The following is a 288,358-nucleotide window of genomic DNA, read 5'->3' as shown; positions in this document are numbered from 1 at the left end:
AAAACTTATGTCCACACAAAAACCTGTGTATGTATGTTTATCGTAGCTTTGCTCATAATTGCCAAAACTTGGAAGCAGCAAGATGTTCTTTGTAGATAAACAGATAAACAGTAGATGTATCCAGACAATGAAATATTACTCAGCACTAAAAAGGATGAAGGAACAGAGTTTTTCAGGAAGTCCTTGGCTGACATTGACACCTTCCTTCCGGACTATCTTAAAATTTTTCGTATTTTTATTTCTTTAGGTCTGTTTCATTTGAACTAAAAGTAAGTGGTACAGAAGACAATAGTATATATAAGAAATATTAAGAGCAGCAAAGCATCTTGTTTTAGGAGACATCCTGAATGTTTGTTTTTATACCACATATATCATTGTAATAAAGAATAATACTGTGATTAGAACGGTTATTTGTGTATAACTATCCATACGGAAGATATTTGAATAAATGGATAATTATTTCTTACACATTCCCAGAACAGTGATTACAACTCAATTTCCCTGGAGCTATTTTACCACAGAAGAGAATAGCAGGATTTCTGCTAGCTAAACTAAGCTAGTTTAGAGTTCTTCCAGCCCAGTACCCTCATGTTATCAATAACAGAACAGAGAAAAGGTGGTGGCAGGGCTGAAAGGAGAGTCTAGACTCCTTGGGCCATAGCCTTGCTATGCTGTGGAGATTATGGACTATCTTTTAGCCGGAAGCTGGCCTACCGATTACAAGGACTTGTTCTGTTAATTCTGTGTATCCCTTTACCAGGCTTAATGGCAGTCTGGGATATTATTACCACTTCCACGCTTCTGAAATCTTGCAGTTCTTACAAGCTGTGGCCTATTTCACAGCTGCTCTGAATAGGTAAGAGAAATAATATTCTGAGTTGCTTTGTATATTTTCTCTGACCCGATCATGTAGACATCCCCCTCGAGTGTCCCAGTCTGTGGAGTTTCAAACCTTCTTCTCTCTCAGTCCATCCGGTTCATTATGTCTTAGGTATTCTGAGGCTCAACTTCGTCTCAGTCCATCAAGAGTTTATGTTCTATGAGGGAATTTGAGATTGACTTCTTCCCTATTACACTTAATGTGAAAAAGTGCCAGTGGAAATAAAAGAGCTCATACATCTAAATGATTTAAATTAAGTAAAATAAAATTTTCCACTCTTTTGAATTAGGCCATTAAAACTATAGCTTAGTCTAAGTACAGTATTAATGAGCAATATCGCAAGGAGAGTATTAATTTTGCATTTCCTGACATGAAAATTTAAAACATGCAATTTCAGCTTTGCTTTAGGTAATATTTTGTATTTCCTTGACTTTTATTTGGGGACATCAGAAAATAGGGTAAAAAAATGGGATAAGTTCAAAACTGGGTGCACTGAGCCTTTATTTAGAGATGGGCTACCCTCTCATCTAGATGGTATCTCACAGGCTTAAACCAGATGTAGGATCATGTGGCATTTCTTACATCAAAGCGTTAGTGGTGAAAGTTTAAAGAAACAGAACTTTTAGACCTGTTGTTTAATATTCGACATTTTTAAGTCCAGTGAAGAATGGTTTAATAAAGATAGGCAGGAGTACAATGATGGTAGTGACATCCTCAAAGCAAATGGGACTCTTGGTGGTTGGGTGGATGGCTTATTCACATCCCATTTATTTTTTTAAAGATTTATTTATTTATTTTAGAGAGAGGTGGGGGGAGAGTTTAGAGAGGGAGAGAATCTCAAGCAGACTCCCCACTGAACACAGAGCCCAACGACTCTGAGATCATGACTTGAGCCAAAAATCAACAGTTGGACATTCAACTGACTGAGTCACTCAGGAGTCCCTCATATCCCATTGTTAATGGGGTCCAAATGTCGGTGCAGTCTAGCATCTCTGATCCTGTTAAGTCATTCGTAAGGTAAGACTCTGGATCTCGGCTATGCAGCTCTCTGGAGAATCCCTGAGACTGTGGGAAGACTGTCCTCACCAGTACAGGCATTTTGAGGGGTCTCATGGTTTTCCTTTGGCTTTAGACACCACTGATCCCATTAAATCAGAGGGGTAGGATTACATACCAGAGGTCTTTCCAGCCAGCAGAGGACCCTGGTCTGGCAGTTGCTATCTTGAAACAATGGCCATGTCCTTTAATCAGGCAATCCAATTAGCCACACACAAATTAGGAAGTCGGTGTACCTAAAGCAATTCATCTGCAAAAAATTTAAAGCCTCCCATATGAATTTGCAATCAAGGACAACCTTTCTCTTTCATTTTTTAAAAACGGAGAGCCAGACGCAAGACAGAACAAAGCAAACATTTTCAACTTTGAGTGTTGCCTAAGAGATTCTAAAGTATCCACCAGCATTTTGCTTGAATAAGTTGTGAATGAGCGAGGAACACAGAGGGTAAGATTGGTAGTTTAACTGCATGGTGTTTCCTATCAAGAGATGGAAAATATTATATTCAATAAAAAATAGAGGATGTCTTATTTCCTTTGTTAACTAGTCTTGCAATGAAAGATGGCTTGTCATAGCCTGTAGCACTGTCAGTCACAAAGGAGCAAATTTAACCCATGGTTTCCTGATTTTCCCAGCACCCAGCTTCTCAGAGAGAGCAGAAAAAAAACTAGGAGACTGAATGGCAGAGCACTGAGGCTTATTTTTCCATTTAGTCCATGCATTGTTCTTTACCATGCACAAATCACCTTGGATTTAAAGACATCTCAAAATTCTCCCATATTCCAACTCTGTCAGGGAGGAAATTCTACTGCCTCTCTCCCAGGGTTTCCTTACTTGTTTTATTTAATTTTAGAAAAGTTCTTAGAGTCAAATCCAAACTTCATTTTACAAATGAAGATTCAGTGGCCTATAAGGTAAAATGACGTGTTTAAGATTACACAACTAGTTATTAAAAGACTAGGGATTAAGTTTTAGAGTACCTGACTCCATGGCCTGTGCCATGGACCAAATTGGATAAGAAAATTGGTCAGGGATGAGGTCACAACTTTCAGGACCTATATTTATAGACAGCTCTATGAAATATAAGGAGATATTCTTCAAGGTCCCACACAAGATGGCATAATAGCCTCAGGGAGATCTTTGAATAGCAGGGAGAGAATTGATTTCTTCATTCATGAAATCCAGGTATAGCTTGAATTTGTGCTCCAAGACAGGGGGGCACATTCAAGAAGAAGTGTCTGGCATAGAAAAAGAGGGAAGGAGTGTGTATAGCCCTGGGAACTCTGCAAACCTATGTCAACCTTGGGCTAGAAGTGTGAGAATCTTGGAGTAACATCCATCTTCTCATAGGATTGAGCCAGAAATAGTGAGCAGGCACTGGCTAGCTCAGAAGCTGCTCTGGGGCAAGCTGTGATTTGTAGGAAATATCTACATACTGAACACTCCAAAATGAAAAGAAAAAATATACATACTGTAATTATGTTGTACTGGATTTTATCAGCTTGGCTAAGGCTCAGATTATGTTTCTCAAAATCCCCTTGCCTATATAGTTCCAAGTTAGAGTTGATCAAAAGAGGAACTTGTGTGTTATTTGGAAAGCAGAAATGAAGCAGAAGTCAACTCTCCTAGAAGGTCATCATGGTCAGACACTGTGACCATCAGATAGAGGTGTCCCTTGGGCCCCAGCTCCTCCTCCTCCCCTCTGTGACAAGTTTGTCATACGATTCCTGGCAATACTGACCAACAGTGGCCCCAGGTCTGCTACCAGGAGCCTGACTACAGACTCACTGAGGGGACAGGTACACTGAGGCAATAGCCTCTCAGAAGTGGTAAGGTCCCATTCTTGTGGATAGATCTGCTTCTCTCTCCTCCTCCATCTCTTCTCTGCTGCACACATGGATGGTGAGGGAGGCTGTCCGTATATGGGGGTAAGGAATATATGGAACTTTCTGTACTTTCCACTCAATTTTGCTGTGAGCCTAAAACTGCTCTAAAAATAAAGTGTGTGTAAAAATTCAAAAACAAATTCTTAGATTTGAAAGTTACAAAATATAGAAAAGAACAGAAGCCAGGCAAAGATAATCACTGAATATCTTGGGGTATTTCCATCCAGTCTTTTTTCCATGTGACATACACATAGAAAAATGGTTTTTGTTTGTTTGTTGGTGGCTTTTTGGTTTTTTTTTCTTTTTTTTTTTTTTTACTTTTTACAAATTGGGGTCACCTGCATATTCTTTTACATTCTTCCTTTTTCTTTAATGCTGTTACACTTTTATCATTAAGCATACTTAATAAAAAAAATAAGCATACTTTAAACCAGTGCTTGATCACATGACATATGATTCACTTAAATTCCCTGATGGACATTTAGGCTATTTTCTTTTATCCTTTTGCTATTATAGATAATGTTATGATAAACATCCGTTTCCATAAATATAGTGTGCCTTTTTGTCATATCCTTGGGATAAATCTTGGGAAATGGAATTTCTGAGAAATGATCTGACATTTTAAAAGCTCTTTATATGTTGCCTTCTACAAAGGTTGTGTCCAGCTATACTTTCATCAGCAGTGTATATAGAGCCTACTTTTCGCCAATTTTTCCCCCCAAGATCGTTAGAGTTGGCGAAACACATTTAATTTTCTCATGTTATTTTTCTTACTGGAAAAATAAAACAAAAATATTATTTCCCAAGCTCTAATCTATAAGAAACAAGAATTAGGCATAGAAGAATAGTAATGGCCACTATTGTTGTAACAGTACTTTGATAAGTGTTAAGTAAAGAATGGCATAGTAAGAAAATTACCCATAACTTTAGAGGGTGGAGTTGAGAAGGGTAAGAATAGGGACTTAGTGCAGAGTGGTCAAAAAAATCTGGAGTATCACTAGAGTTACTGAGTTCATGTTTCAGACAGCAGAGAGGTCATGCTAGGGAATCCCTGTGGCTGTTTAGCCTTGGAAGGAGATAATGGAATAAATACATAATACAATTCGTAGGCATCTAAGGGGCTTTCATGTGGTTGAAAGATTGGAAGTGACTCTGGCTAGATCTTGCACATCTAGGACCTGTAGAGAAAGCACATGGAGGTGGAGCCATTCAAATTCAGAGGAGCCCTTTCTAACAAGAAGGGAATGGACTTCCTTTGTGATTCAGAGGTCCTCATCAAGAGAGGCTTAAATATCGAGGACAGACAACTAATGGGGGCTCTGGCTGGCATGGAGATTGACTAGTTGGCTAACTGGGTCTATGGGTTGTCTTAGCTAAAGAGAACGGGAACATTAGGATGAAAACCACAGTGGGTTCTTTAGGAAAATGAACTTTGACTTAAAGCATGAGAAATCCTGAGACTGATAACATGAACTGCTAACAGACAGGATGACAATAGCTAGCATTTGTTTTATCCTTATTACTTTCAAAACGCTGTTCTAAATTTGCTCTGAGCATTGTCTCCTTTAATGCTCATAATACCACTTAGGGTAGTATGGTATGTAGTAGGAAGAAAAATGCCCTTCACTCCCAAAGATGTCCAGGTCCTAATCCCTGGAACCTGTGAATATGTTCACTTACATGACAAGAGGAACTTTACAGGTATGATTAAGTTAAGGATCTTAGATGGGGAGATTAACATGGGTTATTAATGTGGGCCCATGTAGCCATTAGTGTCCTATAAATGAAATACAGGGGCAGGTGGTCAGAGTGATGTGTTTGCCGGTTTTGGTGAAGATAGGAGGCCATGAGCCAAGGCATCAGGCAGCTTCTGAAAGTGGAAAAAGTGAGGAAATGGATTCTCCCCTCAAGCCTTCAGAAGAAATGCAGCCCTACAGACATTTAAAAAAAAAATTTTTTTTTAACAAAGATTTTATTTATTTAGAGTGCGAGTGAGGGAGGGGCAGGGTACAGGGAGAGAGAATCTCCAGCAGACTCCACCCTGAGCACAGAGCCTGATCCCATGACCCGAGCTGAAATCAAGAGTCGGACGCTCAACCAACTGAGCCACTTAGGCGCCCCAGCCCTACAGACATTTTGACTTTAATTCAGGCCTTTTTCAGACTTCTGCCCTTGAGAACTGTAGGATAATAAATCTGGGTTGTTTTAAGCCACTAAGTTTGTGGTAATTTGTTACAGCAGCAATGGGAATCTAATACAGGTGGTCACTATTCTCTTCCCCATTTTTCAGATGAAGCAACTGAGGCATAGGTAGATAAAGGAAATTTCCCAGGACTTTATAGCTAGTAAGTAATAAAAAATTGTCCAACTCAAAACCTGCTCAACAAGATAAAAACCATTTCTATTTATGTCTTTCTTATGTGAAGCATTCTCAGGACCTCAGCCACAAAGTCCTCATGAGAGCTCTTGAATTCATTTTATAGTCAGATAAAGAACATAAATACAAGATTTTGTATGGGTCAGACCCAGATTAATGAAGGCCAGCATTCTCTGTGGAATATACCACAGATCAACATAATTCCTCTTAATCCACTTATGGATCTCGGGTTTATGGATTAAAAAAACTTTATTCTTGCTATATAAAATAGAATTATTTTGCTATACCTAAATGTGCCCCCATTTTTTAAAAAAAAATTTTTCGAGAGAGAGTGTGCAGGAGCCGGGGAGAGGGGCAGAGGGAGAGAGAGAATCTCAAGCAGGCTCTGCACTCAGTGTAGAGTCCACTATGGGATTCAGTCTCACAACCCTGAGATCATGACCTGAGCAGAAATCCAGAGTTGTATGCTTCACCGACTGAGCCATCCAGGCACCCCTAAATGTGCCCCTTTTAAATTCAGTTTGTCTCTCGTCTACTAGTCCTCTAGTATTTAATGAACAAATCAAGGTTCAGCTTATCCACCATCATGTCTATAGACTGAAGGTCCTAATATCTAAGTTTTTCTTCATATAGTGTCTTCCCATTGCCAAATTGTTATGACTGTCCTACCCTGAGCTATTTCTAGGTCTGCTTTTCAAATACTTGGGGGAAAAGTAAAACCGAGTGAAATGATAACTTTCCTAAGTTATGTTGGAAGTCACTGGCAAAGCCAAGAACGAGGTCCAACGCTTCTGATTCTTGGTTAATTTCCCAGCTCCCAGTCACAAGCATTCTGTTATAAAAATGTTCTTTTGGTTTGTTTGGCAATATGCTACTAGAGGAATCCAAGTCAAAAATCCAAATGTCAATAACCTCGATATTCAATGGCAGAGCCACAGATTCTGAAATGAATGGAAATTCATATGGGGACATTGTAGTAGAATACCAAAGCATGAAGAGGAAGGGAATGTTTATGCTGATAGAGAAAGCCAGTGTAATCACTAGACTGGCCAGAAAAATTCAGAGGAAGAGGGAAGACATTAAATATTTTTCTATTGTTCAGGGCAGTATCTTAGGTATGCAGTAACTGAGAGCCCACAATCTTAAGTGAAAAAAATACATTTTTCACTTCCCTTCATGTTTTGGCACTGTTTTTTCTGCTGGATGAGGAAGTTGGATATGCTACAAATGAAGTGTTAAATGAAGATGAGAAATAACAGTGTTGTTACTGACAGGGACATTAAAAAACAAAAAGAATCAATACAGTTTCTAACTATTTATTGAGTGCCCACTGCATGCCAGTTACCAAGCTTGGCTCTGGGGAAAGAGTGAAGAAAACACAGATTTTGCCCATATTAGATAGGCTCTTTTGGTCACAAGTAATCAAAAACCCAACCCAAAGTGGCTTGAGCAAGTACTCAATTTAGTGGTTCATAGAACTTAACAGTTGAGGGCACTGGTTGACTAGTGTTCCAGTGATGTCACAAGGTCCCAGCTTCTTTCTTTCAACTCTTAGCTCTGCCTTTTAATATGTTAATTCTATTTTTAAGGAAGGATTTTGTGATTGCTAGATGGCAGCCTATCCAGCACATCCCATGGGGAATTTCATGTTATCTCATTTGCTATCTTTGGGCCATATATCCATTCCTGGGGAATGCAGTGCTTTGATTGATGTATTCCAGTTCCACCCAAACAACGTAGGATCTACAGGAGAAGTGGTTCTTTAGAAGGAAACTGGAATACTGTTACCGTAGGATAAATACTGAACAGATTTCCATTCCACTCTCCTTGATGAGCATCCATTCTAGTGGACACTTCCACTGCCCAACTAGGAAACTGTAAAGCACACAGGAGAGCAAGAGGAAAGAAGGATTATGGTGATTGACAGCCATAGGTTACTATGTGCTGATTGGAGACTTCCCCAAGTGGACACACAAAGATGATATTATAATTGTTTTAATCATCCCACCAAAACAGCACCATGTCCACCAAGTTATCATTTGTTCCTAATTTCTGGTCCCTATTTGTACCATTATCTCTTTCCCTGCGATTTTCTACCTCCCCAACTTCAAGTATTTAAACACATTCATATTTTGTACTTTCCCCCACACTTCTGCCTCCCCTTCCCCTCCAGTTTTTAGTCATACTGCATGCTTAAATTTTGCAGAGCAGAATTTAACAAATTAGAGTGCATTATTTGTTCTCCTGTTTTAATACTTGAGAACATTTTGGGAGACAGCCTGCACAAAAGATCTGATGTGCCTCAGGGCTGTAATATATTATCAAGTTTGAAATGCTAATAAGCGTCTATGGAAAGAATAGTTAAAAGAAATAGTGAGCTTAAGTGGAAAAAAAAAAAAGTAAATTTTGCAGATGTGAAAGGTGCTCCTAAAAAGTGTGGTTTAATACTAGGACAGCCCATTATAGAAAAGAAAGAAGCATTTAAGGTTTAACTGGGAGGCTAGAGTCAACATTACTTCCTATAATCAAAAACCCCATAGAGCTGTTAAACTAGCCTTGTAGAATAGTGTTGGTGGCCTGAACAATAGCAAGCACAAATGTGTGAAATGCATACATACACTGCTCACCTCGATGAGGTATTTACTTCAAAGTGGAGGAGGAGACTGGAAACATTATTAAACATGTCAGGGTGTAGATTGGAACTCATTTTAAGTTTAACATACTTTTTTTTGCTTGCCTTATTATTGTTGGGCGCTTTATAAGTCTTGGCAGCAAGTTTCAACGTGTGGCTCATAGAACGAATGGAACGTTGGGATTTACTGGATAAGACTTGAGAGAAATCTCTCCTGAGAAAATTTTGTGCTTTGCCCAGGAAGACAGTACTTTGGTAAGAAAAAAATATTAACTTGTTCCAGCACCTTCCTTTACAACAATAATATTACCTTGATTTAAGTTGTGCCTATTTCTTTCCAGGAGCTCAAACTGAGTTTTGTGGGGAACATTATTTCTGTTTATCATCACAAATTCCCTTTGAGAAAAGTAAGGGGTAGGTATTACTATTCCTATTTTAAAGTTGGGGAAACAGGAACTCAGAGAATGACTTAAATATCACTGCTTTCACATGCAGGTGATAGCTTAATGCAAATCCAAATAACCTCATTAATCTTAATGAAGCTAAACCAGCCTGGGTGGTAAGAAGCAAGGTGATCATTCTTAAGAGATTGCCCTTTAAGTTCAAAGAGCTCAGAACCATCTCCCGCATTAGAGGTCAGGAAGGAGAAATCTGTGCTCTTATCTTTCACAGCTGGATATGCTGAGTTAGTGTCCAGTTTCCTAACTGTCCATTTATGATTTTGGTCTGATTTGCAAGTTGGCTCTTACTTTTTGCTTCAGTGGGAGCATGTACCCTAGGTTTGAGCCCCCACATAGAACTCCAAACTCTTGGGGCGCCTGGGTGGCTCAGTTGGTTAAATGGTGACTCTTGATTTCGGCTCAGGTCATGATCTCAGGGTCTTGAGATTGAGCCCCACGTTGGGGCTCCGCGCTCAGCACGGAGTCTGTTTAAGGATTCTCTCTCTCCCTCTGCCCCTCCCCCTACTCACGCTCTCTCAAATAAATCTTAAAAAAAAAAAAAACAAAAAGCAAAAAACGAACAAACAAAAAAATCAACTCTGAACTCTTGTTTGTTTCCTAAAGAAACAGGGAACCCTGAGAATCCACTTAAGGAGTCAAGAGTTACCTATTTGCTACCACCTTTTTTCTCAACTTTCACAGAGCCTTATTGCCCTGCTCTGTGATGTTGCCATTGAAAATTTACCAGCCCGAAGTGAGAATCAAGTTGAAAACCACTGTCCCAGAACTCTGCCCACATCCTGTATAGCCTGACAGTCTTCGTATATTCCCCTGTGGGCCAACTCAATAGTTGGCAATCAGAGCAGCTGATTCTTGTTAGGTCTTAAGCCACAGCCAAAGGAGTGAGTAAATCAGTGGTTCTCAACCTTATCTGCTCTTAAGAATCACCTGTGGAGATTTAAAAACATTAAAAGGGCTTGGCTCTCCTCTCTATTATAATTTAATTGGTCTGGGGGATGGTCTATGCCTTACTAATTTTCCTATTTTTTATTTTTAATCATTTAAAAAGTTTTAGGTTCACAGCAAAATTGAGGGGAAGGCACGAAGATTTCCCATATACCCCTAGCCCCCACACATGCATAGCCTCCTCTTTTATCATATCCCCCATCAGAGTGGTACAATTTTTACAACTGATGAACCTACAATGACACATCATGATCCCCCAAATCCATAATTTGCATTATGTTTCATTCTTGGTGTTGCACATCGTATGGGTTGGGACAGATGTATAATGGCAAGAATCCACCATTATAATATCAGAGCAGTTTCACTGCCCTAAAAATCCTCTGGGCTCCACCTATTTATCCCTTCCTCAAACTCAGCTGCGCCCCCTCCCCACCCCCGCAACCACTGATCTTCATCATTTTTAGATGCTCTCTGGAATTGGGAGCAACGGATCTACATCCTGAATGTGAGAGTGTGCGTTGGTGCAGTCATTAACAGGCCCCTGTGCTCTCCAAGTGCCCAGGGCCAGAATAAAGATCTATAGCACCCTGGGCCTGCTTCTATGCTAAGCACTCTGCATGCATGCTCTTATAGAATTCTCCCAATAACCGCCTGGGAGAGTTACTATGATCCTCATTTTACAGATGAGAAGGCTGAAGCAGAGAGGTTGAGCAAGTTGCCTAAGGTCACACCTCTAGCAAGTCCCACTGGGACTCTTTGGCTCCCAAGCTGAGACACATCACCCCCTGCCCTACAAGATATTTGTAGTTCTGTGCCTCTAAATTAAAGGGTAGTAACTTCATCTCAGTGACTGTAGACTCTTCAAGTCCAGGCAGGAACATTAGGACATAAATCTGGTACCCTGGAAACTGGAAAAAAACTTAGGCCTGCTACCATAGAAACAAAGCTATAGGTGCTTCCAGCCTACTTCCAAAGAAAGACAGAAAACAAGACTCCTTTACATCCTAGGTCCCCTTCTCCAGGGCAGGACTTCACAGTCCACTTCCTGTATCAGGAGTCTCCCACCGTACGGTAAGGAGTGGAAACATCTATAAGAAGAAATTCGATTTCTAGGGCTTCATGTTCTCTTTCCTGAGTTTTAATGTTTCTGTGGCATGTAGCCCCCACCTAGGGCACTGAAAAGTTTCAGGATCGGCTGTGGCACCAAGGATCTCCTTGTTGTCCTATTTGGTAGCAAGGTGACAGTGGGCCCAATGCCGAATAACAAAGGGGAAGAAATCTTAACCCAAGAGCTTCCAGTCTATCTGCTTGCTAAACTGTTCCCTGGTCAATGTCAGGCGACAGTATGCTGGGAAGTTAATGTAGGGGAAAGCCCTGAGGTCACCTCTACAGGGTACAGATTAAATCACCTGGTATGGGTCTATTGAAATTTGTATAGGAAACTTAAATAGGCATTAAAACCAGGTTTACAGGGAAAAGGGTAGCCTGACACCAATAGATGAAAAAAAAAAAGGGTAAGGGAACCTTCTTTTCTCCTTGGGATAAAGGGATGGCTGGAGTACTGGGGCAGTTTATAAGCTCATTGCATTTAATAACTTTTTTTTTTTAACCTAACACTATTTCGTTCTGGAAATACCGACCAAGAATCTTTTTTCCCCCAGTAGCTTCTTTCTCTCCATTCCTAACCCCGATTCCAAAATTTGGGATCCTAGAATACTTTTTCTACATCAACTGACTTGCTTTGTGTCTACATAAACCTAAACTCAATGGGGCCCCAAACCCATGTAATAAAAAATAGTTCTTATCAAATGTAAGGTGATCAACCATCCTGTTTTGCTCAAAGCTGCTATGTTTAGCACTGAAAAATCCCACCTTCTGGGACACCCCTCAGGTCCAGGCAAACCGGGAGGGGTTGTTGGCACCCCATAATGTCAGTCTCCCTAATTTTATTATGTGGACTCCGTAGCAGCAGAGAATACTTGCTGCTATTTATTCACGAATATTTGCAGCTCCCTTTTCTAGCCATTATCCAAATGCTCATTGCAACTTCCTCTGGTCCTGGAGTGATTTCGAGGGTTATGCCCTCCTGGCACATCTATGAATTTAGGTGAGGAGAGAATGTTTCCTATAGCTAGTTTGCAGTCTGGGCTAATTTTCAGGATAACCCACTCTCCCGCCTCCTGAGACATTTATAGGACCGTGGGATTCTCACGAATGCATTTGTGTTACCCAAAGGTGTAAATATCTGTTAGTTCTTGGTGAATTTGAGGTCTCTCAGGCGGTTCTGAAAAACCTTGGCTGAACTGCTGTTAAGGACGACCGCACTGGTGTTTTATCTCTTCCTAATGTAATGCGGAAATTATTGTTGATATTTAATGACAAAGCCTTTCCTGAGGAAGAATGAAGAATGAGAAATTCCACTTTCCTCCCCAGCATCCTGTCTCCCTTTCCTCCCAAAATATGTAATTCCACAAAGGTAATTTTTTATCTCACTTCCGAGACAAAGAGCATGGTTATATTTAAGAGTCAAAATGTAACCAGTTGAAATCGGATATTTTCTACTCAGAAAAAAACTGGATGGGCCAAGAAATTAAAATCACATTTTAATAAAAGTTCTTGTTTAAAAAAATCAATACCATTAAAGGTAATTACCGAGCATATTTCATTTTAATGTAAATTCATTTTTTGGCTAATTTCCTGTGTCTTGTTTTTGTGCTAAGGTGCAGTTGGTACTTAATACTCAGTCTTTCTTCTTGTGAGACGAGACTAAGGCAACACTTTAAAGAAGGCCATTACAACCATCCAAAACGTGATCCTCACTGCTTGAGTTCCTTATGTGAAGTGTAGCTCAATGTTGAAAACAGATGTAAGAGTACTAAACGCAAAGTTAAGGGTAAGCCATGGAGAAGGGGGGTAAAGCTGAATCATTAAGTCACTGAGTACATACCAGGTACAGTGTTGCTGATCTCATGCTACGCAGTATTACGGAGCTGAATAAGACAAAAAACGAGTAAGACCTATCTTGGCTGCAAGAAGCCTAGATTAACATGAGCCCATGCATGTTTATCTGATACAGGAATGGAAATAATGCGCCACCTAGGCTTTAGAATCAGAGCCAACTTTTTGTTGTTAAGTGATTTATGTTTAGAATCTTATTTTACTGTTAGGCAAATTTAAAAATTAAGTCCCTGGAAAGGTTTCTTCATCATGAAAATGGGTTTGGATTGGGTGCTGGAGTGAAGGACCTGGCAGATTTGGAGCACAGGGACAATGTTGGAATGCCACCTGACTCTGGCTCACCTCAGATGAGGCAATTAGTACCACATTATTTGAGTGCCCAATTTACTTCTACATTTTAAAGTTGTAAAATGCAAAATGATTTTTTTCACTTCCTAATTACAAGTAATAAAAATTTAAGGGAATGTAAAGTTTAACTTGTCTGTTAATTGAGGGGAAAGAGCCATGCTAAATCAGTCAAGAACAGAATGGTCACCGAAGAAACACAGAAGAAACTGCCCATGAGGATCCCGTTTGCTATTTTAATTAGCATCTGTCAATTAGAAACGAATGACAGGGGGATGGAATCCTGATTAATGAAATCATCATCCCAAATTGAAGGAGAAGGTCAAAAAGAACATGATGTCTCATTCGACTTCGTCTTGAGGGTCTTATACACCTAAATTTCTGGAATCCTCTCTTAGACCTCATGAGACCGTTAATATGACCACTCAATTAACACTGGATATAATTAACTGCCTACATGGCCCTTCCTAGAAGCTCTCTGTCAGCAAGATTAGTGCAGCCAGCTCACGTGAGGTGGCTGACATGGTTTCCTCTCCTGTATCCTGACTGAGGGGGACGGGGGGAGGAGACATTACAAGTCCCTCCTCAACCCCGAGTCTGTAGGACATGGCGGTTCCTCTATGATTTGTCCAGAGCATGCAGGGGACCTGTAAGAATATTACCTGCTATTTGAACAAATTTCACAGTGCAATAAGGCCAATTTCAGCAGCTAGTTTGGCAGCTAAATTAGTATAAGTCATAAAAGACAGGCTTCTAAAGCGCATTCAGTCACTGAAAAACAGCCAACCCAGTTTCCAACCAATAACCCCTCCTGTGAAGTTAGTAAGCAGGACATCTGTCCTCCGCCTTAACAAACAAGGCACAGATGCTAATCAGTGCTCAGCCAAGGCTCCATCGAATGTGGCTGGCAAGCTACCACTTCCGAGGCCCTCCTTTCTCCAAGCTCAGCCCAAAGTAGAATCTTAAATTGCTGGCAAAATTTAAATTTTATCCATCAACACTTTTGCTTCATGCTCTGGTTGAAGGAGTCAAGGATCTCAATGACAAGTTATGACTAGCTTCACACCCAGTCTTATGCCCCCCATCACAAAACCTTTTTCTGAAAGGGTAACCTAGAAGGATGACAAGCACTAACCATAAATAACATTTGAATAGGAACTACTTGGAAATATCCAGATGAGTGGTGAACATTTTAAGGACAGAGGTGAAAAGGTTTGGAAAACATTAAGAGGACCATAAACATTTACACTTAGTGTTTTTTGTTTGGGTTACTGTCTTGGTCATTATAGATGCAGTCCAGGCCTTTTAGCCGACTCAGGAATCATTTAGGATAACTAAAAACATTCCAAAACAAAAATGGCTCAGCGGCCTTCTTAGTGCAAATTAGCAAGATACTAGGTATGAGGCCTATTTATTGATTGTTTTTAAATAAGAGAAAGAAGAGGGGAGAGAGAAAGGAGAATGAAATGAGCAATTAAACAGAAAAGTCTTTTTTTTTTTTAAGATTTTATTTATTTAATTGACAGAGAGAGAGGGAACACAAGCGGGGGGAGTGGGAGAGGGAGAACCAGGCTTCCTGCCGAGCAGGGAGCCCGATGCGGGGCTCGATCCCAGGATCCTGGGATCATGACCTGAGCCGAAGGCAGTCGCCCAACCAACTAAGCCACCCAGGAGCCCCCAGAAAAGTCTATTTTAAAATGTGAAGATCTATATTTTCTCAAGTAGTAGCTGATGGGAGAACTCTGCATCATTTGTCTACATACCATAACGCCACAGAAGGCAACTAAGAGGGGCTGGCGGGGTTATGGCTCGAAGGCAGGATATGAAAACCTAAGAAAGAAAACTTCTTTTCTAAAAGCTTCCTTACAGGCAGTCTATTCGACTAACTAAAAAAAGGGAAGTGGCAAAATTCAATTGACCTGAGACATGCAGAGTGGTGTTAAGGCGAAACTCAGAATCAAGACTTTCCAGCTACATGACTCCAGGCCAGTTATTTAACTTTGTGCTTTTTCTTTGCGCCTCTATTTTCTCCATGCGTAGAATGGAGGTGATAATCGTACCTACTGCACAGGTGATGATAGATACATTCCACAGGCTAATATGTGTAAAGCACTTAGCACACTGCCTAGCACACAGTAAGTACGCCCATAAATGTTAGCTTTCAGTATTTCCATCTGGGACTGATGAAACCTTGCAAGCCCTGATCTCCAAAAAACCAAAAAAAACAAAACAAAACAACAAAACCCAGTGCACGTGGTAAGGTTGTACAACTCTGTGAAGATACTAAAAACATTGATTGCAGGCCCTGAAATGTGAGAGTTAGATCTCAACAAGGATGTTAGAGAAAAAGGGTAGAAAAGAGCTTTTTCTTTTTCTAATGAGTTTTCTTCTTTAACGTGAACGTTGTGAAAAAGTGAAGTTCTATTTCGTTATGGAATATATACATGATTTTCCTAAATCTGAATTTCAATGCTCCTTTTAGCTATGAGGGATGCCTGGGATTGAAATATTTTGAACCACCAATACTCAAAATCGTGGACATCAAGAAAGAAAAGAGAGAAAACAAACAGAAGCTATGTAGTGAGAGCTTACTATGGAAAGGAAATCCGCGGGGAAATGGGAAAGCTTTATAGTGCTCATTGGAGGTCATTGGCCCTGGGGAAGCTGGAGGCGGGCTAACTAAGAGGAGGGCATCTCTCTGATTGGTTTGGGGGGCATATTTGGCTTTCTCTGGTTGGTCCTGAATTAGAAGGGGCAGGGTTAAAAAAAAATAAAGAAGCTGGCAGCCATTGGTGGTCGTGACTGTTCTGGGCCAATTGCTGCACAGAACACTTAGCTGCTTGGATCCAATGGCTGCAGAGTTTGTGGGTCAGAGTTCTATTGGCCTATATGGTCTGGCTACTGGCCGTTCGCCTGTTCAGTGTCTTAAAACAGATCACGTATTTGACCCAAGATTCCTTCTAAAAGGATGGAATGTCTTACCAGAATTCCTCAACACTCATAGCTTTCTGTAGCTCCAAAGAATGACAATAAGAGTTCCGAAAGGCATTGATAAAGGAGGGGAATCGGGGGAAAAAGAGAAAGATGGAAATCGCGAGTAAGTTGAAGGTTTTAAAAGTAAGGACAAGCACGTAATTGCTAAGCAAAAACTTCAGCTGCTCTGCGACCCAAGTGCCCAGACTTTTTCCATCTGACTTCAGATTGCCCCAGGTGTCCCCAGTTCCACCTTCCTTCCTCTTCCCTCTTGGTCTGTCTGGCTGATGCTCACAGAAACCTCCAGAAGCTTAACCAAGGAAATGGATTTAGTGGTCTTGGAGAACGTGGCTACGAAACTTACCCAGAGCGAGTAGGCTTTGCTGGCTCCAGCCCCTCTAAGAACCTTTCAGCTTTGCATGTGAATTTTGATAGGTAGCGTTTTGATTATGTTCGGGTTATGTCGACATTATATTTATTAGAAAGTCTTTTAGACCTATGAGTGATTTGAAGTATATATTTTTTCGTTATCTCATTTTTAATGTTTTAACTGCTTGTTATAAAGATGTCCATATTCATTATAGAGAATTTAAATTTTATATTGAAATATCAAGTAAAAGTCATTCATCATCCCACATTGTTTCTTTTCCGCCTTCTTTCTGTGCAGAAAGGTTTTAAACAGGGGTGGGGGGTGTGGGGGCAGTGAATACAGGGAGAGTTCATTGAAAGGGAGAGAAAGTCTTTTCTTTTATGAGTAAAATAAATTATCCCTTGTAAACGATGGTAGTAAATGGTAATAGAGGGCAGACACTGAATACGTACAATGAGACACACAGGCTACGTTTCTAGACTAATAACAAAAAAATCACTGGTTTTTAGTTCTGTAGGTCCTTCTGAAAGCAGTTTTGAATTTTTTACTTAGTTTAAGGACCAGGATGGAAATACATATCATTTTTCTTTTTCGGGTCATTGTGGTTTCTGCATCAGGATAAACAACTTACCTTTGCTAAGTTCTTCAGAAACCATATTTTGGTCCAGGAAGGTGACGTCCCAGTCCCGCTTGCGGCAATTGTCTGTTTTTCCTCCTGCTTAGCCAGTTCAGGGACCCATTTTAGATGCAAAGTCCTTTTCATGCTTTATAATTCAAAATAGATTATTTTCTTTTCCAATTATAATAATGACAGAAAAATGCTAGTCTGTTGGCAGTTACTATAGTAACCACGAACAACTTACTTCTTTTAAATGGGAAACGGACCCTTAACTCTTAAGTTTTTGCTTCATTTTCTGAAGCCAAAATGCAGCCAAACGCTTTGTAAAGACTACACTTTTGAATAGTGTATACCATAAATTGTGTGTATATTTGTGTATGTGTGATTTGCGTATGCATAAATGTGAATGCAAATTTATAAGAGACACCCATCAGCGCTTGTTTTTGAACTAAATGACTTTCTGACAGAGACGTGTGAAATTAATTGAAATGCAAACAATATCCACAAGACCGCTTTAACACATGGCTTCTCTTTATTATGATTTTGTTTTTAAACTTACAGGAAACTGCTTCTTCTCTTAAAGGACTAAAGGATGCTTGATAGCTTTGAGTCATGCAAATACATTTCTTTTAGAGAAAAAGAATGAACTGCCATTAGTGGATGACTGCCAATATTTACATCCTTCAGTGCAGACTGAATCGGAGCATGGAGGATGTAGGTGGGTGGGAAGAAGTCAGTAATTTTCATCAGGAACAAAATTAACGTCAGGAGAGACAACCTGAAATGTCAGATAAATCTGATACCCGAGTGTGTCCAAGCTGAACCCGTAGATGAACAGGTTGGGTTCAGTAAAGTAATTCGGTTCTTAGAAAATACACTTTGAAATAGATTTATAACATAGAATGATGGAAAGACTATGAAATTCCAGGCAAATTCATAAAAATATTCCTGCTCTAAAAAAAATACTCCTCAAATTTATCATGGCATTTTAAGGAGTGCTGACTCCATAAATTCTGACTTTTATCAACAGCACTTCAATAATGTTCAGAAAATAAACTTCACAGGAAAACCTCGGGTGTTCAATTAGTGTTAAACGTTTTAGGGCAGAAACAGATAATGAAATTATGAGGACAACGGCAGCTTAACGTTTTGTGGCTCACAAGAGATTTATGCATTCCAATATAACCTCAAGCTACGCATATGGCATAATAAAAAAGAATGGATTTCTGACAGGGGACACAGGGCAGGGAGTTTGACTGTACTTGTCTTAATACTAGTTCTTTGTCTTAATGGCAAGACTAAAAATGCTGCCCCTTACTCTCAGGACAAATCCAGGCTTTACTTCCCCTCAACTCCCCTCCCCCCTCCCATTATTAGTCAAATAACATTTGAATGGAATATAGCTTCTTTCACAAGAATCATTTCCTCTTTAGCACAAATTGCTTTAGGCTCACAGGGGGTCCTGTGGGAATTGCTGGTCTAAAAAAAGTCCCTCTGAGGAGAAAGGCCTGGCCTCTCCCCAACCTCTGTACTCAAGAAGAGCAAGCGGTCACTCTCACAAAGTTTTCCAGGATTTCAGCAGGAGGTGAAAGCGGAAATCATTCATGGTACCAGTCTCTATGACAGAGGCATCTGGCTATCCCCTCACCCTGCTTGCTGGCCTGGTGTGCACACACTTTTTTGGGGGGGAGTGTGGGGTAGGCTGGAGGGGGTTCTTCTTGGAGTGCTCCTGTGGATCTTTCAGGATTTCTTTCAAGGCTCATTAGCTTGGAGGACTGCTAGGAAAATTGGAAAGCCCTCTGAAACATTTCCATGTCTGACTATCAGGGTATCCTCCGGCCTGCAGAAATTAAAGGACTGAATACAAAGAGGTTGCCAGTAGGGCTCGTTCCTAGTGTACTTCTCAAGCAGTGTAACAGATTCCAAAGGGAGCATTTGGAAACACTCGGTAGCTTTTCTTTTGCCAGCTCAAGTTTACTCTTCCATGGTTAAGGGTTCTGAAGATAAAGTAGGGTGTCACTTCGGTTTTGAAGATCACCCTGGGGTAGAAGTTATCTCGTGGTTTCATGACCTTGTTGAGGCTGATGCTTCTCTTGTGAACAACGAGTATTTATACATTGACGTGTGTATAGCCCATCATCACAAGACCAGCTCTTTCAGAGGCAGAGGAATTCAAATTTACCAGAGACGTGGTCTCTGAAATTCTACATGAAATGAAGTATAAGGGGGTTTGAAGTCCTGGAGACAGGACTGGATCTGGCCGCACCACTTGATCTTGAGAATGTTATTTAACTTCTTTGAGCCTGTGTCCTGTCCCTTTCTATGAATGGGGCTAATGCCTACTTCCCAAGACTATTGAGAGAATTAAATCAGCATAAATAACACTTGGCACAGTGTTTTGCACATAGTAAAAGCTTAATAAATGGATCTTATTTTGTGAAACCCAGTTGAAAGGGCAACATTCTGTTTAATAGAACCAGTAGCTGGCAATTGCCTTTGGTGATGCACACGTCCGTACAATCCTTCATTCTCCCTGGGAACTGATGGTGGTGCATCCTTCACCAGCTCTCCTGCATTCTTTTTCTTCCCCATAGTGATGCACTTAGATCCCACTTTCAGTGTCAAGCTTTTGGGAAAGGTGGGAAGAGCTACATAATTATAGACCTGAAAAAAATTTCAAAGGGCTATTCTGCATCTAGAAATATAAAAATCGGTAATAATGGCTACCAATTGTGGATGCCTTGCTGTATACTAGGTAATCTAAATGCATTAAATCTCCCTTAAACTTCACAAGAAGATGAGATAGGTCTCATTTTATTCTCATTTCACAGATTAAGAAACTGCAGTATAGAGAGATTACCATGCAGCTCATGGAAAATTCAGGACTCACACCCAGGTCCATGTGAGAGCAAAACCCAGTCAGTATGGTATAATACTAATTTGTAATAATCTCAGCTGTCTATTCTCTTTTGAAATATCTTTGAAGGATAAGAGAGCCTCAGTGTTCAGTCACCTTTATAATCAAGAAGTCTTCTTTATATCAAGCTGAGATTTTCATTCCCATGTAGTTCATTTTTTAGTTTGTTTTTTATACATTATTTTTTTTTAAATCCAGTATAATTAACGTAGTGTCTTATCAGTTTCAGGTGTAGAACATAGTGTAATTCATTTGTTTTGATTGGTAGTCTATTGAGATTGGAATAGAGAAAACTAGGTGTTTCTTGCTATCATAGCAACTATTTTCAATTAGGTGAAGTTGAAGTCACCTGTTAGTCTTCTTTTCTACCAAAGTCTCCCTGGTACTTCAAATATACAGGAGTGCAGGGGAATCGGAAAGTGAAACATGGAAGGAAAGGGGGCTAAACCTGTACCCTGTCAATCCAAATCCTCTGGGGAATTTGGGCTTAATCCAGCCAGGGGGCTGGAGTCAGTGCAGATCACACTGAAGGTATGTCTTGATTAGGGACCAGCCCCCCAGGATTTATGCCCCCGCACGTGTCAATCATTGGTTAATGGCTGCCCCGCTGAGGACGTAAATGTCTAAGTACTTCATGCTTCCACATGAACAAAGCAGGCTTCTGCAGTTTGAGGGAAGTCCTCAGACAAAGAGGTGCAGGTGTTGGCAGCTAGGAGCTGCTCTGCTTAAATAGAGAAAGAGGCCTGAGGGGTTAACGGGCAGAGCCCGGCCGGCACAGCCTTGCTGATGAATGCTGGGAGGGAGAAAGGATCTCTCCCTGGTTCGGGCGTTTCATATTTTGTTCATACTTCCCGGCGCTTCATTTACTTTCTCTCCTCCCAAGCAAGGAGAGAGAATCTTTCCTCTCTTAGAGAAGCAGCAGAGTAGGATTGAAAGACAGATTTGTGGATTTGTGGCAGAATGGTTGGGTCACAATCTGGCACTCCCTGGCTGGGCGTCCTTGGACAAGTTGGTTAAAAATCTCCTTAAACTTCAGTCTCCTCTTCTGTTAGTGATCTAGCACTCACCTCACAGGTATGCTCTAAGGATTAGCTGAAGTAATGTATGTAAAGTACCTAGCCTTCTCCTTCCATACTACCACAAAGGAAAGCAGATAAAATACTTCCTTTAAATAATCGCCAACACTACAAAATTAGGAAACACTATTATTGAGTCAGCTGCCGAGTATACATGTCAGAAATACACTGTCCTACATAGAAACAAACTATTGGGCACATATGTTTAACTTTAAATGTATATATTTTAAAGATTTATTTATTTTTAAGAGAGAGAGCACACGCACACCAGAGCGGGGGCAGAGGGAGAAGCCGACTCCCCGCTGAGCAGGGAGCCAGCCCGAAGCGGACTCAATACCAGGACCCTGGGATCATGACCTGAGCCAAAGGCAGACGCTCAACCGACTGAGCCACCCAGGCGCCCAATTTATATATATATATATTCATTCTTAAATTGCATCAAGATTGATCACTGTGCTCAAGATCAAAAGCCTTTCCAAAAGGTCACCTATATTCCCCACTGCTACAGAATGCTTGTGTTTGTAGATGGGCGAAGTTTACAGCTAGAGGGGCTGCAGACTGGTAAATATTGCTGTCATCAGCCAAGTAGCTGCACGCTACCACATGCCAGGGCTTCCAGTAATGGAGGTCTGTACTCATCCTCCAACCAGGGCCTGATTTTTCTTCTCCTTGATAGAGTGTGGCTGTCAAAGCTGTTCACGAAGTGTTTTTCTAATTTGAAAATAACAGCATGACCCTATAATTGTTGGTAGCCTTATCAGTTAGCATCGCATAGCTAAAACACCAATAAAAATGTTATTTCGCAAGTGCTTGCCATGTTTAAATACAAGAAGGGAAGGGATCCCACAGGCTTTAGCCATTTTCAGGGGCTGTTACCCACTGGATCAAATCTTTACCAGATGATCTGTGGGCCTAGCTTTTTATCTTTTTTTAAGATTTTATTTATTTATTTGAAAGAGAGAGAACGAGGAGTGGGGAGGGGCAGAGAGAGAGAGGGAGAAGCAGACTCGCTACTGAGCAGGGAGCCCGATGTGGGGGGCTCCATCCCAGGACCTGGAGATCATGACCCAAGCCACAGAAGACGCTTCACCCACTGAGCCACCCAGGTGCCCCAAGTCTAGCTTTGATGGAATCTAAAGTGCATCCTGTCTCCCAACTTACTCCTTTTGGAATAGATAAGAGGGAATTGCAAGTAACACCTCTGCTTGGTCGAATCTAAGGTATTTGGGTTAGAACGTGTAAATTGCTCTTTGCTTTTTGTACATGTGATAAACTCATAGTTCTGCACTGCATTAAAGCATACACTATACAAACGAACACGCACGCACACACACCCTTTCCTTTCCTCTTGCACATTCGTTTTGCCCCTTGTATTTTACATGAGGGTCTTCCTGGATGTTTATCAGAGAAACATGTGCATGTGTATAAATGAGTCCTGCAAAGCACTCTTCGGTCTATTATATCCTCCAAGTATAGAATAATCAGAATAGCCCCATGCTCTCAAGTTGCCAAAATTATGTTCACTTACGGCTCACTGTGGGTTCTCAGAATCTTCCTCCCTGTGCACATGTCCCTCTTATCGATGCTAATGAAAGTTATGCATGTGTATTATGGGGAGAAAGAGCCCTGTGGATGCTCTCTCCCACATACGGATTGAAAGGCTGGGCTGAAAAACAAAATATCACTTTACTGTTTATTTTTATCACACCAGTTTTTATTAACCAGGTCTCATATGATGAGGTCCAGGCATCTCACCAACATGATTATGCTGATGGAGAACATGTGTAGCTGATCTCTACGCTCTGATCCATAGTATAGGCTTGGGAAAACTGGTGTGCGGGCAAGGCTTCAAGCCTTCCACACAACTACAGTGGATGTAGAATCATAAAAATCAGTTTTAGATTGTTAGACCCACACTGGAATTTGCTCTTTAACCAATGAGGATCGTAGGAAACATTTAGCTGGAGAACTGCAAAAGTCTCTGTATGCCCTCAAAAACACCCTTGTACTTCACATCCTGAGAACTGTTTCCAAAAGAAAATTATGAAATGATTTTTGCCTCTAATTGAATTTCTTTAAAAATTTCGTTTCACTCTTTTCCCTCCCCTCGCACTAGGCAAAAGCTGATTTTTTTTTTTTTTTTTTTTAAGTAGGCTCCATGCTGAGCATGGAGCCCAGCACAGGGCTCTGAACTCACGACCCTGAAATCAAGACCTGAGCTGAGATCAAGAGTCAGATGCTTAACTGAGCCACCTAGTTGCTCCAAAATGACTTTTAAACAAGCTACGTTTTGTGTAGTAGAAAATGTGATCCTCAATGTGGTCTCAAGGGTATAGATTATTAGATCACTCAACCAACTAAAGAAAATCAATAATTTCATGATCCACCTCTAAGGTCTCTAAACACATCTCTTCTAATTCTACTACTATTCAGGCTACTGGAGACACATTGTATATTGCTCTCCAAAGAAGACCCTTAAACAATTACACGTAATATGGAGAGATCCCTTTATCGTCAGATGGGAGTTATTTGTTTTTCCATCTCAATGTATGATTAAATATGATTAAAGATATTGTGTTGTAATAAGTAACCTTGGAAAGTTGCCCTGGGGCAAACCATAACTGATGGATTCATTAGTTTAGGGATGGGAAATGGATGCAGCTGCTAAGCTGAAGTCAATGAGCAGAAAAGGGGACGAGTGGGCAGGTGCAGGTCTTCACTGGCAAGCTCTGCATTTGTAGCTGAATAGAGAGCTATTGGTGTAGCAGCTTCTTAGGAAAACTAAGAAGATAAAGTCAAAGGCCTAGAGAAGGAACTAGGAAGGGATCGATGCAATCCACTGTTTAAGAATAAGCCCAAGAACCCATGCTCTCCAGGGCACCAAGAGGACAGAGGTTGTGCACAAGCCAGGTATAGACTGAGGGTAGGAAGCACTTACTGAGTGCTTACTCTGTGCAAGGGACCTTGCACAGGTGTTTACCTCAGCTTAATTCTTTACCTCAGTGTAACTCTTAAACTAGCTCTCAGAAATAGGTACAATTAGTTATCACCCCCTTGTTTTCCCAAGTGTGAAAACTAAGACTTGGAAAAAAAGGTGAAAAGAACTTGTCGAGGCCACATAGCTAGTAACCCACATTCAAGTGGGACTCAAATTTAGACAGGTTGATTTCAGGACCTTTTTGTTTCCCCTTCTTCTATAAGACTTCATTGATTCAAAGTGATAAAACAGCAGCATTGACCATTTTAGAAGCTCAAGAAATAAATCCTACAGAGGAGCTTACTTAGCATGACATCATCTTGTGCACCTTGGAATTATCCGTCCTGCATGCAGATGTGTTGAAAGAGAGGCAGCTGAGTTGTACAAATAGACGTGCAGGATGTGGGGAAGGTCGGGCACATTCACTCTTCAGTTTGCCCAGCGGAATGCCTGGCGTTAGAGGTTCTCATTTAGGCACTTCCTGTGTGACTTTGTGAAGCAGATGTGAGGGTCCCCATAGCTAGGATATGGTAGAGTTAGACACTAAGAGATCTCAAAAGTCTACCTGGAGGGCATTAGAACACAGACAGGGAGGGGATAGCTTGAGAACCAAAACCAACAATGAGAGTAAAGAAGAGGCAGCGCTGTGCCCACATGTGGGCCCCAGAGAGGAAGTCCTCCTTCTCCTTTGCAAGCAAGGGATGAAGGCAAAGTCAAGAAGGAAATCAGCAGAGTGAGATTACAGCTTGTTGTGTGTTCTAAATCCTTTTGAGTATTCTTTTCTCAAGCCACACCCACTCACTAGATGGCTTCATCTTGTCTCGTGGCTTTAATGCTTATTCTATACCAAATTCTACAAGTTCTATAAGATTTGTGTCTCTAGTCTTGATCTTTCCCTTGTCTGTGTAATGTCAACTTACATAAAACATTAATATACAATGCCTAACAGGCATCTCAAAAATTTCCAGATCCAAAGTTGGGCTCTCTTCCAACATCCCTATCCCAAACTTATTCCTCACGAGGCCATCTCAGTTTCAGTAAATAACACCAACACCCATCACTAATTCTTTCTTTCTGCATCTCCATCCCCGCCTCATTCTGTTCAGTCTCTCTGTAAGTCCTACCAGACCTGTCTCCAAAATACTGTACGCCAGTGGTTCCTAAACTTCTCTGTACATTGGAATCACCTGGAGAGCATCACAACCTGACACCTGTGTCCTACCCTCAGTGATTGTGATCTAATTGATCTGAGGTGTGGCCTGGGGTTTGGTGAGTCTAAACGCTTCTTGCCCAGGTGATTATAATCCGCAGACGAGTTCGGGAGCCATTGCCATATATCTCGAATAACCTATACCATATCTCTTCATCTCCACGGCTTGCATTGCAGGACCTCCAAACTACCCATTCCATCTTTTCACTCTTTTCCTCCATCAGCCCCTCCACACACAGTAGCTAGAGGGATCTTTTAAATGTAGCTCCTGCCAAGTCACCTCCCCGTTTAAAACACCCCAGTGGCTTTTCCTTGCAGTGAGGAGTAAAATGCAAATCCTTTACCGAGCCTTCAAGGTCCTATGGGCTCTAGTTCTTTTACTTCCCTCTGACCACCCCTCTCTCCACCCTCTTTCATTCATGCTGCGCTACAGCCACATCAGCCTTCTTTTGGGTTCTCTAACATGCCAAACTTATTCCCATAGCAGAGCTTTAACTTCTGTCATTCCTTTCACCTTTAGCCTCTTCTCCCAAATTTTTGCCTTGTTGGCATTCTTGTCATTCATGTCCCAGCCTGAATGTCATTTCCTCAGAGAAGACTTATATACAATAGTATTGTCCACTCCAACCATTCTCTCTCCTTCTGTAGTTTCTTTACAGAACCAAGTTAATATGTTTACTCCGTGTGCATATATATGTATATAGATGTGTGTGGGACCCTCTATGTGTTTCCCCCTCTGCTAGATCAGAAGCTTGATGAAGCATAACCCTTGTTTCTTTTGTTCACTATGTACTGTGGGTTTTTAGAACAGCTACTGGACCATAGTGGTTACTTATTAAATATATGTTGGCTGTCTGACTATGCAAATGACTGGGTATATTTTCCAGACTATAGGGTGATTAGCAAAAAATGGTTTTGCCTGGGAGCTTGTATCATTCCAGATCTGTGATTCAGACAATGGTGCTAGGACATGGTACTTATGTACACCAGTAAAATGGCAAGTTAAGACCTGGAACCCAAATCTGGTTTCTATATTCTCTTTCCATTGACTTATTTTAGGAAATAGCTTTAAGTCCTTTAGGTGCTTCATGTGTGGAACTGGGTAAGAGACACAGAGTGTCTAATTTATGGTCTAATTTATGCTGAGGTAACCATGAACCAACATTCTCAGTGACTTAACACAACAGAAAGGTTTATTTCTTACTCATGCAAAGTCTGCTGTGGGTCTGGGCAACTCTCCAGAAAGCTGTCTTCCTTCATGTGATGTCTCAGCATTCTAGTCTGCTTTGCTCTTGAGACAAGTCTGTATCAACATGGTCACAAAGGAGAAGATAGCCAATTATGTACCAGCTCCTTCGTTCTTTTGTTCACATTCGTTAGCTAAAACAAGTCACATCATGGTCCCAGAGGAGAGGAAAACTATAAATCTTGGTGAGTAGCTGGAACAGGTCAGGGTAGGGCAAAGAAAAGAAACAATTAGGAAGCATTTTTATTGCACAAGTGTGGTGAAGGGCTACATTCCCTACTTCTGGTCAATATTAGGAATAGAGTGGTGAAAACAGGTTTCTAAATCCAAATAAATGTAACAGAAACAGGAACCTCCAGCAGAAATAATTTGATTCCTCCACATTTCTCACACTCTTGCGGTAAGAAGTATTAAGACATTAAGATCTTAAATGCTGTGTCCTAAGGAGACCTAGTGAGTCAGCCTTTGTGAACAGAAGGTATTTTGCAGCCTTCTGGCTTAGAAATCCATTTTGTATCCACTGGGTTACTGCACCAAGCTTTCCCCATAGGGCATATTATGTATATCAGAAAAACAAACCAAATGGACTCTTGTCAGATTTCTCAAAAAAGTCCCAGAACTTTTGTGGCCTCAAAATTGAATTATCACAGTGTTTGCTATCAAGGTCTCCCTTGATCTGTTGGTTACTAATTCAGGGTAAGTCTCCTAGTTGGTGTGCCATATAGAGGTTGTTACATCTGCCTTTGAAGATTGCACTTACGGTCATCTTGCCCCAGGTGCAATTCGACTCAATGACTTTGATCTTTCAACTCATTCAAACAATTTTATAGGCTACTTTCTTCCTAGGGTTCTACTTAAATATTGAAATAAGCGAAGGACATTGGTAGCAAATGCTAACCTGGAATCCTTAGGATGTACTTTAATCCACATAGATGACTCTGGAGTCATGATTTTCAAAAGAAGTCTATTTTTCTGACCTTTCTCATGGCTAAGTGCAAATTTCTCTGCTCTCTTAGGCTCACATAATGACAATATGAAAAAATCTTCATTTGGCAGCTTACTTTAAAGCTGCTTTAAATGGGCACCTGGATGGCTCAGTTGATTAAGCGTCTGACTCCTGATTTTGGCTCAGGTCATGATCTCAGGATCATGAGATCCAGCCCTACATTGGACTCTGCACTGGGCCTGGAGCCTGCTTAAGATTCTCTCTCTCTCCTCCCTCCTCTCTCTAAAAGAAAAAAGAAAGATACTGTAAAGATCTAGACAAAAAGGGAAGAAAATAATGGCAGTGATGATTTCCACTCTGTGGTAGCATTAGCATCTGTGGTCACAGGACTGCCATGTAGTGAATTATTCAGCCATTCACGCAATGCTGTCATGAGAAGGAGCAGTTTCCAGTGCTCCCAGGAACACTTTGTCCCAAGAACATGTTCCTTATCCAGCAGGATGTGTTCTACTTAATCACTCAATATTTGCATTGTAACCATAAAAGGCTACATTGAGCTATGATGTTTACAATATTCTGTTATACTTCAATATCTACTGAAATGTTTCACAGACACATGCAACACTGCAGGATGCTTTTCTCTAGGCATATCCTAGAAATTTTCCTATTTCCTATTGCAGTGAACTGTGTCTCATTCATCCCAGTGTCCCTTGTACCTAACACATTGTTACACATGTTTATGGAATGAATACGTATTTCGAGGATATAAAAATTCCTTGATACGCATAAGTATTTACTCTGGGAATATGAAGAGTATTATACTGTCATGGGAGACTAGAGCAAGATGGTCTAAACTTACTTTCCTGGCTTTTTTTTCTCAGTAGCCTCCTAAGTGTTAAGTGTATTTTTACATGCAATTGTTTGAGTGGACCTATAAATGTATTATAAGCATTCATTCCTATATTTCATTTATAGCTTTCTTCCGAAGAGATGAACTGTGTTTTCTCTATGCAATAGAGAAAATTCTCATATTGGTGTTGTGTGGTGTCAAACATGCTAGGCATAGGCACTTAGTACATTTTTTTTCCTGCTAGATGGTGTATTTTGAAATGTCTTAAAAGAGTAGATAGATCTCTAAATGTATTTAGGAAGTTTACATTTATGCTTTATTTATAAAGTCTAGTTTTTATGCTTATATTTACATATGTATTTTTTACCTGACTTCAAAAAGATTTTAAGGCTACTGGACAAGATATATGTGTGTATTATAATGTTCAATTAAAAAAGAAGTAGTCGAGAAAATCAGAGCAATGGGAAAATAAGGGCAGTTAGAAAAAAAAAATAAATCAAAGAGGCCAGGGTACAAAATTATAAGTTACAAGGTCCTGCTTACCTGCTCCAAGCATTCTAATAGGCGATGTATAAACCAGAACTCAATGTACCTACTCTTTGTAAGGTAAAACTAGGTGCTGAGGCATGGCGCAACTCTTCCTGGTACTGAAGCCTAAAAAAACTTGTCATGTAGATCCTCACTGTGAAGACACTGTGTAATGTAGTTGATAATACTTTCAACAATGTCCTTATGGAAAATACAATGGGCTTCACAGGACTGCTTCTGGTAATGTCCCTTAGTATAGGGTGTGACATTGAAGTCAATATAAAAGCAATTCTACAGAGGACCAATTTGATGAGGTCCAGGGACATAGCTCTCTGCCATCTAACTTAATCTCAAGATAGATTTTTAGAGGGTCAGAGTCATGGGTGGACATCCATAAATTGTTTCTTTCAATTAAGCTTTGGGTATCTATTGGCTGACACTGAGTTCAGGATGATACTGTTATTGATAGGAGGAATGCCCTAGGAGCCATGGACTCCTGAGGTCTTAGAAAATGTCATAGAGACTAATCAGACTCAGAGATTCTAGGAAACTATAGCTGTTGGATGTCCTCCAGCATCAAGTAAAACCAATGTCTCAAATATAGCTCTAACTTGTTTAAATAAAAGAAAATTCAATATAGTTTCCACTGAAAAGCCTTTTAAACATTTTTATTGTTTAGGGTCATGCTTCAAGTCCTAAGTATATGCCCTGAAAATTAATGTGTATTAATAAAAAATAGAGATCTGGAAAACAAAAACTTTTAAATAAATGATAACTTCTTGTGAATTCTGCGATCAAAATGACCTAACTGAAAGATTAACTGAATTTAAAATCCGTAAACTCGTATAGAACCCCAAAGATTCATAAACAATTAAACAATGTCATCTATGAAGTGACGACCCAGAAGAAATAGAAAGTTGTATTCTATTTTCAGTAAATGTGTAGCCCTTAGAATATACTTCCGGGGGCGCCTGGGTGGCTCAGTCAGATAAGTGTCCAAATCTTGATTTTTGGCTCAGGTCATGATCTCAGGATCGTGAGATCGAGTCCCACATAGGGCTCTGTGCTGAGCGCAGGGTCTTTTGAGATTCTCTCTCCCTCTCCCTCTGTCCCTCCCCCATCCCCCCCTCAAACGAATAAATAAATAAAATCTTAAAAAAAGAATATACTTCCAGAGCAGTTTATGTGCATAAATAATAGAAGAATCCTGAGCATGTACCAGTGGTGTTTGGATGGCCACATAAAGAATTCAGCAACTATAGCCTATCTGGTTGTGTAAGTGGTTGACTAGGGAAGCACAAAGAGCAGACAGATAGGGCCCATGACAGTGGTGAGAGCGCCTTGCTGAATCTACACAAAGCTCTTCCTAAGTACTTAAGGTTTAAAAAAAATCTGTCAGATGGCACCACAGCAAGCTAATGTGGTGGCATGTTCTGGAGGCATTAATTTGTTTTTTTTTCCCCTGCTAAATAGTGGGAAAAAGTGAATTTTAGTAATTAATAGGCACTTACCCTTCTTTCGTCATATTGTCAGCTTCAGTTGGTTTCTGTCTTGCCATTAACATGTCTAATGCATATGTCAAGTGGAAGCCTGACATGCTAGTGGCAAACAGAATATTATGTGAAGGCGGCAATGTGTTAAAACAATTGAGTGAACAAGCACTAAAGTTTGCTGCTCGGGCCATATGTTGCAGTGTTTAATTTCCCATAGTGGAGAAACATGGTTGTCAGAGAAAAAGATGATGAATACATTTACTTTGGGCAACTTATTACAATGAAGAATGACTTTCCAGGGGAAGAGAACAGAAGAATTAGGCTTGTGTGGAGAGCATATGGGAGGCATGCAGACAGAGGCAAGGATAGCAGGACGGTGTGCTTTCAAATGAAAGACATTTAATCAATGCATGTGGCTGGTGTTGACATATGGAAGTGAGAAATGGATTTTGATTTGGAAGACAGGAAGAAGGTTAACGGTAGTACAAGTGGTTACAGGATGATTGATACTTTGAGTAACGGAGAGAGAATATGTAACTCTTTCAGTTGGGCAACAGACTCCAAAGAACAATGTAATTTAGAAAAATACAGAACATGAAATGATCCAGGGCAGGTCACCAGGCTCCAAGAAGAGATGACAGACAGAACAAGCTGATGATCAAATGGTAGTAAAAGGGATGCGCTGGGGAAGGAGCAGCCAGCGGAGACTAAGGGCTCTGATGGGGCAACTCAGAAATGGCTGAGGCTGAGGATGAACGTTGTCCACGCTGGGGGAAAATGGCACGATGGCTAACAATTTTTGCAGGCTTAAGCTGGTGCAACTTTGATTTTACTTCCCTGCAGCTGGCCTGGAGCATCAGAAATTCTACTTAAAGTTGGAAAAAAAATGTCATCTGCTCGTATTAAGGTCTTGCTGTGGGGGTGTAAAACACACACTAAATGTTGTTTGTATATTTTTTTTCTCCTGCAACAGGAATTTCTAGGTAGACCTGTGTATTTGCTTTCTTTTCCTGATTCCAAAAATCTGTAGGAGAGAGCTTTTAAATTACCTTTATCTGAGTGATATTTAATCTCATCCTTCTAGAGGTTAAAGTTTAGCTCATGAGCTTGGTGAGGCAATATATAATTTGGAATTTAAGTCCCACATACTCCACTCGTTTTTTTGTTACTTGGTTAGGGAGATGGCCTTGGAAAGATAATGTTTTGGGGGAAGTGGGATGTTAATCACTAATGATTATTAGAAAGAATATGTAATGACTAGATCCTACTCAAAATACCACAAATACCTACACTCTAGAAATACTGAGTTCGCAAAGACATTATATAAATCAGTACCTCATAATGGTTCATTTAAAATGTGATTAGAGTAATGGATTTAACAGTCAAAGGGAGCACCTTGTTCTTTTCTAAACTGAAAGCCCTTGCTAGACACTTGAAATGTGGATCTCGCTGACAAAGTCTTTCTTTTCTTAAAAACTTCCACTTCTTATGGGTCAAAAGAAATTCAAGAAATCTCCCTTCAGATGTTTCAAGAATTAAACATGAAAATAAAAGCTGGACATAAACACTGCTTTCATACTGGTCTCCAGGTAGTGTGGGGGAGGTGTGTGAGGTGGACAGGAAGGAAAATGGAAAGGAAGATGGAAGAGGGGGATTTTGAAACATTGGTATTTACCTGTAAGTCAGAGAGTGGCCCAGCTGATTTTACATTTTGCCTGTTTATGCTCTTTAGTCCTTACATTTCCCTGAAGATGAAGCTTTAGCCAAGGAGAGCCTACAAGTTGCAGATGGTATTGATTGAATTCTGAGAGTGAGTCTAAATTGATCTAACATAAATTATCCTTGAAACCAAAGAGTAAGAATGAGTGATTAGGGAAGAGGCCAGAAATGAAGATAATTAAATTTAACTACCTGTTCTCTTGCAGAGAAGTCCTTAGAGTGGTGAAAAAACTGCCTCCGTTTCCTCCCTCAGAAAATGAGGACAATGCTTCCCCTTCTCATCAAGTGCTGTGAGGTTCAATTACTGCCTGAAATCTACTTGGAAATCTTCACACAAAAGGTGCTATGGATGTGAAATGAAATGTTAGCATCCACTATCACGTAGGTCTCACTCTTCATTCCTTTTCGAGTGTCTACCACTTCTGCTTTCAACAAGTATGCCTTTTGCCCTGCCACCCTGAGTCTCTTGACTAATTCTCCAATGTCTAAAAATTGCACTTGCAGATAGGTGACACAGGACACGGAGTTGCCCTTACACCCCTTAAAAATGATTTCAATTATATTTTTATCTGAACATATGCTGCACTCTTGAGGGTTTGATGAGTGGGACAGAAGGTAGCAGGCCAAAAAAAATAACCATTAAAATCATCAGAACCTGCATGATTTAAAAACAGGCACTATGAGCTTCATAAATGGCATGTGTGGATCATTATCATTGTTAAGGGTGATGGACTCTATGCACATACCATGTGAAGAAAGAAGAAGCCTGTCAGTCCTTGTAGGATCTAAGATCAGTGGGCTAGCCTCAGACTATGATAAACTGGCAAATTGCCAGAGGGGAATGAATGACCAATATGGCAGATCTGATTTTTTTTTTCCCCAAGAAAAAATGGAGGCATGGACTTTTATGCAAACCCCCAAATTTTAAATGTTGTTGACAATTAAAAAAATAACACTGTATGTCAAACAAAGTATGTATACAGCACACATGTGACCTCTAGATTCCTAGTTTGCCACTCTTGATTTGAAAAATGTTTCATGCTACAATTGATGTACTTTTCAGAGAAATGCCCAGAACTGCATGGGCTCTCTTACCTCCTAAGGCAAAAGCTTTCTTTGTGATCGACTATCGCTGAAATTACTATGTGTGGAACTGTCCTAAATCTGGTTGAAAGACAATAATTCTTGGAGACCAACCACGTGTCAAGCACCATCAAACATACAGGATCTGCATGACCCAGCCCCCATCCTCTAGCTGCTCACAGAACAGGAGACAAGATCAGGCGAGTTCACTGATGCCCTCAATGTAAGGAGGACAGAAACAAGTGCCGAAACAGCAGCACAAACCAGGGGCCTCAAGGCTCCGTGAAGAGGGTGAGCACACACAGTGGTGGGGCCCAGGGAAGAGACTTACTTCAGGGAATGCCAGGCCTGATATGAGACACAAAGGTCGATGGGGTTTTGACAGATGAAGATGCAGGAGGAGAGCATTTCTGGCAATGGCTTAATTGAGGGCATGGATGTGGGAGTGGCCAGGCACGTTTAAGGAAGCATGCATAGCCGGGTTTGGCTAGAGTATAGGTGTGGGGATTGGTGGGGACAAAGACTAAGCAAAGCCCTGGGCTCCATACTATGGAGAGCTGTGAAGGCTCAGGCAGGGTGTATGAACCAATAGTGTCGTAATGAGGGACAAATGAAGGAGACTGAATTGGATAGACTAGTTTGTCAGTTTTTGCTCACCTGAGCCCATCTACCTATAGATACTGAAGACTTTCCATTCACTGGCATAACTGCAGTCCCGTCTTGAGCTACTATGTGCCAGTGGCCTGTGTGTTAGGAGTCTATTCCCTTCAGTGAATGAAGGTTTCCTTTTCTAAGTCTGCCCTCTGTCCCTTGGGTATCCATCTTCCTTCAAACATGGACAGGGTACTCAGGCCATGAGATGACATTTTCTCCCATGTTCCTGTTGTATATTCAAGGTCTGGAATTTAGCCTTAAACCCGGTTGGGCGTGCCTAGAGTTCTAACCAGAACTCCTTGAGGCTTGCTGACTTTCTTTTTATGACAGAGTATGAGAAGAATGCTTTGTGTTCTGTCTTATCTCAGCAACGACTTGGAAACCATCTCTAATCTGTGCAGACTACTCCTCGCAAAGCAAGAAGCTTCACCCTCTGATGGGAATGCCCAAGACTCAGAGATTCCCATCATTGTGACCTCTCCATTTTGGATGGCTGGTTATTCTCTTTGGGGCCATATACCTTGCATTCACGTCTTATTTCTCTTCTGTCAGCTTTTAAAATTTAAATTAATTTAAATAAAATCAAATTAAAAATACAATTTGTCAGTTGCTCTAGTCACTTCTGAAGTTCTCAATATCCACAAGTGGTTACCAACTACCATACTGGATAGCACAAACCAGAGAACTCTTCAATCATTTCAGAAAGTTCTATTAGCCCTGAAAGCACAACTTTGTTTCATGAGCCAATGGGCTCAGCCCTGACATATGCTGATGTGATTATTTAGGTACACACATTCATGCACAAACATGCACTGAGCTGAAAAAGCTCTCCATCAGCTCTCATCTGCCTGAAATGGGGTAGGAAGGCCAAGAAATGCCATTCAAGGCACTGGTATGAACACACCAGGAACAGATATCTGGCTTGAAAAATGAATAATGGAATGTAAGCTGATAAAACTAAGAAGAAAAACAGAAAGGAAAGAAGTGTGGTGATATACTGTATAATTCTAGAGCACTAATAAAAAGGCAACAATATAAATCACAGGAAATTATTACAACCCTGGATAAGCATAAACAGGGGCCATATCTGGGACAGAGTTTCAAATTATATTGTATTATACACAATAAAAAATACTGTGGAACTCTACAAAGAGGTGACATTGAGAGAAACCAAAAATGCCTCCAGCCTGTACATACCTTGTTTGCTCATAAAAATCAAGGATACTGAATTTTTGAATGCTGTACCAATGGAGATTTAGTGTGCTCACAGTTAACATGATATCATAATAAAATGAAACTTGTTGATATGGACCCTAGAGCACTTTCATGCTGATTGGAGATCCCCAGACTCCAAATGAAGGGGACCCTGGATTCGACTGTAGAGTCTGTGAAACCAAGATCTAGTGGTCCTATTTTCCATGCATCTTCAGGGTCTAGTAGAGTACTTATCACACAGCAGATTACAAATAAATATTTGTTAAGTGGCTAAAGGAAAGAAGGACAAATGAGTGGATAAAGACCCTGGGCACCCCATGTTAATCTGAAAGTCTCAACCCTCACGCTAAGACAGAGACTTGTTAGCATCCTCAGAGTCAAACAGGAGACTCACTCAATTATTTTTTCTTTGATTTAAAAATTTCTTTTCTTTTCTGTTTTGTTTGTTTGTTTGTTTGTTTGAGAGAGAGAGAGAGCATGCAAGCCAGGAGAGGGGAGGGGCAGAGGGAGAGGGAGAGAGAAAATCTTAAGCAGGCTCCACAGCCAGCACGAGCTGGACATGGGGCTTGATTTCAGGACCCTGAGATCATGACCTGAGCTGAAACCAAGAGTCAGATGCTCAACCGACTGAGTCACCCAGGTGCCCTGATTAAAAAATGTCTAGTTTTTGAAAAGGTCATATATTTGCATCGTTCTAAACATATGCTTAAAGATAAACAGTGAGAAATCTTTCTACTCTTGTGCCCCATTTCCCCAGTTCCTATACTCACCTCTTACCAGTAATCGCTATATTTAGTTTCTTGTAAATTTGTCTGGTTCTTCTATGTGTATAATAGCAAATGTAAATTCAGGTTCTTATTCCTCCTTTTTAAATTTCAAAGGCAGCTTATCTTACATATTTTTAAAAAAAGATTTTATTATTTTAGATAGAGAGTGTGAACAGGGAGAGGGGCAAAGAGGGAGGAAGAGAGACAAGAAGATTCCATGTTGAGCAGAGCCGATGTGGGGCTCGATCTCATAACCCTGAGATCATGACCTGAGCAGAAATCAAGAGTCCCATGCTCAACTGACTGAGCCACCCAGGTGCCCCATTACACTTTTTTGCATTTTGTTTTTTCATTCAATAAGGTCTCAAGAATCCACGTCGTTATGTAGTCAGATCACTCTTATTTTTTTTTGTTTCATTGTATTCTGTTGTATGAATGTGTTATGATTTATTTAATTGGCTTATGTAAACAGTTTACTGGATTTAACAATTTAGGTTATTCCAATTTTTTGCTCTTAACAATACTGTGATAAATATCTTAAACATATGTCCTTTCGTTCTTTTGCAAGCACATTTGTAACATAAATTTCCAGAAGTGAGAGTACTGGGGCAAAAGATATATGCATTTGTAATTTTGATGGATTTTGCTAAATTGCTTTCCATATGGGGTTATGCTAACATATACTCCCACAAGCAATGTATGAGAGGGCTTGTTTTCTACAGCTTCACCAATAGAGTGTGTTACCAAACTTTTGGATTTTTGTCAAGTGGATAAGAGAAAAATGGTATCTCAGTGTAGTTCTAATTTGCCTATCTTTTATTATGAGTGAAGTTCAACATATTTCCAATGTTTAAGAGCCATTCATATTTCACTTTCTGTGAAAGATGTTTATATCTTTTGCCCAGTTTCTCCTATCAGCTTGTTGGGCTTTTATTACTCTATTTTTAGGAACTTTTTATTTCTTGGGGAAATTAGTTCTTTGTTTATACATGAGTTGCAAATGTTTTTTTCCTAGTTTGTGGGGTTTTGAAGAATCTTTTGACTGCTTATGGGTGCGTGTGTGTGTGTGTGTGTGTGTGTGTGCACATGCGCACACGCGTGCATATGTTTGTCGTGTAAAAGTTTTTATTTTTATGTATTCAGATTTATCAGTATTTTCTTTTATGGCTCCTGGATTTTGAATCAGTTAAAAAAAATCTTTCCATTGCAAGGATTAAAATCTTTCTAGGTTCTTTCAGTAATTTTATGGTTTTATTTCTAACATGTAAGTCTCCAGTCCGTTGGAATTTATCATTGCATAGAATGGGAGGTAAAGATCTAACTATTTTTTCCAGATGCCTATCCTTTTGGTCCCAACATCATTTATTAAATAGCCAATCTTCTCCCCTGGTTTGAAGTGCCATTGTTAACACATACCAAATTCAGGAATGCTCATTGTTGAATTGAGTGGAGCTTAAAGAACGCCTTACTTGAACATCTTACTTGCCCATTGGTCAAATCTGTTGGGTTTGCCTTACTGAACAGGGAAGAACTTCTCCTGGGTCTCCTCATTGTGTCACAGATCCCCAGTAGACCCTCTTACGGCTCTAGGAACCCTGGGCAAGAAAGACAGAGTTTTGCTCTTTTGGTATATCAGTCCTTAAGGTTTAAGGTCTCTGTGGTCAATGCTTCTGGGCTCCAGGTTATGGCAGGAGGTTAGGCTACACCCTTGGAAAGAGATCACAGGGGCAGGCATTCCAGATGAGTAGAGAGAGGAAGTTCTCGTCAGTGTGTAAGCTTTAAAAAAAATCACTTCCCTTGAGTTTTCATCTTTAGCTGCTTAAGTAGCTGAAGTACATGCACTCCAAGGCCCCTTTAAGCACTGACATGCTGTGAATGGCAAGCGGGAGCAGTCTGATGAGAGCATCTCCGCTACATGACAAGAGGGCTGGACTGTATGTATTCCACACTGTCACTGGCTCCCCCACATAAATTGTGCCCTCCAATGAGGTCAGTTCCAGGGCTCTGGGTGTAAATCTGAGGCCACGACTGACCACTTGTGAAATGGCTAGAGAATGGGAGCATGGACGTAGAAAGATTTATGATGTAGCAAGAGATTTGCAAGACTATGAGGGAATGAGAGAAGGCATGTATGCTCTTTCTCCTTGTAATTTCTGAGCCTGTAATAATTCATCTACCTGCAAACTTTTGAACCTGTCCCATTGCCCTCCTAGGGCTTACATACTTTGACACTTTCAAATATAGGATGAACTCTTCTAATGTGAAAGTGAAGATTCTTGCTCATTGCAAGGGCAAATTTCAAGATGACATGATCAAAGATGGTAGAAGGACCAAATGTTGGGAGTAGTTATTTACACCATCCTGGATAAAGAGCCCCACGGGTACCATATCAAAAGCTCTGTTTGTGACATTCAAAAAGCCCCAGCCAACTAGCAGCAGGGGGTATTGGATGGGCTGGTGAACATTCTGTTTGTTTTTTTTTTTTAATGTAGATCCTAAAAGGATTACATATTTAAATCATAGATGCGAACGACATATCTAAAAATGACTGGAAGGCAAACATATTTGAGTTTAAACAACATGCATTAAAAATACGAATAAGCATCTTCCTGTATTAATCACATCAAAATGATTTTTTCTACAGTATGCAGATGTCTCTCACTAAGCAAAGTAACACATTTCTATTTCAAGGCTATTAACAGTGGAGCAGCTGTATACTACCAGAGACTTTTTAGAAATCATAATGAAATTAAACAGCAGCTAGAAAAGGAAATAAAGAAGATACCATCTTTAGAGCTATGCTTGGTTGATGGTATTATCATACTAAATATATATTTCAAGTACATGATACATTTCCACGGACTGATGCTAGATCAGTATATTATAACCAACTGGAACAGAGCCTTGAGGTTTAAAAAAATTCCCATGTTAGGAAAACAGAGTGTTTTTCTCTGAAGGATCAAGACAACCTTTTATTCGTGTATTTTGACTATCGAATGTGTAGAGTTGTTCTATAGGTAAAGCTGCAATTGATGCTTAAGGGTGCACCACAAAGGTCCTAATAGCAGCACTAGTCAACAGCATTCGCTGAATAATCATCATGTACCAAATAGTCAGCACTCAACTCTGCAAATAAAATATTTATTTTTTACCCATTACTTCCAATAAGGAGGCTGGAGTGTTCTTTGTTGTGAGAGAATCTTGATTGTAGATGTGTCCACTCCTCCTTCTTTCTAAAGTGATTCACTAAATACTGAGTTCTTAAACATTTACCCCATTTTTAGTTGTGCTTATTTTTCTTACCTCTAAATTAACTCTTGGAAGAGTAAAAAGTGCATCTATGCTGACAGATCATAACATGACTGGAGGAAACTATCTCAAAAGATAAGTTTTTATAGAAGGAAATTTCATGTTCTAAGTTTAAAACTGTATAATTATGATGAGGGTATATGCTAGAAAAAAATCAAAATCAAAACCCATCACCACATGGAACACCTTGGTGGCTCAGTCGGTTAAGCGTCTGCCTTTGGCTCAGGTCATGATCCCAGAGTCCTGGGATCAAGTCCCACATCGGGCTCCTTGCTCAGTGGGGTGCCTGCTTGTGACCTCTCTCTCTATCTCTCTCTGACAAATGAAATAGATCTTAAAAAAAAAACCAAAACCCATCACCACACACACACACACACACACACACGCGCGCACGCACATGCACACACACTATATATATGGCTGAAACTATGGAATTATGAAACTATGGATATGTAAATTACATAATTTTAATTTTTATTTCATTATATGTATACATATATCAGTTCCACAGTTTCAACAGTTTTTTAAAATTATTTTATTGTTTTGTTAATCACCATACATTACATCATTAGTTTTTGATGTAGTATTGCATGATTCATTGTTTGTGCATAACACCCAGTGCTCCATGCAGAACATGCCCTCTTTAATACCCATCACCAGGCTAACCCATCCCCCCACCCTCCTCCCCTCTAGAACCCTCAGTTTGTTTTTCAGAGTCCATCGTCTCTCATGGTATGTCTCCCCCTCCGACTTACTCCCCTTCATTCTTCCCCTCCTGCTATCTTCTTCTTTTTTCTTTCTTTTTTTTAACATATGTTGCATTATTTGTTTCAGAAGTACAGATCTGTGATTCAACAGTCTTGCACAATTCATAGCGCTCACCATAGCACATACCCTCCCCAATGTCTATCACACAGACACCCCATCCCTCCCACCCCCCCACCACTCCAGCAACCTTCAGTTTGTTTCCTGAGATTAAGAATTCCTCATATCAGTGAGGTCATATGATACATGTCTTTCTCTGATTGACTTATTTCACTCAGCATAACACCCTCCAGTTCCATCCACGTCGTTGCAAATGTCAAGATCTCATTCCTTTTGATGGCTGCATAATATTCCATTGTGTATATATACCACCTCTTCTTTATCCATTCATCTGTCAATGGACATCTTGGCTCTTTCCACAGTTTGACTATTGTGGATATTGCTGCTATAAACATCGGGGTGGACGTACCCCTTCGGATCCCTACATTTGCATCTTTGTGGTCACTACCCAGTAGTGCAATTGCTGGATTGTATGGTAGCTCTATTTTCAACTGTTTGAGGAACCTCCATACTGTTTTCCAGAGGGGTTGCACCAACTTGCATTCCCACCAACAGTGTAGGAGGGTTCCCCTTTCTCTGCATCCCTGCCAACTGTCATTTCCTGACTTGTTCACTTTAACCATTCTGACTGGTGTGAGGTAGTATCTCACTGAGGTTTTGATTTGGATTTCCCTGATGCCGAGCGATGTTGAGCACTTTTTCATGTGTCTATTCATGTCTTCTGCCCATTTCTTGATTGGATTATTTGTTCTTTGGGTGTTGAGTTTGATAAGTTCTTTATAGATTTTGGATACTAGCCCTTTATCTGATATGTCATTTGCAAATATTTTCTCCCATTCTGTCAGTTGTCTTTTGGTTTTGTGGACTGTTTCTTTTGCTGTGCAAAAGCTTTTTATCTTGATGAAATCCCAATAGTTCATTTTTGCCCTGGCTTCCCGTGCCTTTGGTGATGTTTCTAGGAAGAAGTTGCTGCGGCTGAGGTTGAAGAGGTTGCTGCTTGTGTTCTCCTTTAGGATTTTGATGGACTTCTGTCTCGTGTTTAGGTCTTTCAACCATTTGGAATCTATTTTTGTGTGTGGTGTAAGGAAATGGTCGTTTCATTCTTCTGCATGTGGCTGTCCAGTTTTCCCAACACCATTTGTTGAAGAGACTGTCTTTTTTCCATTGGACATTCTTTCCTGCTTTGTCGAAGATGAGCTGACCATAGAGTTGAGGGTCCATTTCTGGGCTCCCTATTCTGTTCCATTGATCTATGTGTCTGCTTTTGTGCCAGTACCATACTGTCTTGATGATGACAGCTTTGTAATAGAGCTTGAAGTCCGGAATTGGGATGCCGCCAGCTTTGCTTTTCTTTTTCAATATTCCTCTGGCTATTCGGGGGTCTCTTCTGGTTCCATACAAACTTTAGGAATATTTGTTCCATTTCTTTGAAAAAAGTGGATGGTATTTTGATGGGGATTGCATTGAATGTGTAGATTGCTCTAGGTAGCATTGACATCTTCACAATGTTTGTTCTTCTAATCCATGAGCATGGAACGTTTTTCCATTTCTTTGTGTCTTCTTCAATTTCTTTCCTGAGTATTTTATAGTTTTCTGAGTACAGATCCTTTGCCTCTTTGGTTAAATTTATTCCTAGGTATCTTACGGGTTTGGGTGCAATTGTAAATGGGATCGAGTCCTTGATTTGTCTCTCTTCTGTCTTGTTGTTGGTGTATAGGAATGCCATTGCTTTCTGTGCATTGATTTTATATCCTGCTACTTTACTGATTTCCTGTATGACTTCTAGCAGTTTTGGGGTGGAGTCTTTTGGGTTTTCCACATACAGTATCATATCATCTGCAAAGAGTGAGAGTTTGACTTCCTCTTTGCCAATTTGGATGCCTTTGATTTCTTTTTGTTGTCTGATTGCTGTGGCTAGGACTTCCAATACTATATTGAATAGCAGTGGTGAGAGTGGACATCCCTGCCGCGTTCCTGACCTTAGGGGAAAAGCTCTCAGCTGTTCCCCATTGAGAATGATATTCGCTGTAGGTTTTTCATAGATGGCTTTTATGATATTGAGGGATGTACCCTCTATCCCTATACTCTGAAGAGTTTTGATCAAGAAAGGATGCTGTACTTTGTCAAATGCTTTTTCTGCATCTATTGAGAGGGTCATATGATTCTTGTTCTTTCTTTTGTTAATGTATTGTATCATGTTGATTGATTTGCGGATGTTGAACCAACCTTGCAGCCGAGGGATAAATCCCACTTGGTCATTGTGAATAATCCTTTTAATGTACTGTTGGATCCTATTGGCTAGTATTTTGGTGAGAACTTTTGCATCCATGTTCATCAAGGATATTGGTCTGTAATTCTCCTTTTTGCTGGGGTCTTTGTCCGGTTTTGGGATCAAGGTAATGGAGGACTCATAAAATGAGTTTGCAAGTTTTCCTTCCATTTCTATTTTTTGGAACAGCTTCAGGAGAATAGGTATTAATTCTTCTTTAAATGTCTGATAGAATTCCCCTGGGAAGCCATCTGGCCCTGGGCTTTTGTTTGTTGGGAGGTTTTTGATGACTGCTTCAATTTCCTTAGCGGTTATAGGTCTGTTCAGGTTTTCTATTTCTTCCTGGTTCAATTTTGGTAGTTGATACATCTCTAGGAATGCACCCATTTCTTCTAGGTTATCTAATTTGCTGGCATAGAGTTGCTCATAATATGTTCTTATAATTGTTTGTATTTCTTTGGTGTTGGTTGTGATCTCTCCTTTTTCGTTCATGATTTTGTTGATTTGGGTCATTTCTCTTTTCTTTTTGATAAGTCTGGCCAGGGGTTTATCAATCTTGTTAATTCTTTCAAAGAACCAGCTCCTAGTTTTGTTGATCTGTTCTACTGTTCTTTTGGTTCCTAGTTCATTGATTTCTGCTCTGATCTTTATTATTTCTCTTCTCCTGCTGGGTTTAGGCTTTATTTGCTGTTCTTTCTCCAGCTCCTTTAGGTGTTGGGTTAGGTTGTGTATTTGAGACCTTGTTTCTTGAGAAAGGCTTGTATTGCTATATACTTTCCTCTCAGGACTGCCTTTGCTGCATCCCAAAGACTTTGAACAGTTGTGTTTTCATTTTCATTGGTTTCCATGAATTTTTTTAATTCTACTTTAATTTTCTGGTTGACCCATTCATTCTTTAGTAGGATGCTCTTTAGCCTCCATGTATTTGAGTTCTTTCCGACTTTCCTCTTGTGATTGAGTTCTAGTTCCAAAGCATTGTGGTCTGAAAATATGCAGGGAACAATCCCAATCTTTTGGTACCAGTTGAGACCTGATTTGTGACCTAGGATGTGATCTATTCTGGAGAATGTTCCATGGGCACTAGAGAAGAATGTGTGTTCCGTTGCTTTGGGATGGAATGTTCTGAATATGTCTGTGAAGTCCATTTGGTCCAGGGTGTCATTTAAAGTCTTTATTTCCTTGTTGATCTTTTGCTTAGATGATCTGTCCATTTCAGTCAGGGGGGTGTTAAAGTCCCCCACTATTATTGTATTGTTGTCAATGTGTTTCTTTGCTTTTGTTATTAATTGCCTTATATAGTTGGCTGCTCCCATGTTAGGGGCATAGATATTTACAATTGTTAGATCTTCTTGTTGGATAGACACTTTAAGTAGGATATAGTGTCCTTCTTCATCTCTTATTACAGTCTTTGGTTTAAAATCTAATTTGTCTGATATAAAGATTGCCACCCCAGCTTTCTTCTGGTGTCCATTAGCATGGGAAATGGTTTTCCACCCCCTCACTTTCAATCTGGGGGTGTCTTTGGGTCTAAAATGAGTCTCTTGCAGACAGCATATCCATGGGTCTTGTTTTTTAATCCAATCTGATAGCCCGTGTCTTTTGATTGGGGCATTTAGCCCATTTACATTCAGGGTAACTATTGAAAGGTATGAATTTAGTGCCATTGTATTGCCTGTAAGGTGACTGTTACTCTATATTGTCTGTGTTCCTTTCTGATCTATGCTGCTTTTAGGCTCTCTCTTTGCTTAAAGGACCCCTTTCAATATTTCTTGGAGGGCTGGTTTCATGTTTGCAAATTCCTTTAGTTTTTGTTTGTCCTGGAAGATTTTTATCTCTCCTTCTATTTTCAATGACAGCCTAGCTGGATATAGTATTCTTGGCTGCATATTTTTCTCGTTTAGTGCTCTGAAGGTATCATGCCAGTCCTTTCTGGCCTGCCAGGTCTCTGTGGATAGGTCTGTTGCCAATCTAATATTTCTACCATTGTAGGTTACATATCTCTTCTCCCGAGCTGCTTTCAGGATTTTCTCTTTGTCTCTGAGACTCGTAAGTTTTACTATTAGATGTTGGGGTGTTGACCTATTCTTATAGATTTTGAGAGGGGTTCTCTGTGCCTCCTAGATTTTGATGCCTGTTTCCTTCCTTACATTAGGGAAGTTCTCTGCTATTATTTGCTCCAATATACCTTCTGCCCGTCTCTCTCTTTCTTCTTCTTCTTGGATCCCAATTATTCTAATGTTGTTTCGTCTTATCGTTATCGCTTATCTCTCGAATTCTGCCCTCGTGATCCTGTAGTTGTTTCTCTCTCTTTTTCTCAGCCTCTTCATTTTCCATCATTTGGTCTTCTATATCGCTGATTCTCTCTTCTGCCTCATTTATCCTAGCAGTTAGTGCCCCCATTTTTGATTGCACCTCATTAATAGCCTTTTGATTTCGATTTGGTTAGATTTTAGTTCTTTTATTTCTCCAGAAAGGGTTTCTCTAATAACTTCCACGCTTTTGTCAAGCCCAGCTAGTATCTTTAAAGTCATGATTCTGAACTCTAGGTCCGACATCATACTAATGTCCATATTGAGTAGGTCCCTGGCAGACAGTACTACCTCTTGTTCTTTTTGCTGAGGTGACTTTTTTCATCTTGTCATTTTGTCCAGAGGAAAACAGATGAATGAGAGAATAAAATGCTAACAGGTTAACAACGTCCCCAGCAAATATACTGTATACAAATCAGAAAAGACCTGAAACCAAGGGAAAAGAAAGGGAAAGAAAGAAAAAAAAAGAGAAAAAACAAAAAACAAAAAGAAAAAGATAAAAACCAAAAGAGAACAATACAAAAAAAAAAAACAGAATATGATCAAATATGATCAGGCTAGTGCATAGATCAGTAACACACACTAGATTTTGGGTGTATTTTGGTCTGTTAGAAAAAAGTGCCTCCTAAAATTTTAAAGGAAGAAAGACTTACATATGTACAAAATAAGGGTTGATACAATGAAGGGATGGAAGATGACTGTAAAGATGAAAATTATAAAAGATTTTATAAAAGGAATTGATAAGATAACAAGTTGTTTGAAAAAAGAAAGAAGATTAAAAAAAAAAAAGGACAGAATGTGATCAGCCAGGAGACTAGAACAAAGCCATACAGTAGTGATGTAGGGTATATTTTGATCTGTTAGAAGAAACTGTATCTCAAAATTTTAAAGAGGGAACAACTTATATATATATACGCCAAAAATAAGGGTAACTACTATGAAGGGATAAAATATGACTCTAAAAATGAAAAATAAAAAATGTTTTTTTTAAAAAAGGGATTGATAAGATGTTGGTTGAAAAAGGGAAAAAGAAAAATTAAAAAAAAAGCAGTTAAAAAATTAACTTTGAAAAACTAATGAATCATGGTAAAAAAAAGCCATGAATTCTATGTGTAGTATTCCCCTAGCGCTGGAGTTCTCCCGTTCTCCTTGATCGGTAAACTGGGTCTTGGCTTGTTGGCTGTTTGTGCTGATCTTCTGGGGGAGGGGCCTTTTGCCGTGGTTCCCAAATGTCTTTGCCGGAGGCGGAATTGCCCCGCCCTTGTAGGTCTGGGCTAAGCAAGCTGCTTGGGTTTGCTCTCGGGAGCTTTTGTTCCCTGCAAGCTCTCGGTACAGCTTTGGAGGACCAGGGTGAAAATGGTGGCCTCCCAATCTCTACCCGGAGGAGCTGAGAACTCGGGGCCCCGCTCCTCAGTGCGCCCCAAGAGAAAAGCAGTCACTCCCTTCTCCCTGGTCTCCGGCCACACTACGTGCTCACCTGGCCTGTGACCGAACGTTTCTATCTCTGGCACTCAAGCCTGTGTGGAGTCTCCAAACCCAGCAGATCCCTGCAGTGCACTCCCATGCCGCTCCTCCCGGGGACAGAAGGGGAGTCTCCCCAGCTCTGCCACTTGTTGGGTCCCTGCTGGAGGAGCAGTGGCCTGACTGGGCCGCGGATCACAGTTTATGGCAACCCCAAACTGAGAGCCGGCCCCTTGGCTCCAATACCTGGGAGCTCTGCTGTACTCAGGCACCCCCAGTTTTTCTGTGACCCCGAGGGTCCTGAGACCACACTGTCCCGCGAGGGTTCCACCCCCCGCTTAGCCACTGGAGCGACGTCCCTCAGCAGAGCCGCCTTCTTAAAAGTTCTGATTTTGTGCTCCGTGGCTCTATCACTTGCCAGAAGCGGCCGACGGAGGCCCCCTCCCCCACCGTCTATCCTCCCGAATATCGCCTCGGATTCACTTCTCCGCACGTCCTACCTTCCAGTAAGTGGTCGCTTCTCTGTTCAGAGTTGTTGCTACTCTCTTCTTCAATCTCCTGTTGAGTTCGTAGGTGTTCAGAATGGTTTGATCCCTATTCAGCTGAATTCCTGAGACCAGAGGAAATCCAGGTCTCCTACTCCTCCGCCATCTTGAGACTAGGAAACTCAACTTTTTTTTAATTGGATTAACATCAGGCACATAAAATCCAAATGATATAATAACAAAGTGCTATTTTATGGGGAAAAAATTTCTTACTTATTATACACTAATACCAGTATCTGTAGCTCTGGAAAAGCAAGACAATAAGTTGAATATTCAGGTATTGTAGATGGAATAAGACAAAAGGCAAAAATAAATAAATAAAAAGGTAAATAAAAATAAAAACAATGAAGAACTAATGATGTAATGTATGGTGATTAACATAACAATAAAAAAATTTTTAAAAAAGAAAGAAAAATAAAAACAAATCAGTTTTTAATGGTGGTTATGAGGTTACATGTTGTTTTTGTTTGTATCTGAGAAATATTTTTAACTCTTATTCATACTATGTGTCACCATTTTTTTCTTACAAAGCATGACTCAAAACCTCTTTAAAGCCTTATAACATGTCATAAAATAATTGTTATTGTTGAGTTGCTTATGGAAGTTGAACTCTTATGGCAGGGGTTTTATTTTGGAAAAATACTAGTCTTCAGTTTCATGTACCTGAACCTCATCTTAAAAAGAACTACCCAACTTACCACTCTTTTAATTTTACAACATATTTTGAATACTCACCAAAAATAGCTCACTGGAGTTGTACACACTAATTTTATATAAAGCAAAAATAAGGTACATGTAATGGAATTGAGTGATAAAGCATACTGTTGGTGAGTTTCCTTGCTCTTGCACGATTTTGGGAAAGCCAACCCATATAGTAGACACCCACCAAAGAAGCCAGCCAACAGACTCTTCCTCTGTCAGGGGGTAGAAGAGAACACCTCTACATTTTCAATGTCACTCCTAGGTTATCCAAATTAAAAGCTGAATACATAACTAATACACTGGTAGACCACATCATTTCTTTATTTGGGAGGTATTGGTGTTGAGGCCGGGGCCAATAGGAAATAATGTGAAGCTGCTATTTCAAACTGTGTCCTTCCAGGAAATCAAAATAGGACAATCCATTTCAATGGATTCCAGACTTCCAAAAGTATTCTGATTCTCCCAGACATCTCTTTTTTTTATTCAAATAGAAAGCTCAGGTTCTTGTCTTCTTTTCCCGCCTGACTCCAGAAAAACTTCTAAGGGAGCAAAGCAAGAGAGGGCTCCAATTATCTCCAGCACTCTCAGGGAGCCTTTCTAAGGGCAAAATACAATTTGTTCTACAGCAAAGCACCTCCAGCACATGGTCTGTAAGAGAACTTTGATCATGTGCCTTGGATTCTTTTTGCCTATCAGAAATATTCTCTCTTCCTTTTTTCCTGCAGAGTCAACACACAATATTAAACAGCCTGTCTGCAGTATCTAATTAACAAACTGACTGCAGAAGATCACTTACAACATAAAATATTAAATCATCCTAAAAACTAATATTCTCTACACCTCATAAATTAAAATAAGCAAGAGACTGAAATGAAATAAAACCCTGATGCATATCATTCTGGGCCTTTGCCCCCCCAAAGTGTCTACTCCTTGAAGCATTTAACCATTTCAAAGAAAAAAAAATACACATCAGCACACACACACACATGCACATCAAGCAATTATAAAATGCTTTCTACCCCCAGTCTATACTTCATCATAGCAACTCTGACTTAGGACCTCAGTCTGTACTCCTCTTGATCTTATGCTTCACAAATCATTTAAGTTCAGATATGGTGCTCATCAGTTATGTGTCTTTTCATTTTAATTGCAACGCAGTCTTGGAGCTCAGTTCTGTTCCCATTGGCTCAATGGTCATCATTTATCTGCTTTGTATATTTAGGGCATTATTTAACAGAAGCAGCAATCTGTTTGAAGAATGCAAGAGCCGTTTGATATTAACACAGAGAATGATTAATCAAAGAGTTCTGGGTCCTAAAGCATCAAGAGAGAGCTGAGGTCATTAGCAGGGCAAAACCAGGAAGCAGGCTTTGACTAAGAAGATGAGATGGGCCAATACTTTGAGGATTTAAAAAAATAAATAAATAAATAAGAAGGTTACCGTCATTTATTTCCAGAGCTTTCACTTTAAAGGACCACTGCATTAGGAGATCTGAAGCAATATTACATTATTTCTAATGCTAGAAATCCTTTCCTTTACAGTAAAATATGAAACCATTTGCATCCAGGTAATAGTTGACCCCACCAGTGTCTCTAACAATAATTATTTCTTAATACTGGGATGTTTCGGTTACTTCATATTGTTAAATGAGAAATATCAACAGATGTACAACCAGGCGCTGGATATGAGATAGAGCTGGACTAATTAAAACTGTTACCCTAGTGAGACTTCTCGGGGGCTCCAAGGTAAGAGCTCCTCTGCCAAAGAGACAGAGGTTTAATGTAATTAGCCAGACATCATTCCAAATTAGTTCAATATTCTACATTGTTTTGGCAGTCATATCCACCAAGCATTTACCCCATGATATATCAGGGAAAGTGGAACTGAACACCCCAAGAACAATAAGAAAAGCAATTACCATATTAAGTTTGGGTTTTTCCCAAAGTGCCTCCCAAGACAAAGTGTTTTAGTTTTCGACTGCTTCTGTGACAAATCACCACAAACTTAGTGGTTTAAAACAACAGCAATTATTATCTTACAGTTCGATTGATCAGAAGGCGTACACAGATCCCCCCAGGCTAAAATCAAGATGTCGTCAGGGTACATCCCTTTATGGGGTCTTCAGGAAGAATCTAATGTCTTGCCTTTTCCAGCTTCTGGAGGCTGCCCTAATTTCTTGCCCTAATCCCCTTCTTCCATCTTCAAAGCCAGCAAGATCAGGCCAGCTCCTTCTCACTGTGCCATGTCTCTGGTTATCACTTCCGATTCCCTCTTAAACACCAGACACGTTACCACATGCTAGTGCTGGTGAGTCCCTGAAGGCAGAAAGCCAGGTGGTAGATTTCCTTGACCTGCTGATTTAAGCTTGGATCCTAGCAGCTTACAGAGAGAGGCTGCCCCGGGAGGTGGTAGCATACATAGAAGGGAAAGGCATGTGAGGGGGGCCAGAAGAAGAAAATGAGTCTTAGAGAAGGGAAAGGAGAAACAGAAGCAAGGAAAAGACACACGAGGAGATAGTGAAGCAAGGGAAATAGAAGAATAAGCAGTGGAAATTTAGGGTAGATTGGGGTAGGAGTAAATTTTAAAGAATGTAGGAGTAGGGCATGAAATTAGAAGGACAGGTGGGATGATTGCATTGTTGAGGGATAAGTGAGGGATTTTGATAAGTGGGCACTTATTGGCCAGACCGTGTGTCTATCTAATCGAATCCAGCATCTACTTAATCTGGACCTTGCAGGATCCGTGTTGGTCTCTGAATGGTAATGCATCTAAAAGAAATTGAAACCTGACTCTTCAGTGCTTTGAAAAATATCTTTCATTTTGAAAACCCTTTTTGAAAAAGTTATAAAGGGAGACTTTTAGGATCTAACACACTGAAAAGATGTCTAAAAATCTTTTTCTGTCTCTCTCCCCAAACTCCACTCTGCCTTAATCTCACTGTCTCTGTCTCCTCCTGCCCCTTGCCCCCCCACCAACTTCCAGCTCCTACTAGCCCACTGCCTCAGGCTTTCCCTTCTTCTCCCACTTTCCAGATTTTTTCTTTTCTTCCTCCTCAGTTGAGCCAGGAGCCGGGCAGTAACATAAAGCATCCTCTCAGAAAGGGAGAGAAGGGAGTCTCTGAAACTTGCACTTTCCTCTCCTTGGTTTTGCTTCTCCTGCATCATCTGTTGATCCCAACAACAGATTTAGGGGGTCAGTCAATAGATGGGACACCTGAGCTCTAAACCAAGATCTGATTCCAAAGTCGATGTTCTAAAATACTGCACTCTACTATATATCAATGATTCTCAGGTTTTGGTGTGAATTAAAAGTCGCCTGGAAATATTTGTTAAATAGGAGGATTCCAGGCCCTACCCCAGAGACTCTAATGTAACTTTTTTGTGGTGGAGTTCAGGAATCTGCGTGTTTAACAAGCATTCATGTGTCATTCTTTTTTTTTTTTTTAAGGTTTTATTTATTTATTTTAGAGCTAGAGCTGGCAGGGGCGGGGAGAGCAGAGGGAGAGGGAGAAGCAGACTCCGCGCTGGGCACAGAGCTGGATGCGGAGCTCCATCCCACCGCCCTGAAATCATCACCTGAGCCGAAATCAAGAGTCAGATACTTGACTGAGCCACCCACGTGCCCCTGCAAACACTCAGGTGTCATTCTAATGCAGATGAGACCCAGAACACACTTTGAGAGACCCTGCTAATAACTCCTTCATTGGGGAGGATCATTTGGAAGTGATGTCAGACTGAGCATATGCATACACATACATCCACAGGTTTATATTTTTAAGATACAGCATGTGCTACTTCCCACAGACCATGGATTTTATGTGTTTTTTACATTACCATTTGTAGTCTCTAAAGGCTCTGTGCACAGGGCACCGGTAAACATAATACTCTTGTTATTTAAAACCTTTCACAGTAAGAGAAGAATTTGATCTCTTTGCTATGATTCAGAAATAATACACAGACATACACCATGGTGTTTCAGGTTTAGAAACCATTATAAAAAGCCATTTCTGGTCTCTGACAATGGCTTTAATTAAGAAGAGTGACTCTTTAGTGGAAATTTTTGGATTAAAAAAAATGAAAGAAAGTTCAGCTAAATGACAACCTTTGGAGGTTAATAGCTTCAGAGAGTTTTGTTTTTAAGTTGATATTCATTTGTGGAAATTCTTCTTCCTTTCAAAGTAGTGTAGGGTCACCCTCCCTCAGAAGCATAAAGCAGTGATTCAGTGGGTTCTGAGAAGTGACCCTGAGTACCTGGGGGCAGGAAGACCCCCTGCAATGCCAGAGGTCCACAGTGCCTCAGTAATGAGGGTCCCTGAAGGAAACTCTCCTTACTTCATGTTTTTGTCTTCACTCAGCTTCTTCTGGGCTTTGGGTGGTGAAACCAGCAGGGCTGCTCCCGGGGCCAGCTTCCCTCATACCTATGAGCTGTCCTGGTTGGGGGCTCAGGGCCTCTGTGGTTGCTCTCCAACCTTCACTTTAATGACACCTCCCACCCTGCCCCAAAGGCGACAGTGGTGGAGTGTTATGTGTGGAGATTTTGGTGCCAGACGTATGGGGTTGGATCCTGGCCCTGTCACTTGCCAACTAGGGAAACTCAGGGAAACTTTAGTTGCTCTTCTGTAAAACAGAGATGGTCACTTAGGATTTCTGTGAAAACCTAAATATATGTAGAGTGTTTAGTGGGATGTCCAAAATATAGCAAAGGGCTCTTGGCTGACCTGGCCCAACAATGAGTTCATCAGACATGGCCCTGTCCTGGGGACCTCCTATTCTAAGGAGGAAAGTAGACATTGGTCAAATACTGAGCATATTTTGGTAAGATCATGGTCTTCCTAATTGATAAGCAAACAGAAGCTCAGGGAAATTAGAGAACATGGTGAAAATTTAAGGCCTGTATGCAGCACATCAGAAATTGGAACACAATTCTGCCTTATTCCAAAATCCACATTCCATCCACTATCATGTGGCCTCAGCAACAGAGAATTTATCTTCGGTGGATTTTTAACCACCTTCTCCACCACTACCAGAGGCCTGATTGCATTCTTCATACTATGTGAGTAAACAATTTCTAACTGACAGGAAGTTTGGATGATTATGGTTTATTTAATGTTTGGGAAATGTAGAGGTGAGGAAAAACATTTAATTCATGTGATTTGTTTCTTTGCTCAAATCTGAAATAAATGAACAAAAACCAGAAACCAGGGAAGACCAAAAGTCTTAAAACATGTATCAGGTAGTTTTAGTTACACCTCAGAAAGCAATAAATAAAAAGCTATAAATAAAAGTGCTCAATTCTGCAAAGCACTCATTTATTAGGAGGGCACCATGTCATGCAAACATACCCAAACGTCTTACAATAGCATAGATGGACACAAGCTTGGATACATATCCTGGCTCATGGCTAAGTTTGGTGGGGAGAAAACCCATAACATCGCCCAACGCAAGAAATAAAATTGTCTTCTTATTTGATTTTCTTAAGCTTTATAATTGTTCCTGTGAAGTGATAACTTTTGCATAGCTAAACAAAGTCAGAGGAGAAGCTGACTCAAATATCCACAACAAATGTGTATGTACAATGAAACACAAAAATAATTGAGAGACTTTTAACTATAACTCTTGGGCTCAACCTTCTCTAGCCTCCCATCTTTTCTAAGGAAGCTGTGGTTCTCTGTGGGCCTGATCACCCTCTAGTGATAACATAGGGACCAAAATTAAGGCATTAAAAAGGAAGTGAGAAAAAAAAAGTAGGAAGGAAGAGTAGAATCTAGAATCAACTAACTAGACCACAAAGATGGGGTTGAAAACATTTCCATTCACACAATCTTCTGAAGTCGTTTTGTTATATGTTTTTCTGCTTTCTTTTTTTTTTTAAGATTTTTTTTTTTAATTTATTTGACAGCGAGCACAAGCAGGTGGAGTAGCAGGTAGAGGGAGAGGGAGAAGCAGGCTCTCTGCTGAGCAAGGAGCCCAATGAGGGGGGCTCGATCCCAGGAACCTGGGATCTTGACCTGAGAGGAAGGCAGACACTTAACTGACTGAGCCACCCAGGCCCCTGTTTTTCTGCTTTCAACTACTGTCACTGCAACAAAAAATTTAGCAAAGAGGATTAGAATGTAAAAGCCAAATCTAAGATTGTTTAAAAATCTACTACTAATGAAAACAATAGCTCTTATTGGGACAGTTGGTAAAGGTCAGCTGGACCCATTGGGAGATGCATTGGTTCTTTCAAGGCACCAAACAGAGTTAATTAAATGTCCACCCAAAGGGTCCCGAGAGCTTTCCCAAGCTCCCACCCAACTCTCCCATCCCAGATGCATGACAAAACCCACCTGATTAGTTAAAATAAATCATTTTAATTTCATACAGAAGTTTCTAGGTTAGCAACCACTTGGCATCGCCATATGTGCTGCTGATTGTTTTCAGAGAGGGAGCCCCCAAATGTCATAAGTCTCCCCAGTGTCTATCAAGACTAAGTCACATTAAAAGGTCATACTTTAAAGAGGCGGTTTACTCTGCATGAATCTTACGTGGTTTTGACTTCAGCAGTTTTCTTTTCTGTAAAGGACTGTCATTTGACATCTAAATAGGCAATTGTACATTTTAAATTTTATCTGGATTTCTTCTCATGTGGGATCATGAGAGTCTTCATTGTGGATGGGCTGCAGTCTTTCTCTGCTTTCATTTCCTTAGAGAAACAGCTCTCAATCTGGGCTCTGGGGATTGGCCCAAGGGGTTCTGTGAGCATCCACCCTTATGTGTGCACCTTGGTATGTGTGTGTCTGTGTGTGTGTGTGTGTGTAGTAGAGGGTTTTTCTGAGTAGAGTGTCCACGAACTTCATCAGCTTCTTGAAGAGCTCTGGGAACAAAATAAGGTTCAGGAAGCTGGCTTCTCAGTTTCTAGTTCTCATCTGTTACTTAGAAGTCCACTTGCTGTCTTGATCCTTAACTGCTTGGCAGCATCTTTGGTTCTTACAGATTAGTACAGGTCTTTTCTGGATTCCTGATCACCTCCACTCAGAAATATATACATAAATTATATGCTGAAAGATCTGCAGAGTCTTGCAAGCTTTAGAAAGCTACAGCTTAAAATGCCCGAATCTTGGGTTTCCGCCCTCATTTCTGATTAGATACCTATGCCTACACTTAAAAATCAGGCTGAAAGCTGCAGGGTTGCACCTTCCTTGGTACAAACAAAACTCGTGTTGAAGTCAAATGCTTTCCGCGATGCACATTTTTTATTTACAGAGACTATGTAGGCAGTGAGGTCCTCCGGTTTTTCCATAAAGCTGTTAGGATCCTCACCATTGCCTATGATCACAGGGAAAAGCCCAAATCGCCTCTCCTTCCCAGGGCATGGAGGTGGGGCCAAGCCCCCCGAGAATTTCCCGGCTCTTCCTCCAGGTGTCAGTAGAGGCCCACACACCATCCATTCATAAAGTGGTGGGTGATTTGTGACGCCTCACTGTGATTGTAGAGGGAAACAGCCATCTTTGCTTGTCTCTATGCGAGATTTGTTTTTCTAATTTCTTTTTACGTGAAGGTTTACCAGCTGCTTTATTACCAGAGCGAGGCTTCCTTGCAGTCTCTTTTCTTTTTCCTCTCCCCCTCTGTTCCCCTCCTTTTTGTTCCTAGAGACAATCACTGTCTCTGGTCCCAGCTGCCACTGCTGATTTTTCATTACAGTTTAATTTAAAACTGGGATTGGAATGGAAATGTCTTTTTGCCATTTGGGGTTTGCGAGGCCTGTGGTTTTATTGCCAAAGGCACAAATGTTAGTTACTACTGTTTTTCTAGAGTTTGCTGGGGAGGGTGAGGAGGAGTTGGAGGGTGGGAGGGAAAGAAAGACAGACCGACCTAGCAGAAGTGGGAGGGAAATGAGAGGGAAAATCCCTTTCAGAGGCGACATTAGTCTGTGTATTGTTTTGTTTGATGTTTTGAAGAAGAGGCACTGGGTCAGGAGGAGGAAAAATAGTGTCACATTTCCCCAAATGAATGTTTAGGCAGGTCAAATATCTTGTCCTCCCTGGGAGAGGAGACCGAGGGAGAGATGTCTCTCTCTCTCCCTCTCACGCACACACGTCCATGTGCACACATGCACACCCACGCGCACGTGCACACACACAATTTGGGACTGGCATCTTTATAGGAAAGCTGGCTTTCTTTTTAAGTAATAGTAACTTCTCTAGCTGTTCACTTGACCACAGCTTTAAATGGGAACACCCAAGGAAGGACTAAAACTGTAAACGGCCTTGAGGGAACAAACTATTCATATACTTTTACCTCAAAGGAGACATCAGGCATCTTTCTCCACTGGCTTCTGTTTTCTCTCCCTTTCTATACTCTTCGGCTCAAGTCCTAGCTTTGACACAGTCTCCCCGCCATCATGAAGCCCCAGTCCAGCCACACAATTAATGTTTCCTATAGTCTCTTAGAAGACTTTCAGTGACTGTTTGGGTCAGATTAAAAAGCAAACCATCCTCTAAAACTGATGACCCATTGAACTACCTCTGTGTAAAACTAGGAGGAAGGACATTCTTACCTAAAAGTCTCTTGAAGGTGGAGGTGGAGAGAAGCTGAAGACTTTGCACGCCTTCATTTAAATATTAAGCACTGGGAAGGCGTTGTTTCCCAGGTGTGGGGAATCTGCAGAATGTCTTATCTGTCATGCTAAAAACAATTACTGTCTCCCCTCCCAGCAAGAATCCTGCTCTTCCTAGATACACCGGTTTCGGATGTCAGACTGAACACTCCATTATCTCTACAGATCATGCTGACTCCTCACCAGGTGAGCCTTTCAACTTCCCCTCCAACTGGCCTCGGGCGGCTCTGGAATTGTGAACCTGTCTGGGGTAGACACATGTCACACAGAGCAGCTCCAAGACCCGGCTGCCTTGTGGGGTGCTTCCGGCCTCTGCTGCCTGCGTGCTCTCGGGCTGTGTGCTCTTGAGTCACTGGTTAACGGGGCGTTTTACCCAAAAGCCTCTGTTTTCACGGCCAGACACGGCAGCCAGGTTCCCTCGCCTCTCCCACTTGTCTGGGGGATTCTGTTTCCATGTTAGAGGGAGTGGCTGGGGGGGGAGGAGGGCAGTGGCTGGGGGAGCCCGGCAACCACTCCGCAGACAAATGGCCAAGACTGTTGCGGTCGTCTTTGCAATTCTGGGGACGTTCTAGGGGTTGGAATTTCCTCCCAGAAGCCATTCCACTACCAAAAGTGGCGATTTCAGAGTTCAGGACACACAAGGGGGGAGAGAAAGCATCTCAACCCCAATGGCTGCCCTGCCCCCACTTCAACAACAACAACAACAACAACAACAACAACAACAACGAGCACAACAAGCGATCTCTTCCCCACCCCGTGCCTGGTGTGGTTGATGCTGAACGTCTCCCCAGCCCCCTGCCGGAAACCCCGTGTCGCTGAAGGGCCCGGTGCGATACTAAAATATGTGCAGAGGAAATGCCTTCCCCGACCGCCCGAACCAAATTTGAAACTTCAAGGAGCTGACTGACATTTGAGGAAAACAGTTATTTTTGCATACGTGCGATCTTCCTGGATGAAGAAAATTCCTCAGCTATCACCTTTGCTCGATCAGTCCTCCTCTCTACAAATTTAATACTAAGCAGTAGGCTCCAAGGGCCAGGCCACTTGTGTTGTGGGGAAGCAGGTTACATCTTTAAATGCTTTGCTCTCCTGCTCCGGGGATACCACATGTGGCAGTCAGCTCCTTGCAAAGCAGATATTGCGGCCAATTTTTCTTTCTGTGTTTACTGAGGTAAATGCGGGTGTGTGTGTGTGGGGGGGGGGCTATGGATTGATCATTCGCTGTCCTGGGTGACAGGAAAATGGGTGTTTGATCTTGTTGTGTGCTACAGGAATCTCTTCAGAAATCTCTTGGAAAAATCTCATAAACCCTAGGTTAGTGGCCACATATGGGATCCATTAGCTCCTTATTTCTGCTTGTTCTTAGCAAATTTTTGTCTGGTGACAACACATGAACTTTGGGGTGTTTTTGTTTTGCTTCACACCACAGAGAACTCTGTTGACTTGCTTTAGTTTTGAGAAAATATTTAGCACGAAGCAGGGCTGTGGTTGGGTGAAACAACTGATTGCAAGTAGGACTTGGAACGTTTGGTTTGTGAGGAAGCAGGGGGACATTTTCTTCAGATTTCAGGGGCATTCCAGAGTTGCCAATGTCCTGGGAAGAATTTTCCTTCCTTGATGAAACTGAGTCAGAAATCTGGGTTCTCTCCCAATCTCTATTCACGTCCCATGGTGTAACTTTGGGAGACTGGATGGGTCTCTCTTAGTTTCTAAATTGTTTTCTAAATCTAGAACAAAACAGCAATGTACTTTTTGCAAGACGTGCCCCTATCCCCAGATTAAAAGGCATTAAATAATTACATCACACCAATATTTGGAACCAAAGTTACTCATGTGACGGAAAACAGATCGGAGAATGTTAACTCAAAGAAGGAACACAGGATGAGAAATTTAGAAGGAAATTAGCTTTTATTTTTCTGTTTTAAGTAATTAATAAACCAAACACCAACAATCCGTGCTTTCACCCACAGCCAGCATCCAGGGGGCTTCAAACATTGCCTTTGAAGTGGGCCCCCAGTAGGGAGGACCCCACTGTTCAGGCTACTTTATAGTGGTAATATACTGTCTGGAAAAAAACAGATGCCAAGAAATTGTGAGATTGTATCTCCGAGCATCTGAAACCCTAAAACTTCAGGGGGCCAAAGAAGGTCCCAGGCTTTTGATTTTTTTTTCTTCAAAAAAAAAAAAAAAAAAGACCCAAAGTATTAAATTGAAACCAGGCACTTCATTTCTTTCCTTCATTTCTCCCTTCACCTCAGGAGACCTACATTAAATTCCTCTTAGATCACAGCTAGACATGGGTTTGATGGTCTCAAGCCACCTTTTCACTGTACATTCATCCCATAAATAGAAGATGAATAAAGACGTCAAACTTCATCCATATAATATTCCGACACACGTGGCTCTCTGTGAAAGAGGAGCCCTGATGAAGGTGGATACAGTGGATTCCACAGAGCAGAGAACTGCCACATACCACGGTGACCTTAAACGCACACACACAAGACCATGTGGACTACCAGCCAATAGCTAGTGTCAACCTTGTTCTGAATGGACATTTGTGGAAGGACAGTAATTGGGCTGGTATAGTAGGAGTTCAATGTGGGCCACTTTCCTAAAGCCATTGTCCTTAAACTTTGTGTTTAAATGGTGGTTTTCTAGGGCAAGCAAAGTCAGGCCCATACTTACAGCAAGGGGGTCCCAAGACCAGATTCAGGTCTTCATGTCTGAGTAAAAATACATGGATCCCAATTTGGGGATCATATTGCTAAGATTTATTCATCTATCTGTGTCCTAAGTAGGGAAAGAGCCAGATTAACAACCGGAAAGCAAGGAATACACTGCCAAATATTGATAATTCCTTCCCTGGAATACTCAGAGCTATTTTTAGTTTGTTAATGTAAAAAGCCAGTGAGATGAAAAGTGAAGTGATCCGTTTCCAGAAGAAAAACCAGTCGAATCTTCATTAATAATTCCTTGTAGAATGCTCCATGGGCCTTTATCTGACAGCCTGACAAGCTGAACCAAACAACAGAGACTGTAGGAATGTAAAAGACATAATCTTAACACCAAACCTTCTGAAGATTTGGCTGTCATTTTACATTAAAGGCAAGGAGTAAAAACTTCCATTGAAATAGAAGGAGCTTGCAGCCTGATTATAGTGCCAGAATTTAGTGGGGGAAGAAAAGGCCTCAGAGTTAGCAAATGGTGGTGTTGAAGAGTACTGAACAGCTAAGCTTTCTTTCCATGTCTGGCTTGGGATTTTTGAGAGCGAAAGATGTGATGCAGATATGATGAGATGCTTTTCCTAGGTCTAGTGACAAATCATTATTAATAAAATCTGTGTCACAAAGGTTGGAAATGGTATAACAACTAACTCAAAGATTTAGACTCTGTTTATGTTTCTGTAGCAATTTACTCTTTCCAGTGTTTTTTCACACTATAGGGCCTCATTGGATTTTCATGTTAATGCCATGGAGCAGTCAGGATAGACACTCTTGCCCTGTTCTATACATGAGTAAATCATCATTCATAAATACTAGGAACTTGTCCAAGGTTAGTTAGCTGGTAAGTATCTGGGTTGAGACCAGATCTGGGTTTCTTACATTTGTACCTGTGCTCCCAATATATTTTTAAAATAAAAACAAATGCAAACAGCAGAGTTTGGAGAGTCTAATGTCCACCAAAGGCCAAGATCTGCAGAAAAGATTTGGAGTCAGCAAGCACAGAACAAAGTCATAAACAAAGGATTATGGGAGCATATGTGTGTTACTCCTCCCCTGAGTTAGGGGTCTTCTTGCCCATAATGTGACTAAAATCAAGGTGGGAAATGGGCTGCTGTTGTGCATCGTTACTTTTCCCCAAATCACATGATATTTAGTAATAAAATACTAACAGTAATTCACTCTTTTAAAGCACTTATTTTATGTCAGGCTGTATTCCAAGCTCTTTACATTGATTGATTCATTTACTCTTTCTGAGATAGGTTTTAATATTATCCCCACTTCATAGCCACATACCTCAACCTATGAAAGAGAGAGAGAGAGAGAGAGGAGGTGTAGGCGGAGTGGGGGGGAGGGTGGTGGCGTGGGGAGGCATCTCTCTCTCTCTCCTCATTCTCTCTCTCACTTTATCACTATTTCCTGAGCACACCCTGTCATGTGTCCCCTTTGTTACTAACCCTCCAGTGCTCTCAGAGCAAAGGTTGGCTTGCAGCTTTCTCCCCTTCCTGCCGCCTGTCAGGAGAGGAAATCACAACTTTCAGAGGGACCTGACACAGGGGGAACTGGATAGCACCAAAGGGTCAAGGGTAAGAATGCAGGGAACAGTGAGAAATCCCAGATAGTGTCCAGCCGGCGCAAGGCAGGAAGGGCTCCTTCACATGGGCTTCTCTCGTTCGCTAGCTCTGGTTCCTGCAGGAAAGAAAACCACAGCAGATTTTGCTGGGACCATTAGAGAAATGCTGAGGGTTTCAGGGGAGGTGCAGTCCTAGACTATGGGGTTGCCAATCTCCTGTGTACAAATGAGCCAGGAAATTTAACTGAAATTACGTGGTATTGGTTAAATAACATCAATTTAATGTATAATTCATCAGCAGGTCCTCCTGATCTAATAACCTAAATGGCAAATCACACGGTGTGCATAGTAACAATGGTGTATGGTGAAAGGCTTCATGAAAACGGCACGAGAAGAAACCTCGCTATAAATTCTTCAAGAGGATTCTCTCCCATGCATCTCCTTCCAGACGAGGCTACTGACACTGTGAAGGATGGGGTGCGAGGTGTGCACCTCCCTTCCTTCTCTGTCTTGGCTTCTGTTGTGCCAGGAGGACTTGGCCTTTGTTGAGGCCAAGAGAATACACCTTCCCCATAAAGGTCAGAGTGTCCTGACATCCATCACCTCTCAGCCTGTTCCGCTCAGGGTTAAGGTCTCCCTAGTTAGGAGAGACGACCAGATCCAGGCAACAAAACGCCAGATCGGGAGGTCACGGGTTAAAGGTTTGGGCATCGATTGTTTTGCTAGTAATGTTTCTAATTCCCATTAACTTTCATTAAGAATTATGTGTGTGGAGCATGAGGCGAGAACACTTATTAACTGAGCCTTTCTCTCCTACAGGCAGTGAATCCTGCTATTTATTGATGAAGCCTCATGTTCCCAGAGAATGTAATGGTAAAAATCAGAATTTTAAACCTAGCATGGGCGTTAGAGATCGTTTCGCCTCTCTCTCATTTTAAAGAAGAGGAAACAGGTCCGGCGAGGCTAATCACTTACTTGAGGAAGGTCATTTAGTTAGTTAGTAGCCGAGTCAGGGCTACACCCATAGTCCTGTACTCCTACCCCACCCATGCCACGATGACAAATTAACAAGTATTAAATAGCTCCCAACACTTCCGGAGCCAGAGTGTGATGTTAAATCTGCATTGCTTCGAGTGTGCATGGAATTTGCGGCATATTTAGTAGCCAGAGGCTATGGGCAAGATATCTTTTAAAAATGCAAATCGTTATCTACTAAATAAAATGAGTCTAAGTTTGAGGAAGTTAGTTCAGCTGGAGCACACAGGCAATGGTGTTAATTAGTCTGAGGGCATGGGTCCAATTTCCATAAGGGCTAATTAGCTTCACACAATGGGAAAAAAAGACTGATTCCTAGACTTGGACCGTACCCCAAAACTCAGCCGGCCGGGTCCCTGGGAACACCAGGTGAGGGTGTGAGGGTGACACAGCACAAATCCCCCTTCCCTGTTGGGAAAACAACTCCGGGCATTTCTCAGTGGACTCCCCTTACTACATTCAGGGCAGATGTTTTATAAAATGTTTTATCAGGGTTGAAAGCTAGGGGTTCCTTGGAGCACATTTTCACATTCTTTTCACATCTTTGAATAAGGTTGGAAAAGGGATTTTTATTCTAGTTTTGCAGATTAGGACCTAAGACCCAGAGAGGGACAGTTACCTTTTTCTTTTTAAACCCAGTATCAGGCCATGAGAGAACATCTTTCCAGTAAACTAGACACCACAGCTTCTTACAAGCACGGAGCTACCACTTTGCTGACACAAAGAGAAAAATAGAGGCATTTTGAGTTGCATCCAGGTGCTAGGTCATCACTCAGTTGGAAAGCCAGCTTCTTTCCATGATTGGGCCAAGGATAAAAAAGAAACATGTGGTCATGATTCAGCTGCAGTTTTCTCTGGCAAAACATAAACAGACTTAAATGAGAGGTCTTCTGTAGTCCTTCGTTGGCCTCAGCTGCAAGGCCAACAGCTCCGTTTCACAAGTCCAGACCCAAGACATGTTGAGGAGGACAAAGGCCAGGGAGGAGGGGCCACAGTTGGGACAAGAAACGTGAAAACAAACAGGTGGAGACATATCATGTGCACATGTCTGCAGGGTCTTTTGGTTTCTTATCGTCTCATTTCAGGTCATGCTAGCTTGTGCAATGGTGACACAGTTATCCAAACAGACTTTGTCCTTTTCAGGAATAACTCATAAGTTGTTAATATCAAACATAGGCCGTCAGAAAGAGGCACTGAGGGGCTACAGATGTGACGCAAAGCCAAGCAACTAAATGGTAACCTTAGATATCCAATAGCAATGCAGCCAAGACACTTCACACCATTCCCCCAAATAAAGTAGATTTTAAGCATAACAGAAAAGGCACCTCGTTTTAACTACATTGTCTTTTGACAACTCAAACCAATCAGTAATGTTCAAAAGATGTTTTACATCTAACTACACAATTCAGCCAGCACACAGATTCAATTCTAGCTCATCCAAGAAGTGCTAACCATGATGCAGAGAGCTTGGGCAGTGTCTTTCTTACTCCTACCTAAGGTATTTTATTAAGTGGTTATGGTTTCCTTGAGACATCTCTTCATAACAGCCAAGACAAGCAGTAACAGCTGCTCAAAGGACAGGGCAAGGCCACCTCTCCTGTGCTTTTTCCTGGTGTCTCACATCCGTTTGGGTGGGAGTTCTTCTCAGATAGGCTCTCGCAGTTCTGATCTCATCTGATTGCTCGGTGCTAGGATGGCAAGGCTGGAAATTACAACTAAGACCCTCCTGACAATCAGGTTTTTGCCTGAGGTCAGCATAAGAGAAAGGTAAAAATTATTGGGAGAATTTTGGGGGTCATCTCATCTAGTTCTCAATCCTAGCCTGCCATTCTGATCCCCATCTCTAGTCATGGGAAATTCAGTCCCTCCCAGGGACGCCCATTCCATTTGGGGCCAGTTCTAGTCGTGATAAAGTTGTTTCTTAAGATAAGGAGCCATTTGCTTGCCATGTAACTGTGAACCACTGGCCCTGGTTCTGCCCTGTAGAGCCCCAAGTAATGAGTTCAAGGTCTCTCCCACCTTGTAGCCGATTCTGTATTAAAACCCAGATATCTTCAGTTTCTGAATTTACTCCTCAATTCATTCAGCCTCCATTTTTTAGAGTTTATTATATCATATACAATATTAAATAGACCTGTATCCTTACCCAAGGGGTTTTCAAGTCCATCTGTGCTCATTTTTCTTCTTCAATCTAAAATCACTCTGTTCTCTCAACTTCTTATAACACATAGAGGACTCCACAATCTGGATCTCCTCCTCCAGGCTACACAACCGAAACACTCTTACTAAGAATAGTTATTGAGGATTCAGTGTTTAGTAGGTCTTGGGCTAGCTCCTAATACTCTCAACTACCCTGCAAGGTAGGTATTGTCAATCCTGCATTAGCCATGACAAGCTGTGGCTCAGAGAAAAAGTAACTTTTCTTGATTCACATGTGGATGAACCGATAGGTGGTAGGTAGGATGGTTGCACAGAAGTTGACTCCAAATCTTCCAGTTGGAGGGTGTTCCTTGAAGGGGCAGCACCTGGAATTGGTAATGGTATTTACTCCGTACCTCATCCATGGCAGACCAGGCCATCTGCTGCCTCATATGATAGCAAACAGCTCTTAATGTTAGCCCTTTCTTTTGGATACTCCACCATATCACATAAAACACAGGAAAGTACATTGATAGCCCACATGAAATGAATTTTCTGTTGTAAAATGTCTGAAGAGATTTTAAAAATCATTTGTTTTTAAAGTACAATTTTTTATAAATTTAATTTATAATTGGCAATCATTTCTTGGCAAACATCACACATATTTGGGAATTCTTATAAAGTGAGAGAATCTAACCTATAAATTTTGTTTTCAAATGCAGTGAAATTTTTATGAACACTAAATATAACAAATAATGAAGTTGACATCATGTTATATTTTATAGATGTTTAATTAAACATTTATTCATTTCAATTTATCAATTTTGTATTTTGGAAACTCAATCTTTTGAGACCTTCAGATATGTTTACAAGCCTTTGAAAAGAACAAGGCTGTAAGTGCTTTGTTATTAGTGACTAAATAATACTGGGTCTTTCACATTCTTGGGGATAGAAGAACCAATACAGCCATGTGTGTGGCTTATGATGGCAATAGCTTCTTTTGGAGACCACATTGTTGGTTTTTCTTTCTCTAGCCCAGTGTGGTTCTTTCGGTTGCCCTGTCTGTCCATCTTGCACATGCTTGAAACCAGATTAAAGGGTACTCTTTTAGACAAAACTCTGTGTATCTTTCAGCTTTTCCTGATCACCATCTTTCTCTTTCTTGGTCAGCACCCCACACATGCCATTGCTCCTTTGCTTCCAATCTGGGATGAAAAGTTGCCCTGATGCATCTGGTTGTCATGAGCAGCCACTGAGGAGCTGGATAATGCAACCTGAAAGTGAGGGGGAGTTCACTTGGCTCTTGCCCAATAGGAAACAGGAGAAATGAAGGAGCCAGAGAAATTCCCCATCCTTTCTCCCTCCTTCTGGAGAAGTCCTATTTGCCAACCAGACATGCCTGCTGAGCTTCTTCATGACTGGGGAAGCAGGACCAGCTGCAAATTCATCTCGTGTTGATGTGCATCTTTCTTTATTTTCTATCCCTTTTTCCTTTACTCCCAATACCCTGGGTTGTACTTTAACGCTTCCCTCTGGCTCTACCTTCTAAAGAACGCAGTTGAGAGTTCCAAGCACCAAGTTGTCATTAACAAATTTTATACTTAGTAGCTTTCCTTGACTTGCTTTTTCAACTGTGTCCTGGTTACCTTTCCAGATTCTGACTATAGCTTTTTGTTTCCCTGTTGGTTTTCATTCCCAGCTCATCCTTGGATATCATTTTTTTACAGGGTAGACCTGGAAAATATTGAATTTCCTACAGACTAAAACATTCAAGGCGGCTAAGCTAAGTCTTTCTTATATTGCCAATGTACAGTTAGATTTTGAGGCCAATTTTGATTTATCCCTGTTAAATTTGATCATTTTTGTCAGTTCATTATTGTTCTTGCCTGTCAAAAACATTTAGAATCCTAATGTAGTCATTTTCCATATATTTGACATCCATAAATTTGATGAGTTTTTGTTTTTGTTTTTTTTTTTTGGCCTTCATTCACTGATATTAGGTTATACAGTCCATGGTGGTTGAAAGATCCTGGGACAACCTATAGAAAACTCCCAAGCCCTAAGCCTCACCATTTAGCTGTATTTGTTTATTTATTTACTTATTCAATTGTCCTTTGCCTTCAGGCAAAGGAACTCCATTCCGTTCCACAAACATACATTCCATGATTGCCTACTTTGGGCAAACCACAGTGTTATAGGTCTCCTGTTGGGACGCAAAAATAAATAAGATGTTAGATAATTTTTATTGGTGAGAATTTCTGTTCTTTACAGGAAGATAGCCCTGTGGTAGAGATACTGCAGAGGAAACAGGCCTTCTGGGCACCCCTCAAGTCCCATATAATGGTGGCTACCTATTTCTTCTCCACAAAATGCTGGCTCTGATGAAGGAAAAAAGAAATGCAGTTTCAGAACGCTCTAAGAAACTAGATAAACTAGTGGAAGAATCACCTTCTCCCACTGGAAACTGAGTTTACAAAGAAGGTGTGACTTGAGAGACTAAAATAGCCTCCTTCCTAAGCACCTACCCATGTCGATGCAAATCCTTTGCCAATTCACAAAGTCCTATCGTGGTTGCAAATGACTCTGTCACAATAATTGTTTCTTGTTAACTTTTAAGGCAAGAGTGAGAGGTTTATTGAATGGCAAGGAGATCATCTGGCATTTCTCGTTTAGTATCTGGAATTTCAGCAAATGTCAAACACACATTTCTTAGAGGGATAAAAAGAAAAAGTCATTGGGAAAAGAAAAATAAAAGCAAAACTATTGGAACATAACATTTCATGTGTCTTCTCAGAAGTATGTCAGAGCTTGTCTTTAATTCATTATTACCATTTAAAAATGAACTTTCCTTGCAGTCTGAGAAAGATGCAGTCTGGAACAAACTGCTGTAAGGAGAAGAAACAGGAAAAAATACAAAACTCTGAAAAGAAACTCGGACTAAAAGCCATAGAAACAAGCACCTGGATAATATATGAGGTATCACAGTGAAACATGCAGAGAAACAGAAGCCAAAACATATTTTGAAACGTAAGTCAAAAGCTATCTTCAAGAAAAGCGGGACCATCATTAACAGGTGACTCAACTCCAGGGAAAGCCATTGGTTAACATTCACCAGGACACTTACTGAACATGGGAGGGGATGGCGGGGTGGGACAGACCCTGATGTTTGTAATTTAAAGGGTCCTGAACTCATGGACATGCCTTCCTCCCCATGTGTCTCTTTCCTTACTTTAATGGCTTCAAGTCTCGTGGAATATTGCTGATTCTAATCCTTGCGAAACTCAGGCCACCAATAACCACACAAGCACATACATACGTATCACACACATGTGGGGAGAATATTTCATTAATAATCCGTTAGATATTAGGGCGTCTGGATGGCTCAGATGGTTAAGCGTCTGCCTTCGGCTCAGGTCATGATCCCAGGGTCCTGGGATTGAACTCCACGTCAGGCTCCTGGCTCAGTGGGGAGCCTGCTTCTCCCTCTCCCCTTGCTCATGCTCTCTCTCTCTCTCTGTGTGTCTCAAATGAATAAATAAAATCTTTAAAAAAAAATAAAAAAAATAATAATCCGTTAGACATTGAAAGTTCAAACTTCCTGGCTGACACCAGGGCTGTAGTAGAACAGAGATGGGGACGCATCGTGGGGTCCTCTACCTGGTCTCAGCAGCTGCCCGGCAGCTTCCTGGTAGTGGCCCCATGGGGGGCACCTCCACAGGTAACTGGAGAGGAGGAAGAACAGGAGAAATTATACTCTTTGCAACCCAAATAAATCCCTAAGGATGTATGACTTAATCTTAGTGCAGCATCACCGGAAGAAACACAACCCAGTTAACCGAAAGTAATTTAAAAGAAATTTTAATCTTGTTCTCTCAAAGAACACTAAAGGGATCCAATTCATAATCTCCAGAAATATATGGGAAATTCCCCCTTTCTTCTCCTTTTCAGTTCTTTTACACACACAACACCCACACATGGGGTCTCCGGAGCTTCTCTTTACCTAAGCCTCTCACTTTCAACCTTTTATCCCCTTAACTCCCAGACACACACCTGCACAGTCTCCTTTCTCCTTGCCCCAGGGCCCCCCAGACACACTTGTCTATGCTGCTGGAAGAATGTGAAGACCCTGCAATTCCCTGCTGAAGGAAGCTCGGGTACCCCACTTGCCGACTCTCCCCCCTTTTTACTTTCATTTGTAGCATTGCCAGATACAATATAAGACATCTAGTTAAATTAGAATTTTAGTTAAGAGACAATTTTTCCGCATAAGTATGTCCCACCTGCCGCATGGGACATACTTATACTGAAAAATTACTTGTCATTTATCTGAAACTCAAGTTCAAATGGGATTCGTATTTTCATTTTCTAAATTTAGCTATCATATCATTTTGGAGAATACTACTCACCAAAAAAACATGTCCACATCAGGGAGATAAATAAGACATTTTTTAGAAACTTCCAAAGTTATCTAAGAGGAAACTGGATTCTAGAATTTCCACAGAATGAGGCAGAGAATCCTTTCTTATCTTGTTATTGTGGACATGAATCACTGTGTCCAGCTTCACCAATAAGAAAATGATTGGCCAGAATTAATTTCCATGTGTAAATTAACTGTTTCCATACTCTCTGTCTAGAAGTTTGGGATCTGCCTAGCATAGTAGTTGGTATACAATAGATCATACCGAACATGTATTTTTAAATGCAATTAAAAGATTCCTGTGTTATCTAAAAAAAAAGTGTCCCAAACATATATCAATAGTATTAATTGCATATTAAATGTCATGAGACTGTGAGTTTGGTCTTCACATAAATGCACGTGAATGCTGACATGGGAATGCAGTCTTCTTTTTCAAGAGTCACCTCGGAAGGTGATGAATTTAACGATGTTGCTCCAAACATGTCAGATCCTCTCCAGCCGCTTTCAGCACCTGCTTCTGGGCCACATGGAAGAATCAGTCTTCTTGTTTTATATTCTCTTTGTTTTGTCCTCAGATTGTATTCCCCAGCTGGCTCTTCCGCTTGGCCCACCCTGCTTGGTTCTAAATGACTTTTGGCCATCTCCAAAAGGTCATAGCTATCCTCCAAGGATGAAGATTCACAACCACGGGGAATTACAGTGACACCTCAATTAACAAACCCCCTGGGAGCAAAGCTCTTCTATAATAAAGTGCCCATATTAAAAATGAGATTAACTCCTTATAAATCATACAAAATAGAGCAACCTTCATGTGCTAGCTGGACAAAAATGCCTTCTCAACAAGTTTCTGTTTGTCCCTGTTCCATTCAAAGTAAAGAGATTGATTCCACTCCAAGTGGCAAGTTTGGGGAAGGGGTCATTTTGCCCACCTCCCCTCCCCATTGGGTGCTGTTCCCGCTACGCTAAACCCCCAACGCCAGTGGCAATCCCCCCCTGCCTGTGCATGCCCCATCCCCAACTTCAGGTACTAAATACCCTCTCCACACTAACAACCATAAAGAATTTACACTGACGGGGCGCCTGGGTGGCTCAGTTGGTTGAGCGACTGCCTTCGGCTCAGGTCATGATCCTGGAGTCCCGGAATCGAGTCCCACATCGGGCTCCCCGCTCGGCGGAGAGTCTGCTTCTCCCTCTGACCCTCTTCCCTCTCATGCTCTCTGTCTCTCATTCTCTCTCTCTCAAATAAATAAATAAAATCTTTAAAAAAAAAAAAAAGAATTTACACTGACTGATTCATTACCTGATTCTATTTTACTGGGAATTCATTTATTCAAAACTATTTATTTAGAATAAGTTTTAGTCAATGTATATATTTTAACCAGCAACTCAAAGATAGTTGGTATTAAAATCTTTGTCCCTGATACAGGGAGAGCCAAGCATCATCAGGCATATGTGCATATATTTTAGGAGATGAAGATGCATCTGAAATTATTGTCTCCTGCTGGGTGATCAGCCTGATTTGGGAGGGAGTAGAGAGTCCAAAGAGTTATCTTTTATATGCAGGTGGTTCCCTTCATCTTAGGAAGGAGAAAGGTGGGTCAAGCTTAGATTTCTGGAAGCCTATTTCTCAGAGCAGCTGGGAGTAGAACAGCCTATGAAAGACTTTATAACTATCTTCTCTGAGGAACCCCCTGATACTGCAGTGTCTAAGAAAGCAAATGCCCCAACATGGCAGAGGGCAAAATGAAACAGGCATATGGATTTTGGTGGATGTGCCTCCCCATTCATAAAGAGAACAAGGTAATAGTTGATCCATCTTCAGACCCAGTAAACCCTTCAAACCCCTTTTGCATGACTTATTACATATTGGAATTAGGACAAATTATATGATATCCTAATTTATATCACTGACATTATCAAAGCCAATCATATAGTCAACCTTAATATTGGCACAATATCTTTTATTCTTTTTAATATTTCTTAACCAAATTTTGGGCAACCATCAGAAGATTTAGTACACAATTACCTTAATCCTTTTCCTTTAAAAAAGTAAAATAGTTAGCTGGCACATTGCTGACAACATCCAGCATTTAGAGGTTCAGGAAAGTGACATGTGGGGGTGATGGTGGATGCTTAAATATCATTCATTCTTCTATATTCAGGGAGAAGTGGAGGTGTTCCTGCCCTATTCATGTCTCTCTCTAGGCCATAAATCAGGAATAAGCAAAATGATGATGCATTGTGATGATGAATAATAATAATGCAAAATAGCAATACCTGTCTTCAGATTGTGATGGCAGCTTCTCAGTCTTTTTGTATGCAGATGAAGAGGTGGATTTTTATAGCAAATCTGCCTTCAGACCCAAATGCCTTCCCACCTCTCACACCCACTCCCAAACACACACACTTTGGGGTGGGAAGGTGACTTAAAATTAGGATGTCACAAAAGGTATAAAATCAATTTTGTACTCTTCAAAAGGTTATCCTGATGATTTTAGTTGGATATATTCATGTAATTGTTAATAACAGGCATTTATTGAGTGTCAAAATGATCTGTGTGGAAATTGTGGAAAATAGAACAAATGGTCATAGTGACTATTTCTTGATGAATATATCGTCTGAAAGCTTAAACAGAAATGAAAAACACATACCTAAGAACACAATGAGCAACATCTTTCCTTACCTAAAGGCAAGAAAGAAACGACAATGCTAAAATATGTCAGTGTGAACGGTTTTCCACAAAATCTTAATTTTTATCCAATTCCAAACCACTTGTTAATTCAAGTCCTTCAGAATCTCTAGGATATGTATTCTGTATTGCCTTCTCCAAAGGTCTCTCAAATTGATGTATTAAAATAGTTCGAGGGGATGCTGAGAAAAATATCTTAACCTCTCTAGTTGGTTCAGACTTTTTCTCTGAGGATCTCTTCTGTGGAATATCTCATTTTTGCCTCCATGGAATTTGTAGTCAACTGCAAACCATTTCCTTTTTGATTTTTACACTTAGTAAACAGAAGAACATCCTGAAGATGACTCTAAAAAATTCTAGCATGTGTGAAAATTATCATCAAGGGGACAGGATCCACTGCTTTTTTTCTTTAATTGATAACCAGGAAAATGAGGGAAGCCAATTTATGCAGACCATGTAGCTAAATTGACCTTCCAATTCTAGAGCTGTAAGATATTCTGGGTGGTTATGTCTCATATGATGACTACATTAAAAAATTGGTTTTGTAAATTAATAACCAATTTGGATACTTAATAGACCTCTGGAAAAAAAAAAGAAGGAATGATCAAATGGGTAAAATCTATGTAGATTAGGGATTATTACGTCTTTTTCTATGGAAAAAATGTTAATGTTTTAAACTTGGATTTTAAACATAGATATGCTAATATTTGCACTGAGAGGAAGATGAGCGAAGCTGAGCTTAATAATACTAGAAGTAGGGAGACAAAAAGGCAGCATGGTGAGAAATAAGAATGTTTTGGAGAAACTGGACAAACCAGCAGGAGAACTTGTTCAAGGGAAAAAGTATAAAAGCCAGGGGGAAAATGAGGTGCAAGGATTATGTAGGGAAGCTGATCAGAGAGCTCTGGCCACAGGAGAAGAAAAGCTAATTAGGGGAAAGAAACTTTCTAAAGGAGAATAGGACGGTAACATTGGAATTAGTACAGCTATGTATGGTTTATATACTTCACTTCCCATAATAATAACGGGTTTCTCTTGTTTATTGCCTGTTACCAAATAGTGTCCAGAACAGGTGTATATGGTCAATCAATGGCGTCTAGAAAGGTGTGAAGAGTAGGTCCCAGGTGTATAGTCTTTGGGAGTTGATATTAGAAATTTACTACAGGTAGATCACCAGGAAATATTCCCATGAAGTTACTTTGAGCTTCTGATAACTTCAATGTCCCCTAAGGAAGCCCAGTTTCTGGTCCTAATTCTGCCACTGATTTGCCATGTGACTTTGACTAACTTGCTTAAACCCTTTAGGGTCTTGGTCTCCTTGTCTGTAAAGCAAGAAATGGTTTTCAAACTATGCCCACGAGCCTTACAGCCCTGAGTAGGTGCCCCTGGGAGGCTAATGGGTGAGAAGTAGGAGTGAAGCTCCATTGTTGACCCTTCCATGTACATACCATAACCACTTTTAATCCATTTCGTATATTGTGGGTCCAGATACAGTTTCCTTTTCTTCCTGCTTTAAAAAGACTTGAAAATTAGGGGCACCTGGGTGGCTCAGTCGTTAAGCGTCTGCCTTTGGCTCAGGTCATGATCCCAGGGTCCTGGGATCAAGCCCCGCATCGGGCTCCCTGCTCGGCGGGAAGACTGCTTCTCCCTCTCCCACTCCCCCTGCTTGTGTTCCCTCTCTTGCTGTGTCTCTCTCTGTCAAATAAATAAATAAAATCTTTAAAAAAAAAGATTTAAAAATTACTATTAAGCAGATTGTCCCTAAATCTCTTTTTTTACTATACATTTTTCCCTTTCTATATAATTTTTTTCCCCACAAACATTTCTTATATCACTTATGCCAAAAAGAACGCTGAGATGTGGGGAAGGTCAGGAATCCATGGCCACAAAAAATGCTGAATAACAACCATAAAACTTGGTACAGCAGTAAGCTTTCATTGCTTACGTGTGTGCAGGATGGTGATTTGGACCGGGAACAGGTGGGCGGGGCTGGTGTTCAGGTCTCAGCTGGCGGTCAGCTGGGGATTTACCCATCTGAACTCAGCTGCATGTGTGCTGGCTGTTGTCCTGGCAACTTGCCCCCCACCCCCAGTGTGTCTCTCACATTCCTCCAGCAGGCTAGCCTGGTCATATTCTCATGGTGATAGCAGGAGGCAAAGAGAGGGAAGAGAAAAGCACAAAAGAGTTTTTTCAAGTCTCTGCTTTTGTCAAGTTTGCTATTGTCTTATTGGCCAAAACAAGTTACATGGCCTAGCCTGCAGGCAGTGTGGGAGGGCACTTCCAAGGGGTAGGGATGCAAGGAGGTATGAAAAAATAGGGCCATTGATACATTCTGTCTTCTCATGGGGAAATCATAAGTCTTATGTTCTTATAAAAGTGGCCAAATAGGTTGGGCTGCAGAATCCAGGTTTATGAGTCATAAGCAAAAAGAATATCCCATGGCAAGCCCCTAAGCAGCAGGGTGTGTGAGTATGAAGGAAAATACTTTTTTCTTTCAAGTTTTTATTTAAATTCCAGTTTGTTAACATACAGTGTACTATTAGTCTCAGGTGTAGAATTTAGTGATTCATCACGTCCATACATCACCCAGTATTCATCACAACAAGTGCGCTCCTTAATCCCCATCACCTCTTTCACCCATTCCCACCCCCACCTCCCCTCTGGTAAACATCAGTTGTTCTCTGTAGTTAAGGGTCTGTTTCTTGGTTTGGCTCTCTTTCCCCCACCCCCTATGTTCATCTGTTTTGTTTTTTAAATTCCGCATATGAGTGAAATCATATGCTATTTGTCTTTCTCTGACTTATTTCCCTTAGCTTAATACTCTCTAGTTCCATCCATGTTGTTGTGATTGACAAGGTTTCATTCTTTTTTATGGCTGTCCATCATGTGTGTGTGTGTGTGTACGTGTGTGTACATATACATATATATACACACACGTACACACCACATCTTCTTTATCCATTCATTAGTCAATGGACATTTGAGTTCTTTCCATAACTGGGCTATTGTTGATAATGCTGCTATAAATATTGGGGTGCATGTATCTCTTCGAATCAGTATTTTTGTATTCTTTGGGTAAATACCCAGTAGTTTGATTGCCGAATTGTAGGGTAGCTCTATTTTTAACTTTCTGAGGAACCTCCGTACTGTTTTCCAGAATGGCTGCACCAGGTTGCATTCCCAACCATGTAAGAGGGTTCCCCTTTCTCTTCATCCTCACCAACATCTGTTGTTTCCTATGTTGTTCATTTTAGCCATTTTGATTTTGACTGGTGTAAGGTGATATCTCATTAGAGTTTTGATTTGTAGGAAATTCCTCTTGTGATAAATCTGAAACACTTGATTTTTCTCTAAATCAGTCTTCTAAGCCTTTCAAGGATTTCCACTAGGTATCCATGAGGTCACCTTCATGTATTTAATGTTGAGAACTTAGATGTTTGTGCAAGGCATAGAGAAATAGATTGAAAACCATTTCAATTGTGCAATAGATAAAAGCCCTGTCTACTCATGGGGGCATGATCTGAGTGTAAGATGGGACATTCCCTCAGAGTATAAAACTGCAGCCAGAAATACAAGCTCACTGAATCTTTTTTTTTTTTTTTTTTTTTTTTGCCCACTGAATCTTTTACTAAAACAAGAAATGGTGGCCTGTAGTAAAGGAGAGGAACAAATCTGCCCATGTTTGAATGGTAATTTTGATTGTGAGCCCTGCTGGCCTCACCTACTGACTTTAGAATGTTGTTCAAGATAAAAATCTACCAAACACCCTGACAGCAAACTTTTTTTTTACATTTTTTTAATTTTATTATGTTACATTAATCACCATACAGCAAATTTTTGAATGAAGTTGGGAACCTTGCAGACACGTCACAGACCTTCCATCGGATTGGCACAGGGCTGCAGTGGCATCAGTTCTCTGGGAATCCTGCCCTGACCTTGGCGGTGAAAGCCAGGGCCTTCCCGCTCAGTGATTCCTTCACACTGACCTGAGTGTGGACCCAGGCTGAGCCCTGGTTCAGGGGGTGACACTGGATGATCTTTTACAAGATTAAAAAAACAAAACCTCCATAGAACTGTTCACCTTGATGCTCACTTTGCTGATAACTTCAACCTGAGTAACAGAATAGGTCAATCTGGGCTCACTGTCAGAAGAGTGGGTCAAGAACAATATTGCAAAGACTGAAGATCACTCGTGTGCACTGCCCGAGTATTGCTTTAGGTGGTGCATAAATAGAAGTTATTTCTCTAGATGGCTGTCTGTCAAGCTTTCTCCCCAAGAGGTGTCATTTGGGGTGTCACATCCAATTTCAGGGATGTCAGTTAACAGCCTGTAAAATGTTCCTGGGATAACCCCTCTCAATAAGAGAAGCATGTCCTGGGCGTTGACAAGTCTGACCTTGTCATTGACATGCACCAAGGTGGCCACTCAACAACAGCATCCATTTCTGCTCCTCTTTAGAGTTCTGAGTGACCACTGTGGTCAGATGAAGCTGGGAAGGGAACAAAAACATGAGACACAGTGATTTCCAATACGTTTTTTTTCCTTGTCTTCGGGCGAAAAATTACACCATTATGTCATTTTCGTGATGTGCTCATCAACAGGAGTGAAAACCTCGTTTGTCATCTTTTGGTCTGATAGAAAATCAGAGTTTAGGGAATTCAGCTGGGCTGTCAGCACTCTTGCTATCAAATCGAACAGCTGAAGGAAGGCAGCAAGAACACAGGGCCAATGGGAGCTACTGGACCCTGATGCCAGTGCTCACTGTAGAAATCCGCAGAAAGATCTTGTGCTCCTTGGCATTCCAATTCAATTTGCTCAGGCTGTTTATCAAGTTCCCATGCAGACAGGATGTAAATATGCCACTTAAATCTGCAAATACAATAATGAAAACTGATACTTGTAATTGTATCTGTGTGGTCCCACTGACTCAAAGCTAAATGGATTTCCAACCTAATATTGCTAAATGAATCCTTGAAAGATGTGAGGTCCATTATGGTGGAAGAGTGGCATCGCTTCTCACATCCTGTCATGATAAGGACATCTCCATCTTTTTGTATGACTGAAATATTTTTATCTGTCTCCTGAAATTGCCTTCTCTCAGTTTTAACCCCATCTATTGTGGAAAAGTATGTGCCATGTGAGTGTTCCTTCCATTCACTCTGGTCTGGGGAACAGCTGTAGTGCCATGCTAAGAAGAAAGTTCCAGATGGCAGGGAGAGCCTTATGGATACTCCCCCTCCCATCCACAATTCATGCATCTCTGCATGGGCAGCCTCCACAGAGTTCTCTCTTACTGTAAAAGGTTCAAACACCACCCATGTGTCCAATAAATGACAGGAATCTTTGTAAATCCCACCATCTCTTGGCCCCAGTTCAGTGCAATGCCACATTTCCAGAAACCTCGTTTTGGCATTAAAACATAATTCTGGCATCACTGAAACACAATTAAGTCTTTGCTGGCATTCTCTTAAATAGTTTGAAGGGAGAAGACATTCCTAATGGCCATCACAATATGTTTACCATCCATCTTTTCATCTCTTTCCCTTTTAGTGTTTCCATCATGAGGCTTCTTTTCCCACAGCAAGTTCCTCAGAACCCTTCTGTTTCAGCCCACACAGATTGTCTCTTCTATCTTCTTTTGTCTCTGACTCAGCTCTTTAGTTTGTAGCGTGACTTGGCCTTCTCATGCCCCATTCCCCAGCTTCTGTGGCACAGAAGACCCTGGACTGCCTGAGGAAGGAAGAGCCCTTTTTTCCTCAGGTTAAGAGGAGAAGGGGGAAAAGGGAGAATCACAGAAACTTGTAACATAGTTTCTTCTTCCATGATCTCCATTACACTCCTGAGCCTCAGGTTCCTCATCTGCTGAGTGGGCGTAAAGGCAATACACCCCACATCTCAGAGTTGTTGCCAGGAGTCCACGAAACTGGAGCAAGAAACCCCCATCCCAGAGGAGGGAGCATGCGCATAACTGTGCAGTAAAGATTATCTCCTTCCCCTGTTCCCAACGCGATTGCAAAGATGTTCACCTTTTATTATGATGACTCTTCTTTCTGTGAATGATTTTTTTTATAGTTGCTCTTCCTTAGGATTATTTTCTGATATTGGGCACTGTCATTAAAGCATGTTATAGTCTATACTATTTTGTATTTGGAACGTCTGTTTGAAGGAACAGTATTTTGCTCATTTTGCTATCCCCTATAGTTCCCATTAAAATACTTTAAATATATTTAGTGCTCAGTATATGTTGGACTCGACTGCACCACTGGGTTAGGATATAGATTGAGTCTCACCCCATTTCCCAGACATACACGTCACATCTGACAGGACTTAGCATTACTTTGGAAACCCCAGGAAATGATTAGGTACAGATAATGGGAAAACTGCCTGTCTACAGCCATGCCACCCTGAACATGGCAGATCTTGTCTGATCTAGCTAAGCAGGGGCAGGGCTGGCTAGTATTTGGATGGGAGAAAACTGCCTGACATGACTACAGGGCCCATTGGTTGAGACTTAGCATCACTCCTTTGAGAGAAAAGATTCTACTTTGGTTATTTTTCCAGCGCCTAATCCACCTATTGTCTCTAGACATGCAACACTATAGTGAAACTTGGCAAAGACTTCTGTGATAGCTTATAAAATGTAAATTATTCAGACAAAAAGAAAATTTTAATTCCCTTTCGAAGAAATTTCTGTCCAGCAGAGTTACATATCCCCTTTTGATAAAGTTAAACTTTGACAGCCCTTTTACCCATGCAACTCTCTCTCCCCTCCTGTTAAAGCCTCACAATTCCCAAATAAATAAAGGATTCTGATTCACAAGTCTTGTTGGAGGGTAGCATAGACTTTCAGAGTTTTGCAAAATTCATCTTTTTTTAAAGATTTATTTATTTGTGTTAGAGAGAGAACGAGCGCACACATGCGTTTTGGGGGAGAGGCAGAGGGAGAGGGAGAGAGAATCTCCAGCAGACTCCCTGCTGAGCACGGAGCCCATGAAGGGCAAAATCCCACAACCCGAGCTGAAATCAAAAGTCAGTCGTTCACTGACTGAGCCCTCTAAGTGCCCCAAAATTCATCATTTTGATCCCCAATCTATAATATGACTGTTTTTGTATATGACAAAAATGTGCTTTGGTGTAATCATCAAGACAGTATGGTACTGGCACAAAAACAGACACATAGATCAATGGAACAGAATAGAGAGCCCAGAAATGGACCCTCAACTCTATGGTCAACTAATCTTTGACAAAGCAGGAAGGAATGTCCAATGGAAAAAAGACAGTCTCTTCAACAAATGGTGTTGGGAAAATTGGACAGCCACATGCAGAAGAATGAAAGTGGGCCATTTCCTTCCACCACACACAAAAATAGACTCAAAATGGTTGAAAGACCTAAATGTGAGACAGGAGTCCACCAAATCCTAAAGGAGAATACAGGCAGCAACCTCTTCGACCTCAGCAACTTCTTCCTGGAAACATCGCCAAAGGCAAGGGAAGCAAGGGCAAAAATGAACTATTGGGATTTCATCAAGATAAAAAGCTTTTGCACAGCAAAAGAAACAGTCAACAAAACCAAAAGACAACTGACAGAATGGGAGAAGATATTTGCAAATGACATATCTTTTCATTTCACATAAAGGACTAGTATCCAAAATCTATAGAGAACAGATCAAACTCAACACCCAAAGAACAAATAATCCAATCAAGAAATGGGCAGAAGACATGAACAGACATTTTTCCAAAGAAGACATCCAAATGGCCAACAGACACATGAAAAAGTGCTCAACATCACTAGGCATCAGGGAAATCCAAATCAAAACCTCAATGAGATACCACCTCACACCAGTCAGAATGGCTAAAATGAAAAAGTCAGGAAATGACAGATGCTGGTGGGGATGCGGAGAAAGGGGAACACTCCTACACTGTTGCTGGGAATGCAAGCTGGTGCAGCCACTCTGGAAAACAGTATGGAGGTTCCTCAAAAAGCTGAAAATAGAGCTACCCTATGACCCAGCAATTGCACTATTGGGTATTTACCCCAAAGATACAAATGTAGTGATCCAAAGGGGTATGTGCACCCCAATGTTTATAGCAGCAATGTCCACAATAGCCAAACTGTGGAAAGAGCCAAGATGTCCATCAACAGATGAATGGATAAAGAAGATGTGGTATATATATATATATATATATATATATATATATACACACACACACAATGGAATCTTATGCAGCCATCAAAAGGAATGAGATCTTGCCATTTGCAATGACGTGGATGGAACTGGAGGGTGTTATGCTGAGTGAAACAAATCAATCAGAGAAAGACATGTATCATATGATCTCACTAATATGAGGAATTCTTAATCTCAGGAAACAAACTGAAGGTTGCTGGAGTGGTGGATTGGTGGGGGGTGGGAGGGATGGGGTGCCTGGGTGATAGACATTGGGAGGGTATGCGCTATGGTGTGTGCTGTGAATTGTATAAGACTGTTGAATCATAGTCCTGTACCTCTGAAACAAAAAATACATTATATGTTAAAAAAAAAAGAGAAGATATTAGGAAGGGTAAAATGAAGGGGGGGGAAATTGGAGGGGGAGACGAACCATGAGAGCCTGTGGACTCTGAGAAACAAACTGAGGGTTCTAGAGGGGAGCGGTGTGGGGGGATGGGTTAGCCTGGTGATGGGTATTAAAGAGGGCACGTTCTGCATGGAGCACTGGGTGTTATACGCAAACAATGAATCATGGAACACTACATCAAAAACTAATGATGTAATATATGGTGATTAACATAACATAATAAAATTTAAAAAATGCAAAAAAAAAGTGCTCTGGTAAACTTCATTAAAACTTCAATATATTTCTATCCTGTACTGGTTTTCTTGTGTCCTCTCTCTCTTACCTCCCTATTCTACCTTCTCTCTCACCTTTTCAATAGAAGGGGAGTTTTAAATACTCAGAATCTGCCCTACACTCTTTATCTCTTTTTATATTTTTAAGCAGTTACTATAGATAGATTTATATATATATATATATGAGGTTTATATATATATATACTTGGGTATATATATATATGCAATTAAATGGTGAATCCCCAGAAGACACAACACTGTCACATCCTAAGATTCAGATGAAGCCATCCCAGGAAAAATTCCATTTCCTGGAGTCATTGTTGCCTCTCTTGTTAGAGAGAGAGTGTAAGTTTGCCAGCAGACAGGAGGAGGCATTGAGAGGTTGCCACTAACTCTCCACCTCAGTCTGTGCCCCTGAAAATGAGGCTGAGAGCAAGTTGGCAGACACTTCCAGAAATATAGATAAGAATTTATTTTGTCATGGAACTCTCTTCTCTTCACTTACTCCCATGAAAAATAAAAAGTAATAATTGTAGTTTCTATGATAATCTCTGTGTCTAGAAAATGATCCCAGGTAAAGAAAACAGTATTTAATGTCATTTTACCCATATTTTTCTGATGATATTCTTGATACATGATCAAGATAAAAAATTAGAAAATGCAGGAAAAAATTACTCTAACCACAATATCTAGAATCAGTTGTCATTAACTTTGATACGTATCCTTACGTGTTGTGTGTGCATGTGAACACACGCATGCATGTATTTTGCATTAACTTGAATTTGCTTAAATTCTCACTTTAATATAAACAAATGAGAAAACTGCTTGAAATTACATTGCCATTTTCCCCCTAATACTCCTAACTGTGCTTAAGAGAAACATTTTTATAAACTGGGTGCAGAGTGAGGCTTGAAGGCATATTTTCAGAGAATTAGCAATTTTGGAGTTTCTAACAGCCATATTTTTCGAATGGTATGAACCAAAAAAAAAAAGCACAGAAGGCAGCAAAGGGTAGAGAAAATCATTGAATAATCAGCTGTGTTGTTGAAGTGGATGGAGGCAAGAAAGAGGCAGCCTATCACATCTAAGCCTTATTCAAAGGAAAGTGTGCTCCACTTGATGGGCAGGATGCCAGGATGCAGTAATAGAGGAGCTGTGTAGGACGGCAACATGGTACTCTAGAAATACATTTTCCAATTAGTCATGAGTGTTTATTCATCAAGACACACCACAATGCTTTTGGTAACTGAGTTGTACAAGCAGCTGTAATTGGCAATTGAGAAGCATTGCCGCAAATGTTTTGATGTCTAATCCTGAAATTGTTCACGCTCCACATTTGCTCTGAATGGTCCCTCTGTCCTGGAGTGGTGTCAGTAGTGTGCCTGCGACTACAGGTTTTGGTCCTTTATAATCCTCAAGCATTAAATTAGGTCCACCTCACACATTTTGTCCTTTTTCCTGATTGGTTTGAAGAAGAGAATTTGGAGCGGATTAAAAAATGTGCTTGCAACAAGGTTGGTGGATGTTCTGTTTGAGTATGAAGGGCAGCTGATGGGATGGTCAACTTAGAAATATTTTTCTAGATCATCAGCGTAAAAGAGTCTGTATCAAAAAGCTCTGACTTCCCATGAGTTCCAACAAGAAGCTCTCCACTTGATATGGCACAAATGGCTGCAGACAGCCCGGATACTAGGAGAGCCTGTGCGACAGCTCCCCATAGCTCTGTGTTGGTAACATATCCCATTTACCTTCTGGCCATTAATCTAGAACAATTTTTAAGCTAGAAAAAAGCTCCAGTGAAAAGAGAATTCCACAGGATGTTTTCTGACCTTTAGAAAGAAAATCATCAGGACTGACAGGCTTTTGAATTTTTTGTTGTTGTTGTTGGCTTTTTTTTTTTTTTTTTTTTTTGCACTTCTTAGTAGCACAGAGCTGCACATGATTACTTAAAGGGTCTCCTCCCTTTATTCTCCAAAGTTTTCAGGTACTTAGAGTGAGAAGCTTGTGACAATTAAATCAATTTCCACTGGAGTCCCCAGAGGTGGGGCTCATCCCAGCTTCCTCAAGGAGACTTCTTACACTAATAAGGAGCCAGCAATTTGCCAGGGAGGATGCTGCAAAGTAGAAAAATGAAATTCAGATCAAAGGAAAACTTTGTAGCAGAATTACTACTTCTTGCAGACTGAAGATCAAGCTCATAATAGAATCTTATTTATAATAGGAAGAAGAGTGTAGCCAAAATCAGGCCTTGAAAATAGCCTTCTGATAACACTATTTGACTCTTGAAAAAAGAGCTGTTATTAAAAAGAATTTACTTCACTCTCACTGCAAGTTTAAAATGTACTTCTCAGGGGCACCTGGGTGGCTCAGTCGTTAAGTGTCTGCCTTTGGCTCAGGTCATGATCCCAGGGTCCTGGGATCGAGCCCTGCATCGGGGTCCCTGCTCTGCAGGAAGCCTGCTTCTCCCTCTCCCACTCCCCCTGCTTGTGTTCCCTCTCTCGCTGTGTCTCTATCTGTCAAATAAATAAATAAAATCTTAAAAAAAGAAATGAAATGTACTTTTCATTTCCAGAGGTAAAAAAGTAACCCACGGATTTTGGTGCATATGGAGGTTTATAGATACAATAGTCTGAGCATTCATTTTATAGTTATGGAAGCAAAAGCTATATAAAACACCAGCCGACTGCCCTTTGCCTGGGTTTAATCCCAGTAATTAGAATGTGAAGCTGCTAGGAGACCACAGACCATTGTCCTCCTCTTCCTGTCTTCACTGCTCAAGTGCAGCAGACCAAGGACCCCAGTGCCCATCCTCTTCATCAACAGGCAATCTAATCTGGCAGGTAGAACCATCCAGTACCTTCTCACCAGCACTACTGGCCTCCTTTTGTGTGTTCAGCACATGCTGTGGAGCCAATAGGCCAAAGGACTAGGAGATGTGGTGTACATTCCTCCTGAGCCCCCTGGCCTTGGAGCTGATCAGGAAGCTTTGGAGCTACCTGCCCAGGTCACCAGCCTGCCTTCCCGTGAAGCAGCAGGGGTTCTGGGCTGGACAATGCAAGCAGATAGTGAGAGCATGCATGCGTCAGAGGTGGTCTGAATATCCAAGGTAAAATTGCAGACTGGGGCTGTGGCAAGAAGGGGTTTGAGAAAGCTGAGGTCCTAGCAGCCAGGGAAGGTTCTCAAAGGCTGTTACTCTGAGCACTCCTGGAAATCTCCCGAGGTCTCTCGAGTCAACAACCCAGCGACCGGGGTTAGCATTGCTCTCTATCATTAGCTCCATTAGGTTAGAATCCTCCTCGGCTCAGGCCGGTCATGTGCAGAGTGCCTGCTGTTAGGCTTATGTTTTTGTTTGTTGGCATGCACTGGGATACAAACCACCACGAGACTCCAAGCAGGGCTGGCCCTGTGGGTGTGTGACTTCTGCATTCTCACAGGGCCCATGCTCAGAAAGCCTTGTTCCTGGACTGATGCTCTGCCATTGCCATCTGGAAATTCTTAATAATTTTTATGAAAGGGGACTTGCATTTTCATTTAGCACTGGGCCTGTAAATTTATGCAGCCAGTCCTAACAGCAAACCTGCATCTCGGGCTGCCGCTTCATCTGCTCCACCTAGATATTGGCTATACCCTGCTCAGGAGAGGGGAGCTGCTGGATTTAAATAAGGACAGAAGCTCTCCTTGAATTAGAGTAGCCCTCAAACACTGGTGTATTTTTCTTGAGATGTGTCCAGGCCTCTCATGCAGACCAAGAGACACAAAAATTGCTCATCCTGATAATTGGGATCCATTGATTCAAAGGTCAAGACAGCCTTGCTAATTAATTGGGTACATGTTGTTTTTCTTTTCCCCTCCATATGGATTTAGATTTCACTCTCACAGGAAAAATCAAGGTTTGTCCTTGGGAGCTGAGCTTGCTTTAATAGGTCAACTAAATAAGTGGCCAGTAGGCCTAGAGCTCATGGGAATATTGAAAAGGAATTGAGGGTGTACGTGGAGCCTGACCCCTAGAACAGGAGCCTTTTCCCCCGGGGCCCCAGGACTGGAGTACAAGAGCAGCGAAACCACAAGGATCTCCCCAGGGCACAATGTAGGACAGCATTTGTGGGCACAGCCTTGGGACTTTGTTCAGGGGGTAGGACCTAGTGGTTGAGAGCTTTTAAAAGGTGGCTCCCCTGAGATTCAAGAGAGCGTGTAAGTTAACTGAAATGTCATCCTTTGCCATTCTTATATTGTAATTCCCTTCTAAAGTTGCCCCAGCTCTCCAGCAGAAGGTTGCTAAGCATGCACTGTCTGTTGTTCCATAGTTACATGAAGGCTGATGGGACAAGCAGGCAGGAGGGAAAGGCTTGGGCTGAGAGGGAGTTCTAACCCCATCTCCTTGTGACCTCTGTGTGAGGGAGCGTGTCCGTTCCTCCAGGGACCTGAGGCTCTTAGCTCCAAGAGATTGTGGTGGACTTGGAGATGCTTTTGGCAGCTCCACAAGCTAAAGGTCAATTCCAAAGAGGAGTTACACAAAAGAGACAGTAAAAACAAATCACCACTACTCCTGCATATTAGCTAAAGCATACTTTCCCCCAAAGGGGGAGAGGAGTCCCGGCAAACTTCCGGATTATACAGTGTATCTAGCAGGACTAAAGATTCTTCCCTAATATTCCTCCTCATTTATAGAACTTGTGAGCCAAAGCTTTACTGTAGATAAAGCACCAAATGCTATGTGCTATACATATAATGTTTATAGCTATATAATAGTCATAGATACTGGTGATACACTGAAATAATTTAGTGAACTCAAAACTCGTAGATACTGGTGATACACTGAAATAATTTAGTAAACTCAAAACAAGCTCATGTTTTGATATTTAACAACATTGATAATTGTTACTGCACTGTGTGGTGATTAGGGCATAATAGCAAGTGCTTCACATGTGACTAAAATTAATGTTGCTTTTACAAAGTCAAATTAAGTTTTCACAATTTTTCTTCTTCCACTTGGCTCATTAATATTGCTAACCAAAGGGGCTGGGTTTGTTCTTTAGTCCCCAGATTTGCCCATCTCCGTCCTTCTCTTGACTCTGAGGCTGGCCCCTCTGGGCTCCTTCTCCAGGGCCCCCTTGCAGGCTGGCTTCTGGTTGGGTCTGGTCAATAACAGGCACCAGTGGATCAGAGGCCAGAAAGAGAGAGGCTGGGCGTTCTCGATTTTATTCAACGCTGCCCTCCTCATCTCCTTATCTCTCAGGAGCTGGATCTCTTGGTGAGCACAGCGTCTACCAGGTGGCCCCTCCTCCAAGGCTCTGTTTTCAGTGGGCCCTGGCCACCCTAATTCCTTCCACTGTCCTTTCAGCCCTGGGTCTTCATGTCCTTTCAGCCCTGGGTCAGCTGTGGCCAGCCTTATCTTGATGTACTCCCTTCACCGTGCCTGTACCCCTGCAATTGTCCTTTCCTAAAATCTCTCCATCTGAACCCCACAGGATTTTGCCCAACTCCAGGAAAGCACAGTTGTCTGTTGCATGCAGGCTTATCCCCCGCCCCCCCTCTTTCTCCCTTGCTCCCTCAGTTGCATGCATACAAGGTTCTCTAATCCACTCTGCAATACCTGGGATCCTATCTGACCCGTGCCCCACATCATCCCTCACCACCACCTCCCCTTCCCCAGTGTGTGCATAGATTGCTGAGGTTTCTGGAGATTTTTCTCCCACCTCCAGATCTTCTCCCTTCTATCCTATTCCAATTAGAGTCTCCACAGTCCACGATTATTTGAGCACTAAATTCCCAGCGTCGATGAGAGCACATGGGGCCGAGTGTGAAGTAAGGAGCTGTGTGATCATAGGCTAGGTCTGGCAGAGAGAAACGATGCCGTCACTCCAGAGCTCCAGACTCTCACACCTCCCAGGGACAGGTCTCCAGAACCTGCCCCTAGAACAATCCTGTAATCTACTCCAAAGAGGGAGCTTGAAGGTGGGGAAAGAGGAGGGCAGAGCCTACAGTTTGTCTCGCCCCGGATGCTCTGCACAGACTTCTCCCATCTCTACTTCGGCAATCATCACTGCTTTTGTTGACCTTGGTCTCTCTCATCACCAAGGGACCTTCTCTGACATAGGTCCTGCCTTTCATTTCTGTATCCCCAGGATCCAGCAGCAGTACATGGCTCACAACACTTGCTGTGTTAACTCTTAAAAACAGGTTTTCCTTCAAGACTTTTAATGATTCGTTTGGGAGAAGAAGGATTGCCGTATTCCTCATGGGGGTGATAGAAGTTAACACTAGAGATGAACAAAGAAAGGGGAGGAGTCTGGGACCATCAAACACAACTTGCTTCATTGTTTTGTTCACTTACCTCTAACTCATCAAAGCAAAGATGGGTAGGGAATTATTGTGGATTTTTGAATAGCCCTATGTTTGTGTGGCATAGAGGGACTACTGCAGACAATGTGTGCTTAAGCCTTTCATAAAGTTTGCATCTATGGGTAGTGTCATGGCAATGCTGCAGGAAAAAGGACAAAGACCAGGCCATAGGTCAGGAGCCTTGGGTCTGGCTTCTGGTCCTGCCACCCACCAGCCATCTGATTTGGAACACCATCATCCAACCTTTTCTGCCTTTTTATTTTAACCTGTACAATAGAGATTAGACTCCCTACACTGCGTCCTTCCTCAGACTATAGGAGAGTCCTATGACATAACGCAGGAGAATTTTGCCAACTGAACAGCATGAGACAAAAGTGAAGCTCCAGAATCCGTATCTACATCCTGACCCACCGAGGCCAGGGGCGGCTCAGGCCATGAGATGCACTCTCCCCAGAAGAGTATGTGTACCGAGGAGGAGGCAGGTGTGCTGATTTCATTCCAGCAGTTAATTGTGTGTGCTCTGGAGGCCCCTGACAGTTTCCAGCTTCACTTTGGGGGCAGTGGATTACTTGGGAATTTGTGTTCCTGCCCGTGCAGATTCTCTCTTTCTCCCCAGAGCTTTCTTCTCTGTTTTCCCTGCAACGTGATTACTCACTAATCCCTTTCCCTTCTCACAATTACTTCTGACCAGACCCATGTGTTTGACTCCAGAATGACTCCTGTGGATGCAGGCTTGGACTCAAAACACTTGGTTGGAAAGTCACTCCAGGCTTCTGCCATTCTTACAGTTTCCAAGTACACTCTCTTGTAACCACTGAAATGTCTTAGGTCAGAACGTTTTCATACTGTGGCTCTGTGTGTGTGTGTGTGTGTGTGTGTGTGTGTGTGTGTGTGTGTGTGTCTACCCACATACTGTTTGTACTTAGCGGGAAGAAGGCTCATGGGCCAAAAACCTATTCGGGTTTGTTTGGATGAGTAAGAAATGATGGGAATTCAGAGTGTATAAGATTATAAATATTACAGAGGTTATTCAAAATCTCATTTACTTTAGTCTGACTGCCTCTTTACTCTACATATTTAAATTCCATTTGCAGCCACCGACCCTGATACTCTTAAAGAAAATAACAACAAATAAGCTACTGCTAAGGGAAATGTAAATTGGTTTGTTTGCTTCTTCACACTCCTGGGCAGTGAAAACACAAGCAATTGTTATTCCAAGGATCTCATTGAATATACAAAAATCTTTGTCTTTCTTAGAAGCTGCTTTAAAGGTTAACCACTTTCTAAAGAGTTCTTTGTGTCTGGAAACCAATTTTGCGCTCCTTTTGTCCAGCTATGAAGTTCTTATAAACTTGTTAAAGTTTCCCACACAAACACATTTGCGCTCATTTAGAAAACTGGGAAAACAGTTTGCTTTGGGAAAATCTGTTTGTTCTTCTTTGACATTTACAAAGGCTTCATAAGAGGCTTGCCAGGAGCTGCATGCAGCTTCTAGAAGCCCACTGCTGCAGGAGGTGCCCTTGAGGGGACTGGAGGTCAGAATTCTGCGATGTTGATACTGGTCCTGGCCTGGAACTTGGGCACACACAGCAGTGATCATGGCAATAGCAATCTGTGCTCAAGATGTGAACCCTATGCTCATTCCACCCAATTCCCAATTCCCCGGCCCCGAGCCCTGTCCTTCCTGGATAATTTCTTTCTAGCAGTTCGTTTTTAATGCACTCAGAAGTGGCTCTTCCCATGTGAATTCCTATTCAATTTCTATTGCTTTTTACTATAAATGCTTATGTACAAGCCAAGATGGTATGCTCAGGCTGCCATCCAGGAGAGATCGTATAATGCCTAGTGTCTTCAGTCTAAATTGGGGTCATAAAATGAGCACTATCTTGGCAATGTAGAGGTCTTCTACCTTCCCCCAGGATGAGAAAATATCATGCCTAAAGTCTCAAACCTAAACTACCAAAAAATTTACCATTTTCACATATGATCCCTAGTTTTAAAAAGGATTCTTTTAGACATAGAATCAGTCAATGGGCATTTAAAATGGGATTTGATTTACAGACATTTCATTCAACAATGTGTGAAGGGAGGTACACATATGCTGCAATATTACAATTTAAATACAAGGCTCATACTAAATAGGTACCGAGCATTTGCCAACCACTGACAATGGTCGATTGCCCAAAGTTGGATTTGCCTTTTTAAGAAATGTTGTCTTAACATTTCAAAAGGGATCCTCCTCTGCCTCGCAATCTGGAGACTCTTTCTACTTTGTCATAAGATAGGCACTTTCTCTTGCCCTAATGACTTATCAAACATCTTTTTAAAGATCTGAAATGAGGGTATTTGGGCTTCTGTTTTTATACCGTGTTTGTCCTTAATCTCTCACTGCTCAATGATACAGACTGTGATTGTAATTATAGCCCATATAGGCTGTAATTGTTCAACAAAGGGGGACTCAGGGAGGTCAAAACAGAATTTGAAAGCCATTAGAGCAAAGCAGGTTGGGCTGGTGTGCAGTAGGAATGCATTGCCCTGCTAATTGGGAGGCACAGATGTGGGTACAGAACAAGAAGCCTCCTTGGCCTGAATGAAAGACAAGCTGACATAATTAGCTGGGGCTTGTGAAGCACCCACAGGGCTGGTGCTGGAGCACCCACGTGCCACAGCCAAAAAGATGGCCTGAGGTCAGCCCCCGGCTGTGCCATGATCCTGGGTTCCATCTGGACTTAAAAGAAAAAAGTCGTAAGTGTGAAAACCCAACTAAGGCTTTGAGTCTCAGCAACCTGCATTTGCTCCCTTTCAAAGAAAGGGAAGTATGTATGACAAATATCATACTTCCAATGTAGCCACTGAAAGATAAACTTGCAAGCACATAATTCATTAAAGTCAGTATGCATAAGCATCACACTATCCTAACTGTATCAGAAATTATACATTTGGCTTTCTTCTAATTCTCCTAGAACCACAATTCCAAGCCTCAAATTCTCATGTGATAATGTTCAAAGGCAAGAAGAAAAGGTGTGAAACACCAAGGGCTCCTTCCCACCACCCCCTACTCCCACCCCGTCTCAGTGGCTAGAAGCTGGTCAGATGTCCCAGATGCCACAGGAAAGAGGAAGGCCTCACAGGAGAGGCTGACATCAGCCATCGTTCATCTGTGGAGGCAGGAGCAGGGCAGAGGGGATCCACTTTACTGGAAAACATGGCCAATGCTATCGGAATGTAATTAGGGTTCTAAGTTTTATCCAGTTCCCACAGGATACAAAAGAACAATCACAAGCTACTGAAAACAAGCTACTCCTAAACTAAATGGAAGCAATATAGCTTGGTAGATAAATGTGAAATTGGAGAGCTGTTGTTTTGGGTTGCTGTGTCAAATGACTCACTCCCTGCTATGTGTCCTTGGGCAGCTCTCAATGGATCCAAGCCCCAGTTTGTGCTTCTATCAAAGGAGAATAGTGTCATTTACCACCTCCTGGTCTCACAGTTGGGTTGTATGATGATTAAAAGGAGCCTCATAAGGCCTAGAATTTCTCAGATTAAAGTATAAAGTGCTGACACAAATGTCGACTCACTGAGCACAAAACCAGGATCCACTTGCCTCTCAAAGTGGCTTGGAAGCTGTACCACCTAAGGATGGGCTCCTCTTTTTTTTTTTTTTTTTATTATGTTATGTTAATCACCATATATTACATCATTAGTTTTTGATGTAGTGTTCCATGATTCATTGTTTGTGCATAACACCCAGTGCTCCACGCAGAATGTGCCCTCGTTAATACCCATCACCAGGCTAACCCATCCCCCCACCCCCTTCCCCCTAGAACCCTCAGTTTGTTTTTCAGAGTCCATAGTCTCTCATGGTTCATCTCCCCCTCCGATTCCCCCCCGGCTTCATTTTTCCCCTCCTGCTATCTTCTTCTTCTTCTTCTTCTTCTTCTTCTTCTTTTTAACATATATTGCATTATTTGTTTCAGAGGTACAGATCTGTGATTCAACAGTCTTGCACAATTCACAGCGCTCACCATAGCACATACCCTCCCCAAAGTCTATCACCCAGCCACCCCATCCCTCCCACCCCCCACCACTCCAGCAACCCTCAGTTTGTTTCCTGAGATTAAGAATTCCTCTTATCAGTGAGGTCCTATGATACATGTCTTTCTCTGATTGATTTGTTTCGCTCAGCATAACACCCTCCAGTTCCATCCATGTCGTTGCAAATGGCAAGATCTCATTCCTTCTGATGGCTGCATAATATTCCATTGTGTATATATACCACCTCTTCTTTATCCATTCATCTGTCAATGGACATCTTGGCTCTTTCCACAGTTTGGCTATTGTGGACATTGCTGCTATAAACATTGGGGTGCACGTACCCTTTGGATTCCTACATTTGTATCTTTAGCGTAAATACCCAGTAGTGCAATTGCTGGACCATATGGTAGCTCTATTTTCAACTTTTTGAAGAACCTCCATACTGTTTTCCAGAGTGGCTGCACCAGCTTGCATTAGGATGGGCTCCTCTTTTGATGACTTTGATTTGAATCTCTCTGGCTCTCTTTCTGAGCTCTTCTCTGAGATACTTGTGCTATCACTTCTGCCCCATATCCTCCCTCCCCCAAAGCTAGGAAAACAAGGGAATGAGTAATGGGTCAGGGTTAAGAGGAGGAGTGCAGTGGGTGTTGTAAGAAGAGGGAAAAGGGGAGAGCTAAGCCGATGTATTCTGGTTTCCTTCCACAGATTTCCAACCCTGTTCAAGTCCGCTGTTTTAATACCTAAACTAGACCATTACATGCTTTTATCATGTCCAAGACTGGCACGATCTGGCTGCTTGATTGTAGAGTTCCTTATATTTAGGGTTTCAAACCAGTATGTCCTGGGTTCCAAAGCTACCCCTACTCGTGGTGTGTGATCACCGTACAGTTATGTCCAAACAGAATGACGAGCACAGCTAAGCTTGTTCTGTGGATCTTGCACACGTCAGCCCTCAGTTTTTAAAGATATTCCTATTAAAGATGCACCCAGAGCAAACACATTGTCGCCATATTTATTTGTACTTCTTCCCCAAAACAAATGGAAGTGGCTTCCATTTAAAGATAAAGGAAGTATTTTTTTTTAATGAGAGCTTAGAAATAATTTAGAGCAAAGACATATCAGATGGTGATTCTAAAATGAAATAGAATGAGTACAAAACTCCACAGCTTAAGACAGAAGAAAAGCTGCTGGGTTATATAATTCTCTGTATCTAATTTGTTACTGTTTTTCATTTGTTCCTCTCTCTCTCTCTCTTTCTGAAAAACATCCTTTTACCTGGAAAGTTAAACTGATAGCTGTCATTAAATTCAAAAAGAGATTTAATCATGTATCTTAAATTATTCTTGGAATAAAGTATACCACTTGTTGATTTTTTAGTCAGTTATGTTGCATCTTGCAGAAGGGAAGGAATGACAAAGAAGAAAATACCTTTACCTTTGGCTTTGTAGAAGATGCAATGATATTTTCCATATTAATGCTTCTTAAGAAAAAAAGATTTTTTTAAAAAGCAGATGGTATATCACTTTATTGTGATTATATGAAAATATTTCCATAGGAAGCTAAGCTAAGAGAAAGAAACAACTATTACATTTATAAATTATGTTTCCAGTTTGCAGCTCTGTTTCTAATGCTTAATTGTCCATCTGTAAAATTTCCCAGTCTGCCTTTGGACATTGTGCTCTTCAGTTAGCCAAAGCTGGTACCTCTCCCTCCCCCATGCGTAAACGATGCTTCTCTGGCTGTGTTTGGTAGGGAACCTCTTCTTTAGTCACATCAGATGACACAGCTTTTTGGAAAGAATGTGAGCTCTAGAATTAGAGGGGCCTGGGTTCCAACCCTACCACTCAGTAGCGGAACCCTGGGCAAGGTCCTTAGCTGTTCTTATCCTCAGTTCTGTCTCAAGTAAAACAGGGATAATGTCACTTCTTCGATACGTGGTTGCCTCCTCTCCCTCAGCCACCACATCAAGTCCTATTTATAGCCCCTCCATGGCCATAGTTCTGCCCTGCTGCCACGGCTTCAGCCCAGCTTTGCCTCTCCCTCAGTTTTACACAGCCTTCCCTCTGATCTCCCCGTTCTAGAAGCTAGATTTACCCTCCTCCACTCAATTCTCAAAACGAACTTGCTGAAACACAAATGGTGTTGTGTCACTACTAAATATCCTTTAGCAATTTGACATTGTCCTAGGACAAGGTCCAGACCCCTTTTCATGGATCGTAAGACCCTTCTTAACCTAGCCTTGACTATTTTCTCTTGCCTCTCTCACAACTCACTCCATATTTTGGCCACAGTGAACTATCTCCTATTCAGGGAACCTGTCAGGCTCCGTCTCTTCATTGAGCTTGGGCACTGATTTCTCTCTCAGCATCGAACACGCCTCCTCCCTGGCCTGTGCTGGGCTCTCACTGTTCGTGTGCCCTGTTTGCCTGTCCCCTTGGGCTTCCCCATCCCCAAGCCCAGCATCACCCCAAAGTCTAATGAGAAAGTTTTCTCCTATGAGCTTCCTCAGCACCCTGTACTGTTAGGAGACTTTCTGCCTCTTGTCTCTCCCACTGGCCATGAGTTCCAGGAGGGGAGACAACGCATCCCCATCTTTTTTTTTTTTTTAAAGATTTTATTTATTTATTTCACACAGAGACAGAGCACAAGCAGGGGGAGTGGCAGAGGGAGAGGGAGAAGCAGGCTCCCCGCTGAGTAGGGAGCCCGATGTGGGGATCGATCCCAGCACCCTGGGATCATGATCTGAGCCGAAGGCAGACGTTTAACCCACTGAACCACCCAGGTGCCCCCATGGTCCCCATCTTGATATCTTCAGGGTGCAAGTCAGTGCCTCACAGAACTTGCTTAATAAATATAAATGAAAATGGGAATGAATGAATATCTATTGGAGTTTCTGGGTGGATGAAATGGGATGAAAGAGGAAAGGCACTGGAAACATGGCATGCACTTAGTAAATGACCATCCACATTATTATTATTCTTGCTACAACTACTCCTGCTACCACCGTGTGGAACTGTACCGCTTTCAGAACTGAGTGTGTCCTTTGCCTATGGAAACCCACGTGCCAACGTCTCCAGGGCTTCTGACACCTGTAACTCCAGAAATATAATGAAAACTACTGTAGTCGTAGTTTTGTTGGGTCTTTGTAAAAATGCGCCCCTACCTCCGCCTCCCTCATTTCCTGGTTCGAGTGCCTCTTGCAACCTTTCACAAAGAAGTGGGTTCAGTCCCTGGAACATGCACTTTCGCCAGTCGCGGTTCATTTCCCTGTAACCCCTTGCGTCCCTATTCAACAGAGGCTAGTAATTACCATAGCAACTGCAGCGTGTGGCGCCTGCGCACTCTCTCAGAAACAAAGCATTTGCCTGAAAAAAAAATCACACACACACACACACATTAATTTGTAACATGAAATTCTATTTCATGGTATTTATGAAGGGAAATGATGCCTCCAAGTAAGCAGACTACCTTCCTTCCACACGGGGCTAGGGCTGGGGGGCTCACACGGTTGTCCTCCTGTTTACCCCACCCCCACGCACTCCCCATGCACATATTGATTCATTTTAAAAATGAAATTTTTGTGCAAAGGAAAAAAAAAAGATGGGAAGGATTCGGTTTCAGTGGGAAGGTACAAAGGTCAGTGAGAGGGTGCAGAGCTCCATATAGCAGTTGTTCCTGTCTGAGTGATGATTATGCTACCAAGGGGATTTATTAAAATGGAGCCTATTGCTGTTACACTGAATGAGGCTCTCCATAAATTCTGTGTGAGCCTGTCAGTGGCTAAGCCCATATGTAATGCTTAAATACAGTGCCCGCATCTGCTTGCTGGTGTGTTCATCCCAGCCCGTGTGCACACACTCCAGCCCAGTCCAGAACCCCGGTCCGAAATGAAACGCTCTGCATGCCCAGAAATGGAGATTTTCCATTCTCATCCAGGCTGTGTGTGTGTGTGTGTGTGTGTGTGTGTGTGTGTGTGTGTCCAGCAAGACATGATGCTGTAGAATGGAACACTACATCAAAAACTAATGATGTAATGTATGGTGATTAACATAACATAATAAAATAAAATAAATAAAGGTATTTGAACACTTGCATGAAAAAAAAATGTGACAGAATCAAATGTGACAGAACCACTTGTCTGGCTCTTGATCTGGAGGAGAACAGGAAAGGGAAGGAGAGTTTGGCCAAAGCAATTCAGGCCGTGTGGCACAATGACCTCCCCCTGTCCTTTCAAAAAACAGATGGAGGGAGATCTGTGCTAGGGACTGTTCAAGGTACAGCTAGCTCTCAATGTCATTAGTCATAATCAAAGGGCAGGTGACAGAGGCTGAACTCTTTCTGGCCTGCCTCCTTGAGTCACCTGAAGAGAGAAGAAAACCTGGGGAGAGACTCTGCTTCAACTAGACCTTTTTTCAGTTGTTGTTTAAACCCAGTCCGTTGGAAGCCTCTTTATGAGTTCTCTAGTTGAAACTCTGATTTTTTTTTTTTTAAATTGCTTTGGTCTGAGGAAAAACTAATACATTCCAGTCAAAGGCTTGCGGGGCCCCAGAACAATCTAAACCCTTCACTCTGTTCCGCAGGAATACGGTTAGACAACCTTCTCTAATAACATGGGGACGTTCTCTCAGCAAACGGGGCTCAAGAACGGGGTGGGGGCAGGGCCATGGGGCGAGGTGGGGGGTGGGGGGTGGGGGGTGGGGGGTGGGGGGTGGGGGGTGGGGGGTGGGGGGTGGGGGGTGGGGGGTGGGGGGTGGGGGGTGGGGGGTGGGGAAGGGTGGGCAGACATGTTCTCTTCCTCATCCGCTTTTACCAGAGTTGATGAAATGCTCAACACACTCTTTATGCGGGAATTTAAGAGTAGGTGCTGACACTGGCATAGGATCACCTGCAGTCCCTTATTGTTATTAGCAGCATGGAGAGCGATAGCTCTCTGGGAAGCCACTGTCTTTGGCCTCTGGGCCCACTGTCTCTGAAGCCAGGTGAGGGGTAAGGCTCCTCTCTGTTCAGGCGCCCCTGGGAGCCCCGCGCGCCCCTGTGGAGGCCGTGCCGGAGGCGCCGCTAGAGGGCGCCTTCCACCCAGCGATCGCTCCCAGCGGCAAACCTGCTGCTTAGGAGAGCACATTTAAGTGAGAAGCAGGGAAATCAGTGACGTGGGGAATTATTATGCACAGTTCATTTCCTTGTAATTTAACTCTCAGAATAACAAAAGCATAATGTATAGCCTAGTTTTCGGGTCTGATTTACAACAATTTAAACTAAAAGATGCTTTCTGCTTCCTCTCCCACCCCCTTCTAATCACTTCTGCTGATATCAGCAGCTGAGAATTTTGTATTTCATCATGCCACCATATCCTCCCTAAAATCACAGATCCAGGAAGAGAAAAATAGAAAACAGGATCCCTGCAAACAGACCCGGATGCAAATTGTCATTTTCTGTTTCAAATTCCATTAGAGCCTTATTGCCTGTGTTAAAAACTTTATGTTTTTATGATGGTGGTTTGGTGAGTATCCCCCACTACTCTTAAACACTGTGAAGTCCAAATGAGGCAAAGCTCTTCTGTCCTCAAAGGGCTGTAGTGTAGGGTTCAAACCCAGAGGTAAAAGGAGAAAGCACCAGGGGTGGGGTTCCCAGCTGACCCAAGCTTGCTCCCTCCCTGCAGACTCCAGCCAACTGGCTTTGATCTCTCCTTCCTCTGGCTCCTTGAGCACTTACTGACTCTACCAGCAATTTAGCGTTTTGTAGCTATTGTCCTGTTCTTTAATTGCTTCGTATGTGCACTTTTTCCTCCCTAAGGAAGAGGAAATAACATTTTTTTGAGTGCCTACTTTGATAAGACTCTTTGCTGAGGGTTTTACATGGAATTTCCTTTAATCCTTGTAATAATTCTATGGCTTAGATGCAATTAATTTCATTTTACAGATGAAGAAACTGAGTCAGAGAAGTTAAATAACTTACCCAAGGTTGTACTGGAAATAAGAGGGGAGATTCAGACACAAGTATACCTTTCTGTTACGTCATTCTTTTTTTTTTTTTTAAAGATTTTATTTATTTATTCATGAGAGACAGAGGGAGAGAGAGAGAGAAGCAGAGGGAGAAGCAGGCTCCCAAGGAGCAGGGAGCCCGATGTGGGACTCGATCCCAGGACCCTGGGATCATGACCTGAGCCGAAGGCAGACGCTTAACCATCTGAGCCACCCAGGCGCCCTCTGTTACGTCATTCTGATCCCACCTTGATTGTAAACTGAAATGACTGTCTCACTCTTACACACATGCACACCAAGTGTAGTGGTGGGTGCGCGCATGCACACACACACACACACACACACACACACACTCTTTCTCTCTCTTCTTACAGGGTACTTAAAATCTGTCTGGGCTAGCCCCTGCCCCTACATCTTGGTAAGGAAGTTAGAATTGACCCCATTAAAAAAAATTTTTATTATGTTATATTAATCACCATACATTACATCATTAGTTTTTGATGTAGTGTTCCGTGATTCATTGTTTGCGTATAACACCCCGTGCTCCATGCAGTACGTGCCCTCCTTAATACCCATCACAGGGCTAACCCATCCCCCACCCCCTCCCCTCTAGAACCCTCAGTTTGTTTCTCAGAGTCCATCGTCTCTCATGGTTCATCTCCCCGTCCAGTTTGCCCCCGTTCATTTTTCCCTTCCTTCTCCTAATGAGAATTGACCCCAGTTTTAAAATTAAGTAACTTGCTGAATATTAACCAACTTCCCAGCCTCCTTGTACAGATCTTTTTCCACTGTACGCTTAGTAGGTAGTTAATAAATATTTATTACAGTCCCATTTCTTTGAATCTGAGCTATTGTTTTTGGGCCTTTCAGTCCAAGGGAAGGAGGACCCATGTTGGTTCAGAGATTTATTGGGAAGTAGCCATGCTAGAAACCCTTCGATGGGGTTCAGCCAGCTCTCAAAGTAATAGAGTAATTGGACTAATGTGAACTTGGGTCTCTAACTCCCAGCTCAGCGTTTTATCCATGACATTTATTGTCTTGTTTCCCCTTTGTGCGGCTTGATTTGGGTTGGTTTGGTTTTATCTTAGATTTGAGTGATTTCAGACTCTCAATCTACCCCCCCACCCCAAATATTGGAGGAAAGAGCAGTCAGGAGGAAGAAAGAGGGCTGCTTTCTTGGCAGTGGGAAAAAAAGAGACTGCCTAGGGATAGGGAGAAATCAATAGATCTTAAAGCCCTTTAGACGTGTGCTATGTCTGATGTATTTAGGAACAGCAAGTGGTAGATGAAGGGGACTGAGTCAAAGTGTGTGTGTTGATATAAAAGAAAAATTCTTTCCATCTGTTGATTGGGATCGGTCAGTGAGTAATAAACTGGCCCCCATAAACAAGAGTTTTCTTGTAAATATCTGGTACTTCCCAGAAGTCTCAGAACATTGGGCCACTACAAAACCACCCAAGCAAGTTAGCAAGATAAAGGCACCAAATACAGTCATTGAGGAGGTGGTCTCTAAAGACCTGGTAGAACCTACCGGGAGGCTAGTTCTCCTCTCTGGTGGATTCTGGCCTTCAGGAAGGGAAATTGGGACAGAGGAATGTGATTTCTAACCTCTGAGACCACATTTGTAAAACATATGGAACCAATAAGAAAATTATGGTCCCTATAGGGTGGTTTTAAGAACTCAGAATTTTACCACATTTAGGGACTACAGATACAAAAAAGGAAACATCTTAGACCTCTTGGGGGTTTGAATGTTAAGTTCACCAAGAGGGAAATTCTGCCATTTGTGACATGGATGGATCCGGAGGGCATTATGCTAAGAGAAATAACTAAGCCAGTCACAGAGAAACAAATACTGCACAATTCCACTTACATGAGATATCTAAAATAGTTAAATTCATAGAATCCAAAAGTGGAGTGGTGGTCACCAGGGGCTGGGGGGAGGGGAAAATGAGAGCTACTAATCAATGGGCATCAAGTCTCCGTTAAATAAGATGAATAAGCTGGAAAGATATGTGTTCTACATTGTGTCTCCAGTTCGTAATACTCTATTGTACACTTAAAAATTTGCTAAGAGGGTAGGTCTCGTCTTAAATGTTCTTAGTATAATAAAATAATTTTTTTAAAAAAAGAGAAAAATCTATGCAAAGTTAATGAGTTATTGTGCATGGTCTCCTGACTTACCTTGGTGGGTTTGTTTTTTTTTTTTAAGATTTCATCTATTTATTTGAGAGAGAGAGCATGAGCAGGGGGAGTCTGCTTCTCCCCACTGAGCTGGGAGCCCAACGTGGGGCTTGATCTGAGGACCCTGAGATCACAACCTGAGCCAAAGACAGATGATTAACTGACTGAGCCAACAGGCACCCCTTACCTTGTTGTTTTGGTTTTTGTTTTTTAAAGATTTTATTTATTTATTTATTTATTTATTTATTTATTTATTTATTTATTTGACACAGAGAGACACAGCGAGAGAGGGAACACAAGCAGGGGGAGTGGGAGAGGGAGAAGCAGGTTTCCCGCTGAGCAGGGAGCCGGATGTGGGGCTCGATCCCAGGACCCTGGGATCATGACCTGAGCCAAAGGCAGATGCTTAACCACTGAGCCACCCAGGCGCCCCACCTTGGTGTTCTAGGAGCCGCTAAGGGGAAGCAGCTTGAGTGGCTTCTGTGACAGGGATGCTAACATATGGGAGCATGTCTGATTGGGAGGTATGGCATAGGGATGAGATGCTCACAGAAGTCACATTGTAAGCTGGAGATGGGGTGTAGGGTGTGGGCTCTGGGGGCTCCTGAGATAGAATTTACTTTAAAGGAAGAAAAAGTTGGAATCTGTAAAGGACCTGAGGGTCAGAGGGTTGTGCTGATTTCCGGAACAGCAACCTTGTGGATGTTTCTGAACGTGCTCTGATCCAATCACTCAGAGGAAAAACGGACATTCTTCCATCCTTCGGAGGAAATGGTACAGTGTGGAAGAGGAGCCATCTCACCAAACTCGTGACATTTGAGCACGGGTCCAATCAGGCTCAAGCAGAAAGGGGGTGCTGTGCCCCACCCCCCTTCATGCTGGGGATCAAGGACAGACAGCCACGCTGCTTCAGCCACCATGCATCCCCGTGCCCAGAAGCCAGTGAGCTGCAGAAGCAGAGTGACAAATGAGTGGCAGGTGGAGGCGAGGGTGTAGGGAAGCAGCAGGGAGGGCATTCTGGCAGCAGAGGCAGCTGCAAGCGGGCTGATGCCTGAGTGCATAAGGTGACACTCCCAGGGCCTCAGCAGTCCGTGGCAGCAGGAGGAAATCTTGGACGTGGGAATCCTATGTATGCTGGTGGGGGCAAGGAACCAGAGAGCTGAGAGTGCTTGGGTCCGTGGGATCTGATCCGTATTCCAAAACTGCTGAAGGCTTGGGGGCCTCCGAGTAATCTTTTCAACATCTAGTGCAGACGTAACATGAAATAACTGTTCGTTTTCTTCCATTTCCTTCCTTTCTCTAGAAGGCTTGTATGTGGGGACCTTATCCTAATTCATCAGTGAAGTATTAAGACTCAGTCCATCTACTCTCATTTTTTAGAAATAAGCTTTACTAAGCAAAAGTAGAATCATGTATGTGTTAAAAAATATTCCCAAGGGGTCGATTCAAACAGAATGCTTTCTTCTCAATGCTACTCCCCTCACCTCTGCTATAAGCCACCAAGATGCCCAATTGATGAAATTCTGGAAAGTATACCAGACACAGTCCTGTCGTAGGGCTGTTGCACCTGCTATATACGCTTATCTATGGGAAGAACATTTCAGGTGGTCAGGTAGTCTATATGTCTGGCTGTCTTGGGTCATTGTTCAAAGGTCATTTTCATAGTGGTGTCTTCCCAACCACCTTAATTAAAGTTGTAACCATCCACCAACCCCCTCTATGTCCCTCCCTGCTTTGTTTTCCCACAGCATTCATCATCCCTGATACATTTTTTGCTTATAATTTGTTATTGTCTGTCTCCTGCACTAGAAGGACAGGGACTTTTTTCAGCTCTGTTCACTGGTATTATCTGCAGAGCCTGGAAGATCGCCTAGCACAGAATAGGTCCTTAAATATTTGCGTGAACATATATTAAAATGTCACAGCGTTCGTTAATATTTCTGCCATTCAACATTGCTTGGCTTGAAAGCAACATTTTATTTGCGCAGCATCTGTCTTAATATATCTGAGAATTCTTTCTTGCTACATTTAACTCTGGGTAGAGAAGAAAAGGATGCATAAAGGAATAAGAAAAATGCCTTATCAAAAAGCAAATGAAACCACACAAAGCCAGTGTGGCAACAAAAGCAAAGGAAGATCATTCAGTCCTGGAAAGCTAAAGTGATAATATAACAATAACAATAATAATAGTGATAGTGATAATGGTTAGCGGGTACCACCTGCAGGCTAGGGCTTCATTTTCAAGACATATAATTAGTATCATAGAATTGTCTTTCAGGAGCTTAGAATTCCTGTGACCTTATTGGGGCAGGGGGTGGGGAACCATGAAGAAACTGACAGGAAGATACATAATAACAGGAAGTAGGAGTAGCAACAGGGAAAGGAGGTGGGGAAAGAGGAGGAAAGTAGAAGGAACAGGCCAACATCCACGCTGCTTCCCACCCCCTGAAACATCCCCTCTGCAGCTACCACTGCTTCTGCCCTCTGTTCCGGGATCCAGCAGGGCTCGGGCAGGTTTCTCTTCCCTCCTCGTGTCAAGTTTTAAAAATCACCTGCTACCTCTCCCTGGGAAATTAATGACAAATAAGGCATTTTTAAAAATTGCTTAAGACACCATGTTTTAATGCTTTAAAGTTGCGAGGATCCCCACTTAAGCATAGTTTGCAAGGCTTCTGAACAGCATAGGATAAAGGAGATCCCAGAATCTCCCATACTTGGCGGAGAGGATGCATCACCAGGTTTGGAAATTTGGCTGTAAGCTTCCTGCAGGAAGGTGAGTGGGGGAGTTCGGGGCAGAGTGAATGTGGGAAGTCTACCTCAGCAGTTTTGTGACGCAGGTGAGTTCACAGAGGTATCCTGACTTCCTTCCGGCACATTGTGCAAAACCAAAAATATCCAGTTGGAGAAACATAGCAGGAATCTAGGCGCAACCATGAAAATGCAGCCCTGCCTGTTTTCTTTTTTTTTTTTCAGTCCAAATGAAACAATGGCCAGCGTTTGAAGCTGAGAAGCCGCGGTGATAAATCCAAGAGAGAAAGGGAAGACTCAAAGCTTCCATGTATGCAGGGTTTTTCCCCAGGAGGAGCAGAGCGGCACAGAGGGGTACCACCGGTCTCTCCTCAGATGGAGAAATGATGCCAGGAGCCAGAGTTGCCGGGATCGGCTTCCTATTGCACAGGTGGAGCGGACTGTTAATAATTACTGGATGACAGCAGCTGTGGTTTTGATGCCATAGCAACAATCAGCTCCTGGTTTATTCTGAGTTGATAAAATTATCCAAGCCACAAAGACATTATTAAAAACAAAAGAAAACAAAAATTTATATTCCACAGCTCGAAGGCAATGCTTCTCAAAATACCGTGCTTTGGTATCAGTGGCGCAGTCCGCGAATATCGCAGGTGCCTCCATTTCACCTCTGATATTCCACTTTATAGTCTTTGAAGGGGAGGTCCCAAGAATCGTTATAGCTAAGAATCTCCCTAAGTGAGTTGGATGCAGGCGATTCCTGAACCACACTTGGACAAACCCTGCATTAGGTGACGCCTATTGGTTGTTAGTTCAAGCCCCAGCTCTAGCATTCTCCCAAAGCAGCACAAGGGACAGGGCTCTAGACCTGTCCCATCTCATGCAGAAGCCACCAGCCACATGTGGCCACTGAACACAAAAAAATGTGGCTAGTCCAAACTGAGATGTGCTCTACGTGTAAAAGAAATTGGATTTCAAAAACAGTATATATCGTAAAAACAGTACAAAGCATCTCATTGAAAATTTTTATATTGATTATATGTTGACTATATTTTGACTATACTGTGCTTAATATATTCTTTTTTTGATTTCAAGTTTTTATCTAAATTCTAGTCAGTTAACATATATGGTAAAATTGGTTTCAGGTATAGATTAATGATTCATCACTTACATACAACACCCAGTGCTCCTCATAACAAATGCCCTCCTTAATATCCACCCCTCATCTAGCCCATTGATAAAATATATTCTTAAAGTTAATTTTACCAGTTCCTTTTTACTTTTTAATGTAGCTAACAGAAGCTTTCAAGTTATATGTGTGATTCTCATTGTATTTTTAGGGCTTACCTGGACACAGGAATTCCAGATTTTAGAACAAGTCATAGAAACTTTCCAGAAAAGGAGAAAGTATTTCCAGTTTTATTCTTCATTTTATCTACTCCCTTAACAAAGACATGGAAGCCAACCGAGGCTGGTCTAGCTTGGATAGCAGAGGTTGAAAACAAGCAGTATTCCAGCTCAAACCCAAACTAAACCCATAGAGGTATTCAGCAAAGTTTGGCCCACATAATGTTTTTCCAAAATAAAATGTCACTAACGTTAAAAAAAAGTTTAATACGTATTTTTATTTTTAGTATCTATTAAAAAATCTGAAGATCCAGAAATACTGGGTTCACCATCCTAGATGAAAAGAATTCTGCTGGCCCCATGCAGCAACTGCTTCCTGAGGAGCAGGATGCAAGCTTTTCCATTGGCCTGACAATCCCAGACACTCCTTATTGCCTCCCAACACTGAAATGGGAGGGTCGTTGCCATTTTCACTTTCCTTGCATTGTGGTTTTTTTCTATAGGAAATATGTATCTTTCCTCTTTATTATATCCCTGTTTCTACTGAAAGTTGGAAAGTAAAAGACCAAGTCTACCACAAATAATAAGGGAAACACCTAGCCCACTTTACACATATACACTACCTGGCCAGGCTCAGCCTCAGGTAGGCATTTGAGTTTATAACTCTTGCTCAAGAATCATTTAAAAACAAGAGCCCAATGCCTGTCTGCCATTTCTTTAACTCTTGGCTCATTATGATGATTCTGTAGCCCCCTTCTGGAGCAGCCTTTGTGCCACAGGGATTGCTGATCTGTCTTCTTTAGAGCAGAGAATGTCCTGCCGCCATCTATGTTTCTCTCCCAGTGACAGCTGATTATTCTACCCTTACAATGACCCATCTCCAGCCTGGGGCTGGCCAGTTTTGGTCTTTGTGGTGTGAAGATGGCAAGATTCTGGATGTGTTACATCCAGTCTCAGCAGCAGTGGCTCAGCTTCCTCTGTTCCATCAATTCCATGATAATCTAAGGACAAATCAGTCCAGGTGCCATTGCCATAGTTTCTATTCTGCTTGTCAGATTTTACTGTGGCTCTGCTTTCTAAGATTGTCATCACATAACAGACAAGAGAAGACAAAGAACAAGATAGGTAGCTCTTACCGAGATTTGGGTCTGATGGCTTCATCTAACCCTGATGTCTATGTCTTCCACCCACCTTGCCCTTAGCCAGAATCATTCTTCATAACTAAGAATGGTTTCAGAACTGGGGAGACAAAAAGATCCAAAATACCCAAATTGGAAGTAGATGAAGGTCTAATTTACATAATTAGAGAAAGCCTCTTACTTCCTACCTAACGATTTTTGACAATATATTAGCCAGGGCAAGTGAAACTAGCTACTGTAGCAAACAACCTTGGGAGCTTGACATAATGCAAGTTTATTTCTTGCTGGTATCCCAGTCAGTTACAGGTTAGAACAAGGGCTCTGGCCCACACAGTCATTTGGGAACCCAGGCCTTTTCCATGATGTGGTTCCACCATCTTTGAGGGACTTGGAGTCCCCCATTGGCTCCTGGGAATCTGTCTGGCAGACAGGACAAGGAGACAAAGTATAGAAGTTCATGTGAGTGGTTTTAGGGCAGGTGGGAAGATGATGTACTTAATTGCCATTGGCCAGAACTCAGTCATAAGGACTCATCGAATTGCAAGAGAAGCTGGAAACTGAAGGTTAGCTGTGTAGCCAGTGAGAAAAGGAAATGGATTTTGTGCACTCATGTCAGCATCTTTGCCTGATCAGGGCTTTAGTAAGGAGCAGAAAGAAACCTACAGATAACTCTGGGAAGCCAAGGAAATAGCCAGGATCATATCATTCTGGTTAGGTGTTAGGTCTTCCACAGCCTTGCCTCTCTGTCCTTCCTTCATTCCAATCTTGGATACATAGGGCTGACAAATTGCTTTTTGTACCTCTACCGGCAGCAAAATGGATTGCTCTGCTTTTCCCAAATAAATTTAATAAAGAACACAAGGACCTTTCTGTTACTCAGAATACAGTGTTCAGTTCTGGCCCAGTGTGTCCTGTGACTCTAAACATCTGTTCTAGTTATTAATGTCATTTAAGACCCAGAGAAATATTTCTCCAAATCTCTTGCCCTGCCTCCTTCCGTCAAAAGGCAATGACACTCAAATGCTGTGAAGGTTTGCAGGTTATTCGGCTGAAATCAAAGATGGACCTTGGTTTAAGCTATGGGGATGATTTGATCCATAGAAGCATTTAGGTAAGAGTAAAAAATTGTCCAATTTTCCCTTTTAGTATCCTTGAAATAGATTCTCACATAATGAAGTATTCTTTTTCAAGAGGGTGGAGCACTGTCTTTCTCACATGTCCCAGTTTGTGGTTTCAGAGGTACTGACAACTTAGGCAGTGTTCATAGCTGTGCATGTGGTAGCTAAGGAACAGTTTGTAATTTTAAGCTATTCATATTCCTTTTAAGGCCTGATGTAAGCCTAAACATATCATCCATGAGAGATGATACCAATTCTTTACATGGGTAACTCGGTGGACACCAAATGCTAGAACTGTCAATATTGCTAGTTTTGTAATAATATGTAATAAGATTTTAATAGCTTTTTGAGATATCATTCACCTCTCACATGATTTACTCATTTAATGTGTATAACTCAGTGGTTTTAGTATATTCACAGAATTGTGCATTTGTTACCACAGTTCTAGAACATTTTCATCATTCCTAAAAGAAACCTGGCTTCCCTTACCTGTCATCCCCAATCTCCTCATCCCTCCCCCAAGGCCTTGACAGCTAGCTACAAATCTACTTTCTGTTTTTATGGATTTACCAATTTTTTACTTTTCCTATAGCTGGAAACATACACGATGTGGTATTTTCTGACTTGGCTTCTTTCACTTAGCGTAATGGTTTCAAGGTTCAGCCGTGTGGTAGCACGTATCAGTACTTCTTCCCTTTTCATGGCCTAATCATATTCCATTGTACGGACACACCACATTTTGTCTATCCATTCATCAATCGGTAGATATTTAGGTTGCTTCCACTTTTTTAGCTCTTATGAGTGATGCTAATTCATTCATGCAGAAGTTTTGTGTGTGTGTGTGTGTGTATGTTTGTTTTCATTTCTCTTGAGTACATATCTAGGAGTGAAATTGTTAATAAGATTTAATTAAATTTTTTAAAACTTAAAAAGTTTCAGCTTTATTTAAATACATATACTTAAATTTTTGATATTCATTCATTGTGATTTGAATTTGTCTTTTATTCTTTTTTTTTAAAGATTTTATTTATTTATTTGACACAGAGAGACACAGCGAGAGAGGGAACACAAGCAGGGGGAGTGGGAGAGGGAGAAGCAGGCTTCCCGCTGAGCAGGGAGCCCGATGCAGGGCTTGATCCCGAGACCCTCAGATCATGACCTGAGCCAAAGGCAGACGTTTAATGGCTGAGCCACCCAGGCACCCAGAATTTGTCTTTTATTCCTAATAGATAATTTTAAATATCTTGAACAAACATTTTGAAAATGTGAAGAATAAGCATATAATTTTATTTTAATTTGTCTTTTAGTGAAAATACATTTAAATTGTTTGCTTTGAGCCCAAAATTTCTTTTTAATCCTTTAGGTCATTACTGTTAGTGCACTGTAAGTTATATGAAAATCTTGGTTATATCAACATAGTGATTTTGATGGAAAAAAAAAGGCAAGAAGAAGAAATTAAATCAAATAAATGTATAATTATTTTTGAATTGTATATGTATTCTTATTACTCACCCAAAATTGCCAGCCTGTCAACAGTACACAGAAACCTGAGCAAAATATTTAAATTTTGTCATTTACAATTCAACCATGGATTTATATGCATCTTTCCATTTTGTTGTCATTGTTCTATTTGTTTTTATAAAAGTATATTTATCAAGGTAGGAGGATAGAACATATGTTATTTTGTGGTTTGTTAGCTTGATTTTTAACTTTTAAATATTTAGACATATGATATGGGGACCCCTATTTCTACTCTTAACACAGGCCCTGTAAGGTTTAGGGGGAGACCTAGTGCAATGAAGATCAGTGAATACTTGTTGATTGATTGGTCTAGAACTGGAACAAGAGGATTTTTTAAAATAATGTTTAAGAATTTTTAATTTCCTTGCACCCCATGCTTTAGTCTCAGGAAGAGACATTTGGGTTCAATTACCTTGACTGGGATGGATAGGTGCAGCTGGTTGGTTGTGGGACCACACATAATGTCTAATTCACACTAGCGAAGGCATGTACTTAAATCCTCCATGTCAAACTTGTCTAGTTAGTGTCTCACTGCCAATCCTATGGAACTCTGCCTGCCACTCTAAGAAGTAAATTGTTTATTTGAGCATTACTAATTATTTTATATTCCATATTCATGAACCTGGGAAGACCTGGGCCCTATTGACCCAAAAGAATGTCAAAATTGGTTTTCCACTTTTTATATTTTTATAGATTGCAACCAGGAACTCTCTGTTAGCATGAGATAGCTAACAAAGATACATTGAGTGAACATTTTGTGTTGGGTGCTGTCCTGTCCCTAAGTAGGCAATTGGCAAATAGGGACTATAATAGAGTAAGATGTAACACAGTGAACATTTGACTTGACATTTTGAGGGAGTCTATCATTCTTTCTATTTGGGAGAAGTCCATGGTATCAAACCACTCAGTGGCATGTAGTCACATGAATTTATAATCACCCTCATCATTCTGTGATGAGGTTCCCCTTGAGCAGCTCTGTCTAGACTGCGGGACTGGGTCAGCGGGGACGGCTCTTCTCCACAGATGTTCATTGTGAGATCAGGCTTATAGGGCAGCCACTTCTCATAACGTGTCCTTCTCATGGCAATGGCAGCTACATAGAAGGAATACCTTATGCAGATTTATTTCAAGTCTTTGCTCACATCACTCCTATTGATATCCCATTGGCCAAAGCAAGTCTCATAGCTAAGCCCATGACGAGAAAGAAAGAAAGTGAGTATTTGTGACACTATCCATATTATTACAACCCCTCTAGAGTGGGTCTTGGTGGATGCAGGGCCCTCCACCTCCCACTTCAGAAGCTAAAAGAGAGAAGACATCTTTTTTTCTGGCCTCTGTCCTGGCTTGGCCACTAGACAATCCAGAGGGAATGACTTAAAGAAGGAACAGTGAGAGAGATCACTCCCTAAGCAGTGGTGCTATCAAATGACCAGGGCAGTCATGTCATTGTAGCTTTCTCACCAGATTATTCCTGGGGCAAGGACCTTGGCTATGTTCTCCTTTTCCTAACCTTCCTTTGGTCTTTCTAGTTTTCTGAGCCTGGTTCTATAGCCTGCAAGATGATTTCTGGTATTGACCCAGTTAACTGCTTTCTCCTTGACAGCTACAGATAGTTTTGATTGCTTGCTACCAATAAAACTAACTGGTGCTAGTAGACACAATATTTGCCCTTGAAAAAAAAATTCTATACTTAGAGGAGGCAACATTCTCAAAGAAAACTCTTGAACAAAACCTCACATGTATCATATGATATTCCAGGAGACAAGAGTATGAAATTTAGGGCCAAACAGCAATGACTTCACATCTCAATTCTGGCACTTCCTTGGTGTGGGACTTTGTGTGTATGGTTTAACTTCTCAGAGCATTGGCTTTCTCATCTATAAATAGGAAAAATACTATCTACCTCACTCGACCTTCACAATGGTAAAGCAATAATAGCCTGTATAAATCTCCTAGTACAGTATTAGCATGCAGTAGATCTTTAGTAACTAGTAATTACTACTTTTACTCTGAAAGGTATTATTCAGAGTAGGGAAAGCTTCCTGAAGGAAGGGAGCTTTCAGTAAAATCTGAAAGAAAATAAGAGTCTTAGACTGATGAAGGCAAAGAGGAGAATTTCAGAAAAAAAGATAATCTGTAATAGCTAGAGTACAGGGGCAAGACTTGAAAAGTTAAATGTGAGTGACATGGAGGAGATTGGCATGATTACTTAGAAGGGGCATATCTGCATGGCAAGGAGAGGAAAGTTATAAAGCCAGAGAAGATCTAAAGCTCAATACAGGCCTCTACTCGTAGACAAGGTTTCAATGTGATGATTTGGTAATAGAGGTTTACAGATTTTTAGGCCCTGGAGAATACGTGTATGTGTAGAAGGACAAGTTATACATATTTTTAAAATATTTGGGGGGGGGTATGTGTGGGATGGTTCATGGTGGAAATGGAGTTCAGTTAGAAAGCAATTGCTGTAAATCCAGTATAGCGTGATGAAAATCTGGAACATCTAACATGATGGCTGTGGAAGTAGAATCCTTGAGAAGAAACCCATCTGAGAAATACAAGGAACTCAGTGACTCTTTAGATGAAGGAATTGGGAGGAGTGTGGGGTCACTGCTGCATTGGGCAAGGGACTGCATTTATAAGGTCAGAATAAATAATTGCTTCCTTTTTTGATATATAATTTACATATTATATTAGAGTTTTCCAGAGAAACAGGACCAATAGGATTGGTTGATTAATTGATTGATTATGACGAACTGGCTCACGTGGTTACGGAGGCTGAGAAGTTCTGCCATCTGTCATCTGCAAGTTGGAGCCTCAGAAAAGCTGATGGTGTAATTCTAGCCTGAGTCCAAAGGTTTAACTACCAGGGGAATCAATGATATATTTCCCAACAACTGAGGTTCCAGCTGATGCAGGCAGGCAGGAAAGGAAGGAATCTTCTACTTTTTGTTCTATATAGGCCCTCATAGCATTGGATGGTGCTCACCCACAATGGGGAGGCCTATCTACTTGACTGAGTTCATGGATTCAAATGCTAATCTCATCTGGAAACACCCTCACACTCACCTAGAAATAAGGTTTCATTTGGTCGCCCATGGCCCCAGTCAAGTTGACGCAAAAGTCAACTGTCACACAAACCATACATTTCACTATTTTAAAGTATACAATTCAATTGTTTTAGTATATTCACAAAGTTGTGCAACAATCCCCATTATCTAATTCCAGAACATTTTCATGAGGCCAAAAAAAATCCCATACCTGTTAGTAGTCACTCCCTCACCCCTGCCCCTATAGCCCCTGACAACCATTAATCTTTCTATCTCTGTAAGTTTGCCTATTCTGGCGTTTCATATAAATGGAATCATATAATACTTGACCTTTTGTGTCCGGCTTCTTTCACTCAGCATCTTGTTTTCAAGGCTTATCTGTGTTGTAGCATGTGTCAGTACATGCTGCTTTCATTCTTTTTTAGGCTGAATAATTTCATTGTATAGATATGCCAATTTTATTTATCCATTCATCAGTTAATTTGGGTTGTTCCCACTTTTTAACAATTATGAATAATGCTGCTATGAAGTTTTGTGGATAAGTTTTTGTATACGTACAAGTGTTGTTCATATGGTTTTAATTCTCTTGGGTATATACCTACCTGCAAGTGAAATTGCTCGGCCGTATGGTGACTATGTTTAACTACCTGAGAAACTGCCAAACTGTTGTCCATAGCAGCTACACCATTTCACATTCCTACCAGCAATGGATAAAGGTTCCAGTTAGTCCACATTCTCATCCACTCTTGTTTTTTGTTTGTTTTTGTCTGTATAACCATCTTAATGGGTATGAAGTGCTACCTTATTGTGGTTTTGGGTTGCATATCCTTAGTAATTAATGTTGTTGAGCATCTTTTTATGTGTTTATTGTCCATTTGCATGTCTTCTTTAGAGAAATGTCTGGTCAAATGCTTTGCCCATAATAATGAGATTTTTGCCTTGTCTTATGACCTAATCAAAGACCATCTCTGCAAAGTGCCATATTTGATAGCTCTTTCGGGTATAGTCTGCACTACGTAAGTCAGAAACTTCTGAGGTTTCCAAAGTTTTTGAGGAACTACAGTGATGCCTCTTTCATTTTATTTGGTCTGCAGATACATGATCAAGAAATTTAAACTTCACTAGGGAGCTATTTTTCTACTCATTCCTTCTTTCTCATTTTTGTTCATATTCCTTGAAGGTAATTGATATTAACACTTTGGATTTATTTTTTTAATCTTCTTTCATCTGATACCAAGGACAAATGAAATGAAATTCCTTTCAAAAGTTATTTAATTTCACTTTATTTGGACCATCTCTCAAATGCATCTTAGTATGGTACTTCCAAATCAGTGGTATAGGTGTGAATCACATAAGGACTTTTCTAAGTAGCTGTAAAATAAGAGAGCTGTACTAAATTATCTCAAATTTTCTTCCACCTTTAGTAGTCTGTGATTCTAACATAGTTCTTTTTTAACTGAGATGGGATGTGAACCCAAGAATGCAAACTTAAGCCCCCTTCCCTGGTCAAGATGCCATTTTTCTTTGATGAAGTAACATTTGCAAAGTGAGTCTTAACTGGTTCCTTGGAGGCTGAAAACTCTGGAAACATAAGAAATACATCATAGAAGGAAAAGTTCAGAAACTAATGAATGCACTTAAGAGAGTGGTCATAGTAATTATTTGGTGGGTGAACTGTGCTTATAGATAAAATTCATGGTTAAAAATGCAAAACAGATGGTGGTTAGGCAGGGGGGTGAAATTATTCCTTGGAAACCAATGAAATTTGGACTGAGACATTTTGAGAAATCCAAAATGTTAACGGAAACCTTGACAGTAGATTAAAAAGTATGTGGAAAATATTATCCATTTGCAATCTGCTTCCATCTAGCTATTAAAATAGGATCAAATAAACCTGAAAATAGAATCAGGAGGAAATGGAAGCTAGTCTAATATTGCAAGTTGGAGGTAAAATGGGTTTCAGAGCCACGGAAAAGTTTGTGTGCTTTAAGTGCTAGGTTTCCTCTGTTCTTAGTACAGTTCCAGTTTTCTTCTGGAACTATTTAAGAGAGGAAGGCTAAGGAGAAAGAGGAATTTGAATTTGAATTTGATTTGGTTGAGTTAAGTCTTGTGCTTAGCACTTTTCTGGGATCCTTGGGTTATATGAGCCCTGGATCAGAGGAGCTTAAAATCTTATTCCTCTACAGAACCTTTTAGCTAGGGATTTAAGGCAGTGTATGATTGAATATTGAAAAATATATTATATGAATTACGAGTTACATGCTATAAAAAGTCAGATTGCCATGATTGATTCAGGTCAGAGAAATCAGGCTCAGGAAAAGCATCCAGGGCATGGTGACCTGGACCATGGACTTGAAGAATGAATGGAATTCAGTCAAGAGAAGTAGAGGGAAGAGGGCATTTTATTGAAAGGACCTCTAATGTGTGAAGATTTGGCATTGGGGATAAGCATGGTGTGTTCTGGGAGTAGAAAGTGGTCTTCTGTGATACTTCTATGAATATCTTATTAGAAGTGAGAAAGAGCTAACTGCCTCAAATGAGCCTTGAATGTGAGATATGAAAGCACTTATTATTAAAGACTGAAAGAACAGGGAACTGTTTGTCGGATGCCCACCCTAAAAGGACAAAGGCTATATTAAATGAAAAAATGTTATCTACAAAGAATCAGCATTAAGATTATTTTTTTAAATAGAGTTGCAACCCTTGACTTCATCTAATTCCTTGGTAGATTCATACTATCAAATCATAGAATCATAGAGCAGAATGTAAAAATTGAAACAAAACCTAAAATCATCTAATTCATTCTTCTCATCCAATGTAAGAGAACTGGGAGTTCCAAGGAAATAAGTAACTTGCTCAAGGTCACATAGCTGGGAAGCGAGCAGAAGTCCTCTCTCTCCAACCCTGGTCTCTCTACCACAAAAAAATGTGTTTTTTGTTTGTTTGTTTGTCTGTTTTTTAAATTTTATTATGTTATGTTAACCACCATGCATTACATCATTAGTTTTTGATATAGTGTTCCATGATTCATTGTTTGCTTATAACACCCAGTGATCCATTCAATACGTGCCCTCTTTAATACCCATCACCAGGCTAACCCATCCCCCCACCCCCCTCCCCTCTAGAACCCTCAGTTTGTTTCTCAGAGTCCATAGTCTCTCGTGGTTCGTCTCCCCCTCCAATTTCCCCCTCTTCATTTTACCCTTCCTACTATCTTCTGTTGTTTAAGCTTCAATCCTTATTTGCTGAGATCTTGATCTTGCAGCTCACATTCAAACAAGTCAAAAATTTGTTCCATTTCTTTGTAGTATCTTTGTAGGTAAAAGATCATTGTATACAAAATAATGTAGAACCATGTCCTGCCAGGTGTGATTTGTAAGTCAATTGCGTTAGAACATTCCTAAATTCCATTTCAGAATTATTAAATTTTTGTGATTAGAGCTTCAGAATCTGCATCTTAATCAAGAATCTGGGTGATTTTATACTCTAAGATTTGAGAATCATTGCCCTAAAGTAAAACAGAATTCATCCAAAGTGTTTTGTTTTATTTTTGAGCCTCAAGTACATTATGTGCAAAAACAATTTAAATAATGACTATTTTGTAATTTGTATAGATTGAAGAACTAAAGATTCTGCACTTTAGTGTTCATACATGATATTCATCTATTCAATCATTGGAACGCTATGGGGAAAAAACATAAAAATGTGAATTGTTTTTCAGTCACATAACTGCAAGCTGAAAGAGGACACATGTCTGAAATCTGTATGTGTAATTGTGTATTATATATATAATACATACATTTACATTATGACATACACCATATCCAGTGAAGAAACTGAATTGATAATTCACGATCTTCATTTTTTGCCTAAAGTCCCTGAGCCAGATGATTTTTACAGATTAGAATTATCAGTATTTCAGGAAAAGATCATCTGTGGCTTATATATGTTTTTCAGAAAGAAAAAAAATGCTTCCACAGTAATTTCATAGTTCTAACATAATTATGGTTCAAAAATTAGCTGAGAACAGTACAATAAAAGAAAAAATCAGAATCATTTCACTTATAAAATAGATGGAAGAATCTTTTTTTTAAAGATTCATTTACTTATTTAGAGAGATAGAGAGCACAAGTGAGAGGGGCAGTAGGAGAGAGAGAGAAACTCAAGTGACTCTACGCTGAGTATGGAGCCAACGCAGGGCTTGATCTCACGACCCGGAGATCATGACCTGAGCCGAAACCAAGAGTTGGTCACCTAGCTGACTGTGCCACCAGGCACCCCTAAAAGAGACACCATATATAGGATGGGGTCATTTATCATAGCTGCCGTTTCTTCCCTAATCTAAATCCCCCCTATAATGAATCTATAAATTCAATGCAATTCTAATCAAAGTTTTGTCTGGATTTTGAGGAACTTGACAAACTCACTTTAGAAATTATGACAACGGAATAAATGAGCACAAATATGCAAGTAAAATGTAAAAAGAAACAAAGAAGGGAGATGCCCACTACCAGATATTATTATTTTTAAAAACATTTTTACTCATTTATTTCATAGAGAGAGAGCACGAGTGGGAGGGAGGGCCAGAGGGAGAAGAAGAAGCAGACTCCCTGCTGAGCAGGGAGCCCGATGCGGGGCTCGATCCCAGGACCCTGGGATCATGACCTGAGCTGAAGGCAGATGCTTACCCGACTGAGCCACCCAGGTTCCCCCACTACCAGATATTATTAAGGCATAGTAAAATCCATACAGAAAAAAATAGTATGTAATGGACATAGGAACAAATAGACCAGTGGGATATGCCAGAAGACTCAGAAATATACATATACATGTACTTATGTATATATGTGTATAAACTTGATAGCATGGCACCACAACAGGAAAAGGAAAGATTGCTTAGTATATGGCGTTGGAACAACTAGTTTAGTATATGTGGAAAAATAAAGTTGGATTTCTACCTTCTACCAAATACAAAGGTGGATTTCAGATAGATTAAAAGTATAAATGTAAAAGGTAAAACTAAAAACCTAGTGCTAAAAATTGTAAATTGCTTCAGGATCTTTGGATAGAAAAAATTTTCTTAAAACAGACCCTAAAAGTACATACTACAAAGTAAAAATTTGATGGGTTTGATTAAATCAAATAGCATATTTTTATTCAATGAAAGATGCCATTTAAAAATTTAACCAATACATATTAGATGGGGAAAAGTTATTTGCAACATCAAAACAACAAGGAATACATATCTAGAATTTACAAATAATTCTTGTAGGTCAAGCAAGCAAGCAAACCAATCAAATGAAAAAATGAACAAAGAAGACAAGATAATCAGGAAATTCACAGAAGGGGAGGCCCTCAAAGAAAGAATAACAAAGGGGCACCTGGGTGGCTCAGTTGGTTAATCAACTGCCTTCGGCTCAGGTCATGGTCCCAGAGTCCTGGGATTGAGTCCTGCATTGGGTTCCTTGCTCAGCGGGGAGCCTGCTTCTCCCTCTGACCCTCTCCACTCTCATGCTGTTTCTCTCTCTCTCTCTCTCTCAAATAAATAAATACAATCTTAAAAAAAAGAAAGAATAATTAATATGTGAGGAGATACTCAAATTACCTTAGTGATCAGAGAACTTACAATAATAAAGAAATACCACTTCACAATGGCAATCATGGTGAAGTTAAAAATGTTAATAATAGGGCGCCTGGGTGGCCCAGCTGGTTAAGTGTCTGCCTTTGGCTCAGGTCGTGATCCTGAGGTGCTGGGATTGAGTCCTGCATCGGGCCCCCTGCTCTGTGGGAAGCCTGCTTCTCCCTCTCCCTCTGCCTCTCACTCTCTCTCTCAGACTCTCATGAAGAAATAAATAAAATCTTTTAAAAATGTGAGTAATAGCAAGTGTTGATGAGGATGTAGGGACAGGGCACCCTTCTGGGTAACTGTAAAATGGTACTTGGGACAGCAACCTGGGGAGGGGGGTCTGGTGAATTAAAATATGTATATATCCTTCAATCTGGTGCATCCAGTCTAGTCTTTATCTCTAAGTCTTCTTGCAAAGTCCATAGAGAAACATGTGCAGGATTGTTCATAGCTGAATCATTTGCTCTGGTGAGAAGCTGGAGGTAACCTATGGGCCCCTCAGCAGAAGAATGTATAAATCAAATGCGGATGCTCTGGAACTCATTGCAAAAGGCACAAGCAATAAACGCAAAATGCACACAGAAACATGTGTTGATCCCTAAATATAGTGTTGAGCAAGAAGTGTTTGGAACAGAATATGATTTATAACATAACACCAGTTTTATAAATTAAAAAATACAAACACACAGAAAAAAACATTAAACTTTTATAAGAATAAATACATATTTAAAGACCTATCTCAGATAAATCTGACTCAGTACCTGTAGGGTGGAGGGAAGAAAATGAAAGTGTGGAAATGCAGAAGAGGGAGGGGCTATAAAAACAGTAAAATGAAATTTGATAAAAAACCTTTCACCAAGGTTCCTTCTATTACAATAACTTGGGGGGGGCGGAGCAAGATGGTGGAGGAGTAGGAGACCTAGATTTCGTCTGGTCTCAGGAATTCAGCTGAATAGGGATCAAACCATTCTGAACACCTACGAACTCAATAGGAGATCAAAGAGGAGAGTAGCAACAACTATGTGAACAGAGAAGCAACCACTTACTGGAAGGTAGGACGTGCGGAGAAGTGAATCCGAGGCGATATTCGGGAGGATAGACGGCGGGGGAGGGGGCCTCCGTCGGCCGCTTCTGGCAAGTGATAGAGCCGCGGAGCACAAAATCGGACCTTTTAGAAGTCGGCTCCGCTGAGGGACGTCGCTGCAGTGGCTAAGCGGGGGGTGGAAACCTCCCAGGACAGTGTGGTCTCAGGACCCTCGGGGTCACAGAAAAACCGGAGGAGCCTGAGTGCACCAGAGCTCCCAGGTATCGGAGCGGGGAAGCCGGCTGCAGAGACGGAGCTGAGGCGCGGGCTCTCAGCTCGGGGTTGCCATAAACTGTGATCCGCGGCCCAGTCGGGCCACTGTGCCTCCAGCAGGGACCCAACAGACGGCAGATCCGGGGAGACTCCCCTTCCTTCCCAGGGAGGAGCGGCGCGGGAGCGCACCGCAGGGATCTGCTGGGTTTGGAGACTCCACACGGGGTCGGGTGCCAGAGATAGAAACGCTCGGTCACAGGCCGGGTGAGCACGGAGAGCGACCAGAGACCGGGGACAAGGGAGTGACTGCTTTTCTCTGTGGGCGCACTGAGGAGCGGGGCCCCGAGTTCTCAGCTCCTCCGGGTGGAGATTGGGAGGCCACCATTTTTGCCCTGGTCCTCCAAGGCTGTACCGAGAGCTTGCAGGGAACAAAAGCTCCTGAGATCAAACCCGAGCAGCTTGCTTAGCCCGGACCGACAAGGGCGGGGCAATTCAGCCTCCGGCAAAGACATTTGGAAACCACAGCAACAGGCCCCCCCCCCCCCCAGAAGATCAGCCCGAACAGCCAGCAAGCCAAGACCAAGTTTCCCGATCAAGGAGAACGGGAGAACTCCAGCGCTAGGGGAATACTGCACATAGAATTCATGGCTTTTTTTTTTTACCATGATTTATTAGTTCATCAAAGTTAATTTTTGTTAACTGTTTTTTTTTCTTTTTCCCTTTTTCAACCAACATCTTATCAATCTCTTTTTTTAAAAAAAAAATTTTATTCTTCATTTTTAGAGTCATATTTTATCCCTTCATAGTAGTTACCCTTATTTTTGGCATGTATATATAAGTTGTTCTCTCTTTAAAATTTTGAGATACAGTTTCTTCTAACAGATCAAAATATACCCTAAATCACTAGTGTATGGCTCTGTTCTAGTCTCCTGCCTGATCACATTCTCTCCCTTTTTTCTTTTCTTTTTTTTAAATCTTCTTTCTTTTTTCAAACAACTTCTTATCTTATCAAGTCCTTTTATAAAATCTTTTATAATTTTCATCTTTACATTCATCTTCTATCCCTTCATTGTATCAACCCTTATTTTGTACATGTATGTCTTTCTTCCTTTAAAATTTTAGGAGGCACTTTTTTCTAACAGACCAAAATACGCCCAAAATCTAGTGTGTGGCACTGATCTATGCACTAGCCTGATCATATTTGATCACATTCTGCTTTTTTGTATTGTTCTGTTTTTGTTTTTATCTTTTTTTCTTTTTTTTTTCCTTTCTCTTTCTTTTTTCTTTCTTTCCCTTTCTTTTCCCCTGGTTTCAGGTCTTTTCTGATTTGTATACAGTATATTTGCTGGGGACGTTGTAAACCTGTTAGCATTTTGTTCTCTCATTCATCTATTCTCCTCTGGACAAAATGACAAGACGAAAAAAATCACCTCAGCAAAAGAACAAGAGGTAGTACCGTCAGCCAGGGACCTACTCAATACGGACATTAGTACGATGTCGGACCTAGAGTTCAGAATCATGAATTTAAAGATACTAGCTGGGCTTGAAAAAAGCGTGGAAGTTATTAGAGAAACCCTTTCTGGAGAAATAAAAGAACTAAAATCTAACCAAGTCGAAATCAAAAAGGCTATTGATGAGGTGCAATCAAAAATGGGGGCACTAACAGCTAGGATAAATGAGGCAGAAGAGAGAATCAGCGATATAGAAGACCAAATGATGGAAAATAAAGAGGGAGAAACAACTACAGGATCACGAGGGCAGAATTCGAGAGATAAGTGATACAATAAGACAAAACAACATTAGAATAATTGGGATCCCAGAAGAAGAAGAAAGAGAGAGAGGGGCAGAAGGTATATTGGAGCAAATAATAACAGAGAACTTCCCTAATGTGAGGAAGGAAACAGGCATCAAAATCCAGGAGGCACAGAGAACCCCTCTCAAAATCAATAATAATAGGTCAACACCCCGACATCTAATAGTAAAACTTACGAGTCTCAGAGACAAAGAGAAAATCCTGAAAGCAGCTTGGGAGAAGAGATATGTAACCTACAATGGTAAAAATATTAGATTGGCAACAGACCTATCCACAGAGACCTGGCAGGCCAGAAAGGACTGGCAAGATATCTTCAGAGCACTAAACGAGAAAAATATGCAGCCAAGAATACTATATCCAGCTAGGCTCTCATTGAAAATAGAAGGAGAGATAAAAAGCTTCCAGAACAAACAAAAACTAAGGGAATTTGCAAACACAAAACCAGCCCTCCAAGAAATATTGAAAGGGGTCCTCTAAGTAAAGAGAGAGCCTAAAAGCAGCAAAGATCAGAAAGGAACACAGACAACATACAGTAACAGTCACCTTACAGGCAATACAATGGCACTAAATTCATACCTTTCAATAGTTACCCTGAATGTAAATGGGCTAAATGCCCCAATCAAAAGACACAGGCTATCAGATTGGATTAAAAAACAAGACCCATCAATATGCTGTCTGCCAGAGACTCATTTTAGACCCAAAGACACCCCCAGATTGAAAGTGAGGGGGTGGAAAACCATTTCCCATGCTAATGGACACCAAAAGAAAGCTGGGGTGGCAATCCTTATATCAGACAAACTAGATTTTAAAACAAAGACTGTAATAAGAGATGAAGAAGGACACTATATCCTACTTAAAGGGTCTATCCAACAAGAAGATCTAACAATTGTAAATATCTATGCCCCGAACATGGGAGCAGCCAATTATATAAGGCAATTAATAACAAAAGTGAAGAAACACATTGACAACAATACAATAATAGTGGGGGACTTTAACACCCCCCTGACTGAAATGGACAGATCATCTAAGCAAAAGATCAACAAGGAAATAAAGACTTTAAATGACACACTGGACCAAATGGACTTCACAGACGTATTCAGAACATTCCATCCCAAAGCAACGGAATACACATTCTTCTCTAGTGCCCATGGAACATTCTCCAGAACTGATCATATCCTAGGTCACAAATCAGGTCTCAACCGATACCAAAAGATTGGGATCATTCCCTACATATTTTCAGACCACAATGCTTTGAAACTAGAACTCAATCACAAGAGGAAAGTCGGAAAGAACTCAAATACATGGAGGCTAAAGAGCATCCTACTAAAGAATGAATGGGTCAACCATGAAATTAAAGAAGAATTTAAAAAATTCATGGAAACCAATGAAAATGAAAACACAACTGTCCTAAATCTTTGGGATACAGCAAAGGCAGTCCTGAGAGGAAAGTATAGAGCAATACAAGCCTTTCTCAAGAAACAAGAAAGGTCTCAAATACACAACCTAACCCTACACCTAAAGGAGCTGGAGAAAGAACAACAAATAAAGCCTAAACCCAGCAGGAGAAGAGAAATAATAAAGATCAGAGCAGAAATCAATGAAATAGAAACCAAAAGAACAGTAGAACAGATCAACGAAACTAGGAGCTGGTTCTTTGAGAGAATTAACAAGATTGATAAACCCCTGGCCAGACTTATCAAAAAGAAAAGAGAAATGACCCAAATCAACAAAATCGTGAATGAAAGAGGAGAGATCACAACCAACACCAAAGAAATACAAACAATTATAAGAACATATTATGAACAACTCTATGCCAGCAAATTAGATAATCTGGAAGAAATGGGTGCATTCCTAGAGATGTATCAACTACCAAAACTGAACCAGGAAGAAATAGAAAACCTGAACAGACCTATAACCACTAAGGAAATTGAAGCAGTCATCAAAAATCTCCCAAGAAACAAAAGCCCAGGGCCAGATGGCTTCCCAGGGGAATCCTATCAGACATTTAAAGAAGAATTAATACCTATTCTCCTGAAGCTGTTCCAAAAAATAGAAATGGAAGGAAAACTTCCAAATTCATTTTATGAGGCCACCATTACCTTGATCCCCAAACCAGACAAAGACCCCATCAAAAAGGAGAATTACAGACCAATATCCTTGATGAACATGGATGCAAAAATTCTCACCAAAATACTAGCCAATAGGATCCAACAGTACATTAAAAGGATTATTCACCATGACCAAGTGGGATTTATCCCTGGGCTGCAAGGCTGGTTCAACATCCGCAAATCAATCAACGTGATACAATACATTAACAAAAGAAAGAACAAGAATCATATGATCCTCTCAATAGATGCAGAAAAAGCATCTGACAAAGTACAGCATCCTTTCTTGATCAAAACTCTTCAGAGTATAGGGATAGAGGGTACATACCTCAATATCATAAAAGCCATCTACAAAAAACCTACAGCGAATATCATTCTCAATGGAGAAAAGCTGAGAGCTTTTCCCCTAAGGTCAGGAACGCGGCAGGGATGTCCACTCTCACCACTGCTATTCAACATAGTATTGGAAGTCCTAGCCACAGCAATCAGACAACAAAAAGAAATCAAAGGCATCCAAATCAGCAAAGAGGAAGCCAAACTCTCACTCTTTGCAGATGATATGATACTGTATGTGGAAAACCCAAAAGACTCCACCCCAAAACTGCTAGAACTCATACAGGAATTCAGTCAAGTAGCAGGCTACAAAATCAATGCACAGAAATCAGTGGCATTCCTATACACCAACAACAAGACAGAAGAGAGACAAATCAAGGAGTCGATCCCATTCACAACTGCACCCAAAACCATAAGATACCTAGGAATAAATTTAACCAAAGAGGCAAAGGATCTGTACTCAGAAAACTATAAAATACTCAGGAAAGAAATTGAAGAAGACACAAAGAAATGGAAAAACGTTCCATGCTCATGGATTGGGAGAAACAACATTGTGAAGATGTCAATGCTACCTAGAGCAATCTACACATTCAAAGCAATCCCCATCAAAATACCATCCACTTTTTTCAAAGAAATGGAACAAATAATCCTAAAGTTTGTATGGAACCAGAAGAGACCCCGAATAGCCAGAGGAATATTGAAAAAGAAAAGCAAAGCTGGCGGCATCCCAATTCCGGACTTCCAGCTCTATTACAAAGCTGTCATCATCAAGACAGTATGGTACTGGCACAAAAACAGACACATAGATCAATGGAACAGAATAGGGAGCCCAGAAATGGACCCTCAACTCTATGGTCAACTTATCTTTGACAAAGCAGGAAAGAATGTCCAATGGAAAAAAGACAGTCTCTTCAACAAAAGGTGTTGGGAAAATTGGACAGCCACATGCAGAAGAATGAAACTGGACCATTTCCTTACACCACACACAAAAATAGACTCCAAATGGTTGAAAGACCTAAATGTGAGACAGGAGTCCATCAAAATCCTAAAGGAGAACACAAGCAGCAACCTCTTCGACCTCAGCCGCAGCAACTTCTTCCTAGAAACATCACCAAAGGCACGGGAAGCCAGGGCAAAAATGAACTATTGGGATTTCATCAAGATAAAAAGCTTTTGCACAGCAAAAGAAACAGTCCACAAAACCAAAAGACAACCGACAGAATGGGAGAAAATATTTGCAAATGACATATCAGATAAAGGGCTAGTATCCAAAATCTATAAAGAACCTATCAAACTCAACACCCAAAGAACAAATAATTCAATCAAGAAATGGGCAGAAAAGATGAACAGACATTTTTCCAAAGAAGACATCCAAATGGCCAACAGGCACATGAAAAAGTGCTCAACATCGCTCGGCATCAGGGAAATCCAAATCAAAACCTCAATGAGATACCACCTCACACCAGTCAGAATGGCTAAAATTAACAAGTCAGGGAACGACAGATGTTGGCGGGGATGTGGAGAAAGGGGAACCCTCCTACACTGTTGGTGGGAATGCAAGCTGGTGCAAACCACTCTGGAAAACAGTATGGAAGTTCCTCAAACAGTTGAAATTAGAGCTACCGTTCGATCCAGCAATTGCACTACTGGGTATTTACCCCAAAGATAGAAATGTAGGGACCCGAAGGGTACGTGCACCCCAATGTTTATAGCAGCAATGTCCACAATAGCCAAACTGTGGAAAGAGCCAAGATGTCCATCGACAGACGAATGGATAAAGAAGATGTGGTATATATACACAATGGAATATTATGCAGCCATCAAAAGGAATGAGATCTTGCCATTTGCAACGACGTGGATGGAACTGGAGGATGTTATGCTTAGTGAAATAAGTCAATCAGAGAAAGACATGTATCATATGACCTCACTGATATGAGGAATTCTTAATCTCAGGAACAAACTGAGTGTTACTGGAGTGGTTGGGGATGGGAGGGATGGGGTGGCTGGGTGATAGACATTGGGGAGGGTATGTGCTACGGTGAACGCTGTGAATTGTGCAAGACTGTTGAATCACAGATCTGTACTTCTGAAACAAATAACGCAACATATTTTAAGAAAAAAGACAAAGAAGAAGATAGCAGGAGGGGAAGAATGAAGGGGAGTAAGTCGGAGGGGGAGACGAACCAGGAGAGATGATGGACTCTGAAAAACAAACTGAGGGTTCTAGAGGGGAGGAGGGTAGGGGGATGGGTTAGCCTGGTGATGGGTATTAAAGAGGGCACATTCTGCATGGAGCACTGGGTGTTATGAACAAACAATGAATCATGGAACACTACACCAAAACAAATGATGTAATATATGGTGATTAACATAACAATAAAAAATTAAAAAAAAAAACTTTCACCAACTGATGATGACAATATTCTGTAGACTGAAGAGTGGAATAAATTTAACTGCACCTCCTGTTTTTAAAAACAAAAAAGCATAACGGTGAGCTTTTACTCAAATCTTAAAATAATGAAATTAGCAATATTATAAAATGCACATTTGTTATTTAAAATTCCTCCTTTGTGTATGTACTTACAGAATTTCTCTTCTGTAGATATTTCCCAGCTCAGCCAGAAAGCTGTGTTTATGGGCATTTTGGAGGAATGGAAGGTTGAGAGGGTTTTGCTCTGCTATTGCTCAGAATGTAATATCCGACCAGGCTATCTGCACAGCTATCAGCAACATTAGTCCTCCGGTGAATCAGAAGTCTACAGGATGTGGATTAGCATTTAAATGTAATAGGATCATACCGAATACTGCTGTGGATGAGATGCTGAAGCTATTTATTCCCTTAGTACCCAGCTCTGACTTGTATCGCACTAACTGAGAATTTCTTCTTATTCCTAATGATTGTTGTAAAGAGCTAGGCACACAGTAGTATTTTTTTAATTGTCCAAAGAATACTAGTTGAATGAATAAGTAAAAATACAACAAAACAAATTAGCTCCTTGCCTCAAACAAGACTTAAAAATACATACTAACAAAATTCCACCACTAAAACATGCGAGAATTGCAAACCTTGGAAAACTTGAAAAAATATTTAATGAACAAAACTTCCCTTATTATTATTATTTTGGGTAGAAGTCTTCTTGCCTTATGGATCTATCTGTCCCCTTGTCTAGTGACTAGTAAGATACTTGACGGCTTGACCCTAAATGCAAAGACTGAATTTATTAGATTGAATAAGAGAACTGAGCTAATTCAAAGACAAAGTGACCAGGGACTAGGGGACGAGTCGTGAGCAAACAAGGATAGGAAGAATTCTGTGAAGGCTATCAAACAAGAGGGGAGCTAGCCTGGGCATTTGACTTCAGCTAAGAGAAGACAGCTGCTCCCTCCCAGTAGGAGAAGGTCAAATGGAACTTGGGCCAATGCAACTAGCATTTTCGAGCAAATCTATGAGCTCAGTCCTTTTTAGTTGCTATCTCCTTTAATCCTTACAACCTTATGCAGTGGCCGACACAGCAATTCCTGTCTTCATTTCAGATGGGATAGCTTAAGGCTCAGAGATCTAAAGTATCTTGTGAAGGTCAGGTCAATGGTAGATGTAAAATATGAACCCACATTTTTTTTTTGCAATTCTAAAGCATTGGCTATCTCTGTAATACACAGTCTCTTCTTTAGCTGATGCCAAAAGAGAGGGCAGACTAAAGAGAAAAATACAAAATTTTAATATCCAGAGGAGTAAGATTGGAGTTAAAATGGGCTGGCCTCAAGTGTTGGGAGTCTGAAAATATTCAGAAGTGATGATGCCTTATGTAACAGTTACCTTCTGAATTGGACTAACGCTGACCTTGTGTCTATGTACCGAGAGCGGCCTACTTGTGCATAACATTTTTAACATTTGCAAATCACCAGAAACCTTTATACTGTCTATAATGTGTAAAGTATCTATAAGTTATTGGGCTGGGGTGGGGCAAGAATTCAAAGAAACATTCCCCACTGTCAAGAAGTTTGGAAAGGAAGTAAAGAGACAGGACGGGTAAAAATTGGACAACATGAGCCATAAGGGTGGAGCAGACAAGGGTGATTGGAATACAGATACAAGGATGATGGCTGCAAGAGTTCTGTAGCAAGGGGAGATTTTAAGGAGCAGATTTAAGAAAGGACATCAAAATGAGAAAGGTGTAGATCAGCGGTTCTCCAAGTATGGTCGGAAGACTTTTGGCATAGGTGAGGGGAGTCTTGAAGATCCTTTCAAGAAGTCTGCATAGTCAAAACTATTTTTATAACAATGCAAGACTTTGCTTTTTTCACTCTGTTGACCTTTGTGTTGATAGTGCAAAAATCATGGCTAAACTGAAGGGGCACTAAACCGTAGAGGTGGCGTGTGGATGTTCCTCACTGTCACACACTTGCAGTTTAACCAAGCTGCCAATTTCATTTAAGAATGTTCTCGATGAAACAAAATAATTTTATTAACTCTCAACTCTAGACTATAAATCTTTTTAATATGCTGTGTGATAAAATGGGAAGTACACAAAAAGCCCTTCTGCTGTGTTTTGAAGGATGATCATCTTGGAGAAAAGTACTTGTGTAACTGAGTTGCAACCTGAACTAGAAATAGCTGCTTTTTCTTCACAGAACATTTTTTTCTTGAAAAAAAAAATGACAAACAGACAAAGTATGGCTATTTGGGCCTAGATATTTGGCAGACATTTTCTTGAAAATGAAGTGAGCCTGTCACTTCAAGGAAAACAACTGGCAGTATCTGCTGCCAAAAATAAAATTAGAGATTTCAAGTAAAAATTAGAATTTTTGGCAAACAGTATCCACTACCATAAGCTTGACAACTTCCCAATACTTGAAGAGTTTTCTGATGACATAGGTGATGATATTAATGAATGTAATATATATATATATACACACATCATATATACAATATATGTAAATAAAATAATGAAATGGGCCAACATTTGGAAGATTTGCCTAACTCAACTAATATTTTCCAAATGACTAATGCCTAATGGTACAAAACCATGAATGGGTAAACAGTTCATTCAATGCGTAAGACAGACCAATGGAATTTAAAGTAACAAGTATGAAAAGTTTCATGATACGATTTTAGATTTCACATTCTGACTATCTTTGGAAAAAACTACTGCTTGGAGAATTTAGGGACAGCATCAAAAAAGAATAGCTATAATTATCTGAGAAATATCAAAATACTCTTTCCTTTTCTAACTGCATATTTGCATGAAGTAGGATTTTCTTCATATACTTCAAGCAAAACAACATATAGCAACAGATTGAATGCAAAAGCAGGCAAGAGAATCTCCATGTCATCTATTAAGCCAGACCTCAGCGATGTTAGTACTTTTTCTTCTCAGTACTTTTTTTGTTTTGTTTTTGAAAATAGTGTTTTTTCATAAAAAAATACATTGGTTAAGTTAATGTGTAGTGAGGTTATTATTTACTATTTTAATTGAGTTTGAAAATAAGTATTTAAAATGTTTTTCTCAGCATCAGTTCCTAATACAATACATATCAGTAGATATAACCCACATAAACATGAACTCTTTGGGTTCCTCAGTCATTTTTAAGAGTGTAAGGGAGTCCAGAAACCAAGCACTTTGAGAGCCACAGGCGTGTGTGTGTGTGTGTGTGTGTGTGTGCATGCTACACATTTTCTTCTTTTTCTTTTAAGTCAAGCTTAGTGAAATACAACTTACATATAGTAAAATGCACCCATTTTTGTGTACAGTTCTGAGTCTTCACAAATGCAGCAGAGCCATGTGTCTGCCACCACATTCAAGTTATAGAACCTTTCCCTCATCTCACCAAATTCCTTTGTGCCCCTTTGTACTCAGTCTCTTCCACTACCTCAGCCCCTGGCAACCACTAAATTGTTTTTTGTTCTTATAGTTTTATCTTTTCCAAAATGTCTTATAAATGGAATCATACAGTATGTGATCTTTTGAAATCATACAATATGTGGTCTCTTGAGTCAGGTTTCTTTCACTTGGCATAATGCGTTTGAAATTCATTCATATCGTGAGTTTGTGGATTGTTCCTTTTTATTGCTGAATAGTAGTTCATTGTATGGACATACATTTTGCTTATCTGTTCATCAGTTAAGAATATTAGGGTGTATCCATCTTTGGGAAATAATCAATAAACATTCACATGCAAGCTTTTTGTGTAAGTATAAATTTTCATTTCTTTTTCTTTTTTCGTCTTTTTTTTTTTTTAGAGATGGGGGAGGGGCAGAGGGAGAATGATAGAGAGGAAATCTTAAGCAGGTTCCATACCCAGCATGGAGCCCAATGCAGGAGCTCGATCTCACAACCCTGGTATCATGACCTGAGATGAAATCAAGAGTTGAATGCTTAACCAGTTGAGCCACCCAGGCATCCCTAACTTTTCATTTCTTTTGGGCGAATACCTAGGAGTTCAACTTCATAAGATGGTTTAGATATTTGAAGATTCTAAGAGGAGTATTCTAGAGAGGGAAAATATAGGCAAGTTACCCTGCCTTTTTGCCCCAATTTATTTGTTTTTGTGAATATTTCACAGCTGAAATATCATCTCCGCCTTATTCTTCTCCTTCATAAGCACCCACCATCTATTAAGTAAACATGTAAGTGATGTCCCAGCTACATTGCTGCTATGCTCATAAATGTGCGATTCTACGTGGTACTTCTTGGATCTGTTAAATAGACCAGTTTAATTGTTGCAAAAGACTTGTGGAGTGGAGCAGTGGGAAATGATTCTGCGAAGATAGTTAGGATCTAGCTTGTAGAGGGCCCTAAGCGCCAAATTAAGGAAATGACTTTTTTCTAGCAATGGGTGAAAATGCAAGGGCCTCAGGAGAGAATATATTTCTTACTCCTCTTAAGCAAGCTGCTTTCCAAAGATGGAAGATTGGGAGCATAGGCCTTATGGAAATGACTGGGTGATGGGTAAGAAATCTGCTCTTTAAGGATTTATCAGACACATGGAATGTCCCTCCTCAGCCCTCTTTGTGTCGCCAACCTTGGTCGGACCTCCTCAGCTGTTACCTCCTCCAGCCAAAAGGTGACACCTGGATCTGTGTTGTCATTGCTGCTTAGAGCTGAACAGTCCCTCGCCTGAGAATCAAGAAGAATCAATGTTTGGAAGAATTAACACAAGTTTGTTTCTATTTTTTAAATGAAGTTAACTTTTTAAAATATAAAAGCAATTCATAATTATTATAGAATTTTGGAAATTTTAGAGTTAAAAAATTCTTTCCCCCCCCAAAATCACTATTCACATTTAGGTTATTTTCATGAGATCTCTTTTTATCCTTATTTCTGTATAATTGTGATCACATTCTCTATGTTACTTTGTACTTCATTTTTTCCCTAATATTCTATCATAATCATTTTCTCCTTATTTAACTCTTTATAAAAATTATTTTAATGACCATGTGATATTTCATCAGATAGCTCTAACATTATTTACTTAGTCATTTCTTTATTATTGAGAAATTGCTTTGTTTCTGTTTATCACCAGTATAAGTAAAGGTGTGGTAAACATCTTTTTTTATAAACATTTTTATTAAATCACATTTTTTCTTTAAATTCCCAATAACAAAATCACATGAATACTTTTGAAGCTTAAAAAAATTATAAAGAGATACATCTTGAATGACCCAAGGAAGAGTTTATTTAATTTTCTCTCTCCCTTTTTATCTCCTGCGGTCTAGCCACACTGGACACCTACCATCTGTTGATTCCTTCTTAGGTATGGCAAGAAAGGATCCAAAAGAAATGTAGCTGGAGGTTTAGATTCTGAGTATTTGATTCAGTTACACAAATATTGGTTGCTTACTGCACTCATGTTACGCATCATAATGCAACTGGTTTCTGAGGAGGAGCAGACCTTCCCCATGCTGTCAGAGAAGGTCTCATTGCATCCTCACACCAACCTAAATTGCACACAATTTGTTGACCTCGCTTTATAGACGAGGCAGTAGAAACACAGAGAGATGAATTGACTTGTCCAAGGACATATAGCTCATGAGAAGCAAAGCCAGGATTTGAACCTGTGTGGGTTCACAGCCCCTTACCCTTTACCTTACATTGTTCTTCCCTCAAGAGCACTCGTGGCTAGGAAGTAAAGGTCCACAACATCTTGTATTTTATCTCTTTCCTGTCCATGTTTATGTCCTAAGAGCTGTTCTGGGGAGGAATAAGATGCAAAAGGCTCTAGGATTTAAGCTGCTAATAGTAGAAGGTCAGCATCCACCACACCCCTGGGGCACTTCTACATAAAGCAAATTATACAAGTCCTGGCCACTGGAAAGTTCTGCTGCTAATATTTATTTGCAATACTTTGAAACATACTTACATTTTTTAAAAACACATACATGAGAAAGCAACAAAGTTTGAGTCCAGACAAGAAAGAAAAGAAAACCTGAATTCTTAAGAAAAAAAAATTCCAACTGGAGTAAATCACCATCTCCCAAATGGTATTTTACATAAAAGAGTTTTGTGGATCAGCCCAGTTTAGGACATACTGCATTCTTTACCTTCCTTTTAGAGACTGATTAAGCACATTAAGGATTTCAAGGCTCTGAGAAGTCCTGCAGTGAAGCAACCTGTTTAAATTCAGTTCATCCAGAATTTCCAAGAGTTATATAGGCCCAGAACCCTTTTCTCAGGCGACCCCTATTTGCATCCCACATACTTGGGGAAATGGTGGACTAGACTCATTGGATGGTAATTCTCCTCAGGTTGCTTCTGAGCACAGAAGCCAAGCACCATTAGTTGATGGGTTCTAAGGGGCTAAGAAGGCTGGTCAGGCTCTGGTGGCTGTGTTTTTTCTCCTTTGTCATGTCTCATCCATGGGAGACAACAGAGCAGTGAAACATGACAATTCCCACCAAACAGGCTAATTCTCACATTCTGATTCATTTCCCTTATGCCTGTGAAAACTCTGGAGGCCAAAGGGAGCTGTGCTTATAAAGGCCCCTTCTCCACAATTCATGTGACGCCTGGTTCAAGCGTGTCACTCTTACTGGGAACACCTGCGGCCTGGTCTGCAGCCCAGCATCTTAGCCAACTGGCCCAGCTGGGCCTCTCTCCCAGCACATGAGCCATTGCAGGGTAGTGTGATGAAGTTTTGACTCAGCCCCAGAACTGCCTCCTACCCTCCTCCCGGCTGCCTTTGGCTATTGTTTGGGTGGAGGTGGTGATTGAATTAACAAAGCTGTTAAAAGAAGAAATGGAACACATGGAAAGGACTCAGAGCCCTAAGAAGCAACTTCATTTGCTCACCAGTCTGGAGCAAAAATGTGCATTGCACTTAAGTGGTACATGGTGATTATGGTATTAGGGGAGCTTTGCTCCTCAACACCTGTCACTCACTGCGGCTGAAAAGAGGTCTCAACCAGGGAGCCATTGGAGTGGCTGGGAACTCTGCACAGCCCTGTCATTATGATGCTAATTCCTAAAAGGTCAGAACTCCTTAATCAAACATTAATCAAACCGTTTTGTAAATGATAATGATTTTATCCAGGGCGGGAGGCAAAAAAGTCAGGGACAGAGCCCTGAGTCCTCTTGAACCAAAATGGATTTTGAGGATAAGTGTTGGTGAAAGCAAATAGCTTTACTCAGGAAGATAAAAATCAGTAGCAGATTTTTAAAGTTCAAAATAACATCATTCTCTGTGACTGTCTCATTACCTTGAATAACCATGTTAGAGGACGGGTTAAGGGATGATAGTCCAAATGTACAGACACTTCTCCCCACTTACCCTTTCTAAGCACATTCCTTTGTAATAATGTTTAAATTTGCAGAGCCCACTTCACTTTATGAAACACTTCCATTTGCATTGTCTTGTCTGCTCTTAGCAACCTCAAAAGACAGGTTAATCCATTACAGAGATGAGAAAAACTGAGACTCGAGGGAGATTCAGTTGCTTTCCTTTAGCTGGTCAGTAGCAGCTGAAACCTAAATTGACCCAAAATGAAAGGTACTTTGCACTTACAATAGCTTCTAGTAGAGTAGATCTTGGATTCTTGGATTCCTGAGCCATGTGGGCCTCTTATTCAATAATCAAGGTCTCCCTCTCACCCCACCCTGCCCGACCCTGCCCCAAATAAGAAATTAGGAGCTGACTTTTAATGGCTAGGGTTCCTAATTTGCAAACCTCCCCGTTACAAATAAATACACAAGCTATGCAAACAACCCTGCACCCTCTCCAATTTCTGAGTCTTTAAAAATACATTTAAAGACACACACAAAGGGTTCTTTTCATATTGAAAAGTATGCATATTTGGCAATTGGTTGCATGAAAAAGCATAACCTTATTCACTAGATCACTTACGTCTCATTATACTTTTTTAAAGGCTCTGAGCCATCTTTAGCCCATATATTTTTTTAAAGCACTGCTCATCAGCTGAGATCAACCTAATGGTAAATTTCCAGAAGCTCTCCTTATGCAACCGGTCTTGGTCATCCTGGTGGGCAAAGTGGTTTTCTTTGTGGTCCTGCATTGTGTGTACCCGCCTGTAAACTCCAGGCAGAACACATTGGCAAACAGCCTCCTTTTCCAATCCTCATTTTCTCTCCTTCGTGGGGTGTGAGCTCCCCAAAGTGTGATTAATCCATCTATTGATCGCCTCCTGCCATAGAGTGTGAGCTATGGCTAGCAATTGGTGCCAGGCCGCCTATGTGACCAGACTGCTAAGGCAGGGTGAGAACAGACAAGGGCTAGCCGGCTTTCCGACCCTGCAGTCGGAGGGGCCAACAATAGCTGTGCTTCCCACAAGTCTTGTGAAATAATCTCTCTCATCAAAGTGCAGCTGATTCCTTTTTGAATGAATAACTATGTATATTCCCTGCTACCTCAATTGGCTTCACAAAGATCTAATAAATGTTTGTGGGTGAAAAGAAAGAAGAAGGGGGGAAAAAAGGAACCAGGCAGAAGCCTCTTGGAAATAGAGCCAAACAAGAATGTGCTGCTTTGATTGAAGCATTCCAGGCAGATAGAATGGATGACCAAAAGCGTGCCAACAAGGGGATTAGAAGAATGAGAGAGCATTTATCTAATACTCAGAGGCACTAAGTCAGGGAGGTAAGGTGAAGATATGCCAAGGGAATAGGCAAAGCTTCTAGAGAGAAAACCTACCTGGAAATGAAAAAAGTAAAATGAAAAATATGGCACTTCTCAAGGCTAGTTTTGGCTGGCAAATGAGGAAAGAAAATTTGGCCAAACAGGAATCAGAAAAGCTTTTTTCTCTTCCCTCTCTCTCCTCTCCTGTCTAAGAGAAGTTCAAGCACATCTATCCTTGGCCCCAGATGCCATGTTTTCTTTCATTTTGCTTCATATGTTTAGAAGGACCCTTCATCCATAGTCATACCACTCTTCATTTCAGCAACTCCTATCATAAGCAGGAAGTCACCTGGAATTATACAGCAACTTCCATTTCCTGTGGAATTGATTTCCAAGGCACCCAAGTAGGAAAACAAACAAACCTAACAGTTGAAAAGTTGATCAGTGGTTTAAAACCTGGTGGCTCTTCTGCAGAAGAGGGAGAGTGGAGGTGCAAATTTTAAGACAGCCAGACCCCCTCATAGTAACTCCATGTCTCTGACTCATGTTAGCTCTTCTGCTTGTCTGTTCCAAAGGAACATCTGTAGACATCTGGGAGAGACAGGAAGACCTGACCAAGGACAAAAGAAATGGCCACAGTGTAAAAACTGTCAAGTGAAATAAAGAACAAAAGATCCGCTATAAATATTTCAGTAAAAACTAGTTAATTCTGATTTATGCAGCATTTCTATGTGGGTTACATATAAAGAATCTAATATTTGTTAGACACCTACTTAAATGTCAGTTTCTTGGTAAGAGCTGGTGTTCACAGTGAACAAGGCACAGACCTAGTACTCAAAGAATTTGTAGCTCACCAGGCCACTGGAACAGACCATTAGAATTAGAATACAGAGGAGCACCTGGGTGGCTCGGTCAGTTAAGCGTCCAACTCTTGATTTTGGCTCAGGTCATGATCTCAGGGTGCTGGGATCAAGCGCCATGCTCAGCAGGGAGTCTGCTTGAGGATTCTCTCTCCCTTTCCCTCTGTCCCTCCCCACCCCCCCATCCCCTGCTCATGTTTTCTCTCCCTCTCAAATAAGTAAATAAATCTTAAAAAAAAATTAGAATACAGAACCAAAATTCTATAGAAAGGTTTTTAGATCAGGCTGAGATAGGAGTCTAACCCAGTCACCGAATCCAATCGTGGTGACTCTTATTTAAGGTTCCTGGAAGAAAATACACACGAACTGGAACCTAAAGGATGGACAGGAGTTTGCCATACTGAAAAAGAAGTTGATGAAGAGAAGAGAGTGGGGCTGGGGGAAGAATAAGATTATTCTAGGCTGGAGAAAAATCATCACACCGGTATGGAGGTGAGAGAGATCAGAGCACATTCAGGTAAGCACAAACTATTAAACATGGCCAAAACTTAGTGTATGAGCAAGACAGTGACAAGTCCTGAGGCTGGAGAGTCAAATCAGGCCCTGTAGGAGATGTTAAAGTATTTGGGCTTAATTCTGAGGGCAACTGCAGAGCCACAGATGGATTTAAGTAGGACTGTGATGTGATCAGGATTGATAGTGTGGGGAATGGGTAGGAAGGGGGCAACACTGGAAGCAGGGACCAGTTGGAAGAGGGTGGCTCCAATCAGATCAGTGGCCTGACCGTAGGTGCGGCAATGGGGTTGGGGTGAGGGAAAAGGAGGAACCACATCCACTGAGAATTGATCTAGAGAATAGATATCTAATTATAAATGGGTTCCTGGAAGGGCCCAATACTTCTTATATGCCCAACACATTGTTAACCAAAAAATGTGTTAAATGAACACTTGCTCTTTCCAGTGGGTTCCAGGAGGTGGAGAACTCCAGGAGACAAGAAAACAATAGATTTGCTAGGTTCATATTCTACTCAAAGAATAGCCCCAGAATATAAAAAGAAAAGTTCTGTCAAATTCAAGAGGAAAATGGAGTCACAATCCACATGTGAAAAACTGGCCATACCAGAGTGTCCCAAAGTCACTTGAGCAGTGTTGTTCTCCCAACCACCAGCCAATGAAGGCAAAGTTGCATGTGCTTGGAGATGAGCAGATCATTTCCCACAAAACCAGTGTTTCAATGTTTTGCTTGGCACCAAAATCAAATTGGACTGGAGAAGATTGTGGTTTGGAAATAGGCTGAGATTTAATAAATGAAACAGTCTGTGAGAAATGCCAGTGTTCCAAATATGGAGCACAGTCTTTGATAGAAATATTATTTCTTAGTGTCTTTATTAATAAATTGAAAAAAGGGATTCTCTTATTGATGCAAATCACAGATGCTTCTAAATTAGACAGCATTGTCAACACCCAGCAGATCACAATGTCCCCAAAGAGGTTAGAAATGAGGGACAGGAAATAATAAAACAAGGTTAAATTTGGCTGGATGGAAACTACATCTGGGGAAAGATAATTCAAAAAGCAGATATTCATTGGGCCAAAGAAATCTGGACCACACTGGTGCCAAAGGAGACCCAGGTGCTATACCGGATGGCAGATGAGGTGGGAATTTAAAATATGCTAGGGCAGCCCAAAGCCCGTTTGGTCCTGGCCTGCCTTGTCTGAGAAAACTGATAAAGATCGGTCAACCTCAGCCTTCCATGTTTGTGTGCCATTCACAGAGGAAATTCAATTCATTCACTGCCTTTGTTTTAGTTGTAGAGATAAAACAAAAATCATGTACTAGAACTATAAGGCCTCTACCATTATCTCAAGTTCATGGCCAATACTTTTTAGTTGAAGAAATAAAGCCATGATGATTTACATACAGAAGCTTCGTTCACAGCAACTCAAGATGTGTAGCAAGTACTCTTTCATTATTCCCCCATTGTTGTCTCTTTGCAACAGTCTTTCAGGTAAGTGGCTAGCCAGTCATATGGTCTGTCTCTGTTTTACATATTAAGCAGCTGAGGCATGGTTGCCAAGGGCATTCACGATTGCCATTCATTGGTCTTTCTGTCTGACGCTTTGTCCATTGTAAGGACATGTTTTTTTCTAAATAATTTATGATTTTGAGAGATTTTAAATGGAAATGGAGAATCATCATCCCGGTGTCACCACAGGTCTAAGGGGGCATTATTGGATGACTCGATGGGCAGGTGAAGTATGTGGCTTAAATTTTTAAAATTAATTGTCGCATAAAGAAATATCAAGTATCCTTTATGATAAAATTCAGAAATTTCCTGAATACTCCATAGTTTAAGCTTCATTATTAATTGGTTTTGAATTATAAAAGGAAACATGGATAGGATATGACCATAATAATTTCAAAGATTTAAGGTTTATATCAAGTCTAGTTTGAAACTTGACATAAAGGGAAGCAGGAAATGGAAGTAAACACTATGATTGCAAGGAAGATTATTTCATTATTTCCTCAATTTGCTTTTATTACTTATCAATCACATTCAGAGAATGTAAATGCTCCTAGAGCAAAAAACACATGATTTCACCCAACTGTCGTGGCTCAGTATTAAACAAACCCATTGGCCATGTACACGTGGGCAGAGTTACAGGGCCATTAATGATGTGCATGCTCAGAAGCTCTTCCCAGAACTAAAATTGCATTTTGACCTCGACTGGAATCTGGGCACTGTGGTTTTAGAGCTTTGTTTGTAGTCAGACTCATTTTAGTCATATTATCTGAGTGACAACTCATTACTGCAATTCAAGGAAGGGATAGTTTGCAGCTTGGGTTTTAGTGAAGGATAGTAAATTTTATAGTGTATATAATTTGGAACATGTCTGTGTTCAGTCCTTATGTGGAAATCTGCCCGCGTGCTTATTATTATGCTTATCTGCAAATGACCAGATGGCCTTGCCCAAATGTAGAGAACCATTTAGTGCCATTTTAAACCATTAAGGCTATTAGCTCTGACTTGAGATAATCCTTTGCCCAAAGGGAACTAGTTTTGCTGTCCTTCAAAGTCATCAAATGTAATTAAATGCCATATTGTGGAGTAGGCATTAATGGATTAAGGAGACAGCACAGTCAACCAGTCCTGGGCCAACCAGAGCAGGAGTATAGGAATGGATCAGAAAGATGATCTATTAGGTAAGGTACTGGCTAAGCTGCTATAACAAAGAATTCCCAAAATACAATGACTCAGGAAAGATCATTCATTTCCCCTTCATACAAAAAACAGAAGTAGGTAGCTCCAAGATAGGCAGGTATCAATTGCCTACAACTGCAACAACTAACACGTGACATTTTGCTCTTCACCCTTCATGTGGAAGAAGTCAGCTCAGTGTGACTCAGCCTGTCCAGGAAGGGATCATCAGAACCAGCACTTATGGGGCACCTGGGTGGCTCAGTTGTTAAGCATCTGCCTTCGGCTCAGGTCATGATCCCAGGGTCCTGGGATCGAGCCCCACGTTGGGCTCCTGCTCAGCCAGGAGCCTGCTTCTCCCTCTCCCACTCCCGCTCCTGCTGCTTGTGTTCCCTCTCTAGCTGTCTCTCTCTGTGTGTCAAGTAAATAAATAAAATCTTTAAAAAAAAAAAAAAGCCTTAAAAAAAAAAAAGAACCAGCACTTATTCAAAGAGCTACCAGCGAAGGTGACAGGGCAAAACAGAAAGGCCCAGCATTTTCTTGTTATTGCTGCTGTTTCCCCTCAAAACCAAGACCTCTTCCACAGTATTTCCACAAGCAAGGCTTTTGGCTCAGCTCTGCCCTAATCCTGCTTAGCTCGGAGACCCTGGTCTTCTTCAATATTCCCTATACTCCCAGCTTCCGTCTTCACAATGTCCTCAATGGGAGCGGATTCTCCAAGACCTCCTCCTGGATGGTATGACAATAGAGCTTGATGATTTAATCATACATTTGCCAGGCTGCCTAGGAGACAGCTGGTTAGGGCTAGGATGCAATCTGTGGCTATGGAACAGAGCCAAGTAAACAAGGGTTGAACCTATGACCTTGGCCTCCTGGAAATGAGCTCTAAGTCAATTGCACTAACTGGCCACGTGTATGGCAAGACTGTTACGTATGATAATAGTAATAATAGTATACGTTTGCATTTATGGAACACTTACTATGGGTCAGGCTCTTGTCCAGTGCCTTTAGGGGGACTATCCCCTAGAAGTCTCTCAATTCCCTAGGAAATAAGGACGCCTGCCATCATTTCCATTTTCCATGTGAAGGAATAGAAACTCAGAGAGTCTAAGTAACTTTCCAAGGGCACATAGCTAAGAAGTAGTGAAAACAGGATTTAAACCCAGGCAATTTGATTCCAGAGTTCACACCAGTCCTGTGAGATTCCACATATTGAAGACAGAACACAGATACAAAGAAGTTGTGTCCTATGAATAAACCAGCTAGCTAGTATGAGCCTCCTGATTTTCAATTTAAGACTATTCATTTGACTTGGAGTTTTTGAATTTGTAAGTTATGGCATTGGTTTTAATGTGCCAGAATCCCATCTTTTGTGCTAGACGATGATAGTCCCAGAAGGAAGAGGCTGATACTAAAGATGCCTACACCAACCAACCTACACCAAGAAATATTTTATCAAAACCTGGGTTGCCAAAGAGCAAATATTCAATCATCGTGGCATTGCTTATACACTGCTAGTAGAATTATAAATTGGTACCGCTTTCTGGAATGTGGCTTGGTAATAATGTATCAAAAGCCTTAATTGGGGGTATGTTGTTGACCCAGGCATTCACTTTGGCAAATTTATCCTGAGGAAATAATTTGGGAGAGAGTTAACAATGATGGGATCAACCAAGAATTTTAGTCATACTATTGTTTGTAAAAATGAAAAAGTTGAAAATACCCTAACAATCCACCAATAAAGGAATGATTAAATAAATTTTGTGAAACCCTTAGTATAGAATTCTACTTAGCTATTTCAAATGGGAAATGCTATCCACATTTATGCCTGTGATTTGCTGGTGAATTAAAGATGCTTGTGATATGTTGATAAATTAAAAGAACAATCATCAAATAATCTGGATAATACAGTGTTTTAGTCTCTCAGGGCAACCATAACAAATTGCCTCACACTGGATGGCTTAAAACAACTTTATTATCTCACAGTTCTGGAGGCCACAAGTCTAAAATCTGAGTGTTGTCAGGGTTGGTTCCTTCTGGAGACTTGGAGAACCTGTTGCATGCCTCCGTCCATGATTCTGGTGATTGCCAGCCATCCTTGGCTTTCCTTGGCTTGTGGATGTACCACTCCCATGTCTGCCTCCATCTTCATATGGCCTTTTACTCCATGTGTCTCCGTGTCTTCTCCTTTCTGTCATTGGATTTAGGGCCCACTCTAATCCAGGAGGAACTAACTCATCTTAACACCCTAAGTTATTATTTTTTAAATTGAAGTATAATTAACATACAATCTTTTATTAGTTTAAGGTGTGCGACATATTGATTTAACAATTCTATACATTACTCAATGCTCACCATGATAAATTATTACAACATTATTACTATGTTCCCTCTGCTGTAGTTTTTACCTCTGTGACTTATTTATTTTATAACTGGAAATTTGTACCTTATTCCCCTTTGTCTATTTCACTCATCTCCACCCCTTCCTCTGGCAACCACCAGTCTATTCTCTATATTTAAGAATCTGTTTGTTCATTTGTTTTTATTTTTTAGATTCCACATGTAAGTGAAATCATATGGTATTTGTCCTCATTTCACTTAACGTAATACCCTCTATGTCCAACCATGTTCTCACAAATGGCAAGATCTCATTCATTTTTTTTTGACTGAGTAATATTCCATTGTGTATGTATATATACACACACACATATACACATACATATATACACATACATACCATACCTTCTTTATTCATTCATCTATCAATGGATATTTAGGTGGCTTCAATATCTTGGCTATTGTGAACAATGCTGCAGTAAACATAAGGGTGGATATATCTTTTTGAGTTAGTGTTTTTGTTTTCTTTGGGTAAATACCCAGTAGTGGAATTACTGGATCATATGGTATTTCTAATTTTTTGAGGAATCTCCATACTGTTTTCCACAGTGGCTACACTAATTTATGTACATTCCCACCAACAGTGCATGAGGGTTCCCTTTTCTCCACATCCTTACCAAGACTTGCTATTACTTATCTTTTTTATATTAGCCATTGTGACTGGTGTGAGGTGATATCTCATTGTGGTTTTGATTTGCATTTCCCTGATGATGAGTGATGTTGAGCATCTTTTCATATGTCTGTTGGCCATCTGGATGTCTTCTTTGGAAAAATGTCTACTTAGATCCTCTGCGCATTTAATTAGATTGTTTTTTTTGGTATTGAGTTTTATTATAAGTTCTTTACATATCTCGGACATTAACTTATCGTATATATCATTTGCAAATATCTTCTCCCATTTGCTAGGTTGCCTTTTTGTTTTGCTGATAGTTTCTTTTGCTGTGCAAAAGCTTTTTATTTTGGTGTAGTCCCAATAGTTTGTTTTTGCTATTGTTTCCCTTGTCTAAGAGACATATCCATAAATATATTGCTAAGGGTGAGGTGCAAGAGATTACTGCCTATTTTTTCTTTGGGGAGTTTTATAGTTTCAGGTTTCACATTTAGGTATTTAATCCATTTTGAGTTTCAAGATCCTCACTTCAATTGCGTCTGTGAAAACTCTATTCTATATAGGTCACACTCTGAGGTTCCAGGTGGACATAGTTTGGGAGCCACAGTTCAATCCATTACATATGGTTTTATTTTTGTTTTATTAAAAACATGTATTTATACAAATAAATATGTAAAAGAGAGTTTATCGTAGCTATATTGGACTTTGGAGTCAGATAAATGGTCTTTTGATCCTGGTGCTACCCCTGGCTGACTATAGACCACAGGCAAATTACCTTAATTCTTGGGGCCTCAGTTTTCTTATGGGGGATAATTCTTATTAGTACCTTAGATGGGTGATAATACTTCACAGGGTCATTATAGAAGTTTAAGAGATAACATACAAAAACTGCTTAGCGTAGTGGTGCCTAACTTGCAGAAAGTTCTCAGTAAATACCAGTGTATGTTATTTAAAAAAAAAAAAGAGTTCTGGAAAGATAAACCCCCCAAACACTAACAGTAGTCATTTACTACAGGGGTTAACTATGCTAGGTAGTTTTTACTTTCTTTTAAATTTATATCTATATTTTATAAAATTTTTAACCACACATGGATTACTTTTTTAAATTCCAGGAAGAAACAATAAAGCCATTTCTATTTAAGGAAAGAACAAGAAGACTTATTAGATTCTGCATCCTCTTGTTACATATACACACTTATGAATAAGTCAGACATTGTAGATTAAATTAGCCATGCAACCAATTTTTAAAAATATTCTCTCCTAGCCTTGGGAACTCTTCCTCTCTCTCATTCTTCATTTTTCCATGTGCAAAATTTGCGTTGGCTTCACTGACATTTTCTGCCGGAGCCACAATATGCTGACAAACATTTAAGAATAGCAGCATTTCTTAAATGTCCACAGTGCAAAGGGTGATGTATAGTATGTTTCAAAAGAAGGGCTCCTCTGTGGGAAGATTTGCTGTCTCAATGCAGGGATGAAGAAGTTCTGTCAGAAGTAGGATCTGGGGAAAGAAGCAATAGCAAAGTTGAAACCAAAAGGTTAGGTCAGATGTGAACTTGTCTCATGGATTTGCATCATATTGGAAGGCACATTTTTAAGGTTAGTCACCCTCTGGGAAAGAAAACACCTTACCTGAAAATATGTATTAACATTTTTTTTTCACGTTAGAAGTAGTATGTGATAAATCAAGAGAATGGAAAACACACACACACACACAGATGCACATGTGTTCCTGTCAGCACATACAGCTCCTATTTGTGAAATAGAAAAAGGCATCTCTCTTTGGGGATCACATTAGAAAAAGATGACCCCACTGGGCAGATGCAGCCCTGGAAGCTGCATGTTTTGGCAAGTGGAGGGTACCATCATGCAAATTAGGAGAGGCACCTTTTCCTCTGACCTGAAATACTCTCTTAGCAGAGGGTCCTCTGGGTGCCCTTGTCAGAGGACAACTGGTGCGACGCTGTGTGGCCCTGAAAATGAGGACAATTGCACCTACAGTTTTTAGTGTTGTATTAGGTAACATTTGATGAATCCAAAGCAATACTTGTAATAAAAATGCCAGTCATGGGGCAAAAACTTTAAGAATGGAACCTATCAACCACCTTAAGAACAGAATCATTACCAGTGTCATTGCTTCTGTCTCTTTGGCCTTCACTGTCCCAATAGTAGCTTTTTCCCAGGGGAGGAAACCATTATGTTGAATTTTGTCTTTATATGGCCTTGACATATTACATATGTCTATATCTATCTGCCTATCTATACCCACCTATATCTATCTATGTCACATCAGGTTGAATGTAGCCAGTCTTCTGTGACTTGCTTTTTTTTTTTTAACTCATACTATTGTGTAGCCTAGTTTATCACTTATTTTATAAGCATCTTTTATGCCATAGAATTTTATTCTACAATATTTGTACAAACCACAAATTATTCCACTGTAGGTTTGGCCCATAATGTAACTAATTCTGTTTTTATATTAAATTAGTTAAAAACTAATTATGCTCAGTTAATATAGTTCAACTAATTAAAAGGCAGATTTTCACATTATTTCCAAGGTTGCTACAAAACTCTTCTTGATGATTTTTAATTTCATCTACAGGAAATCCTGAATCTAAAGGAAATCTTGGACAACATCTGTGATTGTTTTCTTGGAATAAATTGCCCAGACATGAAATTGGTGTGTCTGTGATATGCTGATTATAAGGCTTTTGATGTGTATGAATACTGGTGATGTTGTTAAGATGATGAAAAAGCTGCCCGACGAATATCTGATCCTAAACCAAGGAAGTTCAGGGTTAACAGAAACATGGTATAAACACTTTTTAGATCTACTGTCCTCAGAGACCTTCTCTGTGCAAAAAACCCAACAGGGTTGTGCGATCTGCTCTGATTCTAGGAGCTCAGTGTTAACCATAATTCCAATAATAGTGTCAGTGTGGGGGTGACCATGGGGGGAGTAATTCTCAGGTAAGAATTGGTGAGCCCAAAGAATCACAAAACCAATCCAGGGAAACCACTTTGGATCCAAGGGAACCACAGGAGAGAGCAAAGACGTCTATCTCTCTGCGCTGTAGTCACAATGAAGGTCAGCCCGTGAAGGGGGATTTATAAGGAGATTAGAATATGCTAAAAGTGGAAAGGAGGGGTGTGGACAGCCTATCATCACAGCCCACATCCATCCCAAAGGGAGCCTTCCCCTCACTGAGGGAAGAGGTAGAGACTTTCCAAGGGGCAAGAGACCCACCAGCCTCAGCTCTGGCCCTGAGAGGAAGACAAATAAGTCCTTTCTGAGAAGAGAAGAACATGATTAGAAAAGCAGGCAAAAGTCCACACGAAGAGTCCTTCTTCCCCAGAGGAGACTGTTAACTCAGTCATTGCCTCCTTTGGCCTCAACAGATGCCTAACAAACAGAAATATTGTCTCTCTGTTAGTATATTAGTTGCTTTAAAAAACAATTTAGAAAAGCTCTTTCTTTTTTTCAGGAAGCACTTCTATTTTTCTAACTGATTAAATTACTTGAATACTATGCTTCAAATCTTTACAATTGAAATGAGCATGGTTTCCTTTCTATCATGTCTGGAGATCAGAAATTAAATTTGTGTGTTAAGTAGATTGTCAATGCATTTCAAAAGGTCATAATGTCTGAACTTAAGCAAAAGTAGGTCTTTATATAAGGAAATGTGCTCTCTTCTTCTCCAAAGAAAGGCCAATAGTTTCTTTTTGCTTCTGTTTGCACCATTGGCCTGTTTTGCTATGTGATGAAACAGCGTCTGCTCAGAACAATCAAACAATAGTAGCAGTTACCACTGATTGAGCACTTATTACATCTCAGGCACAGGTTAAGTACAAAACTTGAATCTTTCTAACAACGCATGGAGGAAGCTATTGATATTTAACAGAGAAGCAAGCTGAGGTTTAGTGAGGTCACCTAATGGGTGGGTGTTGCTACCAGAGTCCATGACCCAGTGGCACACTACCTACCCTTCCATCTATAACCCACACCAACGGAGGAGAGGGAGCAGTTGGAGGGAGAATCAGCCAGATCCTCACATGGAATGGGGGCAAGAACAAAGGGATGTGGGCTGAGGCCTGCCCTGTGACTTGGGTGGGGAGGAATCATGGTAAAAAGCCTCCAATCTTATGTTCCTTCTCTAGATGTCTTTGGGTGTTACTTTCCCACTGTTTTCCCTAAAGCCTTTTTTCTTTAATTATAGTCTTAAAACTGTCATGTCCACATACTAGCTTTTACATTTTTTGAAAAAATAACACCCTTCTTTAGAGCGCATATGTAAGAGAAATGATTGCTCACCTCAACATCACTTCAGCATCCAGGGGAAATTATGACCCAGCTTAGAAATAAAATCAAGCACTTCTGTTCTGAGCTCTGGATTGGAACTTTGGAAGATATGTCTATGGAAAGTTTGGAGCTATAGGACTCACTATAAACTGAATTTATGAACTCTTTAAGCTCTGTCAAAGTAGCATTGCTGTCATGAGTATTTCATTTTCAATTGACAAAGAATCTTTGAACACCTACTATATGGCAGGAACTATCCCAGTTTCTGGGAAGACAAAGATGGATAAGGCATTCCTGCCTGTGAGAAATGAGGAGACCACAAACAGAAATAAAAAAAGATCACAGCAAAGCAAGGGGTCTGGTTGCCCGTTAGAATCAGCTGGAGAGTTTTTAAAAAATACCAGGACTAGATTTCATCTTCGGGGATTTTGATTTAATTGTTCTTGGGTGGGGCCTGGTCATTTTTACAAGCTCTCCAAATGATCCTAAAGTACAGCCAGGATTCACAATCACTGGAAAATTGAGGCATGCCCAAGAATGCCCAGGGGAGTCACTCGAGAAGCTTCTGAGGAGGTAATATTTGAGTTAGATTTGGAAGGATTGATGGGAATGTGCCAGACATTCCAGGGTAGAGCCGAGGAAGGGCACTGTAGGAAAATGGAAAAGCATGGACCAGACTCCAACACACAACTGGAAAGGTGACTTTCACACAGTGGCTGGAGCACTGAGTGGGTCCAAAGTCAGTGGGAGATGAGGCTAGAAAGGTGAAGAGGGCAGGTGGAGGGGAGGGTCCAAGGAGGGATCAGGTGAAAAAAGACTGAGAGCCAGACTGAGAAGATAAGATTCCATTAGCCATCAACAGTCTCACACAGATCCCAGTTGCAGTGGTCTGTGTGTGTGTGTGTGTGTGTGTGTGTGTGTGTGTGTGAGAGAGAGAGAGAGAGAGAGAGAGAGAGAGAGAGTTTGAGCATTTGGGGGAGGGAAGGCAGGGTTGGAAAAGAAGGTCCTACAGTGAATGAGCCTGGCAATATATAGAAAGAAACCCATGAGTAGGTTCTTGAAGTACTTGTGGTGAGATCTCATACAAGTGAAAGATAAAAGGAAATAATTCACACATTTCTCGTTTGTTTGTTTCCTGGGGATTAGTGGTCAGTAACTACAATCTATTAAAAACAAGTGTGTTTTTGTTTGTGGGTTTTTGTTTTGTTGTTGTTGTTGTTGTTTTGAAAACCTACAGAGAAAGTCACGGGGGAAACGAAGGTGAATGGAAATACAGATGGAGACTCTGTTGTCCCGTTGCTTATAGTCCAGGGGTTAGGGTTGTAGGTGGTGAATTTTCCAAAGTCATCTTTTCAGGGACAACTTCAAGAAGTGAAGCAGGTTGAAAATCTACACAAATTCGAGAGGATTTGAATGAGTGTAATGTGAGGATATTTAGGGGTCGTTAAAAAGAAGTTAGAGACATTTGCTACACTTAAAAAAACTTTCTATAATTGGTATCAGGGAGGTCAACCATGGTATCCCAGGAGATATTGCTTGTTGCCCATATCAAAGACAGGATTCTTGGTTGAAGAGACTGTTAGATATATCCTAACATAGAGTTTCTTATGTTCAGATTATCTTACTTCTATAAATGTGGCATATACCATATAAGAAACTTGAGTTAACTGGAATTGCCCTAAACCGCCAATTATAAAATGTTTGTTCATTTAGCTTAATGACCATTGCAAGTGTCCACTTGAAGGTCCTTGAATACTACAACAACTATTTCTAGCATCCTGTGGCCTAGTAGAAATATTATCCCCCAAGTGAACTAAAATATGCATGGGACCTCTTACCCTCAAGTATTAGGGAATTGATCTTGAGTAATAAGAATGAGGATGATAGTTTTATTATGATTTACTAACAAATATAAATTAAAAATCCACTTACAAATATCCATTTGTATGCAAAATCATTATTCATTATAGTAAATAATTTTTGACGTTAAATTAAATTAGTGGAAGATTGGGGGGAATATGGATTCAATCAGCAATTCCTGGCTCTTTTTTTTTTTTAACTCAAGCTCTAAAAGCTGATGAGGTGTTTTAATTATTTCGTTTCACATGTGGAAAGAATAAATCTGAAGGAAATAGCTTAGGATTCTTTCCAAGTTTGAATTACAAATTATCCCAGGACCCTGGAGAGAAGCAACAGCAAACAAGATTTTAGGTGGTTCTTTGTCAGGTCAGCCTCTCGATCAATATTGAAAGGTACCTCAAGGACCTAATTTTTCTCTTGTGCTGTTTCCCAGAGTTGAAGGAAATTTAATCTTCCTCTTGATAGGTCTATGATATGTGTTATTCATGTATATGCGACCGGTGTCCCAGGTCCAAATCCTGTGAAAGTTGCTTCATCTGGGCATCCCATATCCACCTCAGCAGAGCTCTACAGAATAAACGCCCCATTGCCCCTTTAGCTTGAGGCCTGCACCGGAGTCAGGTGACACTGGCTGTCCCTGTACCCTGTCCATTGGCCATCTGGATCTTCACACTCAGAAAGGAAGAAGCAGGTCCTCCGGCAGAGCTCAGAGCGGAGCTGGCTCATGCGCCACACACTGCCGGACTCCCCTATCAGAGACCGTGTTCTCCGATAATCCCTTTTCCCTAAGCTCCACTCTGGACCAGCTCTGTCTGAAAGGAGAGAAGATCCACACGATGAGAATGTATCACGTGGAACAGAAATACTCTAGGAGAGAGAAGAGTATGTTGTCGCAATCTGGTTTTTATGTGCAATCCCTTTAATTCTCTCCCATAAGCTCTCACCCCCATCTTACAGTGGCCAATTTTATTGCCCAGAAGAATCCGTCTTGTTTTGGATTCCTATCCTTAAACGTAGTTGTGAAGGGCAAACTTGAACATCCCGTAGGAATAAAAATGTGCCACTAACCATAACTAAACCCTGAAACTAAAAATCATACAACTTATTCTAGATGACATTAAGAAAAAAGTAACATGAAAGATAAAATATTACTAAAAAATTGTCTAAATCACATTTGCCCCCCCAGTAAAATGCAGTAGAAGACACATCATTTCATATGCAAACTTGGCAAACGCTTAGGAATTTTGTGGCATGAGAAAAACACCACCAAACTGGGCAAAGATTTAGTGTCTGAAGCTTGATATAATTTCTATCCTACCCACCAGTCAGGAGGAGAGGTATTATTTTGGTGCTGGTTTTCTAAAAGTCTTCCATGCAGAAGATGTTTTTTTCCCCCATCTGCAGTGATTTCTCTTGACTCTAAACTTCCTGCTTGGCACCTGAGCAACCTCCTCAGGCATTTAAACTGCAAAGGGGAAAGTCTCAGGCATCTGAGAATGTTTTGTAGTCACAGAAGGATCTGCCCGGGAGCTGCTGTGCCTCCCAGAACACCTGTAAATGGTTCTCCCTCGCTCTCTGCCTGAAGGATGCCTCCTTTTGACATCAGTGTAGACAATTTCTTCCTCTGGTGCAAGGCAGCTTCCACATCAATTGATGCTGGAAGCATTCTGCTGAGAAACAGGAGTAAAAAGAAAATCAGCAGCCAAGTGACTGTATCATGTTTTTAAATACTAATTGACCTTGTCAAGATAATTACTGCAGATTAGGAGACACTGACTGTCTCTGGTAGTTTAGATGGAAAACTTACTGATTCTGGGGAGAATACACTAGGAAAAAAAGTTTGCTGTGTTGAATGAGAAGCCTCGGGCTATTTTAAAGGGAAATACTTCCTATTCAGAGATCGTGAAGCTGAGGGACGGACGCTTGCTTTAAATCTGGAAGACAAATGTATACTCATGAGGTTGTGTTTTGTGTCAGAGCCTCAAAGCACTACACGGTCCTAAAATCCTTCTTTGAAGCTAATAGTATTATTGTCTATTTATATAAGCTCAGTGATTCAGTCATTCAACACCCATTTTTCAAGCATCTACTGTTTACAGCGTTATACTAGATTCTACATGCAATGCAAGGGTGAATCACATACAGTGCCTGAGCAGCTTATACATAAGGGAGGTCTTATATTCATAAATAAAAATAATACAAAATAGAAAATTGTATGAAATCCAGAATTCATTTAGAAATGTTAGGCTACTGGGGCGCCTGGGTGGCTCAGTCGGTTAAGCATCTGCTTTCAGCTCAGTCATGATCCCAGAGTCCTGGGATCAAGCCCAGCATCAGGCTCCCTGCTATTCCAGGAGCCTGCTTTTCCCTCTCCCTCTGCCCCCCCAACTTGTGATCTCTCTCTCTCTGTCAAATAAATAAATAAAATCTTTTTAAAAAAAAGAAATGTTAGGCTACAATTTGGAAAAGGTAATACCTGGAAGTAACTTTGGAATCATTGGAACCAACCATTTTATTAGAAATCTTGGGTGTATGCACCATGTTTCAAGGAGACCTAATCCGTGAAAGAAATCTGATACAAACTGGTTAAGGTATAATTTATCACAAACTGGGTTGCCAAAGTAAAATAGTTGCACTGGTCTTTAATTGTCAGATCATTTTGTCATCATCGAGCCAACATTGACTCATATGCTCAGTGTTCAGTCTGGAACTGGTCAGGGAACAGAATGGAGAAGGGTCTTTAGGTTGTTTTCATTGATGGTTTGATTTCCTCATAAAGAAGTCTCTCTTGAAATCTTGTGCTAGTCAACAGGTATCATAAGTTGCCCAAGGATGTAGATGACATGGTGGTCATGGCATATCAGCAGATGAAGCTAGGAGAGATATTTATTGTGCTTGATGACAAGAAAGACTCCCAAACAATCTCAACCAGGTATTAACAATGTGTTTGCTCTAATAGGATGAAATTTCATAGTGAAAAGAACCTGTGTTGGAGTCCAAAAAGTAAGTGGATGTGTATAGATGGCAAAGATGTGGTTCAAGAGCAGCAGGTGTGATCACTACCAACCTGGGAACCATGATTTCCTGTAAACTTACTGTGAGCCAACCGTGTAAGGAGGCGTCCAAAAAATCAAATACACACTTAGTCTGCATTAATAAAGGAGGAATATTCCAAACAAGGAGACTAAGCCCCACTAATGCCTAAGCCGGTCAGAAACTATGTTTGGAATATTTTTTGCCACACTTTCAGAAGATAGCTGGTAAATGATAAATCACCAAGGTTGGCAAAGGAAGTTGAAAACCATGATATGCATAGAATTCTTGAATGAATAGAGCATGTTGAATCTAGAGAAGAGACTTGATGGTGGGAAGTACATGAGGATTATCTTCCAATAAAGGAACAGCTGCTGAGGGAAAAAACATTAGACATTCTGGATAGCATGTTTGAACAAAAATGGGATTCAGTGAAGGGAGCCATTGACAGAGAACTTTTAGCTCAACATAAGAAAGAATTGTGTAACAATCAGAGCCACCATAAAAATGGTAGTCTTTTAAAAAAATATATTTATTTATTTATTTGAGAGAGAGAGAGAGAGAGAGTGAGCATGCACGTGTGCATTGGGGGAGGGGCAGAGGGAGAGAATCTTCAAGCAGACTCCCTGCTGAGCATGGAGCCTGACATGGGGCTCCATCCCAGGACCCTGAGATCATGACCTGACCCAAAATTAGGAGTCAGAGGTTCAACCCACTGAGCCACCCAGGCACCGTAAGATGGTAGTCTTGATAGATAGTTAAGTTCTTTGCTATGGAAAGCATTCAGGGAGTATATTTAATGGAGTATTAGTGTGAGATCATGCATCAGATAGGAAAACAGGACAAATGACTGTTAATGCCCTTGATAAATCAGGGATTCTCTGAGTTTATGTACATGATCCTGGAGAATTATCCTCTGTCTGTGTTCATCTAAACATCTATATTCATTCACAGTATTGTTCTTACCAACAAAATCACTGAGAAAAAGACTTATTTATTTGTCAAAAAGTGCATAATACAAGACCTACCTTGTCACCATGGCTCATACATAGACACTCAACAAGTATTTGTCGAATGAATGAACTCGGCTTGTAATACCAAACAAATGAAAACAAAACACAGAGCTGTATGAATAATGCAGTATGGGAGTATGTGAATTAAATGCTACTAGCCACAGTTTCTATCTGTCTGCTTCCTGGACAAGGAGCAAAAATGACAAAAATCTTAGTATCCTTGATCTATCTTTCTTCACCTTTTTTTCCCTCACTTGACATCACTTCCCATCCCTCCTTTAGGAATTCAGTTAGAAACCCTGAAGCTCCAAACAACCCCTCCCCAAACTAAAAGGAATTTTTCTCTCAGTTACTTAACCCTGCTGACTGACGGACTGATCAAGGTGAAAAGACTTTCAGTCACTGTGTCACTTAACGAGGCCTGTGCATTTAATATCTTCATCTGTGATTGTGGCACAAAGCTCTGAAAGTATACTCAGATCTCAGCCAGGAGGGGGATGAGGCACTGGGGGTAGATCACATCTGAACCTTCCCCCCAGATTTCCCAGTGCGCTAGAAAACTTTTAAATAATGGGATCAATAGCTACTGATGTACAATAGGAAGTTAATCAATTCAGCTGGGCAAATGATGAACCAAAACTACAATTCTACTTCTTTTACTACAGTAAAGAGGAAAAAAAATGAAAAATAAAAATGAATCACATACTATTTTTCCAGGAGGGAAAATGAAAACTAAGAAAATCCATAAAAACCATCTCTTAACAAAGACCTACTATTATACATTCCAATAAACTGCTTGCCCCTCCCCCAAAGTGGCTTTTTTTTTTTTTTGAGAGGGACATTGGTATCGTGTGTGTGTGCACGTGTGTGTGTGCACGTGTGTGTGTGTGCGCACACAACCTTCAAAATGAGGAATAAGAGGGGCAAAGGCAGAGAGAGCCCTATCAGCAAAGCCAGCCCTGAAGGTCCAGCGAATTCTGTCCTTTGCATGGGGTTCAGAATGGGTTTTTCCATCTCTTCCCACTTCGATGGGTAAGATGGGTCAGTCTTTGGGCAAGGTGTGGCTGCTGGAAGCTTCTTCCCAGATACTGAGGGCTTAGACATGTCTGTGTGATGCCTGTTGGCACATCTGGTTCTGGCTTTCCCTCTGTCCTCAAGCTTTTTCTCCCCTTTGGAGAGATCGCCACTCTCCAAACCCTCCAGCAGCCATTCCCCCTTTTCTTTTTTTATATGCTGGGCTCCCCGCTCTCCTGACTTGAAGCACTCCTGACTTGAAACAATCCCCTTCCCTTCCCTTCCCTACCTTTGACCCAAGAGATTCAGATGCATGTTTTACATTTCCAGCTCATTTGTTGCTAGCTTAACTAATTTATTTTTATAACTCCCTCTTTTTGACATCCTAAATGCCTCCATGTGTCTCTATATTACTTCTACTTCTGCTAACGGAGTTTCTAGTATCAAAGACGGTATTGCAGTACATGCTCTGCAATTAGTTGAGGTCTCACTCTATTAATAGCAGCCCCATCCTTGGACCTTCCAAGATTTCATGTATCCAGGGGAGAGAAATAAAGCTACGGGGCATTTCACAAACAGCCTTTTGTAAATTCAGAGCATTAACGCCACAGCACATCGGATCTCAGCAGCGCCCGTCCCCCCCCCCCCGTTTCCCCCCCTCGACCCCCCCCCCCCCGCCACTGGGGAGCAACTGCTTTAAAGCAGGAGTCTTTTTTCCAGACACACAGAAGCCCAGAGGTAGACAAGGTCGTGCCAGGTCTGGCGAGCATAGAGATTTAGTCTTTGGTTTCATGATCAGCCCTGCTTCATGTTCTCAGCTGCCTTACCCTAATGATCCTTAATGCCACTGCCCTTGGAAGGAGGAAGACATGAGTTGAAATGAAAACCTCAAGTATAAAAAAGACTCAGCAATAGCCCTCCCAGCTGGGAGGTGGGCTGGCGATGCATGCTGTTGACCTGGCTACTTAAATCTAATAACACAGAGTGATGCCTGGAGCTCTCATCAGAGAGAAGAACAGAAAATCGTGGCACACTATGGACATGGGGAATGGGAGGGGGAGGATGCCCATGGAGGCGTTTTCTAGGCAGGTGGTCTGTACTCTGTGCTAAGGGCACTCTTTGATCGTGATCTTTTGATGACCAGCTTTAGGAGCCAAAGCCACGTGTGAAGTTGCTGACAGAGCAGATAGCTAAAGAAGCAGAGAGGAAAATTTGTTTCAGTGCAAATGGACTCACATCCAACTCTCCCACCAGGTCCCACCTCCCCAGGAACATGGCTCCTGCCTGGCCATGTGGCCTTGGCCGAGACGCTGCTAACACCATGACACAAAGCTCATTGCTGCTGAGGGCTGAGGCAGCTGCCATCCAGGGACAATATTGGGGCTCAGAACTCTGCTCTCCAAAACCGGGGTGACACCATTAGAACTTTGAGAACTCCCTTCTCCTGACTTAAGCTGTCAACCTGTTGATATCCAACCTGAGTTTTTCTCAAACTGAATTAAATTGTTGTGAGATCTTACATGAGGACACATTTTTAAATGTGTGTCCTTGTCAGAGTCCTTTGCTTCCATGTGAACCCTGGAGAGGAAACTCTGGTTTCAAATTCTTACCTCAAGGACACTTTGGAGCCCAGGTAAAGAGTTTTGGCTACAGATACACCTCTCCCGGGGAGGGGTAGAGATGAATAAGATGGGGAGGGTGGATGGGCAAGATCCATCATCTCCATTCCTTATTGCTTTTCCCCCGTTGTGAGGAAATCTGAGCTACTGTGCCCAAATACTGTTTATTCTTGCAGCAGGCTGGAGAACTGGTCACAAAAGCCTTATCTCTTCGGCCTGCTCCCTTTCCTTCTCCCTTACAGCTAAAACTCCTTTAAGATCATGGCAGTTCATGAGCCATGACTACCAAAAAGAGAGAAAATCTCCTGGAGCTATGTAGCCTTATCAGGAGACATAGTTCTAATACCGCTGCCAGCATCGACAAAGAGATGGGGAGATGTACCTTCTTCATCTCTAGTTGTGAGAAAATGAGTCTTGCAACAGCCTTCTCCCACATGTCGTGCACATGTAGAAACAGGGGTCACACGCACACCAACGATAATGAAAGAGTCATGGTCAAAGAAGTAAAATAGTGACAACGGTGTTTTAAAGCACTGACAGTTATGCTTTATCACGTCTAAGGTTCTTCTGCAGCTTTCCTGCCCTTGTGTTGAAACAAAAAAAGCCTCCTTCTCAGAGAGGTGGAAGGGTTAAATCCCAAACCTGAACCACTAACTGGGATTTTCTGTCAATCCTCCTGGAAAGTGGCCAGAGCACCTCCTTCTAAGGCAGGTGCAGGCACCCTGGAAATGGTCCACAAATGACTGTCATATTGGTTCAATTTTCCCGGTAGCCCTAAAGAGGATCAGTGCCGCAGTACCAGAAACAGTGGTGTTCAGAGCCAAAACATTCATTTCCCTCTTTCTCCCTCCTGGACACCCTCAACCCATCTGAGCCTTTGAGTTATAAAGCTTGAGATCCATCTGTAATGAGACTGGTCAGCTATCTGCAAGAAATTCATGTAGCCAATTCAGCCAATAATACTGTACTACCACTACTAATGATAATAACAATAACTAACAATAATAATAATAACAATCAACAAAAACAACCATAATTGAGCTTTTACTCTACGCCAGGCAACATTCAAGCCATTTCCATTTATTAACTCATGTAATCCTCTTAATGGTTTACAGATATGCACACGTCCTTCTCCTACTGATATGATACTTTTGCCATGTGGCTTATAGGTTTGGGTAGAACTAGCACATGCTAACTAATATTTAATTTTTTTGAGAGCAAGTTTTCTTATGAAATACATTATATGGGATTAGCTTCATTTCTCTATTTTTAAATTCAGGACTTGAAGAACACCCCTATTTTATGGTGGAAGGAGAAGAATCTGACACCAGTCTTTTACTATCAGGTGCAGGTGCAAGACTAAATACTTCCATATATATGATCTCATTCGATTCTCACAACAATTTTACAAAATAGATATTCTCATATTCATCGTACATATTAGGAAATGGAGGTTCAGGGAGATGTGATCCGAGAGGTAACCCACACAGTAAGTTGTTGAGTAGGATTTAAACCCAGTTCTGTTTGATTCTAAGCTTCAACCTTTTCCCCATGCTACTGTTTTTACTTTCTTTCTACTCTTGAGCAGAGCCGAATCTTGCCAGACCATTTCTCTTCGCTTTGATCTACTTTTCCTTTCACCTGTCCCTTCTTCCCCTGTGGTCCTACACCCAGAGTGACAAACGAAAATGACAAGAGTGTTAAGTCAATAGGAACGTGGTACCATTTCAATGTTTTTTCTTCATTTCTGGCCCTAGAGATGGTATGGTGGCCACACCATGGTTTCACCAGGTTACAGAGGCACTAAAGGTGAGGATAAGAACCAAAGCACCAAGGGGCGTGTATTTCCGAAACCAACCCTAGCCTAGGATTGTAGCTAAATTTCAGACTTTTCAGATTCATCTATACTCTTCTCACCCCCAATTCCTTTTTATTCACGTTTCTCTCATATTAATCATTTCTTTCCAGCCTTGGTACTCTGCTAGAGGCTGGAAGTAGTACAAAAAGGAATGAGACACAGCTCAGGCTCTGCAAGCGTGTTACAGCTTGCTAGGGAGATGAGATACATGCATAAGCCCCCCCCTACCTCCCCAGTCCCCCTAGACCATATGCATCTTGAGTGCAGGAGCACTTCACGTTCATCCCCATACTCTCCGTAGGGCCCCTCTGAGAATGTGCCCCTTGCCCAAAGTCAGACAGACTCCTATAGTGATAATTATTCTCCCCTGGATTTTTCTAGCCGGTTAGCTCACTTTAATTTTATTAGGACATCTAGGTCCACTATCCAGAGCGGTCTAGTTTATTCTAAGACCCAACTTACCCTGAATAATATCTGAATCTCTGTGTTAGCTCTAACTGCCACTCCCCTTTCCTCAGTTTTCCAGTTTTCTCTTGGCTGATGATGACTGAAAGAGAAGACAGACATTACTTTGGTAAACTTTATTCAAGCACATAATCACTGTGTTTTGCAACTATTGTTTTCATGCATGTGTAGGACATGTGATTAAACACACGGACTGGACTGTGATGGGCTGTACATTCCTGTGGGTAGGGATCTTGTCCATCATGTTGGGGTCTTCAGCACCTAGCACAGTACAAGGAACATAATAGATACCAGATACAATATAGTTTAAACAAATGATGTCTATATTGCAAAATGTTCTTTTATTTTTTTTCAAATTTTATTTTATTATGTTATGTTAATCACCATACATTATTACATCATTAGTTTTTGATGTAGTGTTCCATGATTCATTGTTTGCGTATAACACCCAGTGCTCCATTCAATAGTGCCCTCTTTAATACCCATCACCAGGCTAACCCATCCCCCCACCCCCTCCCCTCTAGAACCCTCAGTTTGTTTCTCAGAGTCCATAGTCTCTCATGGTTCGTCTCTCCCTCCGATTCCCCCCCTTCATTTTTCCCCTTCTACTATCTTCTTCTTTTTTTTTTTTTTAACATGTAATGCATTATTTGTTTCAGAGGTACAGGTCTGTGATTCAACAGTCTTACACAATTCACAGCGCTCACCATAGCACATACCCTCCCCAATGTCTGTCACCCAGCCACCCCATCCCTCCCACCCCTCACCACTCCAGCTACCCTCAGTTTGTTCCCTGAGATTAAGAATCCCTCATATCAGTGAGATCATGTAATACATGTCTTTCTTTGACTCATTTCGCTTAGCATAATACCCTCTAGTTCCATCCACGTCGTTGCAAATGGCAAGATTCATTTTTTGATGGCTGCATAATATTCCATGGTGTATATATATATATATATATATATATATATATATATACACACCACATCTTCTTTGTCCATTCATCTGTTGATGGACATCTTGGGCTTTTTCCATAGTTTGGCTATTGTGGACATTGCATTGCAGAATGTTCTTTTAAAAATCTCTTTTTCCTTCTGCACTCTCTCCTCCTAAAAAAGGTGCATTCTCTCTGTGTTTATTATTCTGGCTCTGGGCTGGGACCTGAACGCTGCTCTAGGGTAGGATCACGGTCATTTGGGAAAATCACAATAAGCATTGGCTTTGCCATGGGGATTTCCTATCTTTCCTGGTCATATTTGTACATAGTTGGTTCACCCTTGCCTATGAAAATTTCAATTTTGTTTTGCATCCCTGAGTGTTTACTATACTGTGTCACCATCAAAATTCATCTTGTTTATTTCTACTCACTCCCTTGATTTGCCAAGGAGATTTATAATTTTGGTCCTAGATACCACCATTTCCGCCAGTTTGCAGGCACTTGCAAGTTTAAGGAGCATTTGTAGAATGGGTAGAGAGCCCTGGCCAGGCCCTCTGTGCCCTGCCCCTCCTGGGCGTGGTAGCACAGGAGATGGTTTATCACATGTGCCCTCAGTCTGGCTGATGTCATGCAGTAACAGTGAGTACACTGAGAAGTGGGATGACTGGTCATTATGTTACCTGTTGTAGAAATGCACAACTGGTGACATGGCTCATAAAACTATATGCAGAACCCATGTTGGCTTTTCATGTGACATGGCTAGCCATATAAGAGGCTTCCTAAGTCCTCACTCTGCAGCTTCCTGGGTCCTGACAGTTCCTTCTCCTGAACAGGCAGAATCTAGTAACACCAACACATCTCCTGTGAGGGATTGAGAAGACTCAAGAAGCTCTGCTCACTGATCAGACTCTGTATCAGTATCTACCAACCTGTATCTGCTTGGCTATTAAATGCATCCTTAGTTAGCTGGAAATCCAGCCTTTGAGGTTATGGTCAAGAACTGTAACATTTATATACAATGAAATATTACTCTGCCATAAAAAAGGATGAGATTGTGCTATTTGCGACAATACCGATGGACGGACCTAGAGGGTATTATGCTAAACAAAATAAGTCTGACTGAAAAGACAAACACCATATGATTTCACTTATCTGTAGAATCTAAAAAACAAAACAAATGAATAAACAAACAAAAAGCAAAATCAGACCTGTAAATACACAGAATAAACTGATGTTTGTCAGAGGGAAGAGTGGAGGGAGAGGCAAAACGGATGAAGGGGAGTAGGAGATACAGGCTTCCAGGTGTGGAATGAACAAGTCACGGGAATAAAAGGCACAGCCTAGGAAATGTAGTCAATGATACTATAAACGTTCTTTTATTTTTGGTGTTGTATGGTGACTGACGGTAGCTACACTTGCGGTGAGCATAGCATACCATATAGTGGAATCAACTATCCTGTACACTGAAATCTAATATTGTTTGTCAAATATATTCAAATTAAAAAAAAAATGTTAAACTATAACGTGGAAGTATGTGCCTGAGTGCTTTATTCTCTACAAAGCTCCAAATCTCATCTTTTGTTAGACAAGTTCAGACTGTTAACCAACCAAGACTAAAGTAATCATCACTATCACTTCAACATCCAAATGTTATCTTACAGAATAATTCTATGCACTGTGATAGATTATAATATTTGTTCAAAATTCTTTCTTCCCTTCTACCCAGGCCATGGCTTCTCTATGGGCTGAGGATACTTCACTGTCCGACTGACTTTGGGCCTGTCCATGGAACTCGCTTTGATCAGTGGAATATGTGCTGAAGTGAGTGTGTCAAGTTCAGGCTTTCACAGTCATGATAAAGTTCCACTTGGTCTTTTGCATCACAGTCAACAGCCATGAGAAAGAACATAACCTAGATGGCCATTACACCTTGGATCATGGAATGACAAACTGACTTGAGCTCATGCATTGCCGAGTTCAGTTGAGCCATGGCTGATTCCAAACTCCACCAGGCAGAAATAAATGTTGTACACTGCTAAAATCATAGGATTGTTTGTTATGCAGCACTATTACAGCAAGACCTGAGTATCCGTTTCTACATGTCCATAGTACCTCTTATTTTTCTCAAAATAGGTGTGGGAGGAATCATTTTACAGAGGAAGCAATTGAAACTCAGAAAGCTTTTGAGACTCATCAAATATTATGAAACTTGCCATTTTGGAAGGCCGGAGTTAAGCTTAGATGTCCTGATGCCAATAGCAGTTCTCTTCCCATTTCATAGAGACTCAAACCCGTCCCCCTCTATGGGAAGGCTCTAACCCATCAAGAACCATTATTTTTTCTTCCAGTCTTCAAGCTAACTAAGCACCTACCTAATAGCCATGTGGTTATGAGGTAGGATGATTCTCTGATATAAAAATAAAGATTCAATTTAGTTAAATTTCATAGGAAAACATGCTAGAGAAGTGTTATAAATTATTGACTATTTCCCATCTCGATTCTCACAGTGCACTGCATTTTTCTTCATTTTCTTTTGTAGTTGGTGTTAGAAAGGGAAGGATTAGCTTTTCAACTGCTGCCTGGGAAACTCTATTCCTAGTCCTTTTCTTAAATCTATTCACTGGACAATTGCATCTTCCTGCTGGGCACTGGGCAGCATTACAAGGTTCCTGAGCTGTAGCAGCTATGGTCATTTCTCAGCAAAGATCAACTGGGTACCTACTGGCCTGAGTCCAGGTGTCCAACTGACCATGTTAAATAGCTACCCAGGCAGGGATGGTATAAACACAATGCCATATCCTCAAGATGTGTCTTACTATTATAGCTATTGACATGTATTAAGCATTAGCATGCCCAAGTGCTTAATGCATGTTAATAACAGACTACCCACATACATGGGATTCAGTTTGGCTGGCATGTACCCCTTTTCTCCTTCCCTGCCATTTTATCCACACAAGTTTTCTGGGTCTGCTGAACCTGACTTCAGCTCCGAAGTAGGAGATGGAGAAGGACTCCAAAGGACTCTACTTTGGAGTAGAGTTAAAGGCTGAGCCACGCAACCTTTGCACCCGTACGTGACGGTGAACTGGAGAGAATGGGGTCACCTGCACTTTGCGAAATGGAATCAGAAATCTGTTCAGTGAGTTGGAGTGATTGGACCCAAATGAAACGAAAGGCCATCAAGGCAGTGTCCCAGAGTCTGGGCAGCAGGCGAGGAGGGCAAACAGAAGGTAGAGGGGAGAACCAAATGTTGTGTGCTTCAGGCATCACTGGAAACTGGGAGGATAGGGTCAGCAATACTGACCCGCAGAGCAAGAAGAGCAGACCCTGCGAATTCTGTCCTCCACTGACAACCTCTGAGCAGAATCCCATTCCACAGCCAAAAATTTCCTTTTTAAAAATTTAACAATTACTTGTTGAGCTCTTTGTCCATTCCAGGCCCAGTGCTGAGCAATATTTGCATATGATGGTGACCAAACAGACAAGACATTTGCATAATTGCTTGATTGGATATTAAAGTTTTGGGAAGAAAATTCTCACAAAAGTACCAATACAATTCAGTATTCAAAATACCTTTAAAGAGGGCCGCCTGGGTGGCATATTCTGACTCTTGGTTTCAGCTCTGGTCTTGATCTGGGGTCATGATTTTGGGTCATGATCTTGGCTCGTGGGATTGAGCCCCAAGTCAAAGTCTGCTTAAGGCTCTTTCTCCCTCTGCCGCCTGCCCCTGCATGTGCTCTGTCTCTCTCTAAAATAAATAAATTAAAAAAAAATACCATTAAAGAAATATTAACATGAACTATCTGATTCACCAAGAGATATAAACCCCAAATCTATGAAATGCTGGGCTCAGAACAAGAAAAAGTGGGCTTCAGGAAGAGCAGCAGGGAGCTAGGTCCCTTGTGACCATCACTGGAATGAGTTACCAAAGAGGCAGGTATGTCCATTTGTCAGTTAGAATAGTCTCACCTCTTTCAGATGGTATCTGAGGATGGCCTTCCCAAATTTTAGGGTGCATAAGAATCACCTGGAGGGCTTGTTAAAGCACACCCCCTCCTCTTCAGATTCAATTCAGATTCAATAGGTCTGGGGTTGGACCTGAAAATTTGCATCTCTTAACAAGTTCCCAGGTGATGCTGCTGGTCTTGAGATCACACTTTCTGAGCCACTGATTTGAATGGTATTTCCTAAATTCCCCTATTGGTGAGAATCACCTATAAATGTAGATTTGGGTCTCTCTTCCTTTGTTTCTGCTGTAAAGTGGAGTCCCTTTGGGTCCACAGCTTTCATTCCCCCCTTTGGAGTTGAAGCCAGGTCCAGCAGCCCTGGAGTAGTGATGTGGATAGAACAATGGAGAGGGAGAAGCTGTTTAAACATTCAATTTTCTAGGCCCTTCCTCTGCATGTTTGTATATAGAACTGGGGATGGATCCAGATCCATACCTGGCATTATTCTCATATACATCAAGAGACACTCACAATCAGGTAAACCTAGGAAACAGTACTAGATAAACTGTTTCCCTCCTATGATTTTATGAAGACTGTGAGTTAACAGTGTGATAGAGAGAAACTCAGGTTTCACTGTGTTTAGCAACTTAGGTGAAGTATAAAGATAAATGGATGTGGAGTCAGAGACCTGGATGATATTTGACATTCCTACACTTTGTGACTATGGGCAAATCTCTAAATATGAGGGTTATGTGTAAAATACAGCATTATCTGCAAAAGTAGGCCAATAACACCCATTTATTCCTTTGGCTTCTACCATGGGTCAGGCGGTTACCAAAGTGAGCGAAGACAGATACGGTCCCTACCTCCACAGAGCACACACGATACAGACAAGCAGGACGTGACATTAGTGGTAACAGTGAGGTGTGATGAGGTGTCCCACCTTTGATCAAAGGGTTTCTGCAGCATATGAGGAGATAATATGGAAATGTTGGGATTAGAAATCTCATTAGTCATAAAGGAATTGACTTGATCATCATCATCCTCATTACTAGCAGAGGGAGAGTTCTGATACCGGTTGTGGAGGGATAAGAAAAGGGGACCAGAAAATGGACGGCCTAACTGGGAAGTGTTGACAAAACAAGCAAATGGCCAAGAGGAGAGGAGGCAGGCAGTCTCCTGTGTGATCTCAAGACCAGCAGCATCACCTGGGAGCATGGTAGAAACCAGGAGAGGACAGAGTTTTACAGACTTTGAGGGCAGGAGGGTCAGCAGTTCCAAAGGCTGCAGAGAGATCAAGGACAGTAAGAACTGAGAAATGGCATCTGGGAGGCAGAGCTGGCCAATTGGTGACTCGGGGGAGGTAGGCAGATGGTACAACGAAGCATGTTATTTTCCATTCATTTTATTGAGCGGGACACTGAGCAACAGAGAAATACCCCCAGGTAAGTCATTTGCAGAAATCAGACCAAAACGTTCTGCCTTCCCAAAGGTCAAGTTATGTCATTGCAGATTAGAGTCCCAGTCACTCGTCTGCAGTCTCCGCCAGCGCTGGTACCCCTGCCAGCCCGAGCAATCCTAGGGGACCACACAGGCAAAACGACTCTCTTTTTGGAGGGAGTTTCTTGCATGCCTGGTGGCTTCTTTCAGTGCAGAGTTGGCGGGCTGACTCCCTTCATTATGCATCCGTAAGGTACTTTGAGGTTTAGGAGGCTGGCATGCTATAAATTGTTGTATCATTAATAATAAATAAAGCTCTGCAAGAAACCTGCATTGCAGACATGAGCTACAGTGAACAAGAGATCCACCATGGGGTGAATTTCATAGGAAGTAGTAAAAAAGATGACTTCTTGGGGGCAGGGGTGAGAAGGAAGAGTTAAACAGCGAACATGTGTTGTTACTGACATTTCAAATATATATATATATATATATATATATATATATATATTTTTTTTTTTTTTTTTTTTTTTTAAGGTATTGGGAGAAAAACCTGTCTCTGGGCTGGCTCTTCTAATTCTACAGGGCTGTTTACAAACCTGAGGCATAAGCACTGAAAAAATCTGACGCCAACAAAATATAGATGAACTCCGGGAACAGACACAAGGCCACAGTGGCAGATCAAAGGGAGGCGGCTGGGGAAGCTAAAGATGATGAGGCATTTCCATAATGAATTTTGGGAGTAAGCAACTCACTTTAAAATCGCTCCTTTTGATCTGTTAAGAAGGTGTTTACTGTAATCAGGAAAAGGTTTACTTGGCAGGGGGAAGAAAAGAGAGAGAAAGAGGAAGCCAGAGAGACAGTTTTCGATCTGGTTTTAAACAATTTTCTTTGCTCTCTCTGGGGTTTAGATCCTTCTCCTAGATCCTTCCCTTCTCTGATTCCCTCCACCTTCTCAGAAAAGCGAACTTAATTTTCATTAACTATTTGGGGGTTTAATGGTGGAGGAAGTGGAGGGAGAGCAGATGGAAAAGGGATAAACTCAAAGATGCCTCGCTTTGTAAAGTGAATTATGGTTTTAAGCCAGCTGAAACTACAGCAACCACAATCGCTGCTACAATGTGAAAACAGAGATTAAGCGTGTGAAGAAAAAAAGCAAATCTCTGCCTATGTAACTGATGAGGCTTCCTGGTTTTTAAGGATTTCTGGGCATTGCTAGGTATGCCCCCTCTCCTTCATTTCAGATGCCCTTACTGCATTGTTTCAGACAATTCAGGATTCAGGAAAGCTGAATGTTCTTTCCACTGGGGAGGGAGGGTGAGTGTCTCTGCTCCATTAAATTTGAATGTGTGCATAAGCTTTTTGTACAACCGATGGGTGTAACCAAGACCCACTATGCTGAGTGCCCGGTCAAGTCTTTCTCTTTTCTTTTTTTTTCTCCAATCTTTCTCTCTCCCTGTCCCTCTTCCCGCCCCCCCCCCACTATCTCCAGGGACCTCAAGGGAAGTGGCTTTGGCAATAACTGCTTTTGTCCCCAAACTGTGACCATGCAATGTGACATTAGCCATCTCTGTCCCCTTATCTACTTCTATTCAGATTCTTAGTATGCAAGGACCAGATGGCCCCTGGGAGGTGGGGGCTACAGGTTGCATCCCACTTCCAGAATGACCAGGTCTGGGGACAGTGGATGGGAAAGAATTGTGAGCTCAGAACCAGCTGCTAACGCTATGCTCATGTCATGTCAACACAAAAGACCTCATCCCTTACTTCTCCCAGAAAAATCTCTTAGGGGAAGCCCTAAGAATGCTAAAAAGTTGCTTTGACCAAACAAAAATCCCTTTCTATCCTCACAGGATTTGGGTAAAGAACACAGGAGTCTGTAAAGTTCCAAGAACAAACCAACCAACCACACACCCTGCCCTTTGGGTTAGGTTGTGGTGGCAGGTGCCACAGAGCAAATCCAAGATGACAACAGCTGGGGCAGGTCATGTCTCTGGGTAACCCCCTCCCTGAGTGCCCTTATTTCAGGTGAAACTCCTCAGACAACAGATACTTTGAAGTCCCTGTGACTTACTCCCAACTCTTCGATGCCTTTCCCAAGAAAATTTGCTCAGCTCCCCACTCCCAAGGATAACCACAGCTTTGAGGGTTTTCCTAAAAGGTATTCAGCAAAGAACCTGGACATGGTGGACACTGAGATATTTGTCGATGGGTTGCTAATGGTAAGACCACAAAACAAATTTCAACTTGGATAATTTTCTTTCAAAGAACTTAAAAATAAAACATTTAACAAATCATAGAAAAAGTGTCTCGAATTGACAACGGCCTGATTTTAGCATCCCTGCCCTAAATATTGGATTTTCTGGCTTTTTATAAAAATTTGTTTTTAAAGATTTATTTAATTATTTGGGTGGGGGCGTGGGAGGAGGGACAGAGTCAGACGAGAGAGAGAACCTCAAGCAGACTCCCTGCTGAGTGCAGAGCCTGATGCAGAGTTCGATCTCATGAGCCTGAGATCATGACCTGAGCCTTAATGGAGTCCAGTGCTTAACTGGCCGAGCCACCCAGGTGCCATGGATTTTCTAGCTTTTAAACATTTTAAAAATAATTTTGCAGAAAATTTCAAACACATACAAAGTAAATAAAATCAAATATGGAACCTCTGTATACCCATTACCCTGCCTTAACAGTCATCAACATTCTGCTACTCTTGTTCTGTCTATACCTCTACCTACTCCTTACCCCTCACTTGATTATTATTTCTATTTATGATTTTGCTAAAATGAATGTACCCTAAAATGCATGAATCTTAGATGCACAAGTTTAAAAAATGGATATACCCATGCAACTCTTTTCCCTATTATAAATACCACATTTTCATCTCTCCAGAAAGTTCCTTCATGACACTACTAAGTCATCTTAGACAGTTTTGCCTGTCTTAAAAGACATTTCTGCCTGTTTTAGAACATGATGTAAACAGAATCATATAATGTATATTTTTTGTGTCCTTTTTCTTCATGTTGCATGATGACTATGAGATTCGCCCATATGCTTGCATGTATATGCAATTCTTTACTTTGCTGAGTAGTATTTCATTGTATGGCTATACCGCAGTTTGTTTATCCATTCATCTCTTGATGGACACTTGGACTGTTTTCAGTTGTGAGCTATTGTGGAAAAAGCTGCAATAAACACGCTTGTACATGTCTTTTGGTGGACATTTGTTTTAATTTCAGACAAATGATGAGGAATGGAACTGTAGAGTCAAAGAATAGGTGTACATATAACTTTATAAAAAAAATACCAGTTTTCTGAAATGGTTATATGACGTTACATTCCCACCAGCAGTGTAGGAGAGTTCTGACTGCTCCTTAGCCTGTTTACATTTGGTATTTGCCCACCTTTTTAATTTCAGCCATTGTGGTGGGTATGTAGTAGTATCTCATTGTGGTTTTAATTGCTTTTCCTCTCTGGCTAATGATGATGAATATTTTTTATGTGCTTACGATTATTTTGTATCTCTTTGTGAAGTGACTGTCCTCTGCCCATTTTAAAAATTGGATTCTTTGAATATTCTGCATATAGGCTCTTTGTCAAGGGGTCCATTTCTGGATTCTCCATTTTGATGTATGTGTTTTTAAGAGCAAGAAGGATGTGAAAAAATACATGTTAGATAAATAAACTTTATTCAAGGATGAGTTACAATGCTGTTAGTTGAGTTCAATGCTAATGGATCAATAATATATATTAAATAATTTGTCTTTAAACAGAAACACACATAAAACAAAGTTATGTATTGATTGGTTGATGAGAAGGTTTTGAGCAAAGGCTCATTGGCACCAACTGTATTTCTCCTAGGAGCAATGATTCCGTATTTGCTAATTGTGTTCATGGCTACTTTATAGAACATAACTACTGTGAATAACAAGAATCTACAATACATGTATATATGGAATATATATATATAGTATTCTGTCTGAAAGAACTATGTGTGTGTGTGTGTGTACATATATATTAGATTTATGCACATATTTTCTATTTCAAAATCTTCATTTTTTCATTTAGATGACAGTGTCATTTCTCTTCAGCCAAGTAGAACTTTCTTCAGGATATATTGAAGTGCAAATCCGTTAGTAACAAGTGCTAGTTTTTATTTATCTTAAAATGTCTTATTTTAGCTTTCAATTTTGAAAGATATTTTCACAGGATATAGAATTGTGGGTTAACCATTTTTGTACTTTAAAACACTTTAAAAATGTGCCATTGTTGGGCACCTGGGTGGCTCAGTTGATTAAGTGACTGCCTTTGGCTCAGGTCATGATCCTGGAGTCCCAGGATCGAGTCCCGCATCAGGCTCCCTGCTCAGCAGGGAGTCTGCTTCTCCCTCTGACCCTCCCCACTCTCATGTGCTCTCTCTCTCTCATTCTGTCTCTCAAATAAATAAATAAAATCTTTAAAAAAAAAATGTGCCATTGTCTTCTGGCTTCCATTGTTTCTCTTGAAAAGTCAGAAATCATTCTTATCATGGTTCTACGGTACCTAATGTGTCATTTCTTTCAGCGTGCTTTCAAGACTGTGTCACCATCATTGGTTTTTCAGAAGTTTGACTATAATGTACATTTGTCTGTTTCTCCATTTTATCCTGCTTTGGGTTTATTGAACTGCTTTGGATCTGTCAACTGATACCTTTCACCAAATTTGGGGAGTTTTAGGCTGTTAATTCTTCATGTATTTTTTTCTTTCCCATGCTCTCTTTCCTTTCTTTTTGGAACTCTAATTATACATAGGGTAATTTTTTGATAATTTTCCACAGGTCTTTAAGGTTCTTTTCATCTTTCTTTAATATTTTTCTGTGTTCTTTAGATTGAATTTTTTTTTAAATCTACATTCAAGTTTACCAGCTCTTTTCTTTTGTCTCCAATCACAAGTCCATCCTGTAATTAAAAAATTTCAGTCACTTGGGACGCCTGGGTGGTTCAGTCAGTTAAGAGTCTGCCTTTGGCTCAGGTCATGATCCCAGGGTCCTGGGATCAAGCCCCATATTGGGCTCCCTCCTCAGTGGGGAGCCTGCTTCTCCCTCTCCCTCTGCTGCTGCTTCTCTTTCTCTCTCTCTCTCTCTCTGTCAAATAGATAAATAAAATCTTTATAAAAAATTTCAGTTATTGTATTTTCTAGCTCTAAATTTTCCTTTTGGCTTTTTTAAATAGTTTCAATTTCTCTGCTAGGATTTCCATCTGTTCATGCCATTTGCATACATCCTCCTTTAAGTCTTTGAATATATTTATGATGTCTATATCAAAGTCTTTGCCTATTTAATTACAACATTTGGATCATTTTAAGTTTGGTTTCTAATAACTGCTTTTTTTTCTTGGTATGATTCTCTGTGATATAATAAAAACTATTTGGTCTTTGTCCCGGTTCCTGGCACAGGGCTCCTAAACCCTTGGAATCTCAGTGATGAGAGTGTCTGGTATGCTAATGAGATGACTCCTAGCTGAAGGCCTCCTAGATAGCTTCAGGGTACAGACTGGTCACCAGAAAGACAAGCCATGATTAGAGGGTTGGGACTTTCAGCCCCACCCTCTGACCTCTGGGGAGGAGAGAAGGGGAGAGGGCTAGAGATTGAGTTCAATCACAAATGGCCAATGGTTTAATCAGTCATGCCTACATAATGAAACCTCCATAAAAACCTCTAAAACGTAGGGTTTGGAGAGCTTTCTGGTTAGTGAATACATGAAAGGACAAGGTGGGTGGCATGCCCCTCTCTCCCTACCTCCCACCTCTAATTTCTTGTCTTATGCAACTCTTCCATTTGGCTGTTTCTGAGTAGTACAGGAATAAACTGGTAATAGTAAGTAAAGTGCTTTCCTGAATTCTAGGAGTCATTCTGGGAAATTATCAAATTGGTTTATAGCTGGTCAGTCAGAAGTGTGTGTGTGGTCCTCCTGGGACTTAAGACTGGCATCTGAAGTTGGAGCAGGTCGGTGAAACTAAGCCCTTTAACTTGTGGACCCTGCACTAACTCCAGATGGTTAGTGTCTGAGAATGGGAGGATTGGTGTTGGAAAAGACACCTTGTATTTGGTGTTGGGGGAAAAGAACTCCCATATGGTGTCAGAAGTGGGTGTCAGAACCTGAAAGTCACATTTTTCTGCTTGTTCACATGTTTAATGACTCACATATTTAGTGAAACTGGACATTATAAATGATATGTTGTAGAGACCCTGGATTTTATTTTCCTCCTCTGAAAAGTGAAATTTGTTCTATAATTCAGTTAGCTTGGCTGGACTCAAACTCCAAATTCTAGCTCCTCTGTATAGAACAGGAGCTGAAATCTCTGTTCAATATTTTAGCCTTCTAGATGCTGGCTGTTCTTTACAGATTCCCCTAGGATTTCCCCTAAGCATGAGTGCTTTAGTCTACAGCCTAGTACCTGGTTAGATTTTTTGTGTGTGGATTTGGGATCTCAGCCTGTTTGGGGCTCCCTCCCTTCCATGATATCCCTCTAATTGGTTATTCTGCCACCCACAAACCTGTAAGGCTGTGGCTTTCTGTCACTTGAGCCTCTTATAGATTACACAGTACTTTTAGATAAAACACCACTTGCAAATCTCATCCTTCACAGTTCCTCTTTCAAGGGAAGATGACCCTGTAGTTTCTGCTTACTTTTGGTCAATCTCCTAAGCCTTCAATAGTTGTGTGTGTGTGTGTGTGTGTGTGTGTGTGTGTGTGTTTAAATATGGTTTTCCATATTTTGTAACTGTTTTCTGTGAGTTAGTTTGACCAATGTACTTCACCATTATTCAGTTCACTTTCTTATAATTTGAAAATGAGCTATGTCCTTGATAGGAAAGAAGCAGTACCATATATATATTATGAATGCTTATTATACATTCTATGGTTTCCATTTAAGATCTAGGATTAGCTAGTACAATCCATTTTCTTTTCCCAGTCTTTTAGTGGCTTGTGATAATGAAAGCATCCAACACCTGACTGTGTGACATAATGCAAACTGGAAAAGAAATATAACACAGTGTTATAGCCAGTGTAGCACAAATAAAGAGTAAAATATGATTCTCCTAAAAAAAATTATAAGGGATTATAATTGGCTCAGTTGTCTGGTGAACAAGAAAAACCAAAAGGGAAAATGTCAGAGGGGAAAGAGGATTGGCTTCTGCAAGAGTGCCTTTCTGCCATGCCCTGCATGCTTGGGCAGCTTTAATGAACCACCTCATCTTGGAGGGAAGTTGGCTGTTTTGTTTTATGTCCAGTCCTTGACCTCAGGGAAATGACCTAGAAGTACTGGCAATGAGATTTCGAATGATGTTGATTACAGTAAATTTCAGCCTAGTGAAAGATCTGGTACCTTCCTAAAGTTCCCCATGATGGGGTTTGACCTGTAATATTTTTACAGATAGACATCACTGAGCATCAAGGGAATATGTGACTTGCACAGCAGGACTAGTTTTCTCTGATTATTTGAATCCTTGACAGTCAGAATTACTTTCATTTTCTAATTCTCAAATGTCCCTAGGAAAGCCAACTTCCCTTCCCACTCCCCTCTCCCCTCCCCCCCCATGAGGGTTCCCTGGGCCTTCCATTTGTTTACCAGCTCCTGATCTGTGAAAAAACTGTTCTAATTTGGTTTCTTACCCAGATAACCTAAAAATATCACTCTACTTTCCATATGTGGAAGTATGAGCATTAATAACAATAGTAACAAGCTATACCATCCTTACTGGCCTCCCTTTTCATCAGTTCACACAGCATTTGTGATTTTACTAAAGGGACTTAGCCAAATCAGATATCCTAAACTGGCCAATGGAAATAGTGACAAATTAATGGAATTACCACATAGGTAAATTCCGAGATCTTCAAGTTGCTGACTTCAGTTCCCATCTTGGATACTTGCCACACGAAAATTTGGCCTCTCTGACTTAACTTTCTTGACCATCACTAAAACTCTACCCCACTTCTCAAAACCTTGCTTTTGATATTGACTCCCTTCCATCTAAAGGGATTAATTTCTTTCACATTATTCCTCACCCTGCCTCTTTACTTAAGTAAAAGTTACTTAGTTACTTAAACATTCCACTCGAACTTTAAGCAAACATGTTATAACAAATTTCAAATGAAATCAAACATATATTTACTGTATAAAACATGTAATAGCCAAAAAAGGGAAAAAATATTATTTCTATCACTCAGAGATAACCACAGATAATTTTTGGAAATATTTCATATATATCCTAAGTCATTCATATATGTGTATATGTATTTATATATATATGTATATGTAAGAGTGATATATATAAGTATTCATTATAAGAAATTATATATATAACTGTGTATCTTTTAACCTACTTTAAAAAATAGTATTTAATACCATCATCACACTCAATTAAATCATCATCTATATCATAATATTTATTGTGTTCTCAAAGAGGCAGCATCTGTGATTTAGAGCATGGCCTCTGGAGCCAGACTGCCTAGGTTCAAGTCCTAGTTCCACTACTTATTAGTTGCATGGCCAGGGTAAATTTTATAACCTGTTTAACTCACCTTCCTCCTTATAAAATAGAAATAGTAAAAGTACCTTTCTCATAAGTTTCCTATGTAGATCAAATCAATTAGTATTTGCATAGCACCTAGAATTTTGTCTGATACATGGTAAAGTATGGTAGAGGCATCCATTTGCATCATCATCATCATCATTCCATCTAAGGATGTTGAGTCTGCTTGGGCTGCTGAACAGAATACCATAGACTGGGTGCTTTAAGCAACAGAAATTTATTTTCTCACACTTGTGAAGGTGGAAGTCCAAGATCAAGGTGCCAGCAGAGTTGGTTTCTGGTGAGGACCCTTTCCTTGGCTAGCAGACAGCTACCTTCTTGTTGTGTCCTCACATAGTCTTTCACATGACTTTTTCTCTGGTGTGTATACTCCCGGTATTTTTTCTTGTTCTTAGAAGGAATCCAGTCTTATTGGATTGGGACCCTACCTTTATAACCTCATGTAACCTTAATGACCTCCTTAAAAGTCCTATCTTTAAATACAGTCACATTGGGGATTAGCGTTTTAACCTATGAGTTTTAGCGTGACACAACTCTGTCTGTAATAGGATGTATGCTAATATAATTATTATTAGACATTGAGGATGATTTCTGGTTCTTACCACAAAGATGTTGCTGCCTTAGTGAATACTATCCACTACTATTTCCTTAAATTCTTATATATATTGAAATATCAAAGAGTGTGTAGAACATTAAAGCTTTTGAGAAATAGTGCCAAATTGCTTTCCAGAAAGGTTTTACAAATTTACATGTCCACTAGCCATATAAGACTTATTTTATTTTCAATTCATTGCAAGAAATATCATCCTTTTAGATATCATTAAAGCCTGGTGACTTCTCACCATCCCTGCACCTTCACATCTCCCCTTCCCAACATACACACAATGTTGTGACCTTTTCATGTATTTGGGAAAAGTACATGTTGGCCTACTCAATGTCAATGAGATTTACATCAATAAGCATTCTATCTACTGGTATAAACCTCAGCAACAGACATGAAAAATGCAGTTACAGAAAACCCCGGGACCATGGCAGGCCAAAACAGAAGAGGACTTTGAAATTTAGATATCAAAAAATTAAAACAGACATGTAAACAACTAAGTTAGCCCAATACTTCACGCCTGTAGGAAAAAATATCTCAAAAGGAACATAAAATTAAGCAATTTGATTATTGAAAGAGAAAGTGAAAACTGAAAACTCAAATTTCACAAGTCAAGTAACATTTTAATGGTAAAATAATTTAAAACACAACTTAAAAGCTTACTGTGAACATGTTCAAACATGAACAGAGAAGTAGAAAGAATACTACAATGAACATTTTTATATATGCACAGCACAGGTTCAAAATAGTTACCATTTTGTTAACATATTTGCTTTATATGGATATATATAATTTTTTCCTCAATAATTTGGAGATTGACACTTCATTACTAGATATGACTGGATGCATTTCCCAAAATAAGGACTCTCTCCTAAATGCATTATTGAAACATTATCACACCTGAACAAAATTAGCAATAGTCCCCGATATTATCTAGCACCTAGCTCCTATTTGAATTTCTCTAATTTTTCCCCAAATACTTTTTTTTAAGACTTTATTTATTCATTTGAGAGAGAGAAAGAGAGAGAGCAAGCAAGCACCAATGCGGGGAGAGGCAGAAGGAGAGGGAGAAGCGGACTCCCTGCTGAGCAGGTAGCCCAACACGGGGCTCAAGCCCAGGACCCCGATATCATGATCTGAGCCAAAGGCAGATGCTTAACCATCTGAGTCACCCAGGCACCCCCCCAAAAAAATACTTTTCAGAACTCTTTTCTTTAAACCAAGATCTAATCAAGTACCAGGCACTGCTTTTGACTGTTATCACTGAAGTCTTTTGCAATTTTTCACCTAATGGGTTCACCATCCCGTGGTGATATGATTGAACTTATTTCATTGGGGGATGCAAAGTGGAATTTTTGTTTTCATTTTAGAGTTGCTACTGCATTTATTAGCTCAAAATTCTGTGTAAAGAACTTTCTGGCCTTAAAGCATTGTCTAAAATGTCTGAACACATGCTCTATTCTTTGTCCTTTGTTAACCATCTTCATATCAAGAACTTGATGGAAGAGTTACTTCCAATGGTGGTAAACGGTGTTATTTTCCTCTATTTTTTCATATCATCATACATTTTAATGTCAATTTCAATTTATCTTCTTTTTTATTCTCAAATTGTCACAGATATTGCCAGTGGGAGCTCTTTCAAACTGTCTTCTATGTCTTTTTGACATAACCTCATTTCTCTTTCACTCTTTCCTTGCCTCCTCAAACTATAAAATGCTCTAGGTTCACCTGTTTAACATCAGTTTGGATTTTATTCATTTTCCCTTCAAAACTTCTTCATCTTTATATTTTCCAAGAAATGTGAAATAAAAAAGCAAATAAATGGTTGTAACCTGGTATCTTGATCTTGGTTTGGGTTTTCCCAAAAGCAAACTCAGACAATGACTTCAGTACAGGTAAATTATTTGGAAGTTGATCTCAGGAAGCCAAAGTGAAGAGATGGGGAAATTGAGACATGAAAGGGGAAAGAGCAAAGCACATGTGTGTTGGTGACCTAGTTATCATTGTGGGCAACAAGCTCAACCCTCTGGGACCTTTTATAAAGAATCTTGTAGAACAGAATATTCATTTCCTCCGAACAGTCCACTGAGGAAATGGGGAGCTGAGATATGTATCAGTTCCATTTTTTCCTTGGTCCAGGGTTGCCCTGGGAGCATTAACTGTTGAGCTGGAGAAAATTCAGAGATGGAGAAGTAGAACTCAGGTGCTCAAAGTAGGAAGTTATCAGTGTGCTAAGGTTACAGATGAACCAAGGAGATGGGGCAAGACATTGAGAGCATCTACTATATGGGAAAGTGAAGTCGGTATCTCCTTGACAATATATATATGTTCTATTCCTTTCCTTTTCTTCTTGACCCATGGTCTCTACCACTTTGAATGCCAACTATATCTGGATCCAGAGTGTTCAAGTGGACAGTTTTCCCTGCTTCTTCTGCTTTCTAAAATCTGTCCCTGGTGTTCTATGCCAAGTGAAAGGCTATATTTAGCTTAGATTGCTCCCTGAGCTTCACATCCACATTTCCAAATGTCTACTAGGTACATCCAGTTGGATGTTCCATAGACTCCTCAAATCCATCATGTCCCAAGCTGGTTAGCATCTTCCTCCTAAACCTGTTCCCTCTCCAGAGGTAGTGTGAATGGCACTACCATCTTCCCGGCTGCCAAAGCCAGAAGTCAGGCATTGCCCTTGATGCTTTACTCTCACCACAAGCCATCAATTGTCTTTTGTGTTTTAAGTGCTTTTCAAACCCATCTATGTCTCTTCATTACCACTGCCTGTATTTTATTTCTGGACACCATCTTCTCTTACCTTGATTAGTGTGGCAGTCTCCAAACTAACTCTCCAATGTTGCTGTTTCTAATCCCCTCTCCACACTGAAGCCAGGTGATCTCTCTAAAAGGCAGCAAGAACAACTGATCCTAACACTATTTTGTAGACTCCTTTGTTGATTTGTTTGCCTTAAGTATAAAGCTGTCTTTCAAGTGGTTGAAATGCTCTTCTTGATCTGGCTGGTGTTTTCACCTCTCTGCTTTCTAGTCTGTCACCATCACCTGCTCCAAGTTCCCACCCAACCACATGCCCACACACAGACCGTGGGCACACTCCTTTGGTTCTGGGGCTTCTCTCAGGTCCTGCAATGCACCGTTCTGACTCTCCTCTGCCTGCCCCAGTCCCCAACCCTACTCTCTCAGCTTGCAACACACATCTGTATTTGTCCATCTGGCTGACTTTCACTCCACCTTCAGGTCTCAGAAGACATATCTTTGAGGCCTCAGCTATAGGCTCTCCCAGGATTGCACACTTGTTGTAACCACCCCTCGCCTCAGTTTCTGCATCTGTAAATTGAATATAATAATAGTGTCCACCTTGCATGATGGTTGTGAGGATTAAAAGAGCTAACATATGCAAAGCACTCAATAAATACTTGCTATGGTGTGCCTGGGTGGCTCAGTCATTAAGCATCTGCCTTCTGCTCAGATCATGATCTCAGGGTCCTGGGATTGAGTCCTGCAACAGGCTCCCTGCTCCACGGGGAGCCTGCTTCTCTCTCTCCCACTCCCTCTGCTTGTGTTCCCTCTCTCACTGTGTCTCTCTCTGTCAAATAAATAAATAAAATCTTTAAAAAAATAAATAAATACTTGCTATGATGATGATGATGTACCATGCCAAACTGCATATTTAATTGTCTGTTTTCCCAAGTTCACAGAGAGTTCCAGGGAAGCAACAGTTTTCTGCCTTTCTTCCTTTTTTATTTTAAGATTGATTGATTGATTGATTGATTTTTGAGAGAAAGAGAGAGAGAGAGAGATTTCATGAGAGCAGAGTGAGGGGCCAAGGGAGAGGGAAAGAGAGTCTACAAGCAGACTCCCTGCTGAGCATGGAGCCCAACACGGGGCTTGATGCCAGGACCCTCAGATCATGATCTGAGCCCAAACCAAGAGTTGGACTCTTAATTGACTGAACCAGCAGGCGCCCCAATTTTTTGCCTATCTTGTTTACAACTATATCTCCTGCACTGTGTTCATTGTCACACGGCAGGGACTCAATAAGTATTTGTTGTGTAGATAAATGGGTGGAACAGGGAGATGGTAGCCTGAAGCAAGGTGATTTCCCAAAGGTTTGAGATGGTAGAGAAGTGAATGCATGTGTAAATGACTGTCATGTTGGGAGAGGTAGGCATTTCAGGTGGTACAGGTGCTGGTTTTCAGGGACAGTCTGTAGCAATCCCTTACGAAGGGAAATTTAGTGATCTTATTTAATCTTCACAATGGTCCTCTGAAGACAATGGCTTTATGAAAAAGAGTCTGAGTAGCAGAAAGATTACATGACTGGTCTGGAGCTCAAAGTAAGTGACAGAGTGAAGCTGTCTGTCCAGGCTCTTGGCTTATCCCTTCCCTAGCTGCGTTCTGTAAACTTGGGGGCTGCAGTATGTTAATAAATGTTAGCAAAGGATTGGGGGGCACAAACAAATTTGGGGACCACAGGATTCTATAGCAGTGACTGTTGTTGTTATGGTCATTTTGCTGCAGGGCTGCTCAAAGACTTTACTGTGTCAGTGTGGACTCTCCAAGAAGAGAACACGTACAGGCTTACTTGAACAGAGAGCCCCATCTTCCCAGAGCTCTCCTGGAAAACAGCCATGGCCCTTGCTCGGCCCTCTACCCATGATGCCTACTTCCCTTTTAACTTCAATATTTGGTTATTTCTGATCCTTGAAGTTTTAGGTTTAGTAACCAGAATTCATTAGTGAACACATAATCCCTGTTTAGTCCTCATGTGATTTAACAATTATTTGTTAAAGACGTTGTGCCATACCACAAACCATTAAAAAGTTCCTTTTCTTATGACAATATTACTTCTGCGAAAAGCAACAAAAATGATGACAATGACAACATAGCCTTATAGTACCATGCCTTGCTCTTTCCAAAGTGCATTTATAGCTTGCATCTCAAGCGCTGCCTGATGGGATAGATGCAGTAGGTGTTATTGGCCCCATATAATGAGGCTAAGAAGATATAATCCTAAGGAGTGAGGTGAATGGCTCAGTCCCTGACTAGCCATCCATTGGGGCATTTATTTTCAGCTTTTCCTCAACTTTCCAATATGGTAGACTTCATTTTTTCACATTCACATCTGAAACGATGGAAAATCTATCCCAATACTTGATAGAATGATGGAAGTGGAATGGACCTTGGTGATTTTTTTAAAGCCAATCTCCCATTTTATGGTTGAAGAGACTGAGGTACAAGGAGGCTCGGTGATATGCCTAAGGAGCCCCCACTGCTGCGAGCTTGCAGCTCAGTGATAAGGAATGCTGTTATCCGCTATCCACCATCCACTATCCACTATCCAAATCATCTCTGATTTTTAATCCTATCACTGTTTCATGAAAAGTACATTCGTTTTATTCCCGCCTTAATATTGGGCCTGAAACCACTCAGAGTTCTGTTTGTTCCTATCATTACTATCCTGAGTGGCCTTCGTTTACTCCTCTATTGTCTGAGGAGATTTGGAAAGAAGTCTCGAAACTGTTAAGTCTTCACATTGCAGTGATCTTTAAGACCCATAAAAGATTAATTACCAAGGGAACTTGATCAAAGTAAAAATTCTATTTTTATGGCTGCCTGTGTTTTATCCTCTATAAGTTTTATAATAATGATTAGGCTCAGAGGATGAACATAATTTACATACATCAAAATGTCTCACGCTGTCCTTATAGCCTGGGAAACACCTGCAGCAAGTAGAGGAAGGAGAAAGCTCCCCGGCTCTCTGAGGCATTAATCAATGGAAGCTCTCTCAGGCAGAAAGAGACACACAGAGACAGAGAGACCGAGCGAGGGAGACTCTGAATGGCGACAGTGGCCCCCCTGTAACCGCCGTCATGTGGCTGGCAGTGTTCATGCAGGAAGAATGCTTTCTGCACTCGTCAGACATACACTCACTTCAGCTTTTTTATCCCTTCCCCAAGGTGATCAGCCTTATTTCCCAGAAATGCTTTTTCCCTTACACTGACCAGAAACTCTTTAGAAGTGTCAGCACAAGAAGGACTTGAGAGAATGTTGCTATTTAACACGACTGGCTTCTCCCACCTGTGCCCAGAATATGTTCCAGCCTATAGATAGATGCGGTGCGTGTCCCCCGAGTCCCTGAGGCACCTTCCCTCTCCTCTATCCTCCCACTTATTCTACCTTGGATTGATTTTGCCTCCTAGCGAAGAGTTAAAGGTTATCACGCAGGGATTTAAGTCCAGGCACGCCGGCAGACGTGCACCAAGGAAATGGCAGCTACAAATAGCATATGGTACAAGCTTTCAGGGTAAACATCAATTTCTCCAATTTGCTATAGCCCGAGAACTTTATAAGCCTAGCGAATGAATTGTGAGTGTGGGTTTTGTGCTGGATGGATGGAGTAGGGTTGTTTCTATAAAACTCTGTTAATGTACACGGAGTCTTCAGCTGAAATATCATGAAGGAGTACAAAGTCACAGCTGTTTGATTTGCTACCCCCTGTACATATGCCAGTTCCAATTTTCTTGGACAAAGGCTGCCTTGCAATCTCTCACCTGGATCCAGCTTCACACGGATGGGAGGGGTGGCCAGAGATCATCCCCAAACACCAGGACAAAGGCTCTCCCCTCATCTCTCTGCTTACTGAAACCCCATCTCCCTCTTCAAATGCACTACCTGGCCTTCGGCTCAATACATATGTATATTATTATTTTTAATTTTAAAATTTTTATTTTAAAACTGGGAGCATGCAATTTAAATAATCCGTGTCATTTTATGAAGGACTTTATAACCTGTATCATTTACTCAGCTTTAGCAAATTTTCCACAACTTTCTAGCACACATAACAAACTTTGATATTGGCTTAAATTCCTGCATTTAATTTGACAGTACATTTTTTTTCCTTCTAGATATCGCTGGTTTACAACTTCACCAACTGGCAAGTAATTGGATTCTCTGGGAAACTGTATAGGACTTTATGTTCACAAGTAAAAGTTCACAAGTAATGACTGTAAGAGAAAGTGAAATTCAGATAATCACACATGTTGAAAATAAACACTTTGCAAGTGCCTGGATTAACTGTATTCAATTTAGGAAGAAAATGAGCACTTTGAATAAAAATATATAATTTTATGTATTTAAATCATTATGTACTAATTTGGGTTAAAAGAAGATATCATAAGGTGAAATTCAATATGAATACCAAGGCACATTATAACAATTCATGTCCAACTGTTTCCTCAGCTCTTTCCACTCTTTCTCAGAGAACATCCATAAACGGACCCCTATATTTGGAAATAGTTTCTGTTTCTATGAGATCCTCCATTTACCATAATAGGTATTCAGGTCTTTCCATGTGCTAGGCACCATGTGGAATGCTTTATGTGGACTATCTTGTTACACTTCTAGGAGATAGGTACAGTTATTATCCCCATTTTATAGACGAGAAGACTAAGGCCAAAGAGAAAGAACTTGACCAAAGTCATAGAACTAGTAAGTGCTGGAGTTTAGATCCACACTCAGCCTAAACTCATTTGGAACTTTCATGTTTCTATCTGGGCTTTCAGATTAGACATAGCTCCCCCAGAGCTGGGTGTTAGTTCTGTGTCTTTGTTTCCCCCTATGTGCTTAAAACATCCAAATATTTGTCAATTTTAAAGGGCCAAAGCAATCTTAGGGAAAGCCACAGTAACAGTATAAAACCGGCAGGCCTAGAAATACGATTCTCCCAAAGGACACCCAGCTTTTCTTCCTGATGATGTTAAAAGACTAGAATATGATAATTTAGTTTAAGGACAACCTTAAATAAAAGTTTCATTAATCAAAATGAGTATTCCTACAATAATGAAACTTGGATTGAATTTTAGAACCCTCTTTATGCTTTGTTAATAACAAAGCTGTTACAAAAATAATTTGATAAGACAGTCCGTTGCCGTGGTGTGACTTAGCTGTAAAAAGGGTTCCTCAGCCTGGTGTCTGAGCATACCCAACTTATGTAATGCTAACATTAATGGATTATGCATATTGTATCGGGTTAAAAAGGAAACCCAGTGAAGTATTACAGCAATTTTAAAAATATATATCAGGGCTTGTTCTGCACAGATATTTAAAATTTAAACCTGTTTAAATATTCAACTGAAACTAAAATAAAATTCTGAAAAATGGTATTCAATAGAAAAGCTCCATTAAGAATAAAAATGCTTTTCCAAACCCATTTAGTTCTAATAGAAACCCATCGAGTGAGGGTTTCATCATTGCGGCACTGGCCAAGGGAGAAATTACATATATGTGTGGATAAGAGGAAATCAGCTGGACTTCTTGTGGCCCGAGCTTCCCTTGGAAAAGTAAGCAAAAAGAGAAACTTCAGACCCACACTTGAATCGGCCACCATTTGTTTTAAAATGGTCTGGTGCTTTCTTAAATAGCATCTTCTCATTTGTTCTCTTGCTTCAGTGAAAACTCATTTCACCTTCCCCATCAGATATCATTTCTAAAAAGAAAAAAATTGGCACTCCTTGCTGCAATATCAGGATACTGACCATTTTGCCTCCTGAGAGCCAAGCTTTATTTCTCTGATAAACATCCTGAAGGATGTTTTTATTCAATTAATTGGAATGATCGCTTACACAGAAATGTACCGCTTTATCAAGGTCTGCTTGAATATCAGGCTCGGACTGAGCCCCAGCGTATCTGTTCCTGAGTTCTCCTGACAGCAAACGCATGAGGACTTTGAAACATAACTAAAACAATCAGCAAGAGTTAGCCAGCTTGGTGACTGCACTCAAATAGCAAACACAGAGAAGTAAATAGGGAAATGTGTGGGTACGAGAAAAGGAGCATTCCAGAGATGGAGGGAAGGCTATTAGGAGACATAAAATGGAGGATATTATGGGAAGAAATATAGGATAATATAAACAGAGTCTCCAATCCTGAGGACTGTAAATCCCTTTTCCTTAATTGGTTTAGAAACTGTGGTCTGTAATGTGAGACGGAGGGCTTTGGCTGCCTTTGTTCTTTGCTGCCCGGAATCACATTAAGTGGAAAACAATAGCTGGGCTGACAGCTCCCTTTCTGCGGGGCACTTAGAGCTAATCTGCTATTGAGACTAATACAATTACACGGGATTAGAACGCTGCCAACGTACTCAGATTGGAGGATTCTCTTCTCCGTGGAAAGATCTGGGCCCTCTCAGAGGAGGGGCTAGGGGTTTGAGAGGGGTAGTGCATCAAGTCTGCAGTCCTCCTAATTCTTCTAAAATCCAGGGAAGTAACCATGACTTTGTAATTCACCTGGGATCTTGATTATGGATTCTAATCCAAGCAAAATTCTAGGTGGAGTTTTTGCCTTGGTGGCTTTACCCCATTTGGCTTATTTCTAAAGACTTAGAATATAATCTAGAGATTTCCTTGTAGGAGTACACCTTTTCTACTTGTTCTCCATTGCGTGCTTCACCAAGACAGAGGGGGAGCTTGTATTTAGGAATTCAGGAATCACAACTGGCCAGATAGTCATTCCCAGGTATCTACTTGCACTCCCTTTGCAAACTTGAACTGACAGGTAACACTGGGATTTTTACAAAATGAAATGGAAATCTATCAGCACTAGTGAACTAATTCAAGGTTTTCTTTTTCTTTTTTCATATTTATTTATTTAGTGATCTCTACGCCCAACATGGGTTCGAACTCACAACCCTGAAATGAAGAGTTGCACGCTCTACCAACCGAGCCATCCAGGCGCCCCTCATTCAGGGTTTTCTTAAGTATCCCTAGGAACCTGACTTTGGTCTCATGCGGCACAAAGGAAAGGTGTGATATTGATCGAGGAAATACATGAGAAGGACACAGTACTTTGGCAAAATAGCAACTTTTTAAAAAAGCTCTGCTAATATCCTCCTTATGAGTCTTAAAAATGATCTCCAAAAAATGAGTATACTACGTATTAGCTATCCATTGCTATGTTTCTCTATCATTCAGTATCTAGTTTCAGCTATTTTTATTCTTAAAATTTTTAAATAAAAATGGCAAAAATGACGTGCTTATTCCATCCCCAGCATGGGACAACAATACTTTTCTAATCTAATACCAAAGCTGTTGGTCCTCAACAAGCGCCCCTAGTAAATGCTTGAGTTCCCCCACCTCTCTATTTTACTCAAATGATCTCTAAAGTTTGAGCAGGTTTCTTAAGATCAGAGTTAGATTTCTGATGGTCCAGAAATGACAAAGAACCCCAGGTCTGATGCTCTTCTTGGTTATAGTATTTTCTTCAAAAGGCCCATGTTTCCATGCAAATGTGACCATTTGAGATATTAACTGAATATTACAATTTTTCTCTGAATGTGGGGCCCCAAAATGCATGAGATTCTGGCCCTCTGATGCAGGCATGTGAAGTGGGGAAAGGAAGAAGAAAAGTGTAATATGACAAGATAAAGACAGACATTAGGGGTTTCACATATTAATTAACATGAATTTTACCCAGTTCTGAGAAAGATACCAGAACGATTACTTTTGGCTTGCTTTTTATCTAGTGCCCTCACTTGTTCCTAACTTGTGTATTACTCAGCGTAGTCTGGAGCTGCCTCTTCAGGCCTGGAAGTGAGCCTTCTTCCAGTTCTTCAAGGCGAGGACTCCTCTCCCCCTTTCCTCCAAAGGCCTCCCCTGGTTAATGGAGGGTGGTGACACTGATGTCAGGCCTTTTACCTCCAAGCTGACAATGCTCAGGCCAGCCCTAAGACACGGGAAGAATGAAATACTCATTTGGTTGGTGAGAAGCCTGCTACTTAGAGAGTTGAAGTCGCCTGCCCACAGAAGGGGCCTGAAGTCCACTGATTCTCTCTTACTCCATTCCACACACGTCACCATCATCAGCACCATCACCACCACCATGACCACCATCTGGGAAAGCCCTCCTGTCTGCCAGCCACTGGGCTCATCACTTGAAGACACTCATGCATCACTACAACCCTGCGAGACAGGCAGGTATTTTTACGTCCATTTTATAGAAGAGAAAACTGAGTTTCAGAGAAGTTAAGTATCTTGCCTAAAGCCACACCTCCAAAAATGTCAAACCCAGGATTCCAACCCAAGACTTTGTGAAACTGGAGTTTATTCTTTCCATTACACCGTGATACCTTTTTAGCTATTATGTGACTGGCACGAATGTATGATGCTATGTCTAAGGGTTTGCCATACCCAGAATCAATTCCTCTGATTACTCATAGGGGAACCCTAACCCCAGGCTTAGGAATGGGCACATGACCAAATTTTATCAGGGAGAATGTTTTGTCCCCTGGCCACGGTGATTGGCAAGGCTGGCTTTATGGGCCAAAGTTGTGTGTGGTCTCACAGGACCCCGTCCTCAGACAAGACCCACCTTTCATTTAATGTGCAGTAGTCACCATATTGAAATTCCTAATAATTTTTAAACAAGGGGTCCTGCATTTTCATTTTGCTCTGGGCCCCACAAATTATGTGTCTGGTCCTGGTAATTGGTCTAGGCCTGGACACAGAATGAGGCTCAATTTCAGAACTATACTAATAAGGCTCAATTCCAGAACTTTGTTGGACTTTTTGAGAAAGCAGAGCCCTTTCTACTGAAGTGGTAAGCCTGCAGCTTCTGGGGGCCAAAATGTGCACAATCTGCCTGAGAATGAAGCCAGAGGAAGGCAGAGCTGAGAGAGTGTCTTGATTAAATCACTGGAGTTCCTGGGCCTAATCAATTCCCCTATTATTTTTTGCCTGAGTCAGTTCTGGCTGGATGTATCTGCAACCTCTCAAAAGTTCCAGCTAACTGCTGCAGACTGGCTTCTCCAGATCAGTACTGAGACAGGGTTTAGGGTACAGGATGTTTATTAGGGTACATCTGTAAAGGGAGGGGGAGGAAGCAGGACCGGGCAGAGGAAGAGGTCAAACTTCTGCCTCTTGCAGGCCCAGCAAAGCCTCAGCCAAACTGGCAGTGAACTGTGGATGGAATATTGCTTGTCTGAGGTATCCCGTGTCGGACCAAGGTGGCCAGGCCTTCATACCCTGACTTGTTCAGTCTCAGTATGGAGCTGCTCCAGGAAAGGCATGGCTTTGAGTGAGGCAGCTCTCTGCAGCCGAGGCAGAGCCCAGAGGAGTTAATAGCCCAGAGTTTTCTGCTGAGCTCACCTGCTGTAGCTGGGCAGCAAGTCCTTCTTTGGAGAGGTCAGTGTGCCCATATCTGAGCTTCAGTTCTTCAAAAAGTAGAACCCAAGGCAAAGGTTTACATGCACTATTTTATAAAGGAGTGCCATCCTAGGGAAGCAGAAATTAGGGGAAGGGTGAGGCAAGAAAGGAAGGATAGCCAATAAGAAGGTGTGTTACAGAGCTGGCCTCTATTTGGTCCTAAATACAACCGATGCTCCATCTGACTGTGTCCCAGGACATTCTATCCTGGGGGAGGAAGAGCATCCACAGATGACCCTGGCCCTTGGACAGCGGGAAGGGGCATCTAGTGTCTCTGAAGTGGCTTTGTAAGAGGTGCATATTTCAGGTGCTGGGAATACTGAAAGGTAATCTTTAGACTCTCTTGCCCTCAAGCTGACCATCTAGCTGAAAAGAGGGAACACATACGAAAAATAAACAGGTGATCTAGGTGAAGTGGGCTGTTGGTGCAAACTAAGGGTGTACACAATGTGCACCATGGCACCTCTGAAAATCAATGGGTGGAAGAGACTAGAGTAGCAGGCTGTTTACTTAGAGGTGGGGGCCTAGGGCTGGACCTTTCAGTTAGAACTTTTATAGCTGGAGAGATAGGAGCCAAGTGGGGGGAACCCAAATGGAAATGCACAAAAAACGAAGAGACCACATCTTAGAGTAGCAAATGGATGGGAGGGCTGAAGGTCTACAAGAGAGCTGGGAAAGAAGTTCTGAGAAAAAGAAAAGGAACAAAAAGAGAAAAGGGGGAAAGGGGCCTGGTGGAAATTGGTATTATCATATGTACAAAGCCAGTATTCTTTTAGGACCATGAGGTGAAATTCTCTTCCAAAGGTGTCTTCTTCCCCACTCTCTGGTACAGTGGTGTGGAATTGCCAAGTGCATATTCTGTGTTATGTCTATACGTGGTTTATGGAACTTTTTGCCATGTAGATTTTGGAAGTGCTTAACTTCAGTATAGTTAGCAATGACCACATATCTCTCTTCCTGGAAACATAAAATCCCTCTTTAAACAGTTAAAATTATAATTGGCTGAAAATCTCTTATTCGGCTTGTCAAGGTTTAAGGAAAGGAAGCAAACATTAGAAACTCTTCCAGTCTTGCCAGCCAGCTGTGAGACAACTGAAGAGATATTCCAATCAACCCTTTAATTTGTTTCTTCGTGTGTACTCATCATATTTCCCAAGTGCACAAATGTAGCAATTGTACTGGATAAAACACATAGAAATGGGATCTGTAAAGGTGTTGCTTATTCAGAAAATGGGGAGTTATTTCTTCCAGACCTGGCCTTCTGATTTCTGCCAGAAACTGCACACCTGGGTTGGGAAGTTCTGTCTTTTCTGGAAGTCAATGTGTATGGAGAAGTTAAAGGAAAAGGGAGATGCTTTCCAGAATGATTTCTTTTTCTTTCAAGTACTCACCGCGGGTGCTTGCACATCTTCATTTGAGATGATCCTGTGGGTTTGCAGAAACCGTGGTGCATTGACAGATGGTTTTGGGAAACTGTGACTACTGGAGTGTTCCAAGGACCCCTCTGATATGCACGGTGTTGGGGGAGCTTAAGGTTAAATTAAAAAATCTTAAGTTCACTCCTCAAACAAATTGCAAATGAGACTTTTTTCCTTTGTTGCAGAATAAACAGATGGTTAGGGCACCTCTGCTCTTTAGTATTTGCAGCTGCAGAGGATGGAGGCCTGCATAGCTCATGTCACTCTATTCTCTGATATGGCCCCAAGCACCTGGTCATTATTTGTTTATTATTTGCTTAAGGGAACAAAGAAATGGGCTCTCTACTCCCAGGCAGTGAGAAAAGACATTCCTTTCCTATGTTCATAAGGCTCCAGAGGCCTTCCCCCTACAGAGAGCTATCAAATCCCAGGTTTGAAGGGCCCCCCAGTAAGTCATCAGGGGTTGTGTCCTTGTTTTATAAGTCACTTTCCTGAGGCAGGGTCAATATTATTATTCCCATTTTGTATATTTTACACAGTAGATCAATTTTCAATTCCCAACAACTCAACTTCCCCAATTTTTATATGCTGAAACTTACCTCCAATCATATGGGCATAAAGAATATGCATACCCACCAGAGCATTGTTTGACTTCAGGAAGAAATTTTATTTCACGCTAAAATATGGTCTATAGGAGCCTAATTGTGAAAAAAAATGCATTGTGTGTGGGCCTCTTTTGCATATTTAGATATGAAAGAATGTGAGCACTCGCCAGATAATATAATTTTCATCCAGCCCAATATTGAGTGCAATGAAGAAAATGCCACTTTTGCCACTTTTGTGATTTATATGTGCTTATATACCCTTCATGTTTAGTCTATATGAAAGGCAGACATTTATAGTTCTATAACAGGAGGAATAAAATTTGAATGTGTAGTAAAATGAGAAATGTCTTTTAAATGGGCTTTAGAAACAGAACGGGGGGAAGTCGTCAAGAGGCCACAGTCACTAATGTCATTCGTTATTTTGCTAGATGGCCCCTCAGATGGAGGCCTGGCAGGCGCAGGATGGAATTCGGGCTGATGGGTAGTGGGAGATGGAGTGATGGCTTCCTGGAAGCGACTGAGATACAGCAACACAGTAATCCAGGCTAGCCATAAAGCAGCCATAAAGCCTGGATGAGAAATTCCTCCTGCTCATGTGATGCATCCTTATTTTTTTTTTACTTTTAAAAGAAGAACTATTTTATGATTTGGCATAGATCATTGACTATAGTGCTTTTCCATTTCAGATATCTCCCAGCTGTGTTCTGTGTCAAATTTACAAAAAAATAACCATTATTTCCACAAAATGCTGGAAGATTGAGTGGCCATTTGCCCATCGGCACCTATCACTTCCAGTATAACTCCCTTGGACAGGCATTACAGAAGCCACTTACCGGCCCCAAGTGATGTATGGGAAAGAGGGAGCATTAAAGAATGTTCCTTGTGGTGATGGGCAGCTGGTGTTGTTGACTCTCCTGCAGCTCTTCCTCTTTGTCCTAACAGAACTGGTCAGACCAGTGGGAAACCTGTGTCATGTGGTTTGAGTGGAGATGAATCTGTTCTCCCTCCAAGCCCTGCCACAGGGATGGCATGTGACCCAAGCTAGGCCAATCAGAGTCCTCCTCGGGACTTTTCCATGAGCACTTTAAGGGAAAACTGGTTCATTCCAATAGTATTACTAAGCTGGGGGGATAAGGGCTTAGGGTTGCTGGCGGCCATTTTTATTAAGAACATGGAAAAAAACATCCTAAAGACTGAAGCCAAGCCAAGCTAAGTTCAGAGATGGAGAGAAACCAAACTCATTACCCAATTTAAATCTCTAAATTCAGTCATGCTTGATTCCAGTAGTAAACCCCCTTTTAAGTTTTGTGAACCAATGAACTTCCTTTTCTGCTTAATGTAGTTTTAGTTGAGTTTCTTCTATTACTTGCCACCCAAAAAAGCCCTAATACACTTGAAGTTTATAAGGAGACTGTATTTTGTCTATTTTTACCTGCCTCCCTTGTAGCCTGGGTTGGGGCCATGTGACTAGTTCTTGCTAATAGATTGTGAACAGAAGTGATCAAACTTTGAGGCATCGGAGAGATGGTGTGCTTCCTCCAGCTCTCTCTTCCACTTTTGCAGACATGAAGAGGCCATGTCCACCAGATAATGTAGCTAGAAAATGATGGAACCTGCATCAGCCCAGGTCTCTCAGACCACATAGATGGAGCCCCCTACTAGCCTTAGCTGGTTTAAGCCACTAAGATTTCAAGAATAATTTGTTACAGGCACCTAGGGGCTTGTGATAGAAGTTAAGCTCAGCTCTATGGAACAGTTAAGAAAGTTATATTTTTCTTTGTTCCCTGGAGTTTGTGGCTAAGATCCATGTCTACCAATTAGGTTTCTGTAATGCTTCTTCGTCGCATAAGAGGTAGAGGTAGGGAGTGTCCAAGAAGACATAAAAAACCAAGAATAGGGCGATGATGAGCATGGGAGTCCTCTTCAGTTTTGTGCCGAGAGAGAGGTAGAGATCTCAGCCTCAAAGGAAACCAACATTCACTGTGTCCAACTGTGAGTCAAGCACTTTACCTATGTTATTTCATTCCATTTTTACCAACAAGATGATACAATTTCTGTTTTATTGACAAGGAAACTGAATTCCAGAGAGATTAAGTAGAGCCACAGATTCCTGGCTAGAAAGGGTCAGCTTTGAACCTTATCTGTCCAGCTGCACAATCGAGCCCAAATTATTGTTATTACTATTAATAGTAGTATAAATATTGCTTACAGATAATCCTTTCCAGATGCACTTAAAATACCAGTCTCTCCCAGCCACTCTTCAACATAGAGAAAGCAAGATCCACCCAAATCTGGTCTGAGTCCTGGGGTTCAACCACATCAGTGCTTTAGGAGCAAAATGCCTGCCTCCCAGTCCCCTGGCACTCCTAATTCCCCTATCGCTGAATTCTTATGTCCTTTGTCTGGCCACCATTGGAATGTGCCAGTCTTTTTCTTCTATATCCAGTCCAATACTGTCCTTCTTAGCTTAATCAATTTTGCTCTTGGGCACACAGCCAATCCGGGTCCCATAATTCCTCGTTCCCAGTTCCTCATATTCTCTAGGCTATTTCTCTTTGCCTTGACAAATTTCCTATACTGATGATCCCCATTTCTAACTAATTTGTCAGCCAACATCTTCCCTTCAGCCTAACCTACAAGTTTCTTAATCTAGAGCCAGTCATTTTCTCTGTGCTTATGAAAGACTGGCCCGTCATTCTTATCTCTTTGCAACATTAGCATTCTCAAAAAATATTTGTAAGTGATAACCTTCTGTGATCAATGAGAGAAATTCAATTCAGTTTCAATTCACAGTAATTTGGAGAAGAAAAAAAATTCCTTCTCAAGCTTCTAACTTATCTTAGCTTTAATAACCGTCTCTTATTCTAAATCCCCATGCATTTATGCCAAATATATATTGGTACCTGAAGTGTAGAACATGACATTATAGAGAAACTTACTGATCATTGTAGGATTCCCCCAAACTAAACACAAAACACAGGAGTATATCTGGAAGTTTCAAGAGTTATTGGGCCACCAAATATATAGAATCAGGCAAAATTATCCACTGCTTCATTGCCATAAAAACAAAACAAAACAAAACAAACCCCTGGAGAAGGATGTGTAAGTTTCCCAGAGGGAAATCTAGGGAGGAGACCAGGATTAATTCTCTGAATTTCCATGAAAGGACACCAGTGATCATGAGCTGTCAGGGTGTTCCTGCAGTCACACTTAAGTAATGTCATTGTGCTACAGCGCAATTAGGACTCCTTATGGCCTCTCACTTAGATCAGTATTTATGAAGGCTCAGACTGCAGATTATGAGCCAAAATCTGGCCTTTTTCCCACCAGTGACTGAAATGATGCATAAAAGCCCATTTAGTACATCTCTGTGAACATCACATTGTCATGAACTCATCCCTGAGACAGTAAATTCTATAAGCATTAATGGGTTTTATTCAACAAACATCCATTTTGTAGTCAGACAATTTTGCCATAGACACCTGCCAATTCATAGTCTAAGAAGAAATCACTAAGCTTATAGAGTTGTCATTTTAAAAATAAATATGTCTCATTATCTTTATTTATATCCTTTTTACTGCTCCAAATCCAGAAGATCTCCGAAGCTCTCTGGGGAAAAAATTGTTTTCCAGTCAAAATCAAACACTGTACTTTGCCAGTTAACAATGGGTTGATTTTGGCATTAAATTCTCATTGATTTTATTGAAATAGGAAAGTAGGCAGAGGTCCCTGCCATCTAGACCAAAGTTTATATCTTAGCATTGGAAGGTTTCATGAGAGATTGGGTGGAAGGAAGGGACCTGGGTTCTAGTTCCTTTGTGGCCTGTCACTATATAGCCATCAGGCTCTCGCCAAGTCATCACACTGCTTTGGGCTTCTGGTTTTCTTAACTATAAGTTTCTGGTCCTCTAGAATTATCCCCTTGCTTCAGGCAAATAGGATATCAACTGTGCTCCCTGCTCAGCTTTCTTCCAATGCCTCTATCAGGCAAACTCCTATTCAGCCTTCAAATCCCAGCTCAAACATTTCCTCTTCTTTGGTTCTCATTAGATTTAAGACACCTTCTCCTAAGCTTATGTTTTACTTTATAAAGAGGACACTTTTATACCATGATAAATACTATGGTAGGAGAAATAGTGGTCCTTCAAAGATGCCCATGTTCTCATCTCCAGAACCTGTGAATATGTTATTTACATGGCAAAAGGGACTTTGCAGATATAATTAAGGATCTCAAGACAGGGAGATTATCTTGGATAATTTAGGGGGGGCCAATGGCCAATGTAATTATAAGGGTTTTTTTTTAAGATTTTATTTATTCATTTGAGAGAAAGAGAGTGAGAGCATGAGCAGGGGGAGGGGCAGAGGGAAAGGGAGAAGCAGGCTCTCCACTGACCATGCAACCTGACTCGGGGCTCAATCCCAGGATCCTGGGATCATGACCCGCGCCAAAGACAGACACCTAACCCTTATGGGGTTTTTATATGAGGGAGGCAAGAGGATCAAAATTAGAAAAAGGAGATGTGACATTGTAATGATGCAATTCAAAGATGGAGGAAGAGGCCATGAGCCAAAGAATGTAGGCCTTGAGAAGCTGGGAAAGGTAAAAAAAAAAAAAAAAAATTCTCCCCTGAAGTTTCCAGAAGGAACATAGCTGTCAACACCTTAATTTTAGACTTCTGATCTCCAGAACTATAGGAGATCTGTATCATGTTAAGTCCCTGAGTTCGCAGTAATTTGTTATAGCAACAATCAAAGACCAACACAAAGACTCTGATATATGATACAGCATACCAATATTATAACTGTTTATTTGTATGACTGATTGTGTTCTTGCTAGCCAATGAACTTCTTGAGGGCAAGGACCATATATTTTTATCTTTATAGTCTCATTTCTTAGAAGAGCCCTTGCTACATAGTAAATCCTCAAAAGATATTTGTTGAAAGCCTGAATAGATGGATAAATCTTGTTTTACCAAGATGGTGTCAGAATTTAGGGGATAAATGACTGGCTCAAGGCTTCCCAGGAATAAGAATGCTGCCCAAATGCTGCACTTTCTCTGGGATGTGGTATTTTTTGTGACTCGCATATTCGCTGAGAGTGCCACATCGAAAAGGTTGTAGTATAGTTATCCTCATCACTTCATATGAAACTACACTACACAAATCTAGACTCCTGGGTAGAGAATGGTTTTTATTTATTTATTTTAGGCATAATTCTTGAGATTCCATAGGGGAAAAAAAAACATTCAAACATTGGCAGAATGCATTATATTATACAGTTTTACTTGGAGCTCTTTCAATGATTCAATTTAATGCTAAGTAGTCCAGATTTTGAGTAGTAAAAATATTATGTGCACTTCATCTGTTTGTTTAAAATGGGCTCTCTAAACAAAACCTACACTTTGCTGGAAGTTACTAGTGTCAGTGGGTGTGAATGTGCATATTTACCCATCACAGAATGGAGAGGGGTGGGGTGGGGGAGAGGGAGGCAGAAAACCCTCCCCCCATCCCTCCCAGTGTCAAGGTGCAGCTGAACTCCCACTGGCTCCGCATTATGGTCCCACATGGGCCCTGACAAGAATAAGAGCACATTTTTGAGCACCCGTCCTTGGAAGAAAGCACAAGCGTGATTGCCATTTACACTGCAGATGGTCTGGGTTGTCTCAATCTTTGTGTGAACAGCTGCTTGTTGTCCTCTCGCGGTTGTAGGAGACTTTGTTCTGTTGTTTGGCAAGTTCCTGCGTCCAAAAAGTTACTCCTATTTGAAAAGGAGAGGAGTTGGCTTAATGTCATCTTGTAAGAAGAGTTCAAGTATTTTAACACAAGTTTCACTGAGAGAGAAAATTCTGCAGATGCCCATTATAGGGATGCACTTTAATTCCAATGGTTAGGTCCTGACATGGCTGTCGAAAGAACTTACCGTTTTAAGGGTTCAGATTCTGTTTTTCATCAGAATACATATTTAAAATTTCACTTATATTTGCAGCTAGAAAATCTTTAGGACCCTTCAATCTGCAAGTGTTTTTTTGAATGCCTATTCCTCAATGGTGAGACGAAAGAGGAATAAAATGTGCTATGTCTCCACAATTGAACTTTCAGCCTCACTGAGAAGATAAGCCATCACCCCCACCAGGGAAAAATTTGTGTACAAGGCACATGTATTAAATAACTTTACTGAAAAGATGTACCAAAAATGTTAAATATTTTTGGGAACAAAAAATATACTTCTCCTCCTCCAGCCTGGCACAACCATTTTCATTTGCATATTTGCATATTTGCCATATGTGGCTATGTACAAGAAAGAAATATGCAAAAACAGTGTTTCAACTTTGCCATGATCTCCCCATGGTTTTCCCTTTATTCCTCCTATGGTGTGGGAAGGTGGTACACAGTATGTTTGGAAGTTTATGAACAAATTTTTATAATTTTAGCACTATAACAATTAATAAAGTAATTCTCATGTCTTCCTGTACCCATGACCTTGTCATTTATGTTTCAGCTCAAATGGTGTCTCATTGGAGAGACCTTTCCTGACAAAACCATCCTCTACAGCTCTAAACTGTCATGGTCTTACTATACTGTTTAATTTTCTTCACAGCCCTTATTTCAATATGAAATTCCTTTTTCCCATTTATGTGTTTGCTTGAGTGTTCTCTTGTAGCCCACATTGGAAAAGAAACGATGTCAGAGCAAGAAACTTATCTGCTTTCACAGATATATACTCCAAGTGCCTACAACAACACTTAGCATGTAGTAGGACCCCCTCTGACACTTGAGACTGAATTCATGAAACACAAACTATCAGTCTTTGGTCTAATTCATAATTAATATTACTCAGAAAAAAAAAAACAGAAAACAAAATTGACAATGGCTAAAACTTGCACACAGTAAAATTTATTATACATGAAAAATTGACTAAAGAATCAATCTTGGCAACATGGAAAATTCAAAAATTGATCTGAGGAAAAAATACTTGGTTGAAACAATTGACACACAAAAAACAGACAATGGCTAAAACTGCATATGGAAAAATTTGCCCTTGACTAAAAAGTGACAAAAGAACCAAATTTTCTAAACAAAATTTGTATCTATAAAATTTGACCCTGGACAATTAGACTTGGTGGAAGTAAAAGTCATAAAAGAAAACTCATAATAGCAGAAGATATAATAGGTAACATTTGATATGTTTTGGGGAAAAAAAACCTGATGGATAAATCAAATCTTCATCATAAAATTCATGAGAAAGAATTGATTTTGAGAAAAATATTTTTAGTGAAATGAAAATGAAAAAAAAAAGGAAACTGAATTGTTTATATAGAAAAATTGATCAAATAATGCAATTGGCTTAATGTAGTTTGATTCAAAAAATTCCTTCTTGGCAATGGTAAAATAATTCTGATTAAAATGATTGTGTTTATAAATATGGAGTCAATATATTCTTATGGTCAAAATGGTGGGATAAGAACTTTCTACAATCTGCCCGTATATACAGCAATATAAATAATAAACCACCAAATTGTGAATCATAAACAGTCATAAAATAGGCCAGTGTAAAACGTGCTGAGAATGAAAAAAAGTCATTATAAACTGTCAGGGGAGTCTCCTCAGAAAGCAGAGCAGCCACTAACCAGCTGGACAGGCCTGGGAAAATCACTCAACTCTCCTAGGTCTTGGACATATTCAACAAGAGTTTGAGCTACAAATTTAGACTGAAGTCAACTACATACAGAGTGCTAAGAGTAGTGTGGGCTACGGAGAATGGGAGCAGAAATACTAATAGGATATCATTGGCTCACGCTTAGGGACTACCTGCATTCAGGGGATATGAAGATGACAAAACACTGGAAAAAGAGGCAGAGAAGGAACAAATCAATAAGAGAATAGAATAGTGTAATGGAAGAGGGCCTCAGTGTATTTGAAAGGAGACAATCAAATACTATGGGAAGAAAATATTAAGAACAAAAAGGAAACTCTTAAATTTGTCTAGAAGGCCGACTTTAAAATGGAGGCTGTGGTGTTGGGACATCATAAGAGGTGGCCATCATTGAGAATAAGAGAATGCTGGGAGCTTTAAGGGGAGGCCTCTTGGTCAGAGCCTTTTAGTTTCCTGGTGACTGTGCCTGAATTTGAGCAAGCATAGGCAATAAGGTAAATTCATTGGCTCACTTGTTCAAACTGCAAGTGGGGTCATAGGTATGGTAGCTTCAGGTATGACTGTAACTAGGGACTGAAATACCGCAAGGACTTTCTCCTTATTCCATCTCTGCTTCTCTGTGGGTTTTGGCTTCATTTTCTCCTACTGCTTTTTATGCTTGGCAGAGGGAATTGTGCCTGATAGCTCTTACACCTCAGCTTTGCCACAAAAAAAAGTTTCCTTAATTCCAGTGTTAAAAATCCCAGGGCAGGGGCACTTGGGTGGCTTAGTAGGTTAAGCACCCAACTCAATTTTGGCTCAGGTCATGATCTCAGGGTCATGAGATTGAGCCTCTTGATAGGCTCTGGGCTGAGCATGGAACCTGCTTAAGATTCTCTCCCTCCCTTTCCCTCTGTTCCCCCACCCCCATTCATGTGCTGTCTCTCTCTTAAAAAAAAAAAAAAAAAAATCCAAGGGTAGGACTGGCCCATCATTATTGTCAATGAAGCAGACCATTAAGAAGGCACAAGAGGACAAGACAGTTTCCAAAAGAGGGGAGATTACTGATTCCCAGAACACAGAGGAAGAGTTATAGGATGGATAAAATGATATGTCCACTGCAAGCAGTTAGGAAATACAAATGCTTTCAAGATTAAGCAAAAGAAGATGTCTAAAAGCAGAGAGGAACAGATGACGTTGAGAAGGAAAAGACATGATAATAAAGGAAAGACAGATGGAGGAAGGTGAGAACCCCAAAGCTTCGGTGCTTTCTTTAATCTCTCCCTCTTCTAGTTTGGTGATCTCACTGACCAGTTCTCCTGCTTCACTCTAAGTCCAGAGTTTATCTTCCCACCTTCTGATCCAGCCCTTAGTTCAGACTTCTCTTTCTATGATGACCCTGCACATCTGGGAGACGCTGAGAGCCTTGGACTCTGCCTCCTCCCCAGCAGGGGACTGAGAAGGCTGGGCAACAGACCGCTAGGTCTCTTGAGTCAGAAGCAAAGATGGAAAATTCAACTCTTGCAAAGAAGGGAGAATGGGCATCTTCCTTGCAGACAAATTGGCAGAAATAAATAAATGGATACATTTCAACAAAGGCAGATTTAGGAAAGGAAAGAGACAGGTCATTGTAAAGGAAAGGGTGAGTGGGGGATTTTGGGGGGAACGGCCTCAATTTCTTGAGAAAAGTAGAAGTCAAGGCCATCTACTGCTAGGAAGGATGGAAATGTAGGAGCGTAAAGAGTGTATTAGTTTCCTAGGGCTGCTGCAACAAATCACTACAAACCAGGCAGCTTAAAACAACGTAAATCTATTCTCTCACTGTTCTGGAGGCCAGAAGTCTGATATTAAAGTGTCATTAGAGCCACATTTCCTCTGAAGACTCCCGAGGAGAATCCATCCTCACCCTTTCCAGCTTTTGGTGGTTGCTGGCATTCCTTACTTGCTGCATTATCCCAATCTCTGCCTCTGCCTTCATATGGCCTTCTGTGTGTGTGTCACCTCTCCTCTGTCTTTTGTCATTGGATCTAGGGCCCATCCAGATAATCCAGGATAATCTCATCTCAAAATCCTTAATTTAATTACATCCTTTCCCCAAATAAGGTAATATTCACCAGACTCGGGGATTAGAAGGGTGTGTATCTTTTTTAGGACCACCATGTGACCCATTATAAGGGGAGAAAAAAGAAAAGGTCTGAATTAGCTGACATAGAAAAGCAGGCTTGGAGCATGGAATGGAAGAATAAATGTGATTACTGAAAAGAGATGATGGCCAAGTCGGAGTTGGACACATGAATTTTTCATAGGCCTAGACTGCATGATTTTCCGGTAGCTTTTGGCAGCCTGGGAACAGGAGCTGAGCAAGCAGACAGCAGAGGTAACTCAGAATGGGGTGTTTATAGGTGGACTTAACAGAGAGTTAAGGAGATGAAAGATTTGCTTTTTCCCACTTCCGGCTATAGAATATGAGATGTCTGTTTATTTCAGCAAAATAATACATGTTAATTCATCTTGTAAATTGTAAAGCATTTAATGAAATAAGGAGGTATAATTTTCATTTGTTTCCCTCACTCCTCCCTATACTTTATTCTTACATCCCAGGTATATTCTTACTATCCAACTCTATATTCATTCCTACCCCTCAAATCCCCCCAAAATAAAACTTTAAGCAAAGTTCAGTAAATCCAAACTTTTTTTTTCATGAATGATGCCTGCAATAAGCATAGACTAAGTACAATAACCACTGATAAATACTCCCAACCTCTCCTGGCTCTCCAAAACCCTGGTGGCAGAGTATCTGTCTGTATCACAAGGTTCTAAAAAAAAAAAGTGTTAGAGAATTTTCATTTATTGTTGGGACCAGAGATAGTTCAAAAACCAAGCCTCTAGGTCATTATTTCCAGGGCAACGCTCAATAGTTCCATCTCATCCTGGAAGGCTTGCTGGGGAAGCGAAAAAGCACAGGTTACTTCACAAGCTGCTAGATCTGTAATTTTTAAAGTTCATTTTTCCTCTTTATCTTTTTCTGTCTGTTAAAAAAACAGAGGCAGAGCTCTCTCCTCAAACAAAAATGTATATCAAACAGATGAAAGTGGAGATGCCATGGTTGAGGTTTGGGAGGGGAACTCAGCACCTCCCCCAGCCAGCTTCCCCAGCACCCTAGTGTCTTTCCCCATGGGCCCCTCCTGCGGTGCCCCCTGAGCACCTCTAAGAAATAATTTCTGAACATTTGCGCAGGGTAAGGATAGAGTAGTCTTAAGAGTGCAGAGGACGGAAGCAGCCTTCTCTGGTCCAGAGAACTTCAATGTCTTGTCCATAGAGAGCCTGACTCAGACTGAGCCTCCATAAATTAACTTTATTACTTAAGTAGTAGAATCACCAAATATTTACATTGTGAGAGGCTTTAGTTAACATCCAGGCCAGTTCTGTCCTTTTTGGTCAGTTCTGGGAATATTTAGCAATATCTAACTCAAGTTCCACTGCTCCTTCCAACAGAAGCATATAGCTTGTTTCTTTCTTCTCTTTGTGAACTTTTGCAAGAACACCATTTAAAAATATCTGCTATAGAAGTTTCCAGGGTAAATGGTTCTATTTTCATTAGTGTTGACATCTTACCATTCTTGAGAATGCTTACAAGCCCAATTAAGGTCTCTGAAGAAAGGGTAAGTGTCAGGCCAGGCTCCATCTTACCCTAATGGCCTCATCTCCATCAAGCTACTTTCTAAAGAACATCCTCATTACCTTCCCCTCCTTCCTCGTCAAGATTTTTTATCTTTACCAAACTTTTTTTCTTCTAATCTGAGGATATGTTTTTTTTCTTTAAGCCTATTTATTTCTTAGCCATCTGACATGCCCAAGATAGCACAACCCTCGCAAGATCTGTTTTTACTGCACTACAATTGGCAATTCTCCCGGCTTGAATAAACTTGCGCACATTAGAAGTTTTAATAGAGGAGTGAGGATTGCAAGTAGGTGTTAATAGGGCAGGCCTCCAAAATGAGCCAAGTACAAAGGTATTTGGCAGAAGAAAAATAGTTCACTAACCTGAAATTGCAGATAGATAGCCAATGGAGCTAGATTCAAATGCATTTATTTGAGATAGGCATTCAGTAAAGTCCCTTAATACAAATCAAGAAATACTTATTCCGTACCTCCTATGTGAATGAAATTGTGCTAAGCTCAGTTATGGGGGGGGGGGGATGTTGAGGTGGGGATGGGAATACAAAGATAAGTAAGACAATTTCTTTTTTTTAAGGAAATGACCATGTAACTGGAAGGATTCGTCAATGAACTATAATGCAACACATAGAAGTTATTAAAGATAGATTTTGAATAGTGAGCAAAGGATCATCTGAATGTGAAGAAGGGTGGTTATCAGTGTGTCAGTGAGAATAAAAAAGAGTAGAAGGTATTTGAGGCATGTTGCAAAGGATATACATAGATAGATAGACATGGATATAGATACACATATACATATACATATAATCTTAAACTGGCTGCAAGGAGTGAGGGAGAAAGTTAAATCAAAGATAATGTCATGGTTTAAAGCTTGTGTTAGTGAGAAAATAGTGTCATTATCAGAAAAGGGTGACAAGGATAGTTAGGAAATGATAAGTTCTACTTTGGATGGGGAAAGTTTAGGTGCTAGGAGATCAGTGCAGATACTGATAATCAAGAATTTGGAAGAGTGAGGTATTCAGTTTGCCCTAAGAGAAAACTTAGCTCAAATCATCTCCATACAGGGACTCACAAGGAAGAAGATGAGATCCTCAAAAACAAAGCAAAATAGGGCGCCTGGGTGGCTCAGTCGGTTTAGCCACTGCCTTTGGCTCAGGTCATGATCCCGGAGTCCCGGGATCGAGTCCCGCATCGCGCTCCCTGCTCCGCGGGGAGTCTGCTTCTCCCTCTGACTCTACCCCCTCTTGTGCTCTCTCTCTCTCAAATAAATAAATAAAATCTTAAAAAAAAAACAAAGCAAAATAAACAAAAACAAGGATAAAAACACAAAGGGAAAAGGGAGAAAACACTGGGGGAAGAAAAAGTTTTGGGAAAAAAAAAAAACCCACAAAAGTACCCAAATCTGTGAAGAGGATGAGGAGGATGAGGACTGAGATCTTATTGGAGCTGGTAATTAGCAGGCTACGAGGGATTTAATGAGAACTATTTCAAGAGAATGGTGGGTTTTCCTTACCTCATTGCCCCTATTAATTTATAACATCTGCTCCCTTATAACTTGAGTTTGCAATGACTTTGACTTGATCTCATGGCTTCTCTCTATGCAACTTTTCAGTTTCTTCTGCTGATTCCTTCCTTATTTCACCAAAATGTCCGAATTTGAATACCTTACTCCCCAAAAAGGAATTCACTAGAATTCATCTTGGTTATGGGCAAGCATCACAATTTATTGGTCTACCTATGGACCAGTGCCCTCAGGTTAAGAACCTCTTCTGATCCAACTGTCTGTAACTAGGGGAATGGCACCCATCACCAGTCTAGCGCTGTCCCTTCTTCAAGAGATGGGTGAGGTTGGCGCCAGAAGTGACATCTCTAGATTTTTATGTCCACAATATAATGCTCTATGCCAAAGCATAAGGATTCAAACTCTAATTTGCTTCTGGAATTTTAAATAGTACCTACCAGGGAAGAAAAGTTCTCTTTATACCAGCGTCTAATTAGTTCATAGGTCAATATTAATAAGACTTTACATTTGCTTAGCAGTTTAAACTTTTCAAATGCCTTTATAAAATGTTATTCTGAGAGGGTTCAGAGACAGAAGGGTTTGTATAAACATACTCTACAGAGGCAAATACTTTATAGCTTTATTTTATGCAAATGAATTAATAAAAAGTATATGATGACTTTGTCTACACAATGCCCCATGACAAATTGTCACAGCCATGAGTGCTTAACAAAACAATACAATCTATCAACCTCCTTAATTCTGTAGCTTTAAGGGCACATCTAGCACTTTTGCAGGTGAGCAACAACAATTATTAGCTTGAAGGCCAAAAAATTTGCCTCTCTAAGTGTCATTATTAGTATAGAGATTGATATTAGGTCATAAGGATCCATGTCCCTTCCTCTGGATTTGGTGCCCTAGAGGTGGTGGTGGAACTGGGAGGAAATCCCAGGCCCACACAGAACAAATCAATCCAGTTCAAACACAGTAGGTTGTCTGAGATCCACAGTAGCAATGAGAAAATGAGAGTGTCATGGATTAGTTGAGGTCATACCATTGCCTATGGGCACAGCTGGACAAAAGTTCCTACCTCTTTGTTCTCAACCCAGTAAGGGCTCTTTCCAGTGCTCCATCATTGAATAAGGAAGGTGATATTAGAAGACGGAGCAAGAGGAGTGGAAGGAAAGAAATATTTTAACTTCTGATCCACCCCAGTCTTCTTCATTAGTCACCACTCTCCACCTAATTTTTTAAGCCAGAAACATTTCCCTTTTTCTCTGCCCATCCACCAACAATATGCAATAAATCATTAAGTTCTGTCAGCTGATCTCTCCAAAATATGTCTGGAATAGATTCTCTTTTTCCTGTTGTCACTGTCACCACCTTAGTCCAAGCCACCATTATCTCTCACTTCGACTACGGCAAAAGCTTCCCAATTGGTCTCCCTGCCTCAGCACTAGCCTCCTACAGTCCATACTTAACAGACTGGCCAGAGTAATCTTTTTCCACAAAAGTTATATTTCATTTTCCCCCTACGTTAAATTCTCCATTGGCTTCTAGTTTCATTTAGATAAAATCTAAACACCGTGCTCAGGCTCTGCATGGCAACTTGGCAACTCCACCAAGATCACTCACTCTCCCCCTCATTGACAACTCCAGGCACACTAGCCTTCTGACAATTCCTAGGACGTGCCAAGCTTGTCCTGCCTCACGACCATCATCGCAACCATCATGCAGGCTCTCCCATCTGCCTCGATTGCCCTTCCCCAGGTCCTTGCCTATCTGGCTCCTTTTCGATCTTCAGATCTCCTCATGAGGGGCTGCTGCATGACAACCCAATTTAAGTAGCCACCTACTCCCCCCTCCCCCAGTTACTCTCTACTACATCACTCTGTTTATTTCTTTCCTACAGATTATCACAACATGTACCTATTTTAAATGTATACAGTTATTTATTGTCTCTTCTTCATCGCAATATAACCTCCATGAAAGCAAGAATCTCATTTGTATTTTTGTTGCTGTAGTCTCAGGGCCAAGCCTGATGCCTGGCATCCAGCTCATCCTGTCATTTCCACCTCCAGCATACATCTTAAATGCATACTCTCTCCCCTGTCTCCACTGTCACTATTCGGGTCCAAGCTACCATTATCTCTTCCTTGGACTAATGCAATAACCTCCCAATTGGTCTTCCTGCTTCAACTCTAGCCCAGCACTCAAATATTTATGATGAAATAAATAAGCATGTCATTCTGGGAATAATAATAATATCTAAAAGAAATGGAAATCTGGACCCTGGAGGAAAATCACTTAGATTTTTCCCCAAGCCCTGAAAGAACATCAAACAATTCTCACCAGTTTTCGATACTTGAGCAATAGAATATGAGCCATTTTATTCAAGCTCAGGCACAGCACGGCTGAAGAGCAGCATGGAGGACAGAGAGTATTCCATTTTTCTATCTATGAGCTACTATTCTAGGCACATACATGGAGCTTCTAGGCTCCAAAGGACAAAGCAAAAGGAAAAAAAAACTCAACAACAAACACCCAGAAAAGTAATGATAACTTTAAAAAGACATTCACAATCTCAACCCTGACCCTGACCACATCAGAAAGGACTAATCTGGAGGCTTTTCTCTAATACCTATACCTATGAGGTTGGGGGTGTTGTGGATCCCAGAAAGAAAATAGGAGCACTGTTAATTAAAGAAATAGCTCAAAAGCTCTCATTACACCTTTGAACTATTACTAAGAAGATTGTAGTTTCTGGTTCCATTTCCCCAATGTCAGACCCAGAAAAGGCTTCTTAGCCAAGAGGTGATGGAGTAGAACAAAGAATGTGCGCAATCCCTCGTGCCAAGATGCCACTTTAATCATGCTAGGCCTATTGTACAGTCTTAACTTGAATCCCACTGATTTCAAGACACCCCAGGCGCTATCCATAATACACTGTCACACAGAAAGTGCAAATGGGTGTACATATGGACTGGGGCAGCTGGTTGTGTTTGAGGCTGTGGATGCTTGAAACAGGTGCGGCCAGGGCAACAAGCACCCACTCTATGCCTCATTGGAATTGACTTGGAGGAAAAATCGTCCCGAGGTGACAGAAATAATTATGCAACTTTGTCTAGAGCTGACAAAAAATGCATTTGAATGGCACAAAGCCATTAAGGCTGCCCCCCTCCAAGTTGGCACCAGGCAGTTGCCCCAGTTTAAAAATTCAACAGCTAGCAGAGTGACTACTAGCACCCATCCGGATAGCACATGCCCCTTCTCCATTCCTCACCACCTCCCAAGTTAATTCCACATGGTTCTATGAGGCAGCCTCTGGACGTCCTGAGGTAGTACTCTAGATATCCCTGGCTAGTTTCACTTTGGTTGTCTCCCCATCCCCCACATAGCTTTGTGGGCTGGCCTTGACCTGAAATCCATCCCCGTAGTGAAACCTCAGAGCTTAATCCACTAAGTCGGTCTGGCTTTGAGCCCCAGAGAAAATGGGATTTCTATAAAATGTTCACTTTAAAGAGAGATTTGCTCCCTTCACAGCTCCTTTTCTGCGTCACACACCATTAACTCACAAAACGCTGGCTATCGTCTGAGGCAGAGACTCAAGCTGGTTATGCATAAAGGGGCGAACTCCCGCATTTGCTATATCTCTTAATGAGGCTCCATTTGAATCTCACATGCTGAGGTTTTCTGCCTCAGAATCTACATCACAAAACATACCGGTTTGCTCACTTTCTTACCTCCCCCAAGTATCATAATTTGACACAGCGACAAAAAACATGGAGATTCCATTGTGATTTTGATTCCCTGCCATTTCTCAATGTTACAGAAGCTTCACAAAGGCTCAGCTCACAGCCCAGCTTGAATGTACATGCTGAACCAGGAGCCCATGCATTCTTCATGGGGAGTTTATGCCATGCACCTAAATCCCCAAAAGCATTTCTGAAATACCACTGACATGACATCGGTGGACCCCTCCTTGCTACTCAGGATTGTGGGGGTTATTTTCTGTTAATCATCTCCCCTCATTCATTCCCCACTGCTCTCTGTCCTTCCTGTGTCCAAGCAGTGTGACCCCTTGTGGACGGCATCACCCAGGCTCCTCGGCAAGGAGAAGCCCTATAAGGAGGTCATCGGGGGGGGGGGAGAGAGCGAGGTCAGGGTAGTTCTCCGTTCACTCCTTAGCCTTAGTGTTCAGCCTCCTGAGCAGCTGTGTTCCTCTAGCATTAAAAATACACACCAGGAAATCCCTCCTTGTAGGCTCCAGCTCTTACTTACTTCTTGAACTAACATTTCCTCTCCTTGCCCTTCAGTCCTCCCTATGCCTCACCGTCCTTTGTCTCTTAATTCTGCCCATACCTATGCAAATCGTCCCTCCATTAAGGGATCTTCCCTTGAACCTCTGTGCCAATCTTCTTTCCCCTGATGCAGGTAGAACCACCTGTCTGGGCTGAAAGACCCTTCCTTGCCCCCAGAATCTTGGTTTTAATATTCAGAGAATTCTGCCTCAAGTCACTCTTACTACCCATCTGGTCTGCTCTTGGGTCTTTGCCCTAGTCAATCATCTCTGCCTCCCTCTGAGATCATGTGATGGCCCCATTCTGTAAGCCAAATGTGTGTCTTGTGATCTTTGGCCTGGTTCCTTACCTGGATGCCCTGTCTGGTACCCAAGACCTTCTTGAGCTTGAACCCTGCTTTCATCTGGATAACTTCTCCTGCCCCAAACTCTGGCATCTGAATTCTTGCTGAAAACTTTTCTTCTCAGCATACTAACCTAGTTACCTAAATAGTACCTGCTTTTTGTTTCCTTTCTGCTTTGTTTTATTACTATTGATTGTATATCTATTAAGACAATGGCTTGCCATTTCAACCAGGACAACCATCTATTATTTTTGTGATATTCTTCAGACAGCATTTATGAAGTGTTTCACTGGACTTTCAACCCCAGGTCTGCCTCCTAGGATCAGAATTCTCCTCTCATGTGCCATCTTCCTAATGTTTATCTGTACATCTCTCTTTAGAGATGTACAACTGCCTACCAGGAGAACCACTGATTTTTTTTCCCCCATAATTTTTAGATCCTATGTCCAACCTGCTGTTTGAGTGATTAATGACAACTCACCACAATCTAATTGACCAAGACCACAATCTAATTGAATCCATATCTGAGTACCAACCAGTCAAAGACAGTCCCATACTTTTGAGGGTCAACCAGTTAGCAGTAGAGTCACTCCAGTGACAATTCTGTAACCTAGCCAGTCAACCAGCCTCACCTCCCCAAAACATACCTTTAAGTTTGATGTCAACTAGCTACAAAATCTGTCACCAATATAATCCCTGAACAATCCCCAACCCCAGACCCCATGAAGATCAGCAGGCTACTTTGCTCAGAGAGATTATGGCTAACCAGTATCCTCTTTCTTATTTAAGTAATGAATTCAGCTTTTTGTTTCAGTTATTGAATGCTGATACCTTCTCTCCACAATATAAAATAACACCTTTCAGCAACCCAAGAACAGAAGTAATCTTTCTTAGCTTGACAGAAGAAATGTACTAGATCTGTAGCAAGTATCATACTGAATGGTGACAAGGTACCGGTGTCTCCATTAAAGGCAGACACAAGGTTGCCTGCCCCTCCACCCCCCGCTCTTGTTTAAGTGTGAAAGGGAAGGCCAGGACAGTAAAATAAGACATAGAAATAAAGAATAAATATTGGAATTGTCATGATTTGCCAGGAAACGATTGCTGACCGTGAAAATCCAAACTACTCAACTTACAACCAGTTTAGAATCCAAATGAAAGTTTAGTGAGGTGGTCAGATACAAGCTTAACACCATACTAATAGTCATTGTTAACCTTTACTGAGTGCTTATAATGTGTTGGCACTCTTCTAAGTGCTTTGCAGGTTTCATTTAATCCAATACTCACAATAACCCTTGAAGTAAGTACTATTATGCTCCCTATTTAAGATGTGAGATACAGTAAGATTGAGTAAATTGCGCAGAACAACCAGCTTATACGTGATAAGTCCGATTTGCACACAAGCAAACTGATATCAGAAATAGTGCTCTTAACCCCTGTTACAGTGGTCTCCAAGATTTTTATTCATGGATCCCATGAGTAAAAAAAGACTGAGCAAACATCTGCACTATATATATATATATATTTTTTTTTAATTATATCCATGTGATAAGACAAATAAAAGAAACATTTAAAGGAAAAGATAAAGACGAACCAAACAATATTTTCAAATAAATTTTATTTTACTAGTGGCCAAAAATATCCCTTTAGCTCTCTCTGAATTAGTACAATGCTGTGACAGAATATGTCTTTTGATTTTTTAAATGTATAGCATTGATACTTAGAATCAGACCCTTTGTTTGCTCTATCACTGAGGCTCAGTTTCTTTTTACACAGCAGGTAACATCTGTGAAAATACTTGAATTGGGGAAGCTGAAAAAGACAGACTTTTGATTTACATATGTTATTTGCATGGTTTAAAAATAAGGGAATATTCATTTATTACTGATATAATTAAAGAATTTTTTAAAACCCAACCTTCAGTTGATTCCTGTTGCTCTTCAGGTAAAGACAGACATTCTTGCATGATCTGGCCTTGATTGCCTTTAGTCTCAATGGATTCTTTCAACCTCTTACTCTGCTTCTCATTGGCAGTGGCCTGCTGTTCCTTCAATGACCTATTCCTCCACCCCCTCCCAGTTTTAAGGACTTCACCTCTGGTCTTCCCTCTGGAAGTTTTTTTCCCCTGACCTCATACGGGTCCCAGCTCTTCCGTATCCCTCAGACACATCACTTCTCTGGGAAAGCCTTCCTCGGGCCACCAGTAAGGATCAGACCCCTGTTATGGCTCCCTTCACTTATCACAGATTACAGATACACTCTGTGTGATAAATACGTGTCTTTCCCATAAAATACTAAGTTCTGCCAGGCAAGTACGCTCTGTTTGGTTCACCATTGTATCTTCAGACAATGCTTGAGCATATGGTAGGTTTTCAATACACCCTTGAAGTCATGGTTGATTGAATTCCTTCCTGTTTTTGATGCCAGCCTGGGCAAGGGAGGGTTAACAAAATATTCCTAAGTTAACTCCCCCTCCAGGACCCTCGTGGGGGGCCTTTGCAGACTCCCACACACCCCTGGAATTTGGCTAACCACTGTGTGCTTCCAATGCTGGTTTCCTTCTACTCCCTGTGCCATGGCTTGAGGTAGTTGCTCACTTTGGCAGCTTGGGTCTCGGATCTCACAAGGGAAGCGTGGGTCAAGGACTCACCAATGCATGAGATGTATGAGCATGTTCCCTGCTGTGTTAAAAGAAACCGAACTTGCAAAATATAGAAATATACTGAACTTGGTGATAAAGCATATTTTAAATATATAAACTTGCTCAATAGGTGCTGAGTTTGCTTCCCCCTAAAAGCAGGATCCCACACAAGGACTTGGACGAAAGTAGTTAATTTAGGAGATAATGACAGAAGCAGGAGCAAAGGAACAGGGGGGAGTGAGACAGGCAGGGAAAAGCCAGGATGAAGGTGCATTGTCAGTGTTGCCAACGCAGTTTCCAACCGGCTAGGAGTTCTGGGAAGTGTAAAGAATGCCTCCTCAAATGTCGGTGAAGAGACAGGGACAGGGCATTTCTCCTCAGGCTTCCAGCCCACCCTTGGTTAAGAGTAACCCCACGGGCATGAACTCCCCTCTACTTCCAGACCTCAGCCGGAGTGCCACCCACAGACGTTCCACGCGATGGTAATGGAGGAGCCGTGAACAAGGGGCTCTGATTTGTAATTGTACCCAGCCACCAGGAAGGAAACTTCCAGGGCAGCACATTTCATACAATAATCAGGAATTCAGAATAGGAAACGCAGACACCAGATGAAGACACTCTTTGTCTGTGATGATGATCATGGCTTCGCTCAAATTGACAATTTAAGTTGGCAATGTGGATGACTGCAGAGCCGGCTGCCCAGAGTTTCTTACTGAGATGCACTGATTGTGGTTCTCCCATGAGCCTCTTGACTTCTTTTTCCTTCTTTATCAGGGGGGAGCGACCATGCACAAGCACCCCAGTGAATAAGTTCAAGGGGAATGAGGAGAGGCTATTTCTTGCCCAGATTTTGTATTCTGGATGTGTAATTGCACGCCGCTGGATGGCAGACAGCACCAAAGAGGAGTGTGAGCCCAGAGCCAGGCTTTGAGAGTCACTCACCTTGTAATGTGGTTAAAGGTCCTGCGGCTCCCACCTGTGGCTCTGTTCCTCCCTGCCTCCCTTGCCCTCCCCACATGCCACGGGCCCCTTCGCAGCCTGACTGCAAAAGCAGCAGAACAATCAAACGGACGGAAAGGCCTCCTGACGCCACTCTGGGTCCTTCCTTTACCACTCCATGGCTGGGCTGGCCACCGCCGGCTGGTGCAGTCACCGCCCTCAACCCCCATCTCCCACCCCACCTCCCCAGAGCCCACTTTCGCCCCCAGGGGACCATGAATCCTGCAGAAAACCAGGCCATAACCTTTTTGTGTTTGCCCACACTTCCAGAGATCTCTCTCTTAGTCTCTTGTCCTACTCATTGGACAAGTATTAAAAATCACAAACCCATCCCTTCCCCTCAGGTGATTAACGGACTTCGGTCTTTCTGCAAGCACAAAGTGCTCTTCCTTCAGGCACAACATTTGATAAAGAAATGCACCCTTGACATTATTAATTCCCTGGATTGAGATTTTGTTTAATAACTGTTCTGTCAGTGACAGATCTGAAGAGGTAGTGTGTGTGTGCGTGTGTGTGTGAGTGGGAGAGCGAGCGAGAGGGCGAGCGAGAGAGACGATAGGAGGAGAGTGGGGGAGAAAGGGGAGGATAATGTGATTGTGGCCTAGAGATCAGGCAGGCTGGCATTACAAAGCACCTCTTTATCCAGAACCAGAGCACCCGTGTGACAAATCACTGCTTTCCCCCTCTCCCCACCTCTCTGTCTGATTAGGCCCAAGCCAGCCAATCACAGGGCATAATTTGGGAAATATTTCCTCCTTGACATTCTGGAGAACAATCCCTTGCTGAGGAAAAAAATATGTTATAAAATAAATAGAAAAGCATCAGTCAGCTGGGAAAATGTATTCTACTGGTTGGACGAAGTGATGTTTTTATTTAAATGGGACAAAGGCAGAGAGGTTTGATTTTTTACGAAGATACCCAAGCAGAGCAGAGAAGTGTTTGCATCCACTATTACCTTCCCCCCGCTCGGATGGGAGCTTCATACAGCAAGACGGACCAGTAGATGGTTATCAGTGAGGCAGGCTTCACATGGTGGCCAGTAAATTACTTGTCCAGTTTGGTGGGATTTGGATAAAAGTACAGAAGCAATTTCATTGCCAACCGAGTCCTTTTTTCTTCCTCTGTCTGTCTCTGTCTCTCTCTCTCACACACACACACACACACACACACACACACACATACGCCTTCCTCAGATGAAAGAATGGTCAAATTGCAGAAGAGGAAACCTTTTCCCTTTTGGAAGGCACCTCAGGCCGGGTTTAGCTATGGGCTGGCAAGCTTTCATAGGGGAGAGGAAGCAGGCCTGGCTGGCTAAACCTTCCAAGACGGGACGGGGCCTGCCTCAGCCAGACCCGCTCAGTGAGGCCCCGAAGCATTTATCAGCCCGCCCCTCCCCTGCCCCTCCCTCGCTCCTCATGGCATCACCTTTTCCCTCCTCCTGTCCCCAAAGATAAAGAAATGGACGTGTTTGTAGGACTCAGAGGTCAGTGAACTCAATCCGGAGGGTAAATAACTCACTGAATGAATGAGATATGTCATTTCCAGGCTATAAAAATAATTCACTGCCTCACCTTTTCCTAATGGGGCCTCACAGCCCCGTGCTTTCGTGTCTGGCTGCCCCCGCTAAACCCTCCAGCTCCATGTGTGCACGTAGACTGAAGAGGATGGGCTTGAACCACTCCCAAGGACATCTGCCTCCTCCCCGATTTTGGAAAAATATATATTTATATTTCTTTCCATGTGTGATACACCAAGATACCTACATAGACCTTCTTTTTTCATGAATTAATAACAAAATACAAAGATGCTACAGTTTTTCTTTTCCTTTCTCAGTGAAAGGACAGAAACTTCCACAACAGAATTATGGGTATGAAGTTTAAACTGAACTGGTTCTGGGTGAAACAGTGAGGAAAGCTAAACTGAATATCAGTGACTTTCCCTGTGTTTCTCATCTTCCATTCTGTCACCTCTTCCCCCCAGCCCAGGCTTACCTCTGCACAGGCAGACACACACACGCGCACACACCACACACACACACACGCGCACACACCACACACACACACACGCACACACCACACACACACACACACACACGCACACACACACACCACACACACGCCCCCCCACACACACACTGGCAAACACCCAGTTGACCCTCAGTCTAAATCACCCATTATGGCTCTCATAAAACAGTCCCTTTTGTTACCTCACTGAGGTCTGCCACCTCCTAAGACAATGCAGAGAGCTAGACCTTATAGATGCCTTTCACCTCGCAAAAAAGTCAACTCAATTATCTCTTCGGTTACATCTGCTTTCCAAACCCTAGACCAGCAAAGGTTCTGTCTCCAACTACCTGAAATCCATCCAGACTCTACTTCCAAAGTTCCAAGTTTCCCCTCAGCACCGACCCTCAATGTAGCTCAATGTCTCCTCAATGTTTTGGACAAAAAATGTGTTGTTATTTTTTATCTACTTATTTTTCCCAGCCAGGCTCTGAGTTCCACTAAAGGCAAGACCTGTGTCTGCAATTACACTGAATACACACACAAACACACGCACAGACACACACTCCATCCAAAAATGTTTCATGGCATAGACCCAGTATTTTGGAAATTTTTTGCTGTGAAATCTTAGCGGTTGCAAGTCCTATGAGAGCCCCAGGAAGAAGATATTTGGAGGCAGACAAGAGTTTGAAATCAAACCAAAAAAAAAAAAAAAAAAAGAGGGCATTACCATTTGGCAAGTTCCATAACCATTCTGATGCTTGGTATTCTCCCATTTAAATGGTGATAATAAGGCCTTGCGCTGGGTGAGTGTGGGCATTAATAGGATGGGGTGTGTAAGGAGTGGGCAGAGTGGCTGGCACATGGTCTCCTCTCAATAAAATATGGTTAGTAGAAGTCACATCATGTTGGCTTCTTTGTCCTCATGGGCTGGCCTTGCTACCAACCCAGGACTTAGTTCACGGATTGCTAGGGTGTGTCTCGGGGCTCACGTTAGTGTCCGCGCCTCCCCCCGCCCCCACCACACCCCATTTTCAGCGTGGCTCTCTGGTCCTGTTTTCCCATTCCCTCCCTTTTCCTTTCTTCCTCTCCTAATTTTGCCTTTGAAAAGCAGTCCCTCTAGCACAATCCCTTCTTTCTAAGACACACAAGAAAAATTAAATATTTGGGAACCTTTCATTCATGACATCAGTCCGGGGTATCAGGTAGGCTTTCGGAGACCTGGAGGGAGGCCGCCACAAGAACACCTGTGCCTGGTAACCATCTCCCTGGTAACGGAGTCCCAATGGCCAATGGACGGTCCTTTTGAAGCTCTCACAGAGTTTTTGTTTCCAAAGCCTGGCTGCTTCTCCTAATTTGACTAATCAACATCACATCTTTCAGTGATACATTACTGCTCAGCCACAGTTGAATGACAGAGGGGTCGGATGACTCTCGAGAAGAAAAGGCAAACGACAAAATCTACAATGGATTTTGTTGAAAAGAAAAAGGCTTATATAAACCTCTCTTTCTCTCTCTGGCCTGAATTCTTATAAACAAGTATGTTTTGAAAAATGATCCTTTGACTCATGAACCATTCCCCCCTTGCTCATGAAGGCTTTGGGGTATATGTTTCCCCTTTTTTCAGCTTTTCTTTTCTGCTTAGAATACTTGAAACCCTCCAAATACAGCCCCTGCTTGGCTCACAAAAGTAACACTTATTACAGTGCCTGATGTCATGTCCGAGTGATTCTTACAACGCTGTTTTTTGAGCTTCTGACAACTATTTTGGATTGTGCCTTTTGTTTTCTGGCAGGAAAGGTTAAAATGTGTTTTCAAAGGTACACTTCTCAGGTAAAGGTTGTTTTCTCTCTCTCTCTCTCTCTCTCTCTCTCCTTTGGAATCTTTTCCTCAGCCGTAGAAAGTTCTTAGAATTCTGTGACACCTGGAGTTTGTGTCTCCTCCTTATCCTTTCGTGTCAGGACCAGAATTCTTGCTAATATACCTAAGGTCCTCATCCACATTCGATTAAGATATTTAAAACAAACAGAGATACTGCATTAAAATGTGTCATCCATTAGTTTCTGGCTTTCTTCTCTAAATCCTTAAATACTTTTGAAAAGGTAAAATAAGAAAGTGGAACCAGTTCTGTCTTGTATTAAGTTCTAAATATTTAAATGGTAATTCTTGACTTTTAAGTCAAAATAGTATTCTTTGTCTGGCAAGGAAGAATACAAAAGAAGCCACGTGCTTGATTTTATATGTTGTTAACATGGGCTGAAAATACATTTGTTTTTGTCTTGCACAAACTCATTTGAAAGATGATTAACAGAATGGGTTGACACTGAATTTTTTTCTGGGTGTAAGGAAGAATATTAAATTGGGGGCAGCCGTATTAACAAGTAGGTCTTTCACGGAGTTCTAAAAGTCACCACAAGGTGGCACACTAGCACAACATGAAGAAAGGACTTGCGTCCCAGGGGGCCAAGTCGCAGTCTCCGTTAATGCCTTGATTTTCCACTTAGAAGCAAGAAAATGCCATGGAAACTTTTGTTTTCCTCTTCGAGGGAAGGAGGGGGGAGAAGGGTGGGGGAGGCACCAAACCCCTTCCACTGTGTGTTGCGCGCTGCCCCGTAACCACATCTGGACATTATAAATCATTGTGTTGTTGGAATCCAGCATTTTCTGATCTTAGCAACAGCCCCATTCTCAGCAAAAAAGAACCACCATGTTCTGTTTAGCTTACAAACAACTAAAATGACAAGGGGAAGAAAGAAAATCATTTATAAAGGAGAAAACATCAGGGGAGTTTATTTGGGCTGCCACAGAGCACGCAACTTCAGAACATTCCATGTTCCTGGTTCCAGGGGTCGCTTGGTCCTTACCTGTAACTTATCCTGCTTCTCACACAGAGACCAGAGACGTGAAACTAACTGCATCCGAGTTTTACCTTAACACCTCTGCTCTGCTCACAGCCTGCACTGACACCCTGCCCCCCAAAGTCATTGCCTTTTAATCTGGACAATTGCTTGACATTCCACAGAACCTGCTTAGCAAAGGTGCCCTCATTGCTGCCTTCATGAACAAAATCACTTCTGGGCACCGGAGCAGCTGTGTTCTAGCTCAGCTGAGTCTGATGCCTCAATCTGTCTGCCTCCCGCATTCCCGAGCTCCTGGATCTCCATACAAAGTACCTTTAGACCATGCGCACGAGGATCCGTCTAATCTCATTAGATTTCTCATTTTCAGCCTAATACTGTCATGGTCCTGTGCACCAGTGCCCCAGATTAGTGGCTTGTCAGAATGGTGCCCCACTAATGAGCTAATCCAAATAATGCTCAAATCCCAAATCAGATTTAAGACGATCCAGTCTGGGTAGAATTAGGGAGAGCAAGAAATGCTGGCTGAAAGAACAAGCTTTCGTTTTCTTTGTTTTGCCTTAAAATAAAATAGGAGGAGCGCCGTCAAGCTCCAGACTTTTTCCTTTGCACAACATTAATGTCCATCACCCAATTGGGAATAATAAACAGAAAAGAGTACATCTGTATGGATCGGTATAAATTTACCTTAGAGAGTTAGAAAACACACAAACACACATATGTAAGCTTAATATATTCAGCAGATCCACGTCCTTCACAGCTTCCACTTTGCCTCACTTTCCTGTGAGCTTGGCCTTAAGACCTTGCAGACGTTGACTCTGATGTTTTTCAACGGTGACATTAGGATGTAGGGTTAGGTCAAAAAAGAATTTTTTTTAAGCTTATTTGTTTCCTTATTTTCCCTCAGGGTAAAGCTGGGCTCCAGAAATCCCAAAATGTCTAATAGCACAGTTAAGGTCAGGCCCTTCACAAAGGAACTAGGAAAACAGAATGCAATCAGAATCATTGTGGTTTCAGGTGTTCTTGAAAATGAAGCCCTGCCTTAAAAATTGATGCTTAAAATGGTTTATTTCTGTACTTCTCTAGTCTTTGGGGGAATGAAAGAAATGACTTCTGTTGGCAAAAAGACGGTTTCCCTGACGGCCACCGAGTGGGCCAGTGCAGAGCCCTAGGAGGGTAAGTGGTGTTGGTCTTCCACTGTCCTCCATGGCTCAGCAACTTGCATGCCATCACAGGGACGCCATGCCTGCACCTGGCTGGGCATCTTGAAGCCAAAGGACCATAGTTTGAGTTTTTAAGAGTCATGTTCTGCATGGCAGGGTAGTTGGTCTTCGTGTTCTGACACACACCCTCAGCCTACGCGACAGGGGAACGGTGGCCTCGGAATACACAGACGGACCCTCCTGTACTTGGACTTCTATCGGTGCTTTCTGTTCAAGTCACAGTAATCCATTCCCCGGGGTCTTCAGAAATGTGTCCAAATGATGCACTCGGAAAGTACCTCAGATTTCATTTCTCCTCATTTGTTGCACTTCTGTTTGATATCGTGTTGTTTTATAATTGCTAGCCTGCTTAGGCGACAAGCTAACAAAGGAAAGTTTGGTGTTCGAGTTTTGTGCCAAATGGAGTTCTATCGTCTTGCAACTTAGAGGAGCTTTCTGTCACTGATTTCAGAGTTAACCACGTGGCACTCAGTCACAAACACTGAGGGACCGCCCGGAACTCAGGGTCCTCGCCCCATGCCTACGTGAGAGATGGTACCTGTTGCTCTCCTTCCTTTTCTGCTCTTTCCTTTTTTGTCACACTCTGAAACATATAGACATACCCTTCTCCCTCTACCTTAGCTAGGCCAATAGCCACTCCCCCCCCATCTGCTGGATGGTCAGTCAAGGAGATCGATTGCTTGATTTCCCCGTTTGATAACAGAGGCAAAGATCACCAACAGAAATGAAAATATGTCTCCACAGAGACTGGTACCTGAATTTTCATTGCAGTTTTATTCATAATAACCCCAAACTGGAAGTGGCCCCAATGTCCATCAGCTGGTGAGTGGGGAAACAGACTGTGGTATATTCACACAATGGAACACTACCCAGCAGTCAAAAGGAGCGGGTCCCTGAGAAACACAGCCACCTCAGAAAGAGGCCAGATTCAAAGGACATGATTCCATGCATATAAAATTCTCAAAAAGGGAAAAATCATAATGACTGAAATCAGAGCAGCAGTAGTCTGGGGCTGAGGGGCGGAGGGGTGGAGAGGGAACTTGTTTGCGTAGATGGCAATGTTCTGAACACTTTTGTAGTGACAATTACACAAAACGGTCAAAACTCATGAAACTGTACACTTAGAATAGATGCACTTTCTTGCACGTAGATTACACTTCAAAGAAATTTTTAAATCCTTTTTGGATGGATATGTTTTCATATTTTATAAAACTGCCATAAAAGGCAAACGCAACACCTAGAATGAGCCATTTTGTATGTTTTGTGTTTATCACATTAACTTTTTTTTGCTGTAGCTGAATTTGAAGATCAGAGTGATGTCCTGGAATGACAAAGCAAGTTGGTATTGGTAATAATACCACCATATTTGGTCATGGACCCACAGTCCTCCCTAGTTGCTTTACCCAATGTGTAAACATCGTGAGCTTGTTCATATTAACTTATTACAAGTCGTATCTGGTTTGTTTGTTTGTTTTGTTTTGTTTTTTTGGTTAACTGCCCCCAAGGTAACCACCTCACGCCATCTCCTCTCCTTGCCCTGCCTGGATGCTAGTAACACTTGTAACCACAGTCCGCATCCTGGGCTTTCCTCAGGAACAGGGAGCAAATGGATGATCATTTTTCTTTGTGAATTATGACACAGGCACATTGCCTCACCCCTGGAAGATAGCAGCCCCTGCCAATCCTCTAGAACAGCCAGGAGAGAAATGAGAGGCCTGCTAGGGCCTATCGGCTTCCCTGCTGACTCTAATTACCCAGTTGGGAATTTTACAATCCCTCCTTCCCTCCCGCCCCAAGTTGCGATGGTCGACTCTGCACTCTGCAGACTTTGGCTGGTTCTTTCTTTTGTGTGCCCACTGCTGCCAAGTGCATTGGGCTCCTAATGAGGTTTGACACTAATGGAGCTGGGAGACAGTGTGATTATGGGTCCTCCCCCCACGCAGCACAGACCTGGCAGGAAATGACCCCAGACTCTGCACCCTTCCACCACCACTCCCCCGCCCCCGCCCATTCTGTTGAAACCATCTTCAGCAGCCAGCTGGAGCCCACCCTCCCTCCCCTTCTCACTGCAGTTCCCTCTTCCCTCCATCATCCTGCAGGTGGCTGAAAATAAGATTTTATGGCCTGATGCATGGTGAGTTGGTTGACAGCGCTGGAGACCTTCTTTAATTCAGGGGGGGCTGTGGAGCATGGAGGTGAGATTGGAAACGGGAACAGGGACCCATAAAAACAAGGACTTTCCCAACTTGCTTTTAAAAAGCGTTCCAGGGAGGAAGGGATCTAGGGAAGTCACGGTTGTTTTCTATTAGATGCTTAACAACGTGTGTAAGTAGAGGTGATTTAAGAAAAAACAACATGTGCTTCTGTAATTTCCAGGTTGTGTGTGGTACAGGTGTAGGGACTGGAGCTGACTGTTGAACTGTGAGCTAATTATAGTCAGAAACAGCTGTTGTCCTCTAATGAGGAGACAGAGACACAAGACAGCTCTCCGCTAGGAAGCTGGAGGAAGCCTGTTGCAGGCTTCTTGTGGACTGCTTATTCGTTACAAAATATTCCCTGCCACACACTTGGTCACTGGCCCGTTCTCACATCCACTCCAGCAGGTGATAAGTAATTTTCACTTCACTGTGTCTGGAGAGAGGAATATGTCCCCATTTTATTAACCTCTATGCTCCTTTTATTTTTATCCCCCAGAAGTGTGTCATTCCTGACCCCCAGCCGTGCATTACCAGGAGGGGTGCCCCTTCTCCATCCCTCCTTGATTTCCTTCAGCCCATTCCCATTTTTCTGTGTTTCCAGGGCAATCAGATATTCCCAGAGCTGTCAACTATTTATCATGTGATGTAAGTGCTTACCTAGACCACATTTTCTGTTTCTTGGTGCTATAGTTTTCTCCCCACAGTCCCTTAAATGTGACCAAACGTCTTTTTAATGTCGCGAGATGTAGAGCCCAGATGGTCTGTTGGTGTCGAGAAATGCAACTTCCCATTTAGATCTCATTCCCAAACAAATAGGGGATGTGTTAGTTGGAAACGTGATTTTTGTTAAATGTTAATAAAATCTGATGTTCGTGTGGACCTGAGTATTTAGAACACGTTAAACCTCAATACCTTGCGAGGAAGGAAAGAGTCAAAATCCAAAGAAGCTGAAGAAGCAGGTGCTCTGTGCCCTGACTCAAAGACTAAAAATGCTCCTTTCTAACCAATGAAGAGTAGGCGATTTAAAGTGACCATTTCCCCCCCACTGTGTATAAAGTATTATTTACTGCGCCATTGAATTAAAAACAAGCTCTCGCTATAGCAACCATCCTAACAAGAGGCACTATTCACAGGCTGCCTTGGAAGCCCAGGGTCCAGGGGCCCATGAAGCACCTTTCTGAAAGCACTTGTGGGCAAACGGGTGGCATATGCGTCTTTTATAGCATGTACAAGGCAGGGCTTGTACCATAAAAGGTTTCTCTGCAGACTGTATTGCTTTTGGAAGGGAAAGGGGAGCTCCAGCAGCTCTGTTTTTCTGTAGTTTAGGATTAGTGGAAATTTAATTGAAAATAAAACACAGAGCAACTGTAGAGGCTACTGAAAGAAAGAACAAAGAGTTCTTCATTGAGCCAGCCCACCACATGGCGGCCGAGGGAGGTTGCTTGGGCCTCATCTGCCTGCTTCGGTGCGGCATCTGGGGCTTGGGAACAAGCCACTTCATGATCACCCACCCTGCGGCACCACTCGTGACCCAAGCCTTCCTGAAAGGACCCGAGGGCCTTCTGCGACACCGACAGAGAAGAGTGTGTTTAATGTATGCATCGGTGTGTGTGTCCACTTAAGGAGAATGTCTCATTTCATCCTACCCCAGTACCCTTTTCTTGTATCTACCCCCATATTTTCTAGTGCCCTCTTTGTCTCACATCGTATCTCTAACATCTTTATTTCACTGCCTTTTTATTATAACCTTAGGGAAGGCAATCTTTCCTTCTCTCTCTTTTTTTCTCATCCTTTCTCTGTTTTTCTCCTACTCTCCTTCCCTCTCAGTGACTTTTTGGGAAGACATAGCTACCAGTTGCAACACATCATAGGTAAAGATTAGGTAATAATGAAGGGCTGAGAACATTTTACCCCCTGCCCATTTATACCCCACAATACAGTGACCTGAAGTATCTGGTTAATCTGAGTGGCCCTCTTAAAGTTTCCCAGGTGTTAGGGATGAGCTTTTTTTTTTTTTTTTTTCTGCTGCTTTTGTTATCCCTTTCTATCCCCCAATAACAGCTTCTGGTGCGTTCTGGCAGGAACTCCTCCAGTGCTGAGCCACCATGTGAAGGTGACATCTGTCTAAGTGTCTCTTGCCCTCCTGTTTTCTTCTTTAGATGCCAAAGGTCACCTCTCAGTAATATCACTGCCTCCTGATCATAGCTAGAAGTAAAAGTATCCTCCAGCTTGTGATGTCTGGGGAACTCAAGAGGCCAGGTCCCTAGTTCCTGGGTCAATTATGTTAGCTGCCTTGATTCAAAATGGCTCTCTCCTAAGCATAGTGTGTTCATGAATATGATGCTCAATGCTTTAAATCCATGCATTCAGGTATTCTTACGCGATACAACTTCCACACCATTCAGAGACTATGTCAGAGCCTAGCACGGTGTTTTGTACATACTGATGTTAAATAAATGTTTTGCTATGAGGAATTCTACCAAAGATTTAAAGAAGAATTAATACCTATTCTTCTGAAGCTATCTCAAAAAAATAGAAATGGAAGGAAAACTTCCAAACTCATTCTATGAGGCCAGCATTACCTTGATCCCAAAACCAGACAAAGACCCCACCAAAAAGGAGAATTACAGACCAATATCCCTGATGAGCATGGATGTAAAAATTCTCACCAAGATACTAGCCAATAGGATCCAACAGCACATTGAAAGGATTATTCACTGCGACCAAGTGGGATTTATTCTTGGGCTGCAAGGGTGATTCAACATCTGCGAATCAATCAACATGATACACCACATTAATAAAAGAAAGGACAAGAACCATATGATCCTCTCAATAGATGCAGAAAAAGCATTTGACAAAGTACAGCATCCTTTCTTGATAAAAACTCTCTGTAGTATAGGGATAGAAGGAACATCCCTCAATATCATAAAAGCCATACACGAAAAACCCAAAGCAAATATCATCCTCAACAGAGAAAAACTGAGAGATTTTCCCCTAAGGTCGGGAACATGGCAGGGAACATCCACTCTCACCACCATTGTTCAACATAGTGCTAGAAGTCCTAGCCTCAGCAATCAGACAACAAAAAGAAATAAAAGGCATCCAAATCAGCAGAGAAGAAGTCAAACTCTCACTCTTCACAAATGACATGATACTCTATGTAGAAAACCCCAAAGACTCCACCCAAAAACCGCTACAACTCATACAGGAATTCAGCAAAATGGCAGGATATAAAATCAATGCACAGAAATCAGTTGCATTTCTATACACCAACAACGAAACAGAAGAAAGAGAAATGAAGGAATCGATCCCATTTACAATTGCACCAAAAACCATAAGATACCTAGGAATAAACCTAACCAAAGCAGTAAGGGATCTTGTGCTCTGAAAACTATAAAACACTTATGGAAGACATTGAGGAAGACACAAAGAAATGGAAAAATGTTCCATGCTCATGGATTAGAAGAACAAATATTGTGAAAATGTCTGTGCTACCCAAAGCAATCTACACATTCAATGCAACCCCCATCAAGCTCTATTACAAAGCTGTCATCATCAAGACAGCATGGTACTGGCACAAAAACAGACACAAAGATCAATGGAACAGAATAGGGAGCCCAGAAATGGACCCTCAATGGTCAACTCATCTTTGACAAAGCAGGAAAGAATATCCAATGGAAAAAAAGACAGTCTCTTCAACAAATGGTGTTGGGAAAATTGGACAGCCACATGCAGAAGAATGAAACTGGACCACTTTCTTACACCACTCACAAAAGTAAATTCAAAATGGATGAAAGATCTAAATGTGAGATAGGAATCCATCAAAATCCTAGAGGAGAACACAGGCAGCAACCTCTTTGACCTCGACTGCAGTAACTTCTTGCTGGACATGTCTTCAAAGGCAGGGGAGACAATAGCAAAAATGAATCACTGGGACTTCATCAAGATAAAAAGCTTTTGCACAGCAAAGGAAACAGTCAACAAAACTAAAAGGCAACCTACAGAATGGGAGGAGATATTTGCAAATGTCTTAACAGATAAAAGGCTAGTGTCCAAAATCTATAAAGAATTTATCAAAACCCAGAAAACAAAAAATCCAGTCAAGAAATGGGCAGGAGACATGACCAGATATTTCACCAAAGAAGACATCCAAATGGCCAACAGACACATGAAAAAATGTTCAACATCACTGGCATCAGGGAAATACAAATCAAAACCACAAAGAGATACCACCTCACAGCACCCAGAATGGCTAAAATTAACAAGTCAGGAAACAACAGATGTTGGCAAAGATGTGGAGAAAGGGGAACCCTCCTATGCTGTTGGTGGGAATGCAAACTGGTGCAGTCACTCTGAAAACAGTATGGAGGTTCCTCAAAAACTTAAAAATAGAGCTACCCTATGACCCAGCAATTTCACTACTGGGTATTTATCCAACAGAAACAAACAAAGTGATTCGGAGGGGCACATGCACCCCAATGTTTATAGCATCAATATCCACAATAGCCAAAATGTGGAAAGAGCCCAGATGTCCACTGATAGAATGGATAAAGAAGAAAAGAAGATGTGGTATATATGTGTATGTGTGTGGAACACAATCGAATATAATGGAATATTGCTTGGCCATCAAAAAGATTGAAACATTGCCATTTGCAGCAATGTGGATGGAACTAGAGGGTATCATGCTAAGCGAAATAAGTCAGTGAGAGGAAGACAAATATTATTTCACTCATATGTGAAATATAAGACATAAAACAGATGAATGTAGGGGAAGGGAAGGAAAAATAAAATAAGATGAAAACAGAGAGGGAGACAAACCAAAGAGACTCTTAACAATAGGAAACAAACTAAGGGTTGCTGGAGGGGAGGTTGGCGGGGGGATGGGGTAACTGGGTGATGGGCATTAAGGAGGGCACTTGATGGAATGAGTGCAACTGATGAATCACTAAATTCTACCTCTGAAACTAATAATACACCATATGTTAACTAAATTGAATTTAAATTTTAAAAAGTTTTGCTATGGATGGATGGATAAATGAATAGATGAATAAATGAGTGAATAGAAGGTTTGTTCTATATTAGAAGATAGCAATTTGGTTTAGCATATTTGCTGATGCAAAAAAGCAGCTTAAAACATAATTTCCTGAAAGTACCAGGAATATATATATATACACTTCTTATATATAAAGAAGACTGATTTAACTTATACTTTAAAAATATTTTTATGGGGGAAATAAGCAAAAATAACACACTGAAGCATTTCTAATTTTGACAATCCTGGTTTTGGAGGGGGACACAGATTCTGTAGAGAATACAGGTCCACAACTCCTTATTCATAATTCCAAAATCCAAAGAGCTGTAATAAACAAAAGTTTTTCTTAACTCATATGGCAGGAAACCTCACCTGAACCGACATGAGGCTATTTACGGCCTTTGTTTGTATTTATTCTACCAAGTGTGGCTATCACACATACTTCTGCAGAAATATTAATGTTTGATTATAGGGAGCTCCAGATGTCCCTGGGGTGTTAAGTAATAGATGGCATATTCACCACATTTTTCCCTTTCTAAAATCTAAAAAGAATCTTGAATTTCAATACATATGGCCTCAAGGCATTGAGAAAAGGGATCAGGACTCTATATTAACAAAATGCTGCTTTCGTATGTCCGAGTTTACTCGGTAACTTGAACAGATTACTAACAAGACAAGACACTCAGAGGTCTTAAATATTGTATATAAAAGATCTTCGTGCTTTAGACCTTACAGCATTATATTTTTAAAGCATGAATTCTTCATACAGCAAACGTATCATGAGCACAGACCAAGCAGCTATATTATTACAGACTAAAGACCTCAGAGAAGATGGTGCTACCACTCTTGTTCTCAGGGAGCTCAGGCTCCTAAATAATTTTACAAGTGGCATAAAAATTACTTACTGGAGTCTCTGAAACATGCTTTCACTTTTGATCCATTTGAAGCTTTCTGTGTTTCTTTTCATTTTTCTCCATTAAGACCCACAAAGATCACAAAGCGATTTCTTAATTGCAACCACACTAACTGATGCAGACTTCTAAAGCATGGGACATTTTCTAAAACAGAGGGGACGGTCCCAGTGCTTCTTCCGTGACCCAGTGTCTTCTGTGGACAAATGGCACCACTGATTGCTCAACACACCGACTGGGGACAGTAGTTACTGGTGTGGGTCTGGATGAAAGAAGCTTTGAAGTCACAGCTCAAGCCCAAACACCAGTGCTGGAAGGATACATTTCTGCCTCTAAAAGGCAGTTACTCCTGAATGTTATATGGGTTTGAAAGATTCAACTACCAGTACCAAATCCCAAGTCACTCTTTCTAACTTGGGTGGGAAAAGAGGTGGGTGAGGGCCTGCCAGGTGTGTATGTGGTGGGGGGCGGGGGCAGTGGTGCGGGCGGAGATCAGGAGGCCTGCTCACTCAGCACTTCTCAGACAAAAGCCTTGGTTTTGGTTTCATTTGCTCTGGCCTTCAGAGCCCAACTTACTAATGGCTCTGTTAATGCAAAAGCTACAGATTTCACCGTATCGATAAAAACTGATATTAAGCGAGTTATGTGATTGGCAGGTGAACACCAAAACTTGCAGCCTGGGCCACTTGCATTAGGAAGCATCGCGGCATGCGGCTGCTTAAATGGGCTAAGCTTTGGATGAAGGTGACTTCCGTGCCTGTGCTTGTTCTAAATTATGGAAGAGTTTTGCCAAGTATCTAGATATTTTGCTGCACCGTGACTTGATGCTCTTTTAAGGAAGTGTGTCTGCCAGTGTGTTTTCTATGTACTTTCCCTGCAGCAGTAAGAAGTCCTGCAGAACTTGCTAAGCAGGATGAAAAGAACCAAGGGCTCATCTAAACTTCCGCTTAGGGGAAACATTTGGGTCTCTCCATTATGTCCCACCGAGTCTTTGTTAATGGGAATTTTGTTCCAGTCATGGGACCTTCACAGGCTGCTGGTACTCATATCTCCAGGGGGACAAAATCTATTTCAAGTAAAATAGCACTTCTTCTCTTCCAAGAGATCTGTCACCACTGCAGAGCTGGGAGGTGCTGCTCACAGCCCTGGGTGGGAAGGCGGCTTGCTGAGTCAGCCCTACAGAGTGTGAATGGTGTGCAGTCATTAGGGTGATGATTTCCATGGGAAATGACCTGAAGAATTTCAGTAATGAAATTCCATGCAGGAGTCTTGAACGGCCCACAAGTACCAATCCATTCTAGAGTCTGGGCTCAGAGCAAACTCTGTCAAGCATGAAGTCGAGTACTTTCAAAGCATGCTTTGACATGGCTTTAAACAAAGAAGAGCAAGTCTCTGCTTTGGACTTTTATTCATTCACACCGGATTCCAAGTAAGAGGACAGACTCATCTCCTTTGTTGATGCTGTCACAGTATTGGATTTCTGACCAGCCAAAGGTCACTCCAGTGACTTTGCAGGGGGTAGTCAATGAAGATTCCTAATTCGTGAAGCTTCGGAGGGAAAAAGTGGGTGAAGATTCGTACGGAGGTTTTTGCTTTTGTTTTTATTTTCCAGGAAGGTGGGAATCCAGAATTCTGCTATAAAATAAACTTGAGGACCAAAAGCAACCACAATAGAATAACAATCCTTTTTCTGGTTTTCTATATCCTATTTTCTTAATTGGGTGGGCGGGAGAGCTAATTTCCACAGGGAGCAAGTAGGTGGGCACAGGCTGTATAAATCCCATACTTGCAATCTTTGGCAGGGATATGCACTGCTGTTATGCCTTCTAAATGTCAGCTGAGGTAGAAACTGGTTCTAGATCTGAGAGGTGCCAGACACCTACTCCCTCGGTTCCAAGGCTCCAAGATGTGCTTCTGCTGGTAGGTCGCCTGTACACAACCCTTTCTCAACACACACTGATCCTCTGAACCCAGGAGCAGTTTAGAATACTGAGTGTGCTCATATTCCCCTTCCTTCTCAACACCCATATTCCTCTCCTACAATTTGCTCTTCCGATAGGAGGCTGAGCTGGGCGTCTGTGCTTTCATTTGGTACCTAAGTTCTCAAAATCTCTGAAATGCCATCTTTTCTGTGGAAGGCTATGATTTTTCAGAGAGCCAAATGCCTCAATTAGGTGGTAGCAACTTTGAGAACTACATTATTACAAAAAGCATTTAACCTAGAAGATAGCTATGCTGGTGAGCTCCCTCACGAAGGAGAAGCAATAGGACTAATTTAATTGACAGTGATCACATTCTAGGTAATTTTCATTTCTTTTCATTCACAAACAATTTTTAGAAATGGCTTTGTTCACCTTTTCTAAAATTGAGTGTGGGTGTAACTCTATCTAAAATTCAACGGACCCAGTAATTTAAATATAGTTACCAGTAGTCTGGTACCCAGAGCTTTGTTTTTGGAACATGGATTCTTTGTGACTACCTCAGCCTCTAAATCCATCAATTTAGACAACCTAAGGCAATAATAGCTAACATGTTTTGAGCATTTACAATGTACGAGACACCAATAGCTTAAGAGAATTTCCCCCATACTCATAGCACCCTATTAGGTAGGCAATGTTATTATTCCTATGTTACAGATGAAGAAAGCATGAAACAAGGACACAAAGAGGTTAACTAACTTGCTAAGTGTCGTGCAGCTGTATAGTAATCATAGCAATATTCATATAGCATTTACTTTGGACCAGACACCCTGTTAAACGCTGTGAAGCACATAACACGTATTAACGTGTTAACTCACAGCAATCCTGAAGGTAGGCAGTGAAGGGGTTTAGAACAAGTCTTCCCGAAACATATCCATTTGGCATGTTGGGCTATTTTGAGATGAAGGCAATCAAGACCCAGCAGACTCAAGAAAAATTTTTAGGGGCGCCTGGGTGGCTCAGCCGTTAAGCATCTGCCTTCGGCTCAGGTCATGATCCCGGGGTCCTGGGATCGAGCCCGGCATCAGGCTCCCTGCTCAGCGGGAAGCCAGCTTCTCCCTCTCCTCCTGCTTGTGTTCCCTCTCTCGCTGTCTCTCTGTCTCTCCATCAAAATAAATAAATAAAATCTTTAAAAAAAAATAAAGAAAAACTTTACCTCTCCCTCCACTACCTAAAAGAATATAGATGGAGGACAGACCCAGAAAGAAAACTATTACCAAGAGATTATTTTTTCCCTGAGGGACCTCTCTATTTGGCAGGACAAACATCTAATTACTGAACATCTGCTTTTCTCCTTGTCCTGTGAATCACCCTCTTCCCCTTTGAAGCCCCAGGTCCCTATCCCATTCCTTAGCTCAAGATGGCATCTAGGCCTCAAATGCCTGGCTTGTCCTTGGGTCTCCCATGTGTATACATATAATTACATTTGTTTTTCTCCTGTTAGTCTATCTTATGTTAATTTGATTATTAGACCAGCCGAAGAACCTAGGAGAGTAGAAAAAAAAAATTTTCCTCCCAACAGTGGTATTAGTATCCCATTTTACAGATGAAAAAATGGAGGCACAGGGAGACTGTCCAAAGGAACACAGCAGGAGGGCTAGGATTTAAACCAAGACTGTATGTAGTTCTAAATTCTATGCTTTTCATCAGAATGCTAAGCTGCCTCTCATGCAGTCTTTAATATTGTTATTTCAGTCTTCATTTTCCTTAATAAATGCTCCTTAGGGTTGTTATTAGGATTACATCATGTAAACTGGGTGAAGAATTTAGCACAGTGCCTGGCACATGGTAAAATCCCACAATAAATGATAGTTACTATTATTAGTTGTAATAAAATTCATGCTGCGTGACTTTTTCCCAGTGGGAAACAGAATAAGAACACATTTTTATCTACCTTAAAGCAGCTGTACAAGAGTGACCAGCTACAGGTAGTTAATAAAACGCTTCTTGTGTGTGATGAGGAATATTGATAAACTCTGTACTATTTGCCATTCTTCCTCTGGCTGTGAAGCACCGCAACCATTTCCCTCCATTGGAATGTTCATTCACGGCAAGCCTCAGAGCCAAAAAGCAGGTGAAAAAGAATTAGGAAGTTCTATTAGATTCTAAGGAGGGGAAAAAAGTCATAGCCTCTTCATCTCTAAAATACAGATGATAATCCCTCCTTATCTAGCACTCAGGGACGGTGTGAGGCGCACAAAAGAGCAAACATGAAGGCGCTTTGAAAACTGTGCACCCTAATCAAGCAGTATCGTTCGTATGAGACGGCCCCGAGAAATCCCAGATGTGTACAAGTCACAGACACCATAAGAGTAGCGAGCCACCCTGGGAGCCTCCGACACAAGATGAGAGGCTGCTGAAAAAGGTAGCAAGTCTGGGGAAGGGAAGAAGAGAAGTTGTGCCTTTTGGAGACGGACAGGGGAACTCCATGAAATAACAATAGGAGGAAGAGGCTAGCGCATAGGTGGCAGGTAGCAAGAGCATCCAGTCCGGGAACATCTCGCACTTCCTTCAGCACAGCCTCAGAGGGGCGTGCCCTTAGATGGCCCCGCCCCACAGATCAGCACCCCCCCCCCCCCCCCCCCGCCCCGGCCTCCCCTTTGGAAGCGGAGAACAATACCCTGGTGCAGTTGCTATGACAAATTCCCGGGGGAGTGGGTAGTCAACAGGCAGCACATTCCAACCAACATTAGCCTGCCACTGGAGCCACCTCTAAGCAAACTGTGGAATGTGTGACTTCAAGGAAGGGATTAATGTGTTTAGAGGCTCAGTCAAGCCCACCACCAGAAGATTTATAAAGAGCTGAGGAAACACGGAGGAATGGCTCAAAGTGAACCCATTATGCACAGCCTCAGCAACGTGCCAACCTTTCCTGGCTTCTCACTGGGTGTCTCAACAATTATAGACTAGGAGACACCGCCGGGTGATGCCTAGTGAAGTTGCAGACAGGTGAGAGATATAAATACCTATGAATGACTCCACTGCTGGGCAGTCCACTAAGAGGGTGAAAGGATTTGCAGAACGGGGTGATTCAAAATATTTTCAGTAGCATCACCAACTAAAATACCATCCCAGGGCAAATTTCCTCCAGCTTGTGTTTAGAGCCAAGTCCAGAAGAGGCATTCCATCAGCCAAACCAATGGGTGTTAGAGTACTTGCAAATAGGCTCCTTTGTTAAAATGGCAAATTGTGATTTAGTATCCTTGGAACTAGCCAGATTAGCAAATGAGAATGCTTTCTAATGATAAATTGTGCTAATTTGGGTTTCATTGGTCAAGTGAGCTGTTCCTCTGTATTTTACAACCAAGTCTGACAACAGGAGTTACTGAAGATGTTCCAATCATATTTTGGGGGACTGTTTCTGCCAGGACTCCAAACAGTTCAGCAATAACAGTTGCCTCAAATTTCCTTTTAATAAACAAAGTTATTTTGGCATGTTTATGCCGTGTTCCTTGTGGATTTTTGGGAATCAGTTCTAGCTTATTTGGATAAACTGCTTTGTAAGGGTTTGTGAATATCAACACATGGATGACATATAAAATAGAATACCATTTATCACATACACATTTCAAAGTTATTTTTTTCCACTCGAAGGAGAAATACATGCACAATATAGAAGATATATAAAATCTATGAAAGCAGCAAAATTAGTCCTTATTTGCTTGGTAGTAAAAAAAAAATCAACTCAAATCAGCTTAACTGGCTCGTGTAAGGAGGAAATTCAACTGGAGTTGATAGCTTCAGGCATAGTTGGTTCCAGGAATTAAGCTGTGTCTCCTGTGTCCTATGCTGTGGGAAAGGCAGACAAAATCTCTGGCTGCACAGTTCACTACGAGCAGCCAGAGAATAAATGATAGCCCATATTGCCATCGCTCAAAACAATTATGCTTGATATTCTGTCATATTTCCTTCTTGTCTTTTTCATGCACATTTTCCCTTGCTCATTCAGAAATTGAAAACCAAGCCAGTCATTGCACCCTGAAGATGCAATGAAGATATGAATGCATTTCACGTCAGTGTCCTGACCCATCACTCACAGTCCCTGTAGGTGAGTATCAGGAGGGCATGTCCGCCATGTCTGCTCAAACTCTACAGCTGCTATTCTTTGGTGACAGGGCTATCCAGAGAACTTTCTACAATGATGGAAATGTCCTATATCTGCCTGTCCAATACATTAGTCACTAACACACTGAACGCTTTAAGTGTGGCTAGTGCCACTGAGGAAATAAAGTTTACATTTTATTTAATTTGTATTAATTTAAAGTGAGATAGCCACATGTGGCTACTGGCTGCCATATTGGACCACCCAGGGCCTATACAAGTGCCATGAGTAGAAGCCACCTTAAACATGAATACACGTCCTACCCTTCTACAGATAACAGATGCACCATTGAAGGCTCTGTTTGGAAATGTCTAATAAGAAGACACTTTAATAAGCTTCTGTGGTGGCTCCTTTCTGTCCTCAAGCAAAGTCCTCAGCTCTGAGTTTTCCTGCTCATCCAGTGCCAGCCTTAAGTCCCTGCCTCTCTCTCACACAGAACAGAGTTCTCAGGAAAATTCACAGGCTTTCCAGCACTGTCTTGATTTGCTAGTTATTCCCTATTTTGTTCTAAAGAGGCAAATATGGTGTGGGGCTAAGGAAGGTTAAGGAGGAGCCTGTCTTGATCACAGAGCATATCTGTGAATTCCCAAAGCTGTAAAAAAAAAAACAAAAAAAACCAGCTAAAAAGGGTGATGTTGTTGTGATTTCAGAATTTCTACTGAAACAGAAACACGGCAGTGTTGTGCCATGACTCTGTTTACTTCCACATTTTCTTATCTGTTAGTGAAGGTTTGCAGTCCTTTGGCAATTAAAATACAGACCCTATTACTGTCACTGTGATATTTATTTTATCAGCATCGGAGTTGTAAATACCCTAAGTGAAGCAGCAGAACATCATAACCTTCAAGGAGTGTTGAACACAAGCCTTCAACAGCAAGCATATGATTTAGTATGTTAGTCTCGAAGATACAATAGCAAAACCACTTCAGGAAGATCCATGATAATGTGAAATCTGTTGTATGCCTTCTGTTCTAGATTTCAGGCTCTTAAAAGGCAGGAACCCATCTGTCAACTGCCCAAGATGGTAGACTTGTTAGTAGGCCAAGCAGGAGCCTGAAGGCAGGGCTGTCTGGCTCTGAAGACAGTTTGCTTTCCTGGCACCAGCCCATCATAGCTTCTCCTGTATGACTTTGTATTGCCAGCATTTGGAGGGGCAAAGAATCAAGAGAACATTCCCCCAAAGAATGCAACCAAGGGATTCAACAGGCTTTGCTCCTTTTTTGCCCCCCCCCCCAGTATCTTCAACACCAATGTGCTCCTGAAATAATGCATTCCTGAAGTCTATTTAATAACAGTTTTGTTTTTTGTTTTTGGATTTTTTCAGTCATAATGTGAGGACTATCTGAAGGGTACCAGGTGCATGCTGGTTACCCGTACACAGTGTCATGTTGCCCAGTGTGCCTGGCATTCCACAAGTCTCTTCCAGGTGAACTCGCGCTTGCCCTTTCCAGGTGGCCCTGCCAAGAGGGAACCAGACCACTCACTCTCTCTCAACCCCTCCAAACTTCGGTCTTCATGTCTACAATGGAGATAATCATACCACCCATCTCTTAGAGCAGGAGTTGGAAAACTATGGCCCATGGATCAAATCCATCCATGCCAGTTCATTTCCTTATTGTCTATGGCTGTTTTTGTGCTACAAGGGCAGAGCCGAGGAGGTGTGACAGAGACCATAGGGTCCACAAGACATTCTAGGAAGTTTGCCAACTTTTGATGTGAGGGCCATGGCATATAGTAAGTGCTCAATAAATATTAATGGCTGATATTATTATTGCCAGACTCCTCTTCTTTTCTCTCTTCCTCTCCCCCAAACTCACTCCCTTAAGAACTCGCTGAATATTCTTCATGCTGTAGGTTTCAGTTTTACTCTTTCTCTTCAGATCCAAGATATTCTCTCTCTCAGCCTGAATCCTCTAGATCCAATGGAGTGTGCGCACCCTTTATGAAGCGGGGCTTGGGGTCCCCTCAACTTTGCTAAAGTCATTTCCCTATCCAGTCACCCACTGCTTTGGCTTAAGCTCCTTGAGACGTGAGCAGGGACGCTTAATGTGTATGATTGTATAGGTTGGACATTGCTCAGCCATTTTCAGGGATTCTGCAGGGCACATAGACACCAGCTGGGCACATAGACACCAGCTGCAGGTCTTTGTTCCTGCTTTGATTTCTGCCTGACTTTCTGACTGCTTTTCTGCTTGGAGAGGAAACCTCAGTGGCTTCTGTTGATCTTCTCCTTAAGTTCACATCTCCACTGAGCAACCACTGTGTTTTCTTTCCTCTGGTTGCCACTCTGGTCTGCTTTGCTCTCTCAACCTGAGAGCCTTCTTCAGAGAAAACCACACCAAGTTTTACATAAGTCAGCTGAAGTCAGGAAAGTGAAAACTCTGCCACAGGGCATGTGAGCCCTCTCCTTCATTCCTCAAGAGCTCCTTTCTCCAGGACACCACTCACGTAGGGATTCTTAGGCTTTACTGTGTTCTTGATGAAAGATAATGTCCCGGGTGCCTGGGTGGCTCAGATGGTTAAGCGTCTGCCTTTGGCTCAGGTCATGATCCCAGGGTCCTGGGATCGAGTCCCGCATCAGGCTCCCTGCTCCTTGGGAGCCTGCTTCTCCCTCTGCTTCTCTCTCTCTCTCTCCTCTTCTCTCTCATGAATAAATAAATAGATAAAAATCTTAAAAAAAAAAAAAGAAAGATAATGTCCCTTCTTGGGAATAGAATGATGAGGGGAGGGAATGGGTAGCTAAGAGCAGTCTCTGAATCTTACTTTTAAATCCAGCTCTTGGCCTTCCTTGTGTTCTATACACGTGCATATTTTTCTAGCTCATAATGTCAAACCATTTCTGGAACATGTCTCAGTTTAACAGGCAAGGTGACATACTATTCTATTCCATATGTTATTGTCTATCCCATCTTCTATTGCTTTTTCTTTCATCTTCCCTTCGGAATTCTATTTACATTTTTGTTTTCACCAAGTGTTTTGGGCACAATGGAGATTTTGGATAGTGATGTTTTCTCGGTAAAACTAAGGATGGTCTCACCATTCCCAGTCACAACAGGGGCGGGATTTCTGCCAAAAAGGCAGCTTTCAGACTTAAGATAAAGATGTTACTTTGGAGCAGTTGTCTCCAACTGGTGTGTGTTTTGGGGGTTGTGGATGGAAGAGATGGAGGGGAATCACCTGGAGGACTTCTGCAAACTCCCTATGGCTGTCAAAGATTCAGATACACCTCACCTCAATTCTGATATACTCCTCTCCAAATTAAAACTCTCTATAGGTGAATTAAAGGCAAAGACTGGGAATTAAGTCTGTGCGAAGGTAAGGTTTGCTTGGGCAGCTCTGGGTTGTCAGGGAGTGAGGGGAGCTCTAAAATCAGACCAGTCACTTTCTTTGCTCAGGAGGCCTTATCTCCAGCATAAAGATGACAGGGAGAGACAAAGGAATCACAGCCATCATGCAATTCCATTTTGCCTTCATCAAGGCAACCTCAAAACACCAATAACAATAATTAGATTTTCAAATTATGAAGTTGAATTTGATGTAGTTGCATTAAAATTTGTTGGGTTCCAACTCAAACTGTCCTAGGTACAATTAGACATATAGAGAAAGTAATATGTGGCTCAGCCCTCGAGGAGTTTGCAAGTGGATTGAAAGTCATTTCCAATGGGAGATTTTTTTTCCTCCTCTTCAAAAAGGCATAACTTCAATTGTGTGGAAAAAATTTTTAAAGATCCTGACACAATATACATTAATGGCGGTTGCTCATGGAAAGCACACAAATTGACAGTCTTAAATGAATTTTCTCTAAAGGGACTTTTCCCTTTTAAGAATTTCTAAAATGTGACCCCACACAATAAAAAATTTGACCTAACCTACCGTTTGTCTTGGCTAATCCAAATCCAATTTAGGTCTATCCAAGATGTGGCCAGTGTTCTCATCCTCTTAATTCCTTGGATAAGACAGTTCCAGAAGTTTAATCAAGAACCAAAAATTGCTCTTCTGCCCACACAAATCCTGAAGGGATCTCTATATACTGGATATACATGTTTTTTTCTTGTTTTTTTCTCCAGTTAGATTGCGGGTCTCTGAGATGGGGGAATTACATCTTTTTATTCCTTTGTATGCTCCCCTCTTCCTAAGCACCCCCAAACTCTTCACATATATTTCTTAGTAATAATAACACATATGAGTGCTTACTATTTGCCAGGCACTGAGTGGTTTACAGGCATTACTGCACTTATTTCTTACAAGATATGGAGACTGAGGCTTAGAAAGGTTAAAATAATTGCACTAAGGCATAATGCTAAAAAGTGGTAGATTGAGGATTTGAACCCAGGCAGTCACAACTGAGAACACCCAGGTGGAAACACCACGCTGCCCCATCTTCTGCACTGATTGCTCTCTGGCTAAGATGACCAAAATGCCACAGGCACTCGATGCTTGCTTGGGGAAGGAGAACACTCCTCCCCCAGGAACACTTGAGAGGCATCATCAGTGAGCTTCTGTGATAGGATAATGAACATCTGCAGCCACCCTGTGCAACCAGCTGAATGTCTGGCCGCGTCCGTTTCACATATTCTGTGGGAGGTGCACTCGATAGCATTTTTATGATATATGCTTTTCTCTTCACAATCATCCAAAAAAGGCAAATCACTCCCAGCCTTCCTTCGGAGGTAAATACAAGGCAGAGAAAGAAGAGCAGGTCACCCACGTTCAGGAAGAAAGTCAGTGGGGAAACCAAGGTCTCTCCTGCAGCCCTTGATTTCCCAGCAGTCTCTTATTTCCCCCTCAAAATAGACCCTCAGACATGCGACGGTGAAAACATAGGGCTATGAGACCCAAAAAAGGAATGAGATAAAACCATAAGAAAAAAAAAAAGAACACCATAAAAATCCTGGAGAAGAAATTACAAGTCATTCACTAGTCTATTGGTAAAAACGTTTTAATGTATTTTTCTATGTGTAGCAGTCATGTGGAATGTTCTTGGGATTCTGACACCACAACAGATCTCTGTGCTAATACAGTTTCAAATATATAATTTGCTGTAGAGCTGTAAAAATCCCTTTTTTTTTTCCGTTCAAAGAGGCTCTGGGTAAATCTGTTTTCCATATTGGGAGATTCTTGAAAGATGTCCATTACACCCAATTAAACACTGGTACTTACAGCACGTTCTTTGCAACACATCTTTTGCATCTCGTTTAGAGTTATTACTCACGTGGCCCAACTATCGCCTGATTTAGAAGGTCTGTCTTGAAAAGTGGAATATGGAAATGGTCCTGGAAAAGGAATGATATATTTAGGATACTTTAAACAGTGTTAGGTATATTTAGTATATCCACTTAATGCTGTTTTGGGTGATTTATGGTCTGGGCTATGCTATGCTTCTTCAAAATTATTCCAGTAATATTTCAAATTTTAATTTGCAAAATATTTTAAGAAGTACAAAACAAACAGAGGCGGGTCCAAGTTTTCTTGGATTGCTGGAGCAGTGATAACACAGATTCTGATACAAATTCTGGGCACAAAGTGGGCTCTAGCACCATCTCTACCTCTTCATAATTTTTCACTATCTCTGGCAGTATGAGTACGAAGACAACTTGCTGAATTTCAAATGTCCTTTAGTAACTGGAACATTGCATTCTAATGCATTTTGATGAGTCAGATTAGTTATTTGTCACATATGTTGGTAATGCAAGGAAATGTATTCAGTCCAGAAAATTAATCCAGGCAGCCAGCCATGAGCAGATGAATGAAAGTGACCAAAAGCAGATTGGAACAGAAAGCTGAGGAAAGTGTTTTTAAGGAGGCTATTCGGTAGCCAAATCTTTTTAATATTAAGTAATAGATTTAAGAGGTTGAAATCTCCACCTTTCTGTGCAGAAGGCGGAAAACTTTTCCTTGTTTGGGGGAAGAGGGAGTGCACAAAGATATTGGAATGAGAAGATGATATAATTTTTCCTTCCCTGGATATATATATCTCACTTCTAGGACACATGTGGATTCCACTAACCTGTGGAAAAGGGGAAGTCTCTGTTGCCAGCAAGCTGTTGACTAGAGATTAGAAAGTGTTCAGATTGCCTGACACAGCTGGCTGGGGACCCCTTGCCCTGGAGATCAACAGGAAAGTGAAAAGTCTGGGCAAAATTTTGCTCTGTCGCTGGTCACATTTCTCTGAAAATGACATTGCCCTTCCCAGGCTGTTGAAATGAGATACTGTCACATCCCGAATGAGATCACTAGGTTGTAATCTCATCCTCAACCTGATTTTTCTTGGCATGTGTGAGCATCACTGGGAGAAGAAGGGAGGGATGAGCATGGTTTGAACAAAACCATCCCTTTAATTAAGCTCACAGTCATGTCCCCTTCTGCTCTGATTCCATCAGGTCTCAGCGGCTACTCGGGTCTGGCTGGGGGTTGGTAATTACACTGTCTGTGGCATGTACTGCTGTAAGGTGTAAGTTGAAGACTTACACTCCTGGCCAGGTGTGTGCTGCTTTGTGGTCTTTGCAAAAAAGAACATTGACAAGGCAATGACCCTAATGTGCTTTGGGGTCTCCAAAAGTTGGCATGACATAAATGAGGTGATGTGTTCCATGGTCCATATGCTGATACCCCAATTAAGAGATCCCTGGAGACAAAGCTTCTTGCACCAAATCAGACAGGACCCACAGTCAACTGAGAGAAATTCCAGCCTTCTCAGATGTTAGGAGAGTGGAAACAACCATTGAGATTTAGTATGTAGAGTGTAATCTCTGGCACGTAAATCCTCAATCTTGGTTGAGGAAATGATTGGACTCTTAGAGCTTCCACGGCATGTTTCCATCACTTAGATGTGACAAAAACTTGTGCTGAGACTGACTCTGGGTATTGCAAATTCCATTAAGTAGTTAGGAGACTATGATGCTATTTTCCCGATCTGCTTGCCAGAGCCACCTTCTCTTTAGACAAGTAACCCTCTACCACAATCAGTTGTAGCATTGACCCTGAGCCTCAGCTGGGGACCTCAGAGACTGGAGCACCCCTTCTGCTTGACTGGAGGCAGGTCTAGAAGCAAATCATGCCAACATCTTAGTCTCCATGTCACACTGGAATGGGAGTGTGAAGACAATATGATGAAAAAGGTCGTTACTGAGAAAAAGAAAGAGCGAGAGAGAATGTCTATTAACTGCTACTCCATGTAATGAATGTCTTCTCTATGTCTGGCTTCATCATCTCCTTTAATCCTTTATGTCTCCAATTCCTGGAAGCAAATTCCAGAGTTAAGAGTCTACCCCTATGGACTGCCTTTCCTTCCTTTTGTTCCTGGCAGGGAAAACTGTAACCATTGGCCTTGTGGTCCAGCAAACACCCTTGCCCTTGACCATCACTCATCCTTGGTGGGGAGTGAGGAGGAGGGAGACACCAGATGAAAAGGGAAGAAAGAATGGATTGTGACTGCAAGACACCACACCCCCTGTCTTTTCTTCACTGAAGTTCACCAACACACCATGCACAGACCAGCAATAAGGTAAGTGGAAGACAGCTTGTCACTTAACTCTTTTACTTTATTGCCCGGATCCATTTTGATCCTGCCTTTCTTTGGGCCATAGGCTTGCTTCCCTCTTGATTTAGCTTTGGCCCTTGGAGGGTGGGGGGCAGTTACCAGAAGCAGGAGAGAGGATATTTTGAGAGAGGGCTATCTGACAGCAGCCAGACCTGTAATATATGAAAGCAATCATCCCCAAACTGTGGCTGACAAGCAGGATGGACTCTTATTCTGCAGTCTACTTCTAGAAATCTGGAGAGGTAAAAGATTAAAGAAGATGATGATGATAAAACCAGATATATAGAATGAATACCTGACCTTTCTCTCTTCTTACCCTCTGATCTTCTACCGGTGCCTTCCACTGGCCAAAGCCAGCCACTATCTAGAGGGCAAGGGAGCCCACAATTGCCATCCCTGGGAGACAGCCTTTTAGGGCACAGAGCACACTAGAAGAAGGACTAGAGGAGCAGACAGAGGACATCAGTAGAGTCCACACACAGTCGGCTGTTTTGTTGGTTTGTTTGGTTTTTTTATCTGATCAGAGGGGCAAAGGGCTACTTGAAAGCAAACACAATTCAGAACAGGAGGACAATTTTATTACTCCAAATAAGTATATAGGTTTAACACACGCTCAATCAAAAGCCCCATGGAATTGAGGCAGGGAGAGAGGGGTGTGCTCTATAAAGTTAGACTTTGTTCTTCAGAAGTATTTCTTTCTAACACAAGTTTGCCTACAAAGCTACTTTTACATTCTAAAAAGTCCCAAATGTATGACCACTAGCTCCAGATGTGTTAATAGTGCTAAAACAGCTCACAACAGGCTGCTTGAGTTATTGAATAAAAGAACTCAACAGGCAGCTAAGCCTTCCGACCACACACTTTCACCTTTGCATGCTCTGAGTCAGCTTTCAATAGGCATTAAATTTTCCCCTTGTTTCCATTCTTTGCCGCGGTAGCTTTAGTGGGGACACATGAATAGCTGGGCTACAGCTAAGTACCCTTAAATATAGCTATTTGAGAAATCTCTGTGTATATGTGAGTTCCATACATAAGGAATGTCCAAGGGGGAAGTTGAAACACTGAAATATCGAAATAAAAGACGGGAAGTTTGAGTCCTACTCCGGGTCTGTTATTCTTGACCAGCCCCTCAGGTTGACCTTGGACAAACTTCTTTACCTTTCTAGGACTCAACATTTTGCTACTCCAAAAGGGGAAAACAGAGTCATGTTATCAGGGAGGAGATGTGGGCTAGAACTGGCCCACATCCATAAGCCTGGGCTCTGCTGAAAGTGAACGGTCCTTTAAGGTCAGGAAAAGGTGAGTTTTGTGTAGCATTTGCTTCTAGGCATTTGCTTCCAGAGGATCCACGGACGTACAACTTAAGAGACAACCAAGCGTGAGGATAAAACTTACATTAAATGGCGCTGGTGTTTCTGGTACTATGACAACCCACTAAGCCATGCTCCCTGGCTTGGTTTATTAATTTTCACATCTGAGAATTTTTACATTGCTCCATTTCCAACTGTAGTTTAGAGTCTTCCCCAGAAAGTATTTCACGGTGAGTTATTTATTTAGTGTGACAGGGAAGGGATTAAAAATGCACCGCCTTACAAAAATCATACCCTCATCTTCTGCATGTCCACATAACGCACCAGAAGCAGCAATAAAGTGACAGCTCTGGGATGGTATCCAAAAACAAGTGGAATTGACCCCCTGTCCTTTACCTACATCAAAGCCTCAGGCTGCTGAAACCCACTTTCTATCCTTCTCAATATTTGTCTGGCTGGTACATTAATACATACATGTTCGCCACAATATGTTCCTACCACCGGAAGCACTCAGGGACTTTCCAGATCATTCAAAATTGTTCCTAATTCAACGTCTTCTGTAAGGAAGACCCCAAAGCATCTGTCTTTGTTCTAGAACCATTCCTATGACTGATTTCACACTTCTAGGCTTTACTTTAACTGGGATTAAAGGTAGAAATGCCAGATCTGGGATTTCTCCACTAACTCCACTAACTGCAAAAGAAGAGAGAGAGGATGGGTAAAATGGATTTATCCCGTGTTAAGTGAACACCAACATGCCTGCCTCAAAGGAGAGATCATTAAGCAGGCATTCAATAAACCTGTTATTACTACCCCCACAGGCAAATAGAGTCCAGAGCACTTACATCCTTCAGAAAGCTCTTATTATTCAGATAGCAGCATTTTTTTCTTCATTCATGCTTATGTCCAAAGAGCCCCTCTGCTGAATGGAAGACTGAATTAGAAAGCCAAAGAGCAGAATCACTTCAGGACTGGAGTGAGGATACATTAGAAGGTAAGAGAGTAACTAGAGCCATGAAAGAAAAAGGAACATTCACTCGCTAAGACCAGGGTAGCTTTGTAAAGGAATCTGGCCCAAACTCATGTGTTCCTCTGCCTGAAGAACAAGGCACTCCCTTTTGTTTCTAGTCAGAATTTTAAGGACAAGCATTTTAGAGCACTGTAAATGGTAAATGAATTTCTCAGCAATTACGATGGGACCAGGTTTGTAAAACTTCAGTCATATATTTATTGCCTTCCTAATTTTTATTATATATATATATATACACACACACAGTGGTGCCCATGAGAATAGGGCTTTCAGATCTCCGATTTCAGGGAGTGCACCCATGAAGGGTTCCAGATGCTGCCTCCTGAAATCTATAGCCACATTGGCCATGAGCCATGCTTCCTGGGAGCTGCTCCCTACAGTGACTGAGTGCTGCAGGGATAAGAAGGCAGACCCATTCCTGGGAGATGTTCCTAACATGGGCCCGCATGCCAGGTGGTAGGTGAACTGATTTTAGGTACTATGCTGAATATGTTTCCCTTTTATTTAAATCCAAATTTGTGTGTTTACTTTTATGTGTGATTTCACAGATGAGATCATTTAGGAAGAGGCTAAATATGGGTTTCCCTGAATACTGAGGCAAAGGCGTGGCAGGGAGTTCACTTGGAAAGTATCCGAGTGGGGGTCTGGGAACGTGAAACCAGAAAGGAGGAAAAGCAGGACATGGGTGCACAACTCAACTGGCCACTGGTGTGACTGGGCTGGAGGACTCCAAAGCCCGCCTTGCCAAACTCTCCCTCGACTGCGCTACTGCCTAACAGCCACCTGATCTTCCTTCCCTCTCCCTTTCACTCAGGATCAGGCCTGATGTGACTCTGAGAGTTCTGAGTCCCTCTGGCTCCCCCTCTATTTCCTCTTATAGGCATTTCTCCTAATAAAGTTCTTAACACATTAAATCCCATCTTTGTGTCTGCTTCTTGGAGGATCTGGGTAAACACATTTTAGGTAATCCCACTTGCATTGTATATATTACTCTACACAATTACATATTTATGTAATTATATGCCATTATGTCTATGTTATGTATATATTTACAATAAACTTACAATAATAACCTGTGGGATACTCCAGCTCATCAGTGGCTCCTGGGCCCACCTCTTACTCCAGGCACTGCTGCAACAACCAGCTGCAGGTAGGTCTCAGCTAACTTCGCACAGCTACCCCTTGTGTAGCACCTCAGAGCACCTGCCAGAACCTGCTGGCCACTCATGCTTGTATAGCCCAGAAGCGTGGGGTGCTAACGCCCATGGCGTCATCTTTGATTGGTGGAGGATAGGAGTCAATAGATAGCTATTTCCCGCTGTCATCCTCTGAGGCTCATGACATAGGGTCCCTCAGAAGGTGCTGTGGATCAAATGCTAGTATTGCTTAGCAGCAGTCAAGTCAACCACGCGTCTCTCCACGGGGTTCTCTAGGTCCCTGTTTTGCTCCCCCAAACCCTCACTCCTTTTCAAGTCGTCTTTTCTTTCTTCAAGTCATCCATTTCTTTTCAAAAGGGTTACCTTTTCAAATCAACTCTCTTTGCTGTGACCTTCAGGGAAATCCATACTTAACATCTTCCTAAACCAGATCTTTTATGAAGTCATGCATTAAAAAAAGAAATACATGAGTATCAAAACTGAAAATAATTAACACAGTGCTAAAATTAACTGACATACCAACTGGTATCTGTACCCCATTTTAGGAAACACTGTAACAAAAGATATTTGTTAAGGCATTTTTGTTCAGATTAACTCAGTGTCATACCATTGAGTAAAAATGTCCAGTGAAACCAGAAATAGCTAACAGAACCCAGGGCTCCCTAGTATATTTTGCTTTGTTGTGTTTTGTATGCCCTCAGTGACAATGGGTTTCTCTGTAAGCATTTTATTTTGTTTGGTATAATCTGGGTACATTGTGGTTTAGCCTTTTATAGTCATTTGGTTACAGCTTTGTCTCTTGGGACTATCTTCTCAGGTAGCTGAAATTCTACTCCCCGAGCTTGGTGGGATAGGCAGAGTTCAGATTTCCCCCAAGATTCCCATTCCCTGGTTATTCAGACAAACACTAATTTAGGAACTGTCAGGAGACTTTGCAGATGGAATTAAGTTTAGTAATCAGGACCGTAAGATAGGGCAACTATCTTGGAATTATTGGGGTGGGGGGCCAATGTAATCACAAGAACCCTTAAAAGCAGAAGAGGAAGGCAGAGAGAAGTGGTAGGAAGGGAGAGTGAGGGAGAGATGGGGCAGAAGGGGAAGCTGAAGATGCAGCAGCTGTCTTGTGATCATGAGGCAATGAACACGAGGGCAAGACACAGTGTGCTGAAGACGAGTGGAGGCAGCAGTCTGTCTGAATTCTGTCCGGGAACCACCCGGCCCAGTGCCTCGTCCCCCCCAGACTTCTCATCACACGAGGAGAACAAACCCCTATTGGGTTAAGCCACTCTAGGTAGATCTATCACCTGTACCAAACACATTTTAAAGATTATTTATTTGAGACACACAGAGAGAGAGAGTGGGAGGGGGACAGGGGGCCTGAGGGAGAGAGAGAATCTCCAGCAGACTCCCTGCTGAGCATGGAGCCCGAGGCGGGGGCTCAATCTCACGACTCTGAGATCGCGACCTGAGCCAAAACCAAGAGTCGGACGCTCAACCGACTGAGCCACCCAAATGCCCCTGTACCGAACACATTTTAACCAGTACAGGCCCTTTCCTGAAAAGTTTCATTGACACCCAACAAGAGTCTCTCATATTTTTGTCAGTAAGATGCTTTAACAGTTGCTTTATCATACAGATTAATATGGGCATTGGGCTGGAAGGGCCAATTTCCCCTTGGTCTGCCAAGGAAATGAATGACAGGCTGAACATTCCTTGCTGTGGGACTGCAATGTCCAGGTCCAGATGCATGCTGATCACCCCTACCAACGTACCACATGATAGATGGTATACTGCCCATCAGCAGTACATCTTTCTTCTCGCAGCCACACATGCTTACAAATAGGTTGAGTTCATGTATAAAAGCAGAAAATGGCTGCCTCAAAGCAGAACAACGAATCACCCAGCAAATCCCTGAGATCACTTGCTTCCCTATATTGGGATTACTTTATTTATCTTCTCAAGCTGAAGTTTCTAATTTGTGGCCGTAAGTTTTTAACTTTTGCCTCAGTGGTATGACCCCTTTAGGATTTCACCTCCTGGGTAAAGTATGCTCAGCTGGCATAGAGTTAAATTGGCCCTCCCTAGCTATCTCCTTCAGAACAAAAGCGCTTCCTGTTTATGGCAGAAATGGCCCCATGAGGTTATTTGTCAGCTAGTTGCAATGCAGCTGACAAATCCCGAAATCCTGTTGGGAAAGACAACCCTCTCCTGACTTGTCCGGCACTTCCACTTCCAGCCAAACTGTAAATGCCATCCCAAAGGTATTAGGTGGCTCTTTTTCTATGTTCATGACAAGAAACAAGAAAATGAAAAGTTGCATGAAGCTGGGAAAATTGCAGAAACCTGGCAGGAGATGACTTTCACCTGAGCAATTTGTCCGTTCCCAAAGGGACATCTGAAGCAGGTTTTAAGAATAAGAAGCATCCGGTTCTCATTCCAACCGGTTTGCCTGGCCATAATCATTGCAATATGGACTAACATCCCCAGCCCTGCAATGCACCTGTGGAGGCTCATACATACAACTGACCTGCAGTATTAATTAACATTGATGACAAAAGTCAGAAAGGTCTTTATTTATTACAATACGTTCTCTAACTGGGACATAGCTCCATAGTTTCCTAGCTCCAGCTTGTCAAAATATACTCACTTACAGACTCCTCTCATCTCGAGGGGAGGAAACGCAGCACCGTCCACACTCCCCTTGCCACACTTCCTTTCCCCAGGACCACGAGCGAGCTAGCCCTGCAATGGTGGGAAGTGGTGTAAGCCATTTCAACGAATGTGAACCTTCTGGTAGTCAAGTCACTTGGTAAGCATATGCCTTTGACTTGAGAAGTCTAATTTTACTTTCCCTCTGCCCAGTCCCCTGGTCCCGCTAGGTTTGTCAGGACCTAATTAAGATAATACCCAAAGTTAAAGGTCAATTAAAAAAAAAAGTGTAGTGGATTTGAAAAGAATTCAGGGTCAAGGATATAGAGTCTAATCCTTATCCAGTCACTAGTTTGTAGACCTCCTCAAGCCTCTTAATTGTTGTGCTTTGTGTGTGGAGGAACTGGGGTTGCCCTTTCTTACAACAATGTTCTGAGGATTCATAATTGCTGGAAAATCCCTCTGCAAATATGAAATGCTATGTAAATAATAACAAGCTACATGGGCAGATATTACTGAAAAGATCTTGAGCCAGGTGGCACTTCCTGACTTTGTTCGGCTCCTGAAAGAGCCATACACACACACACAAACACACACACATTCATACACATAGACACAAACACACTCACATAAAAACACTCAGACTCACATGCAGTGGGTTCTAAAGAATCTATTGATAATGATTCTCATGAGGATAGATGCCTCGATTTGGGTGCAGACTTACCTGACGGCTGCAGCAAACACTGGTTGACCTCCCGAGGTCCTTTCTAGACCTATTAACCTGTAATTTCTTGTTGATGCTAAACCTAATGGATACAGAGGGAGGGCCATATCTAAATGCACCAGCCTCGGCAGTAACAGCAACATTACTACTGAGCTTTGGTCTTCAATGATAAAGTGTAATCGCATCAACCACCTTACAAATACACATTCTCCAGATCTGCCGCACTATGCAAAACAAACAAAAACTCTAGAAGAATCAGTGAATATTATAATACATGGTACAGTGCTGAAGGTAACAAAACAGTTGTATAATTATTCCCAGCATGACATGTTGATGCACAAAAATTTTGGCTTCCTTTAAACAGTGTCTGTCAATTTCCCTACATCAGCACAGGACTCACTGACATGCACAATTTTACCCATCAGTATGATGCCCAATTATTTGAAAAGGGTGAAAACTTTATGCCACTTTCTAACATGATGGACATAACCTTTAAATATTGGCAATTGCTGAGATGTTTCATGTTGTAAGTTTTCTGAACATACTGGTGAGTTTTTTTCTCGCCATCAGCTTCACCTTTCATTCAAATTATGAAGTGTTAACAAAGTTTTGCTTGTCTCTCTTAAGATTCAAATTTATAGTCACAAAAGATGCTTAACTGTACTAGAATGGTTATATGATTGTTAAGGGAGATTGTGGAGTCTGCTTTGCAGGCTATTTTAAAACGAGAGTTTCCTTTCTGGGTGCTTTATGTGTAGCGTAGCCTGACGACAGAGTACCACATCGGGTGTCCTCTTACAGACCTGTATGGATGGATCTTTCAACTTATTCTCATTCAAAACTCAGACCTAGTCACACATAACAGTAGTAGATGTTTGGTTCCATGTTAGCCTGAAAGAGTTAGTAGTCCTCCCAAAATGATATAACAAGTTCTCAAGGTATAAATTTATATAGCAAGTAATTAAAGCTACATATCTGCATATGTCACATAATGGAGAATGCATTTTTATGCTTTGAGTGTCTATGCTAATGAAATTCATAAAGAATTCCAGGGCATGGATGACCTCCCAATGATAATGCCCAGTGACACTTTTCTTCTTTTTTTGCATTTTCCCACTTCCTTGTTGTCACAGGAAGATTTGATGTTCTTCTCATGAAAGTTATGTCCACCCTTAGTTGACCTTCCACAAGCATGGATTTATCTACAACTCTGTCTATGATGGGCATTGGTTGGGTTTTTCTCTTTTTGACCTAACGACTGAAATCCCTTTCAGAGACACCCACTGCAGATGCAGGGGAGGCCAGGTATTTGTTCTTTGGGAAACCTGGGCGCTAGGGTGAGGGTATAGGATGATCCATCTAGAACTCTGAGCCTAAAGCAAGGGGTGCAAAGAGGAAGAACACTTTAACATCCATTGTGGTGGCAGCAGGGGCTCGACCAAGTGTTTGGAGCAGTGGTGACAGTGGATTCAGGAGTCCAGCAGTGCCCACCAGGGAGGTCATAGTGTGGACGTTTTAACCAGACAATTCCTACAGGCACGATCAGCTGTGTCTCAGCCTCTCAACTCCCCATTCCCTCTTTCTCGGCCTTCTTGTGGCGCTACCGAGTATACTTCCAATAAAGCTCTTTTGAACCTGAGTTAACCAATGTTTTTGTTTGCAAACAGCAAGTTGCAGTGCTGATTACGTCACTCTTCTGCAAAACATCACACTCCTGACTGGTGTTAAGATAAATACCGATTCATCCTAGTAATTCAGGAGAAATGAATGTCTTCCCAATTTAAGTTCTATTTTTATTCTTTACATTTTCTATTCTCCAGCCAGACTGGAGAGTCTTTCCATTTTCTACTTCTCAGCCAATATTCTCTGACCACGCTTTCCAATCAGATGCCTCAGTGCGTATCAATTTCCTTGCTTATTAAAAGCCCACCTATCATTCAGGTCCATGTTAATGTGGTTGGGAGTCAGGCCATGTTTAATATCTGCTGTAGCTACAGGGAGCAGTGGTTTCAGATTCCTCCAGATTCCAACTCCCCCATCCAGACTTCCCTGATTGCCCCCAACCCATGGAAAACAGATGTGACCTTGATCTTCCTTGACTTCTTATACCATTTTACATTTTTCTTATGTTGAATATCACATTCAATGTTGGAAAAAAACGGTCATTTGTTTTTGTATGCAATACCTCCTAGATTGTGAACTCTCATGAATAAACTAGAAGATATATCTTATTTGTTTTTGTATCTGTACATTCCCTAGCAGAGATCTTTTGATTCATAAATGTCAGTTGAAAAAATGAAATCAATATGCACACATCTTTCTTACGCAAATGGAGATTAATACAACTCTTTGAATATGCAACTTCCTATATCTCTAAAATTCTACTCACCCACTGGCTGACTTGAAAAAATTAAAAATTATGATTTTTCAAATTATATTCTATGAGCTCTACCTAATAAGGAAATAATATACTAAAAAGTTTTTAAAAATTAACAATTAGGTGATTAGGAGTTGAATAAATTAATATATATTTTTAAATTTATTTAACTGGACATTTTAGGGGCACCTGGGTGGCTCAGTCATTGGGCATCTGCCTTTGCCTCAGGTCACGATCCCAGGGTCCTGGGATCGAGCCCCACATCGGGCTCCCTGCTCAGAGGGAGGCCTGCTTCTCCCTCTCCCACTCCCCCTGCTTGTGCTCCCTCTCTCGCTGTCTTTGTCTCTGTCAAATAAATAAATAAAAATCTTTTTAAAAAATCATTAAAAAATAACGACATTTTAGATATATTGCAAACAGTCAATGTCTATAGGTGGAGTTTTGGGGACGGTCTACATAAATGAATAAGCATTGTTCTTACAGCAAATCTTTGCCATAATAAAGTTGTTTCTAGCCAGTAACATTCTCATTGTTCTTTGATGTACACAGAGTCTCAGAGAAAGGAATAAAAGAAGAGTAGACAAATTTAGGGAAGTCAAGTATCCATGTTCATGTGTTTTATTTCTCAGAGGCAACAGGTTTGAAAGAGAGCATACTTGTAGGCCATTAATAACTAACCTGGATAAAATAGAGTTGCTAAATAGCAAAGAAGGGATAGAAAAAAAATCCATGTGTCTAGAAAGGTCTTTGCTGAGATGGAGAAGTATGATCTATTTGGAAAAAAATTACCAGACATATAAGGCATTTCCGGAAGCTTCTGTGTAAAACATTTCTTGTGGGTACTTTTTTTTTCTTAAGAGAAACTTATGTTTTTCTCCCAGTTTTTATATATATATATATATATATATATATATATATATATACACACACACACATATATATACACACATACATGTATGTATATATATATGTATGTATGAATGGTGAAAGGGTAAGTGCATTGGAGTACTCTCAACATCATCAATTCTGGAGCATCTCTTCTGTTATTTTGTCTCAATGCATCAATGATGTTCTAGGTTAGATAACCTGATCACATTGTGGGAGGGGGTTCTATATCCTAAGACCAGTTCCTGCAGTTCACACGCGCATGACACACACAGACACACGTGCACACACTCTCTCCCTCTCTCTCTCTCCAAGCACTGTAACTACAAGCTGTCTTTGCTCTTTCCTTCCAGCATGGCTTCCGTCCAGAGCCAATTACAGAAAACAACAGCTCCCTAGCACTATTGCCGACAATAATCTCAAGGAAGGAATTGCACCTACTCAAGCCTGAGAACATATTCAAGAAGTTAATTATTTTCCTAGCGTGGTCCTGGGAGCAGCCTTTTTTCTTTCTTTCTTTCTTTTTTTTTTTTTTTTACCTTGTTTCACTATAAAGTGCCATGGGGTATTATTCCTATGGAACATATGGGGTACTATATAAAACCAAGTTGTTGCTGATTTTACTTAAAATCAGTTTTTATTTCCTGTTTTATGTCTACTTGTTTACAGCACCTTGCAGCATCTCCTGTTTGCCAGGTTCTGAGGCCTTCCACTTGGAGCTGCTTCTCCTCCTCAGCTCCTAGAAACGTCACTCCAGCATGCTACGTGACCCTGCATGCTGAGAGAAGGAACGAGGGAATGCCAGAAACTCATTTTCAAATAAAATGGCAACATGATTGAAATGCATTCTGCTAAATTCAGTATCAATTAAGTTTAATGGTCACAAGTCTTTCATCGATTTATAGAGCTGTGTATATCATGATTTTTAGAGAGAACATTACTTCTGAGACAGCTCTCTAATTGAGAGAAGGATTCTATAGCACAGAGACCTTCGATTAATGTTCTATAGAGATAATTTGTAGCTTTTTGTTCTGTTGGTCACTGGGCCAGCCAAACATGGACTTCTATTAGCAGGTTTGGGAAATTGAGCGGCAGCCACAGCAAAGGCTGATAACCATATCCTCCATGACAACTGAAATCTAAAGAAAGCATTGGTAAGTGACAGGGCTTTTGTTCTTGTCTAGTTTTCCATTATGGGCAAATCCTCAAGGTAGTATGGAAATAGAGAATGGAAGATACAAAGAGTTGTCCCCAAAAGACAAAGTAGCCAAAAGTAGAGAAGGGACCTTGATGTTTGCTTTATTCGGTAGCACGGTAACGGAAACCGGGCTTAGGACTTGCGCCTAGGTTCAAGTGCTGGCACAGTGACACCCTCAGTTTGGACAGTGTGACATAATATTGACTATTCATTATTGGCTTGGGGCAAGTTACTTAATTTCCCAGATGCTCAGTTGTCTCACCTATAAAATGAAGTCATAATAATTAACTAAGGTAAAGCTGTACATATCAGTGTCCTCCCGTGGTGAACACTTACCAAAGGCGACTTCTCTCTCTCCTCCCTGACATCTGAGTGTCCGAGTTTACCACACTGGGGCATACAGCGACATGGCAGTGATGGTGTAACCAGCTAGAGAATGGCCGAGGGTGGGCTGGGATGTCTCTACCCCACCTGCAGACAACTACATTCCAGTCTCCTCTGGACTTCTCTGTTTTTATTGATTGTTGGCAGCATTCTGTTGCTGGACTCAGGGATTGCTTACAAACTCGGCTTCCCCCAAGAACTAACAAGCTAATTTGAGCTTCCTAAGAATGCAGGGTGGTGATTAAAATGCCAAAGGCATGAGTCAGTCAATGGAGAAAGATGGAAAATCTAGGGACACTCCAGGGTTTCACATACGTCCTTGGGCCAGGCACTTCCCCTCTCCCTGTCCCCACGCCTCTAAGGTCTCATGCTGCTCTGACACTTGGCATTTCAAGCAACAAATGGCTCTCTGATGGCAGAAGGAAGTTAGATTGGTGACCACTACCCAGCACCCTCGGAGGCCAGAGCTGCCAAAGGCTGTTGGGTGCATCACATGAGATGAGGTTTTGACCTCATCTCTGCTGCTGGCCAGCTGTGTGAGCTGGAAGAAGTTCTCTAACCTCCCTGGGACTTGGTTTCCATCTGTGTAAGGAGTTTCTGGATTGTTGTGGGGATTAGGGAAGAAAATACATTTAACACAAAAGGCCTAGGGGCGCCGGGGTGGCTCAGTCAGTTAAGCCTCGGACTCTTGATTTCCATTCAGGTCGTGATCTCAGGGGGTCGTGAGATTGAGCCCCAAGTCATTGGGCTACACACTCCGTGGGGAGTCTGCTTAAGGATTCTCGCTCTCCCTCTCCCTCTGCTCCTCCCGCGGCTCGCACAGGTGCACATGTGCTCTAAATTAATTGATTAATTAATTAAAATAAAATAAAACAAAGGGCCTAATGATGTGAAAACCATTAAAGTTAATATCATAGGCTTAGAGCGGTTCAGAAAATCTCTCCAAGGTCGCATCTCCTCCTCTGTAAAATGATTATGCTAATAATTTCCATTTTTAAGGCTGTTGGGAGGATTAAATGAACTAGTCTATAAACAGCACCTATAAATAGCCCCTGACATAGAGTATACTCTACCTAAATATTGGATATGTGTATCCTCCTGTTATCCCATTCCCTGGACTGTTGGCCTTTTCTTCTGTTTACCCTCCCCCCAGCACAGTGCTGCTCGGCCCTTCTGTGGCTGTCTCTCCTAATATCCAGAAAGGATTTCCCAAGGAGCCTTAGAAGGCAAACTTCAAATGGTCACCATGGCATCCTCATGGGGTAGGTCTCCTGTTCCTTTGTCCCGATAGTCATGATTAGCCACTTTGAAGTTAAATTCAGCCTCTTCTAAGAACAATAGCCATTAGCCAAGTAAATGTGACATCTCAATCTCTTTTATAAAAGTGAGGAGAGGGGCGCCTGGGTGGCTCAGTCGTTAAGCATCTGCCTTCAGCTCAGGTCATGATCCCAGGGTCCTGGGATCGAGCCCCGCATCGGGCTCCCTGCTCGGCGGGAGGCCTGCTTCTCCCTCTCCCACTCCCCCTGCTTGGGTTCCCTCTCTCGCTGTGTCTCTGTCTGTCAAATAAATAAATAAAATCTTTAAAAAAATAAATAAAACCAGCTTCTTAAAAAATAAATAAATAAAATTAAAAAAAAAATAAAAGTGAGGAGAGTACTAAAGAGATTGCTGGTTATTTCACAGTTAATTGGCTTCCCCTTGAAGAGGTAGTATGCTTCTGTCCTTGTGGGGAGTCACGTGTTCACTTCTGGTCACCTTCTTTCAAGAGAAGTGGAACTGAGATTGAAAAATGCTTGAGAAGGGCATGATCTCAGGCAGAGGTTGAAGAAGATTTACGGGCTATGAGAAGCAGCGAAGAATAGGATTAGCTAAAGATTAGGATGAATTTGATAGCAGGACTCGGCATTATGGGGTTTTAATAAAAACTCATTGGTCCCCCCTTGTCAACATAATAGAAAAATATGAGTGCAGGTGAATGCTCAACAATATAGAAGGGCAGCAAATGAGAATCAATACTAGGAAACAATTGTTTGCTCCAAATATTTACTTTTGGAAATCTCTGATGTCAAAGACATCTCTGTAACCAGGATTCAGTCCCTATATTTTAAAAGACTGAACAGTTTTGTGTAATAAAAATATGTGATTATGCAAGTATGTCCAATACGCGTAATTAAATTTCATGCTTTGGGAGACAAATTAGTTGTTGAGGGATATCTGGAAAACAGTTCTTCTGCATGTATGTCATCTCACAACTAGCCAGCCTCCCCAGTGGGGCTTTGCCTTCCTGCTGGGAAAAAAAAATAGGGATTCTGTCTACAGGAGCATTTAATAAGGCAAATTCCTTTTCAATGACCCTAAACATCTCTTACCCTCAGGTTGACTGTTAAGCCCTTGGGGTTTAAGCCCATTCCAAGTAGGTCCCAAACTAAAGACCTTGAATGGACCAGGTCAGTTGCTGTATTTAGTTTTCAGAGTAACCTGGAATGTCTACCTGGAGGTCCTGAACCAAAATCCTGAGATGACCTTGGAAAATCCCATTTTCCCTTAAAGTCCTTTGGGTCTGAATGGGTCAGGCAAGGACTGTCACCTAGGAGCTTTGGTTGGCAAGAATGGCAGTCCAGGGAAAGAGTTGGATTGTGAGCTCTCCAAAGTCCTACTTACCTGCATCAACAGGAATGCATATTTTTATTTAGTTACCCTTTGCTGGAAAAATGTGATTCTTCATTAAAACAGGAGAGTGGAGTGGGAAGGAATTGGCAATAAGATTTTATTTCCCATGAAAGAAAACTGCATCTTTTGAGGAAAAAAATATTTCGAGAAGTCACAAAAGAAAGGCTCTTTGTAGGGGAGATAGAGCAGCACCTAAAAATAGATGATGTTTCTTCCAATAGATGGTATTTTCATACTAACTTACATATATCCCCCCCAAAAAAGTGTTAGAAAGTCAGAATACTTTTGAGATCATGACTTTATTTGGATAAATTGCTTTTTTGTGATATCTCTGTTTTCTTATTATTTTACAGGACTGTTGAGGACAGAGCCATATTCAATTTTGAACTGACTTTTGTACTGAACTTAGTAGTAAATTAAACTTAGCTCCCAGCACCTCGTGTGTCCCTCCAGCACTTATTAGGTTACAATTCACTGACTTCTGTGAAAAGGTCTATAGATTGAAGGGGCACTAGATCGTGTCTGCTAATGGCTGGATTAGAGTTCCTGAGTCACTCATGCAGGTGTTACACTCCATATTCCCCGATTTCCAGGGAGAAATTGTGGCCCTAACTCCAACAGCCACAAATGACTCAAGAAAATCAGTGAGGGCAGGTTTGGGAGGATAGGAAAGGGCACTATGGTCTTATGAGGCTAGGATCCTTACCGAGATCATGTATTTTTCACAACTGCCCATCATAAAGTGTATTTGCATTTCCATTTTGCGATAAAGAGACGAAAGCTCAGATAGGCTGGAAACTTTGGCTAAAATCACATAGCCAGGTAATGGTAGGGCAAGAATATTTCACTCTCATCTGAATGGCTTCAAAACCCTTATTCTATTCATACTCGGGTCAGAGCAGGGAGGGGAAAAGTGACAGTGGCAGATTGTAGTTTCCAAAAATGGCCACAGCAATATTTCTAATCCCACATGCCCTTTCACGACCTTGCCCCTTCCATCAAGAGGTAGAGTCTATACTGCCTCCCCTTGAACATGCATGGGACTTTGTGACCACCTTGGTGAATAGCTGCGACAGAAGTGATGCCACGAAATGGTCAAGGCTAGTTCATAAAAGGCAATCAGCATTCGGCTGTCTCCCTTTGAGAGAATCTTGAGATGATTCAGCTTGCAGCCTCTAAGCTGCCCCAACTGGCTCCATATGGGACAGGGATGAACTTGACCTGCCAGGCCCAAAATGTAGATTTGTGATTTGTGATAATGTGTTATGCACCCACACATAGTAATAGTGACAATCACAGAAAATATATCAACTTCATCCTTAGAATCATGATTTCTGCATACAGGGTAAGATCACGCCCATGTGTATAGATTCATATGCATGTGTATGCATGTATGCATAAATGGGAATGCATACAGTTGAAGACCCTGAACACAGCACTGGTAGAATTCATGACAAGAAAGCATAAGCATATGCTCCCCTGCCTGTTTTACCCCCCTCCCCCCATCTCTGAGAGACATTTCCAGAAGAGTCAGGATTGAAGACTCACCTACATGTGATTGTTCAGACCCCTTTTTTCTTCTAGTGGACAGTGACAGCTCTGGGTCTTACCTGCTAGGCATGCTGTTACATGTGCCTTCTCCTTCCTCTGGAGAATTCCTTCCAAGCCCCATGTGGTCTGAGGGAACTGTCAGTTATGATGCCTCATTGTCCTGCCATTAATGCTACCTCTATAGGATGCATGGCTCACTGGGTCACTCAGGCTGGCCATCAAGTTCCTATTTCCATCCCTGAGATTGGTTCAGAGACAGGCATGTCACTCAAACAAGACCCATTTGCATGTACCCTGGATTGAGAGTTGGAGCCTGGAAAAGATGTCTTCTGGGGTTGATTGAATTATTAGTTCCAATTCTTTGTCTCTCCTTATATTCATACCCTTTGCCATGTAACTTTGCAGTTTCTTTAGTAAAAAGTAGAATGTACTTCCTTACCCCTTGACTTTGGATCCGGCCATGTGGCTTTTTGCCCAATGCGATATTAGTAAACACGATGCAAGCAGGGGCTTGAAACATGGCTTGCACCTTGGAACCTGCCCATTCGTACTTCACTTTTGTCTGGAGAACAGCTTCCTCAGGGTAGCTTCTGCCCCCTCACCCTTGGCTCAAGAAGGAATGCACGTGGGGCAGAGTTCTTCCGGCTACCTCAGACTGAAGCAAAGTCTCCTCAACCTTCAGATTGATAAGAAATACATGCTTCTTACTCTATGCTATTGGGATTTGTGGCTGTCATTCAGCATTTTTTTCTTAAAAAATAAAAGCAATAGCTAGCTAATATATCTTCTTTCCATGGCGTTGCTAAAGCAAGAAAGCATAAATTCAGGCTACTAGTAGCTGTCTCCTCGAGGAGACAGCTCAGCTGAGAATGAGGCCAGTGCGACCCAGAGATGGACAGAAAAACAGACCCATTTGAGCCCATGGATCTAGCTGCTGCCTAAAGCATTTGGCTATACCTTTGGAGTTCCCAGCAACAAAGTGACAAAGTCCTTTTTTTGCTTAAGAGAGTTTGAGTACAGTTTCTGTCACTTAAAACAAGAAGAGCCTGGACTAGTACCTGTGTTGTGTAAACCACATCTGATGTGTTCCCTGCCTCTCGAGTTCACTCCTCACTGCTGTCCACACTGCCTTTCTGGCACCTGAATAACTGGCTTGGAGCCAGTTTTATACCTTCTTCAGCAGGTATAAAAGATTTTACAGTTGAAGTTTTCTCAGAAACATAAATTGTCACATCTCTCCTCCCTTCCTCTTGTACCAAATGCAGCAGAGCTTGGCCTGCAAAGGGCCTGGCTTGGAGGCCATCCACTGGGGCAGGGCTTTGGTGTCATTTGAGAAGACTCACCAGATTCTGACTTTCCTGGGGTCTTGGCAGGACAGAGTGCTGTAGATAGATGGATGCAGGAGATTTCAGCTTTCTCTTTTCTCCTATGGGCAGGCAGCAGCCAGTAAATTGAATGCATAGGATTGGCAGTTTCATGCTTGATTTATGGGTTCTAAACCTAGAAGGGTCATTTATGTCCCCATGGTATATAGTTTATGCTAGAAATGAAAAGCTCCCCTAAATATGTGTGTATGTGTACTTTTCTGTTCTTTCCCAGCTCTCTGGGTCCTTCAGCAATGTGAGCTTTAAGGTAGTCCAAATACCTCTACCTCTGAATGAAGAGCATGGGAGCATCTGAGGCACTGCAGTTCTCTTACCCGTGTATGAGATTCTAGTTTAGTCTCTGCCCTGGGTTATTCTTTTCTTGCAAGTCTCTTTAACCACCCCCTACCCCCGCCACCCATCACGAGCACCCTCTACCCTACGCCTCACTGGCGAAAGCGGGGAAAACAGTACTTCTTGCATACACATTTGCTGATAAGAAATTGGAGGAGGTTGAATTACCACATTGAACAAAGGCCCCAGACCCCTGCCAGCATATGGGACCAGGCCCAGAAATCAAACGTGATGTTCCCTCTGTGGCAGCCACACCACGTGCTAATGACAGGTCCAGTGGGCTTGTGTTCTTTCAACTTTAATTATGAAGCAGGAGCATAATGAGACTGTGTGGCAGAGAACTGCTGTGGAGCCTGACAAGGTATTTTATCAATTTATTATTATATTCAGACAGAGGTGAGCCCAGAGGATGGGTGTAGGCCTTTCAAAGCAGCCAAGTTCTTGGCAGCCCTGAAGTGTTTGCGGCCATGGGGGTGCCATCAGGGGGAGGGGCTTAACCACCCTGAACAGGAGACCCCTCATGACCAGAAACAGGGGTCAGGAGTGTTGACGGAAGGCTCCAGAGTCCCCATGGAACGCATTAGAACCTGCTTGACTTTCTTCCTGAACACACCCACCCACGTCTGTATGAGGGATGCAACCCCAGCACCGTCATGCGGTGGAGGGACCCCACAGCGAGCACCTTAGGTGCAGTAGGCAGGCTACATACGTGTCTTGTTTAATCTTCACAATCATTCTGTGAAGTAGATTGATGTAAACACTGCCTGGCCTAGGCTCCAGTATCCATCCTCTCCGTTTTTTCTACCCAGACTAATAGCCTGCTTTTGTTCAGGCCGACAACTCGATTCCCTAGGCTACCTGGCAGCTCTGGGCGACCATGTGACGCAACTCTGGCCAGAGTGCAGTAGGTGAAAGTCTACCAAAGAAGATTCTCCAGGGAGCTACTGCTTTTCCGACAGAGCAGGCATGTGCCTTCCACCTGTTAACTTCAGTCCCTTCTTTGCATGGAAGGAGGCCAAGATGCCAGGAGGAACTACAGCCATTTCACACCGACCATGAGAGAATGGAGGGCAGGAGTCTAGAAGGATCTCAGAATCCTGACTAATGCAATACTCTCGTTACCGCAAACTGAGGCTTAGAAAGGTGGCGCTCTTTGTACAAGGTCACAACATAGGCCAAACTGCTATCTCTCCCAAATCTCTATCTCTCTAAGTCCAAATTCCATGTTTTTTCCATGAGTTCTGTTTGGAATGGTCTTAAGATCAGAGACTTTTTTTTTAAAGGATTTTATTTATTTATTTGAGAGAGAGAGAGAGAGAGAGAGAAAGAGCATGTGAGTGGAAAGGGGCAGAGGAACAAGCAGACTCTCCCCATTGAGCATGGAGTCTGATGCAGGGCTCAATCCCAGGACCCTGAGACCATGACCTGAGAGGAAGTCAGATGCTTAACTGACTGAGCCCCCCAGGTGCCCCTAGATCAGAGACTTGAAAAAGTATGTGTGTACATTTGTTCTTAACTCTTAGTGGAATGTACAGAAAATGTACCTTTGCTTTTAGGTGGAATGAATCCCTAGGATAGAGAAAGTATGGAGGGGAGAACAGTGTATGTGTTTAAGTATATACGTGTGCGTGCGTGCGCGTGCGCGTGCGTGTGTGTGTGTGTGTGTGTGGAGAGAGAGAGAGAGAGCAATGTAAGAGGATTAAATAAAAGCTACTATAAAGAAAGAGGGGGTGTTATCACTAAGTAGAAGTTATATGCAAATCTGAGGGAAGCCAGTGAACTGCTAATGGTGTTCCAGTAATAACAGACAGGATTTTTTTCTTTCCTACCCCTTTCCTCACCCCATTAAAATGAGTTTCAGAAGCACACCAGAAAGGAAAAAGAAAAAAAAATGCATTTGTGTCCAAGACACGAGATTTTAATTTTTTTTCCTATTCAAAAGGTTTAATCTTCTGTGTCCTTTATACCCAAGTGGGGGTGAAGTTATCCTGAAAAGTCACTTTCTTATTACCTTTAAAATGGGTTTTTTAAAAAAGAGTGGTGGGAGGGAATCTTGTCAGGGACTTCTTTTTCTTTAATGAGCTGTGGTTTCCTGATATAGCCTGGATCTGTTTTAAAACCTTTAAAACCTTCTTTATTCACATGCAGTTTAACTCAAGAATTAAGCAGGTCAAATCCAAACAAGTTTTTCACTATACCAGGAATAAATGATTTCTCCTGGAAGTGCCTGGAGAAGAAAACTCTAAGGAGAGATTTGTTCCTACATTCCAGCACCCCATGAGCCCCGCACTCCAGGGATACTGTTCTTGCTTTGATCACAGATGTACGCAAGAAAAGAAGATGTAAAGACCCAGTGTGTTCTTAGCTGTTTCTTGCCTTTAGACGGGAAATACCATATTGAGTTTCTTCCAAGAAGTCAGGAAAGATGTACATCACTTAAAGGAAATTTCTGGAGAGATATTTAGCTTAATAGCACCTTTACCCCGATCAGCTGACTTAGTACCAAGCTTGTTCCCCTTCAGATGGCTTAGGACCCTTTCTCAGTCATCAAAACTGCCTACCAGCAGTCTGGGAATATCCAGCAGATATTTATCTCAATTACTACGGTGCAGTGGGCGTCAAGTCAATGCTACAGGAAGTGAGGAATAACCGAAGATGTAGCATCACGGGAGGATTTCAAAGCCAGTCTGGCCACCCGCATCATGACAGGATCCAGAGCAAGCCAATCTAAGTGCCCCTTCTCCGCACTGTAGCAGTTTTATCCTGGGGAATTCAGATAAAAGCCGAACCCAGCCTGAAATGAGGAAATCATGAGCAATGTCTGTAAGCAGAAGGGATTGAGGGCCAACGCAGCTGCTTGAGGGAAGGACGCCTCCCCAAAGCAAGGAACAACCTGAGGATAGGGAGGTTGTTAACATTCAGAAGACAAGGCCATTTTTACCCATATGACCTGAGACAAGTGGAGGTGGGGGCTGCAGAGGAGGGAAGGCATAGCCCAGCTGATACATGTTCTTGGATTCAGACCTTTTAATAATAATAGCACATAGTTACTGAGCCCTTACCTTGCACCAGGCAGTGTGTTAAGAACTTTACCTAGAGCGCCTTGATTTGTTTTCACAACTCTCTGGCAGTCTTATTAGATCCTTTAATGGAAGAAGCAAATGAGGCTTAGGCCAGTTAAGTAACTTGGCCAAGTCAGCGTGGTAGTTAGTGGCTGAACTATGATTCAGACATGGGCAGCTAGACTCCAGGCTTGGCCTCTTAACGCTCACTGACAGTCAAATGTCTACTGTGTGCTAGATGGGGCCTTGGGCATTCCTCTCTGGTTTATGGCCCATTTTTTTTTCCTACTTACAGATTTATAAAATCTAGTTGATTCTTGAGATCTCCCAAATACTTAAAGGCTCTCCCTACCTCCAAATTCTGGAGCTGCCCGTGCAATCCTGTTGACAGTCACCATCTCCTTAGTGGTTCCCAAGCTTGGCTGCAGGGGACCCCAATCACCATTTCTGGGGGCGTGGTCAGGGCACGGGTGATTTTTATAAGTTCCCAGGTTATGCAATGTCCAGCCAGAGTTGGGAACCTTTGCCGTAGTCCATGGGGCAGAAGATGGTCCCCTCTTCTGATGATGCTCCTATGTCTCCATAAGCTCTCTGCCCTCAGTGTTGTTTTCTATGGCAATGGGCTAAGACCTCAACTCTGGTTGGAAACTACCTTGCTTTCTGTTCAGTACATGGTGTGGTCAGGACCCCAGCAGCAAGTATAAAAAATGGAAGTCTGAAAGAAGGTGGCAAGGCCCTGTCCTCAGTCTGGTTCCCCAATCTTAGTCTTGGACTGGGGGTAGGAGGGGGAGGGAGGGGATCAGGTGAATAAGATTTCAGGTTGTGAATAGCATACCCTCGGGTTTTACTTCTATTGAATCCCCTGGGAGGAACAAAGAGCCAGTGGAAATGAGCTGACACCATTTGAAGAGGGTCACTTGGTCCTAATGATAAAGATAAACAAAGTAGGTAATTGTTTCCTGCCTAGAGGAAGGTCCCTTAAGGGACCTTGGAATAGGTCTTGTGAATAGATATTTTTTCAACTTTCATGTTGTCTTCCTTATCAATTAATTACCTTTCACCATAAATATAAAAATTCTATATGGCACATGATATTTCCCTTTTTCTAAAAGCTTTCGGCAACCATATTTAGCTAAATAAATAAATTCGATGTGTGTGTTGAGGGAGAGGGCATATTTTGGTGATAATCACCACCAACTATCAAGGCCAGCTGTGATCATTCTGAGCCAGAATCTTAGACATTCCGCAGCCCATTTTTCTTCCATTATCTTACCCCAAACACTGTGCCAGTGGTCTTCGGGCTTAGCTTATTGGCTGGTGCCAATTTGAGCCCCATCTGTAGTTATTAGGTGGCTGTTCACGATCACCTACTTTAAGACTTCTAGACCTGCTACCTACCTAGCCAACCCTAGATGCATAACAGATGCACACCGTGCTTAGGAACTACCCCTAAAGGATTCATTCCCATCACCCCATCCTTCATATGACATTCTGACCCTGCTCAAGGAACACCTGTAGCTATTTCTCAAGGATCAGCAAGAACATGAAATGGTTTCAAGTTCAAAGTTATCCCATAGTTTTTATTCTTTTATATAAAGCTGCTTGACATCTTGGTCCTATTCACCACATGAATTTTATAATAATTACCTACTAAGTCAATGGCTAAATATCAAACACAGGAGCAAAATCATGGAACTATATAAAGTCTGTGCCTTAGCGGGTCCACGTGGTCTTATAGTAAGGATGTAAAAAGCATGTGAAATGTTAAATAACTAATGGTGCTCTGGACCCTTCTACCCAAGAAAAATTCTTCAGTGAGTCATTTTTAGACAGCTTTTGAGATCGTTTTGGAGACTTTCTCAGTCTGAAGAAGGGAGTACACTGGGTACAAATAGAGATATTCAAGGTAGGTTTTGCCAAATATCCTATTGTTTTTTCTAAAGGCATTTCGCTAATTGTCCATTCAAGTCCTTGAGAATGTTGGATTTCTGAGCGCCAGTGGCATCATCAGTATTCAGGGTGGGAAGTGGGTGCTGGTCAGTCCTCATGAGTCGTTTCTTCCCCTTTCCAAAACCCCTACCTCAAGAACAGAGGCTCACCTTGCCCCCAGCCTGTATCTCAACAGAAACTTTTGAGTTATGTGGGAAAAAGCATAGAGATGATTAAAGGGCTGGGGAATGAGACCTCTGAGAAATAGTGAAAGGAGTAGGGATTATTGAACCCATGGAAGAAAAGGCTGAGGAGTGGTTTAACAGCCTTCACCTTCTCTCTGGAACAATCTCTCACACTAAGGGACACAGCCAGCTGTTCGGCGTCTCCGCCTAAGACCGACTGGAGGAAGTGGGTTCAAGCTACATGCATTAGGGATTTCGGACACAAGAAAGAATTTCCTGACTGAGAAATGTTAAACATCAGGAAAAGTTACCCACAAAAGCTGAGGAATCTCTTTCTCTTGGGGTATTTAAAAACAGGAGATTTTCTTAGCTGTCTTGAATGATTTAAAGGCCCTAACACTTGGGGGGTGGAGGCGAAGTGACCAGATAATCTCTTGCAGAGTATCTTTTACTTTGAAAAACTAGGAAGGCATTTTCAAAAGTGTGTGTTTTTTTTAATAAGACACTTAAATGTAGACTTATATTCTCTATGATCCTCCTTTGTCAATGTAGTATAAAATTTGTGTTGAAGACGCATTAAAAAAGGAGGAAATGTCGGGACTTAAGGCAAAAAAAAAATTGTTTTAGTTCAAGCAACTTAAGCTATTTGTGCTTGAGAAGATAGAATAATTACGCCAGGGTCAATTTGCTCATCTGTAAATTGGAGCCCCAGATACCTGTAATGCTTACATCACAAAGTTACTATGAACATCAAATAAGAAATAGAAGTGCTCTCAACAGTGGAAATAATTATTTTATGCGAATGTAAAACATTACTGAAAGGTAGTTTTCTATAAACATCTCAACTTTTTCTCTTTTATTTCTGCAAGAACTAAGAGTCAGTTCTGACGGAGGAAATCCTAAACTCTCAAGGTACAGCTGGACTGCCCTTGCCACACCTCTGGCCCACTGTCAAGAAGAAAGTTTAGAGAATTGGACTTTGAAGTCTGGCCTTGGAATATTTCCCGATCGTCTGACAAACCCAAGGCCTTCCAACTAGAATTTCAAACCTGGGCAGACATCTGAGCTCCCAATCAACCATTGGGCTCAGTCAGATCCAGGTGAGCAGGCTATCATCATGTTCCAACTGTTCCCAAATGACTCTCACAAGGAAAGAGTTGGGGTGGGTCACATGGTTTAAGAAGCAGGTAGGGAAAATGGAAGAGGCCCCAACACACGTTCTGGAAAACGGCCCATGTTACAACATGCTGGCGCCATTTGCTTGGCTGAGAAGCTGTTGCAGGAGCCTGCAGATGTGCCTTTGGAGGCCTCCTCCTCTCTGCTCTTATGATGTCTCCTTAATTTGGTGAGTGTTGACTAACTGGGAAAGTGTTGATTAAGAAACCACATCCCTGCCTCAGGTCCTGTTCCCAGCAGGCCTGGGTTTCTCACAGAAGGGAAGCTGCTCTCCCGCCTCCCACCATGTGTTCCTGCCACCTTTGCTTTTTTTTTTCCCCCTCCCAAAACTGCCTCCCCTGGTGAGACAACTTCCTGGAGTCCTGGTATTGGCTCTGTCTAAAGTCTCAGTGTTGTTATATCAGAAAAACTTTGTTGGGATCCTACTCCAGAAAAATCCAATCTCAATTATTTTCAGGCTTTCCTCTTGCTAATGGAAAATGCATTTTATCCTAAAAATACCAGGCAAAGAAATGAGGAAAAAAAAGTTTTTTGTTGGAAGGAGTTGGTTAATAGCATCATAACCATTATGAGAATTGCCATTAAATCTTCAAGCTCAGGAAAACTCTGCTCCCTAAAACGTGAAGTAAAAGAAGAACAGGGCGGCATTTACTCAGCAACCAACTGTGCTAAATAACCCACCAAGTTCAACATGCAAACGGCCCTGGGAAAGAGCATTCATAAGCTCATCCCGAGATGGGCAGCAGTAACCCCCCACCTGTCCCCACAGCCAGAAGGTGCATCTGCTGCCAACAACTGAATCTCCTAAGAGAACGTTCCTGAGGATTTTTATTTTTATCCTATAATAGTTCCATTTTTTTCTAGGGCCTGAATCTTGAAAAAAAATTTTTTTCTCTTCCTGCTGGTCCCTTGGCAAGTTCTTAGGTGAGAGGAGGAGAACAAGAGCTAAACCAAATGCTACTTCTGGGGAAGAGCCCCATTCCAGATGAATTTCTGTCGCTTACTTCGTTCTCGTTTTTTTTTTTTTTTCCTTCTCCCAGGGGGACAGAGGTTTTCTAGCCCGCTCTACAGCCTGTGCAGAGTTCTAACCCAACAGAGGGTGAGGCTCACACCAAATCAAGGGTAAGGGGCACGAAATTGGGATCTCGTGAGTCATGCAGTTTTGCCCTTCAAATTAATACTTGCGGGGAAAAATGGGAGCCCCACCGCCCAGAGTTGGATACCATAGCAGGTTGTTGGACAGAAATTACACTGATGAAACAGTTAGACAGTGATTAATATGCACCATAACTCGTTGCGATATCCCTGGGTCAGCATTCTCTCCTCACACAGTGATGTCCAATTACTCACTATTGATCAGTGATTGCCTTGCATGGGGTAGAATGGCAGCACCAATTCACTTCATCCTATTGAGTTTCAGCCAATAACAATTGATATTTGGCACATGTTTCCCAGAGACATTTGTCTGCCATCAGGGAGTTGATTAACAGGTTGGCAGTTTGTATGTTTGTGAAAAAGGGAGGAAAAGTGTAAATCCTGCTTATGAATTTGTTCTCAGCCCTGATGTGAGGAAAAAGGCAGTGTTCTCCTGCCCTCATCTACATCTCGTCCCTGCAATCAGCTGTTTGCCCCTGCCAACCTGTTCACGTTCAACACTGCTCTGCCCTTATTTTTTATTGATAATCATGTGAATAATTAAAGTCCAAGTACATGAAACTCACATAAATCATCTTCAGTGGGCACGTAATGGACGTGGGCTCAGCCATTGCTCACAGCATAAATTAAGGCCAAAATATTCACGATGTAAACTAGGCACGTCATTGCCTCCTGCAGAATTCATTGTAACCTGCTTGTCACTCAAAATCCGCCACCTTCCAAGGAGTCGGCACGTGAAGGGCCCTCTCTCCCCCACCACCGCAGGGCCCACTGACTACTTTTCGCCTTCCGTTCGCCTCAACCATCGGTGTTATGTAAGCAGATGACACGCTGTTTGTTTTGAAAACCCCACTTGCTTCAGCTGGCCGTTCCTGCTGCGGCCTTAGCATTTGTTCTGTGCTTACTTTTAAAAAGCCCGAGCTGCACCGTCCAGAGCTATTAACCTCTCTGGCTAATGTCATCAATCATGTGCTTGGCACAGGGGTTTTGCTAGACAAATCTCACAACATCTGCCATGCGTTCTGCAACTTCCTTTTGATGCCTCACACTTTATTTTCACTTTCCTCTCCTCTTGCTGGTGAGATGTCTGAACCCGTTCAGATGCCAAGGAGCTGGTAATGTGCCATTCCTCCACAGGGCAGTATGCCTTGTGAGAAATCGGGGTGGCCGTTAATTCGGGCGGGCAGGCGTTCCCAGTGCCAACATCCAATGGCCACTGAAGCATTTTACCAGGGAACCTCCTTGATTTGGAAGACACTGCCCCTGAGAAACCACTCTCATGGGTACATATGAATAGCTGGCACATTAAAGACATCTTTGGGGAAAAAATCATTTTATTTAGAAAATAGGTTACATGTTTCCTGCTCAGACCTAGGAGCACCCAAGAGCACCACGTTGGCCAAAGCCCTGCCCTTCATTCATCTTAAACCCCTCCTTGGCCACCTCTGTAGCGAAGCCCCGTTTTCTTGATATGTCATCGTCATTTCAAGACAGCATCACAAGATCACACCTGCTGCCCTGACCGTGGCCTTCAAACACCTGAGATGGCAGCACCAAACCATTTACTCCGAAGATCAATAGCTATGGCTCTTCTTAGACTGTCAATGATCCCCCGTCTATTTCCAAACCGGCGGACATGTCCTCTGGCCACCGTTCCTAGGATTCCTGGATCCATGAACTTAAGAGAAAAACCCAAGGTCCTGGACTATCCATCAGGCCTATAATTTTATTAGCCACCTTGTGAAAACTTCAACTTGTCCTCAGCCTTTTGTGATGGAAGTTGAAGAGCATGCTAGAGAAATAGTTGGACTGTTAAATAAGAAATACCTGCTTTCATGAAAATGTCATTAGTGATGAAGAATGCATTTAAAAGGTCTTTACAAAGTGTCCAGAGCTATTTAAATGATCAAGGAAAATGAGCACTCATACCTCAAAGGTCTCTCTCTCTCTCTTTTTAAAGATTCAGTAACTTCATTCTTGGCTTAGTAAACCTAATATTTATCTTTTTCAATGAGCATCATAAGTTGTGAATCTTTTTAAGAAAAATACATGTTTACATAGTTTACATAGGCCATATATCTTCACTGCATAAAAATATTTTTTACGATAAGGCCATAAACTAAGGGATAATATTTTAAGGTCCTCCTCATCTTAAAGAATTTTTGAATTGCCAGTGTTTGGGTGAAAGAGAAAAATGAGAGCATGGCTCATCAGTCAATGCTGATGTAAGTGTATCATAATTCTAAAGAGCTCTCAAATTTTTAATAAACAAAGTTCCCTAATAGGCGTAAGTGAGGTAGGCAGTGTGACATGCATCATGTGATGCTGGTGGTGAAACCCATAACTCAGGAGGGGTGAAAGAGCAAGCATTGCCCTCAAACACACTGATATGACATTTTTTTCCACTTGGATGCCCTCCCCCCGCCCCCCACACACTAATCCATGGATCTGAGAGGGGAATAATCCACTGACATCCAATTTTCTGGGAGAATTTTTTTTTTCCTTCCTGAATGAGGCAATTTGTTCATGATGTAGTGTAAGTATTAACTCTTTCTCGGTTTAAATGGTCCTCACAAAAGAAAGATTAATTCTGGCACTGGAGATTAAGGTCACTAAATCAAAAAACCTAGTCAGATGCCCTCAATTTTTAGCCACATCCCCTCTTGTCTGGAAAAATAACAAGAGAAACTGATTTTCCAGTAAAACAGAAACAAGAAAAGTTCAATAGTGAACCAACCCACAAAAATCTTACATATGAAATGGAGTAGCAGCTCAACCAGACTCCGGCTCTAAATATTTTCTACCTCAAAGACAGACCTAGACAAATGTGATATATATATATATATATCTCCATTTCATAATTCAATAACCATTTATATGGTGCTTAGTTCAGGGAGCAGTTCAGGGAAAATAAAATGTGAGCACAAGGTAGGCATTCAGAGTATAGTGGGAGAGACATATGCAAGGAAATTACAGAAAGCATGGAAAGCGTTAAGAATAGGAGCACTATTCAAAGATGTTAGGGGAATGTAGAGGGCAAGCTTGACTTTGCCTAGTGGATATCAGGGGAGAATTTCTCCCAGGGAGGGTAGGTTTTGGAAGGAGAATGTGGCTAAGGAAGGCAAGCCAAGAGAGAAATAGGCATGGTGCCAACAATGGCAAAATCACAACATGGTCTCACCTGTTATTATAGTTCATTTATGGCAGTAACTTATTCCGCAAGATCTTGTTCCCATCTACCAATACAGGACCTCAGGTTCCTCCATATTCACCACCCCACCCCCATCCAGAGTTTTTCGTGGAGTCTCCAGGAGGTATCTCATATACACATGAGAGAAGTCCGATGAGTTAGTATATGGCACACACTGCTTTTTCCTCCTCTGCACTCCAGCTTCCCACTGCTGGGCAGCCTTGGGTCTGCCAAATGGTGCTGTTGGCACCACTGTCAGCTCAGATGGGTTCTGCTGCACTCAAGATAAGACCCTGCTTATCAACTGAGCACTTCCTAATTCCTGAAAGACAATGTTCCTTCTATAAGATCTCATCTCCACTCTGGCTACTTCTCCTTCGACTGCTCTAGTATCTCAAACCTTGGAAGTGTCAGAATTGGTCCCTGCCACTGTGTCATGGGCTGTAGAGTGTGCCAAACACACTGTGCGGTCTTACAGAATTTGTGGGGAGGAATTCTTTCCATTTTCACACATGGTTCACTCTTTCTGAAGACTCCAACACAGGGAACTAGGGACAACCCCATGCTATTCCTCAAATCACCACTGCCCCCCCCCCCCCGCCCCCGCCATCCCAAAGGAGGCCAAGCTTGTATGCCTGGCTTCCTCATCTCTCAGGTGGACTTTCTCTCCCAGGATGTAACTCAGCTCTGGTGCAAACACACATATGGCAGTTCAGTCCCTGAGATGGATGTAGCATCGAGCTGAGTCTCCTCCCCCCATATATGATAATTGGGGACATGATATGGAGAGTTCCTTAAGAAGCCCCATTAAGTGACTGCAGCTGAGAAGAAAGGTCTTATGTCTTAAAATTCTTAGTTACAAGAGGTGGAAACACTGATCTAAAATAGCTTTTTTAAACAAGAGAAATTTGCTGGTTCATGAAATTAAACAGTCAAAGGGATCCACTTCTGCAGAGCTTGATCCAAGGCTCCAACAATGGAATCAGGACCCAGTTTCTCACCTTCCATTTCTTGGCTCCACTTCCTTGGCTCTGTGATCAGGCTGGTTGGTACCAGGGTAGCTGCCAACATATCCCAGTATTACATCATTCTCTACCAGATACTGTACTATGTACTACCAGCAAGAAGAAGAGAAGGTAAAAACTTCTCTTTCCCAGAAGGCCTGGCAAAATATCCTCTTATGTCTCTTTGGCTGTGATTGGGGTACTTCCTTTAGCCATTATGATGGCCAGAGCAATGCAATGTACTGAATGGCCTAGGAATGTGCCCCTTGCTCCACCCGTGGATCTGGGGATGGAGTCAACTCTACTTGGAAGCATATGACTGAGGGTGGGTAAAGGAACTATTACCCAGAGGATAATCAGAATACTGTTTTTTTTTTTTTTTTTTAAAGGAAGGGAGGATAGAAGTTAATGGTCAAAATTCAAAAATCAATATTACACACAAATTTCAGTCCGAAGATATTATTGTGGTCGTGTTAGCACTAAGGTCACTTAACAACCTTGGAGCAGGGTTACTTGCACCGTTGAGAGAGCTTGATGGATACTAGATTTGGGTTTGAGACTCGATGCGAGGTGTATGGGAGTAGGAACAAGGCAGCAGGTGGCTTAGAAAGAGAGACTCAGCTGGGGCTCTGGCTACCTAGGAGAACATCTATAAATGACCTATCTCCCAGTGAATGGGGTTGGTGTAACATAGTCAAACTATATAAGATAAAAATGGGGGACTTTGATGTGAAAAATAAAACAAAAAGAATTTTAAGAAAATAAAAGGCACCACACATGTAACCCATGGGTTGAGGAGAGCTACCAAGCCAAGACGAGGAATCCAGAAGCTAGATAAGAAAAGATAGGCACATTTAACTACACAAAAATCAAGAGAATTTGTATCACAGAAGATCTAATAAATAAAATCACAGGCAAATATCAGAGCTGGAAAAATGTAACAGATTTTAAAAGAGGTGACATCTGTAAATACAAAATCCTCTTAAAATTGTCGATAAGTCAAAAAATCCCACAGAAAAGTAGGTGAAAGATACAAACAGACAAATCACTGAAGAGCCCATTTAAATGGCCAAATGCATTTTTTAAATGCTCAAATTCACTAGTAGTCAGGGAAATGCAAATTAAAGTAACAATGAGATGCCATTTTATAACCATCAGACAGACAAATTAGTAAGAATTATCACACCAAGTGATGGTGGGCTGGTGGGGATGTGATGGAAAGGGTATTCTTACATATGATGACAGAAATGTGATGTGTTATAGCTGTTTAGGAAAGCAATTTAGCAATAATTATAAAAATTGAAATTACATTTACTATTCAACTCAGCAATTCTACTCTTGAAAATTATCTCATACAAATAAAAGCATCAGTACATGAAGATATGTGTGTGCGTGTGTATGGGTATCATCATTGTCCACCCCCCCAAAAAAACCTGGAACAACATAAATGCCCATCAGTAAGTGAACAGCCAAAATATTATGGAATATTCACAGCGTAGAGTAATAAAGAGACTGACCCAGAGTTATACCAGTTGACTTGATTTTTTTTTTTGCAGTTTTGTTAGTGAGTGAGTTAAGATAAGGAAAAATGTTTAACATGATATAATATAATGTAATATAATAATACAAAATCTAATAAAATATAGAATATAGCCTCATTTTATAAAACAACAATGACAATTATAAGAGTACTATATTAATACAGAGAAAAATATGGAAGAACACACATTTTAAAAATTGCTTCCTTAGGAAAGAAACATAGAGGTACAATGAAGAAGAGTAACTATCCATCCTGGTTTGCCTGGGACTGAGGGATTTTCCAGGATGTGAGGTTTTCACTGCTAAAATAGGGCCAATCTCAAGTAAACTGGGTTGGTCACCTAGAGGTGCCAATTATAGGATGGAGTGGGGAGGAAATGAAAGCCAAAAAAAGGAGAAAAAAGGATATGACTGAAATTATGTAATCATATATACATCTGGGTTGATATTTGTAAAAATAAGTTTTAAAAGTATTTATTTTCATAGTTTCTATAGGACTTAGGGAAAGATTTAAGTCCTGGAATTTAGAGGAAGCTACTCTAAAGATATAAGGGATGCAGCACCTGGGTATTTCGGTCAGTTAAGTGTCTGCCTTCAGCTCAGGTCATGATCCCAGGGTTCTGGGATCAAGCCCCACATGGGTCTCCCTGCTCAGCAGGGAGTCTGCTTCACCCTCTCCCTCTGCCGCTTCCCTTGCCTGTGTTCTCTAGCTCTCAAGTAAATAAATAAATAAGTAAATATATATATATACACAAGGCTAAAGGCAGCTTAGATTAGCAATTAAATATCATTTATTCATTCATTGAATAAAAGTTCATTAAACATCTATTCTGTGTATTCATTTACCTATTACTAACACAACACATAGAAGGTAGCCAATAAATGTGTTGAATAAATCAGCAAATGGTTGACCATAATTATAACAAATATAATTACTATAATAACTACAACATATTATAACATATATACCACATGAGATATTACAATAACAAATGCTTTAATAGAAGTAAAAACAGAAGCCTGTGAGAACACAGAAGAGGGGCCACTGGCCTTGCTGAGTGGAATCATGGAGACATCACAAAAGAGGAATAGAGAGGGTTCAAAAAAACAAGAGTTTGCAGAATGGAGAAAGGACAAAGGAAAATCTAGAAAGCCAGAAAACCCTGTAGAAGGCCAAGAGTCAGGCAAAAGCAGAACATTTGGGGGAAAGAATAAGACGTTTCCTGGAGTCTGTGTTTGGGGCAGGAAGTCGGGGGAGGGGAGGCGAGAAGATGAAGCCACACAGCTAGGGAGAGGTGAGCCCGTGCCATGTCGGGGAGGCTGAATTCCTTTTGAAGGCACCAGGGAGACAGAACAAGTCTCACATCAGGGAAGAGACCCAATCGGATTTAGTTTTTAGGAAGATAACACAAGCACCAGGATGGCAAATTGACTTTATGTCAAATGCCAGTTCCAGTTGATTGGTCATGAGAGCTTGAGGGACATTGTTAAGAAAGATGGTGTGATCACCCATGTCTGGGCTTAGCAGTGAAAGTCCATGACCGATTAGCAATATCTACTATGGACGAGGCGGAGAGGAATGGTGACAAAGCCGCTGTGTGTTTACCCATGCTGCATCTACCAGCAACACGGAGGAGGGACCGCATGGAAGAGATTGTTGCCCCAGAAGAGCAGGTGACTCCCCTAATGTCTACGTGAGCTAGGATGTCACTGACATCACAGAGGTAGAGTGGAGGAACCAGATTCAGAAATCTCAGAGGTGAAATCAGTAGGCATGTGATCCAGGCGCTAAGGGGATCTCTGGCTACTAAGCAGGTTTCAGACCAGGATTGCTTTATGATCTTGGAATCAAAGCCACTTGGCTTCCATACACACCTCCTGGAGCGCACGATGACTCAGCAGTTCTGGGAGCGGCCAGGACACATCCAACAATTCCTGCCACCAACTCGCTTTCCGGTGTCTGGTCTTGGCTGCTTACCCCAGCAGGCCTTGTGATGGATTCTCCAGAGCAGCTCTCAGAAGTTGAAAGTTCCTCCTCGAGCTGAAAACAGGAAGAAGCCTCCACTCACCTGGCCCAAGGGCCAGGAAGGAGTGTGCGAGCTCCACACACCAGCGGTGTCAGCTCCCATTATGTCAGCAGTGTTTACCATCACCGGGCACTTCCTGTGACATAGGAGCGCAGCTAAATCTCTCCACCAGCAGCGAGGAAATGACTAACCTCAGGAAATCATCCCTTCCCCCGCCACCCCCTGGCCCCCCAAAATGGAGATGCTCTTGGACTTTCACTAAAAATATCAATACCACCTAAAAATAAAGCCCGTCAATGCTGCTCTTGCCTCAGGAAATCCTGACCAAGGCTCATCTTACGTCACTGCCTGCGCTAGTCAAAGTGGCCTTGCAGTGCCAACGCCCTACCTATCCTCAGAGCTTCAAGTTCATTTTGAAATCAATCTGCACCTGCCTTTCCCAGCCACAAGGGAGCAAAGAATTGCTGGCCACAGTTGCATCAAACAAGCGCCTTCCCGAGGGATGAGTGGTCTTCCAAAACTCCACAAGCACCAGCACCAGCACCCAAGTGGATTTATTTCCTGTCTGGTTGACTTCCTCCAGGCTCATTATGGTTTCAGTGTCATTTTCCAGAGCAGGAAAGAGAGTGCAGGAGCGTGGCCTTTAGCAGCCTCGAGTGGACATGCCGCGGCTGACCTGCAGGAGAGAGAGTCTCAATGAAGCCATTTGTTAGGAAACCATTGACAGGCACTTAGCGTGTGTGGTAGTGGCGCTGTTCCTGCTGCTGGTTCCTGGGGCACTCCGTTTTCTGCCTCACGCTAAGAAGCCACTGCGAATGTCATCATTTGCCTTTTGGGGGGTGGGGGAGGGAGGCTCCTGGTGAGCTGTACTGATCAAGAGGCCGAGTTGGGAAGAAATGTCTGAACCCCAGTCCAAGAGGGAAGGATGGGAGAGATGAGAAATAATTACTGAGGCAATCCTTAACTCCTACATTATGGGAAGATTTTCTAATAACTGAACCGAGTTATTAGTTTTACTTCCCAAAAAAGGAGGCACATTATTATCAAATAAGGTGTCTCACTCCACGGGGGAGTAGCACAGCGTGGTGGATAAAGGCTTTCAAGTTAGACTCCTGGGTTTAAATTCTGTTTTCACTAAGTCCTGTGTGACGGAGAGCAAATTATTTAGGCTCTGCGAGCCTCATATTTCTCGGGTGAAAAAATGGGGCTCGTTCTGAAGATGGATTAAAATAAGAAATAAACAGTGCTCCAGGCACAGTCACTGCTCAGGCGATGGGCCTACCAGTTGTCTTTACTTGGTGCTTGCCACGTGGTGGGCATGCTTCGAGGGCTGCAGATGGCATGGAGAACAGGACAGGCAGAGCCCGACGCCCAGCAGGACACAGTGGGCGGTGAACCGATCCAGGGTGGTTGGCTGGTGGGAAAAGGGTGTAAATCCAGTAACTGACACCTGAGAACTTCACGGTGGAAGACATTCTTTCTCAGTTCTCAGTCCCAGCACCAGAAAGCCCTAGAGGAGGGAAAAGGAAGGAGACAGGCAGGAGGATCCCGCAGGATGTGAACCGCCTGAGGCCGGGCTGGGCTGCAGGATGTCCCCTCGGGGACAGTGCAAGGCAGTGGCCTGCTTGCACACTCTCTCGGGGACAGCCCCAGGGAAAGGTTCAGTGGTCACTGCCACTTTGCAGGCAAAGGGACTCCCTCCCACCATCTCCATGACACGTTGACAGCAAAGGTCCCTGGCCGGTGTGTCTTCAGAATGGCAATGGAGAAGGAATTACGAACTATTGGGAGGCAGTTTTGGAGAATGGAGGTGAGCACAGAAGGAGAACAGTGATAACCGTTTAAGAGGGAAAAGTACTCATTAAGTTTGTGGGTCCAAATAGAACCTTTGAACTGAAGCCGTTGTTGGCCTTTAGGGAGGCCTCCTGTAACCAGAAACTAGTTTGGTTCTCCTGAGTGCCTCAGAGCCTCAAAGACCTTCTCTGTCCCCCACTACAGGGCCCAGACAAGGGTCAGATGCCACGATGTGTTGTAGCACCTGCCCCAAAATATAATTCTATCTATCTATCTATCTATCTATCTATCTATCTATCTATCTATCTCAAAACCAACAAAATCCTGAAGGAACAAGGAAAGAAAGAGAGAGAGAGAGAGGGAGAGTGAAAGGAAGGAAGGAAGGAAGGAAGGAAGGAAGGAAGGAAGGGAGGAAGGGAGGAAGGGAGGAAGGGAGGAAGGGAGGGAGGGAGGGAGGAAGGGAGGAAGGGAGGAAGGGAGGGAGGAAGAAAAAGGAAAGAAAAAAAATCCCTATTAGGTCACAGGAAAGAGACAGGGTTGTCTGTGAGCGGGGGTCTGGAGTGACGGGGGGCACACGGCCCTTGTCTTTCATTCCAAGGCAAGCCAGTGCCTCCGCGGAACGAAGGGAAGCTCACCAGAGCTGGAGCCGAAGGACACAGCAGGGAGACAGAGGGGAGGCTCACTGGTCTTAATTAGAATTTCAGCTCTATGAGAGCAGGGATCTTCACCTCTCGTGTTCAGTGAGGACAAGTGCCTGGAACACTGGCTGGCACATGGTATACCGCCTCTCAATAATTATTTAACTTTGTCCTGTTCTCCTAGCAGCTTAAAATTGTGGTATCCTGTATGGGGTATGGGTGTATCATTTTCATATCCCTAAATACAGTAGAATTAAGGTTTCATTTCAGATGTTGGTTGTCATTCTAGACTGTCACTATAGTCAATGCCTTTATTCCAAACATCTGAGGGACTCAAACCCAGGTCATACACATCAAGTTCTTCTTCGCGAATTCCCGTGAGGCCCCACACCGGTGCAGAATACTATTTATTACTTAAAATTCAGTGGCCCTCCCTCCCTTCCAACAGTAATTTCAAAGCTAGACAGACTGTCACAGTCAAGGATTCAGCCCTTTTCCTCCCAGCTAAGTATGCGCGCGCGCGCGCGCACACGCACACGCACACGCACGCACGCACACACACACACACACACACACACACCCGCGATTTGGGATTTTTTTTCTTGGTTTTGAGGGCCATGACAGAATAGATCCCCTAGGGGGCAGTGTGCACACACGTTTCAGCCAAGCAAGGCGCACATTTTATGGCCGCTGAGGTCATCGCGACAGCGGCAGATTAAGGAGTCTGAGGAACAAAATTCACTTATGAAGTTGTTCTTTAGGCAGAGCAGAATAAAGGTAGCCTGAAAGAACGCACAGTAGAGAAAAACCTGGTGACGCAGCAGAAATTTGGGGGAATGGCAATTTTAAAGTCTCCAACCACCGAATTGCCTAAGGTTGGATGCAGGAAGGATTTGACATGCTCCTTAACGTCTGCTAAAGGGTTTTTAATATTTTTATTTATTACCTTTTACATTTCCTGTTTCTGAAATCCGTGCAGAATTGTGTTTCATCTTCTTACCTAGTCTGGGTGGAAGTTTAAAGTCAATTAAAGCTAATCAGTTTTAATTGAGTAATAATAGTTCAAACTGTATTATTAAGGGCTTATAACACACTGAGTGGTGACTTAGGAGGCATTATTTAATTATTCACATTGCATTATTTAATATTCCCACATCTCTTTGAGATGAAGACTCTTCTCACCGTACAGATGGGGAAACTAGGGTGCGGGGAGTTTCTGGAACTCACTCAATATTCCCAGCCTAAAAGTGGAGTCCAGAACCCATTCTCTTCATTATTTTACTATTTTACCATCCAAACAAGTGCCTCTCAAACTTCAGTGTGTACACATATTACCTGAGGATCTTGTTAAAATGCAGCTTCTAGGGGCGCCTGGGTGGCTAAGTCGGTTAAGCGTCTGCCTTCAGCTCAGGTCATGATCCTGGGATTCTGGAATGAACCCCCTCGTGGAGCTCCCTGCTCAGTGGGGAGTCTGCTTCTCCCATTCCCTCTGCCCCTCCCCCCTCTCTCTCATGAATAAATAAAATCTTTTTTAAAAATGCAGATTCTAACTCAGCAGTTCTGAGTGGGGCCTGAGAGTCTGCAATTCCAACACTGCTTCCAAAGCTGCTGGTCCATGGACCACATTTTGAGTAGCAGGAACTTAGAGGAGAGTGTGTGCTGGGGGAGGGGTGGATGAAGATACGCATGATGCCATCCCTCCCTCAGGAAGATTGTATCTACAGGCAACGACAAGCGCGAGAGGAAAAATATTGTGAGAGAATGCGTATGTCAAGGGCCACAGAGGTACAAAAGCAGAACAACTCCGCAGATACTGAGCAAGGCACTTCAGAGTAGGACAGTGCACCGAAAGCTGTGGGAGGAATGAGCAGAATGAACAAGGCAGAGCTGCTTCTACCCACAGGGCACCTGCAGGCTGGTAGGGAAAGGCCACTGGTGACCCAGATAACCCTAGGGCAGGCTAGACTTCCCACAAGAGGCTCCCAGGAGGGCTGTGGCAACGGAAAGGAGGGATGAGGCGAGATGGGTGAGAATCTCATCTGTGACTGGAATTAGGAGGCAGTAAAGAGCTCTTAGCTGGCCATGGGCCTAGAGAAGTCTTCATGCCTTCATGGTATTCAAGATAAACTATGAAAGACAGATGGAGTTCTGACAGCGGATATAGGAGGTTATTTCGGGGAGAAAAACGATGTAAGCCTAAGTTCTGAAATACAATAGTACAAAAAGCTAACTCAGGGATGAGCACATCGTCCTGTTTTCCTTCTGGACGCTGTAGGGAAAGTTATGCTGGAAACCATGTTTTAAGGCAATGAGTCTCGGTTCATATTAAGAGTCACTTAAGGAGCTGAAAAAGATTTTCATGCTGGGATCCTATTCTCAGAGATTCTAATTTCATTAGTCTGAGGGTAGAGCTGGGAATCAGGATGTTTTAAAATCTTCATATTTTAAATCAGATGATATGTATGTGCAGTCGGGCTCGAGAACCATCACCCTAGAGCAGTGGTTCTCAAAGTGTGGCCCCGGGACCAGCAGTATCAGCATCACATGGGAACTTGGGAGAAACGCAAATTCTCGAGCCCTACCCCAGACCTACTGCATCAGAAACTCTGGGGTTGGAGCTCAGAATCTCTAGTGTAACAAGCCCTTCTGGTGATTCTAATGTAAGTCAGAGTTTGAGAACCAATACTCTAGAGCCTGGCTACTCCAAGTGTGGCGCATAGACGAGCTACACGGGTATCACCTGGAAGCTTATTACAGATGTCTAATCTTAGCCCTCACCCCAAGGCTAATCCGTGAATCAGAACTGCAATTTAACAAGATCCTCAGGTGATGGGTATGTAAAGTTTGGGGGTCATTTTAACTTCAGCATGAGAAAGCTGACCTCTTTTAGATAGTAATGGGGAGCAGCTGAAGGCTATAGAGTAGTGACATAACTCTTTCGGAAGAACAATTCAATAGTTGTATTTAAGATCAATTAAGTGATACCCCTGAAACAAATAATGCATTATATGTTAATAAAAAAAAATTTTTTTAAAGAATTCTGTGTGTTAAAAAAAAGAAAGAAAAAATAAGATCAATTAAGTGAAACAGATCCTGCACCTTATTTGATCCTGTAAGATAGTCATAGAAAATGTGCTTGCCACTTATACCTCCCCGGACTTTCTTCCCCCCATTCATCCCTTCTTCTTCTAGGCTTCGGCAGAGAGCTGTGCACTGAGGCCGTGGGTAGAAGGCTGCCTCACTCCGAGGTCCTTTCATGCTGGAGTCCTGCCAGCCATTGATCCAACAGTGGGAGTTACCTCAGCAGTACAATTCCACTCAGGCCCCAGTTCCAGCCTCTATAATATTTCTGATAATAAGTGAGCCTGAATGAAGCATTTTTTTTTTTAGAGGCCTTCACTGTTAATTTGGCACAGGGAAAAAAGCCAGCACATTATACTGGGTTTTCCAGTCATTCTGCTTGTGCTGTATAGACTCTTTGAATAGATGTCCATGATGAGATTACTCAAAATGGAATTCATTACCTGACCTAAGATTTATTGCTTTTTAACTACAGATATAAGGCGAGCCACCCTCTGCTCCCGGAGTCGGCTGTGGGACGGCCGTGCTCCTCCATTCCAGGAGGGGCGTGGGAAACCGGGGCCCAGGGAACCCCGAGCCGGTGCGGGGTCGCCGACTAAGAGCAGCGTGAACAAAGCTTCATTAGGACAGGCGTCCGCGAACCCCACGACTCTGTTGCTAAGTTCTGCATCCACAGTCTCACCATGGGGACCGTGGATGGGCCAGTCACCTCCCCACTAGCATAATTGGAAAGAGTTAAGGGGGCCCGAAATGCCGAAGTGCTGTAAATTAGCAGTGTTCAATCCCGATGAACATTAAAGGGAGTGTGTCTTTAATTCCGCTACACATGCTGCTCACAGAGTCTTCCCACCGGGGGCTCTTGGCTCGGAGCATCACAGGCCCATTTGTTCTACCTGGCTTCTCCATGAGGGCCAGGACCTCAAGGTGAGTTAATAGGCTTGGCTTCTCAGCACTTTATTTCAATCTGTATTTACCATCATCCTATGTATTTTAACAAACCTCCAGTGCATGACATGCCACTGAGCCCTGCACAAAACAGGTAAGACAGACAGGGCCCTGGCCTCGTTGGCAGAAGGCGGCGGCTGCGTTCAGGGCAGCATCCAGGATGTCCTGGCTTGCATGCCGGTTTCTGATGCTGCCTGGTCCCGGCATGGTTTTACCACCTGCCACAATTCTTACCAGGTCTCCCCTTCCTACCCCACCTTGGGCCACCTTCACTGGACTGGCAAGAGCGAATGGAGGTCCTGTCTGTGCCGTTGTTTCTTAAAGCCACTGTGAACACTGCCCGCTCTGTTTTCTCCATCCTTCCCCCCGCTTCCTACTCAAGCGCTCTCCCTCTGGCGCACGGTGGAAAACCATTGTGATGGTGGTTCTACAGGAGATAATAACTTTAAATAGATGATACTTAACATGGATAATAGGGTAAAGTAAAACAGGATGGGCAAATTGATAATTGCAGATTAGGAGGAAATATTATTAGCAAACCAAACAAAAGCCAAATTTAGGGGTAATAAGCATGACGTGTTAGAACGGCGAAGAGTGACATATTTTCATACACAAGTCTTTATCCCTGAGGTAAGAGCCTTAGCAGCCTCCTTATGTGCTGTGGAAGTGTATCTGAAATGCCACATTCTATTTGTTTGTTTAAAGATTTCACATTTTAAAAGCAAAAGGAACTATTACTGTAGGTCTCTTTTTTACCATAGCTTTAGGAGCTCACAGGGGGCAAATGTCATCATGGGTTATAATATTGCCCTGGACAATTGCAGGACAAGCCACTAGCCCGAATTCTTGTTATTATTTTAATTTGAATATAAACCTTGTCAGATAGCCAGACATATTTTTAAAAATGCAAACGAATAGCCATCATCATCTGATGTTCCCGAGACAAACATGACCATGACAGCATGCTATTAAAGGCCATATTTGTGCTATCAAGATAATGAGACCGTGGCCCAGGCTGCCTGATAATTTCAACTATCTTTTAGTCAATTTGGATTGTCACTTGGGCAACATTATAGACAGATCTGGGATCAGCTATTTAGATAGATAGAAAATGACACATTTTCCTCTTTTTGGTGATTGCAATGGTACAAGCTTCTTTGAGTCCCACGACCTTCCGATCTAAGGTAGAGTATACCTCTAACACCGGCCCTCCATGCTGACTGTGGTGCTGGGACCTGCCCACGTGCTACATCTGCCCTGGATTGATGGCAAAATCAGTCAGGTAAATCTTTCCCGATGTACTGGATACCCATGAATATGGATTCTGTGAATGCCCAGGGCAGGAAAGCCGTCCTGCCCTCTACCTCTTCTCTGTTTGAGGCTCTTCAGAGGAGATCAGATGGAAACCTTCAGGGCCTCTAGTGAATTTCCAGTACTTGTCCACTGACATCTCAAAACATAGGTCAGTGTGTCCCTGCTCACTCTTGCCTAAGCTGGGGACCCGCTAGAGTCCTCAATATGATGTTCCAGAATGGCTCATTCAGTTTGTGGAATTATTGAGCAGGGGACCTAAACTTGGTGATTTCTGTTAGTGTTTGTTGAACCTACATTGAACATATCACGGAACAACACCGAGACTCTTATCTGAAATAATTACTCATTATCCATTGCTGGGATATGCTTAAATAGCAGAAATCGGCTGAAGACTGGGGAGGAGGGGTGGAAAGGATGTAACAAACAAAATCCTAAAAGAGAAAACGTCTTGTACACTAACATATCTTAAAGGTCTAGGAAAACACAAACACGCTTCTGCCGGATGACTATAGTTCCTAAAATATCCACTTCTTTTTTTAATTATGCAAGTAAATAATGTGTCCTTGCTCCTATAAAAGATTCAAACATTTATGTACATTTATAAAGAAAAAATTTGAAAGTTTCCCTTTATGTCCCCTCCATTCTTTCTAAACTCTCACCTCCTTTCCAGGAAAGCAGATGCTTTCTTCCAGGTCTTTCCCTGTGATTTTATAATACACATGCATGTATGTACACAGCTTTAAAAAAATAGGATCATTCCGGGGCATCTGGGTGGCTCAGTCAATTAAGCGTCCAGCTCTTGGTTTCGTCTCAGATCATGATCTCATGGCTTGTGGGATCGAGGCCCGCATCCAGCCCCACATTGAGCTTCATGCTCAGTGGAGAGTCTGCTTGAGATTCTTTCCCCTTCCCTCTGCCCCTCCCCCGCTCACACTCTCTTTCACTCTCTCTAAAGTAAATAAATAAATAAAATTTTTTAAAGCAATAGGATCATTCCATACATCCTGTTCTGTAATTTGATTGACGATTTAATATGATCTGAAGATTTTTTTCTACATCAGTACATATAGCACTGACCCATTCCCTTCAACAGGTGCCCTAATGCTCCATATTAAAGATGAATCATCATATATTTACCTATTATCCCCCGACTATTATTTATGATTTTTTTTAAAGATTTTATTTACTTATTTGACAGAAAGAGAGAGAGAGAGACATTGAGAGAGGGAACACAAGCAGGGGGAGTGGGAGAGGGGGAAGCAGGCTTCCCACTGAGCAGGGAGCCCAAATGCGGGCCTTAATCCCAGGACCCTGGGATCGTGACCTGAGCCGAAAGCAGACACTTAACAGACTGAGCCAACCAGGCGCCCCTATTATTTATTTTACTTTATTTTTCCAGTTTCAAACCCTGAACATCCTGGAACCCATGGACAAGTATATTTTTAGAATGTGTTTGTAGAGTACAAGTACTTTTACAATTTTAATGACTGTGGCCACTTGCCTTCCCCAAAGACTACCCAGTTATATTGGGATTCTTCTAGTTTCATAGTCAGGGTACTCTCCAAATATATTCTCCTAGAGACAGTGGGCTCAGCACTTTGGAAATAAACAGAGCTGGGTTTTCATCTCAGTCACTTCTGGCACATCGTTCCCTGGGCAAGTTACTTAAACTTGCTAAGCTTCAGTCTTCTTGCACAGGAAATGAAGCTAATATGACGGATCCTTAAGGGCTATTAGGAAGGTAAGTGATAATGTGTAAAAAGCACTTAGCACATAGTAGGTGTCCAGTGAGCCATGGTTATTAATGAGTTCAGACAGGAGCTGAATTGCACAACTTGAAAGGAGAAGTACAGTAACCAGCAGTTTCCAGAAACAGAAGAGATATCCTGAGATTAAAAAAAAAAAAATTCTTGGGTGGTGGGAGGGATGGAGTGGCTGGGTGATAGACATTGGGGAAGGTATGTGCTATGGTGAGTGCTGTGAATTGTGCAAGACTGTTGAATCATAGATCTGTACCTCTGAAACAAATAATACAATATATGTTAAAAAAAAAAAAAGAAGATAGCAGGAGGGGAAGAATGAAGGGGGAGAAATCGGAGGGGGAGACGAACCACGAGAGACTATGGACTCCGAGAAACAAACTGAGGGTTCTAGAGGGGAGGGGGTGGGGGATGGGTTAGCCTGGTGATGGGTATTAAAGAGGGCACGTTCTGCATGGAGCACTGGGTGTTATACACAAACAATGAATCATGGAACACTACATCCAAAACTAATGATGTAATGTATGGTGATTAACATAACAATAAAAAATTTAAAAAAATTCTGGGGTGCCTGGGTGGCTCAGTCAGTTAAGCGCCCGACTCTTGGTTTCTGCTCAGCCGTGATCTCGTGGTGGTGGGATGAAGCCCCGCGTGGGGCTCTGTGCTCACCCGAGTCTGCATCTTCAGATTTTCCCTCCTTTTTCCTCCTGCTCTCTCTCTCTCTCTCAAATAAATAAATAAAATCTTAAAAAGAATTCAGATGAATCTATACATAGAAGCCACATTTTGTTGGCTTTGAATTTCATCAGTGTTTCTATCTCCTTCTTATTAAAACCACGAAAAGCCGCTCATTGTGTTTGCTTCCTTGATCTTTGATCTGCATGTGCCCTTTAGTCCAAAGAAGTAAATTCAGTACAGACAACACCACTAGTTTACTTCTGGATATTGTATATGATGTGGGGGGGGTTTATGCAAGGAGTTATGCTGTGTTAATTACATGTTCCCAAGTTAATATTAAGATAAACTGGCATTCCCTGAACACACACTGACGTATATGTCCAACCTCATTTATCACTCCTGCTTCACTAAGGAAGTTGTCTTTCTCTGTATCACCTCCCACTGCCTCTGTGCCAAATTCATTTTTTAAAATTTTTTATTGTTATGTTAATCACCATATATCACATCATTAGTTTTTGATGTCGTGTTCCATGATTCGTCGTTTGCGTATAACACCCAGTGCTCCATTCAGTATGTGCCCTCTTTAATACCCATCACCAGGCTAACCCATCCCCCCACCCCCCTCCCCTCTAGAACCCTCAGTTGGTTTTTCAGAGTCCATCGTCTCTCATGTTTCGTCTCCCCCTCCGATTTCCCCCCCTTCTTCCTTCCCCTCCTGCTATCTTCTTCTTTTTTTTTTTTCTAAACATATATTGCATTATTTGTTTCAGAAGTACAGATCTGTGATTCAACAGTTGGCCAAGTTCATTTCTAAGGTTGTGTCTTCTTCAGCTTCTTGGCTTTGTATTACAGTGTGATTGCTGTTACCAGTTGTCCTGCGTATGGGGGGGGGGGGCTGCTAAGAGAACAGTTATTTTTAAATTAATTGACCTCATTGGAGTCCTAGCTTTTAGCTCTTGTAGTAAACCTGTCTATGTACCCGATCACTCAGATTTAGAAGGAAATATCTGCCACATCAGCCTAAATCATAGCCAAGGCAGGATCCCTCATTTATTGCCCAGGAATCACTTGGGGTCTATAAACGAGGAATGGTTTCCAAATCTCCATGTCCAGTAATATCCCCATTGCTCTTAGCCTTCCCTCACCTACTTGTTCCTCTTAGCTCCCAGCTGCCATCCACAAAAGAAAAGCAGAGGCAAATATAAAGGGATGCCTCTGGGAAACCCTTTTATTTAAAAAATGGTTTTTTATGGTTTTAAAAAGAAAGGTATAATTCAAAACCAACAAGATGGCACAGCTGCGGCAGACCTTTGGCCAGAGGCGTTTTGAAGCTTTACTCGGTGCTTGGAATGGCACAGTGGAAAGAAGAGAAGGGCATCACAGTGAAAACAGTCTCTGGCCCCCTCCACCTTGCCATTTGCAGGGTGGGTGACCTTGACATGCTGCATCTGTACACTTCCTTCATCTCACCAATAAAATGGGGTTAGTTTCAATATTCACCTCATAAAGTCAATGTGAAGATTAAATGTGTCTCAAAAATGTAAAGCACTAGTACCCCCTACAAAGTAAGTATTATACAAATGTCCGTTATTGGTATTTGCATCTAAGAACCTGGGGTCTGGAACAGGCTGCCTGGATTCAAATCCTGGGTCCACCACTTATTACCTGGGTGACCTTAAGCAGGTTACTTACCCCTTCTGAATGTGCTTCATCGTTTTTAAGTGGGAACAATAACTGGATGTCAGAGGATTCTTTAGAGAAGCAATAGATAATATACAATGTTTGGTGTTTAGAAAGTACTCATCAATGTAATATCAGTTCATATTATTTTTGGTAAACTAAATTGCAAGATATTTGTACCACGTCCATAAAAAATTTATTCTGGTGTGAGTAACAATGGATTCCTGCACTCTCCCTTTTAGCTTCTTACACAGTCTGGTTTAAAAATACACCTAGGTCCGCAGAAAACTCTCTGGAGACATGGAATGCCATTCCTTATTAATATGTTGGGATTTTATTGATGAGGCAACAGGCAACTAGTGGACCTTGGGCCTCAGCCAGAGCAGTCATTTCTGAAGTAACAAATGGACCTCATTGTAAGATGGTTTTATCTAAAAGGTTAGTCTAGGGCACCTGGGTGGCTCAGTGGGTTAAGCGACCGCCTTCGGCTCAGGGGTCATGATCCTGGAGTCCCGGGATCAAGTCCCGCATCGGGCTCCCTGATCAGCAGGGAGCCTGCTTCTCCCTCTAACCCTCTTCCCTCTCGTGCTCTCTATCTCTCATTCTCTCTCTCTCTCAAATAAATAAATAAAATCTTTAAAAAAAAATAAAAGGTTAGTCTATGCCATATAACTGGAGGCTGGCATTATGGGAAGCTTCTAGTGTATTATATTGCATGTCAATATTAACACATGTTCACATGTTCTATTACTGCTATGTGAATTTTAGAGCCCTTAGTTTTCTATTCTGTGTACACGATCATGCACAGGCACACTCACACACAGACATGCTTCTAGCTGGGACCACTAGTCTCCTCACGTCCCATGATTCTGAAAGCTGACTTTATTGGTTAGGGACTCCTATTTTTCAGGCTAGTTGCACTGTTGAAATGAGTCCTTGCTGCTTGCAAGTCTTGTTCCATAATTTCATTTGGCTGAGGCAGGAGACAAGTACCTCATTTTAATTAGAATTTCCAGCAAACTGCATTATGTTGTTGTGTGTTATTCCAAAAGAATATGCCACATCAAGGACAGCTGTTGCTTGAGTAAAGCATGCTGTTTATTCTGCCGAAGAAATAAAAATCCTTTCACTCACTTCTCAAGCTCTCTCACCATGCCACTCCTCACGTACCCTATGGGACAAAAAGATGTGCCCCAAGGCTCTCCAAGCCAGTAAAATGTGTTCTACAAGATGCCAGGTAACAACCACGGGCCCATGGAAATGGAGCATCACTGTGTCCTTAAGAGGGAAGATCTCGGGTTCTATCCTGCTCTTTGCGTTTCTGCTGGCTTGCCACAAATCACAGAGCCCTCCAAGGGATCCCGTTTCTGCCTGTTGCTCCGAGCAAGGTCTTCGCTTCGTTGAAGAGAACTGAGGCTGTGCCGCTTTAGACCTGCAATTAAGTCCCTGCTGCTCTCCAAACCAATGAGTTTTTCCAAGTAGTAATCTAATTTATTTTTCCCATTTTCTAAGTAATGCCAGGGTAAGCGCGTTCATCATTTTAGACTCACTGCTTCTAATGCCTAATTCAGACTTGTTTGTTCAGTAGAAGTAAACAACCCCCAAGCAATCACCCACCCCCATTTATTTGGAAGGAGAGAGTTTCAGTGGGAGAAGATAAATAGCATGTCAAACATGGTTTGGAGGGGCTGCAACTGAATAATTTCTAGTTTCCTATGCCTGTCTCCAGCTGTTGTGGCCCAGTGTGACTCTGGCATCTGTGTGCTGGCTTGGCTGAGGGGCTATTTAGTCAAATCAGATCAATACCTTTAAGCATTTGTCTGATATAACAATGTCAAGCTAGTTCAGGAATTCACACTTTGAACTACATGGGTGGGGATGCCTTGTTTCTAGTTATCTGTCCATGAACACATCAACTAGTTGATACCTGTAACCCTAAGATCTCTTAGAAAATAAAAGGCAGGCCATATTTAGAGAACTGGCAGACTCAGATGGCCCTAGGGATACATCAATCCAATTCCACAAACAATGATTGGGTGCTGCTGTATATGAGGAAACACAGGAGATATAAAGATCAGTACAACATAGTCCCAATTCTCAAGTATAATTTAATATCAGGCTATAAAAACAGTAGGTAATTAACTGTTATTTTAGATTTGGCTTCATTCCAAAAGGATTTAAGATAGAAGAGTACTTGCAATAATACATGCAATAGGTTAAAATGAAATAAAATAGGATTACCTGATAAGGGGTTGGGGAAAAATTAAGGGTGGAGCAAGTTCAAATGAAGCTGGAAGTGAAGTGAGTTCAGAGAATATATACCATGAGAAATAATGCTTACCAGTGGTAGGACATAAATTCATCTTGGAGCTTTCTGGAAGCCAGCACAAAAGCAGAAGCAAAATTGGCTTATTGTATGATTGACAATGTCTATATTGATCTTGCTCCAGAAAAGAAGGGCTCTACCAGGTATGGAAACTACACACTTCTTTCTCACATAAAGAGGACTTTCATTTATGCTAGTCAGTATCCATAGCTTACTTACAGAAAATACAATCATGATTGTCACTCACTGGGAGCAAGGACAATTTGTTGCTTATGACTTGTCATTCCCTGTCACCTTCTTCTGTCACACACCCCCTTCTACTGTCATATGTACACACACCAGGGCTGAAAATGCTAGATATTAATTTGCTCTCTCAGACTCCCTTGGGCATCTGACCCAATTGTGGCCAATGGGATCCAAAGAACAGCATGGTGGGAAAGTCCCTGTCTGTTGACAAATACCAAGTCTGGATGTAGTTACCCTTGTTCTAGAAGGAGTGAAAATACTAAAAACATAAGTGAGACTCATAAAAAAAAAATACTACAGTGTAAAGAAATGGAAACATTTGACTCAAAGAAGGAGTTTATCTCTGAAAATGATCTACTGTAAGATTCAGAAGATAAAACCAGGAAACCACTGGGAATCCTTGAAAAAAATGCAAGAAAAGACACTATAATTCAGGAGTTTAAGGAGACAGAAAGCTGAGATTAACGGTGAGATTAAAATACAGATCAACAGATTACAAAAAAAAAAAAAAAAATCAGATCACCAGAATTGGTAGGGATCCCAAAAGATCCAAAAAGGTAATGAGACTTCCAGGTAAAGTTGGAACTTCTAACTAACATCCCATTTTTCTCCCTCCCAAAGCCCTTATAAAACTATTATACAATATGTACATATACATACATGTATCTCCACATGGGTAAGGAAAATAACAGTAAAATTTTGACACTGGAAAACAGAGAGACGTAGAAACTGACTTAACAGATTTGAGAAAGCCAAATTCTAAACTGTAGGTAGGAAAATCTGAAAATCAACCCAACCAACCAAAGACTGATGCAGGAGACTCAGGAATTAACAGCACCAGCTTTTCTAGAAGACGGGATAAAAAGGGGGAAAGACAGAAAAATTAGGAGGTCTGGGAAAGTTAAGAAACAACTAGATCTACTGCCCTCCCCCGACATGCTGTCACTGAGTGCTATCTCTTCTCCCCAGCAGGAGCCTGCAGTTTATGTGATGAACCTAGATGAGAATCTCTAGGCTGGGGGACACAAATGGAGAACCCCAGGTTCTGAACCAAAAGCAATAGGGTTAAATATATGTTTGCATTCTGGATGCTAGAGTTTAGTCCTAGCTCTTCCATTGGCTCCCAGAATGCAGGCCTTTATTTTCCAGGAAAGAGATGGATGAGTCTTCTCTAGGGGATATAACCATCCCATGGTACCAAAATCCATCCCAACCCTGACAATGGGAACAGTAGAACTTTTCAGTGATTCACAGAGGACAAACAGCACCAAGGCACTTGGAGAGCTCCCCATCAGCCCATTAGAACCCCCACTCTTAAATATGAGCAAATAATCAAAGTTTTCCATAAATCCCCCCCCCCCAAAAGCACCAGTTTAAAAGGCAAAGGAGAAAACAAGAGAAAAGGAAACTGAAAGAAAAAGACACTGTGCAGGAAGAAAAGACCATTAAAAATTAAAATGTAACTAACCTCACCCAAAAGATAAAATAAGTTGCATGCATAAAACAAGAGCAGGATACTCTAAAAATCGAACACAGGAACAGAGAATGTAAAAGATCCTCTGGATAAATGCAATTGTAAAAATGGAATTCACATGACTAGTAGTAGAAATCTCAATCATATTATGAAACTTTAAATCTGTTTCATGGGAGTGCCTGGGTGGCTCAGATGGTTAAGCGTTTGCCTTCGGCTCAGGTCATGATCCCAGAGTCCTGGGATCGAGTCCCGCATCGGGCTCCCTGCTCCTTGGGAGCCTGCTTCTCCCTCTGCCTCTCTTTCTCTCTCTCTCTCCCCCTCTCTCTGTCTCTCATGAATAAATAAATAAAATTTAAAAAAAAAAGATTAAATCTGTTTCATGGAAGATGAACTTGAAAAGTTCTCCTGGCTTCCAGAGCAAAATCAGAGAGATTAAAAAGACAAATAAAAAATAGTTATAGAAGGCACATAATGGAAAGCAAACTCAGAGCATCAGTGTTCTTAAAGGGGAAATCAGTTTAAGTAGAAGAGAAAAATATAAACAAAGCTGTGAGACAAAGGCTTTTCTGAGCTGAAAAGATATTTGTACATACAGGTTGAAAGCACCAACTGCATCTAAGCAAGTGAATTGCACCTTCTAGCCAACTTTGGGATTGAAAGAACAAAGGGAAAAATTTGCAAGGCCTTAGGCAACAAGTAAAAGAGAGAAAGAAGGAAGGAAAGGAAGGAAGGAAGAAAGAAAAAAGGAAAGAAAGGAAAAAAAAGAAAGAAAGAAAGAAAAAGAAAAAAAATGTTAATTACAAAGGAATAAAAATAAGACAGGACGCCTGGGCGGCTCAGTCTGTTAAGCCTCTGCCTTCAGCTCAGGTCATGATCCCAGGGTCCTGGGATCGAGTCCCGCACTGGGCTCCTTGCTGAGCGGGGAGCCTGCTTCTCTCTCTCCCTCTGCTGCTCCCCCTGCTTGTGCTCGCTTTCTCTCTCTGGCAAATAAATAAATAAAATCTTAAAAAAAAATAAAATAAAATATCAGAAGACGATAGATTAATGTCTACAGTTAAGAGAAACTATGTCATCTAAGAATTTTGTCCCCAGCCAAATTTTGTGTGTGAAAATACTCTCAAATATGCAATACATGTATCATTCATAAAAATTATTTGAAAAAATTATTTAAAGATGTATTTGTACTACTTGAGGGAGAAAACAAACTTTAAAATTCTCAAAATATGAAGGTAATTGTATAAAACAACTGGTCGCAAACATTGAACCATTTAGAACTGAGAGATATTTGAATTGATTCTTATAAGTGTGGTTATAAAATTGGATGTCAATTTCAAAATGTTTTCAAGTTAGAAGATATGTAATGGTTTGAAGGAAGAAGGGAAGGGACAGAGAAAAGGAAGAAGAGAGAAAGAGAAAGAGGGAGAGAGCTTTAATTACATTGATAATAACAGAGAAATGGGAAGAAAAGAGGGGTGGGACATAAAATTACACCCGAACTCAGTAGTTGTCAAAGTTTGCTGTTCGTTGGAATCAGCTAGGGATCTTTATGAAACAGTGATGCCTGACTTCCACCCTCAGGCACTTTCATTTAATTGGTTTGGAGTCCAACTAAAAGCTCCTCAGCTACTTCCAATGTGCAGCAACGTTTGGGAGCTACTGGCTTAATTTCATTAAATAGGAAAAAGCAAGGATGGCAAAAAGATTTCAGCTTACTGTTCCAACTTTTGTTAATTGGTAATGACTGCCTGAGGGCTTTGTTGAGGTCATACCCAGGCTCAGTGGGAAAGTGCTCTCATCCATTTGTACTATCTTCACTGGAAGGGAAGAGAAGGACATCACACATTTACCATTCTTGGACTCAAAGAGATTTTGAAACTAAAGTAACTATTGGTGGCTTAAAAAACAGCATAGATCTCTTCCAAAATATTAGAAGAAAATATAGTCATAGAGTAAAAGGCCGTAAACAAAAAAAAGAAGGAAGGGGATGGGGGAGGGGCAGAAGGAGGAGGAGAAAGAAGAGGAAGAAGAGGGGAGGAAAGAAAACATAAAAGAGGGGAGGAGAAATCACAAGATAAAATGGCGATATATAATTAAATACTTTTATTAAGCCTACGAATGCAATTGGGAAAATCTGCATTTAAAAATATTATCTTTAGATTGTATGAGAAGAAAAGAGAAATCCATCTATGTGACATTTTCTAAAGCCCCATCTGATACCAAGTTGCTAAATAAAACTACTCTAAATGATGAGAAAGTAGGCAAGTGTATCAGGCAAATACAATAAAGAACAATCACGATACCAATAACAAATATGATAGAAACTAAAGCAGAAATATTAAATGAAATGGAGATATCCTGTCAGAAAGTGTATTTCACAATGAATATAAAACTGTCATGAAATTTTATGCATCACATAACATCAAAATACAAAAGTGAAATCTGCTATAAATTAGAAAAAATGGACAGAAGCGCAATACTAATGGGAAGCTTTAATAATAACTCTTTCTCTTTTTGATGGCTGACAAAAAATGTAAATCTGACTTTATAGCACACAAGCATAGAATGTACCTTTATTTCCAATACTAATAGAACATCTACCAAAAGTAAATAAAGAATTATGCAGCAATAAAAAAATGTCGAAAGTATATAGTACACATTCTGATTAGAAAGGAAAGTCATTATATAAAAAAAAGAAAGAAAGGTCATTATTAGTTAAGGAGAAAATTAATGCTGCAGAAAATTTAGAAATTAACAACAATAATAGTACACAACAAAATTTATGGGATGTGCCAAAGCAGTATTCAGAAGAAAAGTCATAGATTTAAATGCGTTTTGTTTTTTGTGTGCGTTTTGTGGGTTTTTTTTTCTTTTTGCTTTCTTTGCTTTTGTTTTTTGTTTTTTGCTAAGGAGGAAAAGGTAAAATAAATGCTCTACATACAACTGATGTCACTATGAGAGGAATGTCCTAATCTGAGAGCAGGTTAGATTGATGTTGAGGGTCAGAATGATTTCATTAAATGAAATCTGTCTCTGCCTCTTGTGTTCCTTCTTCCAAAAAAAAAAAGTCTTTGTTTTAATTCCAACCCTAGAGCTGGAGTGGAGATTTCTCACCGTTCTTTCGTCATCCCTGGCATCGGTGAAAAGTTTGGGATTTGTGTATAACACTTTATCTTGTGTTTTTAATCAAGCTTAATTAGTATATGAGAAATGCAAGAAGTAATGAGAAATTATTGTAGTACCATTTGTAAAGTTATAACAGAAATAGCTTCTTTCTGAACTCATCAGTCTTCGTATGGGCTAATCATGTCTTTTCTGCTCTACTCCATTTTTTTGAGGGGGAAAAACAGGCATAGAAAGAAAAGTATGCTTTCTGTCAAATAAATTACCATTTCCCACAAGCCCAGCTGCCTAAAAATTTATTTCATAAGAAAGTTAAAACTTTAATAAGGCTAAATGTAAAATATAAAACTACAACTTCTAAAAGAAAACACAGGAGAAAATGTACATGACCTTGGGTTTGGTGATAAGTTTTTATATACAGTACCAAAGGCATAATTCATAAAAGAAAAACTTTACTTTGTACTTTATTAAAATTGAATGTTTAACAATTTTGGATTTTATTAGAATTAAAAAATTCTGCTCTATAAAAGACATTGTTGATAGAATGAAAAAAAAGCCACAGACTTGGAGAAAAATATTTGCAAAACATATATCTGATAAAGGATGTCTATCCAAAATATACCACAAACCTCTTCAAATTAAACAATAAGAAAACAACCAATTAAAAAATGGGCAAAAAAATCTGAATAGAACCTCACCTCAAATGATATACAGATGGCCAATGAGCATATAAAAAGATATGGGGGTTGCCTGGGTGGCTAAATTGGTTAAACTTCTGCCTTTGGCTCAGGTCATCATCCCAGAGTCCTGGGATCCAGCCCTGCATTGGCTCCCTGCTCGGCAGGGGTCTGCTTCTTCTTCTCCCTCTGTCCCTCCTTGCTAATCGTGTGTGCACATGCTCGCTCTCTCAAATAAATAAAATCTTAAAAAAGAAAAAGTCAAACATCATTCGTCATTAGAGAAAATTAAATTAAAACAACAGAGCAATACCAGTACATTCCTATGGCAAAATGGCAAAAATCCAAAATAAATAAATAAATAAATAAATAAATAAATAAATGCACAAATCACTGACAAGGATGCATAGCAACAAAAATTCTCATCCATTGCCAATAGGAATAAAAAATGTATAGCCACTTTGGAAGACGGTTTGGCTGTTTCTTCAAAGCTAAATGTACTATTACTATGCAATATAGCATTCATGCTCCTAGATATTTACCCGATGGATTTAAAAACATGGCCACACAAACATCTGCATGGAAATGTTTATGGAAGCTTTATTCATAATTGTCCAAAACTAGAAGTTATTTAGATGTTCTCCAATAGGTCAATTGATAAACAAACTGTGGTACATCCATACAAAAGAATACTACTTTTCAGTGATAAAAAGGAATGAGCTATCAAATCATGCAAAGATGTGGAGGAAGCTTGAAAGCATGCTCTAAGTGAAAGAGGGCAGTCTGAAAAACAATATACTGTGTGATTACATTTACAGATATTCTGGAAAAGGTAGAACTACAGAGAAGATAAACAGATCAGTGGATGGCAGGGTTGGTGTTGTTGGTGGGGGAGAGTTGAATAGGAGAATCACAGGGGGTTTTTGCTTGGTGAAACCATTCTGTATGATACTGTAATAGTGGATATGTGACACATTTATCAAAACCAACAGAACTTTACAGCAGGAAGAGTGAATCTTAACGTATGAGAATTTCAAAAAGCATCATTTAGGTGGTTGGGACATCCCAGGATTTGATAACAAAAGACTGTTTTACAAGAGTATGAAACAATTTTAGTGAAGGGGGAGTGGGGAAAAGATGCTGACCTAAGTAACTCTGAAAATTAGTGGAATCTGTAAGGCAGATGGAACTGCACAAAAGCACTGTATGCTGGTTGATAAGTTGTTGCCCATGGAAGTATGCAACAATGTCTATGTATACTGGAACTGAACAATTAAGTCAATGGATGGCGGATGGCGGGAGCCAAGTTTCCCACTATTGGAGTGGGATTTTACAGATGAACAAGGGGAGAAGGCGAGAATGATCCATGTGGAAATCCATTAGAGTTGGAGACATCGATATGAATTCACACTTAGCTTGAGAGAGGGGAAGAGAGAGAGAGAGAAATATTTATAGCTATGTGTATATACATGGGTTAGTATACATACATATATTTCTTTGCTCTGTCACCTGATAGGGCCTAGAAACTAGGATTCCCCAGTAGCAATACACATATCTAGCACCCAGAGTCCATTTCTAACACCACTCTCCAATAAAAAGAACCAGGGCTCCTTGGAGAAATGGCTTATTCCAGGCCTGAGGAAGGAAACATACAAGATGGGCCTGGAGCATCTTGTAATGCCAGGGGAAAGGAAGTGCTCAAAAAACACAGTGATGGTGCAATGTCAAAGAGATATAGGAGCTAGTTAAAAGAGTTCTTAATGGCCAAAACTGTAACAATTTTAGAGCGATGAAATAAATAAAGCAGTATTGGATTATAACTAATAGGAGAAGAGACAATGCTCCCAAGAGAACTCCAAATAATGTATGTATATATCTGCTTATGAAGATATGAATTACAAGTCCCACTCTTGAAGGGTGGTCTGTGAAGAGTGACTTCCCAACAAAGAGCACACTATGGAAAGGGAGGCAAGAGTAACTTTATAGTGGAGAAACCACTATAAAATTACCACCCCAGCCAGGTCATCAGGGTTAACATCAACAGTGGTTAAGTATGATGAAAATGGTAACTTAACCTCTGTGGTCTACCTCCCCTTAACTCACAACCCTAGGGTAATAAGAAAAAAAAAATCAGACAATCCCACCTGAAGGACATTCTACGAAATACCTGACCAATTATTCCTTATGACTGTTCGGGTCATCAAAAACCAAGAATTTCTGAGAAACTGTCATAACCGAGAGGAGCCTAAAGAAACACGATGACTAACTGTAATGTGATATCCTGAATGGGATCCTGGAACAAAAAAAGGATTTTAGGTAAAAACTAGGGAAATGTGATGAATGTATGGGCTTTAGGTAATTATAATGTATCAGTATTTGTTCATTAATCATGACAAATGCACCATTGTAATGTAAGATGTTAATAAGAAGAAAATGGTGTGGGATACAGGAAAATTCTTATTTTCAAAAGCTTTCTGTAAATCCACATTTAGAAATCTATTCTAAAAATAAAATTTTATTTAAAAAATCATTAAGAATTTAAATCAAAACCTCTGTGGTGCAACATCTCTAGATTCCATTTTACTGCTGTTACTTTGCTAGGACCTGCCTTTTCCGGGGTCACCTAGCCACTGGGCAGAGTGAACCAATGCAGAGACCGGCCAACAAGTATGAGACTCTGAAGCGGAGCCAAAAGGACAGAGACCCTTACTCCACGTCACTTTAGTGTTTTCAATGTCTCTTGCATCATGCTTGATGAATCTTCATAAACTCAAATGAAAACCAAGAATGGCTGTTGTCCTGAAGGGCCTACAACTGCTCTCATCCCACTCTCTCCTGTCCGACCCTTCAGACACAGATGACAGCATGACTCACACTCAGTGGGTCATGATGATCAGTTTATTTCCCCTATCACTAGCTCCCTCTTTCCTCCCTGCAGGGAGCTTCTAGCAGGCTCTGTAGCCTGGACCAGGCCACTTATGATAGAGCTGATTACCCAAATTAACCAAGTGCTTTGCTTCTGCACGTTTACCTCCCACTATTTACTCTTTAGCCATTTTAGTGCTTGTAAATCATAGGCAGCAGTAGCAACCAGTCCTGAGCCTTTGATATGTTACCGTACACCAAGGGCCATAAATAATATATATTTCTTTATATATATACTTGTATATGCATCAAGAAAGGCCTACAAGAAATTACATTACACTGTTGATAGTAGCTACCATCTACTTGTAGGAGGAAGATGGGGGATGGGACTGAAGAAAGTTTTGCTGCATTCTTATTATTTGTTTTTCATTTCTATCTGTAAGGATTGTTTTGACACAATTCTATACTGTCCGAATTTTTTTATGATAAGCATTTGTAATTTTGTCATCCTTTTGTAGTACTAATGTGTGCAATGTCACGAATTAATTAAATTTTTTTAATGGGGATATATACTGTTGGCTGCAATTATTGATGCTGGCTCTTAAGAAAAATGTTCCTATG

This window comes from Eumetopias jubatus, unplaced genomic scaffold (assembly GCF_037043125.1).
Source record: "Eumetopias jubatus isolate StellerSeaLion01/CBP00866 unplaced genomic scaffold, mEumJub1_p1.0 scaffold_3, whole genome shotgun sequence".
NCBI lineage: Eukaryota > Metazoa > Chordata > Mammalia > Carnivora > Otariidae > Eumetopias > Eumetopias jubatus.
The sequence above is the reverse complement of the archived record's forward strand: the minus strand, read 5'-3'. Positions refer to the sequence as shown.